This window comes from Gobio gobio (genome assembly GCF_949357685.1).
Source record: "Gobio gobio genome assembly, chromosome: 5".
NCBI classification, from domain to species: domain Eukaryota; kingdom Metazoa; phylum Chordata; class Actinopteri; order Cypriniformes; family Gobionidae; genus Gobio; species Gobio gobio.
The window spans coordinates 10,005,058-10,293,415 of record NC_137101.1 but is presented as its reverse complement, the minus strand read 5'-3'; the positions used below and the strand labels follow the sequence as shown (position 1 = coordinate 10,293,415).

Sequence of the window (288,358 nt, the reverse complement as noted above, 5' to 3'; positions counted from 1 at the left end):
TATGGGATAGTAAATTGTCCATCGTTTGCGCTGTCCAGAATCTCGGCGGATGTAGTAGATCATGTGGGTACTTTTCACCTACTGTGTTATGAATACTGTGTTCCACATATAACTCTGTTGTACAGTAGGAAAGTAATTTCTGACGCAACAATGTTGTTTGAATGAATCATTTAAAAGAGTCACAAACTCAGGATTGGCTCTCCACCTGTCACTCAAAGTGGCCACGCCCTTAATTATGCAGAACTTTAAGGCTTTATATAATGTAAACGAATGAGTTATAAAAAAATGCACCCCCCTCACAGTCGTCATGAAGGTCAAAATTAGCCGTGTAGACCAAAACCACAATTTGTACCAGCCTGTAAACATTATTTTCTGCTGTAAAGTTGGCCATTTTAACATGGAGCTCAATGAGATTCTGTTCCTTTCTGGAGCCTGTCTCTATAGCGGCCAGTCGATGAAGTGCAGTTTAATTCACTTCCGTATTGGCTTCAAGAGAAACTGGGGGAGGTTGCCGCTTGGATTATACACAAGAAAGATGATTTAAAACTTAAGCTTTAGGTTTTTGATGATATTTATATTTTAAAATGAATAGCAACTGCTTAGTTTGGGTCCTATTTTTGATACTTCATTAATCAGAAAATAATCAAAATGTATGGGGAAATGTGTATCAACACCTTGCCATATAATCTCATCGCAGTTACAGTAGTAAGTAGTGATTCTGCGAGGTGAATAGAGGCCAGCGGGGGAGGAGGGTGGAGTTGAACTTGGGTTTGGGTTATAGCAATTGAATCAAGTGTGACACAGCTGAAAAAACAGCTATTAAGGCATTTCACTCATATTCAAATGTCATTTTGCTCTCACTGCAAAGAGCAGTCAGGATCTCTTCTATGCGATGAAGTACTTTATCTGTTAACAGCAGCAAATAAACCATCACGTCGTGGGATGGAAAGCATGAAAGTGTTCATTATTCCTCCAATAAATGAAGAGAGGGCTTCACGGCGCTATGACATATCTGGCAGTGTTACAACGCTGTTGATTAGAGTGAAAAGCCTTGGATGTGGAATTCGTGCGAGTGTTTAATTTATCACGACAGAGCAACTATAAATTTTGCGCTTTTAACGGGGAGAAATGCACCAATGCAGTCTATTCAGAGAACCGTCCATCATGCTGTCGTGAACCTCTATTAGGGGGAGTGCAACGTTTCTGAACATATAAATCAATTCTGTAATATCACCCCAGCATGCTGGTCGACCACGGCTTCGGGCCTTTTCTCAGCCCTGTGTACACGTGCGGGATCCCGGCCGGATGGCTCATTTTCGAGTCCCACCAAAGGAGAGATGAAAAGCAATTTCAACTAGGGCATAAATATCATTACCAGGTCAGACAGAAAGTAACTATGTGGGATTGCCTTGGACCATAAACGTAACTTACACAATATAACGTTTTGTACACTGGCGAGCCGTGCTGAAATTGGTGCGATACTCGGCTTGCAGGTCTAGGTGACTGTGTCTTCCTAAATCTTTTGAGGGCAAAGACGGGAACTTACAGTGGTAAGTGTTCCTACTGTACACTGCTTTTATTAATTCGACGAGATATTAGTACCATTTCAAAACTGAGCTGCCTTGCTGTCTCCTGAGACAACTTCAAAACTAAAAAAGGATTGTTATTTAATAATTCTAATAATTTAAATATTGGAATCTGCGTCAGAACGTGTCGCATCAAATAGGATGCTTAATAAGCATAAACAATACAAAGCATATGCAAATATTGTGTGAAATAATACATGGTTACTCAATGGATCTTTTTTCAGTATTAAATGAATTCTCACTGGGTTTTGGAACATGGCTTTGGAAGTCACTGGGAAATATTATCGTATTAGATAACATAATTTGAAGACAATCAAAAATCAAAATTAGGGGGTTTGGTTTCAGTTCGTTCAGTTTTGGGGTCAGTTTGTTTTTTATACTTTTGTATAGAAAGTGACAGTAAAGACATTATTTCATTGTTTACCAAAGCATGCTGAAAAAATGTATCACAGTAAAATATTACGATTTTTCAACACTGTTAATAAGAATTTTTTTCTTGAACAGCAAATCAGGATATTAGAATGATTTCTGAAAGATCTGACACTGACAACTGGAGTAATGATGTTGGAAATGCAGCCTTGCATTACAGAAATGTGAAATGTTTAAAACATTTTAAAATATTTCACAATATTAGCCATTTTTACTGTATTTTTAATCAAATTAATACTGCCTTGTTGAGCATAAGAGACCTTAAGGTCCCATGGCATGGCATTTTTCTATTATTTTATAGTGTTTCCTGAGGTGTATTTATATTGTTAGTATGATTTTTACATCATAAAATGTCATAATTTAGAAATAAAAGGCATTTTGTCTATACTGCTGTTTGCCCTGTGGCTGACTGCCCTGTTTCAAGAGGCGTGTCTGCTGTGAGACTTCAGTAAAAACGCCCACTGTTGTGATTGGCTGACATCTTTGCATTTGAAATGAGCGGAGGGGGCGTGGTTTAACGAGGTCTACGACGCACGAGCTGCTGCCAGAGAGACAGATGGACCTGAGTTCACTTCTCATCAGTTCTCTCAGCATGTCTCAGTTCAGGGTGAACTGTTGTAGTTACTAGAATATACTTCAGGTTATTAGTTTATTTCTAGTCGGAGGGGCTGTCACTCATGTCAGAAAGTTAGTAACTTTAGTAAATTATGGATCAGCGCTGACTCGAGACGCGAACCGTTTAGAACGATTCAGTCCGATTTGGTGAACTGGTTCGGTTCACTAAAAAGAACCGATTCAAAAGAATGATTCGTTCGCGAACCGGACATCACGGAGACGGAGCGATTGCTAACAAAGTTATTTATAGTAAATACTGAGTTGTGAGAGTGCTGTCTGTCAGCGCGAGTTTATTGTGTTTGTATCTGAGAGTTCTGAATAAACACGAGTCCCAGTCACGCCGAGTCCGTCTTCATCATTATTCTACCAACTTTGTAACACATGCAATGTACCATTACAGCGAGATGAACGAGTTAGTAAGTTTGATTAAATAATTATTTCTAGATATGTTCCAATCATATGAAAAGCGTCAGTGAGTAATTGAGCATTGAGTAACTTACACAGCGCAAACAAAGACACAACAGCAGTAATCGAATGTAATCCAGTTTATTGTGGGGAAAACTGGCTAGCCTAGCCGGATACCCTCACGCTTACCCCCCTTCTGCTTAATCTCACGCCGCGTTTGGTTCCTCCGCTGTGGGCCAGATGCAGTACTGGGGGTCGGGGATGTTGAAGGCCGAGCTTCGCCGTGCGTGAGGTTTATCTCTAAAGATGTTACTCTGCTGATGTTAAGCAGAAACTCCCGACTGTATGCACATTTAAGAACCGATAGACGCGACGAGGACGTACAAAAACACTGACTCACAAGATAGAAAACACGAAAACACCGTTCTGTCGGGAGAGAGAGAAGCCGCAGTGTGTGCACGAATAATAAATAATTAGCTACACATAAGAAATCACTGATCACAGATCAGAAGGAACTGAAAAAAGACTTCTGTTTTCATTTGTACATCCAAACACTGAGAAACTGCCAGCATTCACTCGTTCACAACCCATGATCTCTCAAGCGTTTGCATGGGCGTGCCAGATTCTCTGGGCGGAGGAAAGGGAGGTAACCGTTCCTGCTTGGACGTCAAACCAGGAGACTTCAGGATTGGCTAGTCTGGCCTGTCATTTTCTCAAAGGCAGAGAAAGACAGCCAGAACTCGGTTTTACACCGATCAACATTTCTATCCACTTGGGGACAATATTCAGGCTAGGGGAACTCATATTAATGTTGAAATACCTCATAAAATGAAAATTTCATGCCATGGGACCTTTAAGGACCCCAAACTAAAGAAATGTAGCACAACCACAGTTTTCAAGCAAAATACATACATAATACATAAATACATAAAAGGAAGAAGAATAAAATAACATATTGTTTAAAATGAAAAGAGATTTATGGTCGCCAAATGGGTGATTAAAAGTAGCCTACTAAAAATTAAACGAAAAATTCTAGTAGGTGTGTCCAAATACTCTTTAGGTCAAGTAGACACATTGTTTCCTGCGAGTCTGATGCCTCACGTTCATAATGAACCACGTGTTCTTGTGTAGCTTATCTCAGTTTTTCTTTTTAAAGCTAATGACAAAACAAATCTGTTTTAAGCACCCTCAACACTGAGGGCTCACCGTTATTGATTAGATGGAATTAAATGGGATAATGCTAGATTTCATTAAATTAATAACTAAACACCAACATCCATAAGGGTAATGTTAATTTTAGTAAAACGCGAATTGAAATGAAAGGATTGTTTATCTAAAGGCTTCTGGGAAATGCTAATGCAGAGAACTGAGTGTCCAGAAAGCAGCGAACAGTCACTCTAAATGTAATTACAGCATTTACTGCTTTCTCATCCATCTGAGGAGAGGTCTTATTAAAGCACTGGGCTTAAGTTACTGAGCCATCGAGAAAGCTTTTGAAACAAGTGACAAATATTAAACTTTTTGGGATTGATACGTACACCTTTATTAACAGTGTTAGGGTAATGCATTAACTTATGTAATCAGATTACTTTTTAAGTAACTAGTAAAGTAACACATTCATTTCATATTGTTTCTTTTTCAAATAAGTAACGCAAGTTTTTCCCATTTATTGACTGACCCCTCTCCTTTCCTCATGTTGAAAGAAACCGTGAGCAAGTGCATGAACATGACGGTTATTGAAGTTCTAGGCCAAATATGAGCAGGCATTCACTCATCTCACTTGCACAAAAACACATTCGGTATCCAACAAAATCAATTAAAACAGTGAAACGCAAACTTGACGCAAACCTTGCAATAATTAAATGTTAAACTACACTAATATACTGTATGCATTTAATCTCACTTTATTAACCAATGTCTTTGCTGCTGACCTTCGATGATCCAGTTAAACCGTGCTTTAATAAGCAAAAATGCTTATTACAGAGCCTCCGTTTTTAAAACAACAACAAAAAAGTTTTATTCTAGCTTAATGCATTCTTTTTTTTCACATTTGAATGTGGGTATTTAAGCTGAGAAAATCAAGTTTTTGTCAAAGACTACATCCGATCGGATTCAGAACGATGATCATACACTCAGTACAAAATTGTACCTTTTAAAATTGGCCTTCCAGCATGCACTATCAAACCCTTGCAACTGATCCAGAATGCAGCGGTGAGGGTGGTCTTCAATGAGCCGAAGAGAGCGCACGTCACACCTCTCTTCATCAGTTTGCACTGGCTGCCTATAGCTGCTCGCATCAAATTCAAGGCACTGGTGCTCGCCTACAAAACAACCACCGGCTCTGCACCAATATACCTAAACTCGCTTGATCACACTTACGCACCCTCCAGAAGCTTGCGTTTTGCAAGTGAACGACGCCTCGTGGTGCCATCCCAAAGAGGCATGAAATCACTCTCACGGACCTTTTCCTGGACCGTTCCCACATGGTGGAACGACCTGCCTATCTCGATTCGAGCAGCCGAGTCTGTAGCCATTTTCAAAAAACATCTTAAGACATCTTTTCCAGCAGCACCTGACCAATTGAAGCTGCACTATGTAACTTTTCCGTCCGCTAGAGGTCGCCTATTCAATACAAAGGCGTAGTTTGATGACGCCACATTTGAGCGCAGAATCTTGGGACATGTGGTCTTCACCTCACAGCCGGTGGAAAAGAATCGGGATAGGACTCGGGCAGAAATCATGTTCATGGATGTGATTATAACGTTACTATAGTATGAAACAGAGCAGGACCGAGTGTTGTGGGAGCCGAGCAAGGCGCTAGAGCGATTGTTAATAAGAAGAGCGGAACATACGCCTCGCGAACAGCGGGACTTTTATTATGGCATAGTTGCCGGCGCCACTTCCGCTTTTCCGGTCATGAGTATGAGGTAATGCAGCTCTGTTTATCATATTAGATACATCTGAGTGTGTTGAAAATTATGTTATGACGTTACTCTGTGCGTTCTCTCAGCGGCTGCTATGCCACTTGTTGCACACTGCAGTGAGAGTAAAGCATTTCTGCAAAATAAAACCGGAAACCGAGGGCAACGCAGATATGACGCAATTGACAGGCGACTCCCTCACGCGTCCCGGTTCCTTGGTTAAAAGAGCAATTTTCTCACGATTTACAAATAGTTGGAAACATTTGGGATATTGTAAGTACTCAACTGAACAAAGTATATAACACCATGGCCTAGTGGTTTTTGGATATTTTACTGAAAAAATGTTACATAGTGCAGCTTTAAGACTAGCACTTAACTATTCTATACATTTTTCTGTTTTTTTGTTTATTTTATAAAAAAAGTGTACTGTACTATGTGTACTCCGCTAGATTAACTGAAACTTGTTACAGCACTTGCATGCTGTTGCCCCTTGTTTGTTTAGTTGCTTCTATTGCTCTCCTCATTTGTAAGTCGCTTTGGATAAAAGCGTCTGCTTAATGATTAAATGTAAATGTAAATAAATGTAAGACCCAGTTTATTAAATGTGAAAGGAAAATAGATTACAACAGATCTTATTCTGTTTTTGATTTGTTAAAGTATTAAACGTTAGCATGAAAACGCATCTCGCATGGTTTGAATAACTCAAATTGTGAAGTGGAACAGTATGTGCATTAGCACTTTTTCAGCAGTGCTGGTTCTGGAAGTATTTTTTCCCCCATTCATTTTACCGATATGGATTTGAAAAAAGTCTTTGTTAAACAGTGAGCCATGAAACAAGCCAATCAGCTACGAAATGAATCACAACATTACACATCTTTATTTGAGGCCAAAAAGTTTTTTGAAAAAATATTTTAATGGCAAAATATACACACACACACACACACACACACACACACACACACACACACACACACACACACACACACACACACACACACACACACACACACACACACACACACACACACACACACACACACACACACACACACACACACACACACACACACACACACACACACACACACACACACACACACACACACGTGTCATGGGTAATGTAGTTTTCCACAGACAACATCGCTTACATTTCTTCCTACTTCATTCTTCTATTCAATCTGTAATTATCTGTGAAAAAGGGAGAAGAAAATGTTGACAGATTTTAAAGTGCGGTATCCAATACTCAATTTAACTGAATGAATAGGCATGCTGAAATGCTGCAAAACAATTTCAATGAAATTATTGATTTGTGACTGCTCTGAGCAGGCTACTCACCTACCCAATTTCCAAGGCCACAAAAACCACTTGAGGAAATTGTATTTCACTTCTTTTCAGATATGTAACTGATCTTCTAGTCTCGCAACCACGAAAAGGATGTTATTTTCACCTGAATCTTGAGCTGAGCTTCATTCTTCATTTCAAAAGAATTTACAAATGTTATGATATAAAATGAGATTTATCTTAAATTCATAGCTGCTTAATCTAAATGGAGTTTCTAAGATGGGCTATTTAACTAAAGCTCATCAAAGACTAGATTTGAACACTATCAAAGAGATAGAGTTTTTTTTTTTTTAAAGAACCAAGCCTTTTATGTTCTCTCTTACGACCACACGAGACTCAGTGCACGTGAAATTCATCTCAATCGATTCACCGTTATAGAGCTGAGACAGGGGTGCGAACTCACCATCTGTCTTGTGTGGACAATTTAGATACCAAGAGACCTGAAGTTCATATGTTTAAAAATGTACGTGTTTGCAATAATGCAATACGTGTATGGATTTGTTATGAATCGAGCAAAGGTTTACACAAATTTCTGGGTAAATAATTTATACAACCTTGCTGAAATTCGTTCTGCTTTTGTTTCATGCATGAATCCCAATATGAGATTTGAGTGTTTCAAGGTTAAAATATGTGCTAAGTATCTAAGCAGATGCTACAGATAAACCTTTGCTTTTAAATGCACTGTGTGCCTGTAATTAATTGTTTGTGTGTGTGTCCTAAAGAGCAGTTATATCACAGGACTACAATATTAAAATAGCCATTTGGTACACTTTTTTATTCTAAAGCAACAGTGCATTCAAAGTGTACATGCTAGGATGAAACATTTTAGATATATATTATTTCTCTAAAGAAAATATGCTTGTATAACAAGCAAAAAAAAAATATTTTTAAAGAAACATGTTAGCTAGTCTTACTTACAGTAGCCTATATATATATATAAATATATTATAGAACAGTATAGTAACTTATTATAGTCTATGTTGTAATTGAATCTTTTTCTTAGCTTTAAGCTAATCTATTAGTAATTCATTCAAACCCTAAAATCATAATTTACTAGCAGTATAATAACTGGAAAAATGTTGACCGGTTCATTTTTTGCTAAATAAACCTTTCTAGCATGAAACAAAATGTATGTTGTATTTGAATATAGTACTGGGTTGCCTTCAGAACTGCCTTAATTCTTTGTGGCATAGATTCAACAAGATGCTGGAAACATTCCGCAGAGATTTTGGTTCATATTGACATGAAAGCTTCACACAGTTGCTGCAGATTTGTCGGCTGATGCGAAACTCCTGTTCCGCCACATCCCAAAGCTGCTCTATTGGATTGAGATCTGGAGACTGTGGAGGCCATTTGAGTTTAGTTAAGTCATTTTTAATGTTCAAGAAACCAGTTTGAGATGATTCGAGCTAGGGATGCACCGAATCCAGATTTTTGGGGTTCAGCCGAAAACCCAATCCACTGGTTAAGGTTCTGCCAAATCCAAAACCGAAACCTACTCCCATCTTCAGTCCATTATCACAGTAAACACATGAATGAAGTAAACAACGTCCACAGCAGTGTATTTTTAATTTAATTTTAATTTAGAATAGGCAACATTATGCCAGGAGAACTTCATACCTGAAGTTGCTGCATTTTGGCTGCTGTCTGTAGATTCCTTCATGCACAACTCGTATTCTTTCAGATGTAGGGACATCGTTAGGCCTATTTTAGGGGGGCTGAAGCTACCCCAAAATGTTCCTAAGTCCCCCTAAATGATAATAAGAACAACAATAACAATTTGATTTATCAATAACCGTATCCTCATTAATATTTAGACGCAACAAATTATATATATCCAGCTACAAAAAATAGCCAAAAAGTCGGAAGATGGACAGAAGTAGCCTACAAAGAGTCGTTGTACTATCAAGATGATGCACCACGTCTCGTTGCATTGGAGTGAACTGTGGCAGCTTTCAGAGCGTTGCAGACCGGAGCGCTACTGCCTGGAGGATTCATCTCGTCTCGTCGTTACCAAGGTTATAATCGTTAACGAAAATGAACGAAAAAGCGAAAACTAGGTGGGTTGTCGTTAACTGAAATAAAAATAAAAACGAGGCATTACAAAAAAATGATAACCAAATCTGTAATGTGTGTTTGGCAAAACTAACTAAAATAAAATTATAGATTAAATGTCCTTAGTTTTAGTCTTTATCAATGTCTTTCATAGAGCAAATAACGTTCGGCTGCATTTCCTTTCCCTCACTCACGCTTTCTCTCACATAGGCTACACGTGCACCTTAAGTAATGACCTAAGTAAATTCCCCCATGCAGCTTTGATGTGTCTAAAAGCTAACATTACAGTAACTTTTCTTTAACAGAGTAGAAATGGAAGAAGAGGATATGTCTGTCATGTTTTACTTGTTTACTTGTGAGCCCCTCACGGTCGACTGCAGCAACACATAACAAAACATAAATAAAATACAACATAAAATCCAGGCCTGGTCCTCTCTCTTCCCTCACTGTCGTCGTTCCTCCTTTATAGTCCCTCACTCCTCCGCGAGGGCCGAGATCGCTGCGGCGCGCAGCTGGCGCTCATCCTCCCTGATGAGCGCCGCCTCGTCCCGCCCTCACGGTCCCTCGGCCTCGCTGTTCGCCACATACCCCCAACGCCCTTCGCAGGCCGGGGGGTACTCCCGAGCCTGCGCTCTACCCCCCCCCCCTCCCCTCCCCGGGGGGGCCGATCACGGCGGCCGCGGGACCTGGGGGTAAGAACAGCGAGGTGAGAGAACGGAGCGAGGAACATGAGGAGCGATAGAGACGAGAGAGTGGAGAGAGGAGAAAAAAAAAAAAATTCTGGTCCGGTTCCCGGACACACTACCGCTCGGTCCTCAGCCAGCCGAGAGGCTCTTCCTCGCGGTGCCATGCGGTGGTACTGGACGGCCGGTGGACGGCTCGACACTCCTCCGCCCCCTGGCGGCCGGCGGTGGCTCCTCCTTCTGAGGGCGGCCGGAAGCGAGTCCCCGTCCCGCGCTCCCTGCTCCTCCCCAACCTGGCGGACGGCAGCGCTCCGGCTCCTCCCCAATATGGCGGACGGCAGCAGGCTTCGGCTCCGGGCAAGCGCTGGGGACTCCTTCGCCCCCTCGCGGACGGCAGCCACCCCACCTCGACCCAGGGGCACGGCAGCGAGCTCTCCGTCCCACCGACCTTCATCCGCTCCAGCACCACCGCTTCGGGCAGCCGCTCGCGGACTTCTCTCCTCCGCGCTGCCCGAACTCCGCGGCACCGCGATCCCCCTCAGCTGCGAGGGCTCTTCGACAGCGTGTCCCTCCTTCCTCCCGGGCTTCGGCACCACTGTAGTAAAGCTTGTTCGTGTAGATGCGGGAAGGAAGAAGGCGGGAACCGGCGGACATTCAAAATAACTTTTAATTAAACAAACACAAACTAAAATGGCGGCGACAGCCCCTCGCGGACGACTGTCGCCTACATACAAATAAACACAAAATGAAAATAATAAGCTGCAGCCCCTCACGGTCGACTGCAGCAACACATAACAAAACATAAATAAAATACAACATAAAATCCAGGCCTGGTCCTCTCTCCTCCCTCACTGTCGTCGTTCCTCCTTTATAGTCCCTCACTCCTCCGCGAGGGCTGAGATCGCTGCGGCGCGCAGCTGGCGCTCATCCTCCCTGATGAGCGCCGCCTCGTCCTGCCCTCACGGTCCCTCGGCCTCGCTGTTCGCCACAGGGTCCTTGTCACCACGAGACAAATCGGCATTGCAAATTGAACATTCTGCTCACGAGTTCCATTTTCACATTCTCACAGCCAACTACATTCGAATGGTCGACCTAGTAAACACCTTTCCGTAATCAACGGCGGCATCATTACGTTCGACCAGCGCGCGTAGGGTTCGGTTCAGTGGAGAAAAATTCTAAGGTTCGGCAGAAACCAAACCCCGTCAAAAAGCCCAATATTCGGCCGAATCTGAATCGATCCAATTCGGTGCATCCCTAATTTGAGCTTTGTGACATGACGCGTTATCCTGCTGGAAGTAACAATCAGAAGATGGGCAAACTGTGATCTTTGATGGATCCATGCTTTAATGTTGTTTACTCCAAATTCTGACCCTACCATCTGAGTCACAGTCACAGCAGAAATCAAGACTCACCAGACTAGGCAATGTTTTTCCAATTTTCTAAGTTTTCGCACTTACAAATAGAGTAACAGTTTGCATATTTGGCATGCGGTCCGGGGGAGGACTTCGAGCTCAGAATGTTGCCTGAACCCAGAGTACTCCCCCTGGGATAAGAACTAGCTGAGAATGAGGAGTGGGAGTGATGCAGAAAAGACTGTAGAGGAACGGAGGTGAGTCGGCCCTATATATATATATATATATATATATATATATATATATATATATATATGCCTGCTATCATACTGATTGGGTAAATTATTTGAAAGTGCTCCTCACGAACATTGTTAATATAACATCAATTAGTGAGCCCATGCAAATTGTAGCCTCAGTTACCTGGTTGTAGCTGACCGGACTGGCACCTGGTCTTGACCATGGCTGTATCTGAAATCGCATACTTCGCCACTACATAGTAGGTGAAAAACAGTATGTGACAACAACAAAAAAAGAATGTCCGAATTCACAGAACTCATAAAAGAGTAGGCAAAATGTACCCAGATGACCTACTACTTCTGGAGAGATTCTGAAGTGTGCATACGATGGACACTTTCACCATGAGGCCATAGCCGAGGATTTATGAATGGCAGTGAAGCAACACCACTGATGCTAGTAGGTCACATTCTAACGACAACATGGCAAATGTAGTACATCCAGATTAAATTCACACTATATAGAACATACTTTTTAGCCCATGGCCGAAACTTGGAAAATGCTGCCTTCGGAGGACACATTTCAAGGCAGGAAGGCACCATGGCACGTCCGAATCTAATGTTAGCTTCACTTCCCTGTCTCCTGATCGATTTTTGAAGGCAGCATATTTGTATCCTTCGCTGCCTTTGATATCCCACAATCATGTGCTTTCTATTCTGTGACAGTTGAGCTGAAAAAAAAAATGGCGTCCGAAAGTTGCGTTTGCTGGTCAGTTTGTGTGTAAATGTACGTTTTAAACCAACATTTTCTACCTCTGATGTAATTTCCAGCGAGAAATGACTAATGTAGTAATTAAATATTTGTTTAGTTCTCACCAAAGCTCTCTCTATTTAGCTGTAGATCATTAAACTGTTACACTACCTAAGAAGTCTGTCCGAAATTAGTTTCGCTAGGTGTCTTCATGCACAAACAGCTCATGTCTTCATACCTAAATTCATTGAGTCGCTGCCAGGTGATTGGTTGATTATGTTTGCGTTAACGAGCAGTTACACAAGTGTACCTAATGGCCAGTGAATGTATGTATTATTTTTAAATGTTAACCATTATTTTAAACCACTAGGTTTTTCTTAATATGCTGCCACTTTTCTCTCTAAATGGGAACAAAATGGCCGCCATTATGTTACATTATAACATCAACTGAATAATTGCCAGTGCTTTATAGTAGTTATTAACCCTTCCTCAATAGGGGGAGAACTTTTTCTTTACTGTGATTGTATAGCCTGCTAATAAAGTCATTTTGTGTGGGAGAGCTTACACTTCCAGTGTCCAGGTCAGTCATCATTAAGCTCACTATAGCAGTAGATTCAGGACTGGCACCTTCCTGCATCTCAGAAAGGATGAACTATTCTGAAGGGAACAGTGTGTATCAGTGTGCATGTATATGCAGTTTCAAAACCACACACTAACACACACACACACACACACACACACTAAATTCAGGCACAGTCACTGTCAGCTGCCTCTAAATTAGGCTATTCCGTTCCACTGCCCAATTGCCCAACAGCTAAGAAAAACAGAGAAAGAGAAAGAGAAAGAGGAGTTTCTTGGTAAAAAGGGACACATGCATTAAAATGAAACAGTCCTGGTATAAAAGGCATACAAATCTTTCTTAGCAAGGTTAGTTTATACTATTTGAATTATGTCTGGTCCACTTTACGATTTACTTTGACCAAGAATTGTCAGCTTAGATTGAGGAAAAAAAAAAAAAAACATTTGGTCATCTGTACAGCATCCAAACATTTTCTTTCTTCAGTACAGTTCAGTACGTACTGAAGGAATTGAAAATAATCAAAGATATTTGATATTTGAAATCCAACAAAGAAATTTGCTTTACTGTTGTCAACACATTTGCTTATCAGAAGAGCCATCTGGAAGGCAAAAGACAGGCCTGTAGGCCACATGGGGTGCCACACCTTTACAGTGGGGGAAGTTTGGTCTGATTGGTCAGTTTGAGGGCCCGTCCACACGGAGACGCGTATCACTGTATACGTATACATTTTTTATCGTATTGCCGTTTCGTCCACATGGATCCAGCGTTTTGGGAGACTGAAACCGCAATTTTCTTGAAACCGGGTCCTAAAGTGGATAAATCTGAAAACGACACACTTGCGGTTTCGTGTATACAGCCAATCCGTATATTTTGTGAAACGGTGATGTCATCACACCACGTCCTGCGCGGGGAAGACTTGAAGTAGAGGGCTGCATTGGGATTGAGTCCCGCGGGACCCAACGCAAATCTCGCGGGAGCGGGCGGTTTGAATTTTGCTGCGGGCGGGAATGGGCGGCTAAAAAAAACACAGCGGGAATCGGCGGGATAGGGAGGTTGCCTAACGACATGATGGAGAAGATGTCAATAGATGATGTAGAAAAGAACCTCAAACGAGGTATTTACAGCACAAAAGCTAAGCAAGGAAAGTCTGACATTTGGAGAAGTTTCTCAATTGTTTTGGTAGGCAAAATCATGCGGTATAACGTTATATGTATCCACATATTGCGCAGCTGGCAAATACATAGATACTTGATCATACCTCACCAAAAACGCTCAGCACTCCCTGCAGGTCAAGTTGACTGTTTGGTGTTTTTGACAAACAATACATAGAAGTTTAGTGAGTGGAAATGGATTGTTTCTAAATGTCCGTTTGCTATTTTGTGTTCACATTACGTTCTGTTGAAGCATGTTTTCTCAGGTTTCCTTTCAGTCGGTCACGTTCGACGGAATTGGGATCTATTTTTTGTTTCTCAATCTGTTTTTCTGTTTTCTGTTTTGCAAAGCAGTCTATTTTTATGTGCAAAGTTTTTGATAAAAACAAAATTAAATTTGAATGTATTTGTCTTTTTCTTTTTTTTTTACATGCAGGCCAGGGAAACGAAACAAACAACCCCATGAATCTCTTTAATAATATCAATACAAATGCGTGTTTTTTTCCCCCTGCGGGACGGGAGAAGACACAAAATCAATGCATCTCTATTATTGTGCGGGAATAAATTCTCGGAGTTTTGCGGGTGCGGGCGGGAGTGGACATGCATATTGCGGGAGCGGGCGGGAGTGTAACACATACGTTGCGGGAGCGGGCGGTAATGGTCAGAAATGGTCAGAAACTCCATACGAAATTCGTTGCGGGTGCGGGCGGGAGCGGGATGAAGAAAACAGTCCCGCGCAGGGCTCTAACTTGAAGGGATACAACTGGGCATGCGCACATCAATACTGCGTTGTTTAATTACTGTATTTGCATTATTGTAAGGGTATGTTTAGGGTTGGGGTAGGTGTATGCGTTAATAAAACACATCTGGTAAGTAGCAAATTTATTTATTGTTATTTTATTGTGAGATTTTACCTCACCTCCGACTGTTGCCGAACCCCTTCTAGCCACAACTCTTCTTCTCCGTTTTTAGTGTATTTCTGTGGCAGAATTACAGTGCCACATACTGGCCTGGCATGTATACGACATCGTTTTGAGCCGTTTTCATGCTCTCGTGTGTACGCAGATATTTCTTGAAACGAGGAAAAAAAAAAAGATTGGATAGGGAAAGTTCTGGCTTCGTGTGGGCGAGGCCTGAGTGTCATGTTCGAGTTTGGTCTGATTGGTCATTTTGAAAGAATACATTTGGTTTCAGTCACATGGTCAAGGAATAGATAAAAGAGGATTGGAACTGTGGCTTTTTCTCTGGCTCTCTTACTCTCTGGCTCTTGAGGTCATTGGGGGCTTCTCTTCTCTCTCTCCCCCACTCTCTCTCCCTCTCTCTCTATCCCTCAGGTAACATTTTATTCATGCTGTGTACGATTAATGGTATAAGTTTATCATCTCATACAACCATTTTGAAACTATCTTAAGTGTAACCATAATCAGATTTTGCCATTAAATCCTTTCTATTACGAATATTGTGCTAACTAGTTTTGATTTAGTATTGACTTTGAAGTGCTCCCTATTGCAATACAATATAGTCACCTGATAGCAACGCTCTCCCACATATTTTGCTATTGGAACTGCACTTATCTCTGTCGTTGGTATGAGTTGCAGTGGGTGGAAATAGACGAGAAATGTACAATGTTTTCTTCCATCTTTCTGATAACGTTTCTTTAGTCTTCTGGCAACCCTGCAGATTGAACCATCTGCAGGAGTCCACTCTTACATACAAAAAGTCTTGTTGGCTACAAAGAAAACAATTAATATAACAATATATTTTGAATGACAAACCTTGCATACTTGTGCTCAAATCAAGCGACTAATTCTTCCTCGACTAAGTGTTCATTGCTGCAGTCTGGTATCTTGCAAACACACATTTTATCAGGTCTAAAGTCCACAGAAGATATAAGATTGTATTATTGCCTTTTAACTTCAATGAAAACATGTCATCAGGTGATTCAATAAAGAGTGATGTCTCTCATTTGATGCCTCAAACTCCTGTTGGCATTTAATTAAACGACTATATTCAATCCAAAGCATCTGTGAGGAGAGTCTATTTTAGACACAGTCCACTGGGTGAGTTTCTGTCTCTCTGCCTGGCTTCACTCATGACAGGTGAGCTAATTACCCTTCCAAGGTTATTTGGCTAAATCAACGTTTTTAATTCAAGCTATTCAGCTGCAGCTGTTCAGATAAATAATTTGAAATCACATTGAAATCAGTTCATATCAATGAGATTTGAGACCATATGTGCAAGAGGGAAATTTAAATTGAGGGATTGCAAACGCCACTCTATTCTGCTGCCAAAAAAAGCATCTTTCTCCATTGACATTTACTTAAAGGGGTGATGAACTGAGAAATCAATTTCCCTTGAGCTTTTGATATATAAAAGTTAATCGTGATATAAGAATATCCTGTAAGTTTCAGAGCTGAAAACGTCCTTGTTAGTCAAAGAAAAGCTTTTATTGACACCAGGCCCAGAAAACGAGAGATCTCAGAATATGTCGACCACTGACGTAATAGGATGCAGAAGTGCCGCCTCAAGCCCGCCTACCGACTCGTGGAGCTAAACGGATCGCGCTACCGAGCAGCTCACATGCGTAAGACATTCCGCGTTCGTTCGCGTCATTTCACTGCAGAATCGATTGTAAACAAGATACATGTCAAGACTGGATTTGCAGACATATTGAGATTAAAAAACAATGCTGTGCCTTCTATATTGGATCCGACAGGAATGGTGCAACACACACTTTTTTTTTTAAATGTGTTAGTATTGCATTATTACAGATCGTTTGATATCTATCGATTACATACCTTAGCACGCTCTCACAGGCTGGAAAAGGTGTTATTGGTTCATTCGTGATGACTAGGACTTGTAAAGCCAGTGCTCGCAAAGGCCAAAGCCCCGGGGCTATGTACTTTTCAGACGGGCTACCAAAACGTATCACCGGCCTGCCGACGCGCTATCTTAAATATTGAAATAACATTCCTTTCTTGCGCGTGTGTGTGTGGGAGTACGGGTCAGGTTATTCACCGATCGGGCGGGCCAAAATACAAAAATAACATTCCAATCAATCGTGGGTGGATGAGAGATGTATCACTGTGTTTGTTTGATAAAGGCATTTCGCGAGTCCTGTGAGCGTTTCCCCAGACGCTTTCAAAACAATCCCCACATGTACTGAGGGGAGCTGAAGCTCATTAAATATGCAAATCTTATCCAATCCTAGCCGTGGGCGTTTACTTCCAAGTCTTCTGTGCGGCACGCCCATCAAAACCGAGCGTTTTTCAGAGAGCCTCAAACCCATGGCAGAAAATAGCCTATTATTTATTCATTATGATGTTTTTGAATGTTAAAACCACGCAAACGTCATAAGTTGACCCCAGACAACAGTATAAAAAATAAAATAAAAAGCCAGTTCATGACCCCTTTAAAAATTAGCCAAAAGTTGTATTCTGACAATGCTTTCACAAGCAACATATACATTTTTTTGTATTACCAATGACTTGTCTCTGGTAAGGTCCTGAGGCGGTGCATGTTCTCAGTTTTCTCCAGGTATTATAGACGTGCTTGGCTAAAGGAAGAATCAAAACTACACCCCAAACCATTTATAGTCTTAAAAATGGCATTGAATCTTCACAAATTGATTGTTTGTTGTATGCAAACCTGTGCATGTCCGTGTTATGATTTTGACCCAATTGTGCAGTTCCATTATATCACTCTGACATCTGCTTACTCACTTGTGTTTGCTTCTGACTCAGCAACCCTCAATAGGTGAAGCAGAGCACAGCTAATTCAGTTTAGAGGATGAAGCTAGCCTTAATCTAATCATTGCATAAAACATTTCTGCCGTATGTACATGAATCACTGACCTTAGCAAAGATGCTACACTTTGCCTCTGCTAACAGCACTGTCTTCATGTCAACAAGTAGCAGGAACTGGATTCTAGAGGGTATGTAATACAAATTACATGAAAGTTCTCCATACCTTTAAGAGACAAGCAGGAAAGGTTTTTTCCCCTCACTTTGAAAGAACAGACTCAAGGTAGCCGTAGTTCACCCGCCCGCTGTGCTGAACTAATAAAATGCATGAAAGTGACTCTAAAATGTTACCTGGGAGATGTGTTCAGCTGCAGTGAAACGCAGGTTATGCTCTCTAAAGGACAAGAATGAACAAACTGACAGAATGACTGTTTCCATGACATCACATGCCCTGTTTTCACATAACTGACATACTATAATAAACTAGCTATATATAAAACACAGTCATATGCTGCACGTCCATTACTCTCCCTTGTTCCCCATGAATCAGGATAGTGCATTGGAAAGTGGCAAGGTCCAGAATACATCAACTGGTATTTCATCAACTGTAACGCTTCAGAATGAATATTGTTCTAGGTTTCCTTTACTGTCAAAAAGTGCAGTCCTATATGCCGCCAACCTCCATTTCTTTTGGCTTGAGAGATGAAGAAAACATCACGCATGCTAGAACACCTACTTACCAAGCTGCTTATTTTAAACAGTCTTTATTAAAGGATGCTGGTCTGTTGATAAAAAATAAGTAAAGGTCAACTCGTGAAAACAAAACCCCCACTGAAAATACAAAACAAAATATGGCATGATATGGTTTAAACATTGGCTGTTGAAGAGGTCTTGGGGAAATAACTAAACCAGACCTGCTTTACTTCTTGGCAAAAAAACTAAACCTTGTAAAGGAACAATTCGATGTCTTGTTTAACTTTGCCTGAGAATACATCACAATACACAGATTTCACCCACATCCAGAGAAAATCCATTTAAAACCTAATAAATTAACACAAGGCACTTGGAACTTACTTGATACTGTGGAAAAGCACAGATTTATATGATATAAGACAGTGGCTATATTGTGTATATAGGGCACAGATAAAAAGAAGAAGTCGTCATATGACAATGATGCTTCCCATCTGTATCTGGCTATCAAAGTAAAAGGTAACTGAGCACTCAATAAAGGATATTCAAAAAATTGCATAGAAAATATATGTAGTGATGTATATACATCATGTAGAACTAAAGCAATTGGTCACTTATGATCGGACTAGTTTGATCCCCTGCCCCGTGTCCAGGATGCTGGGAGGGAACCAAGAGAGTTTCAGTCTCCTGACGCAGCGCAAACACACACTACACAGCCACAGGAGGTTAAGTCCGCAGCACCAGTTGGCTACAGCTACCAGTGGGTACGTGAACTTGGGGAAGTGTGTTTTCCAGTGCTTGGCCACATCGCTCCCGGTGGGCAGGTGGAGGGCGTAGTCACTCCAGGGTTTGGACACGCCATATATTGCGGAGATGACCCGACCCCTCTCTGACCACTGCACGCCGCTGTCAGGATCGCAGTTATATTTCACCCACTCGGAGGTGAAGTCTCCCAGACGGGGGGCTCCTTGGGCTTCGGCATCCTGGACAGGGCTCATCTTGGCTCCCTGCACCGCAATATACATCCCTTCCACCTTCCGCACCGCCTTCACCCACGGTGCGGAATTCTCAGTGTCCAGAACCAGGATGAGGCGGGAGGAGAAGCCACTGTTCCGTTCTTTCCACATCTCAAGGATCTGCTGCAGACGCAAGCAATCGCCACCTGAAGGCAAGAAAGGTTGTCAATAAATCGAAAGAAGTCTTAGGTGCATCTTTTCCTGTGCAGAATAAGCTGGACCAGACCCGTGGTTACTTAAAGGTCTGCCAACTCAAGACAAGTTCATACAACACAACTATCCAATCAAGTAAAATTGCACCAGTTGGCACTGAGTAAATAAATTCCCATTCACAAAAAGTGCCAACATATACGTGACGGGCTGTTGCTGCAGGGGAAACGGAGAGAGATGGTGCAAGCAACGCGGTAAAGGTGTAAAAAGTCTGACAGTTTGCAATGCTGAGGAAAAGACTGTGAATAACACTCTGAAAGTACCTCATTCAAAAACCGAACGAGGATTCCTGGCTGTCTGATCAAACATTATGACAGAGGCTGTGACATCCCATATCCCTCATGAGGATTAATACCTCACCGAGTTACAGGACGCACACACAGGCAGGAAGATAAAGCATGGTGGAGCGATGGAGCCAAGATATATCTTTACAGTTCAGAGAGCTTTCAGAGCGATAAACTACTAAAGCCCAGTCAAAATAAAAGCACTCGTTCCTTGATCTCTTTTACAAAGACCTGGAAAAGCAATATTGATTTTAGCATTCGAGAGAACCTACGATATAAATAACTCCCGATTAGTGCATGACATACAGAAATGAATTTAGTTTGGGTCCACCTAGAAACCACCTAGACAAGCTAACCTCAACTCTCAGTTAATTTAGATCAATTCTACCCTACCAATTGAGACTTCTATCCAGCTCTTACCTGCCAAAGTCCAGTCTCCGCTGGGAAGCGTGTGGCCACTGTAGTATAGGATGTAGGTGTCGTGCCGCGGGCCTTCTGCGGTGCAGAGCTCCAAAAAGGAGCGCAGTTTGGCCTGCAGGGTGTCCAGGCTTAGACTGGTGGAGTAATCACATCCGAAGGTCTGGATGAGGTGGTGGGTGAAGAGTCCCTGCACGGCATTCAAAGTATTTGTGGAGTGCAATCCCTGAACTTGCCCCGGAGGCAACAGCAATGGCTGGCCATCCGCACTGCACCCCGTCAAGAAAAAGAAAAGAGGATAAATTGATGGGTGAAATGTGGAAGAGAGGCTGATGCTTCTGAATTGCTAACTGGGTCAACTTGACCTTCTGAGTGTACACTAACCCAGCTACAAAAAATACAAAAAAACATAAGATGGATAAGCACAATGGAGAGAGAATTCAAAAAGGTCTTGAAAATGAGCAGAGCAAAATGTAAGATGGAGAAAAACATACAAAGAAAAGATGCAAGGCCATAGCTGACATTCTGTTCGAAAATGCGAGCAAGTAATTCAGCAGCTCCTCGCAGGGTCAACCTAACCCCTTCTGCCTTTCTAAAAGAGCACAACAAGACGTCCTGCTGCAAATATCACCCAGAACAGGACTGGCTAATAACAAGGCGAACATTAACAATCAAAACCATTATAACCCCCTGTAGCCTTGCTTCCCAAAGATTGTGATTATAAAACCAAGACCAAGCATTTGTGGTGGCAGCGTTGAAAGAGTATTTCCCATAGGAAGACATGCTTGCTGAAGACTCAAATGGCAAGTCGAAGGCACAGTGACCCATGAAAACTACCTAGGCAGGTGCTGAGCTATTCAAGCGGAAATGACTGCTTCTCTGAGCTTGTTTGTCAGGACTCTATCCTTCTCTCTCTCTCTCAATCGCTGTTTTGCGTTTCCTTCTCGATTCGTTTCTTTACTGCCTTAGATCTTGTTTTTCTCCCTGCTCAACCCATCCCTGGTTCATTTCCCCTCATGTCTAAACAGAACAACATTTTAAGCACCAAAAATAATATCATGGCTTAAGGCAGATTTTTGGCGGAAATATCTTTCCACTTGAATTCCACAAGATGTTTATTAGCTACAAGGCATTTATCATTAAAAAGGACTATTGAATTGTTCACGGTTTTAATAAACTATTAAAATGCTTTCTGGGTGAACCAGCTGAATATTTGGATGATGGCCAGAGCTCATTCCCTTTAAGAGGAAACAGTACCATGGCATCTGCAAAGAATGAAAACAAGCCCGTCGACCTGAGAATTTCTCTCTCTCAACCCTCCCTCCGCTCTCATCTTCCCAAGAGGCCCTCGTCATGGTAAAAACATGATCTGTACCCATCAGATGGAAGATTACACCTTGCTACATTCCCCTCATGCGCCTGCTCCACGCAGAGCCTTTTCACAAAGAGTGCTGGAATACTGAGTGTGAAGAGGCTGTGGAGCGGCATCCTAATCGACATCATAATCAGCGACCTAACTGACGGCCTGCCCTGGACCCCACCCTCACTCTCTCTCAGTATGCATGGCACATGCTTCTCCCAATGGAACCAGCAACAAACCAAGTTTATTAAAAGCTACAACTTTATTTAACGCTAACCTGTGTTTATAGAGATCCAATTCAGGGTGGTTTCTACACCCCTCTATTTTTTCTGAACACTTAGCAAAAGACTGATCAAGAGGCACATTCAAGATGAGGGCAGCAGACTATGATTGATCCCTTGATGTTGTAATTATGAATATTAATCATCTTTCTGATTTAGCTACACTTCCAAAACAAGCTGTTTATGGAATGACTTGATCATCATCGTTGTGACATTATGACTCAGTAGTGACTCGGCCTGATTTGAATATCAAAGACTACTCAGTATTCAGCAATAGGGGTGTAACGGTACAAGTATTCGTATCGAACCGTTTCAGTAAAGGGCTTTCGGTTCGGTGCACGTGTGTACCAATGCAATCTTTCCGAATGCAATCTTTAACAGTTAACAGTCTGCTTGTTTTGAGTGCGGAACACACTTCAATCCGAGTTCCCACACAAACATATTAAGCATTCTGTCCATTTTATCACGAAATTCAAACGATAAATGCCGTTTCGACGCTCTTTAAAGGATTAGTTCACCCCAAAATTTAAATTTCCTGATAGTTTACTCACCCCCATCTCATCCAAGATGTTCACGTGTTTCTTTCTTCAGTCGAAAAGAAATTACGTTTTTTAAAGAAAACATTCCAGGATTTTTCATCATATGGTTTTCAATTGCAACCAAAATGCTGAAGGTCCAAATCCAGGCCCGTCACAAGGGGGGTGCGAGGCCCTGTGCGAACGTGATGTGCGAGGCCCGGGGGTATAGCCTATTAACTGGGGTCTACTCTGTTGCTATAGTGACGAACAATTTGTTGGTTATGTGGATATTTAAGAAAAAAAATCGTATTCAGTTTAACAGCAGGTTCAAGAAGTTAAACCGTGTAACTGAACTGGGCAGTGCGCACATTTTTACGCTAAAAATATGTTCTAAATTATGAATGGGTCAAATGCGTTTGCAAAACGCCCTGAATGCACTTGAATTAGTTTGGACTGCTCTCTCACTGAATCATCAGAAGCCATTTCTCAGTCGGTAAAATTATAAACAGACAGTATTGAGAGGACCAGCGCTGTTTTTTAGTATTTCCTCTGTGAAAATGAACAAAATGGATGTCTGACAATTTCGTTGCTTTTTGCAGTTTTCAGATTTAAAAAACGTTTAAAACGTCTCGAGATAGAGGCTTTACTCATTCTGCGGTGCCATTGCTCTCACTGATGCTCCGACAGGCTAGTAATAGTTAGGTTATGCTTATTTAACTTTAATAGTGTTAAATAAAAAACCTTTTGTGCATACCGTCAGATGAAATGCAAGCGTCCGCGCTTTCTCCGTCCATGCAATAAATGCACATGCTTGAATGAGTGCACATTTCTAGCGTATTTACTTGAACTTCGTAGGTAATATCTATGGTTTGACCCATGTCAGAGACGGCCAAAAATCTGAAATTTGAATGTACTGGGAATAAAGCTCTATGAACTTGACGTGCGATGCCCGCTGACTGACATGTTTGCGCATGAATCACCGTCACACGCACAGAGAAATTGGCTATTGCAAGTTACTGCATAATACATTTTTAACAAGCAGAATAATAAACATCACCATACACACTTTTAGCTATGTTTTTTTTAAACTATTATAGTATTTTGAAGGACAAAAACATGAACTTTAACTATTGGCTTTACGTCATCAAGTCAGCTGTCGTCTTTACTTTTGCGCGAGGCCCTGTGCGGTCGCACGCTTGGCACAGCCCTTGCGACGGTACTGTCCAAATCAATGCAGTTTCAAAACGCTTTGATGGGCTTCAGAGGCTCTGCATGATCCCAGATGAGGAATAGGGTCTTATCTAGCGAAACGATCGGTCATTTTCAAAAAAATAATAAAAATGAATATAAATTGCTCATCTTGCGCAGCTCTGCCAGGTGCTAAGGATGACGTAATCACGTCGGAACGGTCACGCTAGACGTAGGCAGAAGTACCGCCCCCGTGTTTACAAAGCGCTCGTGTGAAGACTAATACAAACGCCCTTTACCAAAAACACTCAATTTTCAACTTCAAAATCGCCCGGTATCGCTGTTTTACCTTTTTTTTTTGCTAAAGGGCGTTTGTATTAGTCTTCACACGAGCGCTTGTAAACAAGTAATCGCTGTGTAATCGTTCAATCAGTGTTTCAACCGCGGAAAGACAATAAAACAGCTTGTTATGATGTCACTAGCATTACATGTACCTCAGAAGTCATTGAGTGTCCACAGCTGTTAGTTCACTAGAGAAATCAACTCTTTCACTAAATGTATGCTCTATATTAGCCTATATATTCATTATATTCTACTTAACCTGTTAGTGCTGTCTTGTTTATTTAATGTATGTTTAAATAAATTTGTCATGAAAATGACAGCCACTGTGTATAAATGATATTTCAACAACAAATTGGAGAAGAAAAAAAAAGTATAATTAGATTTAGAAGTTAATGCAAAAACTGCCTTATTTGAAGCTTATGAGTGTTGATTATTATATCTCAAAATAAATAGCAACTTAGGCAAATAGTTTGGGCTCTGTTGTTAACCTTTAATATTATAGTAATGTGCAAGCAAGGGCTCCCTATATAGTTTACAGCATTATCTTTAAGATACTTTTAGTTATAATTGAATTCATTTAAGGACAGACAAAAAAAAATTTCTGTAAACCACTGTTGAATAAAAATAAATAAAAAGCAATTTTGTAAAACTGCTGTACTGAACCCGTACCGAACCGTGACTTCAAAACCGAGGTACGTACTGAAACGTCAGTTTTGTGTACCATTACACCCCTAATCAGCAACTTTACCAAACCTAAAGAACAACGATGTGAACTATGCTGGTAAACAAAGGCTAGCCAGTCATAATAGAGGTCATTTACATATACTATAAAAGTCATAGGGATGCACCGATACGAAAATTTTGGCTGATACGATAACAGATAATTCTTTATATTTGAAAGCCAATAACCAATATATTGGCCGACCCGACAATTCTAAATCCAAATTTGTATGTAATTTTAGAAAGCCTGATTACAATAACAAAAGTCTCACCATTAAAAGCCATACCCCAAGCACACAATAACAATAGAAATGTACATATATTGGCCGATACCAATATGGTGGCCTATATATCATGTATCCCTAGTAAAGTAGCAAAAACTATAATTTTAAGCCGGGTCAGAGAAAGGATGAAAATAGTTAATGTGTTTTAGTGCAAGAAATTTGGACAATATTATAAGTGGGGGGGGGGTTATATGGATTGAAACAAACAGAACAAACAATACACAATGAATGAATGTATGTCATTAAAATCCACAAGCATAAATAATAGCACTTCTCTGAATTGCTGCCAATATTGTTCCAGTATGATAAATTGCAAATGTTTCTCCCTTGTATGTCACTTTGCATAAAATATTCAGGTAAATGCAAATGCTTGTGAATTGATTCTAAGAAATATGATTCCTCAGAAAACCAGTTTCTCAGGTATTAATGTCTGTTATAGCAGTTTTCTGCAAGGTTATGGATCTCTGCCAATGCACATGTGACCATCTGAACATGCAAGTCAGAACAAGCCTTTGTGTGGCATATTGAATGAGTATTGAGTATACGTGTGTATGAGCATTTACCTGGTGTAGTAAGTGGGAATTACCACCGCATACCCAACGCAGGTGCCTCCCAAGCAGCTGCCCAGTTCATGGAAGAGTCCATGAGCCAGAGACTCCAGTGGCAGTATCACTAAAAACACACTCATGAAGAGTCCAGAAGTGACCTGCGGAGAGGAACCCTCAGTGATCAACAATTCTGAAGTGAACTCAAAGAGAAGGACAGTTGTACATCCAAACAAACAGTATAATTTCAGTCACTGTATGAACAGTTAGTTGTATGCTAGTATGTAATTCCGGACAGAGCCATTGTTCTCAGACCGGTTTATTTTAATTGAGTGTACAACAGCCTGAATATGCAACCTGACTCAACAGGTTGTTGCTTTTGTTGGTAAAAAAAAATCTTCACATGCTGGATAATATTAGCAAAGTTGCAAGTGCTTCTAGTGACTCTTGCAGAATTCATATCTTAACATTAAACCTGTGGATAACTATAAAGTGTAGATTAGGCACTTGTGCCCAAGGACTGATAGTTGGTTTATTGAGTTGTACCCATTTAACATTACAAATGATACATTTTTCTAAATATCTTCTTTTGTGCTCCACAGGTTTGGAACAACATGAGGGCGAGTAAATGATGCCATCATTTTCATTTTGGGGTCAGGGCTCCAGACTAACATTTGAGAGCAGTGGCACTGGAGGAAAATGTATCATAAAGTTAATTTAATAATAAAATTACTATTGTTTTGCATTGTTTTTTTAAAAAGTGCAGTTGCTAATAATATTACGTTTATGTATTGGAAATTTAACAGTGAAGCTCTGAGCTTGTATTGATATGCAGATAAAATTAACTTTTATTAACAACAGTCAAAAACGTAATTTTTATCCATGATTGACTTCCTACTTGGGAGTGGAAATGCCGCCAACTACTGGTTATAGTGGTCATTTCATGTATTACATTTTTTTTTTAAAGTGCTTGTTTGCCACAATATGTAAGTTTTCCTACATCTTTAAACTTTTAGTTTTACAAATCATCACATTAAAAATAAATAACATAAAAATTTGATAATATTTAGAGCTTTGAGGTACTGGATAAAGTGTGAAACACTTGAACGCCCTTCACTCTCAAAAGGTTGTACGAACCCTGAGATGAATAATGTAAAAAAAAAAACACACAAAAAATGTGACTATTTCTGCCACAATACCATGTGGTGTTACTACATTAAATCCGTGGTGAATGTTGGTGATTTGTGGACTGAAACCCCTGAAGTTCATACATGGCACACGTCAACGCTGTTTGATTGTCAGAGATTTCTGCGGCAAACGCTTATCACTAGATCTCGCAGTAGCGATGTTATTAATTCTGTGGCGAATTCAAATGCTTTCTCACTGGATCTCCCAGCGCTGTGTAGTAATGGTGTTGCTTAATCGAGATCGGCCCGTTTATGAGCTTGCGCTGTGTATTATTGCTCCAAGCTGATCAATGGTCCGCACAGCGCAGCTCAAACGAGTAGCGTGGTTTGCTTTCTTTTAATTTGCCGTTTGATGTTTCTCATATGTAACAGAAATGTCAGCTCTTATCAGTTGGGCACTGTGGTGGTCGCACCGGTGTGACCTCTAATGCTGCGTTCACACCAAACGCGAATGGAGCGTCAAAATCGTGTCTAGTTGGAGGCTTTTTGAATTAATTTGCGTGTCCACAGCGAATTGGACGCACGTATCAATCGAGCGCTTGAAGCGAAGTTCAAGGCGCTCCAGGAGAAATGTCATAAAACACCACTCTGCCTCTTTTAATTTTCATCAAAAATATATATTAAAGGGGCTATATGCAACTTTTTCCCATAAAATAAACGTAACAATAGCCTTTTTATTTTACCATTTATGACTCAAACATCTCCTGATGAGCATACTGACACCTTGTCCGCTCACAGTGGGTGCACCTATAAGCCTGTATCCTATTTTTCCTATTTTCTGGCGGGTCGTCTTTTAACGCGCAGTCTGCGGATGTGACGTCACCACCGCTGCGAGAGCGAGCAGAAAATGAGAGCAGTTCTGTTTTTTGGCCACAGGTGTCAGTCGCGAGTTTAAATTTCAGAAAAACGCATATAGCCCCTTTAAACATTAATAGCCACACAAATGTGGTCCAGGCAACGCACTACCTACATTATCTTCACTGCATGTACGTTTAAATATCCTAAAAAAAATTAAGTTATGAAACTTCTCTTTGCCCTCAGTCAAAACGATTTGACAGACAACAAATTATAGATTCATGACACCAAAGACGGCCCGTTAGATCCACACAAGACGAACCACTACAGGACATCAGAGCCAGCGGAAAAACGTCAGAAGGACTGGCTGAGGAAAGGCAGCTCTCGCCGGGGTTAATGAGCGCTGAGCGCCCGGTGATCGCCTGGATCTCACAACTCCAAAAACGCAAGATCATTTTTTTAAATAGGCGCTCTCTTTATAAATAAACCACAGATTTGAGCTTTAAACAACTACATTCTCACTTGAAAAAGTCTTAAAACTACATTTTGTGACACAATAGTACTATTTTTAAATTAAGCGGGTTTCTCATCACGTCACTTTACCACGTGGCAGCAGCAAGCAGGCTCCTGATTGGTTAACGCGGCGCGAATTGACGCCAAAGTTCAAATTTTTCAACTCGGGCATCAGACGTGAATTTGCTTCAAACGCGTGAATGCACAAAAAGCACCACTCGCGCGTATTGCGCAATACGCTCAATTCGCACAAATGAGGCGGAATCGCGTAACCACGCAAAATGCGTCTATCACGCCACAGGACCGCCAACGCACCTTTCCATTGACTTAACATTGAAATCACTCGCTCCTGCCGCTCTATTCGCGTTTGGTGTGAACGCAGCATAACAAAATGTAGTCGCACCAGCAGGAAAAAAGGTTGCAAAATGCGACCAATTGGTCGCAGTCTGGAGCCCTGGGGGTGAAAGAGTGTTTTAGTAAAAGTATCACAATGTAGCATGATTCCTCAGAGTTGGATGTTAAATGTCAAGTATAAACAGATTGCTTGATATCTAGATAGATGAGACTGATTCTAAAAATCATTAAATCAACAACATGCTTTACCTGCCATGAAACGGACCCCAGTATGACAGTGGACATCAGGGAGAAGAGCACCAGTCGTTCAGAGATGAGGCAGAAATGACGCATGCCCCTGGAGGCCATGATCCTCTCCAAATTGAGCGTTTGTGAGCGCTGGGCCGCCCATGTCTTCTGACACTCGCTTAGCTTGGTGTGGAAGCACCATAGTGTGACAAGGAACACCACGTGGCACAGGATCCACAAGAGGCCAAAGACGCAGAAGCCAGGGATGACCAGGTACCAGGCTTTCATGTTACCCAGCTTCAGGGCACAGAGCACAAAGAACGCCAGCTCAACGGATGCCAGCGGAAACAGAGAAAATATCCTCCCCAGGCGGCCAGCTGAGAGAAACTGCTTCCAGCGTTCTGTCGCCGACAAGCCGTTGAAGTAGACGTCCAGAAGGGGCTCGCATATAAGCCGTCCCAGGTAGCAGATGAGCACGAAGGGGTTTGTTTGGATCTCCAAGGACTGGAAGAAGGTAACGGCAGTGATCACAGCAAAGCAGGCAAGATTAGGGAGAGCCAACGGTGACTTCATGCGAAGGTCCACAATGAGCGCCATTAACGCAAATGTCAGAGCAATCATGGCCAGTGACTTGTGGAAAACCAAGCTGATGCTTGCAACACCAAATCCCAGGAGCTCCAGGAGCTCAGATGAGGTCAGAACGACTGCTTTATACTTAGCACTACCGCACAGACGTTCTGTTATGGCCCAGAGCGTCCGAACAGCTACGCTAGAGAGCAACAGGTAGTTTGTGACCTGTTCCTTTATGTCTTTCTCCAGAGATGGGAAGTTCAGGAAGCACAGGAGACCCTGCAGGAAGCCAAACCACAGGTGGAAGAGACTTAAACTGGCCGACTCCATTGAAAAGTAGTAGTAGAGGATACAAGCTATGGCTGAAACGAACAAACCCAAGATGAAGATGACCAGAATCACGGCCTCTGAGGTCTGCTCCCATCGTACGTACATTCCCAAGCACACAGCAACCAGCAGGTTGAAGCTGGAGAGATACCCCAGACAGCGGAGAGAGGACCACATGTCCACGCTCTTGTCCGATTCCTCTTGGCCTGACATTTCGGAGTATGATCGCAGAGGATTAGGCCTCACTCCTTCAACACTAAGAAAGATAATGTTGAGGCATTCCACTAAAATCAATAATGGGGGAAAAAAAAGATTTGTTATTATTGAAGACGGTAATGCAATTCTAAAAACATCAAAAACACATGCATATAATCGACATGCACCGATCATGCATGTCAGCTCAAAATTAAATTATCATCTTAAAAAGGCATCCAGACAAATGGGGGGGGGGGGGGTCATTCTCATTTTGAATCTGTAATCAAATCAAACAATGTTTATATATCTTCCGAAAAAGGATAAATACTGTATATTTACACACACACACACACACACACACACACACACACACATACATATATAGGGGAGACTGGGTCTTGTTGTCAGTCAGGTATGTCACAAGGTTATGAGTCAAAAGTCCAATATTACATATATAAAGAATATACAGTTATACTGTATAAACTGCACACAGAGAATACAGTTTCTATACATCCCAACCCTGAGAAATATTCGCTGTGAATGGAGTAAAAAAGGTGTGACAACTAGCACCGTTTCATCTTAATACTAATAACACAACGATTAGATATTTGGTGCACATGATGGTCATGCGATTTCCTGACAACTAAGTACGTATACATAACAGACATAAGATGACAGCTCATGTTTATTGCATTACGAGTGCGGGTAAGGTTCAAGATTAATATGTGTGCAGATGTGAAACTGCCACATAATCAGCCTAGACCAGACACTCTCAACTTTAACATTGTATACTTTGAAAGCATTCAAATACAGCGATAACATTTTTTTAAAACATGATTATTAACGACCGACTTTTGTAATTCAGATAACCGTTATTCGAGAGTAAAACATATAAGCAGAATTATTCTTACATGTGTTTATAGCAAAGAGTTTTTAGTTTCCCGATGGTCATGATGCTTCCGGACTCCAAACTACGGCGGCACAGAAGGCTCAAAGGCAAAGTGTAAAATCTGACTAGAAATATTTTCACCACATTTTATTAATTTAGTCGGTTTGTTTATTGGAGATAGACATGTCAAAACATTTTGTTCTTTTTATAATAAAGAAAAGGCGCTTGATTTAAATATCCTGCTACTTTTTCCATGTGCCAAAAATAAAGCTATACACATATCCTGTAGCCTACTAAAAATATAATATAATTCTGTACACAGTGTGTGATCTGTACTGAGTCTGACCCAAGTATGAGAGTGTGTTGTGAATATTATGGATTCAATGTTTGCATCTGTGGTGTAAGTGTTCCTGTGAAGAAAAACAAAGTAGCCTATGCTATTTTTTTTTTTTCCTTCCTTCCTTCTTTTTTTTTTTTTTTTGCAGTTGGCATTAGAAAACATACCGGTAATTCTAGATTTTCATGAGGGGCAAGCTATACGCTGTTGTACTGCAGTGGATAATATGCTTCAGCTATTCATTTCTGAATCGTATGAAAATAACATACTTAAAATCAAACAGATAGCATAATAGAAAGCATAAATCTCTTAGTAGGCTATGCTTAAAAGACATGCCGGTGAACAGTAATGAAGTCAAGTAGGCGAAGAAGCGTGCACCCTCTCCCTTTACGATCAGCTCTGAAAATGGATCCTTAGTGAAGTGTGGCATTTTCTCCTATGGTTCCTGGTTGGAGCTCTCCGACTGGGTAAATAATACAAGGCAGGCTGCCTCATACACAAATTTCTGCAAGCATGAAAAGAAGAGAGAGAGAGAGAAAGAGAAGTTATGAGCTTCCTTAACTGTGTACTACCTACATCAGGAGGTCTAGTACCTGGAGAAAGTTATTCCCCTTCATCTCAGTGGGCTGGTGCATGGCCCCACTGAAAATAGCTGAAATCTGCATTTTTGGTAATGGTTCTAGATAATGGCTCATTATTTAATATTCTTTATGTGTGGTGGCAACCTCAAAAGAAAGAAAAAAATAAACCTAAAGTCATTTTTTATTAGGCCTACTACCTTCCTCCTACATATTATTGTGAGTAGGCCTATACCTTTAAATATTTATTTAACTAACTAAACTGGTAAAAAAAAATTCACTTTACGAAGCAGATTCCCATGTAATACTGGCAATATTTTAAGAAGTTCTGTTACCAATATTTTCTGTTTATTTGCTGTTTAATCAGCATTAACGATGCCTGATTCGCGAATGAATGAACTCTTTTGAGTCGGTTCTCATTTGAAACGTCAAATGGATTTGCAATGATTCAGCTAACTCAAAGTCCGAATCATTTAACGTTAGAGCGGTTTACTGCGTGAAAAAAGTACATTTTAATATCGTAAAGAATATTGAATGTACAGAATGCGTTACACAAACAGTGGTGGATGAAACTGATAGACAAACTGTCCATTGAAACCCAGCCTGTAATACACGTTTATTGCACCGACGAGGAAAGACTGTATGAAGACAAACAAGTGCAGCTTTTGTGAGTGAACGACTCTACTTCAGGTAAATACATTTTCTTAGCAAGAACGCGAAATCACTAAAAGTACCATACCGCAAATACCATGGTACAGTTGCTTTGTTTGTCGTTTGCGTTCCCTGCTGCACTGACAGAGACACGGCAAACGAGTCAAATTTGACCCAGACAATTTTGTTTTTGTTTTTATCTAAAAATGAATGTGATGAGATAAACACAAGAACCGCAGAAACAGGGACTAAGTTACATGAAATAAACAAACAACAAACGTTCTGCGATTCACGAGTAAATGACTCTATGAACCGATTCTTGTATTCATTCGAAGCTCTCACGAAACACGAATTCACAAGTTACCTGTTTAAAGGGATAGTTTACCCAAAAAAATTTAAATTGTCCCAGGACATTTTTAATATAACTCCGAATGTATTCGTCTGAAAGAAGAATGTCATATACAGCTAGGGTGAGTAGATCGTTTGAATCAGTCACTGCAATCAGTCATGGCGCTTACTGAATCAACACGAATTACTCGCTCACTGAAATGTGAATTACTGTTACTTTGACCATGTAGGCTCCTTAAAGTTCTTTAAACTTAAATCCCTGCAATTATTGTTAAAGATACTCATTTGCAACAGTTATTTCCGTTTGATTGTATAATAATGTTTAAGAAAAAAATATATATATTAGGCTAGACAGCTTGTAAACGTAGGCTATAGACAATATCACATTTGCAACTGTTTTTGTAATTTTGTAATTATTTTGAATGTTTTTATTACTATTTCCTATTATTCTAACCCTGTGTAGTTAAACAATATAGGCCTATTTTGGTGCATGTGTGTGAACCTGCATCTGACTGTGTATGTTGGACACACAGCTGCATCTGTTGCTCATCTAAACTGTTTGCAGTGATAGAGTGGAGATTAACTGGTTTGCATGATTGTCTGCACATGTGGGATTGCCGTTTGAGCCGTGTTTTGAATGTGTGTGACATGATAATAAATGTATGAAGAAAGGAGGAAATAGAGAAAGAAACCCGTGCATGGTCTCAGAGTGCATTAAGGGGTCATACCCTTTTATAAATACATCCAATTAGTCCACATTCACCTTTTTTGAATGAAATATTGAGGTCATTCTCCACAAAATAGGCCATGCAATTCTGAAGGAACAAGATAAGTGCGACAAAGGGAATGTGGGCTTTTTTTAATTAGCACTGACAGTTGAATGTATAATTGAGAGATCTGAACCGTCCAATGTGTTCGAATGCTTCAGTCACTGAAACCCACAAATAAGCGTGCACTTATTAATCTTTGTAGCTAATTGCCTCTTAAAGACGTTGAACTAATGCAGGAGTGCATGAATGTGCTGCTTTCTGGACTTTCTGTGGGCTGCAAGACTCCATCCACCTATTCCTCCTCCGCAGAGAAAAATAAGAGAGAGAAAGGGGAAAAAAAACCCTATGAATTATGCACACCTGTACACCTCCACACCACCTGGCAACCTGCATGTAGCATCACATTAAAAAGGGGCATATCAAATATAAATACCGCTCTTCCGTGCAACACCATGACATGAAATAAGAGCAGCATTTTCAGTCAGGCTCGGACTTGATATGAACGTTGACTAAATATATTCCAGAGAGGACAATTGCACTAATTAATTTTGTGTCCTGCTCGGCCATGCAGACAACATGTAAGCCAAATACTGCAAAGTGAAAGTGTTTATTATTTGCTCAGGCATGTGGTGTAGCGCTTAAACATCTGGGCTGGCCTGCTTTTGGATACTGGTGTCCGAAAGAGGTTTGTTTTGGTTTTACATGCTGTTTAAGGACCAGTTTATCTGGAAACATTAAACATTGCACTCAATTGATCAAAAGTATAGGTCAATCTGTCTATAGATTTTGTAATGAGAAAAATGTCTATTGAAAATTCATAAATTATTTCGCAGACAACTATAAAATATAACATTTCCTCATAAATCTACTTAGTAATAAGTTCCCTATACATAACATATTTTTTAGAAATTGATGCAGATTTTTTGTACTTTCTATTATTTATAAACAAAACACATAAAAATGGGTTTTACCAACCTTTATTAATACACTTTTTATATGAGCATTCTTTTAATTACAGATTTTTTTTGTTTATGGCATGCAGTGCATTGCCCAAAAAACTATTTATATATGTAACTTAATATATTTTATATTTAAACGTTTACATTAAATAAATATAAATACTTTTATATTTATATACACCGATCAGGCATAACATTATGACTCGTTATTGTGCTCCTCAAATCATTCCTGAAGCATTTTTGCTTTGTGGCGGCGCATTATCTGCTGAAAGAGACCACAGCCACCAGGGAATACCGTTTCCATGAAAGGCTGTACATGGTCTGCAACAATGCTTAGGTAGGTGGTACGTGTCAAAGTAACATCCACATGGATGGCAGGACCCAAGGTTTCCCAGCAGAACATTGCCCGAAGCATCACACTGCCTCCGCCAGCTTGCCTTCTTCCCATAATGCATTCTGGTGCCATGTGTTCCCCAGGTAAGCGACGCACACACACCCGGCCATCCACGTGATGTAAAAGAAAACGTGATTCATCAGACCAGGCCACCTTCTTCCATTGCTCCGTGGTCCAGTTCTGATGCTCACGTGCCCACTGTTGGCAGTCTCGGCGATGGACAGGGGTCAGCATGGGCACCCTGACTGGTCTGCAGCTATGCAACCCTGTACGCAACAAACTGCGATGCACTGTGTATTCTGACACCTTTCTATCACCTTTCTAACTTCTTGAGCAATTTGAGCTACAGTAGCTCATCCGTTTGATCGGACCACACAGCCCAGCCTTCACTTCCCACATGCATCAATGAGGCTTGGCCGCCCATGACCCTGTCGCCGGTTCACCACTGTTCCTTCCTTGGACCACTTTTGATAGATACTGACCACTGCAGACCGGGAACACCCCACAAGAGCTGCCGTTTTGGAGATGCTCTGACCCAGTCGTCTAGCCATCACAATTTGGCCCTTGTCAAACTTGCTCAAATCCTTACGCTTGCCCATTTTTCCTGCTTCTAACAGATTAACTTTGAGGACAAAATGTTCACTTGCTGCCTAATATATCCCACCCACTAACAGGTGCATTGATTAAGAGATAATCAGTGTTACTCACCTGGTCATAATGTTATACCTGGTCGGTGTATAAATGTATGTGTTATAAATTTTAATATATATATATATATGTGTGTGTATTTTTTTTAATAATGATGAAGCTGTGTACAGTCATCACATTGTACAGTATTCAAGTTGTATGGAAAATATTTTATTATACAGTATATATATATATATATATATATATATATATATATATATATATATATATATATATATATATATATATATATATATATATATATATATATATATATATATATATATATATATATATATATATATATATATATATATATATATATTTTTTTTTTTTTTTTTTTTTTTGAATGCATTTCTAAGGCATATGTGTTAAAATTATATTATTTTAAAAGATTTCCCAATTTTTATATGCATTATATTTATTATGGACATTCTTACATCATTGACCCAAATATGACTTTGTTTCCTGATGTACTGTTGCACTCCGACTCCTGGAAGTTGCATAAAGAGACAATTGAATTGGGAGCAGTTATTTCGGTCAGCGCTTGCCATTTTGTGTGCAAAATGCTTTAGACAGTTAGTAAATGGACTGTGTGGATGTTTTGTGAGTTTATCATCTGAAACTAGCATTAGACTATAGCCGACATACAACGATACAGTATGTAGGCTAGTCTCGAGTAGAAGGTTTGGACTGCATCGCAGCTTTCATTGGCCAAGGACCGCCCAAGAGGACATTTGACTGACATGTAAAGCAACAAATCACAGTACGTTTTATTCCTCGTCATGTTTAGGGGCGTGCAAATGTAAAGTCGATGTCCCCACAATAGCTCAATTATCCATTAAAGAACAGTAAATTCAAGTTTACTGCAACAGTGGCGCAGCAAACTTCACAGCTTGCTTTTTCCATAAGGGGGTTTGGCGTCACGATGGCTTTGTTTCCAGGTGGACGTTAAAGAACGCGACACACACGTCTCCCGGAAATCCTGTAGAATTCAACCAATCAGAAGACGACTTTGAAACTCCTTAAGTGTTTCCCATTTTGTGTGCCATATGCATCAGATGTTCAGTCAACGGTCTGTGGGCGTGACGTCTGAGGCTGAGATTATATGTGGCCCAACTTAATTTACGTGGTATTGGGGTCAGATTGACCAAACTCCATCCTTCCATTCCCCTTCCTTCTCTTGTGCACGACCAACTTCTTCTGACAAGCACAGCATCAGCAGCACGAGCGATCTGTTCACTACAAATCTCATTCCCACAGAAATCAATATGATGTACTGAGTCTCATAAAGAGGCTGTTTGGAAAGGCAGCCACATCACAGCCTAAATCAAAAAGCATGTCAGGCTTCAAATGAAATTGGGGAAAGAGACGGATGGGGATGAAGGCAGGGATGGGGAATAAAGAGTCAAATATTAGTGATGTATTTAAATGTATCATACGGCATTCTGTGGCATATTGTACCGAGGCAAAGGATGCTGATTAATGCCTGTTGAAAGCCAAAGATACATCTCACAATGCTCCAAAACTCATCCATCTCAATAGAACAAAGAGAGTCTTTCATCTCAACAATGTCTCGGCAGTCTCTGAGGATAAACGTTGCAGGTGAAAGGCTTTGTCAGGAATTGTTGGTTCATGGCATGCCGTTTTTGCCAATGCATAAAACCGCCATATGTCTTTCGATAAATGATTCAAGTGCTTCAGTTAGCATGTTACGGTGTGTCATTTGAGACAGTGTGTGCCTCATTCTGGTGTATTACATTTGAGCATTTCATTTAGCATGAATTAATCATGTCACCCGGCAAATTTTCCCTGACAGAACCAAAAAGGAAACTCGACTTAAATGCAATTTCTGGTTCAGCCTACATGAGCTAAATATACACTTGGTTCCTGTACATTTTGCACCCCGTGTTCTCTCAATAAAAGAGAGAAAGTCGATTTTATCACGGTTGATCTTAAACATTAAGACATTTCCTTTCATGACGGTGACCTCATATATCACCTTCATGTATAGCCAAAATGGCTTTTTAATAATCTGACCTGTTCAGTGCTGCTGAGCTGCAGAAATAACTCCGGGATCCATTAATCGAGGTGACTGCGAGGAAATTGCAATTCAACATTAATCTGTTTGTTGAAGCTAAAGCTACACGACGGGACTGTGGGCTGTTGTACGACCATAATACGGCCATCACGGCCAATAGAGAAAATTATTAACGCACTAACATAAAGAGGCATTAGTCACCATATCCATGATCAAATAAATGAAATATTGATGAGATCTTCTGGTGAGAATGTATTACAGTCATGCAATAAATCCATCTCTCAGGATGGGATGAGATGTCCCATACGGTGATGTTTATTCGAACTGACTGGTGATCTTCCGCTTGATTAAGATTCAGAGGTTACATGCATGCATCTCTCTGTCTGAGCCATTACGTTCACCAATCAAAGATGGGAAGTAAATGAAATCGATCCCTTAGGATGAATCCTGGGCAAAGAGACAGTTGTTCTTCTTGGCTTTAAACAGGAATCGTCAGATCAGTTAAGCTGAGTGAGCAGTTTGGCGTGTGATATTCCAGCCCGGGTGCTCGAATGTGCATTGGACAGATGGAGTGTAAGAGGGTGGCCGGGTCAAAGATGCCCCTCGATGCCCTGTCAATGACAGTGACAAAGTTTCCAGGGTCAATCAGTCTTCTGTTGCTCTATAGACTAGAGATACAGTAAAGATAACATCTGTTAGTTGTAAGCATAATAAATTACTTCTGCAATAGGTTTACATGCATCCAGTGTCAAAAAACAATCATTTTCTCATATAATATAAATTGCAGCATCACCTCTTTTCTCACAGTGTCAGAACTAGTTTGATTCGGTCTCTAAACCCCAACTTTCCTAGAGCCTACTCTGCTCTGATTGGTCAGATGGCCCAGTCTATTATATATTCAATGGCACGTCACATTAACGGAGCTTAGCGCTCAAACGCAACCCCGCAATGTCATCGTCCGTCGCGGTGTTTCACTGTAGACATCGTCTGATGCCAATTTGGTAGACATCGCCCCACCCTACTTGGGATACAATTTCTTGTGTGTAAGAAAAATATCCATACAGGGCTCCAGACTGCGACTAAATGGTCGACCATTTGTGCGACTGAATTTGGTTGGAGGCCGCACTGGTGCAACCACCGCGGTGCCCAACTGATAAGAGCTGCCATTTCTGTTACAAATGAGAAACAGCGGACGGCAAGCAAAACGGAACGGAACCATGCTACTCGTTTGAGCTGTGCTGCGCAGACAGTAGGGCTGTGCAATTAATCGAATTTCGATTTCGATTTCGATTTTGCCTCCCAACGATCACCAAAATAGTACAATCGAGAAAAAACGATTATTTTGCCTTGCGTTCTGAATGAAACGCGCATGCGCTCATCCGCCCCTCCCGAAGCCACAATCTCTCTCAGATCGGGAGTCTCGTGTGCATATCATCCGCTGGAATTTAAAAACTCTGCGCGAGTAAAGATGGCAGAAGGAGGGCAGTTACAGCAGCGTTTGGTGAGCAAAAAAGGCAAAACCAACTCCGTTGTCTGGGAACAGTTTGGCTTCGAGGAATCAGACGACGAGCAAAAACATGTTACGTGCAAGATTTGCTACAAGTAGTGTCTGCAACGCAAGAGAACACCACGAATTTGTTTAACCACTTGAAAATTAAACAGAGTGACCTATGACAATCTAATAAAGAAACAAAAACTGACGAGAGCAGGGGTGCCGTGTAAACGTCCTTTTTCCCCCTCATATTTTTCAAATAATTCTCTCTTTGTAAACTTTGTGCAATGCATGCGAGTGCTGCCATATGTTAGAATATGACCAGTCGTTTTCACCGTCGTCACCCGGGTTTAGTGCCAGAAGACGCGAATGAGAAGCCGCGCGCTGTGAGAAAATGTATCTATCTGATAATGTATCATCCGAGAGCGCGCACACGTCTCTCAGCGCGCAAATATTGAGTTCTCTTTCAAGTCTTGCTCTTGAACGGACAAACTCACACAAAACGTATGTCAACATGTCCATCTTGATGAGTATCCTAGCAGACATAGTCTGTATATGCCTTAAGTGAACTTTATACAGTCGAGAAAGACGACGCATATCCGATCCGGATTGAATAGCTTTTGTAAGTTTAATAGGATTAATCTTTAATTTATGCACTCAAATATGCAATGTTATTTTACATTTGAGACATTTCTGTACCTGAAAACTAATGTTAGACGTACCTGAAAAGCATATCTAGCCGAACCATATTGTTTATCTTATTTATTTGTGATTATCATTTTTACGTGAATACTTTTATACTTTGATTTGAATATATGTTATATTATTTATTTTAATAGTTCAAAAAGTACAACAAATGTTACAATTTCAATTGAATTGTTGAAAGGTGTATTTTTAATAAATACAACACATTCCCAAAGTCATGTGAAATAATCGTGTTACATAATCGTGATTTCAATATTGACCAAAATAATCGTGATTATGATTTTTTCCATAATCGAGCAGCCCTAGCAGACAGTTTATCAGCTCGGAGCAATAATAGACAAAACAGCGCGAGCTCATACATGGGCCGATCTCCGGGCGACACCGTTACTAAACAGCGCTGGGAGATCTAGTGCGAAAGCATTTGAATTCACCACAGTAGGCCTATTAATAACATCGCTACTGCGAGACCTAGCGGGAAGCGCTTGGTGCAGAATTATCTGTTATAAACCACAGATATCAGAGCAAACAGAGCTGACGCGGAGACCAGGAGAAACATTTTGAAACATTCAGGGGTTTCAGTCCACAAATCATAAACAATCACCATAAATTTAATGTAGTGACACCCCATGGTATTGTGGAAGAAATGGTCAAATGTTTTTTTTTTACATTATTCATCTCAGGGTTCGTACAACCTTTTGAAAGTGAAATTCAAGCACTTTTTTCAAGTGTTTCACACTTTTTCCAGCACTTCAAAGCTCTAAATATTATCCAGTTTTAATATTATTTTTAGTGTGATGATTTTTAAAATGAAAAGTGTAAAGGTGCTGGCCATTCATGGCAAAAAAAAAAAAAACCCCACTATAACCAGTAGGTGGTGGCATAGGAGCACTTATTTGACTTATTAGACATTTCCACTCCTTAATATATGGAAAAAAGTAGGAAGTCACAAAGTCTCATGAAAAACTAAAACTTTTCTTCAAATTGTGACTGGATTACACAGAAAACAAGTAAAGAGTGTTCCTTTTAGTTTAGTATGATACTATAGAAGAACAATAGTACATTGAATAAGAGTGGATTATTAAAAGGTTTTTGCACATTACTGTTGTTAATAAAAGTTCATTTTATTCTGCATAACAATTCAAGCTCAGCGCTTCACTGTTAAATTTCCAATAAACAAACATGTACTATTATTAGTAACTGCACTTATTAACAAAATGCAAAAACAATAGTAATTTTATGATTAAATTAACCTAATGAAAAATGTTCCTCCGCTGGTGCCACTGCTATCAAATGTTAGTCTGGAGCCCTGTATTATCAAAGTATTTATTTGTAATACAGTGGAAATTAGTAGATTTGGTTAGCATGTTGATTTACGGTGTACGGCCCTAAATGAAAAAAGTTAGTCTGGAGCCCGGCCATATTTAAAACTTTATGAAGTAATATATCTAGCTTCCGGCAGACCGCCTTCCATATTCAACTTATGAAGAAAGTGTAGCGCCTCTCGCAGTTAAAAACGATTACGCTACGTCCGACGTCATACATTGCGTCAGTTATTCTTGTGTCGTAGGTTGAATATGGAAGGTGGTCTGCCGGAAGCTAGATATTTTACTTTACAAAGTTTTAAATATGGGTATTTTTCTTACACAAGAAATTGTATCTCAAGTAGGGTTGGGCCATGTCTACCAAATTGGCATCAGATGTCTGATGTCTGATTTTACTTTATAACATGTTAAATATGGATGATTTTCTTACAAAAACCCATCGATTCGCTTCAGAAGGCTTTTGTTAACCACCCGGAGCCGTGTGGATTACTTTTATAATGGATGTGTACACTTTTTTGGGCTTAATTTTGGGCTGCCATTAGAAAGCTTGGAAGAACCTGGACATTTTTTAAATAACTCTGATTGTATTCGTCTGAAAGAAGAATGTCATATTCACCTAGGATGGCTTGAGGGTGAGTAAATCATGTTTGAGTGAACTATCCCTTTAATCACGACATCAGTGACTAGTCAACGTTGACTTGACTCCGAAATCTGAAGACGTTCAACACCTAGGATGCAATAACTGCATTTATCATGCACCTTGATCTTTGAAACCTTGCAGACCTTTTACATTCACAAACTGCTATATTACACACTACATTAAAAGGTCATATCTGAAAAAGCATAATAGGGGCACTTTAAACTTTGCCTATTTTCAACTAACTTTGTTTTGTTACAATGTCAGAAGATAGTGTACTCTTTCTCTGTTGCAAGATGTACCCATTTATTTGTAAGCAAAAGTTATCCAGCCTTGAAATTTAAAATTGGTCTTTGGTCTTGCTGTAGAAACAATGTCTGTTTCGTTTTCATTATCTCTAATCAACTAAAGCAAAAAACACTAACGTAGCCAGGCTGAGACACCTGCAAACTAGCTTAGATTGCAGGACTGAAAACTTTTTTCGTCAGAAGAGCTGCAAAAACAGGTTGTCGGTAGCTGTTGTTTCGAGTTGGCTAGTGGGACGTAGCTTTAAGCTGAGTAAGCAGTTTGCCGCTTGAGGGCGCATTGGACAGATGGAGCATAAGAAGGTGTCCCTTATGCCTCTCAACGCCATAAATGATAGTGACAATAAAGTATTCAGGGTCAAACAACTGTTTCTTTCAATCAGCAGGTAAATGTAACGTTGGGTGACAAGTTGTTGACACTCTGATTCAGCCCATTGTGAAGTCTGATTGAGCATGTCGCATATCTATACACAATTCAAAGCGTGATGGTATCTTAGAAACAATTTAAACTTAGCTTTAGAATACATTATAAAGTCAATGTTGATTCTACATTGAAGATATATTAAGCACATGATTAATCTGTGTAGGTGGATTTGCCTTTTACTGAATTATTGAAAATATGTTCAAGAGAGTATTTTGATCCCATACACAAATCGAGGATGCTAGACCCTCAGTGGCATAAACTTTTAGCATTGAACATTTAATTATGTATAATTTAATAAATACTAGCAGTGCGGGTTAAAAGAGAAAAATACAACATATTGCTCATTTTGTTATTTTTATTGCATTTAGCATGGAATGAATTGCTTACGTGATTTCACAAATGCAGGGCATAGACCTAGAAAAACACTCCATCTATCCATAAGGCTTTTTTCTTATCAACCTGCCATTTCTGTTTGGAAATGGTTTGGGTTTTGTTTTACAGGAATGCTGTAAGGAAGGCTTTCAATTTATTGAAATTGTACTCAATATTGTGTTCAAACTGTGCCCTATTATTTGCAGAGTTAAACTTTTACTTTGCATTGAGTAGACATGCAAAGGCCCTTGGGAGGAGAAACGTATCTTAACTGGTGAGACCTGTTTTTTGTCACACTCTATTATCCATTGTGTTGAGCAGTCCAAAAAAACAGGCTGAAAATCACTGGCCAGCAGCACCTGGGATTATGCTTTTCTGGCCGGTCAGCCGTGAGTGATGGCACATCTTGCTGAAAGATTCCGGGAGGGAGCGCCGCTCCTCCCAAAACACGAACCGTTACATTCATCACCCTTCACATCTCCCAGGGCTCTACGGCCCCGGCCAGAGGGAGTCAGGGAGCACACGAGAAAAAAAAAAATCAAAGCAGCACCACGAGCCAAGTGCCACTTACCCTGCGCCATACCCTGCCTAGTCAGAGAGTTTCCTCACCCCTAAGCCAGACAACGCTGAGCCCCCTGGGATCGCTCTTTCAGCAGAGCAAGAGAGCAGGCGTTTAGATAGATAGAGACAGTGGGTGGGGAGGGCTTGATTCACAGCCAAAACTCTTGGAGAGAGAGAACGTCCATGTGATTATTCCTCACTGTCCTTATTTTTCTCTAAGATATGCACAGTGCTACATTACCAATTACCAAATTATGCAGGTGTTTTTACCTGACATAGGGTCAACTATATATATATATATATATATATATATATATATATATATATATATATATATATATATATATATATATATATATATATATATATATATATATATATATATATATATATATATATATATATATATATATATATATATATATATATATATATATATATATATATATATATATATATATATAATATACTTTTGATAGATACTGACCACTGCAGAGCAGGAACACCCCACAAGGGCTGCAGTTTTATCTATCTGGGGAATTTAGAGGCCAAGTCAACACCTCAAACTTGCTGTTGTGCTCCTCAAACCCTTCCTGAACCATTTTTGCTTTGTGGCGGTGCATTATCCTGCTGAAAGAGACCACAGCCACCAGGGAATACCGTTTCCATGAAAGGCTGTACATGGTCTGCAACAATGCTAAGGTAGGTGGTATGTGTCAAAGTAACATACACATGGATGGCAGGACCCAAGGTTTCCCAGCAGAACATTGCCCAAAGCATCACACTGCCTCCACCGGATTGCCTTCTTCCCATAATGTATCCTGGTGCCAGGTGTTCCCCAGGTAAGCGACGCACACGCACCCAGCCATCCACGTGATGTAAAAGAAAACGGGATTCATCAGACCAGGCCACCTTCTTCCATCGCTCCGTGGTCCAGTTCTGATGCTCACGTACCCACTGTTGGTGCTTTCGGACAGGGGTCAGCATGGGCACCCTGACTGGTCTGCAAAGCACTGTGTATTCTCACACCTTTCTATCAGAACCAGCATTAACTTCTTGAGCAATTTGAGCTACAGTAGCTCGTCTGTTTGATCGGACCACACGGGCCAGCCTTCGCTCCCCACGTGCATCAATGAGCCTTGGCCGCCCATGACCCTGTCGCCGGTTCACCACTGTTCCTTCCTTGGACCACTTTTGATAGATACTGACCACTGCAGACCGGGAACACCCCACAAGAGCTGCAGTTGTGGAGATGCTCTGACCCAGTCGTCTAGCCATCACAATTTGGCCCTAGTCAAACTCGCTCAAATCCTTACGCTTGCCCATTTTTCCTGCTTCTAACACATCAGCTTTGAGGACAAAATGTTCACTTGCTGCCTAATATATCCCACCCACTAACAGGTGCCCTGATGAAGAGATGATCAGTGTTATTCACTTCACTTGTCATGTTATGCTTAATCGGTGAATGATCGTTTAATTAAATTAAATTTAAATACTCTTTAAAACATGTCCTATTTATTCTTGTCACATTGCACAGCTACCATAGCCACTTTATATTTCCTGTCCTTTTGAAATAAAATTAATATATAAACATAAAAAATAAGCATCTTTCCACTTCAGAGTAAAAAAATCAAAGGCAGAATATAAAAAAATAAATAACTTCAAGCTTTCAAATGCAAGCTTGTGATGCTGTAGAGATGCTGAATTAAATTACTTTGGATGCTAAAATGTTCTTAAAATGAGAAGTAAGATTTTAGGTTTTACAAAAACCATGATGCACCATGTTTGTTGTAACGTGTCAGTTACATGCAGGTCAGTGGAAAAGAGTGATTTTTGTGAAATATCTTGCTGTCTAAATTTAAATGTCACTTGTTTTTCTAACGCAATGACGTTCATCCATTTTTAGGAGTGGCTTATGTGTCTGAACACTTTATGAGGCCATGGCATAAGGACCCATTGAGTTTCACACACACACATGCACAGAGAGAAAGAGAAGATGTGACTGCATGAGGAGCTCTGATAGTCCGCCTACTGCTACACCAATGAACTAAACCACCTCCTCTCTTGATTGGTGAGTCAGTTTGACACACAGCAAAGGACATTTGACACACTCTTCACCCCTCCCATACACACACACACACCCACACACACACACTCAAGGTGAGCAAGCAAGCCACTTTCACGCTTCATTAAAGCAGTAATGACAGAATAGACACAGCGGTTGAGATGCTTGATTGCTCCGAGAATGAATCGTAAAAAAGACACCCATGGTCTCACACACATGCACGGTCATACGCTCGCCCGTAGATCACGACTGTCATGGCAAAAACGGATAGGAGTTTTTATGCAGCGCTCATTCAGGGTCACCACACACTCAGAATATTAACCAGAGATGGTTAATGTATCCAAGCTGTTTTTGAAGTGCGTTAATGCTAGAAAGTGGGCGTCCGTTCCTCTTCTGCATCTAAGACTGCATGCTCTGCTCTCCAGAGAGACTATTCTTCGGCTCTTAAAACTGGAACACGGCACAGCTGGTAGTCCTGGAACCAGCACGACAAAATAAAACATCACAAACACACGTCATCCATGCTGTTCTTGTGTTACGGTGCTGTCATGTTTCTGTCAATCCATCCATTGGCTCTGCCTCATCTTGTTTGTCAACTGCAAATATTCATTCCCACTACGGGTTGATTTTATTTCTCCAAAGCTACGTGTTTTTGTTGCTCCAGAGACTTGGAGGTCTCATTTATGTTTCATTCAAATATTAACTGTTATTCTTTTCACAGTCCTTTGAAATAAAAATGGGCACAAATGAGATAATTCCCGGGCATGCAATAAAAGTATAGAGCTACAGCATTAAAGTGAATAGTATAACTCAGATATTTTCATAAATGTTTGCGTTCGTATTGAGGTCTCAAATGTTTGATAGCAGACTTTATATCATGGTAGATCAGAGCACAGTTTGAGATCTTTTCTGAAAGAAAATTATTTGGGGCTTTTTCTTAGTAGAAATGTCTGAGATGGTGGATACATATGATAAAGTCTCCATTAATCTCATTGCTGTCTAGCGGCATTAAAGAGGTTTTATTTCTACAACTAAGAAATAATATACACAGCCGTTTAAAAGTTTGGAGTCTGTCATTTAAAAAGTAGTTTTTGAAAGAAGTCTTAACTTGCGCTGCATTTATTTGATCAAAACTACTGTAACACACTAGCCTGACGTCGTCATACTCAATTCTAGTCAGAATATGAGTCTGGTACTGCTCCATTGGGCTGTGATTATGGGGCGTTCCAACCGAACCCAGAAAGAAAATGCCTCTGCACTCAATTGGATAGACCTACAACCAATCAGAGCAACGGAGTAAGTGACGTATGTTGAGCGACGCATAGTTGTCAACTGAACTGGAAGAAGTAGAATAAGAAGATGAGTGTAAACGATCTTTGCCGGTGTTGTAAAAAGAATTTAAGGAGTACTTACCAACACAATAATCATTTTTGAGAGAAATAGTAAAGGTGAATGCATATCCAAACAAGTTCTCCGTTTAGTAAACAAATTGAACCCAAGCGCTCTTTGGTGACGTGGATGATTACGTTACTGTTGATCATCTGTCCATCATCGTATAAAGCCCGCCCAGACAATTTGATTGGTCCGAGCAGCTCTGGTTCGAGGATAGTTGCTCCACAACGGATCAAGTCCAGACCCAACTTCCCAACCTCAAATATTGTGGGCGGGGCTAAGTTCAGCTGGCATCCAGGCTAGTAAAACACTTGTATTGTGAAATATTATTACAATTTAAAGAACTGTTTTCTACTTGAATATATTTTAAAATGTAATTTATGGCAAAGCTGGATTTTCAGCATCATTACTCCAAGTCTTCAATGTCACATGATCCTTCAGAAATCATTTTAACATGCTGATTTGCTGCTTAAGAAACATTTCTTCTTATTATTATCACAGTTAAAACTGGTTGTGCTGCTTGTTTAAACAGCATCCTTGCTGAATAAAAGTATTAATTTCTTTTAATAACAATAAAAAAAATCTTACTGACCCCAAACTTTTGGAATTACATCAGGGGTGTTTACGCGACAACGTTTTCAACTAAAATCGGAAAACGTGCGTTTTGGCCATACATTTACATGACAATAGCTTTTTAAGCGTGTAGTGTTTTTATATCTACAATTACTGGGCTGGCAGCATAATACATATAATGTATACAATTTTGTTGTCTTTGTAGCTTCGTGTGAACGGGAATTGTTTTGACAACGTTGTCGTCTGCACACAAAAAACGCAAAGGAAAAACCTTTTCTGTTTTTAGTACAATGTTGTTGTGTAAACACGCTCTGAAATTCATCCTCAGTCCGCTGAAAATAGAAACCTAGACCATTTTCTCCAAAGAAAAAGGCTCTCATATTCATCTCCTCTAGACAAGAATGGATCTTCTTTCAGAGACAATTTTAACCACACATTGTACTGCCCTCAGATTTGCCAAGATACAAGTCTCCAATCCAAAGTCAGAAATCTCATTATAAGTCAAAGATTTCTTATCAAATTCATCCAACAGAAACTGAGCTATGTTCTCCATATTAATGTACCTACATATAAACAGCCAATGTCTTTAGTGGTTAAGTCCCTCAATATAAGCTACATTTTGGGCATGTAAATACAGGTGTCATCATGGCTACACTGTCTGAAACCAGCTTTTCTAAAATCAAAATTTAAACTGGTCCAAGCTGTTTTAAAGTAAATGTCAGATATAACCACAGGCCCTTTAGGTAAAGATGCGGAGAGGAGTTGATTGGCTGTGTGGGGAGGGGAATCTTGGTCCCTTGTTGCCATCCCCTGGCCCGTGCATTGCTGACGGCACGTGACCGCACTAATGGAGAGCCAGGAGCATTTTTTTGCAGACGGTGGGATGAGGGAGAGTTAAAAATAAATCGGTTGCCGGAGGGGCTGGTTTCAGCGTTCCCTCTCTGAGATGCTGTCAGAGAGTGTCGGCCACCTCAGAACTACTTTGCCTCAGAGAAGGCTGTATTTTGTTTATGGATCTCCTGCTCTTGTGTTTCCAATGATAAATGAAACACAAAGCGTCAAGTAGCATGATGTATGTATGACATTTCAGGGCGGGTTAATGTGATAATCTTTATGGCAGGTGTAAACATGTACTTTTATAATGGGTAGGTTTATGTTATCCCGGGTTCAGACTACACAATATTTTTTGTATGTTACAATAACAGACATCCCACCCCTCCCGGAAGGTCTGAGAGCCTCCCACATATATAGCGTCTCCTGAAGCCCGCAAATTATATACAATATCCCGTCAAAAAATCTCTCGTTGATAAATCGAGTAAGCATGAGAGAAAGCTTGTTATTAATATGTGTTTTTGGTGAACTAGGTGGTCAGCCAAGACGCATTACCGTTACACCTGGTATTATCACGCATTTCAAATATGTCTTCTGTGACCACTTGTGTTCGGATTTTGTGGAGACCCTAGATCGCCTCTCCTTTTTCGTCACCCTCAACTACATCACTTTGACTTTCAGTGCTCGAATACTATTGAATGCACAAACCCGTGTCAGGGGGCTTACGCAAATTAATTTTATAGTAGGCCTAAAATAAAAATAAAAATTGTATTATGAGGGTCAGGGAGTTTGACTCCTACATTTTTGTCATGTAGTGGACAAGAAAAATGTCAGGCTACACTTCCTGACCAATCATCACTTGCCATCTTTAACGATGTGCGTGATGTGATAGAGAAGGCGGAACTAGCAAATGATTTCCGGAAACAACAGCGTAAACAAACTACTGAAGTGGTGTGTTAGCCTAGCACTAATTCCAGTAGACACCATTCATTCAAAGTTAAACATGCTAGTCCTTCTGTCTTGACATTGGAATGCGTTGCAGACACTGCGTCGGTTGTTGTCCACGACACGCTAAACGAGATGAAGCGATAAATTATTGAGTCCTGACGCCCTTTGTCATTTACGAATCACCACAACACCCTATGTCCAACAGATCGTGCCAAAATTAGGCTGATACCGTGTATCATCTAAACCTGGCATTTATGCCCAGTACACATACAATTTTAGGCTGTCCCAGACGAAAGATGACCACTTGTGATGATTTCTGTGGGGGTGGCTCCTAAACGGGGGTCCTGCGTCCATTGCATAATTCCACCTAGCATCACCAATACCATCGTCTCTCGTTTCGCCATGTTTGAACGCTGTGTACGAAAGCGCTTTGTACACTTCACTGATGTGCAGTGTTGGGCAGTAACTAGTTACTAGTAACGCGTTACAGGAATAACATTACTTTCCCTGGTAACGTGCCACATGCGTAAACACGAAAACGATTATGAAAATTGATAGGGATTATTGGATTTTTGAATTAGCGATAGTGACAAAAAAAAAGTAACTAGCCATTTTTTGGGAGGGTAACTGTAATATATTACTTAAATTGGATTAGTAATTAGTTACACTACTATTTAAGGATACACGGAGTACTTAACAACACGATCATCATTTTTGAGAGAAATAGTAAAGGGGAATGCATAAACAAACAAGTTCTCCGTTTAGGATTAGAACGAATTCAACCCAAGCTGTCCATCATCGTATAAAGCCCGCCCTGACAATTTGATTGGTCCGAACAGCTCTGGTTCGAGCATAGTTGCTCCACAACGGATCAAGTCCAGACCGAACTTCCCAACCTCAAATGTTGTGGGCGGGGCTATGCTCTGATTCTGTTGCCCCGCCCACCGACTCGTGCCACTAACATGACAGCTAAGAGCAACATAGAGCTAAACAGCATTGAATTTCTAAGCAGTAAACATACCACATAAGCTTTTCTGATTTTTAAGCATTCGGATTCCAATATTATGAATGCATGGATGAACTTTATTTTTAATGAATATCCAGCTCACGTGGGGAAGACATTGGACGTATGTTCTTTTAACCACGGAGTCGTTTGTAAACAAGAGACTGGATTTGCAGACAGGATGAGATTACATGACTGAATGAAGCAATACACTAATGTGAGTAAAAATTTTTTTTTATTTGTGATAGTATTGCATTGTTACAGATCGTTTGATATCTATGGATTATGTGTACATGTCTAACAGAACATACCTTAGCACACTGTCACAGGCTGGAGAATAATTTTTTTGTGGTGTTCTTGGTTCATTACTGTCTTGATGTGCGTTGTTCAATCTCTTGACTCGATATTTGAAGCGTGTGTGTGTACGGTTTGCAGTTATATTCATCGATCGGGCGGGCCAAGTAACGTTAATAAAAAAAATATAATTCCAATCAATTGCAGGTGGATGAGAGATAAATCATTGTGTTTTAATAAAGACATTTTGGGAGCCCTGGCTGTGGGCTGGGCGATTCATTCCGGTTGCCGTTTGCCACTCGCTGTCACTGACAGGGGGAGCAGAAGCTCATTTAATATGCAAATCTTATCCAATCCTAGCCGTGGGCGTTTACTTCCAAGTCTTCAGTGCGGAACGCCCATCAAAACTGAGCGTTTCTTGAGAGAGCCTCAAAACCAGGGAAGAAAATAGCCTATTACTTATTCAGTATGATGTTTTTGAATGTAAAAACCACGCAAATGCAATAAGTTGACCTCAGACAACAGTATAAAAAAATAAAAAAGCCAGTTCATGAACCCTTTAAAATATTAGCCATTTAGCGGTTATTATCAGTCATGACTAATTTAAAATATTAATATTGGTGCATTCCTATCTTTATTGATTATTTTTAAGCTTTGATATTGTGGATGTTGTGTATTGTTAAATGTATCAGGTCGATGTTTTTGTGATTGTATGGCGAGACCAAAGACCAATTTTCAGCTAAGGCTGAACAATAAAGTACTACTACTACATACTTGTTCCTGTTCTCTGATAAAGTGTATCTGATTGTAAAATGAACCTGTTGACATGCACATGCTACTTTACTTATGTACACTATATCAGAGTCAAAGACATTGTCCTCAGGTTTTCATAGTGCAAACATTACCTTCACAGTTTCTCTTTTAGTGGACCGCGCTGTCAAAAGCATTTGCACGGCACACGAAACGTCCTGAGTCATTTCAAACCACGGAGCGTAATTAGAGGGGACTGTGAAAACATCAAGGCCAACATGGCCGACTGTCACCATAGCAACACCTCAAGTACAGAATATTCAACAGCTGTAGAGATACGCTGTGATTAAGCATGTGTTTTGGTCATGTTCTTTCTCTCTCTTAGAGAGCAGGTCATCGGCGAGATGTGTGGGGGGCGATTGTTGTAATGTAAAGGGAGGATGTAATCCCTACATGTGAGCTGGAAGGGAGCTTGGATTAGCCGGTCGCACTGCGCAAGCAGGACAACTCCTCCTCCCTTCCTCCCTCCAGCCGTCGAGAGTGACCTTACACTGTCGAGCAAAGTGAACGGGGGTTGATTCAGGGCACATGCACTCCCGGGCACATACGGATATTTTTTCGGCACAATCACAGCCTCTTCATCTCCACTAGAGCAAAAGGGAACTGAAAATGGACAGGCCTCATCAAGCCAAGTACCTGTACCACTGAGGCCTGGTAGCAAAAAAATAAAAGAAAATCACTTTTATCACTCTAGGCACAAAGCCATCAACATGCCTCATTTAATTCAGCTGCAAAGTCATAAAAGTGCTGCTTCCTTTGCATGCATTTTGCAACTGTTTCTATGCAACAAATTTGACGGAAAGTACATTTTAGGCACAGTGCAAACTTTTCTGATTTATGAGGATGTTCGATGAGGTCATGCAGGCTGCCCTCGTACTCAGCTCCGAGCAAGCAGGGCCAAAATTTGGTAAGACTGCATCAATCTGTGGAGCTCTCACTTATGAGTCAGCGCCGCACAAGGGCCAACAGATTTCGCCCTCCTTTTGTCCTCATTACCATGGGTCCAACTGGCAAAGCAGGCCAACGTTTCCTAAGATGTGACCCACTTTACGGTACGCTTTTGAGACAGAGCAAATATAGATGCGGGCAGCTTGCTTGTGGGCTGAGTCATGATATGGATTTGGAACTGATGCAAAAAAGGGGAACAAATAAGACAAGAGGCAAATCAAAGTCAACAGATCCGAGAGCACAAAACACATCCAGTACAGCATTCCTAATCAAGGTGATGGGTGCATAATGTAAAACAGAAGCAGACAAGCTAGTTTATTTCAAGTTTTTATTGGCAGATTAAAAACCACAGTGGTTCTTGCTGAAGCTCAAACATGCTGCGTAACACGAGAACGAACCTCATTGGTTCTTGCAGAAGCTCAAACGTGCTGCGTAACACGAGAATGAACCTCATTAGTTCTTGCAGAAGCTCAAACGTGTTGTAACACGAGAATGAACCTCATTGGTTCTTGCTGAAGCTCAAACGTGCTGCATAACACGAGAATTAACCTCATTTGTTCTTGCAGAAGCTCCAACGTGATGCGTAACACGAGAATGAACCTCATTAGTTCTTGCAGAAGCTCAAACGTGCTGCATAACACGAGAATTAACCTCATTGGTTCTTGCTGAAGCTCAAACGTGCTGCGTAACACGAGAATGAACCTCATTGGTTCTTGCAGAAGCTCAAACATGCTGCGTAACACGAGAATGAACCTCATTGGTTCTTGCGAAGCTCAAACGTGCTGCGTAACACGAGAATGAACCTCATTGGTTCTTGCTGAAGCTCAAACGTGATGCGTAACACAAGAATTAACCTCATTGGTTCTTGCTGAAGCTCAAACATGCTGCGTAACACGAGAATGAACCTCATTGGTTCACGCAGAAGCTCAATATGCTGCGTAACACGAGAATGAACCTCATTGGTTCTTGCAGAAGCTCAAACGTGATGCGTAACACGAGAATTAACCTCATTGGTTCTTGCTGAAGCTCAAACATGCTGCGTAACACGAGAATTAACCTCATTGGTTCTTGCTGAAGCTCAAACATGCTGCGTAACACGAGAATGAACCTCAATGGTTCTTGCGAAGCTCAAACATGCTGCTTAACACGAGAATGAACCTCATTGGCTCTTGCTGAAGCTCAAACATGCTGCGTAACACGAGAATGAACCTCATTGGTTCTTGCGAAGCTCAAACATGCTGCTTAACACGAGAATGAACCTCATTGGTTCTTGCAGAAGCTCAAACATGCTGCGTAACACGAGAATTAACCTCATTGGTTCTTGCGAAGCTCAAACGTGCTGCGTAACACGAGAATTAACCTCATTGGTTCTTGCTGAATCTCAAACATGCTGCGTAACACGAGAATGAACCTCATTGGTTCTTGCTGAAGCTCAAACATGCTGCGTAACACGAGAATGAACCTCATTGGTTCTTGCGAAGCTCAAACATGCTGCTTAACACGAGAATGAACCTCATTGGTTCTTGCTGAAGCTCAAACGTGCTGCGTAACACAATAATTAACCTCATTGGTTCTTGCTGAAGCTCAAACGTGCTGCGTAACACGAGAATGAACCTCATTGGTTCTTGCGAAGCTCAAACGTGCTGCGTAACACGAGAATGAACCTCATTGGTTCTTGCTGAAGCTCAAACGTGATGCGTAACACGAGAATTAACCTCATTGGTTCTTGCTGAAGCTCAAACATGCTGCGTAACACGAGAATGAACCTCATTGGTTCACGCAGAAGCTCAATATGCTGCGTAACACGAGAATGAACCTCATTGGTTCTTGCAGAAGCTCAAACGTGATGCGTAACACGAGAATTAACCTCATTGGTTCTTGCTGAAGCTCAAACATGCTGCGTAACACGAGAATTAACCTCATTGGTTCTTGCTGAAGCTCAAACATGCTGCGTAACACGAGAATGAACCTCAATGGTTCTTGCGAAGCTCAAACATGCTGCTTAACACGAGAATGAACCTCATTGGCTCTTGCTGAAGCTCAAACATGCTGCGTAACACGAGAATGAACCTCAATGGTTCTTGCGAAGCTCAAACATGCTGCGTAACACGAGAATGAACCTCATTGGCTCTTGCTGAAGCTCAAACATGCTGCGTAACACGAGAATGAACCTCATTGGTTCTTGCGAAGCTCAAACATGCTGCTTAACACGAGAATGAACCTCATTGGTTCTTGCAGAAGCTCAAACATGCTGCGTAACACGAGAATTAACCTCATTGGTTCTTGCGAAGCTCAAACGTGCTGCGTAACACGAGAATTAACCTCATTGGTTCTTGCTGAATCTCAAACATGCTGCGTAACACGAGAATGAACCTCATTGGTTCTTGCTGAAGCTCAAACATGCTGCGTAACACGAGAATGAACCTCATTGGTTCTTGCGAAGCTCAAACATGCTGCTTAACACGAGAATGAACCTCATTGGTTCTTGCTGAAGCTCAAACGTGCTGCGTAACACAATAATTAACCTCATTGGTTCTTGCTGAAGCTCAAACGTGCTGCGTAACACGAGAATGAACCTCATTGGTTCTTGCTGAAGCTCAAACGTGCTGCGTAACATGAGAATGAACCTCATTGGTTCTTGCAGAAGCTCAAACGTGATGCGTAACACGAGAATTAACCTCATTGGTTCTTGCTGAAGCTCAAACATGCTGCGTAACACGAGAATTGACCTCATTGGTTCTTGCTGAAGCTCAAACATGCTGCGTAACACGAGAATGAACCTCAATGGTTCTTGCGAAGCTCAAACATGCTGCGTAACACGAGAATGAACCTCATTGGTTCTTGCGAAGCTCAAACATGCTGCGTAACACGAGAATGAACCTCATTGGTTCTTGCTGAAGCTCAAACATGCTGCGTAACACGAGAATTAACCTCATTGGTTCTTGCGAAGCTCAAACGTGCTGCGTAACACGAGAATTAACCTCATTGGTTCTTGCTGAATCTCAAACATGCTGCTTAACACGAGAATGAACCTCATTGGTTCTTGCTGAAGCTCAAACATGCTGCGTAACACGAGAATGAACCTCATTGGTTCTTGCTGAAGCTCAAACATGCTGCTTAACACGAGAATGAACCTCATTGGTTCTTGCTGAAGCTCAAACGTGCTGCGTAACACAAGAATTAACCTCATTGGTTCTTGCTGAAGCTCAAACATGCTGCGTAACACGAGAATGAACCTCATTGGTTCTTGCTGAAGCTCAAACGTGCTGCGTAACACGAGAATGAACCTCATTGGTTCTTGCTGAAGCTCAAACGTGCTGCGTAACATGAGAATGAACCTCATTGGTTCTTGCTGAAGCTCAAACGTGCTGCGTAACACAAGAATTAACCTCATTGGTTCTTGCAGAAGCTCAAACGTGATGCGTAACACGAGAATGAACCTCATTGGTTCTCGCAGAAGCTCAAACATGCTGCGTAACACGAGAATGAACCTCATTGGTTCTTGCAGAAGCTCAAACATGCTGCGTAACACGAGAATGAACCTCATTGGTTCTTGCTGAAGCTCAAACATGCTGCGTAACACGAGAATGAACCTCATTGGTTCTTGCTGAAGCTCAAACATGCTGCGTAACACGAGAATGAACCTCATTGGTTCTTGCTGAAGCTCAAACGTGTTGCGTAACACGAGAATGAACCTCATTGGTTCTTGCAGAAGCTCAAACGTGCTGCGTAACACGAGAATGAACCTCATTGGTTCTTGCTGAAGCTCAAACGTGCTGCGTAACACGAGAATGAACCTCATTGGTTCTTGCTGAAGCTCAAACGTGTTGCGTAACACGAGAATGAACCTCATTGGTTCTTGCTGAAGCTCAAACGTGCTGCGTAACACGAGAATGAACCTCATTGGTTCTTGCTGAAGCTCAAACGTGCTGCGTAACACGAGAAAGAACCTCATTGGTTCTTACAGAAGCTCAAACGTGCTGCGTAACACGAGAATGAACCTCATTGGTTCTTGCAGAAGCTCAAACATGCTGCGTAACACGAGAATGAACCTCATTGGTTCTTGCTGAAGCTCAAACGTGCTGTGTAACACGAGAATGAACCTCATTGGTTATGACACAGTTTTCCGCCCCCTTTTAAATTGATTGGATATAATTGGCCCTGATCACCGGCTGTTTTTAAACAATAGTCTGATAGTGAAAATAATTGCTTTATCATCCGATATCGATTATTGTCTGATATATCTGTGAATCTCTACTTTTAACCAACTACCGATTTGGTACTGATATATCATGCATTTCTAAGAAGAACCAATGAAATGTGAACAAAAATTTGTGAGTGCACCTTTAATGAACTAGATTAGAATAAAACATAAATCTAGATGGGACGTGCACAGCAAATTTATTATCTGAGTGATGTTCCCTCACAGGCTGTTGATAACCTGGGGCTGTCCATAGAGGAGACTTTCAACCAAGAGCCGAGCATTCTGGGATGGCAGAAACAGTGGGAATGACTGATAACAGATGAAGTGATTACAGGCCCTATCTGACAGACTGAGATAAAGAAAATAGAGAGGGAGGGAGAGAGAATGAGAGAGACAAGGAAAGAGTGTAAGAAATGGTCCTCTCCAGGTGAGCTCCTATTCTAGGGCATCTTCCCAATTAAAGCTGCTCGCTTGCTCCACAACCTGAGGGAATCGATGTACAAATTTGTTTTGAAAAATCATTTGCGACGCTTCCTTGGCTCGCCCATTTGTCTCTCCACGGTTACATCCTACTTTCCATCTTGGTAAACAGCGCAGAATATATAATAGAAAGAGTTAACAAGCTAGGTCAAAAATATTCTTTGTCACTCGCCTGCCAAAAGGAGGTGAATTGAGAAAATTTACAGGCCATAAATATGTCTTACTGGCCATGAAAATATATTTTGCAGGATCTCAGTATGAAACAGACATGTCCCTGTGACTAAGAAATATTTCCCTTGTATATTTGCGGCAAACAGAGACAGTTATTGTGTCAAACATTATATATTAACCAATCTCTCTGTATCCTCACCTGTGTGATATTGTTGTTCAATAAACAAGAAGCTAATATTGAGTAACTGACATTTTAGACAAAATATTGCCAGTTACTTTACTGTTTTTGTTCCACTTATACAAAAATATTTCCAAAAGCATATTTAACCATTGCTCAGCTCAGCTCAGCACTAAGTAGTATCGTTACTAACTGAATGAATCAATATTTTGATTGACTCAGTTGAGTGAATGAATCAATGACTCATGTGTTCTTCCTAAATGAATCAGTGGCTGTGTCCGAAAACCTAGGCAGCTGACTCGTTGCTTCGCTGCCTTATCAGACATGACTTGTAAGGCAGCATTTGTGCATGAAGGCACCTCACAAAACTGATTTCGAATTTCTAAGGCTTAATGTAACAGCTTAATGATCTACAGCCAAATAGAGATAGCTTTGGTGAGAACTAAACAAATATTTAATAACTACATTAACAATTTCAGTCTAGAAATGACATCAGAAGTAAAAAACGTACATTTACACACAAACTGACCAGCAAACGCAACTTTCGGACGCCATGTTTTTTTTTCAGCTCAACTGTCACAGAATGGAATGCACAGGATTGTGGGATATCAAAGGCAGTGAAGGATACATAAATGCTGCCTTCAAAACTCAGATGAAGGTATCGCGGGAGACAGGAAGTGAAGCTAACATTAGATTCGCAAGTGCCTTGATGCCTTCCAACCTTGACATTTTTTTCAGGTTCCGGACGCAGCCAGTGATTTTTGAACAATGTGCTTTTGTGAATGATTCAGTGAATCACTCATAATGAATCAGTGTTTCTGAACAAACCGTGAATGATTCTTCTGCAGAAATACACTAATCAATCCACTTCAATTACCTCATCTTACTATTGGATTTACCATCTTTATATCTCTTTAGCCCTATTCGCATGGGATTATTACCTGGTGACCTCTAGTAATTTGTAATAATTGCGGAGGTTGTTTGGGATCTTAATCCCTTGCGATTCAGCCATGTCTGTCATTTGTAAAGTAAAAATTCCCCTGCAAATGACCTACCATATTTCGCCGAACACAGAGGTCCTGTGATAATATTAAACCCGTGCGAATCGGCATGGTTCTCTGTGATTTGGCCAGGTTTTCGTCGTATATAATTTTTGCAAGGTTTTTGTTCCCTGTGCGCATTTTTATCCACGTTTCGCGAAGAATGAAGGCTGCATTCATAACGCGCACCATTAATAAATGCCTGTGCGGCAGTGCACGTTATACTTTCACTTTATAATTAGAGCCAATTTGGGAGTGAATTGCTTGAAAAAGGTGTGTTCAATATTATTCTTAATGAAAAACACAAAAACAAGCTCGATGACAAGCTTGCTTAAATGGGTGCTTTTACATTTAGCTTTATAGGCTACCAAATCTTCTGCCTTTATATTGTCAGCTCCTCTTGTGATAAATTAAATCTTATTCCTGCTGCTGGTCTGTGCTCAGTTCAGTTTTTAATTGTAACGTCTGTTCTCTAACTGAACAATTTTTATTACTATAAAAAAATTAAACAACGGTGGGAAAGGGATGTAACCGCTGTAACACAGACTATCGCAACAAGCCTAGATAATATAGCAGCACACGGCAAGGAACTGTTGTATATGATACACACCACTAAAGTATTATTAGGAACACCTGTTCAATTTCTCATTAATGCAATTATCTAATCAACCAATCACATGGCAGTTGCTTCAATGCATTTAGGGGTGTGGTCCTGGTCAAGACAATCTCCTGAACTCCAAACTGAATGTCAGAACGGGAAAGAAAGGTGATTTAAGCAATTTTGAGCGTGGCATGGTTGTTGGTGCCAGACGGGCCGGTCTGAGTATTTCACAATCTGCCCAGCTACTGGGATTTTCACGCAAAACCATTTCTAGGGTTTACAAAGAATGGTGTGAAAAAGGAAAAACATCCAGTATGCGGCAGTCCTGTGGGCGAAAATGCCTTGTTGATGCTAGAGGTCAGAGGAGAATGGGCCGACTGATTCAAGCTTATAGAAGAGCACTGAAATAAAAAAAAACTTTGACTGAAATAACCACTCGTTACAACCGAGGTTTGCAGCAAAGCATTTGTGAAGCCACAACACGCAAAACCTTGAGGCGGATGGGCTACAACAGCAGAAGACCACACCAGGTACCACTCATCTACACTACAAATAAGAAAAAGAGGCTACAATTTGCACAAGCTCACCAAATTGGACAGTTGAAGACTGGAAAAATGTTGCCTGGTCTGATGGGTCTCGATTTCTGTTGAGACATTCAGATGGTAGAGTCAGAATTTGGCGTAAACAGAATGAGAACATGGATCCATCATGCCTTGTTACCACTGTGCAGGCTGGTGGTGGTGGTGTAATGGTGTGGGGGATGTTTTCTAGGCACACTTTAGGCCCCTTAGTGCCAATTGGGCATCGTTTAAATGCCACGGCCTACCTGAGCATTGTTTCTGACCATGTCCCTCCCTTTATGACCACCATGTACCCATCCTCTGATGGCTACTTCCAGCAGGATAATGCACCATGTCACAAAGCTTGAATCATTTCAAATTGGTTTCTTGAACATGACAATGAGTTCACTGTACTAAAATGGCCCCCACAGTCACCAGATCTCAACCCAATAGAGCATCTTTGGGATGTGGTGGAACGGGAGCTTCGTGCCCTGGATGTGCATCTCACAAATCTCCATCAACTGCAAGATGCTTTCCTATCAATATGGGCCAACATTTCTAAAGAATGCTTTCAGCACCTTGTTGAATCAATGCCATGTAGAATTAAGGCAGTTCTGAAGGCGAAAGGGGGTCAAACACAGTTTTAGTATGGTGTTCCTAATAATCCTTTAGGTGAGTGTATATCATACAGCTATATCTATAACGAATGCATCTCGTGCATAATTTCTAAATCGCACAAGGTCCCCAGATAATACCAATCCCGTGCGAATAGCGCTTTTGATTTGATTTTATCACATTGCTTATGACAGAGACAAAACAAACAGTGGTAATTCTTGTAATGTTTTGATTCATTTAATTTGGTTCACATCAACTATAACGATAATGATCAAATAGTTCACATCCCCACCAAAAATAACGATAACAGCACAGAGAAACAATATGTGAGCCTGGACCACAAAACCAGTCATAACTCGCACGGGTATATTTGTGGCGATAGCCAACAATACATCGTATGGGTCAAAATTATACATTTTTCTTTTATGCCAAAAATAATTAAGATATTAAGTAAAGATCATGTTCCATGAAGATATTTAGTACATTTTCTACTGTAAATATATTTAAAAAAATGTATTATTAGTAAATAATATACATTGCTAAGGACTTCATTTGGACAACTTTAAAGGCGATTTTCTCAATTTTTTTTGCCCTCAGATTCCAGATTGTCAAATAGTTGTATCTCTGCCAAATATTGTCCTATCCCAAAAAAACATACATCAATGGAAAGCTTATTTATTCAGCTTTCATGTGATGTATAAATCCCTCAAATGACCCGTATGACTGGTTTTGTGATCCAGGGTCACATATTGTTGGAATCACTTTCAGAATGTTTTTTTTTTTTTTCCAGCTGATGAACAATAAAAATATTGACAGCCATTTAAAGAGCTTGGGCATTTAAAATGACAAAACTGCAGTGGACGTTTATAATAAGCAAAAACTATATAAATACCACCGATGTAGAAGCTATTATATTTATCGTTATAGTTATCATTCTTGGTGTGAATGCCTTTAAACCATGTATCTTGTTTAAACTCTTAAAATGTTTTACTTGCATTTGGTGATTGTCAGTTTTGGATTCTGCTATCAAATCTAAAATAAGTCTAATCTTGCCTGGTATATCCAAGGAACTGTAACAGTCGGGATCTAGTGATGCAAAATCCATCTTATACGTAGCTAATGCTGAGACAGCTTATGCAAATAACACTCTTTCTCTCCTCATTCGTCCTCCAATGACACGTCCTTCACCCTTTGCCGATGTTTTTCTGTTTTTGATAAACTGAATACAGAATGAAGCTGGGGAGGGGAAAAAAAACACTTCCCAGAGAGTCCACAATGCTACTTGAACTGGGAGAAATGTAGAGTCATACATCTTCATTTGCAGGTGGCAGAAACCCTTTGGCCGTATATTAGGTGACATTTCCAATCCCTGCTAATTATAACAACACCAGCAATGAACAATACATTAAGCATGCTATGGAAATGTCCGTCGCTAATTTTGTTAATCGCAGTCGCCAACTTTAATTTTAGTCCCATATCCACCAAATCAGCAACAACTATATTAAGCCTATTAGAGTAAATGAACAAATTGTGCTGAGCAAAGCACTTGAACACTTAATGATTTTGCCCTGAGGGCTCCAATTCACAGATTACCATTCAGAAATGATCTATATAAGGTAGTCTCTGCATTGCATTGAGAGTCGATGTTGGTGTTGGCATGCTAAGACATCCAGACAAAGTCTCCAGACAAACACACGGATATCACCACAGCTAGAACACTTGTACTGACAAAGCTCAACTCCCAGGCGCATGGATTACGGAGGCAGAGTAGCCAAGTGTCGTTCTCTCACAGACTGACAGCCTGTTGTTTTGATTGGGATTTTAACATGCTAATTGGCCTCTCAAAGTTAGCGTGTGGGGGATGAACAGGCTAAGGGGTGCTACGGTTTGGACAGCTGTTGAAGAAGAAGAGGAGGGTGGAGGGAAGAACGAAGGAGATAAGGGAGTGCACGTGGGCCGAGACAAAAGCATGTGTCAGACTCTCCGCAGCCTGTTGACTGAGATAAGCGTAGCTGCAACTCGAGGAGGCGTCGATTCTCCGCCTACGGAACCTCAACGGCGACGCCATTTGCCACGGCTTCACTGCAACAGATGTATAATGCACATAAATGTGTGTTTTGACAGTTTTTAAAGTTCTAGATGTTGATTTTTATCAAAACCAACAGATTTGGTTATATGAAGGTCACGTTAAAACTTCCTGAAAACTGAAGTTAATTTATTTTTTGTTATTATATTATTTTTCCCTTGTCCCAGACCTAGAACGTCAATCTTAAAATAGAAAAATCTATGATAAAAATACTAATTATTACATTTTTTAAAACTATATAAACAGACTAAAATAACCCACTTAGATTTTATAGTATGGAAGCAATTTTCAAACAATTTTACAATTGATATTCAGTTGTGGCATCATTTCAACAACAACCTATAATTTAAAGGGTTAGTTCACCCAAAAATTAAAATTCTGTCATTAATTACTTACCCTCATGTCGTTCGACACCCATAAGACCTCCTTTCATCTTCGGAACAGAAATGAAGATATTTTAGTTGAAATCTGATGGCTCTGAAAGTCCTCCATTGGAACAATGGCACGGTACACTCTCAAGACCCTTAAAAGGTACTAAAGACGTCGTTACAAAGTCCATCTCACTACAGTGGTTCTAAAATAACTTTATGAATCGGCGATAATAGTTTTTGTGCGCAAAAAAACCCTAAATAACGACTTACATAGTGATGACGATTTCAAAACAAGGCATCATGAAGCTTTGAAACGCTGGTCCCTCGATCATACTATTCGCTCTGTGCTATCGTATCTCTTGACCGGAGCTGTTGCGGTTCGCATGACACTAACGTGAAACCAGACTTAATTCGCCTTGATGAAAAGCATACTGAATCGTTCCCCTATCCCCTATATAGTGCACTATTTGCCATTCGCCATGTAGAAAATAGTAAACGTGTGAATAAGTGACCGATTTCAGACGCAGCTTCAGCGTCTATTTATAATGTAGGGGGCGGGACGCTTCAGATTCTAGAGAGCATTTGATTGGACAGAAAATCTGATGTCATCAAAATCATTGATCCATATTGGCGGAAGTGAGACTGTAAGTTATGAACGCTTAAACTTCTAAATGCGATTTGTGTCATTGTTTTGGAGTAGGCTAACATATTCATTCTATAAGCCAAACAAACTTCCATTTAGATTTCATGGGGACTTTAACACAACTTTAACTCAAACACAGAATTCTCCCATGATACATGTATATCCACTGTAGGACATTGCCAGCTGACCAATTTAAACTTATAAAAGAGTTTTTTTTTTAAAGACGAGGTGGAAGAAGCTCTGTTGCCAGTTAATCGTTTAAATTGGCATTGTGACAGCAGCAAAGCAGGAAGGTTGGCAGAGGAAGGCAAAAATAAAAATCTGATTACAGTGTAGTGCAGGAAGCTTCACTGTAAGCCCCATTATGCTAACAGCAGGTACTGGTGCTTTTAGGGTCACTTTAGTCCTTCTTTTTTTTTTTGACACAAATTAAAACTTTTGTATAGAAATGCTGTTGCTTTTCTGTGTCCATCTGGGGCTTTCACACTAGCTCTCAAAGTACGATAACATTTATAGCAGAGGTTGAATAATTCTCTATGAATACGTAAATGAATTTACAGCTCCTCCTCATTGCACTTTCCATTTGTTGATGTACGATAAGACTCATTGCACTCGGAAAATGGCAAAGCTCAATTCCCACTGTTTGTTTAGGAAATGTGAGCTGCCTTCCATACATCCAATTAAAATGAGCAAATTCAATCTGAGTGCTTCCACAGAAATCATCTTCATAATGATTAACAGTCAAATGTTTGTGTTTGAGGCTTGCCGCCGGTGTGGTTTCATATTCGACTTGGGTGAGGCCGAGGTGGTGGCGACGTTCGATTTGTGGGTGTCGCCGTTAAGGTGCGGACCACAAACCGATGAACCTCGGTTGGTTGAGGGCAGCTTGTCCGCCAGTGGTGGACAGGTGCTTTCTCATCACAAGGGACACTGGAGCAGATTGTGCTGATAAAAGCCAACGCTGTCTAGCAACCAGACGAGGCCAGAGCAGAGGTGGCCACCCCGTTGCCATGCGGCGCAGCCTTTGAAAATGTGATTCAGCTGTTCCCTCCTGTCCGCTCGTATTAATCTCTCGCATGGAGAGTAGGGATTCTGCGAAAAGACACGTGAGTACATGGAAAACAAATGTGGAGTGCACAAAAGCTTTCTGAGAAGCGTGAGCTCATTCGCAGAGAATTTGTGTCAGAAACCACCAGGGCGGCCAGTTTGCTGCACTTTTCACTATAATCAAGAAAGCAATCAGAGATGGATTGACTTGTTTCTTCTTGAGTGTGTCCACATTTAGAAATAGGTCAGGGTCCTTTGAAGCCTAAATGACTGCTTGGGATATTTGTTTTCCAAAACAAATGGCGTTTAAGACCCTTAAAGCGTATTTACATGCCGAAACCTTCCAGGATCACGGCACCCACGCACGCACAAGCTTTGCCAAGGTAATGTATCGGATTAAGCCCATATCTGATGTGAGCTGAGCTCATTACGATCTAAATATGTATCGGATAAAACAACATGACAAATATCGATTTCATAAATTCTAATTTTGATATAATCCTCGAGTCACATACAGGTAAACGTATGTGGGTTGCTGTGGTGGTGGTGGAACGGATTTATTATGATGAATCGTCACAGAAGTGAGGTCAGTACCAATACCATTTAACTCTTTCCCTGCCATTGACAGAAATTTCTGTCGTTTGTGAGATGACCCTTCCCCGCCATTGACAGAAATTTCCGGCTTTCAATATTTTCACTTGTATACGGTAGGGGGTGCTATTACACATCTTCTGAAAGAGTACAGAATCTCCTGATCAAAACACAGGCGAAGAAGAAGCAGAAACAATCAATTTCATATGTAAGCAGATGCATATGTAAAATAATGTTTTGCTGTATGGCAAAACATTATTTTTGCCATCCCCCAGAGGGCGATGTGCGGGAGTCAGAATAGTGAGATAAAAATATTTTGATATGCTGTGTTTAATGTATAAAGTCAGTATAAAGTCATAATTGCAAGGTATAAAGTCATAATTGCGAGGTATAATGTCAGAATGGCGAGGTATAAAGTCATATTTGTAAGGTACAAAGTCAGAATTTCGTAATATAAAGTCAGAATGGCGAGGTATAAAGTCAGCATTGCGAGGTATAGAGTCAGAATTGCAAAGTATAAAGTCAGAATTGTGAGGTATAAAGTCAGAATTTCGAGGTATAAAGTCAGAATTGCGAGGTATAAAGTCATAATTGTGTGATATAAAGTCATAATTGTGTGATATAAAGTCATAATTGCGAGGTATAAAGTCAGAACTGCGAGGTATAAAGTCAGAATTCTGAGGTATAAAGTCATAATAGCGAGGTATAAAGTCATAATTGTGTGATATAAAGTCATAATTATGTGATATAAAGTCATAATTGTGAGGTATAAAGTCAGAACCGTGAGGTATAAAGTCAGAATTGTGAGGTATAAAGTCAGAATTGTGAGGTATAAAGTCAGAATTGCGAGGTATAAAGTCATAATTGCGAGGTATAAAGTCATAATTGTGTGATATAAAGTCATAATTGCGAGGTATAAAGTCGGAGTCGCAAGGTATAAAGTCAGAATTGTGAGGTATAAAGTCAGAATTGTGAGGTATAAAGTCAGAATCGCGAGGTATAAAGTCAGAATTGTGAGGTATAAAGTCAGAATTGCGAGGTATAAAGTCAGATTTGTGAGGTATAAAGTCAGAATTGTGAGGTATAAAGTCAGAATCGCGAGGTATGAAGTCAGAATCGCGAGATATGAAGTCAGAATCGCGAGGTATAAAGTCAGAATCGCAAGGTTTAAAGTCAGAATTGTGAGGTAAAAAGTCAGAATTGTGTGATATAAAGTCAGAATCACAAGGTATAAAGTCAGAATTGTGTGATATAAAGTCAGAATTGTGAGGTATAAAGTCAGAATTGTGTGATATAAAGTCAGAATTGTGAGGTATAAAGTCAGAATTGTGAGGTATAAAGTCAGAATTGTGAGGTATAAAGTCAGAATTGTGAGGTATAAAGTCAGAATTGCAAGGTATAAAGTCAAAATTGTGAGGTATAAAGTCAGAATTGTGAGGTATAAAGTATTCTGATTTTCTAACACGTAATTGCGTCTTTATATCACGCAATTCTGAAGAAAAAATGTCAGCATTGCGCGATGTAAACTCGCAATTGTGGGATAAAAAGTCACAATTAGCTTTTAAAATGTTTTATTCTGTGGCAGAAACAAGCTTCCATAGAACGGAGACCACAGTGCACACGTTGTATTGGCCACTTTCATGATGGTTTTATTGTGCTTTTTTTTTTTTGTCCATTTAAGCCAGCTTAATAGTTTTTGGTTCCTATCCACTTTTATAGTTTGGAAAAATAGCAGCACGATCATTCTTCAAAACTTCTCCTTTTGAAATTGCATTGGTGAACTATTCTGATAGCACTTTATTTTACAGTCCTGTTCCCCATGTACATAATATGTACTACTTATTATAGCAATTGCAATAACTGGGTAATAATGGGTACTAACCTTGAACCTACACCTAACCCTAACCTTAACCAATGTAGTTGCCTTATATTACCCAGTACTTTTTTTTTTAGCTAAGTACACTGTAAGTAAACATGCAGCAAAATAAAGTGCAACTGCTATTCTTTTAACAGTGGTACTGGTATTGAACGTGGTAAAACAGCCAAGGAGTTATGTGATTGACAGGATTAGATGAGTGTGCACTTTTCTTTTATAACTCTTGATGCTTATTTAAGATTATTTGCAATTGGGAATGCAATCAAGTCAACTTCTTGGTACTTTTGGGAATGGCATATGTGCCCTGCAATGTCACAATAAATCAGCTGTCTTACTCTGACACATTCAAGGTAGTCAAACCAATATTACGTTCATAAATTTATATATATGAGAGTGAAAAGAGAAAGAGAAAGGGCGAGAGAGAGAGAGAGAGAGAGAGAGAGAGAGAGAGAGAGAGAGATTGGGCTCTGCAGCAATCTGGCAGTCTTCCAAGGGCACCGTTACATGCAGTGAACAAACAAAATACTGGTCAGCTAAATATAACATTTCCCTTCATGAGCCGGCCTCAGGAAAGAGAGAGAGAGAGAGGGAGACAGATGCGGTACTGCGGTAGCAACATGCCAACGCGAGACTCATGCTGCAGAAACTCACCTGAGGTGAAGCTCAGCCGTGCTAGCAGAGGTCAGGCTTGTCCTTTTCTCTCCTCTCAAACTGGCATGTTTGCCTCTGAAGACTTTGCGCACCCTTCCAAGTGCCTCTCTGGCTCTTCTTTCTTAGTGTTTGATTAAATTTTCCCTCTCTCTCTCTGGAAATACAAAGCTTTGAAACAAGACTTCGAAAGCTGTGAAAGATTAATAATTCACGTTGTCGCCAAAGCTACAGGGACTTGTAAAATTAAGCATTGTTTTTCAAGCCTGAGTTGGGCAGTCGTGCATGGAGGGAGAATTTGTTGTAAAAATATTAACTTGGAAGGAAAGGCGGAAAAGGAGCTGCTGCATTGTTCAAATCTGAGGGAGAGAAAAAAGCATGTTTATCGTCATTATTCAGGAAGAACCCTTAACTCGCCTGCCGAGGATTTGAAGCAACTTTACTTAATCCGTCTTTTGTCTCGGTGGGAAATTTTAAACATGCGCCAAAGCACAGAGAGACTTTGGAGAGAGGCTGCGTCTCGCTAAGGGCTGTGTTCTCGCTCTGTGAAGAATATGGCTGCGGAGAAGGTCATAAGGGAACACTGCCTGACTGGAGTGAGTGTTAGGGGGTGTCTAGGAATAAAAAAATAACTCGCACCTAAATCATCAACATGAAATTCAAATTCATTGTGACTGGGTTGGAGGATCTCTAGGGCTTTGGATCCCAAGCCAATGACAGTTCTCTGGGTTTCAAAAGTCCCATGGAGTCATCCAAGGCTACCGATGCAGAGGCTGTCATCTTTGGTCTGTTTTATCAATTTGATGTGAATTTTGTTGAATGGCTTTACCCACTGAAAATATCTTGCAGAGATACCATTCTTGAAGACCTCTAATGGCCCCAAAAGTAAACGGACGGTTAAGGCGCACCTGAAGTGTATGAATGCCGTTGCATTTTTAAGTGTAGCTTAAGTGTCCAAATACTTTCTTGAGGAATATTTATTTTATATACACTACCATTCAAAAGTTTGGAAACTGTACTATTTGATTGTTTTTGAAAGAAGTCTCTTCTGCTCACCAAGGCTGTTTTTTTGTGTTATAAAAAAAAAAAAAAAAAAAAGCTTTAATATTACGAAATATTATTAAAATATAAAATAACTGTTTTCTATTTGAATATATTTTGAAATGTCATTTATTTCTGTGATGAATTTTGAGCATCACTACTCCAGTCTTCAGTGTGTCACATGATCCTTCAGAAATCATTCTAATATGATGATTTGCTGCTCAAGAAACATTTATGATTATTATCAATGTTGAAAACAGTTGTGTAAAACATTTTTTTTTAGGATTCTTTGATGAATAGATAGTTCAAAAGAACAGTATTTATCTGAAATAGAAAGCCTTTGTAACATTTTACTACCGTTCCATTGTATGTAATACCATTGTACTAAAGGTTTGGGTCAGTAAGAATAATTTTTTTTAATTTTTTTTGGGAAAGAACTCAAAGAAATGAATACATTTACTCTGCAAGTCTTTCAGCAAGTGACAGTATAGACATTTATAATTTTGCAAAAGCTTTATATTTCAGATAAATGCTGTTCTTTTGAACTTTCTATTCATTAAACAATACTGAATTTTTTGTTTTACACAACTGTTTTCAACATTGATAATAATAATAAATGTTTCTTGAGCAGCAAATCGGCATATAATGATTACTGAAGGATCATGTGACTCTAAATACTGAAGGATCATGTGACTAAAGACTGGAGTAACGATGCTGAAAATTTAGCTTTGAATCACAGAAATAATTTGTATTTTTAAATATATTCAAATAGAAAAAAGTTTAAATATATTCAAATAGAAAAAAGTTATTTTAAATTGTAAAAATATTTCACAATAATACTGTTTTTGCTGTATTTTGGATCAAATAAATGCAGCCTTGGTGAGCAGAAGAGACTTCTTTCAAAAACAATCAAAATAGTACAGTTTCCAAACTTTTGACTGGTAGTGTATATAAAATAAAAATGCATAAAACCATATATAAAATAAAAACATTTATACATGTTTTATATATATATATATATATATATATATATATATATATATATATATATATATATATATATATATATATATATATATATATATATATATATATATATATATATATATAATGCTAATGACTCTTTTGAGCCAGTTTCTTTAGTAAATCAAAAACTTACTACGCAATCAGTATATTCTGATTCCCAAACATGAATCATTTTTGTTATTGAATCAATCAGTTTACAACTCAATGGTACTTTAATCAGTGTAGTTTTTGACTGATGTGACAACATGTAGTTAAAGATTATGATGTTGTCAGTAGTACATTTTATAAAAGAGGATGAAAAATGTTACCATATACTGTATACGGCTTCATGGTAACACACTGTATATATATATGCTCCTGGGAGTTGTTATATGAAAATGATATGAAACGTCAGCAATATATGTTGTGGCAGACATTAAGAAACATGGTGAGATGGAAGTGACCTCAGAGTGAACAATGTTCATTCTGGGCATGGCCACCCACTCCTTCCATAATAACCCAATGTCACATTACCCTTTGACCCTTTGGTGTTAGCACTCTATCCATGCAGGCAGAAAACTGAAATGCCTCATGCATTGCACTGATGCAGAAAGAGAAAGACCTAGCAAGCACAGATACTGAGCTTGAGGTAGCAAGTGACATAACCATGTGATCAGGGTCTGTGCACCCCTTTGGCTGCTACCTGGCTCACGGCGGGGAATGCTAGCGGGGGCAAATGCAGACGCTCCAGGGGAAGCAGCTGTCATTTGGCAGGGGGCGGCTTTCCAACAGCTTTTGTAGTTAAAATGAGAGTGTGTGCTGACAAGCACTACTGTGATTGTAGAGCAACAAATAGACACATGAGCTCCTGTAGAGACACGGCGAGTGTGTGTCAGTAAGATGTGTGTGTGCATGTATGACATAGTCAGGATCACAGTTATGGCTGGATATGGGAGACAATGGCATAACATATCAGGATGTGATTTTTTTTTTCTTTAATCTTCTGTCCTAGTTTATGTTGAGTCAGCCATCCCTTCATTAAAATCCATCTTATGCTGATTGTTGGTTTCTAGCTGGTCTAATGTTGCTCGAGGATAGTCCTAACAGCTAGTCAGCCAACTTTTAGCAGGTTTTTGGAACATGATGGCTAGTCAACCAGCGGATGGATGGATTGGATGGATGGATGGATGGATGGATGGATGGACGGACGGACGGACGGACGGACGGACGATAGATAGATAGATAGATAGATAGATAGATAGATAGATAGATAGATAGATAGATAGATAGATAGATGATAGATAGATAGATAGATAGATAGATAGATAGATAGATAGATAGATAGATAGATAGATAGATAGATAGATAGATAGATAGATAGATAGATAGATAGATAGATAGATAGATAGATAGATAGATAGATAGATAGATAGATAGATAGATAGATAGATAGATAGATAGATAGCAGCTGTAATTCCTGCAGCAAAATACATTTCAAAGAATGTGCATAATAAGGATTCCCTTTAATCAGATTGCATTACAAATCGCATTTTAGCAGTGCAATCCTTTGAAAGACCCAGGGCAACAGAAGCTGCTTTAGAATATAAAGTATAATTACGAGGTGCGCAGAACCTCATTAGTTTGAAATATTAGTACCTCGGTAGAGCTGGCCTCCAGTCTTCCCGTCATGGGGGAATAGCGCTCTTTGGCAGCCAGTCATTTGTTGATTTTGAAGCAGATCAGTGAAACAGGTGTGCCATGCTGTGTCGACCTCACTCGCCGGTGTCGCTGCCTGCAGGGTGGATCAGCAGCGCTCTTGAACTCCGCTCTGAACGATGGATCTTAGGATGCGCCATGGCTGGCTGGCAAACCGTCCGCTCCAGCTGATAAACACCTTTAATCACACCACCTCCCGTGGTGGAGCGGCCAGGGGTTGGCACACGTATCAACAAGAAAATGGATAAAACATTACAAATATGCTTTTGCAATATCTGTACGTCGGAGATACAGCTCAACAAATCCTCTTATATTAAACTGCTGTGAATGTTTAGGAATGGCAGTTTTAATATGCCAGAGTGAGCCCAGTGTGATGCCTGCAGAGACTGAAGAAATATTGCAAATGTTGCTTGCTTGTTTCCTAAGTTGAGCCTCTAAAGAAGCTTGTTTTATTTCAGATTAAGCACTCAAACTATCCTTTGTGTAAACTTTTCTTTTTATTTATTTTTTTACTTTGGATGAAATATTATTACAAATGCGAGCCTCACATGTATCATCATTGTAGTTCTTTTTAAAAGACAGCATGAATATAAAATTGACCCAATTTTCTTGCTTTATTCTCTCTCTCGCTGGTCTTATGAACTATTCATCATCGTGAATGAGGTTCGGTCTCATTACCTTGTTTGCCTTCATCCGCAGATGTGAACAGAATACCACACTAAAATACTCTTGAGTTTCTCTAAACAGAATCCCAAACAGATCGAAACCGATTCCTGAACATGAATCATTCTTGTTAGTGAATCAATCAGCTTAACTTTAAAATTGCATAATAGGGGGCACTTTAAAATGTCTTTACTTCCAACTAGTTATTCCATAATAAAAGTACTAAAAGAACCATTAATGGAACTGTTAATAAAAATCAGAATTAACATTTTCTAATTCTTTATAATCCCTTCCCTCTTGGCTGTTACCATGGTCCAGTTAGCTGCCCTTTTCATGGGGCGGCAGTGGCTCAGTGGTTCATGTAGGTTGTCTACAAACTGGAAGGTTGGTGGTTCAATCCCCGGTTCCACCTGAGCAAGTGCCGAGGTGTCCATGAGCAAGACACCTAACCCGAGCTGGATGGCGCCTTGCATGGCTCACACCGCCGTCGGTGTGTGAATGAGTGTATGAATGGGTGAATGTGACGCAAATGTAAAGCGCTATATAAATACAGTCCATTTACAATTTTATTTCATTTATCATGTTTCACTTTGAAATATACACTGCCTGGCCAAAAAAAAACTGCTGTTTGGAATCCAGAATCCAGCCATACACCCAATGTATTTAATAGTATCAACTTTATGCAAAGGATTACCGTCTTTACATGATACAAGAACAAATTTTAGATTTAAGTTTCTGCCTAGAACCAAAAAACGTAATATAACCGATCAGGCAGGTGATGTGAATAACACTGATTATCTCATCATCACGGCACCTGTTAGTGGGTGGGATATATTAGGCAGCAAGCCAACATTTTGTCCTCAAAGTTGATGTGATAGAAGCAGGAAAAATGGGCAAGCGTAAGGATTTGAGGGAGTTTGACAAGGCCAAATTGTAATGGCTAGACGACTGGGTCAGAGCGTCTGCAACACGGCAGCTCTTGTGGGGTGTTCCCGGTCTGCAGTGGTCAGTATCTATCAGAAGTGGTCCAAGGAAGGAACAGTGGTGAACCGGCGACAGGGTCATGGGCGGCCAAGGCTCATGGATGCACGTGGGGTGTGAAGGCTGGCCCGTGTGATCCGATCAAACAGACGAGTTACTGTAGCTCAAATTGCTCAAGAAGTTGATGCTGGTTCTGATAGAAAGGTGTCAGGATACACAGTGCATTGGAGTTTGTTGCGTATGGGGCGGCATAGCCGCTGACCAGTCAGGGTGCCCATGCTGAGCCCTGTCCACTGCCGAAAGTGCCAACAGTGGGCACGTGAACATCAGAACTGGACCATGGAGCAATGGAAGAAGGTGGCCTGGTCTGATGAATCCCGTTTTATTTTACATCACGTGGATGGCCGGGTGTGTGTGTGTGTGTGTGTGTGTGTCGCTTACATGGGGAACAAATTCTCCAGGATGCACTACAGTGTGATGCTTTGGGCATGTCCTGCTGGGAAACCTTAAGTACTGCCATCCATGTGGATGTTACTTTGACACGTCCCACCTACATAAGCATTGTTGCAGACCATGTACACCCTTTCATGGGAACGGTATTCCCTGGTGACTGTGGCCTCTTTCAGCAGGATAATGGGTCCTGCCACAATGCAAAAATGGTTCAGGAATGGTTTGAGGAGCACGAGTTTGAGGTGCTGACTTGGCCTCCAAATTCCCCAGATCTCAATCCAATCGAGCATCTTTGGGATGTGCTGAACAAACAAGTGCGATCCATGGAGGCCCCACCTCGCAACTTACAGGACTTAAAGGATCTGCTGCCAGATACCACAGCACGCCTTCAGGTGTCTAGTGGAGTCCATGTCTCGTCGGGTCAGTGCTGTTTTGGCAGCAAAAGGGACACCAACACAATATTAGGTCATATTGTTATGCCTGATCAGTGTATGACGGTGTCATCAGCATAGAGTTGAACATTACTGTTTTTGAAATGTAATGGTTGGTTATTGAAATAAATGGAAAAAAGAAGTGGTCCCAATATTGAGCCTTGGGGGAAAACACCCCTTGAACCAAAAAAAAATCTGATTTATTTCCATTTAATGTAACACATTGCTTTCTATTATGCAGGTATGAATTAAACCACACAACTGAATTTTCAGAAATTCAGATATTGAAAACCAATAGTATGGCGTTTGTCGAAGTAAATATCAATCAACTAAATCAAAATCTTTAGATAAATCAAGAAAATTTCCACCTGTGAGTTTACCATCATCAGCAGCTGAGAACACATCAGTAGTAATGCTGTTGAATGACTGGACCTAAAGCCAGATTGAAATGGAGATAAAATATTATTAATGCATACATAATTTTTTCAAAAATTTTAGAAATAGAACATATAATAGATATAGGTCTGTAATTATGAAGATCAAGTACATCACCTCCCTTGTGGAGCAATGCGTGCACATTTCCAGATAAGTGGCAACTCGCATGTATACAAAGACAAGTTAAATAAATCAGCGAGTGCATACATAAGAATATGAGAAGATCATTTAAGAGTTTATGATTGCGTGTGTAGCTTTTCATTTCTTAAACAACCATGTAGGAAGAAACATCATGGCCATATTCCAGGATGACAATGCCAAGATCCATTAGGCTCAAACTGTGAAAGAACGGTTGGGAGGGAGCATGAAGAATCATTTTCACACATAAATTGGCCAGACCTTAAATTCCTTGAAAGTCTTTGGGATGTGCTGGAGGAGACTTTACAGAGTGCTGGACTCTTGCATTGTCAATACAAGATCTGGACCAAAAATTGTTGCATGGATGTTATTCCAATCCAGAGGTGCATACATTTTTGGACAAGACCTTGTTTATAATGATCCAATCGTAGACTCTTAAGCATTTGCCTATTTAAATCCAAACAGCGACTTTTTTGTGTGTCACATTACAGGTTGTGAACGCTGATTCATGTTGAATTGAACAAGTTGCACACCATATGGAGGATGCACTAATTATTGAGATGAATATGACCTTAGAGGGTATTTGAGGATACGGTGATGGTGTTATATCAGCCGCCCCTCCGTGTTGCATCTGCACACCCACTCCACCCTGCCTCTCATTTATACACAATCAGCTCTCGTTCCATTACCTGCTTTCCACGATGAATGGATGTGGATCCATATAAAACGTCTCTAGTTGCCCGGGCAGTCACCTATTCAAACCGTCTTCCTTTTACTCGGACATCACATCTTTTCAATTCAAACAGACTGACACTACAAGACATTCACATGCTCAGATATGAAAAATGTGATGAATTATGCATGACAGTTTTGACTGGTATGCTGTCTTGCAAAATGTGCATATCTTTTTTTAATAGGAGATGATGCCTGATGAACACATTTGAGATGCAAGATGGACATTTGCATGTGATTTTTGACATATACAACAGCGAAAATCAATCATTTAATGACATTTTGATTTGTTCAAAGACCTTTATTGCCAGTTAGCTTCCACACAAGGAAGGAAAAAAATATCAATGTTATTGTTGAACAGAATGAATCAGCTATTATATTATATTCATTTTATTATATTATTTTTCACAAATCATATGGGTATATTTTATTATAATTTTAATTATTATTATTATTATTATTATATAAAGAAGAAAAAAAAATTATATATTAGGCTTACACCATAAAAGATGAGTAAACCTAATTTATTAATTTATTTCTATTTATACAAAGATAAAATTGTTTATTCTAATTGATTTTTTTTTTAATGTATAAATTTAATATTGTCCAGTGATTGGAACATGGACTGTGGTGTTATCTAAATGGGATTATTATTATTTTTATATTTTTAATTATATTATATTTTAAAAATCATATGGGTATATATTATTATTATTATTATTATATAAAGTAGAACAGTTTGGTATTAAGCTTACATCATAAGTGACATGAAAAAACAGAATTAATTTGTTAATTTATTTCTATACAAACATAAAATTGTTTATTCAAATATATTTTTTAATGTAAAAAGTTGACATTGTCCTGTGATTTGATTGGATCAATTCATTTTATGTTTTGCTGTTGTTCAAGTGAACAGCAGTGGGAGGCATAAAGAAAACTTTATGTTTTTAAAAATGGCTAAATTCTCTGTTTAGCAGAGAGACTTTTTGAAGGCCTTTTGATGCTTTGAAATATATGAAGAGCTTTTGTCTCATTCCTCAAATCACCATAAAACGAATAACTTGGAAAACATTTCAAAGAAAGTTTTTTTTTTTCTTTAAATGCTAGTTGACTTTGTTTCTCAGCTATATGTAATTCTCTCAAAGGGTGATTTGAAATACACACTCATCATGTTTTCTTTTGCACCCACCAGTTAATGGAACTCAGTGTGTTGTTGTGTGTGTTGGTGTTGGAAATTGTTCTATTCAAATGTGATACAAGCTTGATGCGTTCCCGTTTTAAAACACTGCTGTCTGAGTAAACCATAATATCAAGCCAAAAAAATGAGGTTTGTCAGGAAGTAAAAAGCATGTAACGCCTCCAACTTTTCTTGTTTTAGCATGTGCATCAATCGCAAACAGTGACTATAATTATACTCTTATGTAAGAAGCTGCAATGTTGTTTTCCGTTGCGTGCTAAACAAATAGGTCAGAGGCAGAGATGATGCTTTCGGCTTGTAAATGTATGATGGTCTTTGGATATGTTGTGTTTTTATTCCTTCAGACGACTCTTAAGGTTGGGTCTAAAGTGTGTTGAAGGTGCCCCTAGTGCGTACCCCCCCCCCCCCCTTTTAAAAAACAGTGGTGTGTTCATAAAGATTCATGTCATGTTTGGTTATAAATCGCCAAAGACTTGTCAACAAAGCTCCCTCTGATCAGCGCTGAGAGACTCTCTTTATCAAAACCCTGGCAAAACAAAGCGCCTGGCTTACACCGCACAAGCTCCCGGTGCTATTTACAGTTGTGTGCGCTGTGCCAAAAACAGAACATCGTTCAGAATGTACAATTACATGAAACAGAATGCAGTGAGGCTTTAAACTGTGCATGCAGACTTAAAACCACCCTAAATGACACAATGGGCCCTATTTTATCGATCTGAGCGCATGGTCTGAAGCGCATGGTGCAGGTGCACTTAGGGTGTGTCCGAATCCACTTTTGCTAGTTTAACGACAAAAAAACGACGTCGGTGCGCCAGGCGCATGGTCCAAAAGGGTTGTACCTAGTCTCTTAATTTACACTCTCAAGATCCATTAAGGACTAAAAACATGAATCAGTCCATGTGAGTACAGCGGTATAATATTAACAAAGCGACGAGAATATTTTTGTGCGGCAAAAAAGCGAAATAACGACTTGTATAGTGATTACCGATTTCAAAACACTGCTTCATGAAGCTTCGGAGCGGAAACGAATCAGCGAGTCGAATCCTGATTTGGATCGCGTGTCAAACCGTCAAACTGCTGAAATCACTTGACTTTGGCGCTCCGAACCACTGAATCGACTCACTGATTAGTTTCCGCTCCGAAGCTTCATGAAGCAGTGTTTTGAAATCGGTTATATTATAATATTAATATTATACCACTGTTATCACATGGACTGATTTAAATATGTTTTTAGTACATTAATGGATCTTGAGAGTGTAAATTACATTGACGCCTATGCAGGCCTCGCTGAGCCTTCGGATTTCAACAAAAATATCTTCATTTGTGTTCCGAACGGAGGTCTTACGGGTGTGGAACGGCATGAGGGTGAGTAATACATGACATTATTTTCATTTTTGGGTGAACTAACCCTTTAATGAGTAATGGGTGTGTTTTGGGGTCTCATCTCCCTTTCCCTTTAAAAGCCAGTTGCGTTTGCACCATGGCGGATTCACTATTTACATGGCAGAATTTGTTTAATTTTTAGAACTTTTATTTGTAATATTTAAAAATGTTTGTGTGCTGCTGTGTGTGTAATAAGCTGAGTGTATGTGAGTTGTACACCCGCCTATATGCGCGTATTACTAACGCGTCCTTTAAATAACACAAAAAAAAAACAGCGTTATTGACTTTAGACCAGGTTTTGGTTGATCAATGGCGCAGTCATTTTCAGTTCCTCAAAATAGTAACACGCCAACAATTTGCCGAGTGCATTTGCTATTTAAACAGCGTGGCTGGACGTGAAAATGATAATTGCGTCGGGCTGAAACTAGCAAAAAACACTTGTGTCGTGACTGCTGTCACATTGTGCCGGGTGTATGATAGGGCCCATTGCCCTTTACTTTATGGCCCTGTCCCAAATGGCACCCTAAACCCTCACGGTTTTCCTCTGAGTCCGCGCTTTCACGACGTAATGCCGCTTTGACTGTTGGGAAGAAGTCCGCTGCGTGACCCGCACCAGTGCAGGCTCGGCAGAAGTGTGCATCGAGGGCGCATATCGACCTCCAAAGGGGGCGCTCGTGAGCACCCTTCTGAGACCTAAAATGACAAATGGGACACCCTGCGGTCTCGTGGACTTAACGGACACTCGCACGCTGCGGCCATTGTAAGTCCACAAGACCGAAAGTGTGCATGAAGCGTGCCATTTGGGATAGGGCCTAAGTTGCAAAATTCCTTGTGGGTTAATTGTGCTTGTTTTACACCAGAGTAAATTATTTTGATGACTGTTGTTATTACATCAAAGATTTGAATACAAAATGGAATAAGCAGATTATTATTTTCATGCAAGACCAATTACTGATAAATGGCCAGTATTATAATTCTATACTATTTTGTCTAAATAAATTGAAATAAATAACTAAAAACTAAATTTAATGCACCATGAGTTTAGGCATCACAACATTATAATGTACAGTGTGGTTATTCATTTTGAGACTTGCAAAAGATTATATTTAAAGTGCCCCTATTATGCTTTTTGGAATATTACCATTCAAGCAGTGTAATATAGCAGTTTGTGAATGTAAAAGGGCTGCAAAGTTTTAAAGATCAAAGTGCACTACAAATAGATATTGTCTCCTAAAAGAAAGAATTGATTCTGAACTGCTGAAACGATCACCAGCAATTCCGGTCTCATTTCCTGTTAAATACCTACGTAACAATCTAACAAATTTGCATAATGCCAGCCTTAAACACTGTAGTTGTAGCTGAAGCCTGGAAGAGTTTGGTTCGTGTTGTCAACATTTCAATAAGACGCTGTTTTCAGTGTTGCGAAAGCAAATCCACTTTGCATGCACTTCCAAAGGATGAGGACATATACTGGAATTGATGCGGAAAAACTGACGCTCGAAATCGCTCCCTATACCCTCATTCACTATTCCCTACATCACTCCACTAATATAGTCCACTTGAAGGAGTGAATGAAAACAAGTAAGTGAATTCGGACACTGAGTGCACAGGAAGGGCTGCCGCTTTGCATAGTTTGTGCTTGCTGTTAAATAATTATTTGAAATGTAGATTTGTGATTTATCTAGAACTCTGCGATGGAAACTAGCATGTACAAACCTTAAAGGGTTAGTTCACCCAAAAATGAAAATGCTGTCATTAATTACTTACCCTCATGTCGTTCAACACCCGTCAGACCTCCGTTCATCTTCGGAACAGAAATTAAGATATTTTAGTTGAAATCTGATGGCTCTGAAAGGCCTCCATTGGCTCAATGGCACGGTTCACTCTCAAGACCCTTAAAAGGTACTAAAGACGTCGTTACAAAGTCCATCTCACTACAGTGGTTCTAAAATAACTTTGTGAATCGGCGACAATAGTTTTTGTGTGCAAAAAAACCCTAAATAACGACTTATATAGTGATGACGATTTCAAAACAAAGCATCATGAAGCTTCGAAGCGTTATGAATCACTGAGCCGAATGATGATTCGGATCACGTGTCAAACCGCCAAACTGCTGAAATTTGGCGATTCAAACTGCTGAATCGACTCACTGATTCATAACGCTTCGAAGCTTCATGATGCTTTGTTTTGAAATCGTCATCACTATGTAAGTCGTTATTTAGGGTTTTTTTGCGCACAAAAACTATTGTCGCCGATTCACAAAGTTATTTTAGAACCACTGTAGTGAGATGGACTTTGTAACGACGTCTTTAGTACCTTTTAAGGGTCTTGAGAGTGAACGGTGCCATTGAGCCAATGGAGGACTTTCAGAGCCATCAGATTTCAACTAAAATATCTTCATTTCTGTTCCGAAGATGAACGGAGGTCTGACGGGTGTCGAACGACATGAGGGTAAGTAATTAATGACAGAATTTTCATTTTTGGGTGAACTAACCCTTTAATTAAACTATTTAATAATCAATTAAAAAGGAATGTATACCTGTATGATATTACGCTGGACTAGCGTGGTTTGGAAAATTAATGGATGATTGATTCAGCTGCGGGCACCAACTCCTGGCGAGATGCAGGAATTCATTCAGAGCGTGACTCTCACAGTGCATTATGGGTATTCTCTAGCCGTTGAGGATACATCAGTTGTACACTCGTTGTTGCGGTGCATTGTGGGATTGAATGAGTGCTTTCGACAACATCCACTACGGTTTCGGACACCACTACACTCTAAAAAAAAACGTTCTATATGGCACCAAAAATGGTTCTTCGTCGTTATCATAGAGGAACCACTTTTGGTGCTATATAGCACCATATCTTAACATGTTCTGTATATGGTAGCAGTGCTATAGCACCATAGTTAGCGGTGCTATATAGCACCTTAGTCAAATAACCGGTGAAGAACCTCCCCTGAAGAACAACTGAAGCACCAAAATTGGTGCTATATAGCACTTAAAAAGGTTCCCCTATGATTACGAGCCAAGAACTATTTTTGGTGCCATATAGAACCTTTTTTGTGTACAAATGGCTGTCCTCTCAAATAGTGCCCTATTTAAGGATATAGGGGGTGATTTCGGACAACGCCTGTGTATCAAGCACTCAGCAAGATGACTTATAACAAAAAACAGAACAATGTCTAAAAGCTGATGTGACAAAGTGTACAGCAAACAAGCTAAACAAAACCCAGAATCAAAAACCCAGAAGTTTTTATAAGCTGTTGACCCAAAAAACAAACGTTTAAGGACACAAAAGTGGATACAGGCAACTGAGACATGTTATATTACACTGAGAACTACACCCACTAAAGGGAACGTAATCAGCGACAGGTAGTATAATATATAAAACTGGCATTTGGATATTTGACTTTTACTGATGTTTACTGCACACATAAGCGTATATTGAGTGTCAGGATCCCAAAATGTACCCATTCTTCCTGCTGATGCTTCGCGTCTTATTGCCTATATCCACTTTTGTCTCCTTAAATGCTCGTTTTTTTGGGGTCAACAGCTTATAAAAACGTATTTCTGTGTTTTTTTTAGCTTGTTTGCTGTACACCCTGTCACATAGCAGCTTTTAGACATTGTTCTGTTTTTTGTTATAAGTCTGAAATGACAAGGATGACAAGGAACAAGTCAATGAAGATGGTTGAATTGCCCCCCCCCCCACCCCTGGTGTGGGCGTGGCCTAGATGCGCTCTGTCTCTATGCTGTAAGTGATAGACCAATCACAACAGACTCAACCATCGGACCAATCAGAGCAGAGTAAGCTCTCTGAAAGGAGGAATTAGAGCGACTGAATCTTCGAAAGAAGCGTTGTCAGACCGAAATGAGGTGATGTGCATATGTGTATATTATGAAAAAAATATTTTTGACCTTGGACACATGTAAACCTTTTGAAGAAGACCTCCAAAACAAAATTAGGAGCTCTTACAACACACTTTAAGAGTGTTGTTGAATTATCAGTGTAAAAAATGATAAAATGATGCACAATTAAATATCCAAAATGTCAAAAATGGCCGATAACCAATATACTGTATTGTGCTCCCTTGTCAAAGAACATACGGGTCAAAGGACAATGCCAAGATGGCATTTTCTTGGAAGGAATTTTTTAACACTTACCTCCGGTTTCTCAGACTAGGCTTATGTCTATCCCAGAAAAAAATGCATGTTTGGGCTGTTTTAACTGAAAGCAACTTGCACTGAGAGATGTTTAAAATCTGTCTCTGCCATTGTTTTTTTCTCAAGATACACACCAGTAATGCTTTTTTTCTAAGGCACATTTATAAAACGCTACTGAATATAAAAGCTATTGAACTAAAGCCTGGCTTAATTTAAGCCTTGCATGTGAAACCGGGCCTAAATCCCACAACTTTTTTGTTTTGTTGATGTAATGGGTCTGAAATGAGCATTTTAGTTTCTCACAGCACATCTTGCACATTTAAATTCTAAACCGTAATTAGTTTTTTGCAATCATTTCTCTATGTTGAGCAAGGTTTAAACATATGTGCTTAACAGAAGGACACTCCATCTTAACTAGAAAGCCACAAAGTGTTAGTTAACACTCATGGAAAAAAAAAACAATATTCAAAATTTGCATGTTTCCGTAGTCCAACCTGGATTTCAGCGTAGATGATTAATGCATGTTTTTCTTCTTTCTTAGGTTTCTTTCTCTTTTTTCGCCTCCAGCTCTTGCTGCACAAGTGATAATGTAATAAGAGAGAAAAGGAAGGGCGGGTGCTAATGGAGCTCTAATTAGTTCATACAGCGAATGCTTAATATCAGTGTGCAGTGATTTGGGTCGGACGGCCCAGAATCCTTCATCAGCGGAGTCATCTTGTAAAAACAACTGTGTGTGCATTTTTAAGCAGAGGGGATTGCGGCTCCTCGCACACTGTCAGTTTTAGTCAGCGCACGGCAGAAACCATCGGCTGGCAGCGAGTCAAGAGCCGCTCCTCCTGAACATTGATTGGTGTTCTGTACTTAATTGAATTGGATCCTATAATTTCCACCTCGGTTTATGTGGTCAAAGTAAACCGAGATAAACATTAAATGAGGCACCATGTTGTTACAAATGCTTGCATGTACCAAATGTGTTGCTGTTCCAAATTAAGACCTTCAAAATTATTGCTCGATGAATTTTAATTTACAGAGTTTATTCAGTAAGAGTTGGTCAGCTCTATACTTGTAACACATTATGTATCTGGTAGGGATGCAACGAAATTAAAATTTGTGGCTGAAGCCAAAGCCGAATAGTAATAAAACACTTGGCCGAAGGCCGAAGCCGAATACCAAACGCGGTTTTCCTATTTTTGCACTTATTGAGTACATACATGTTTTTACATTGTACCTACATTTTTAAAAATACCTCCATGTAATTACATCTGTAATTAATTTCTGTAGTTACATTTGTAATTACACTGCTGACCCTTCCCTTACACCTAACCCTACCCTTAAACTTACCCTTACCAACAACACACCTGTCCCTAACCCTACCCGTATCCCACCTCAATATCAGCAAAGGTGTTTTGCAATACAATATGAACACAGTAAGTACATTGCACTTATTTTTTGATGTAACTACATAGTAGTTAAGGCCACCTAACATAAAGTGGGGCCAAATATTTTTATTTGGCCATCTTATCTTATCTTTGGCCTATTATGCCAACAGGTATCATAATCAAATCTTTAAACACATTGGCTATTGCGTACAAGAGATCAACAACTGTCACCGCTGCTGAAACACGTTGTAAATGGATACATTTGACTTTCTACAGACACAAATATGCACTGGGGCATTTGCCAATATATTATTACAGGATCAATTGAGGGTGCTCTTGCTTGTATTTGAGGGTGCTTAGACAATTCAGCAGAACAGTGTCTGCAAACGGCCGTTTCTGCATCTTTCTCAGACACTTTAAAGCTTTCTTTAAGCCTTGTTTATACTGGACACGTCCGCACGAGCGCGAGGGTGCGCGCTGCAAAAATTACGTCATCGCAGAGTGCCAAGCAGACAGTTTTCGACATTTGCTGCATTTAGAAGCGCCTCCCTCCCGCTCTGGTTGCTATATTTGATCATCAAAATATAGCAACTAATTAATCAAAAACCTCGTTGTTCGGTAAAATTTATTCGGTCTTTTCACTTATTCTATTTCACGAACGCAGAAAGTGCAATTTTTGCTATTTTCGGCCGAATAATTTCCGTTGCCGGACATTCGGTGCATCCCTAGTATCTGGTCCTCGCATCGCTCCGAGCGGGACTCGAACCAGCATCACCGGCATGGGAGGTGGGCAGGCTAACAAGAACGCTAAAGATCACAGCACAGCCTCTAGCGTCAGTCGCTAGTGCACCTTATGAGATCAGAGGAGCGAGGTTTACCTGCATAGCTCTTCACTAGCTTACACACCTCATTCCTAAACCTCATTCTCATCCGGGTCACGGCACCAATGTAACCCCTCTCGCACCTCTCCAAGCGGGATTTAAAGCATTTCCCGCATGGGAGGAAGGCGCGCTAAAAAGGACGCTAAAGATCACAGCCTCTAACGGCAGTCACTAGTGAGGAACATTGGGCCCTATCATACACCCGGCGCAATGCGACGCCAGGCGTGATGTAAGTGTATTTTGCTAGTTACAGCCCGACGCAGTTATCATTTTCAGATCCAGCGCCACATTATTTCAATAGCAAATGCACTTGCGCCCATCTGTTCACCCATGAGCGTGCTTGTCTGAAAACGAGGTGTGTTCAGGTGCATTGTTGGCGCGGTGCTATTTTGAGGCAAACGACTGCACCACTGACCAACAAAACCGGGTCTAAAGTCAATAGCGCAGTATTTTTTGTGTTATTTATAATAGCGTTAGTAATATGCGCCTATAGGCGGGTGCACAGCGTGTGTAAACTCTGCTTATTACACACACAGGAGCAGCACACAAACATTTTTAAGTATCACAAATAAAAGGATTCCTCTCTGGAGAAGTGTTCAGTCTTTCTGCTTGCAAATTCTGCCATGTAAATAGCGAATTCGCCATGGTGCAAGAGCAACTGGCTTTTAAAGGGAATGAGAGATGAGACTCTGATAGGTTTATTGCACGTTACGCCTAAAATATACCCATGGCTCATTAAGAGACTAGGTACAACCTTTTTAGACCATGTGCCTGGCACGCCAACTGTTTTTTCCATCGTTAAGTTAGCAAAAGTGGACCCGGACACACCCTAAGTGCACCTGCGACATGCGCTTCAGACCATGCATTCAGATTGTTAAAATAGGGCCCATTGTGTTTAAAAACAAGAAGAAATCAAATTAACTCCCTATACACTTACGTTCAAAAGTTTAGGGCCGGTAAGATTCTTTCATGTTTTTGAAAGAAGGGTCAATAAGATTTTTAAATGTTTTTGATTTATTTGATATTTAAAAAAATACAGTAAAAACAGTGATATTGTAAAATGTTATTACAATTTAAAATGTTTTATATTTGAATGTATTTTAAAATGTCATTATTCCTCTAGTCTTCAGTGTCACATTATCCTTCAGAAATGCTGATTTGCTGCTCAAAAAAAAAAAAATCATATTATTATCAATGTTAAAAACATGTTTATTTTTTCAGGATTCTTTGAAAAATAGAAACAATAAATACAGTATTTACTTGAAATGGAATCATTTGTAACAAGGTAAATCTTTCATCAAATTATGATTTTCAGTAATGCTCAGATAAAACTCAGAAATCCACCTTGGGAAATAATGCAACTGAATGACACTTGAAGACTGCACAAACATGGCAGCACCCGGAGAGATGATGAATTGATTACAAATATTGACTTTCAAGCTAATAAAATGCATCACTGAGTCGAATTCCCAACATGAGTTGGTAATGAAACCAGGTGGGTAAAAAATGGTCCATTTCATGTTTCCTTCCGCAGCTCATGTCTCTTTGCTCATAATCAAACCTGCAAAGCTAATGTCTGCAAATCCTTTTTGATTCTTTCCAAAAAGTGGGTGATGGAGTAACTTTATGGTCGGAATATGTTGGAATATTTTACATCCAGTGTAAATAATGTGTCCTTTAAAGGAACACTCCACTTTTTTTGAAAATAGGCTCATTTTACAAGTCCCCTAGAGTTAAATAGTTGAGTTTTACCGTTTTTGAATCCATTCAGCCGATCTTTGTATCTGGCGGTAGCACTTTTAGCATAGCTTAGCATACATCATTGATTCTAAACAGTCCATTAGCATCTCATTCAAAAAATGACCAAAGACACTTTCAATACTTTTCCTATTTAAAACTTGACTCTTCTACAGTTACATTGTGTGCTAAGACAAACTGAAAATGAAAAGTTGCGATTTTCTACACCTATATGGCTAGGAACTACGTTCTCATTCTTGCGTAATAGTCGCGGATCTTCGCGGCCGTACCATGGCTGCAGCGGCGCAATGATTCGTTGGTATTCTGTGAAACATGGTGGTAGTTTACACCTTCGACTTACTATCACATCCCTTTACAACACACAGAACCAGGGCTAATCACACAGGTAAATCCACAACACAATTTGTCGGCTGCAAGCCTGAAACTTTCTCTGCAACTACACGAACTTAGTGCCGGTCACATTGAAAGTTACCTAGCTGGGGACTACTTTCAGGCGCTGTAATATCATTGTGCTGCTGCAGCCATGGTACTGCCGCAAAGATCCGCGACTATTACGCAGGAATGAGAAAGTAGTTCCTAGCCATATAGGTGTAGAAAATCGCAACTTTTAATTTTCAGTTGCTCTTAGCACACGATGTAACTGTAGAAGAGTCAAGTTTTAAATAGGAAAAATATTGAAAGTGTCTTTGGTCATTTTTTGAATGAGATGCTAATGGACTTATTAGAATCAATGATGTATGCTAAGCTATGCTAAAAGTGCTACCGCCAGATACAAAGATCGGCTGAATGGATTCAAAAACGGTCAACTATTTAACTCTAGGGGAAAAAAGTGGAGTGTTCTTTTAAGGGATTCTGACTGGAAAATGTAGAAAAAAGGGTCATGCACTCACACCACCAAAACGACACACACCCACATGAGTAATAGTGTGTTCATCTGTTGTGATATAATAGCATGTTGTACAGCACTGAGTCAATGTTAGGGATGGACCTGAAGAGGATTAGTTTGGCTCAGCCTGCGAACTGTACATTAACAGATAGACCAGAGATCCCTGAGGCTCCCGAAAGCCACTGTGCTGATGGCTCGGCCCTGTCTACATGGCCTAATTCACTAAGATGTGTATTGATTAAGTGTGCCGTGGAAATGTTCCTCTGAAGCATTCACTTTCAGTTTGTTATCCTCAGCTTATATTTTTGTTTTGAAATAAGAAAAAGTTCTCTTGAGAATTTGAAGAAGAAAGCAGTGACCTATCTGTTTAAGTATCCATTCATCAGTTGGAGGTTTTGGGGTTAGTAGATGGCAAAAAAGAAAAAAAGATGGCTATGGTGTAACCACTTTGTCTCCATTAATTCTCGTTACTCTTCTTTCCACCAAACACCCCGCAGGACCCGCGGACTCGGGATGCTTATCTGAGACCTAGAGGTTGCCTGGCTGCAGGATTTTACTTTCAACTTTATCTTGAGTTGAGGTCCTGGCACAAACATGCTGCGGGCGCATTGGTCCCCAAAGATAAGAGAGACAGAGATGCATGTAGGGACAGAGAGCGGCACGACACCTGCTTTGACCAAACACAGCTTTCTGACTTGAGAGCTGCACCTTGAGCTATATAAAATAGCTCATACCCAGGCCAGCTAATAAAAATCAAGCTCAAATTGAGATACGAGGTAATTGACCAGCGAATTTTGGACATATATGTGTGTAACCCCTCATGTTCGAACCGTCTGCTCCAAGCGGGACTCGAACCCGGGTCTAAAGGCTGCAACTTCTAGCATCAGTCCCTAGAGCATCTCTTGAGATCAGAGGAGTGAGGTTTACTCGCACAGCAACCTGGCCTCCATGACACCCTCCTAAACATCACTCCCATCCGGGTCACGGCACCAATGTAACCCCTCCTGTTCGAACCGCCTGCTCCAAGCGGGACTCGAACCCTGGTCCGCCGGCATTAAAGTTGGATGCTCTAACAAGGAGGCTAAAGGAGTGAGGTTTACTCACAGAGCAACTACTAGCTGGCCTCCATTACATGTGTTTTGTCCGTCATAAGAACGAAGCAGTAATCAGGTTTTCATCAACTTAAAGGTGTAGTGGGTGAATGTTAGCGGGATCTAGCGGTGAGGTTGAATCACCCAACGCTACGGGGGCTGACACAGGACAAAAATGTAATTGTCAGAGAGAGCAGAGAGTGACCAGTGCTCTGTAGAGAAGTTTGTCCGTTTAGGGCTACTGTAGAAACATGAAGACGCAAAATGGCGACTTCACTGTAAGAAGACAGGTGGTGTATGTAGATAGAAATGGCTCATTATTTCCAAGGTAATAAAAACATAACGGTTCATTATGTAAGGTCTTTATACTCCACTGAAAACATAGTTATGTATATTATATTGTATTTCTGTCAATAGATCATCATAAATAGTACACACTGAACCTTTAAAGTTTGTAAAGTTTACTGTCTGTAGCTATGTGGGCACTTTTTTTGTCATCTGGTCAAAATCTCATGTTATTAAAGACAAAGTACTACACACAGGCTATTTAAGACTGTATTGGCTATGACTCGATGACAACTCCTACAGTGAGACACTCTTCCAAAGTCCCTTTCAAGCTAAAATCTGTTCTCTCGGTTGGCCATATTTGCAGCTATTTTCAGGCATTCAAGACAAAGTCCTATCTACTTGAATGGGGGGAATATTGAAATCTCAAAAACTAGCCAAACTCATAATTAAATAACATTTTAAATCAGCAATAAAATTGGACACAAACTCTCCCATAAGTGTTGTTTCTTATCTTCAAATAGCATTTAAAAAGCTTATTTTGTGGCTAGACCAGCCAGCCAGTCCTAAGTGCGTTTCTTAGAACAATGACTGTTTCTATTGCAACTGGAGCTTTGGTAACACTTTAGTACGGGGAACACATTTTCACTATTAACTACGATTTTGCCTTAATAAACTCCTAATTTACTGCTTATTAATAGTTAGTAAGGTAGTTTTTGTAGTGTTTAAGTTTAGGTATTTGGTAGGATTAAAGGATGTAGATTAAGGTCATGCAGAATAAGGCATTAATATGTGCTTTATAAGTACTAATAAACAGCCAATATCCTAGTAATATGCATGCTAATAAGCAACTAGTTAATAGCGAGAATTGAACTAAAATAAAGTGTTACCGGAAGCTTTATCAATCAGTGATTGGTTCTTTCATTTAGAACCTGGGACTATTCCGCCATATTGAGCATTGTACTTTAGTAATATTAGTGAAGAGTCTTTGTATATCTGAAGCCTTTGGGCCAGATTTACTAACAGCTTGCGCCAGCGCAAACCCTCTTTTCGAGTTAAAAAAACTACTGTCAGACACGCAGTAAAAAAGTTTGTGCTGAAAAGCCGTGGTCACAGATATTTTTGCGGCTGACCTTATAGCATATGCATTTGTAGGAGTTTCCCTTTCAGATGCAAAATTGAGTATTTAAATGAATCATGCAAGGTGATTTACCATTATTTACTGCACCAAAAAAAGTAGGTCTTAAACCAGACGCTAACTGGTAGATTGCGTTGGTCATTGTGGAAATGACTTTATATAGTGCTTCTAGAAAAAACCCCAATGTATTTTCAAAGAACCAGTTTCTTTACTTTAGCTTTGTAAACAAGCAGACGGTCATAAAGAGTATAGTAATGATGTATGGAAAAAATGAAAATGACGAAATATGGAGATTTCCAGGTTTTCTGGTGTCCGTCCGACAACAATGTTATGCTCTAAATGTTTTGCTAACGTTCCCATTAAGTTATGAAAATGTTATTTCTGAATATTCTCGGAACATTTTAAACATCATTTTTTTATTTAAAAAAGTATTTCCATTTGATCATTCTTCAGACATTGTGGGAATGTTACTTTTGAATGTTCGTTGAACATTCTGAAACAAGTAGGCCTAGTAACATTGAAAAATGTACGATGAAAATCCAACAAAAAATGCTCCATGAAATATGTATAAATAATGTTTAAAAAAAAAACAGAACTTGAGCCAAAGATAGATAGACAGACATATATGCATCCTAGCTCATTGCATCTGTTTTTACAGCTTTTAAACTCCCTTGAGAACTATGGATGTTAAAAGCAGATAAGCACTGACATCTGTTATCAGTGCGGTTTACATCAGTAAACACAGTTTCACCTGACGTGACCCTGCATGGTCACAAACACTCATTTTATTTTTTTATGTGTTGTTTCTTTTGAAATATGTGAGTGATTATCTACGCCGTAAGACGAACACTCGCAAATCAACTCACTGGCTATGGAAAAAAAACAATGTTTGGTCATTTCAATGATCGGCAAATAAATTCAAATTGCAGAAGTGTTTTCTCTGCTGGGAAAAGAGGTGCAGTGGAGAAAAATAAAAATGCCAACAAACAAAAGCACAAATCCTTTCTTTCAAGAGAAAGCATATTTCCACGTCATTTCTTTCTCCTGCTCCCATTTTGCCAATAGCTTTGAAATAAGTTGCTTCTTTTTATCCTTTGAGTCTGTTTTCTCGCTCTTCTTAGCTTTCACATTCTCTCTCTGACAGCTGAATATGATGTAGCGGAGGCATAACCTAACCTGACATTTCTCTCTACCTATCCCATAAATACACAAGTCCAAGCTAATGATCAGGAAGCTCTTTCAGCAGACGTTTCCCTTGCCGAGAATCATCATCTGCCTCTTTAGAAATGTCAGAGAGGCTTTCGATCGCTGGAGAAATACCAAGAGTAGGTGACTAGATAGAGTAATTAGATATTTTAACTACTCTTTCATTGCACCAGTGTTGGGGATGCAATGTTCAAACTAATAGTTGTACTTAAAATGTCCTTTTCATTTCCTTTTCTTGTGTTGTTTTCTTGCATTTTAAGATGCACGAATGAGATGCGATAACCAAAACAAGACATATTTGTAAAATCGAAAATCCTGCTCACTCAAGTGTCTCTTCAAAGCAATGTTTCCGAACCTCGCTGTTCTTATGGGATCTGCCGTTATGGTGTTGGAGCTTGATTAATCTAGACATCCTTAATAAATCTTATTAAATCAAGAAGCTCTGTTGAATTATGTGAAACGTATGTTATTCTTTAAATAACAAAGCTAAAACGTGACTTAAAACTGCTGTGACAGAAGGTGGAGGAGAATTTATGCATGATGACTTTTGTTTTTTCCCTTTCTGGAAGCTTCCTCTTTCCTCAATCTCAAAAGATTCCCAGAATCTCACCACGTCAAAGTGCATTTAAAGTGGTCATGAAATCAAAATTGACTGTATTTATTTTGTTAGCGCATATTACTAGTCTTGTGGTGAACAATTCATCCGTGCAAGTTAATATACGGAAGAAGAAAAAAATGTTTGTCATGTAATCTTTAATCAAAATCTGAAAAGTTACTTCCGATCTGGAATGGCGTTCCTTCTCAGATGGCGTCTTGGGTTTGAATATCCTTAACCACTCCCCTCCAACCGTTAGTCTGCTACGAGCGAGAGATGGAGAGGAGGAGCGCTGAAGTAAACCCTGCCCTCTATTCAATATTCCGTTTCACTTGAAAATACTGTACGTCACAACACTGGAGAGTCTCTTGCTACTTCTGGTTCACCCGGCAGGTACTTTAAAGAACTTGCTTGTCCTTCATGACTTCGACCAATTTCCGGGTCACTGGGGGGATATATATTGATATATATCAATATATCAATATATATATTGATATATATCAATATATATCAATATATATATTGATATATATCAATATATATCAATATATATATTGATACCAATCAATATATATATATATATCGATTTGATCGCTTTTGCTAGTTTAATGATGGAAAAAACGGTATATGCATGGTCCAAAAGGATTGTCTCTAGTCTCTTAATGAGCCATGTGTGTGTTTTGGTGTAACGGGCAATAAACCAATCAGAATCTCATCTCCCTTTCCCTTTAAAAGCCAGTTGCGCTTGCACCATGGCGGATTCGCTATTTACATGGCGGAATATAGACACCCTCAACCTGACGAATTTAAATACATGTGTGTATTGCCTCGATTGGTCAAATAATTAGCCAATTTCATTTGTCATTACTGCGAATAGGTCTGATGCATGCAATGACTATCCATTATGACATGTAGGCATTGTTATCTTTATGTACACAATAATAATCTTTTGCATTTTTAATATTTGGCATGTTTGTGTGCTGCTGCGAGTCACTGTGTGTGTAATAAGCAGAGTGTACGAATGTTGTGCATATTACTAAAGCGCCCTTTAAATAACACACAAAATACTGCGCCATTGACTTTGGACCAGGTTTTTGTTGGTCAATGGCGCAGTCATTTTCAGCAGAGGCGGACAGTACTTAAGTATTTTTATTTTCTACTCCAGTTTATTTTTCAAGTATATATTTTATCAGTGTTTTTCTTTGGAAAACTTTTATTTCATCACATTCCAAAGCATAATTTTACTGCACTACATTTAATAAATAAAAGTTGTTGTTTTTTACCTTGAATACTTAATTACATAAAAAATATAGTACTTTCTTACTTGTACTCAAGTAAAATTTTAATTACTTTTACTTGAGTAAAAGTATACAATACTACATTTTTTATGTAATTAAGTATTAAATGATATTCAATATGAAACATAGTGCAGTAAAAAGTACAATATTATGTTTTGGAAGGTTGTGAAGTAAAAGTTTTCCAAAGAAGAACACTGATAAAGTACATATATTTGAAAAATAAAATTACTTGGAAAGTAAAAATACTTAAGTATTGTCTGCCTCTGATTTTCAGTTCCTCAAAATAGCAACACGCCAACAATGCGCCTGAACACACCTCATTTTCAGACCAGCACGCCCATGATGGATTTGCTATTTAAACAATAGCTGGATGTGAAAATGATAACTACGTTGGACTGAAACTAGCAAAAAATGCTTGCGGAGCGTGGCTCCACAGTGAGCCGGGTGTATGATAGGGCCCAACGTGAGAATGGGTGTTAAGCCCTCATGATCTTCCTCCGAGTCCAGACTTTCGTGACATAATGGCACTAATTTTTGGGTAGAAGTCTGCTGTGGAGCTCGCGAGCTTGGCAAAAGTGCGCATCGAGAGTGCATATCGGCTGCAAGGGGGCGCTCATGAACACCCTTCTGACAAATGGGACACCCAATGGTCTTTTGGACTCAATGGACATGCCATTACTGTATGTCCACAAGTGCTCATGAAGTGTGCCATTTGGGACAGGGCCTCACGCTTCCTTTTTGAATGAATCAGCGTTTCTGAACAAATCTTTTCAGTTAATGATTCAAATAATTCTCTGATTAAGACTTATCAGGCATCACCTACTAGTTTGACAATTTAACTGCAGAAAGTCTTTCCTAAATGCACAAACATTAGCAGAACGAAAGAGTGAAATAATATTTAAATATAAGGACCCTAATAAAAAAATGATAAACAACCGTATTTAACATCAAAATCAGTGAATGAATCAGTCTGAATGAACCGAATCCCCAAAATCGATGAAACTTCTGTTCAGGAGATATGGGAAGTATGTTTAGTTATTGCATCAGCTCGCTCAGATGTAAGACCGCAAGGCAAATACGTTACAAGGACAGTGATACCGTGTAATGTGTTGGCAAAAATAGCTTGATAGCTTGCTAAGCTATTAAAAACAGTTGAGTTATTGTTGTCCAACTGTAGTTAAGTTAGCAGCATTGCTACTTTCACTCACCATCAATGCATTTTATGTTACGTCACAAGAAACACTGGTAAACTAGTAAGCTTATCAATCAATATCTGGCTTGTGAAAGCAGAAGAATGTCTCCACTAGCATTGATTTCCCAGTGTCAACACAATATAGCAGACAGTCATTTCAGGTGACAGGAAACGTACGTCCACATCTGTCAACAAACAGATCACACCTGATTCTTCTTCAAACGCCATTGCAGTGTTCATTTCACACATATGTAACCGCAATCATCTGAATCATAGGCGTAATTTTCGTGCGGGTGGGACATGTCCCAACCACTTTTTGCCAGAGTCGATATTGTCCCCGCCACTTTTACAATACAAATAAAACATCTCCAGTTGACTAGCAGAATATTCATTTTGTTCGTTGATCTGGTGCTGGAATGTGTTGTTTTTAAATCATGCTAAGTGCTTGTTGCCGCTGTTATCGTCTTCACACAGACGAGCGCTTCAATTTATCGCTTAACGCTGTTACAGAGACTCTCTGTTCGTCCCGGTGAAATCACAAAACAAAATGCAAGCAAACGTGCTTGCACAATATACAATCACTGATTAACATTTTTTTTTAATTATACAAAGGTGGATTAGAACCAACGCTATCTCTCGACCAATTCGTACATATTTTACGAGGTGGCTAATCCGTACGAATTTGTACGACCTCACTCGTACGAATTTGTACGTTTGGTCTAAACCCCAGTGACGGGTAGGTTTAGGGGCGGGGTTTGAGGTAGGTCATTCGTATGAATTCATACGAATTTGTCAACTCTTGGCAACTCGTCAAATACGTACAAATTAGCAAAAATCGTACACATTCGTACGAGTGAGGTCGTACAAATTCGTACGAATTAGCCACCTCGTAAAATATGTACGAATTGCTGTGAGATCGGGTTGATTAGAACCTCCTAACTGGTGACACACTTAAAGGGATAGTTCACCCAAAAATGAAAATTAGCCCATAATTTACTCACCCCCAAGTCATCCGAGGTGTATATGACATTCTTCTTTCAGACATATAAAATCGGATTTATATTACAAAAGCATTAGAATTGGATTCATAGTTGCAGCTCTGGGGTGTTAATAAAGGCCTTCTGAAGCAATTTGATGCATTTGTGTAAGAAAAATATCCATATTTAAAACTTTATCAAGTAAACTTTCGGCCGACCGCCTTCCCTGTTCAATATATGGCAAAATTGTTGAAAGTTCCCCTGCCGATCGAAAGACTAACGCGACCAGGTAGGCTTGTCATGACGTCACATACGCATATTGAGTTTCACTTTCAACATTCAACACTTTTCCACAGAAGATGGTCGGCCGAAAGTTTACTTGATAAAGTTTTAAATATGGATATTTTTCTTACACAAACATGTTGATTCGCTTCGGAAGGCCTTTATTAACACTCCGGAGCCGCGTGGAGCATGTTATTTGACGGACAGATGCACTTTTTATGGACTTCTAAAACAGAGCAACTATAAATCCAATTCTAATGCTTGGATTTGCCTGGACTTTTGTAATATAACTCCGATTTTATTTTTCTGAAAGAAGAATGTCATATACATCTTGGATGACTTGAGGGTGAGTAAATTATGGGCTAATTTTCATTTTTGGGTGAACTATCCCTTTAACAGAAGTTCTACCCCCAGACCAAAGGCACACGAACAGTTAAAACGGATGTATTTACTGGCATGAAGAATCGTGGGACTAACAATATATTGTAGACTGGGTAAACCCAACCTGATCTGCCGGCGATTTGATTTCGCCCTGCAACTCAGTCTGGAAACCTGTACATTCATTTCTACTGCTTCTTTTACACTTTTGCGGGAACCAATCACAGACTGGCTTATCTACCTGGCGCTATTGGCGGGTTTAACATGTTGATCACGCCTCTTATGGTCTGATTGGTTGAAGGACTATCCAATTGCGTACAGTCATTTAATTTATGCTCGTTTATCACGCCTCTTGTGGTCTGATTGGTTGAAGGACTATCCAATTGCGTACAGTCATTTCATTTATGCTCGTTTATCACGCCACTTGTGCAGTAGAAAATACAGAGCCAAACCCCCAGACCAATGTTCAATCTTAAATTGAGCTTGGTCTGGTGATAGCCAGACAAAATATATTGTACTAGCAGATTTTAAGGATGAAACTATCATGTTAAACATGATTTCTATGTCAAACTCAATGTGCTATTGAAATTGACTGAATTATTATACATATCTGATATAGCATTAGCAACCCTGACTTAACCCCAAACACACACACACACACTCCTGTCCCACCCACTTTTTTCAAACAAAGTCACGCCACTGATCTGAATAGATGAATAGCGCAGTCCTTGCTACCGATGCTTCATGGCCGTAATTGTACAAAGTCCCATTTGTGATCTAATTGGAGCACAAAGAGCACTTGACCTCTGTGATCTGACGGGGCTCGTTTGGTTTAAGTGATAGCTCTGTTAAAGCGAGGTGGAATCAGCGGCCAAGTCTCACAGCGGTATCTCACGGTGCTGTAATTTCCTGGCCCCTCGGCCCAACAGGCCTCTCTGGCCATGTTAAGGTATGGCGGCATGACACCGCTGAAGGCCATGTGCGTGTGCACAGTGCAGTATACCTACTTGCTTGCTTTTTTTAATTGCATGCTGTGCAAGATTCGCTGCTCAAAGACGTGTTGAAGGGAGCAAGGAAGGGTTATTTTTCTCATCTAGCTCCCCTTCCCTCCCATTTTGCATTGTGTCAACACTGATTATGCAAACCGCCCCCGCTGCAAGAGACGCTGTTTATTTAAGCGCAGGACCTTTAGTGAACTATACTCACTCTGGGTAATCTTTTCAGGTTTATCTGATGCTAACGGTGTCTGCAATCAGGAAATATACAGGCAGATGGGTGCAGCGTTGCATGCGGATACAATCCCTGCGAAATGAAATCCCATCCGAGATTCCTCTTTGCGTGAACTAGTTTGTGTAAATTACACAGATGTAAATGCGTAGATGAAATGGCAGCAGCCATAACAATTCTCTGACCCTCCATAACCCTCAAGGTTTTCAAAGGCAACGCTTGTAAAACAAGTCAAAGCGTTTGACACATTAATAAATCATCATTTGTGGACCTCAAGAGGCGTAAAATCAAAGCAACAAGGACTTAAGCAGTGGATATATTTTAGAGTTTTAAAGCTGTGCATTTGCAACCCATTTTGCTTCCGTAGTGTGACAGATTTACTCTATGAGTGAAACAATGAGACGCCATTGTTACTGTTCGTATCAATGTGTATCAAGTACTGAGGAAGCTCTGGAGCTAAAATTCAGATACGGTAATGGCCGTTTTGTTTAACGAAACGGCCATTACCGTATCTGAATTTTAGCATATTTAGTATCTGAATATACTATACCAAGCCATGGCAATGTCGGGCTGTTTTTGAGCATCTGCCGACTTTTTTTCACCTAGTTTTATTTGGCCGATTCAACATGTAGAATCAGCGTCGGGCCGTCGGTGAGAGAGACAACTCTGATTGGCTGTTTAGCTTAGCGTACGAGTCGTTGCACGCTAATAAGAGCAAAAGTGATGAAAGCGAGCAAGTAAGTCAAAACTGAACAGACAGAATGCCGTTATAACTTTACGTCATCTTACCCGAGCAACACTGCGCGAATATTTTCATAACAACATGAGCTTGAGTGATCAGTGTGATTGATATTCAAAACGGTAAGCGAGCGCTTTGTATACCTGCAGTCTTAGTTTTGCTTTCCCTTTTTGAATGACGGATATATCTGCTTAAATAGACCGTTATCTCCTTTAAGCGCAGGCGCAGAACACGTGTGCTGGTTGACAATCGCCTGTAGTAATTTTGGTGTGTTCAGATCAAGCGGCAACCTCCCGCAGTTTCTTTGGAAGCCAATACGGAAGTGACTTAAACTGCAATTCATGGACTGGCCGCTAGAGACAGGCTCCAGAAGGGAACAGAATCTCATTGAGCTCCATGTTAAAATGCCCAACTTTACAGCAGAAAAAAACATGTTTACAGGCTGGTACAAATTGTGGTTTTGGTCTACACGGCTAATTTTGCCCTTCATGACAACTGTGAGGGGGGTGAATTTTTTTATAACTCATTCGTTTACATTATATAAAGCCTTAAAGTTCTGCATAATTAGGGCGTGGCCACTTTGAGTGACAGGTGGATAGCCATTTATCTGCTGTCTGTTTCGCCATTTATCTGCTGTCATCGCGCCACCTCAGCTCCACCCACGGCCCGCCACTTTGCCCATTTTCTATTACCCTAGAGTGACGGCCAGCTCGTCCCTACTTTACGCTTCAAACCGGCTCTTCAGAATCCAATGGGTGACGTCACGGACACTACGTCCATATTTTTTTACAGTCTATGGTTCAGATGCTGTTTTTTTCCCTGACGCAGGCGACGCGAGACAACAACACAGTCGGCTTTCATCAGCGCTAGTTCTTTGCCGTCGGTTTGGTTTGTCCCTACCTTAAGCGGTCGACCAATCACAGCAGACTGGTGTGTCTGACCAATCACAGCAGACTGGTGTGTCTGACCAATCAGAGCAGAGTTGGCTCTTGGAAAGGAGGGGGTTACGTTTCTCATAACACGCGTGTGAAGCTCCGAGTGTAGCTTCGTCCTCTGTCACTGGCCTGCTGCTGGATTTGTAAATCGCGTTGGTCCGGTCCGGATCCTTTTTTTTTCTTCCAACGAACGCCTTGTGAAAGAATTTGGTTTAACTGCTGCCATCTCTACGAAAGTGATCATCCTAACAAGGTTTTGGCAGAGTCGGAGTGACGGTGTCGCCCGTGCATCATAGCCGCGCACTTTCGCTTTAGTGGCCAAGAGCTTAAAGTTGAACCAATCAGATTGGAGACACTGAACCATTGCCCTTGATCAGTGCACCAGAGAGACTGTCCTTAACATATCAGGGACAGTAGATGTTTTCCTCGTTTAAACAAGAATGATATGTTTATTTTGTCCCTGATGCTGTCAGCTTACAGTAACATGAGCTTGTATACAACTATATAGTGCTGCATTATTCACACAGCTGAGTTAGTTGCCTTAGAAACCATCAACACACACACACAAGCACACACACATACACAGTATGGCTTCAAAAACCACAAGCTCTCCGCATTATCATCATGGCTGACAAACACAATCAGACAAACACAAGCTCCAAAACACAATCATTTGGGATGACAAAAGGGTAATGCTCTAATTATGGTGAGGTTTATAAGGCGACGCAGTGATAATTGGTTAATCTGTGTCAGCCGAGGAATGCCATCATCACTGATATAGTTTCTCAGGCAGCGAGAGCGACTCTTCTTGAGATGATGAGGAATAAATGAGTCTTTATAAATAAAGGGCTAGGCATATAATCATAAAGAATATGTTGGATGAGAAAATAATGAAGTGCCCAGTGAAGTGCCTTGAAACGTGCAAGTTATTATGTGTTGACGTAATTTCCACTGAAACAGGAAGACAGGGCGGGACATATCGAACAGCCCCTCCCCTTTTTTAAATGAGCCAATAGCGTTTAGTTTATATCACATCTCGGCCAGAGCTGTTGAGCTTGGTAAAGCCGCAGTTTCCTCCCAATGTTTTCTGGTCAGCGGTGACTTCTGCATATGATCCGCTCTGTGCTATCGTGTCTCTGGACCGGAGCAGACTGTATACGCACTGCGGCAGTTCACATGACACTAATGTGAAACCAGACTTAATTTGCCCCAATGGGAAGCATATTTACACTGTCTGAAACGTTCCCTATTCCCTATATAGTGCACTTTGTGCCATTCACCATGTAGAAAATAGTTAATTTATAAAATAGTAAAGCATTTATTCGACTAATCGCATGTGTACATTTAAAGGGTTACTTCAGCGATTAGCATTAAGCTCTGCATCAGTAGAAAAATTGTAGTATATTCAAAGGATCGTGCTCCAAATGGCGTACACATTTTTGTAAAACTAGTGCCACCAAATGGATTTTCAGCTGCCCCTTATACTCCACCCCCCTCTCCCATTGGCCAGTCAAACGAGTAGCCCACCCCAGACTCACGCCATTGGTTGAACCATAAGTTAACATGCTGGACAACGCAGAGGTTATGTTTACAATGGAATAACAGTGTACTTTTATAAGCATATAGCATTAGATAGAACATAACAAACACTATAAAATCTTGCACTACATTAAAAAACACTAAAATATTCATAATGAAATTAGAACACAAAAAAATAAATAAACTCTATTCTGTGGAAAATACAAGTACTGTATAGAGTAGGATGGTACATTAAACTTGTATTGGAAGCATTGATGACATTACACTTTAAATATTTAATCAGATTCATTATTAAGATACCTCAGACATGATTTGATGTAGGGCAGTAAACATGGCAAATACACACCAGGAAATGTGGTCAAATCTTGTCAAGTGTGTTAAGGAAGAGAAATAAAAAGGTACACAAATGTATATAAACTCGTATTATTTGCTATTCATACACCGATGCTGTATAGAGAGCTTGATAAATGTGCAGTTTTTTAAAGCTAGATTTTATTCCTGTAAAAAAGCATCTGAATTCATCCTCCTCTAAGTGGCTTTTAAATATTTCATAAAACAAAGGGGAAATGTTTGTGGTGGCCTGTTTTATCCTGCTGGCGTTTTAACACATTGCCGGCGAAACCAACCAAGGCCAGCATGTGGTAGTTAGAGAAGAGCTGCTGGTTTGCCCACAATCAAAGCTCCCCATTCGGTTTTCTCATGACCTTAATATTCCTCTTCAATTCTGCTTTCCGCTTCGCTCCCATCTGCCAGGCACGGGTCCATGTGTTTCACAGCTCAGATTATAATCTCCTCGGTCAGAATCACCCTGCAAACCACTTGATTCCCAGTTGGGTCCAAAGATACCGGGATATCCTCTCTTTCTATGGTGATTATGGTGTGTGTGCTGATGGAGATTGAGTCCTGCTTCAGGATTAGTGTGATGTAGTAAGAACCACAGAGCTCTTTCATTGAGAATGAGAGATGGTAATTAATCCATACTTTGGTTTACATCATCCCAGTGTCCCATTACAGCCACTCAACACATGTTCCCTCAATCCATCATGCTCAAAATAGCCTTCACATCCTGGTGTCTTGCCACAAACTAATCTGACTATGCATTTAGAGGGTTCTTTGAGGCCAAGCACACGCTAAAAGTCAAAGTCTTATGCGTTTTATTTCACTAAACAGTCACTTTAGCCATGGTGTTTCAGTGCTAAATGCAAAAAAAAAATGGTCACAATTAATTAAAGACCCCCTGTGGTGAAATCAGGTTTTTAACACTTTCCCCACCTGTGTTTTTAGTTGCCAGCCAGTGCCAGCATTTTTCATAATTTTCACAAAGCTTTCAGGCCCCCAGAATATTTTATTGTATGAATAACTGAACATAAAATATATCAAAAGAAGTACAGAACACATTTTATTTTAGCTTCATGTATTCTTTTTTTATCGACACTTGAATGTGGCTACATTTCATAAAAAAGCTAAATTTTGAACAAAAAGCTGAGAAAATCATATTTTTGTCAGAACTACATCCAGATCAGATTCAGAACGATGATCAAACACAGATGGATTAGATCGAGTCCGTCAACACCCCCAAATCTTCACAGTCCTATATCTCATCCTGGGTCGACATTTCATTCAGTAACATTAGGCATCAGTTTTGATTTATATGCTGTTTAATGTTGATGATCATGTTATTTTACATATGCATAAGCTTCTATCACTTGTTTCTGTATCTTCTTCGCTTGTGTTTGGGTCTGGATATTCGGTACTATTTCAGAAGATGCGTAACAGCGTCGTCATATAACAGTAAAAATGCGGATTACCGGAAAATTCTGTCAATGACGGGGAAAGAATTAATGTTGTTTATATGTCTGTGATGTTTTTGACATGCTTTTAAGACAAACCATCAGTCTGCTGAGTATTTTGTCCTCAACCCTTTCACACAGAAGTTAAAAAAGTTCTTGAAAATGTTAGAACATATCACCGTATTTTTTTCCCATGGTGATGCATCATGCTTGTCACATGACACACCGCAGCCACAATAGTATGACAGATGTATTGCTTTTATTTAGTTTTTTCTTTTTTATTCAAAATATTCACTTGTTAACTATATGATCAGCTATCTGATATTCCAATTTTAAATACATGTAAAAGAATGTGTTTTGTCTTTTAAACCTTTATTTTGATCCTGTTAGCTGATCCATAAAGCGCGATGGGCGGCGCCATGTTAGTTTGCGCCACAATTCCAACCCATTCTCACTTCTAATGCATCAAAATCTGAAGCATGGTCAAGTGCCTTCCGCGTCACAATGAAGACGCTAAAGGCACCCCTAGGCGTCACTTTATCGACGTGCAGGGTACTCCATTGATTTTAGTTGTTTGCCCAATGTGTCAGATCAAGCATTTAATTCTTTGCATTTGTAAAAGCAGACATGATTTTATTCATATTTATAGGTTACTTTTATATTTTGGAGCAACTAACCCTACTTCTACCCTAAACCTACCCACTTCTAAACAATATATAACACGTAACAGGCAAATACAAGTACAGTCACAGGTATTTATTGCAAAAACTGACCAAAAACAGTATAAAAGTATTAACTCATGTTGCATTCCATGTCTTCTGAAGTCATATGATATCTTCATGTAAAGAACAAGAGTTAATCTTAATGTTTTTATCGCTGAAATGATGATCCCGCCGCTCAGTCAGTCATATCTCATTCAAATGATACAACCGACTCTTTAGCATGACGCAATCGGTCACAAGACACACGAGAGCCAATGACATTTTACAATCAAAGCTGACGCAATTGGTCACGAGACATACGACAGCCAATGCAATTTCACTATGAAATCTGATGTAACGTTTCTTCGGGCGGCAATTTTTGAAATTTGAACGTGTGCATGATCTTCAGCGGACGGAAATCAATCGTTTGGCTTTTGGGGAAATCAATCGTTTGGTCTCGGAACACTTGGAGTATTTGTACTTTTTGAATAAATTGTGCCTGCAGTCGTATCTGCCTGTTATATCCTGTGTTTTATATCATATAATACATAAATGGGTAGGTTTAGGGATGGGGTGGGGTTCAAACGTGTCTAAATAGAGTAAATCAAATAAATGTAAATAAAATTATGCTGGCTGATTATTATTTGAGAATCACAATCCAACATGTCATAATGGCAAAATCATATTCCAATATAATTTCATCATGGCGATAACGTTCTCATGCCCAACACGTCTGTGTATGACGGCAAAGGTTTCACATTGAAATCAATAGAGCACCCTGTGTGTCAAAAAATGACGTACCTTCATTGTGACGCGGAAGGCACTTGACCATGCTTCAGATTTTGACGCCTTGGGAGTGAGAACGGGTTGACAATTCAGAGAATCGAATCTGATTTTAAAACACGTTAATTCATCCACTTCTCCCGAAATACATAAAAGTAAGGGTCCGGTGAACTGGGAGATGAATGGAGTACATTTTATAGTTAGACAATGTGTATCTGATATGAATAAAATACGTTGTCAAATTATAACTGAAAGGATTGTTATTGTCACTTCCATAGACATCAGTGCGTATTATTTTACGAACTCTAAATGCATGGTCTTGCTGGTACTTATGCATATTTAAATGTATGAAACCTAAAATAAACATTATGTGGTTGAAAACATTGAACAGTTGTGATATATGACAGACGCTCAGCGCCAACCAAAGCTTGAAAAAAGCATATTTGAATCTGGCAGTATGTGACGTCACTGTACATTCAAAAATCCCATATGTGGGACCATATCGCTCAAAATGGTTAAAACTGCAGTGTACCAAAGAGAGCCACAAAAATGTGGTCTGAAACCGGCCTTGTTTCCTACCATCACACTCATGTAACCAATCCCATCAAGGTGAGGGGCGGGACTTTTCTCCACTGACTTTCTATGATGTTCAAAGCATTTCTAATGATGTTGAATTTTAGAAGGCAGCTGTCTGACTCTGAGATGGCAAACGGGAACATGGTTTGTGTAACATTAGCAACTCATTATTAGCTGTTTAATAACGTAGTCAAGCCAAAGGCTAATCACATCAGTTACGGTTATGTGTCCGACGTTGTAGAGAGCGATACATAAAACGCATTACTATTCTGATACATCGACTTGTAGAAAAGCCTGTATAATTCACTCGTCCTCTTCTTCTTCTGAATCAGTTTCTGGTTCAAACATATATGGCTGAATTAAACCAATATTTCCACTTGCAATTGTGTAGCGTTTACTACAGTTGAGCGAGCGCATCAGGTAGTCCGAGCCGATGTGATTGAGTGGATATTTGCATATTCATGGGTCTACTAAATGAAGCAAGGGTGTGGCATTATATAAAGTTCTATTTTATTTGATTTCAGAAATGTTTTTAATAATTTAATGATAAAATAAGAAGTATTTTTCTTGTGGTCTGTACTGGATGTCCCATTTACACTGACGCTTTCTGTCACTGGAACTGAAAGAGATGATATCACACAAATGACATCCGGTCCTCGCATTTCAAACACATCAGCTTGTTGTACCACTACATGAGGCTGGGAATGAGATGACAAAGATAAACATTTAACACATTCGCCGTAGGAATCCTCATTCATGCTCTAAAGCATTGGTGGTCGACTGGGCAGCAACACAAAAATCTATTCTGGTTGTGGGAAAACAGGACAATAAGTGATACATGCACATATTTAAGATAGATAATAAAAAGAGGGACTTTTCTCACATCCAATCAAATTTCTGTGTGACATATCTTTATCCTCAAAAACCCTGAATAAAACCTCATAAGGTAAAAGAAAATGCAACCCAAGCTATAGGGTTCGCTTATAACAAAGATAAATATGGTTTGTGTCCACCACAATGTGAGATGAAATATTGGCTGCCAAGAGCATGAAAACATCGAAATTCAATTTTGATGTACAATGTGAAATCTGGGCCTTTTGAAGCAAACCCATTGATCTTATGTTGGTAAACTGCTGTATTGCACATTTAATATATAACGGTCCACTTTAGACATTCTACTAACTTTAAGTAATTACATGTCAACTAACTCTCATTAGAACTCATATCTGACAACTCTTTATTTTGATGGTCCGACAATATATGCATTCTATAAGTAACTTTGCAACTACATGCCAACTTGTTCTACTAACCCGAACCCAAACACTTAACAGACTACTAATACTCTAATGAGAGTGAGTTGACATGTAGTAGAATGTCTAAAGTGGACCATTGATGAAATAAAGTCTAACTGAATAATTTGCATATTGAAGAACATTCAATCATAACGATTTGTCTTACAGTATATAAAATGACAATTTTTTTATTTAATAACACGTAGTGAAATCTCCGAGAGAGGCATTTCGTGCCGTGTGTTCATTCAGTAACTAGTCACCCTAAAGGGGTTTTTAGGGGACGTGTCAGTAGTTGAGTACAAAAGCTATTTGATTTTAATCAAGGTTTCCATGCAGCTATTGGAAAGATCTTTGATCTCCAGCAGATAATCGCTGTTTATGCTGCACCGACATGAAGGAAATGATAGAGAATGAATGAATAATGTCCTCTGTCAACTTGACGTGAGGAAAATAAGCAGCCGCCGTCACGTCATCCATTGCTGAGTGTGGCACTGGTGATCTGACAATGTCTGAATTCCTCTGGGATGGTGTAATGAAACCGCATTTCAATCCTTCATTCAGAGGAGAAGAGACTAAGTAATGTATTTAAAGAGCTACAAGTAAACGTTCTGTCATTATTTATTCTCATGTCCTTTCAAATTTGTATGCAGTTATGTTTTGTGTAACCACACATATGCAGACAAAATATTTTTGATACGTTTTTTTAATATGTACGCATATATGTATATGAGTGTATCTATATATAATATAATAAAGTGTTTAATAGTTAAACAAACTATTATAAATCATTTTCGTTAATTTAAATAAAGTTAATGAAATATACATATAAAATGAAAAACTTAAAAAAGTCAACTAAATTTGAAATGTTGCACTACAACAAAAAATGAAATAAATATAAATTAAAGCTAATTAGAATATATATATATATATATATATATATATATATATATATATATATATATATATATATATATATATATATATATATATATATATATATATATATATATATATATATATATATATATATATAAATATAAATTTGACCTGTATATATATATAATATATTTACGGGTAAATTTTTTTAAAATTGAGGTTTATACATCATCTGAAAGCAATAGAATAAATAAGCTTTCAACTGATGTATAGTTTGTTACGATTGGACAATATTTGGCCGAGATACAACAATTTGAAAATTTGGAATCTGAGGGTGCAAAAATGATTTGTTACATTTATATATATAATATAATATTTGCATATAGAAGGAGGGAATCTCCTCAACCACCAAAAATGAAGTAACCTTATGATTTTTGGCATAAAAGAAAAATCTATAATTTTGAACCATACAATGTATTGTTGGCTATTGCCACAAATATACCCATGCGACTGGTTTTGTGGTCCAGGGTCACATTTGTATAAACAAAAATCTATGTGACAAAAGCACAACAAAATTACTAAAACTAAAATGAAATACTGAAAATTGAAAATATAAAAAAAACTTTTTTTAAATATTGATAAATACTATAGTATATAAATAATACTAAAAGAACACTTCTAGATGTGAATAATTTATTGTTGTGAAAATGCTACTAAGAATACTAATAAGATTATGAGTCATGATGGACATTATTATATATTATTGCAAGTGTGATATTATTTCTACAATGATTTAATAAACAAGATCAAATTGGATGACTTCCGTTTTAGATGTAATGTTTGTTTTGCTTTTTCGTTTGGATCCAAACTTAATGACAATTCAAATGGACAATGCGCATCTCTGAGCAACACACAATCGAATTTTGTTCCTTAGTGAATCATTGTTTTTAAACGAATCGGTTAGATAACTGACTCTATTAATGACTCTTATGTCACTTGTTTCGTTCATGAATGAATCAGTGTTTTTGAGTGAATGATTCAGTAAGTCACTGAATATGACAGTCAGAAGTTTCGTTCGTGAATGAATCCGTGATTTGAACGAATCGGTTCATTAAATGAATCAGTGACTCACTCATAACGACAGATGATGCGTCCAAAATAGAAAACGTATTTACTATATAGTATGCGGAAAAAGGGTACAGCAAAAGAGTAGTATATCCGAGTATATAGTATTCAAAAATACGAAAGTAGACGGAAAATACCCGGATGAACTACTACTTCCGCGGAGATTCGGGAGAGCGCATTCGATGGAGACTTTATTATCCCATGAGGCCTGAGGAAATTCAGATGTAGCACCTACTCAGATAGTATACAATTTCGGACACAGTTAGTAACTTGTCACCACCTATTAGTAATAGACGCATTACCATTTTTGATACTTTTGTTCCGCATAAAATATTCCAACATGAGAGTTATAAGAGAGACAGATTTTCATTAGCTCTATAAACTATCCCTTTAAATAAGCTGCAGGCACCCTTTGAAGCTTCTTCTATTCATATCCTGCTATTTAATCAGTTATTATTTAAAGCAGGGATATTTTTACAAAGCCAGCAGCACGTCAGGCAGATAAAACTAAGTATGCAGACTTCTTTCGAGACGAGGATCTAGTTTTACACACATACTTCTGGTCCGGTCTACCAGATCATTTGTATTCAAAGGCCCCAATGGGCTGTTACAGGAATGAGAATGATGATAAATACAGCAACGTAGCTGGTCCCAAGGGAACGGCCATCATCATCTTGATTTTTATTGGCCTTTCATTCAAGCACCTCCATCTTGCACTCCGCCATGCATTTTTTTTTCTTCTTCCAGATAAAGGGCATTCAACCCATCCATACATCTTCAGACTAAAGCAGACAGGGTTTTTTTTTTTTCCCCAGACAGCTTGTAAACAAACGGATTTGTCTGGGATGCAGCTGTTTTTGTGTAGCATGTTCTGATTTCTGATAAAGGTGAAGTGTGTCATGCAAACAGAATAGCAAAAGATCATTCAAAAAAACAGCTTTAACTCTGCGCTGGCAATTATGAATGGTGATTTTTGAGTTTTAACACCGCAGAATGTGACAATGCCGAACCCCTCTGCTGTAGTTAGCATCGAGTCAATTTTTTTGTAGGCCAGAAATACAACAACGAACACAATGACTTATCCATTATTGTTCACTTTAGGTATCGATCCGCAAGTGTTACATTAGAGGAGTTCCGTGCCCTATTGAAAGCTAGAATAAACCCCCTCTGTTCCAGCTCTGCCTCGACAGCACCAGGCGTCTCCTGAAACATTGATAACTGTTAGCCTTCTCTGTGATATTTCACCAGGGATGCTGAGAGAAGCAGGGACCTAGTGGCCCCAATCGTGCTTTACAGCTCAAGCTAACAGTGCGGTAATGAACTTCCCCCATCGCCCCTTCCCCATCCACTCCGCTCCACCTGCCTCACACACGTCAAGTAATGAACTGACTGAACATACGTGCATAAAGCCATCACAGTGCCTCTGCCCTCTGCACGCATTAAAGCGGCCCGGCTGGTCAACCATGTTATGGACTGCTTTGACTCTCACAAGTCTATTTGAGGTTTATTGCACGCTAAAGGCAGCGACAGAACAAAGCCTAGAAGCCTTTGTCAAAGACGGTAATTCGCATTTATGCAGCTGCGGTTATATTGGAGGCTGCAAAGAATGACATGCACTTTAACCATATAGGTCTACGAAGAATACATCATGTCCTTGGCAGAGAACAAATTGTGAAATTGTCTATCAGGATTCTCATCTTGCAATGCATTATTGCATTCCTCCCAATGAAGATAAAAGTCGACGACAATAGTGTGCGCAACCCATTTTACTTTTGTAACGTTATGTATTTCTGAGAGAAACTGGATATTCAGTGAGAAAAAATGGATTGAATTGTGAAAAATAGGGGTATAATACTATAATATAATATAATATCAATCATATCATATATCATATCAATCACATCACATCATATTAATCATATCATATCAGTGCTGTCAAATCGATTAATCGCATCCAAAATAAAAGTTACAGTTTACATGTGTGTACTGTGTACAATTATTATGTATATATAAATACACACACATGCATGTATATATTTAAGAAATATTTGTTATAAATATTGATAAAATATTTAGATTTGTATATAATATAAATTATATAAATATATACATAGTACACATGTAAACACAAACTTTTATTTTGGATGCGATTAATTGCGATTAATCGCTTTGACAGCACTAAATATACAATAGAATATTATAAAATAATAAATATAATAGTAGGTTGAAAAAGTAAGAGTGTTACTATAATAGACTCTTTGCACGATCACTTCCGCGTTTTGTCTCAACGAAACGAAAATGGCAAAGTCGTTTTCGCCATTGTTTAACTATGGAGACAGCACGGAAGATATTTTTACACTTGCGGTTTAAAAAAAGTTTCCCCGGATTACTGTGAACGATGTTAATCACACTGTGAGGCAGTCAGCCGTCACTCCTAACAGCAAGAAGACGTTTCGAATTACCTTCGACACTTTGAGGGCTAAATCCCAGTTTCTGAGCATTCATACCGGTCTATTTGTCATTTGTTTTCATCTATCTAGTTAACGTGTTTGTTTATATTGTATTTCTTTTGACTGATTGTCAATACCTACGTGAGGAAAGCTCTGCCCACTAGTACACTCAGCGCTATACAGAAGTGGAGTCGCTGTCTGAGATTCTACCAGAAATGCGTAAGCAGCGTTCGTGCATAGAGTCTATTTGATTAAAGGTTATGAAGAAATCTTGCATTTTTATGTACACCTATAAATTTTACACAATAAGACCAGAAACCTGTATTAAGAAAGTAAATCTGATTGAAATAAAATAATAAATCATATGGATGACTAGTAAATTGCAATATAAAGGCAAACTCAGTATCGCTAGACAAAAATTACAGTGAGAAAAAATGATTGTGATTTTAACAGTAAAACACTGTAAAAATGCTACGGTGAAAACATAGACTGTGACGTCACCCGTAGGTTTTTAGAAGAGCATTTTTGAAGCCCAAAGTGGGCGGAGCCGACTTTCGCTATCTTGGCAGCGTGTCACTCCCGAATAACCGAAAATGGGCAAAGAGGCGGGACGTGGGTGGACTAACAGACAGCAGACAAACGGCTAGTGTTTTGACAGCAGAGGCAATCCACCTGTCACTCAAGTGGCCACGCCCTTAATTATGCAGAACTTTAAGGCTTAAAGGGATAGTTCACCCAAAAATGAAAATTAGCCCATAATTTACTCACCCTCAAGTCAACCTAGGTGTATATCTGAGTTATATTACAAAAGTCCTGGCTAATCCAAGCATTAGAATTGGATTCATAGTTGCTCTGTTTTTGAAGTCCATAAAAAGTGCATCTGCCCATCAAATAACATGCTCCACACGGCTCTGGGGTGTTAATAAAGGCCTTCTGAAGTGAATCGATGCATTTGTGTAAGAAAAATATCCATATTTAAAACTTTATCAAGTAAACTTTTGGCCGACCGCCTTCCCTGTTCAATTAATGGAAAAATTGTTGAAAGTTCCCCTGCCGATCGAAAGACTAACGCGACCAGGTTCGCTCGTCATGACGTCACATACACATCTTGAGTTTCACTTTCAACATTTAACACTTTTCCACGGAATGCGGTATACATATACACCTAGGATGACTTGGGGGTGAGTAGATTATGGGCTAATTTTCATTTTTGGGTGAACTATCCCTTTAATATAATGTAAATGGATGACAGCCCCCTCACAGTTGTCATGAAGGGGAAAATTAGCGAAATAGACCAAAACCACTTTTTGTACCACCAGGCTGTAAACATACATTTTTCTGCTGTAAAGATGGGCATTTTAACACGGGTGGTCTATGGGATTGACTCCCTTTTGGAGCCTGTCTCTAGCAGCCAGTCGATGAATTGCCGTTTTAAGTCACTTTCGTGTTGGATTGAAGAGAGAGAACAGAAAGGTGACACTTGGGTGAAAAACAGTTAATTGGTTAACAGAAAGTTTCCGTACTATATACGGTGATTCATGTAATTTTACAGTAAAATTATTACATTTTATTTTTGGAAGTGACAAAGAACAAGTATAATTTACAGAGAAAAATTCCCTGCGTGACTTCACATTTGATGTATTTTCGTTGAAATAACTGTTTCTTCTTAGTTTTCTAATCAGTTATGTGCATTATGTTAATATAATGTTAAATGAATGTTTATTGCATTTTGAATGTCATGTGTGTTGATGGTGTTTAGTGTTTGTGTGAATGACACCGTGCACCTTATATATTAGTATTAACCTTCTCAGCTTGTGGAAAAGCTTTGTGTTTGGTGGTTGTCAGCGTATTACAAAGGTACAAAACAGATACTTCAATAGGTTTGTAAATGAACATTATATCAGTTAATGAAATACGTTTTTACTATACATGAAAACGGTAAAAACCTAAAATGTTGCTACCGTATTATTTACGGTTGACGTTTTTTTACCGTGAATTTAACTGAATTTTTTTTACAGTGTAATGTTCAAATTTGGACTCAGTAGTTTTTCGTTCTTTTTTAGGTTAGGCATTTAACAAATATGTATAGTGAATGAACATGTTTAAAATGATTAGAAAAAGTAGTTTTATTCTACATAAGGGTTGCCATGTTGATATCACATGACCTGCTGAATATTTCTACATCTTTCTACAATGGACCAATTGCATAGGTCAACAAAACAAAAGTACTAAATCATCAATGATTAGCCTACAAATGATGATGACTCTCCCAAAAGTCAGTTTTAAAGTAATTTTTTTTTAGTGAGCGAGGGGCTTGCTATGCCCAAATGCATCAAAATGTGAACCGGGGAAAAAAAAAAACACATGTTGAACATTAATGTCAAACCCATAGTAAATCGTGTAATTTAGTTGGCATAATCAAAATACATTAAGTAAAGGCATGACTTTAATCTCAAAGACATGAATCATAGAGACAGGAAAAGCCCCAAATGTGTCCCAATTCTTTGATCTTACTTGACACTTTTGATTATATAATTCCGACATAAGGTCATAAGACAGTGTTGACCTTTACCGAGGAAACTACTGCTAAAATCACTATTAAATGCACCAGGCCTTGCTCCATTACTAATTTAGATATGCAACGTCCCACATATGTCAACATTTCCATGGGTGTTTACATAAAATCCAAGGCTTTAAATTGAGGCTGTTGAAATATTTGGCAGGATTTATTCTAACCGGCGTCCTATTACTTAAGTGCTAATGGACTCAAATGAAAGCAACCCTGTTCGCCTACAAAACCTAAATGGATTTTGACGAAGGCTGCAGTTAAATGAATAACTTCTCTGCGATATTAATGACACTCCTCGCATCAAAACAGTGGCCGCTTCTGCTGCAAATGCATGCCTACTCGAAGCGTTTTTCAGGTCAGGTTAGAAATACGCATTAGAAATGTAACATTTAACCGGGGAAAAACTCTGTTGTTGTATTGTTTTGCAGAATGCAGAGATAATTCATCACTTTCAACAGCGCTCACGAGGGAAAAGCGACATCCAAACAAACTCCACACAGTCTGAAATTAGCCAGAAATGAAACGGAGAGGACGAAGGGATAAAGTGATGAGGCAAAAAGCACGTAATGGCTAAAGCGAGCCTAGTAAAATCCAAGAGGAGACAAGAGGACGTTTTTACAGTAATTAAGCAGGAACACAAACAGGCCACAGAAACATATTAGCGAGAGACTAATCATGACAGTTCAATGTGAAGCGATCATCAATAGCAAAGATAAGCTTGTTAGCCTGTCTCGGTCAATATTTATACATGTTTCCCCCGCTAATTGAGCTGCCAAACCAAGCGTGCTTTTCTGGAGTAAATAGCAAGAACAGGTTTTGCAAAATGTAAAATTTTATTTTCAAAAATGTAAGCAACAGATTACACAGTTTAACTTTCAGCAATTGCAGTCCTAACTTAAACAGTACTCACATTCGGGACTTCAAAATGAAAGACTCACAAACTTACACACTATCTACCTATAATATACAAAAAGAATACAGAATAAATATTAAAATGGCCACAAGAGAAAAAAGTAAGTTAATCAAAACAATTAGTAGAGAGCAAATGTTGGGAAAGTAGAAACAAGACTCTGTGCCTTAAATACAATGTTTTTTGTTTTTCCTATTACATTTTTTACAAATTGTGCAAGATTTCAGACTAAGGCTCTGGTCTTGACATGACAGCTGTTCGCCTAGCACGCGCACACACACACACACACACGCACGCACGCACACACTCACGCACACATGCTCCCTGTGCTCTGCGCACTCGGTGGGGTGTAGCAAACGTTACAGGGTAAGAAATGGGCTGTCGGTGCACGGTCTGTGCCTGTGATGATGATGATGATGATGCGGCGGTGGTGGAGGATACTGTTTTTCGAATGAAAATGCACTTCACCCTGATGTGAAAAGCCTCCCAATATGCCTCGAGGAGACATTTCAGAGGAGCGGATTTAGAAAACAACCCTCACCTTGCAAATGAAAGCATGAACAAAACACCAGAACCATTAAGGCAAGAACAGCTGGAGTGGTATCTGTAACAAAATTTGCGTGTTCGGGTACATGGATATGCCGTACTGAACTTAGCTTAACTGGTTCTCCACTGTCAGTTTAAGTACAAGGTTCTCAAGAGCAACGTTTTAAAATTCAAACATTTGTTTTTAGACTTAGAAAAATGAGATAAGAAAATAACATTGCCAGACAACAGAGACATACCATATGGATCATAAAACTACAGGAAATAATTGAAGTTGCAATTTCGAAAACCACACGACAGGACCCGCCCCCTTAAGACCCGCCCACCAGCCCGCCCCGCCCCAACCCAACCCTAAAAGGAAAAAAGATATCACTTACATTTAAACCAATTTATCCTCTCGTGAAGGTGTATTCCAACAGTTAGTCACCCCACATGTTTTGTTTACTTACAGTGAAAGAGAAGTCTGTTGCAGATTAAAGCATTCGTATTTCAGTTTGGGAAAAACAAGACATCCTTGCAATGCAACTGAGCGAAAAAAAGCATCTTCGGGTCTTCTCGTTAGTGCAACTTTTTAGACACAAATTCCAGTGATTCCTTAAGGTAACAGTTTGATTTCTTGTACGCCCTTTCCAGAGTCTTCCAGATATCCAAAGCAAAGGTCAGTCCCTTCTTGATGTATCCGTTTTTTTTTTCTTTTTTTCCCAAAATTTTTTTTTTCTTTTTTTTTCACGTTTTCAGGTTTTTTTTTGCGTATTGGGTTTCAAATGGCCTTTCGCATTGGTTGTTTACTAGAACATAAACGTGAGACGTGTCCTCTGTCCGTTCATCGTCTTATTCCATTCGGATACGGTTCAACTACAGGCCTCGGAAAGGGAGCGAGAGGAAGAGGAGAAGGAGGGAGCTGTACAATTGAACACATCCCTGATCAACCAGGGCATCCAAACAAAAACCACATCGGAGAAACAAAACAAAGAAAACGCCACTGAACCTTCATATAACACAGTAGGGTTCCCTCGGTAACCTGGATTTTCTGCAGTAGAGGAGCGTGGTGCTGAAGCAGCGCCGGAGCTCCCGGTTGGAGAAGATGCAGATGAAGGGGTTGACTCCCGCTTGGGCGAAGCTCATCCACACGGCCGCCGTCAGGTAGCCTCCCGGGATCACTGGGCCTCGGGCGAACACCCTCCAGTAGCAGGCCACCAGGTAGGGTCCCCACAGGCTCAGGAAGAAGAAGGTAATGATGTAGAACATCCTGCTTATCCGCTTTTCAGTCTTAAACTCGTCCAGCACCAGCAGACGCCTGCGGCCCGCCGCATTGCTGTTCTGCCGGATGCCCAGCAGGGTCGGAGGCGTGGGGCCCCGTCCGAAGCCGGCCAGCCAGTTGGCCGCGGCCTGGCCGCTCGCCCCCGGGCCGTGGAAGGTCCAGTTCTGGCTGACGGCGGGCACGAACTGGACCGGCTTCATCTTTCGGCGGTCATGGACGAAAAAGATGAGCTTGAGGTAGACAAGCTGGGTGGCCAGGAGGATGAGTGCAAGGAGCAGCATGAAGCCCAACGAGTCATTGGCACGGAAGGAGCGGTGCTGGAAGGTGCACTGGTCCTCCTCGCGGATGAAGGAGTACGTGCCCACGTCCAGCACCGGAGGGAACGCCATGGCTACCGACAGGGTCCACACCATGCATATCACGGCCAGGCATGTCCAGAAGGTCAGCCGCTTAGTGTAAAAACGGTGGTGGGCAATGGCTAGGTAGCGCGTCACGCTAACGCAAAACAGCATGAAGGCAGTGTGGAAACAGGATAGCACGCCCAAGAAGGCGATCACTTTGCAAGTCAGTGTGCCGTACGTCCAGGCCGAGCCATTCTTGACCGAGGTGAACACGAAGGGGAAGCAGATGGCCGAGCGGAGGATGTCCGAAGCGCAGAGGTCCAGCAGGAAATAGTAGGGCGCTCGATGAAGGCTCTTGTCTTTGACCAGCAGGATGGAGATCAGGAGGTTTCCGACCACGCCGACGCCGATGATGAAACCCAGGGAGGTCAGTTTAAGGAAAGTGGCGAGCGGAGAGACATTCTGCAAGATGTTGTGGTCCCCTGCATGGCTGTAGTTCGCCATAGATGGAGAAGGGATCATAGAGAACGCTTAAAGCTTTAGCCAAGTATCATGATCTAGATGGAGAGTGGAGCGATAGATCCATCTGGTGTGCTTTGAAGCAGGTTCCAGCCTTGTTCTTCACTGCCTCTCTTCTAAGGCATCCTTTGTTCCTTTGTCTCATCACACCTAAAAGGATCCCTGAAAAACACGATCCACCCATTAGGATTCGCTCACACAAAACAAATTGGGGGGCTTTGCATTGCATCGCTCATTTCATTTCTTTTGTCACTGAGATTCTTTTTCCTAATTGCATACGAAATTGCGGCTGCAACGGCATGCCTATGCCTAAGCCGAGCTCATACAGTTGCTTAATTCAGCACGAGGATTCGCCGTGGACACCCGACATAAATCTGGTTAAAATAACAGACCCCCACCCCCAACATCTCCCCTTTTCCAAGGCAAATTAAATAAATAAAGGCAAAGAAAGAGAGTGTAGTCGACGAGATGCTCATTCACCACGGCCAGACATCCGTCTAGAGGCATATTCATCCGTGGTATCATGGAAAAAGACGTGGAATCTAATGAGTGTTATCAGCTGCACCCAAAAGGAACATTTGTCGAAATGCAGCAAGAAAAGCTGTTGATCACACCCAAAGATCCTGCAGAACCTAACCGTGTTCATTCTCTCTGTTTATCATGACACTGTGGAAAATCAATCATGAAGCCTTATGTGACTGACTGTGTAAAGGAATATGAAGAAATGCATCATGTTATATTTTATATATATATATATAGAGAGAGAGAGAGAGATTATTTGCGGCTTCCATACAGACGTTAAGTGCAACAACATAATTTAATGCAAGTCATTTGGGGAAAAGCACATGCTTTAGAATTACATTTCTATTTTTTTTCTCTCTCTAACCTAGAATGATCTGTCTATTAGTATTGGTATGATGACGAATTCGAGTAAACAAACAGACAAACAATGGATCGCATCTATAAACCGACTAGCCGTCGTTTATTTCACAGCTAGGTATAAATGCACTGAGAGCCTTTCCCTATATAATAAAATAATAAACCTTTGTGTCTCCAGTTGCGTTTTCACAAAACATCCACCGTTGAACACGTTTCAGTGCGTTGTATCAAAATAAGCAACAGATACAGGATCATTTGGGCGATTGCGTGTGAATCCAATACACAAACGGTCTAATTTTCCCTTTGCTTTTTAAAACGGAATGATTTCTGGATGGCTGAGCGTCCATTATAGGCACAGCAATTCCTTCAAATACATGCATGCAAATAACGAGTGCAACAGAGACAACGCTATAAAATATCAATTACAAACATACCTGTTGATATTCCCCCTTTGTTTCCCTGGCGGTTATTTACATGGCAGCAGTCACTTTGCCGTAAAAAAGGTTTAGTTTTGTTGCCTGCTCTTTTTCCCCCACTGTGATTATACAGTAAACGGTGCGGACGGCGCATGCGCACTGGCGCTATTTGTGATCCCAGCAGCAGCAGCAGCATCATCTGCACTGATGGGTGCAGCAGCATCACGGATCCCTTTTGCCCTTTATCAGTGTGTTCTATATGCATCGTTGCATTTGTTATGATAAATGTATACTGTATCTGTCAACCGCCTGTATGTCACTATCACAAGAAAATAATGGTGGGCTTTATAGATTTACAATAAAGCCACCTTATATTTAGCTTACAAAACTTGTGTATACTGTATATTGTGTCATACACATTTCACTGCGTTTGCATAACGGTGTAACATTCTGTATTTGTCAAATAAAACCTTGGACATAAACTTATTTAAACAGGGGTATTATTACTTTCATTGTGTACGGGTAGCCTATGGTTCAGCACAGGATACACTTACTCAGCATCAATAATTGACACAACCTATTGTGTGTGATGCACCTCCTCATTGCCCTGAATAAGAACCAACACGGTGTCTTGTTCTATTGCATACTTGGCACTGGACATACAGTGACCCCAAAGGTTGAACACTTAATAATAACTTGATAATGTAGATGGTTGCAACAACCTTTTACAACTTAAGCTGGACCGGCATCTAGTGGATAAAGTTCCTTTAGCTCAAACAGTAAAGTAAGGTGCTATGTTCAAATCCTAGAGATCGCATGAACTGATAAAATGGTCGCCTTGTGTGCAACGCGTTAATAAATCAAGAAAGTGTCCAGATCCTTTTTGTCTTCTTTTTTTAACAATGCTGTTTTATTAAAAACCTAAATGTTTTGCTAGGAAAAGTATGACTGTCATAATGCAGTGACTTTGAAGGAATGACTTGCACGTCCAAATAATGTACATTTTGTAACCACTGTATATGCAGTTTGTGTTTTTGCAAAGAAAAACACTTAAGTAAAATTAAAAAGAGCTATTCAGTTGTATTATTTATGTCAGTATAGTGAATGCATCCGAATTCAAGCATGGTCTATAAATCCGCAACACATGTAAAGTCTCATACTTGGGACAATTGGCAAATATAGTTAATAACGTTTATTAGCTTTAAACAGACAAAGCAAGCAGCATCACCCTCCCTCTCTAAAGCACATTGGCAATATGGCATTAAATGCTTTAATGCTTTATGCAGACAGAGAAAGCATTCAACAATTTTAGGAATGAAATTGATTGTCTTGCAGTTGCAGTGATTGTAACATGGCAGAAGACCAACACAAGCCCACCAGAATGTCCAAGTCCAAGAGAATTACTGCATGATCTTGTGGCTGGTAATAATCTAATGGACTGATCATGTTGTAGAAGTTCGTGGTGCACAGGGGCAGGAATGAATGTCCTGTCATTGATAGGGATAATACGTCAAGAATAAAACCAACAAGCTTATATTATCCATAGGTCCTTCCTCTGGGTCCACTTTAAATTCTCTTCAGTATAAATGCATGACAGTCCTTCTGCACTCAAGTCGTATTTCCGGATGAGGCCTTTATCATCAGGTTGGTCATCAAAACTGGTCGTTTCGCGTGCGCGCGTACCAGCCCAAGCACGCGCAGATTCCCACGAGCGTCACGGTCGCGCCCAACAGTAAAGCCACCGCATCTCCTCCGTCAAACGCCTCGGTTGTCTGGACAAGCGCCAGGAGGAAAAGGCAGAGCATCATGAGCGCATTTTGGGTTTTGGGAGCCATGTTGTTGTTGGCCGGCTGCGAGGAGAGAGGGAAGCGCAACAGCAATGACGACGCGTCAGGTGATTTCGCTGCATTTCCTGGTTTTACGAACCCTACTATGGGACAGGTTTGGTTATTAATATTTATAAGCTACGACGAGCTGTTGGAAAGTAACGACGCAACGTCAGCGTCACTTAAACAATGCATTTTTACAATTGGATGGCAACGGCTGCATGGCGTAATTCATATTCATGAGCTAATGCATGTTGCCATAGTAGCAATCGTAATTTCGCCAATTATTATGCACATGAAATTGTGGACTGTGGGGATTTAATAGTCAAAGTATGACTTATACTTCTGCACTTTATTTTACAGTATGTGTAATTACGGTGTACTTACTGGACAATATAAGGCAACTAATGTTACATGGGATAAGGTTAGGTTTGGGGGTAGGTCATGGGCGATTCTAGGATTTTCATTTTAGGGGGGCTCAGCCCCCAGTGAGGGTATGAAAAAAAGGGTATCACTTATAGTTTAGGGTCCATTTCTCACTATTAATTAATAGCTTATTAGTAGGCATATTAGGATATTGGCTGTTTAGTGTTATTTATACTTATAAAGCAAATATTAATGCCTTATTCTGAGGGTTTATTATCACTGAGATCCCAAATGTGAGGTTAGGGGGGTTTGATTTCCATGATCTACATATGTGCATTTTAAGATGTTCTGAACGCCAAAAAATAAGATAACAATAGCTTGAAAACCATGTCAGTGGGCAGATATGACTGATAAAGTTTGTCAGTGAAGAAAGTAAACATATGTTTAACTGATATTTATGTTTTATTAATCATTTTTGTATACATGTTAATTTACTGAAGGCTAACAGGAAAGCTAGGTAACTAAATGTATTAAATTTATTCACAATATGCACACATTCATTACTAATCTTATGCCCAATACAGGCTGAAAAAAGCTGAGCTTTTTTATTTACTGAGAGCTAAAAATGGAATTATATTCATTTACAATATGCCCACATTTATTACTAATATTACTTTGTTAATATTTCTTGTTTGTTGATTATATTATAAATTACATTACATAAGCCTATTTCAAATAAAAATGGCGAAATTAGACAAAAGTTTATTAATTTGGCTGAATATTTTTATCATTTGTTTAACATTTCTGACTTAAAGAAGCAGCTGTGAAATATGAAACGTTTAGTTTAGTTAATTAGCTCACAAAAAAAAGCTCACACAGAATTTGATTTGATTGGTTTTCTCAAATATTTTGACATTGACGAACCTTTGCACACACCTTTGCTTCTGATGTGCGCTCTGTTCGATGCCGCTGCGGATTGAAAAACACGCTGATTAACGCAGATTAAAAGACAGGACGAAGCCGAAGCCTCCCACCAGTTTCATATGTTTGAAAGGTTAATCACACATTTTTCTAGGGGGGCTGGACAGAAGTTTAGGAAGTTCAGCTTTCGTTGGCCAAGGACCTCCCAGAGACGAGAGACCGCCCAAGATGACGTTTGACTGACACAACAGATCAGTTTATTTTGTTTTTGGATTTGTAAAGTCGATGTCCCTGCAATAACAGACTGTCGTGCAACTATAAATGACTCATTCTTGAACGTTGTGTAAGTTTTCTGCAACAATAGCGCCTCAAACTTCACATGAAAATCAAGCGTTTAGTCGATCCTGGTAAGCTCTCATTGTCACAGTTGAAAACACTACAGCGTTCTCTTTTTCCATGAGAGGGTTTGGCGTCACGGCATTTTCGAGGTTTCAAGGCGGACCGCTAAAGAACGCAACACACGCCCCTGGTGGACATCCTGTAGAATTCAACAAATCAGATGACGACTTCGAAACTACTGAAGTGTTTCCAGAAAAGTGTGCCACATGCATCAGATGTTCAACCAACGGTCTGTGGGCGTGACGTCTGAGGCTGAGACTACCAACTAACTAGCTAGCACTGAATTGAGTTTGTTTGTGGTTAAAAAAACCTAGAAGAGAATTTGCATTTTGAGCAGGGAGATGTTAGCCTGGATGCCAGCTGAACTTAGCCCCGCCCACAACATTTGAGGTCGGGAAGTTCGGTCTGGACTTGATTCGTTGTGGAGCAACTATCCTTGAACCAGAGCTGTTTGGACCAATCAAATTGTCAGGGCGGGCTTTATACGATGATGGACAGATGATCAACAGTAACGTAATCAGTGTTGGGGGTAACGCATTACAAGTAACTTGAGTTACGTAATAATATTACTTTTTCCAAGTAACTAGTAAAGTAACGATTACTTTTCAAATTTACAACAAAATATCTGAGTTACTTTTTCACATTCATTTGACTGACAGCTCTCCTGCCCCCATGTTGAGAAAAATAAGTGCAGAGGCATTGTGTGTAAACATGATGGTTATTGTAGTTCTAGACTAAATGTGAGCATTTATTTATCTCACTTGCACAATAAAGATTCTGTACTCCTCAAAATGAATAAAATCAGTCAAATGCAAAATCAGAGTACTATGCAAACCTCCAATAATTAAATGTTAAATAAAACAACTATTTTTATGCATTTAATCTACCTTTATATTTAATTTGCCAATGTCTTGCTGCTGACCTTTGATGATGAAAATTACTAGATTTTTTGTTTTTATTGGTAAAACTTTTTTTTCTATTCTATCCTATTCTATCCTAAGAGGTCTTTACCGTTGCACAAAAATATAACTTTTTTGTTATAAACAAAAACAAGCCCAGCCCAGGTGAGAAAAAGTAGCGCAAAAGTAACGTAACGCATTACTTTTCTTAAAAAGTAACTAAGTAACTCAATTAGTTACTTTTTAAGGGAGTAACGCAATATTGTAATGCATTACTTTTCAAAGTAACTTTCCCCAACACTGAACATAATCATTCACGTCAGCGTTTGGGTTAAATTTGTTTGCTAAACAGAGAACTTGTTCACCTTTACTATTTCTCTAAAAAATGATAATCGTGTTGGTAAGTACTCCTTAAATTCTTTTACAACACCGGCAAAGATTGTTTACACTTATCTTCTTCTTCTACTTCTTCCAGTGTGCGTGCAGTTGAGTTCTGTTGACAACTATGCGTCGCTCAACATACGTCACTTACTCCATTGCTCTGATTGGTTGTAGGTCTATCCAATTGAGTGCAGAGGCATTTTTGCCCCATAATCACAGCCCAATGGAGCAATACCAGACTCACATTCTGACTAGAGTCTTGAGTATGATGACGTCAGGCTATGGGGAAAAAAACATCTTCTTTTGTGTTCATTTTGAGGGTGAGTAAATGATGACAGAAGTTTCATTTTTGGGTGAAACTATAACATGAACTTGTCTTTTATTAAGCATTTCAGAATGTCTCCATCAGCGGAAACAGCCGGTTAGCCACGTGGGCTTAATATTCGCTCCACATAACCTTAACTATAACCCTTTAACCATGGACCTTATTTTGCTCATAAACAGAAAAATGCCATTCAAAAAATCTATAAGAAAATCTCAAGGGAATCAATAGCGAGTTATACCTCTGAGTTTGCCTACAGATTGATTTAATGATTTAACTTCTCTATAGGTTTAACCAAAAGAAAAGACATAAGTCTATTTTGTATAACTTAATCAACTAACACGGGCCAAGAAAACTATTGTGCAGTCTTGGTTGTGTAATAAGGTAATTATAGCTTTTGACTGGATTTTGAATTGAATACTGAGCTTCTTTGGAAATGGACATTGGATCTAAAGAGGCCTTGAAAATAATAATTGGCATTTGAAATTCAGATAAAGGTATCACAAATTATAGATAAATGCTTAATGTGATACCATTAATGCAGACACAGAACCAAAGATAAATTGCCCATGGGTGAATTTTAAGCTGGTTAGATTGAGAACTGTTAACCTCATGGCAGTTAACAAAAGACAAATGCGATGCAACCCAATTAAACCAGAACAACTGGCCTATATTCACATTAGTTTATAAAACCAAATCATATTTTAATTGGAAGACTAAGGGGCCTGAGGATAACTTTTCAAGCAAGAAAATCTTGCACACAACGGTGGCTTAACAAAAGTGATTAAAGCATAAATTAAGAAGTCACATTTCTGAACTTTGTTAAACTAACCAAAAGAAATCAGATCTAAATAACACCAGACATCGTTTCATAACAGCGGAGCTAGAATTTATTAAAGTTTCCTGCTAGAGCATGAAAACATTTCCATCAAAGATTTCACACTGTGCTGATTAAAATGAAATGAAACTGATTTTTTTTTTGTTTGTTTGCTCAGAGACGGGTTTAGGTTCTATGAATTCTGAAAAGGTTTCAGCTTGGAGACGCCTCTTAGTTTGATGGTTTCGCATGACAAGTGCTAGTTTTCGGTTGATTTTAAGACCCCTGCTATTAAGTAGTTAAAACCAGAACAATAATATCTCATTACAGGAAGTTAGTTTTCATATTAAGTTAATTTGGTGATTTTGATTTCTGACAGCCCTTGTTGTAGGTGTATGTGTGTGTGCTTGTGGTTTTTAGAAACCTCTTGAGAACATTAGTCTTTATCACACTGACAGCAGGTGAGAGACTGAAGAGTAACTAAAATAAAAATTAAGATAAATTATCAAGCCATCAATTGGTCCTCAGTAATAATTCATTTTGATTGGTAGGTCTCCCTTGACAATTTATAGTCATGTATAAGAAGAGTGTCACTCCATGTCAAATTACCGTCTACCTTTGTGTACTTAATGCCATGAATGATAGCTTATGTTTTTCATTCCAAATATGTCTGAAAACGACGTCTCTCAGGGATCTTGCCAGCTCTGATTGAAGCTCTGTCCAGTTGGATGAAAAAAAAACAAAATCTGCTTCTGTGTTTCCACTACTGATGTTTCTTTTTACCCCATGCCACAGATTAATTGGCATATGTCATGGTGGGGTCTTAGCACTTTTGCATCTCGCTATCTGCGTGCCACGCAGATCAATGTCATTTAATTAGAGCACACCTGCCAAAGTAAAAAGCACTGACCTTGTAAGCCTGCCATGGTGCTTGTACGACCTTGTCTTCCTCCCGCCGACCCGTTTCCCTTCCCTCCCACATGCTGGCTCAGAGATTATTACCTGGTTTGAAATGCAAGCTCTCTGCTAAAGCGTTCATTTGGATGCAGGACACATACGGCAGGAGATGAATGGCACTGTCCTGACCTGCCAGAAAAAACATTTTTTCTTGTTTTTTCAATATTTGCCGGTTCGATCGCTGATCGATGACCTGGGCCCCTACATGCTGCTCAAAGCCGGGTGGGATGGTAGGGTTATGGAGAACTCGATGATAAAGACACGTGGGTGGTATATAAGAAGCTGGAGAACAGCATCCAAAAAACAACTTGTATATACAGGCGACTAGCTGGTCTTTTTTTAGCTGACTTAGTAGGAGTTGACAGTATGACCAATGGCAGTATGATCTTATATCACTGTACAAGATCATTTTGTTTTCCATTATAGATCGCAATATATTTATATTTAAAAAAAAAAACATTTGTTATAAGAATCTATATAAAAAAAAACTCATACCGTGATATAAGGTCATATATATATAATTTATTGATGTTTATAGTAGTGGCCAAATTTGATGTCCGGAGGGGATATTTGTTTTTAATGGCCCTACAAAAAATATAAGGAAAATATTTTAAATATGAGGGAAGAACAGAACACTTAACTTGGTATATATTTGACTAAATTATTTGGCAAAAAAGTAACTACAGATACAATTGCATTTATTTTATGCAAAAAGTTAAAAAAAATTTATATAAAAAAGCTCACAGCAAAAAGCCCATACATAATCAGTGTTAATATTTTGTTGTTTCTCTCTTTTTCTTCTTGTTCATAATTCATACGGTCTGACCAAAAAATTTGTCTTCACAAAAATCACTGTTTCATTGCGTTATTATCAAAAATGAAGCAATTGACTCCAAATAGAACTATGCAATATGCCTACAAAATCTTTAAATATTATTTACATATTTATTATATGCATGTTAATGCCTGTTTTGAATAATCCAGTATTCTTTCTTTTGATTATTTTCTTTATTTATATTTTTTCTTTGATGAATGCAAACCAAAATATAAAATTATTTATAATATACAAAGTTTCATATTATAGGCCCTATAATACACCCTGCGCAATGTGACGGCAAACGCAACGCAAGTGATTTTTGCTAGTTTCAGCCCGACGCAGTTATCATTTTCACATCCAGCGTTACATTGTTTAAATAGCAAATGCACTCGCACCCATCTGTTCGCCCATGGGCATGCTGGTCTGAAAACGAGGTGTGTTCAGGCAAATTGTTAGCCTGGTCTTACCAGACTCTCGTACATTTCATTTGTACAGAGAGTCTGGTCACTCTCCATTAACAAGCGTTAAAGGGTTAGTTCACCCAAAAATGAAAATTCTGTCATTAATTACTCACCCTCATGTTGTTCGACACCCGTAAGACCTCCGTTCATCTTCGGAACACAAATAAAGATATTTTTGTTGAAAGCTGATGGCTGAGAAAGGCTTCAGATAGGCCTCCATTGGCATTCAGTACATTTACACTCCCAAGACCCATAAAAGGCACTTAAAACGTCGTTACAAAGTCCATCTCACCACAGTGGCTCTACAATAATTTTACGATGCAACGACAAAAGTTTTTGTGCGCAAAAAAAAATCAAAATAACACCTTTATCCAACTTGTTCTTGTCTTCCGTGTGTGCCTCCATGACGCATGCGCGAGAATATGACGCAGATCCGGCGTTCGGACACATGACCCAGAAGCGATTTGTTTACAAGCAGATGAAGACACGAGTATCTAAGCTGTTGAATTCTACATTGATCGTGCTTTAGGTCTCAGCGTAGTACTCAAAATGGGGTTAAAGTGTGCATTTCATGGATTCCCGAACCCGGCGCTACGTCATATTCTCGCGCATGCGTCGTGGAGGCACACACGGAAGACAAGAAGAGGTTGAATAAAGTCGTTATTTTTATTTATTTTTGCGCACAAAAACTATTGTCGTCGCTTCGTAAAATTATTGTAGAGCCACTGTGGTGAGATGGACTTTGTAACGATGTTTTTAGTGCCTTTTATGGGTCTTGAGAGTGTAAATGTACTGAATGCCAATCGAGGCCTATCTGAAGCCTTTCTCAGCCATCAGCTTTCAACAAAAATATCTTCATTTGTGTTCCGAAGATGAACGGAGGTCTTACGGGTGTCGAACGACATGAGGGTGAGTAATTAATGACAGAATTTTTATTTTTGGGTGAACTAACCCTTTAACTTCCTTGAAGGCGGGTACTCTGTTGAAGTTTAAAACTATTGAATCTGGTCAGAGTCACTCTGATCTGCCATAACCAATCGCTAACGTTTGGTCGTGACGCGCCGTTCACCTTTGATTCTCACATGGAAGTCTGCAAATATGTGCACACCACCTCAGTGATAAAACCTAAAACTCGTGCATTCGGATTGTGATTTATTCCTGGTGGAGGGGAGAGTTTTGTGATCGGGAACGCGCTGCTCTTGTGGTCCGTAACATGATTGTATATGCTGTAAATATGCTGTCATATGCTTGGTATAATAAGAATAAATGCTGCCGTAAATAACGGCCCAATTCAAATGTTTACGTGCTTTTCTTCTTTTTATTTTTTTAACGGTGATGAAATATATTGCTCTTGTAAACACTTGCCAGCATTTAAAGAAATACAAGTCTAGAAATGCATCCAAATTACAGCGCACACATCCGCACGGTGCTCTGCTGTGGTCAAAAAGGTTATATTCTGGTCAAAGATATAGATAAGATTTAATATATATTCTTGAAAACTCAGAGATGTGGATTCGGAGAGCAATTAAATTACCACACGACCTTGGTGTTTGTCTAAAACAGTAGGTAATTCGGCCGGGGATTTTAACGTGGGTAGTGGGAGACGGATGGCTTCAGCCAGCTCCTTCACCACTAACGGAGCGAGCTGGAAAATCAAACTTTTCCCTGGCCACAACATCATGGCCACCAATAAAACTCAGCAAAGATTGTTCTTGCTCTGGCTTTAACTTCTAGATATTCGGCAGCGGTGCCAGGAATGAATGGCTTCACTCGCATCTTTCTCCGCCGCCATTACTGAACTACAACTCAAACTAGCGCATCAACATCAACGTCATCGTTCTCAGCCACTCCCTCTGTTCGCTGATTGGACCGATAAAAAATTGTTCTGAGAAAACCTAAGCATATACAGCAGTCCCAGACTGAGTACTGAAGGAAAATGAAAATTGAGCGGAAGTAGGTAGGAGGGCGGAGCCAGGCTAGCGAATTGTTGGCGCGTTGCTATTTTAAGGCAACCATTGTATTACGTTGTATTGCGCTATTGTATTACGATTTTTGTATTACGTGTTAGTAATATACGCCTATAGGCTTATTTACTTATCTGCTTATTGCACACACTCGCAGCAGCACACAAACATTTTTAAATATTAAAAATAAAAGGATTCCTCTCTGGAAAAGTGTTCAGTCTTTCCGCTCGCTAATTCCGCCATGTAAATAGCGAATCCACCATGGTGTAAGAGCAACTGGCTTTTGGGAAAGGGTTGGGTTTATTGATTGCCAAATTGGTTCTGATTGGTTTATTGCACGTTAAGCCCAAAACACACCCATGGCTCATTAAGAGACTAGGTCCAACCCTTTTGGATCATGCGTCGGGCGCGGCAACGTTTTTTTCCGTCTTTAACCCTGTGGGGCTTTTCTGTCATTTCTGACCCGAATTTTTTTAAATTAAAAATTTAAAAAATCGTAGCTTCATCGGAATGGTCCGAAACTTGGTGACTTTATTGGTACTTGGTATATGAACACCCCAAAAAATTGGGGACAGGATTTGGAAAGTATAAGTGGTCGTAAAAAAAATAGTCACAATAAGGACCTTCGGGTCAAAAATGACCCCCATAGGAAATGAATGGGAGATTGGCAAAAATATGAAAATACAGAGTTTTTTTTGTGCATACAATCTACAAATCTGCCAGGATGCAGAAAAAAAGGACTCAACAGGGAAGGGGTGAATCTCTAAAACATCAAGGGCCCTATTCTAACGATCTGAAACGCAAGTGTCAAAGCGCGAAGCGCAAGTAACTTTGTGGGCGGGTCTCGGCGCTGTTGCTATTTTCCCGGCGGGTTAAATGGCTCTTGCGCCCGGCGCAAATCTAAAATGGGTTGGTCTGAAGTAGCTTCATTATTCATAGGTGTGGTTTGGGCGTAACGTGAATAAACCAATCAGAGCGTCATCCAACATTCCCTTTAAAAGCAGGTGCGCAAGTTCCATTATGGATTGCTATTATTATGGCGTATTTACCAGGCGCACGCCAGGAGCGGTTCACAGCCGAGGAGACTGATGTTCTTGTAGAGCAGTGAAAGACAGAGAAGTGAAGTTGTAATGTTGTACATTATGGTAAAGGTGATTTCACAGTCTTTTTTTTTCAGTCTTTCAGTTTTTTTCAGTTTTTCAGTCGATTTTTTTTCCTGGTTCTTGACGGACAAACCAATTTGTCAGATGTCCTTATATACATATATGTCTTGCCACTATTGGGCAAACAGGTCTTATCCTTAATTATTACAATTAGCCTGAATAATTTGTAAGCTAGATTTATGCCTATTTTTTCACATCTTCGTGGCACACCACAATGATTTCCGTCATCTCATGTGTTATTTTTTTAGTGTAACAATTTATGATTAGCAAAAATAACTGTTGCATCTGTGTAGATTACATGAGCAAAGTGTATGCGCGTTGTGCACGCTATACATTATGGTCAAGCTTGCGCCCTTAAAATAGCATAATGAACAACGCGCAACGCGCCACTGACTTTAGACTAGGTTTTTTCTGGTCAGTGGCGCAATTGTTTAATGGAACAGCAAAATAGCACCAGGGATTGTTTGCGCCGAAACACGATTCCTTTTTTGCGCTGAACCGCCCAGGGAGCGCAAGTTCATTCACTAGTTTAGCGACGTGCTTCTGTGGAGGGAAAAGCGCGCTTTGCGCGGGTGCAAAATAGGAATGACACATGCGTCGGTGTACAAAGTCAATTGCGCTGGGTGCAAGATAGGGCCCCTAGAGTGCAAAACAGACAAAAAAACTCTCTCACACACACACACACACAAAAACACAATTAGCTTTTGGAATGTCAGATGCTAATTTGTGTGTGCATGTGTTTTTGTGTGTATAATTGTGTGTGTGTGTGAGTTTTTTTGTCTGTTTTGCACTCTTGATGTTTTAGAGATTCACCCCATTGTTCATATACCAAGTACCAATAAAGTCACCAAGTTTCGGACCATTCCGATGAAGCTACGATTTTTATTTTATTTTTATAAAACGCAAGATCCACTATAGTGGTAAAAATTTGCTATTGCGTGATAAAAATGCTCAATGTGTCCACCGGATGGCACTGATCTCAATTAAAAAATTGCTTTCATGAGGCCTAGGCTTGACTCTAAAATGAAATACAGCTTTAATAAACAATTTTTTTTAATTATATATAGATGTACATTTTTTTATTATATTCAAAGGGAAAAATGGGTCATAATTATTGCATAAATATTAATTATAAATCATAAAATTATCTCAAAACACCAAAAAAGAAAAGAAAAAATATTATTGAACAAAAATATATGTCATTGATTTTACTCAAATCTTTTTTATCTTAATCCGGCCCTCCGGGTCATTTTTGACCTGGAGGTCCTGAGTGTGACCCATAAATGAAGAACCCCAGAGGGTTAAACTAGTAAAAGTGGATTCGGACACACCCTAAGAGCACCTGCGCCATGCGCTTCAGACCATGCATTCAGATCGTGAAAATAGGGCCCTAAGTAACATTTGAGAAAACAAATATTATAAGATAGATGTTCATTTGCGCCCTAAATTCTGATGAGCCACATCCAGTAGCCATATTATGTATGTCAGTCATTAATTGAATCCTAAATTAAATTGGGATGTTGCTTGGCAATCATAAACTGCTTAAAGCACTGTGATATGAACTGTATACTGTATTATAATTAGTTTCATATTTTAGTTTAGTTGTATTTCAGTCGTTTTCGGGTTTTAGATGACTTTTACACAACAATGTACTAAAATGGAAAGGTTTACCTTTGCGTTTTTCGCGTACAGACAACAATGTTGTCAAATTTTGTTTTGTAATTTACACGGAGACGATAACAGTATCGCTTTCAAAAACTTAAACTTTAAAACCCGTTTTCAAAAGTTTGCATCTTCAGGCCCCCAAGCCGCTGTTGTTGTGTAAATGAATGGCAAAAATGCACAAAAAAAAAAGTTTTCCCCTGTGTAAATGGCCCCTTAGTAAACTTACGGTCATCCACTGACACAACAGACCAAAGCACCTGTACTGGAATAGAACAAAACACTCTCTCTCTTGATTAATTGTGCACTGAAATAGGTTTCTTGGTAGAGATAAGGAAAAGACAGACTTGGAAACGACGGGAGTCTTTGTACAGAGTCTTTGGTACATCCATAATGAATTCCTTTGAGGAGACATGACAAATGGATTGTCCTGTGGCTTTTGTGCTAATGTTCTGGATGTTAAATACTTAACAGAGCTCAGATGCTGGCAGAGAAGAAGGGCGACTGGTCTCATGACTCATGGCCGGACAACTGAAAGAGGGACACTGTGAAATGACATCAAGGTAAGTTTCTCCCACAAAGCATCTGGGTGTGTTCTCCATAACTATCCCCTCCGTTTTAGGGTGAATATTCTTTGCACTCAAAATCTGAGATTTGTGGGCCAATAATCAAGAAATCAATTAATCTTAGAGTCGTTTGATTGCCTTTTAATCCAATTATACCTCTGGGTTTCATTTCTTTTTTCCATATTGCTCCATCTCAAAGTGAAGGAAGCTCACTGCCCTAGTTCCAATCTGGTGCGCTGTCAAATCTTAATGGATTTTATGATCAATGGTTTTGAGACCAAACCGCTTTATTTTCTTGTTTTGTTTGTGTTCTGTCTGGTGTTTTTTCTTTCTTTCTTTCTTTTACAAAGATAAATTACACTGAAGCGATTGTGCGCCTTCTCTTCCACCGCTTCTGAATTCACCCCTCGAGTGCAGGCCTCCATCTGAGAAGCCAAAATCCAAAAACCATTTCATGGGCCAGTGCCTGGGTGGTTACAGCGGGACCTTTTTGCCTCTCGAAGGCTAACCTGTGTGCCCGCTCAAGCAAAACATCTTACATCTTTATTTTATAAATATACATATGCATTATATTGTACTGTACAGTATATCCATGCACGTTTAATATTGTGTCATTTCTAAGTATCCTAAGAACATTATATTGCCAAAAGCTTTGGGACGCCTGCCTTTACGTGCACATGAATTTAAAATTACATCCCATTCTTAATTCGTAGGGTTTAATATGGAGTTGGCCCACCCTTTGCAGCTATAACAGCTTCAACTCTTCTGGGAAGGCTTTCCACAAGGTTTAGGAGTGTGTTTATGGGAATTTTTGACCGTTCTTCTTGAAGCGCATTTGTGAGGTCAGGCACTGATGTTGGACGAGAAGGCCTTTCTCGCAGTCTCCGCTCTAATTCATCCCAAAGTTGTTTTCTATCGGGTTGAGGTCAGGACTCAGGCCAGTCGAGTTCCTCCACACCAAACCAGTGCACAAAGCAAGGGCCATAAAGACATTGATGACCGCATCCATGTCTTTATGGCCCTTGCTTTGTGCACTGGTGCGCAGTCATGTTGGAACAGGAAGGGGCCATCTCCAAACTGTTCCCACAAAGTTGGGAGCATAAAATTGTCCAAAATGTCTTGGTATGCTGAAGCATTAAGAGTTCCTTTCACTGGAACTAAGGGGCCAAACCCAACCCCTGAAAAACAACCCCCACACCATAATCCCCCTCCACCAAACTTTACACTGGGCATAATGCAGTCAGGCAAGTACCGTTCTCCTGGCAACCGCCAAACCCAGACTCGTCCATTGGATTGCCAGACAGAGAAGCGTGATTCGTCACTCCAGAGAACATGTCTCCACTTCTCTAGAGTCCAGTGGCAGTGTGCTTTACCCCCCTGTATCTGACTCTTTGCATTGCACTTGGTGATGTAAGGCTTGGATGAGCTGCTCGGCATTAAAAAAACTAATCAATGAAGCTCTCTACGCACTGTTCTTGAGTTAATCTAAAGGCCACATGAAGTTTTGAGGTCTGTAGCTATTGACTCTGCAGAAAGTTTGCGACTTCTACGCGTACTTTGTGCCTCAGCAATGGTTGAACCCTCTCTGTGGTTTTACGTGGCTGAGTTGCTGTTGTTCCCAACTGCTTCCACTTTGTTATAATACCACTAACAGTTGACCGTGGAATATTTAGTAGTGAGGAAATTTTACGAATGCCCTTATTGCACAGGTGACAACCTATCACGGTACCACGCTTGAATTCACTGAGCTCCTGAGAGCGACCCATTCTTTATTACAGATGTTTGTAGAAGCGTCTGCATGCCTAGATGCTTGATTTTATACACCTGTGGCCATGGAAGTGATTGGAACACCTGGATTCAATGATTTGGAGGAGTGTCCCAATACTTTTGGCAATATAGTGTATTATTAAAAGTAATCATCAGTGGTTCCATGAAGAATCTGTAACATCCATAAAACATTTCCATTGCACAGAATGTTCTTAAAATGCTCTTCACACTAACTGAAAAAATATATATTTTAAGAACTGTTCACTGAAAGGCTCTTTGGCGAACCAAAAATGGTTCTTCTATGGCATTCACCCTTTTGGAGCCTTTATTTTGTACCCAAAATGAAATGTCAACACCGCTTTTTTGCAGAAGCCATGGCTTTCTCCTTATTTGGAAACTTAATCTATGTGTCAGAATGGCTTTACAAGCAGATTATCCAGATTATGTCTGAAAACCATATTTCTAGCAGTGCTAGAAAATGGTTTGCTTTCTTCTTGGAGTGTTTTTTCGTTGGTTGGCAAGTTGGATGAAACAAAATGCTTCATCCTACTCGTTTCTTCGCAGACATATGGATAGCATAGCGAACGATTAGGGCAGGGGTTTTCAGATATGTATTTTATTAGTTATAAAGACCCCTTTATACTGTGGGAAAGTATTAAAAATGTGTAATATATACACTAAGTAATTTTTTTAACACCATTTTTAAATTAACTTTTCCCCAAAAATCCTAGTACCCCCTGCAAGAAGTACAGAGTGCGGCATGGGACAAGTTTTGAATTGCTGAGAGCGAATGCGGGAGGGAAGATACTGATATGTGCGCGGGAAGCGGGAGAAAGAAATGACTCGTAAAATATAATTATCTAAAAATAACAGCACACAGAAGTCTGTAACTGGAGATCTGAAGCGTTGTGTGTGTGTGTGTAAATGTGAAAAAATAGCCTATAGACACCAGAACGAGACTGGACTGGGGATGAAAAATCCACGTAAACCTCTTCCTACGGGCTTTTGCAGGCGGGAACGGCAAAGAAAGTTTCAGGCGGGAGTGGGATAAAATGTAACACATTTTTGGCGGGAGAGGTACAGAATCTTGTGGAAGTGTGCGGGAGAGGGATTGAAAAACCACAGTTTTTCCTCAGTACAAAGTTAAATAAACATTAATTTCAGAATGTATCAGTAAGCGATTGTCACTCTTTAGCTTTAATAACACTCAAGCTGCACAGTGTCACAAACATTTTTCAAAATTCTGAACCTTTCAATTTATTTCCAGGGTTAAATGCCAAAAATTGCACCCCAATGTAAATACTTCAGAACTGCGTTTTGGCTCTCTAATGCCCACAAGCAAAATATAGTGCTATACACAAATTGCTTGATAAAATGAGGAAGTAAAAACAGTCATCAAATTGTTTGCATAAACGCTTTCCTCATGGAGTGATTGCATGGAGTGTATTTCTGCTAAGAGGACTTTTTTCAGGGTAGAGAGACGGCAACATTTCAATGGTTTCACTGTTTCCATGGTGATGCAGACTTCAGCCTCGCTTTCGCTGTTGTCATGAAGCTCTCTGCCCTCGCTCGGAGTTCACAGTCCACATGAAAGCATCAGGAGAGGATTCTTGGCTGTTTCGAAGAGGGATGTCAACAGACTAATAATTGGGCCATCACGCCCTCAGTGAACGCGTGCTGACTGTTTCCTCAAAGCAGATTTCATCAACAATTCTCTTTGTCAGAGGTTTTTGCCACAGTGAACATTGAAATGAATTTAGTCTATCTTTCAGATTTCCGGCATGTAGAAGGTATAAGCACTGAGCTACGGCAGCTCTGTCATGCCAACCAGCATGCTTGCTCTCTGTCCGCTGTGCATGTGAATAAACGTTCGATGTGAGATGCCATTTTCCATGATTTCCTGTTTGTTTATGCTACCTCTGCGTGTCATAAATGGCCATATGCATTGATCAGGTTATGACAGGTGAAGTGAATAACACTGATTATCTCTTCATCACCTGTTAGTGGGTGGGATATATTAGGCAGCAAGTGAACATTTTGTCCTCAAAGTTGATGTGTTAGAAGCAGGACAAAGGGCAAGCGTGAGGATTTGAGCGAGTTTGACAAGGGCCAAATTGTGATGGCTAGACGACTGGGTCAGATCATCTCCAAAACTGCCGCTCTTGTGGGGTGTTCCCGGTCTGCAGTGGTCAGTATCTATCAGAAGTGGTCCAAGGAAGGAACAGTGGTGAACCGGCGACAGGGTCATGGGCGGCCAAGGCTCATTGATGCACGTGTGGTCCGATCAAACAGACGAGCTACTGTAGCTCAAATTGCTCAAGAAGTTAATACTGATCCTGAAAAGTGTCAGAATACACAGTGCATCACAGTTTGTTGTGTATGGGGCGGCATAGCCGCAGACCAGACAGGGTGCCCATGCTGACCCCTGAACATCGTCGAAAGCGCCAACAGTGGGCACGTGAGCATCAGAACTGGACCACGGAGCAATGGAAGAAGGTGGCCTGGTCTGATGAATCACATTTTCTTTTACATCATGTGGATTGCCGGCTGAGTGTGCGTCGCTTACATGGGGAACACATGGCACCAGGATGGACTATGGGAAGAAGGCAAGCAGATGGAGGCAGTGTGATGCTTTGGGCAATGTTCTGCTGGGAAACCTACCATCCATGTGGCTGTTACTTTGACATGTACCACCTACATAAGCATTGTTGCAGACCATGTACACCCTTTCATGGAAACTGGTGGCTGTGTCCTCTTTCAGCAGGATAATGCGCCCTGCCTCAAAGCAAAAATGGTTCAGGAATGGTTTGAGGAGCACAACGAGTTTGAGGTGTTGACTTGGCCTCCAAATTCCCCAGATCTCAATCCAATGGAGCATCTGTGGGATGTGCTGAACAAACAAGTCCAATCCATTGAAGCCCCACCTCTCAACTTACAGGACTTATAGGATCTGCTGCTAACATCTTGGTGCTAGATACCACAGCACACCTTCAGGAGTATTGTGGAGTCCATGCCTCGACAGGTCAGGGCTGTTTTGGCAGCAAAAGGGGGACCAACACAATATTAAAACAGTGGGTCTTCTCACGAAAAATCTACGCCTGATTCATATAACGTTCGTACACACATGAATTTGTTCTTAACCTCGTTCTGATGTTAGTGAATTTGGAGTATTCTAAATGAGCGGCCGCGTGCACAAGGTTAGTCAATTGCATAAAACACACCCAAACCATCTTCATATAAGGGCTTTCCGCACATGCTTTCCTTACAGCCTTTCGTCACTCTTGTCAAACTTGCCACTGTTCACAGACGCGCTCTCCTCCGGATCCTCGAGCAATGACAAGTGTGCCATTCTCACCAGTTCTCACAATAAACACCTTTTATAAAGACCCAGATTACAGACCTTGCATTAACAGCTGTACATACCTACGCGTATATCTGCATTGTTCAGAGAAAACTTGCAGCTATAAAAAGCTATAACGCAGCTTTTCTTGCTATATTTAACATGAAATTAAATTGCATTATTTAATAATTGGATTATATAATACAATTAATGCAATATACTTCAATGTAATTATAGTCATGTTAGGATGAAATATAACTTCTTAACACGATTACAAAGCCATACAGAGTAAGTTCTTTTTGTGTACGTGTGGTTTCCGATGTTCCTATATTTTTGTCGGAAATGTAGAAAAAAAATATAACAAATCTTTGGTGAATTGTGATTTGTTCGTTCATATGCACATTTCACGCACACATTTGTGCGTACGCATGCTTAGTGAATGAGACCAATTTTGTTGTTGGTCATATATTGTGGTCATAATGTTATGCCTGATCGGTGTACATGTTGCTTAGATGTGTTCCTGTAGCTTAAATAGTAGAGAATAGTACTAGCAACATCAGGTTGTGAGACCAATGTGACAGATTTTTGGCATTTTGTTGCTCTGAAAACAGCTAAAACTGCCGAAAATCACCTTGACCAGTGTAGGAGACCATCTTAAACCAGCTAAAACTAGCAAATTGCTATTTTAAACCAGTCTAAGCTAATTTTCTGGTCTTCCAGGCTGGTCTGTTGATTGGTTTTAGAGACATTTTGGCACTTTGTAGCTCTATCCCTGCTATCTTAAACCAGTCTAAGCTGTTTTGCTCTGTTGACTGGTCTTACACAGATTTTTTGCCATTTTGTTGCTCGGAAAACAGATAAAACTGCCAAAAATCACCTTGACCAGAGAAGGAGACCATCTTAAACCATCTAGGACTAGCAAATTGCTATTTTAAACCAGTCTAAGCTGGTTTGCTGGTCTTCCAGGCTGGTCTGTTGACTCGTTTAAGAGACATTGTGGCACTTTGTAGCTCTATCCCTGCAATCTAAAACCAGTCTAAGCTGTTTTGCTGGTCTGTTGACTGGTTTTTGACAGATCTTTGGCATTTTGTTGCTCGGAAAACAGCTAAAACTGCCGAAAATCACCTTGACCAGGGTAGGAGACCATCTTAAACCAGCTAAAACTAGCAAATTGCTATTTTAAACAAGTCCAAGCTAATTTTCTGGTCTTCCAGACTGGTCTGTTGACTGGTTTAAGAGACATTTTGGCACTTTGTAGCTCTATCCCTGCAATCTAAGACCAGTCTAAGCTGTTTTGCTGGTCTGTTGACTGGTTTTTGACAGATCTTTGGCATTTTGTTGCTCGGAAAACAGCTAAAACTGCCGAACATCATCTTGACCAGGGAAGGAGACCATCTTAAACCATCTAAAACTAGCAAATTGCTATCTGAAACCAGTCTAAGCTGGTTTGCTGGTCTTACAGGCTGACTGGTTTTAGAGAACTTTTGGCACTTTGTAGCTCAGAAACCAACTAAAACAGATGGAAGCCAGCTTGACCAGGCCTTAACACTTTATTTTACAGTGTCCTTGTTACACGTTACATGTACCTACCATCGTAATAATAGTAAATTATGCATAATTACATGCAACTAACCCTCAACCAAACCCTAACCCTAAGTACATGTTGTTAATTAATATTACTCCGTATTTAAATATATAATTACACTGTAACCTTAAAATAAAATAAAAATAAAGTGCTATATATTGACAGGTATGTACTGTTGTACCAATCTAGATATACATATTTAACCATAATTGCCTGCTACATGCCCATCACGGTGCTTAAACAAGAATGCATATTCATGCTGGTTTAGGCTAGTAATGTCAGTTAGACCAGCCTTCGCCAGGAGATGAAATTAGACCATTGCTGTTCTGGTTTGAACAAGATATTCTGTTGGTTAAGCAGGCCGGCAGGGAGCAATGCGTGCTGTGGATGCAACATATGCTGGTGATTTTTCACTGGTCTTTTCTGTAGGGGTTGTGTTGGCTCTGTCAAAAGTGGCAGCATGCCCACAGTTACAAATGCGTTGTCCATCATAATCGCAGCGCCATCCCAGAATTCCCTCCGCGGCCCGGTCCACAGGACCTCTGCTGCTTTCCTTCCATGAATCATGTCCAAGTGCGTGGTAAACAACCTATTAAGTGACCTATTTGTCCGTGGCCAGTTCTGCTAGCTCACTCACGGCAATTACTTTGGCTGAACGTCTGCGGCGGAGCACTTCAGAATGCTTCGCTTTCAAATCGATGACCGCCATCCCCTCCCTTTTCCAGAACAGCACAGGCACTCTACTGTAATATTAAGATTATGTGAAGTGGTCCAAGACTGTACTGTGAATGTATAGCAGATTCGTTGGCTTTGGTTCAAATAGCAAAATCCATTTAACTTGGCTACATGCAGTTTGGATCGGCAAAGACCGTCAGGGTTTGACGCCTACATTCTTGCTTCGAGATATGGCGTGGAGTCCATAGCGGGCATTATTTTAGATGAAGTTTGATGGATACTGATGCTTAGTGGTCAGGTGTCACACGGTGGAAGCATCGCACGGATGTGCCGAAAGCTGCGCAGCCGCACGAATCTCAGTTCCATTTAGTTATGAAGTTCGTAGTTGTACACATCCTACAATTGAGCCGTCAGCGCCTGCCAATCAGGGGAAATGAACGACACTGCTGATTGCACTGCTGGTAATTACAGAGTGCAGTGAAAGCTCTGCTGTGTCAGAGAGGTGGGTTATTTTTAAGCATGCTTTTCTCCTGTATTCCAGGAAGGACTTACAGGTAAAGATGTCTCAGAGTACTGAGGCAATTATCATCCTTTGCAAAAGCAAAAACCTTCCCTTTTTAAAAATGAGATGATATAAACATGGTCAAAAGGACACTGTTTGTTTTTGTCGACTGGGATAGTTTCAAAAATAGCGAATTATTCCATTCCGGCTTCTGTGTGTGAAACTGAGGCTCATTGTGTCCATCTCTATCAGTTTGCAATTCTTTTAGAGACCTTGTGAAAGCAAGGTTATTGAGTTTATTGGGTTTTAGTCAGTTTCTGTTAGTTTTAAAGCCCCGTTGTAAGAAAAAGTTAACATTTTTAAGTACAATCTTAGGTACTTAAACTTAAGTTTAAGTGTTAAACATGTTTAAAAGTTGAACATTGCTTAAATTAACCGGATTGAGGGCGCATTCGTCCTTCAGCTTTATTTGTTTAAATTAGCTCAAATAACTGTCAGATGTAAGTAATTACCTTGACAAACTATACATCATTTAAAAGATCTAAGACTCAAGCTTCCATTTTTTTGTCTCAAAGTCTTATAGTGACAGTCATTTGTTAATATGTGTCAGGAGTTATGAATATGAAAACCGCGTCGGTACCGTTTGATTTTAATATGAGCCTCAGCTGCTCTCATTCATAAAAAAAACTCCTCTATGTGCGTCACGAAGACTCGCGACAAATCAACATCCCTCCGGGCTTTTAGTTCAAAAGTGTGCATATGAGGAGAAATATTGATAGATTCTCATATGTCTGTGTCAAATTTCTTTGACTTTATTCAATACTTCCTCAAAATGCGCAGATGTAGCCTAATCATGAGCGATGGAGACTCTTATGTGTTGTTTTCAATTCATACTGGCAGCCGGAGGGCGCTCTGTGCACATGTAGTCCATATATGGCACGGACAGACGAAGAAGATACCATGTGCCATAATAGAAGTCCATAATAAAAGCTTCCTGAAATCGCTAAATATGCAAATAGAGACATTTGAAGACAATAAACACACAATCGCGATGATGTATGGTTTGTCTGTGTTCTTTATACCATGTTGGGTGTATTCATAATAGATTATATTTATAATGCAATGCTATTCGACATAGCTTTTATCAATATGCAGAATATTGTAAAATTATATATTTTCTGTCGAATTTTTTGATCCGAGGCCAAATGAGACCAAAGAAGGTTATTTAAAACATCCCACTTTTGATATAAAGTAATTTTGGAGAAAAAACATGATTTTAATCTTTATTGTATTTTGATTGTGTGTTAAAGGGTAACTTCAGTGATTTAGCATTAAGCTTTATATTAGTAGAAACCAGGTAGTATATTTGAATTATGTCCCATATCCCCCTCATATCCCCCTGAGACGAGAGAATTATGCATTTTATTTCTGGAAAAAATCCTCAGATGACGCAAATATCGTCATTTTGCGTCATCGGAGGATTTTTGGCCAGAGGCTAGAGACTACAGGAGCTAGTTCCGCATGTTTTCAACCCGCCCACAGGGGTGGGATCTCACTCACAGAATGTAAATGCACATTCCCGCTGCTGCTCGGCTTTCATAACGAAGCGGTACGGAGCAAAGTGAGTGTTTCAACTTTTCAATGAATTCCTATGAACGTTTAGCTTCCATATGCGATCTGATAACGCGTCAGACTGGACACGCGCCGTGAATGACTTCCGCACTTACCTCAGCTCTGCTCAGCTCTTCGCTCTCGTGATGAATGAAATTTGACTCCTGCTGCGTTTGTTCCTTGAATTTTGTTCGGCTCACTCACACGTTATTGAAAAGACACATTAAGTTTTTAATTGCAGTGTGTATTCTCTAACTGAACGAAATTATTGTATTACTATGAAAATCAAAACGACGGTGGGGCGGTGCTGCGGTGGGCAAGTGAAAACCAGTAGCTGTGGCTTTGGGAATGGACTCGTAGGGCAGCGAAGCAAGTGCATTCTGGGAGTTGTCTTTCATCCACATGAGACAAAAATACATTTTCTGTCTTTTCTCAGTCTAGAAGGCACCAAATTCAAAAATAATTTCACATTTCTACTACAAAAAATGACCCAGTTTAAATACACATTCATCTTCCCAGCGCTGAAGTACCCCTTTAACTTATTTTGATGAGTTCACACCAAACGCGAATAGAGCGTCAAAATCGTGTCTACCGTGACTAGTTGGACACATGAACATTTTGAATCCATTCGCGCGTCCACAGTGAATTGGACGCGCGTATAAATTGAGCGTTTGAAGCGAAATAGACGCGCGTTCAAGGCGCTCCAGGAGAAATATGTCATAAAACACCACTCTGAATTCTTTTCATTTTCATTAAAAATATATATTAAACATTAATAGTCACAATAGTATTATGACACAATAGTAGTATTTTTAAATCATGCAGGGTTTCTCATCACGTCACTTTAACATGTGACAGCAGCAAGCAGGCTCCTGATTGGTTAACGCGGAGCGAAATGACGCCAAAGTTCAGATTTTTCAACTCGGGCGTCAGACGCGAATTCGCTTCAAACGCATGAATGCACAAAAAGCACCACTCGCGCAAGACGCTCAATTCGCGTCATTCACACGAACTCGACGTGCGAATGAGGCGGAATCGCGTCCATCGCGCCGCGCAAAATGCGTCAATGTAAAAACATATGTTGTCATAAATGATTTATCATATATTTTTATTGTGCATTAATATGCTAGTATACTGCTAAAGTATAAAGTAAAAAAAAATGTACTGATTGACAAAAAGAAAAAAAGGAGATGAGGGGGTGAAGAAAATTACACATCAGAGAGAGACTCATTTTGAAATACCAGGTGAATGTCTTTGGATGGTCATTTGTATTCTGTTAGTGAGTCGTCTACTTTAATAACCACATTCAGCTTGTGTGAAGTTAAGAGGTAAAAAAGAAACCCAAAAATCTATTTGATAAAAACAAGATTTGGTGATTTGTAAGAGCAGAGAATACTACATTTGAAAGAAGAGACTTTCCTGTGCCTCTGATGGTTGGGGTTGTGCCGAAACTGTCTGTGGGGGTGTAGGGCAGGGTTAAAGGTTAGTATTTGATAGCATTGTCCATATCTCCAACCTGCAGCTATCCCTGTCTTGTTTTTGAGTGTTGAACTGTTCAAACATGTTTACCACTAGACCACTGTTGATTTTCTCTGTAAATGTGTAATTTTTGCAGTCTTTTTGGCAGATAGGTATGAAGTGGTGAGTCAGTTATAGCAACACATGGGCCTCTGATTAATTGATGACTCAGGCCAATTTTTAGGGCTCTCGGTCCAAGGAAATATGATCCATTGTGGGCAACAAAGATTCATTCTCATCAGTTAGTCACTTGAACTACATTTCTCCTTGTATTCATCCGAACATGTGAATTCACTAACGTTTGAGTCAATGGTTAAACAACCACAGTAACTAGACAGTCAACATGAAATAAAAAAAATTGTGCATGATTCGTATGGAATACCCACTTTTCAAGATCCAATACATTTCCAATGGATTTTTGCATTTTTTGTTTCACTCATAAGTGGAATTGCATTGTAAATGTAATTTCATGTTGACTTTAATAAAGGTAAAAGACGCCACCCACATGCACACACTATCAGAGATGCTGCAAGCCTTTGTTTTCCCTCCTGAGAGACGTTCGGTTTTATTGGAGTGTACATTTTAGACGATAATTAATCTCTTTGCTTTTCATACCATAACACCTTTCAGCCTGTTGTAACTCTTGGTGTCATCCGCACAGCAAGAAATTGTGGCTACAAGTCACCCTAATGCAATTAGCACATCTTTTTTTAGCCGTAATTTGATGTTTGGGTGCCCTATAAATGCAAAATTCCCTGACTCGGCTTCCTGTACTTAAGTGAATGTAGAAAAGGAGGCTGTTTCCATTGGCTTTCTTCCCAAGGTTTTCTCTTTTTTTTTGTGTCTCTGCTTGCCCTTTGCACAACACATTACTGAATAGTAATCGCAATTAAAACATATATCTCTCAGAGTGTGCATATCACATGCACATGTCTAACGAAGACCGCTGTCGAGAACCATTTCGTTTGGGATCTTGAGTGAAATTCCTCTTAGAATCCTTCTCCAGTCATGCACTATAAGTGAGGTACTTCTTAAATGCATAAAACATCCCTGCCCATTAAAACCATGATTCTTCCACTAGCAATTTTGTCTAAGAGGTCTAAATACAATTTGAATGAAATGATGGTACCATCTAGAGCTCATTTACATGCTAAAGGCGCTTTATAGAAACTTCAGTGGAGATTTTTCATGGTAATCTCAAAGTTTAACATCTGCCCCTAAAAATAACTTTTCCTTTGTGAATTATGGTGGTTTAATGGTTCTGCTATAACTCTTTTTTTCAAATCCCGTTTTGAAAAATAACAAAAGCTCCAGGAAGAAATGCTTTCAAATGAGACTAATCATTTTTAAAGGGGTCATGAACTGGCTTTTTCTTTTTTAAATGTTTACTGTTATCCGAGGTCAACTTATGATGTTTGCATGGTTTTTACATTCAGAAACATCATAATGTATAAGTAATAGGCTATTTTCTACCCTTGTTTTGAGGCTCTCTCCTGGAACGCTGGGTTCTTATGAGCGTGCTGAAGACTTGGAAGTAAACGCCCACAGCTATGATTGGATAAGATTTGCATATTTAATGAGCTTTTCTCCCCTGTCAGTGCATTGCAGGGCTCCGAACCGGTTCAGGGAACGAAAACGAAAACCGGAAACGAACGAAATTTTAAGAGGAACAAAAACAAAATCAAAATCAATTTGAATCGTTCTGAACAGAAACGTTAATTTAAAATGACCATTAAAGGGTTAGTTCACCCAAAAATGAAAATTCTGTCATTAATTACTCACCCTCATGTCGTTGGACACCCGTAAGACCTCCGTTCATATTCGGAACACAAATGAAGATATTTTAGTTGAAAGCTGATGGCTGAGAAAGGCTTCAGATAGGCCTCCATTGGCATTCAGTACATTGACACTTCCAAGATCCATGAAAGGCACTTAAAACGTCGTTACAAAGTCTATCTCACCACAGTGGCTCTACAATAATCATACAATGCGACGACAATAGTTTTTGTGCGCAAAAAAAAATCAAAATAACACCTTTATCCAACTTGTTCTCGACTTCCGTGTCTGCCTCCACGACGCATGCGCAAGAATATGACGTAGCGCCGGTGTTCGGGAATCGATGAAATACACACTTTAACCCCATTTTGAGCACTACGCCGAGACCTAAAGCACGATCAATGTAGAATCCAACAGCTTAGACACGCGCGTCTTCCTCTGCTCGTAAACAAATCGCTTCTGGGTCATATGTCCGAACGCCGGATCTGCGTCATATTCTCGCGCATGCGTCGTGGAGTATTTGAGTTCATATTGAGATCTAGAGACTTTCGAATGTATCATCAAAGAGATATTAAAGAGATGTTCTTTGTGATTTGTCTCCCCTAAAAGTTCAAACAAGCTGTTTTCCATTCAGTTTAAAAACCAACATTGGTTAGAAATCAGCTGACTGAACCATAATTCCATGGGGTCGATATCTAATGCTGTTTATTCTTTCTGCTGGTTTGAAGATGCAGATCGTTTGCATGCATTATCACTGCTCCATAACTGCTCCTGCATCCATACATAGTGTTGACTCGGTAAGAATGATTTTGTCTGTTTGCGTGATGCTCTTATTCAAATAATTTTCCTGCGCAAAATCCACCGCCATAATGCCCTATTTTTGTTAAAGGGGTTCTGAGTGGTTGCTAGGTGGTCGCTTACTAGCCCAAGTCTCTAAATATGGCTTAGGTCCCCCGTTCATTGTATGAAAATTGCAAGTTGAATTGTTTAGAAAAGTAATGGGCCACCTCAGTAAGCCTCACAATTTGAGGCGTCATGCTCGTGAAGGAAACTGTGTGCTCCCTAGGTTTTACAAAGAGCTATTCATGTATTTTCAATGAAGACAATGTACCGTGGTAATTTATAGGCACTTATTTTATTACTGTTTCTATTTCTATATTTTAAATTTGGCTCTTGGAACCCATCTTCACCAAGACAAAAAAAATGTACCTCTCATTTTGACAAGCTAGAGGCACATGGCTGAGATCTTCCGTACGCATGGATTATCTCCACATTTCCAAAGGGAACAGAGATTATCCCTCTCAAGAACTATAAGGTGCCCTTTTGGGTATTTGTAGCTGAGGAATCTTGTGGTGCTTGCTAAGGCAAACATCACAATTGCTATTGCTCATATAGGGTTCGAGATCTAAACAAACCTGTAAGCCCAACTCTGCAATATGTTGACTACTAAATAGAGGGTGAAAAAGAAATGTATGTCTGAATTCACAGTATAACAGGAACAAAGTACCCAGATGACGGCCGTTCGAGATTCTAAAGTGTGCATCCAATGGACACTTTAGTGTCTCATAAGGCCATGTGAAAATATTTGTGAATGGCAGTTTAGCGACGAAACTGACGAATTACGCAACATAGCGAATGTAGTAAATCCGGATGACGGGCAAAAAAATTGTCCAAGCCAAAAATGGCAAAATATTTAGTTGTCTTTTAACGGTCTTCACCATTTAATCACAAATTACAGGTCAGAAAATTAGCAAGAAATGCACAAATACCACACATAATTAGTAACTTAGCACGGAATAGCTTTTCCCAACTCGCAGATAGCTTTTTTTTTTTTTTTTGAAGAATCAGTGTTGTTCCACTCAATGATAATGGCTTCAAACAGTTCATGAGTAGTTGAAAAATATCTCCCAGTTCTTTTGAGTTTAATGTGAGAACAAATATTAGCTATGTCACACCACATGGACTTTGTTTGTGTTTCCCGCCCCTTGTCAGTTGTCATGTTTATTCATTTGATTTCATCATTATGTTCAGGTGTGTGTATGTCTCATCATCTATTTAAGTTCTGTTCAGTTTGTGAGTGTTTGTCGGGTCTCGTCTCTGTGTAGTTGTGTTTTGGATGTACCTTGCTATTTGTGTGTTTAGTCTCTCCCACACAACCCTTGACAGAATACCCGACCCAAAGTGAAAGTAAGCGGATTATCGCAAGTGTTTATTGATCGTCTTCAGTCCATGTTTTGTGTCGGATAGTTTATTACATTTTCCTTATGGAATTCCCTGCCTTCAAGCTACTCTGCCTTGAGGAGGGAAATCGCTCCCTTGAGGAACATCTGAAAGAGTTTCTGGATCTTATGCCTCAGATCACCTTCCCGGACAACTGGCTCTGTACGCTTCTACATGTGGGACTCAACAAAGCCACTCAAGCTCAGTTATCTGGGGTATTTCCTGGGGTAGATCATGTGGGGCTAGTTTCCGGTGTTCACCATTGAGGATGTCTCCAGCCCCAGTGCCCACCACTGCCCTCGGTCATCCCAGCTCATTCTCTGCCCTCTGGGCCCACACCGTCATCGAGGGAAGTTGTTGCTGCTGCTCAGTCATGGTCGCCAGGGCCGTCGCGTCACTCTTACTCCGTCGTGGTCGCCTCCGGTCATTGTGGCGTCAGGACTGTTACCACTATGGCTCCTGTTTCCGTCAATGCCACCATGGAGCAGTTCTGGCTGTAGCCTGGGCACCTGCCATTATGCCCCTGCTCAAGGCTCCTCCCTGGCTCTCACCACCTTCTGCATTGCCCTGGACCTTTCGGTTCTGTCTCCTCCCAATCAGCCGTCCTCGGCTGGCGTGCCTACCCTATGCCATCCCTTCGCCATCTCTTTGTTCCTTGACTGCGGCATCGCCTCAACCACCTCCAAAGCGGGAGGGGGCGGTTTGTCACACCGCATGGACTTGTTTTGCTGTGTTTTGCGGTGTTTCCCGCTCCTTGTCAGTTGTCATAGATATTCCTTTGATTTCATCATTATGTTCAGGTGTGTGTATGTCTCGTCATCTATTTAAGTTCAGTTCAGTTTGTGAGTGTTTGTCGGGTCTCGTCTCTGTGTAGTTTTGTTTTGGATGTACCTTGTTGGATTTACCTCATTGAAATGCCTGTCTACCTTCATCATCTTCGTGTTATTCGTGTTTAGTCTCTCCCACACAACCCGTGACACTAGGGTTCAAATCTGGACTCTGACCAGCCAAAACATGAGCCTGATGGACCTGTTCTCAAGTCACTTCTTGGTTGTTTTTGCTTTTTGGGAAGGAACATTGTCTTGTTGAAAAATAACATCTGATCATTCATCTTTAGATAACACCTTTTAGTTGGTGGGAAGCAAGCCATTCTGCAATATTTTCATGTATTCCAAAGCATTAAATGACTTTTCACAGTGAAGTAGCTCACCTATACCAGCAGCTAAAAAGGCTCCCCATACACGAGCTGATGGAGCTGTTCCAGTCACGTTTATTAGCTGTTTGACATTCAGGCAGAGGCGACGGTGACAAGGGAGAAGGGGTAGCCTTGGAAACCCTTCATATCGCCACACGTGTGAGCTTCCTGATGTGTTCGGGTGTCTCTGAGCACCTGATGAATATTCCTTGTGTCTGTGCATGAAGAAGGACATCCCTCTTCTCTCTCTGTCTCTGTCTCTCTCTTTTTCTCTTTCTCCTGCTCCCAGAAGACACTTTGTGCCTGTTTAAGCAGGAATCCTTTCCCTTCGTGTTGAAACGAGGCCAGGTTCATTTCTGACATCTCAAATGAATGTGGAGCGAATTCAATTTCACACACATTAAATACAAACCAATCCACCTTTCTGGCGAATCGGGTCATGTGTTTATTTTGGTAATGACTGAAAGCCTGTGTTTCCCCTGATCAACTTGGTTGGTAACATCGATGGCTTATTTTGCAGAGTTAGATGCGTTCCTGGGTCAATATATTTTGTTGATCCTGGAACAAAATTCATGTCCGAAAATATATTCCGAACCATATCCCTACCCCTAAACCTAACCCCACCCATAATTTATCCCTAAAGTCAGAGGGAAATGATGAGTAGTAACACTGATGTAGAAGCACCCAACCCTGATTTTAAGCCTAAACTGGACATAAACTGTAAACTTGTCCCTGATTGGTTGATTAGAATATAGTTCCGGGATCAACAAAGGTGTTGATCCAGAAACATGCTGTGAAATCAGGTTCACGTGTACATGTAGAACACACATTTTCTGTGTGCCAATGTAAAATACCATAATGCTCTATAGCGTTTCAGAGAGCTAAAGACTTAATTCATTTTGTTGTTTGGCAGGACTCGGCCAACCCCAACAAGGCGGCACAGAGCCAAAAAAGCCTGTTTTGTCCTCCCAAACACAAGCAGACCAAACCAAATGGGAATTATTCAAATAAAAACAGTATCCATATTTGCAAATCAAGCTGAATTTGTCTTGGGCAGGCTGGCATGTTTCATCTTTTTTTTTCTTTCTTCTGGGCTACAGCTGAATTGCCTGGCTTTTTTTTAGATGGCTATATCGATTCAATGCAAAGACAGTCGCTATGGCAACCTATCAGGTCTGGAAGGGAGCTTTTCCGCCCCCTCATACTTTTATGCCAGGCATAGGCCACGGAGTCGTGATGTGTGATGGCTCCTATAGCTCTCTGACAGCTGTGAAAACCATCTGATTGGACGGCTTCCATCTCTGCCATCATTACCTGACCCATATGGAGTCTAGCGGCCGATTTCACTTAAGAAAAGCACAAATGGCCTGGGGTGCACTTGTGTTGGCGTGTGTGACTGAGTGTAAGTAAGTGTTTCTATGCAGAAAGAGAACAGTCCAAGCACACCAGTCCAAAGCTTGCGGCACATCTAGGAATCACAGGTGCGCACCTGATAGAAATACGTTTCAAAATAGTAGGTAGCAAAGTTGCTTTTGTATGAAGGGATGTATGAAACAGAGCTCACTTTCAAAGTTGGTCAACGTGGGGAATTTGCACGACCAACCTGAACCCAAATCTCAGTGAGGAAATCTTTCACTCTATAGCGAAATTCTTTATTGTGTGGATTCCTATTGAAATTACTTGATTTATCCCAAGAAAATTTGCTGAACAATGGTGAATTGATGGCACTTTATTGCTGTAATACTAGATTTTGATTGGTCAGTGTTTCAGTTTGCGGTTAAATATATTTGCATGTTTATTTGTATCGAAAGCTGTATAATTTACTATAGTTTCAAACATCAAAAACGTACATTTTTTAAATTTATTTGATAAATAAATGGTCCTGATCACCCAGTAATTTTTGGGGGGATAAAATAATGGTGGTATTTCATATGTCCTTTCCAGATATTCCCAGAATGCATTGCGATGAACAGAAGTGAATGGAGTTGAGGTAAAGGTTCACTATAAGCATTACGATGTGTACTTACTATTGTAATAGCAGTAAATTATGCATAATTACAAGTAACTAATACTAAAACCAAACCCTAACCATAACAATATTAGTGCAAACCAGAAAATGATTGAATATTTCACCAAATGTGTCATACACTCACCTAAAGGATTATTAGGAACACCATACTAATACTGTGTTTGACCCCCTTTTGCCTTCAGAACTGCCTTAATTCTACGTGGCATTGATTCAACAAGGTGCTGAAAGCATTCTTTAGAAATGTTGGCCCATATTGATAGGATAGCATCTTGCAGTTGATGGAGATTTGTGGGATGCACATCCAGGGCACGAAGCTCCCGTTCCACCACATCCCAAAGATGCTCTATTGGGTTGAGATCTGGTGACTGTAGGGGCCATTTTAGTAAATTGAACTCATTGTCATGTTCAAGAAACCAATTTGAAATGAATTGAGCTTTGTGACATGGTGCATTATCCTGCTGGAAGTAGCCATCAGAGGATGGGTACATGGTGGTCATAAAGGGATGGACATGGTCAGAAACAATGCTCAGGTAGGCCGTGGCATTTAAACGATGCCCAATTGGCACTAAGGTTCCTAAAGTGTGCCAAGAAAACATCCCCCACACCATTACACCACCACCACCAGCCTGCACAGTGGTAACAAGGCATGATGGATCCATGTTCTCATTCTGTTTACGCCAAATTCTGACTCTACCATCTGAATGTCTCAACAGAATTCAAGACTCATCAGACCAGGCAACATTTTTCCAGTCTTCAACTGTCCAATTTGGTGAGTTTGTGCAAATTGTAGCCTCTTTTTCCTATTTGTAGTGTAGATGAGTGGTACCCGGTGGGGTCTTCTGCTGTTGTAGCCCATCCGCCTCAAGGTTGTGCGTGTTGTGGCTTCACAAATGCTTTGCTGCATACCTCGGTTGTAACGAGTGGTTATTTCAGTCAAAGTTGCTCTTCTATCAGCTTGAATCAGTCGGCCCATTCTCCTCTGACCTCTAGCATCAACAAGGCATTTTCGCCCACAGGACTGCCGCATACTGGATGTTTTTCCTTTTTCACACCATTCTTTGTAAACCCTAGAAATGGTTGTGCGTGAAAATCCCAGTAACTGAGCAGATTGTGAAATACTCAGACCGGCCCGTCTGGCACCAACAACCATGTCACGTTCAAAATTGCTTAAATCATCTTTCTTTCCCATTCTGACATTCAGTTTGGAGTTCAGGAGATTGTCTTGACCAGGACCACACCCCTAAATGCATTGAAGCAACTGCCATGTGATTGGTTGATTAGATAATTGCATTAATGAGAAATTGAACAGGTGTTCCTAATAATCCTTTAGTGGAGTGTATATTGGAATATCAGGTTGTTAGCTTAGCAACATCCTAACGTCACATTCTGTTGGAATCAATTATAAGATCTTGTGCACTTCATGTATTACCAAAAACAGAGTTGCAGCCCATGAAGAACATCTTAAACCAGTCATTTATGAGATTACGTTTTGATTAGCATGCTACGTTACATGTGTAGTTGTCTATGTAGGTCGGAGACAGTTAGACATCTTATTAAGGATTGGAATAAAGATCCTCTCTAACTTATCCTGCTAAAAACAATAGTTTAAAGCAGCCTAATGTGGGTTTATAGCTTCCAAACCTGACCAGGCTGATATGTTGGCTGGTTTTAAGCAGCTGTAGCCAACCAGCTAAATACTAGCTTAGACCAGCAAACCACCTTAGCCTGGTATCATAATTTTTTTTAAGCAGGCATACACACATACATAAGCCGGTACATCACGTCCACATGAGCTGTAGGCAGTAATTCTCATGAGCTGAAGGCAGTAATTCTCATGAGCTGACAGCTGCAGGCCGAGGTGCTGTTTGTCTAGCATGCCACTCAAGGTAAAATCAATCTCTGTGAAAAGCCGTGCAAGGAAATGTACGTTTTCCTCCTCAAGCATAGCAAGCATAAAACCTCCACCGGAGCAATAAAAACAAGCCCACTGGTTTTAGTAATCAAGGCCAGGCTTTTTTTTTTTTTTTTTGGTGCAAGTCAGGTGTAATTTGTGACTACTGTGGAAGCCGCTTTGCAGCGTGTGTGAGCACCTCAGAGGAAGAGGAGTGTTAGCTGCCAGCGTTTGCAGAGGTGAAAGTCAGGCCTGTCGACTTTGTTTCACATCCTCTGGAGGCTGCGTGCCTTGTTTCCTCACCTCCCCGCTACCATTAAATGACTTGCTGAGGTGAAAATAATGGGTTTTTTTTCCTTTTCTTTTTTTGTTAAACATGAGATCACTCATTCACACAATTTTATTTGTGCTTCTGCTCTGTGAGGTTTGAAATGTGCCATCACCCTCACAAAAAAAGTACTCAAGTGTTATTTATTAGGTTTTTTTTTTCATTTCTCCATATACACACTGCAAAAAAATATTTTCTTACTTAGTATTTTTGTCTTGTTTTCAGTCCAAATATCTAAAAAATCTTACATTAAGAAGCTTGGGACAAAATAACTCAAAATAAAGGGAATTTTTGCTTAAAATAAGCAAAATAATCTGCCAATGGGATAAAATAAATAATCTTAATTCAAACAGAAAACAAGATTATTTTGCTTACCCCATTGGCAGATTATTTTGCTTATTTTAAGTAAAAACTCCCTTAATTTTCAGTTATTTCCTCCCAAAACAAGACAAAAACTTTAGCTTGTCTAGTAAATGCTTCTTAATATAAGATTTTTTTAGATATTTGGACTGAAAACAAGACAAAAATGCTAAGTAAGAAAAGCATTTTTTGCAGTGCAGGCATAACATTATGACTAAAATTGTGTTGGTCCCCCTTTTGCTGCCAAAACAGCCATGAACCGTCGAGGCATGGACTCCACTAGACCTCTGAAGGTGTGCTTTGGTATCTGGCTCCAAGATGTTAGCAGCAGATCCTTTAAGTCCTGTAAGTTGCGAGGTCTTGTGTGTTCAGCACATCCCAGAGATGCTCGATTAGATTGAAATCTGGGGAATTTGGAGGCCAAGTCAACACCTCAAACTCGCTGTTGTGCTCCTCAAACATTCCTGAACCATTTTTGCTTTGTTGCAGGGCACATTATCCTGCTGAAAGAGGACACAGCCACCAGGGAATACCGTTTCGGTGTATGGTCTGCAACAATGCAGGCAGGTGGTACGTTAAAAGTAACATCCACATGGATGGCAGGACCCAAGGTTTCCCAGCAGAACATTGCCCAAAGCATCACACTGCCTCCACCGGCTTGCCTTCTTCCCATAGTGCATCCTGGTGCCATGTGTTCCCCAGGTAAGCGACACAAACACACTCGGCCATCCACGTGATGTAAAAGAAAACGTGATTCATCAGACCAGGCCACCTTCTTCCATTGCCCCGTGATCCAGTTCTGATGCTAACATGCCCCCTGTTGCTACACACATACATTATGTAAACACAAACCTTTATTTTGGATTAATCGCGAGTAATCGTTTGACAGCCCTAATTATATTAAATTTGAAGTATCTTCAAAACAAATGTGTTGGTACAGTACCATGGTGCAGTGCTAGTATCCAATTGCTATAGCCTACTCTGAAACATACCATGGGTACTACAATTCATGTACCATGGTATTTATATATTTCTAATGTGTACTATTCAAAGATTCGCCGGTACTTAGCACTTTTTTGTTGAAATCATTTTCAGTACCATATACATCAAAGTAACATTTCCCCAGGAACTAGGAACTTTGGGGTGGTACTCTGTGTGTTTCGCGAGGTCTTTTGCGAGGTTCGTTCTGCGTTCAGTAAATATCAGTCTTGCTCTTTCTGTCCAATGGCGCACGTTCATCTCAGCCATCTCAAGGTCAATGTCCGTAATAACTGATAAAAACATACGTTGTCTTATATTTAAATCTAGCTTTACGAGCTTTCAGAATACGCTTTAGTATCAGTGCTCGGCTCTTTTCCGCCGTTTTGTTAATTACATATTTAGTAAACCGATACATAACTAGCAAAAGCAGCGCTGCTTGCATCTCCTCCACTTGTTATTATTGCAGACAGTATCGCGCAAAAATTATTATTATCCGTCGCTGACTGGGAGGAGCAGCCGCGCACAGTCCCACGTCTCTGGACTAATTTGCCTAATCTTCACGGTACTTTAGACCGCAGTGGAAACGCAGACAGTAGTAGGTCTGGGGGGAAAAAAGTGCCTGGTACAAATTGTGTATCTATAGTATCTATAGTGATACTATCACTGTACCACGGTACTTTTTTGTAAGGTTATTCTGGTGTAAATTCACTATCAAACAAGCTACTGTATAGTGGCGGAGCAAACCCCTGTAGAGACGGTACACCTGCAACAGTTATTGGTTGGAGGACTTAAACTTTATTTAAACCGACATGTTTTGGCAGCACAGTCAGGAAGGAGGAAGCGTATAAATGTTGTCATATACATTAATTACCATTGCTGATGTAATCGTCAGCAATATCAGCTTGTTTACAAGACAGCACAGAGCAGGAAAAACCTCAGTGTTACACACCGGCCATCAGTGGAACATGCACAGAGATGTTGTCCGGAAGTCTTTTGTATTCCACCGTTAGATGTTGAACTGAAATACCCTCACGGTCTGATCCCTCTATTGCGTGTGGCGGTAACATATGCAGCCGCAGATCCCTGTGATGTGACCCCATGTGAATCACCGGCGACGTATGGGACGGATGATGTTAGCGAATGTGTGTGAGTGTGCATCAAAAGAGGAAGCCAGACATTTTGAGATCGCCCGAAGCCTTATTTTCTTCTTTTGTGCGAACAGACAGACAAAAAAGCCACGCACACGGTAATGATGAAGCGCAGAGATGCTATGTCCGAGATATTATTCTTGTGCATTTTGTGGCTTTTTTGTCTGTCTGTTCGCACAAAAGAAGAAAATAAGGCTTCGGGCGATCTCAAAATGTCTGGCTTCCTCTTTTGATGCACAAAACGGCTGCGGAGACAAAATGCACAAGAATAATATCTCGGACATAGCATCTCTGCGCTTCATCATTACCGTGTGTGTGGCTTTTTTAGCCTGAATAAACATGGTGAATTTCTGCAGTCAACTCCCCTCCCATGCTGCATTCTTTATCCCTGTATAGGTATTAGAATAAAGCCAATTTGAATAGAATCTCTCCAGACGTCTCTTCAAAATATGCCTCGGTTTATTTGCACACCAGGTTCTGTGTTTCCACCTACACTCCACACCAAATATACCCATCACGAACTAGCCATCATTATCCAACACACCTCCTCTTCATCTCCACACACAAGCATCTCGCTGGCCCCTTCGTTTCAGGCTGGACTCGGTGCCATCGTTTTTTGCCTTCAGCAATGGAAATGATGTCAGAGCTTGTGTTTACGCCTAGTCTGAGCACTTGTCAGGCAGTGAACACTGCAGTGGAGGAGATGGATGTCATGTTGAGGCCCATGTGTTGGACAGGGAGCGATAATAAAGCGTAATTCGATGGCTGTGGAGCCGAGCTTTGAGTTGGGCCAGGAGCTGGTGATTGAAAGCTCTGAGGCTCGTGCACACATTCCAGTGGACGGAGGAGACACTTCCTCAATCCATTTGCCACCGCCTTTAGTTTTTTTGCTGTTTGGATGTGTGTCAGTGTGTGTGTAGAGAGATGTGACCCTAACAAAGCCGTATATCACTGCAGAACACTTCTACTTTCACTAACAATAAAAAAAAAACAAAAGGTACTGTGGTATTACCATGATATTTTATAATTGTTGCTTTGATAATACCATGTTTTTTATATACTGTAGTACCATGGTAATATTCTTGGAAGTACCATGTAAACAATCAATGCACCATGTTATCAGTGTTTTTGTAAGGGCACCAATAACTTTTGGTCCTATCCATAATAATAATGATAATGTATTATTATTATTGGAGTATACTGTAAACAATGTACCATGCTACCACCATAGTACTTTTTTGTAAGGGTACCAGTAACCACCAATAACTTGTTGTCCTATTATAATAAGTTGTTGTTGTTCTGGTGTTATTACAAAAAAAAAAATATATATATATATATATATATATATATATATATATATATATATATATATATATATGAGTTATAAAGTCAGAATTGTGAGTTATAAAGTCAGAATTGTGAGGTATAAAGTCAGAATTGTGAGGTATAAAGTCAGAATTGTGAGGTATAAAGTCAGAATTGTGAGGTATAAAGTCAGAATTGTGAGGTATAAAGTCAGAATTGTGAGTTATAAAGTCAGAATTGTGAGTTATAAAGTCAGAATTGTGAGGTATAAAGTCAGATTTGTGAGGTATAAAGTCAGATTTGCGAGGTATAAAGTCAGAATTGTGAGGTATAAAGTCAGATTTGTGAGGTATAAAGTCAGATTTGCGAGGTATAAAGTCAGAATTGCGAGGTATAAAGTCAGAATTGTGAGATACAACTCACAATTGCATCTTTATATCACTCAATAAGTGAATAAATAAAAAAGGTCAGAATTGTGAGAATAAATATATTAAGATAATATATTCATAAATAGGCATTATGCTTATTGTTCAACAGAATTTTACAAAGAATGTTTAGTTTAAGTTATGCGAGAATAAATGTTTAAAAAATTTTGGCTAAAATGTTGTAACACGCATTGCCAAACCAGCATTCTTTTTTAGATGAATTTATACCCCCAAAGGGGCGACGTATCCTGGGGGATACAAACATTAAAATAAAAGTCATGTTTTTTTTTTTTTTTTTTTTAAATCATGAAATTGTATTATTTGTGTCCTAAGAAGATGGAAAATAGCGATGCATTAATTTTTTCTGATTTCTCTTTATGGTCTTGCCATTTTAAGGGATAAAATACATTTATTTCATACTAAGTGTACTACAAAACTATTAACATATTTACTGACATATCGCTTGAGATATATTATCATTTTATTTGGAGTACTTCTTTAATGCACATTTCTTAATATTAAGCCTAAAATATATTATAGCATCACTATTAGTAAGGATATGATCACTGTATAATATCCTAAAGTATACTTGCAATACTTCCATTTTAGCACAATCAAATATATTTAAGTATATTTTTAGTTGGACTTCAGCACTATTTCCGGATAACTAAAGTGCATTAAGTACAAAATTAGATGTTCCAATTTAGCAGGCTTGAAGTCAGTATACCAAAGGACAATCGCAGGGTATTTATATTAAGTACATGTGTATATAAATGTATTTGTAGTATACTTAGCATAAAATAAATGTATTTCAAATTTTACCTTGGTATTTGAATAATTATTACTAGGTACTATATGTAACAAAGTACCATACCATCACTGTACAATGGTAACATTACAGTTCTCTTTGTAAGGTTTTTTCGTTGATTATGCTTTCCAATTATGTGTAATGTGGCATATTGAGTCTGAGTGTACTGTATATAGAATAAAACATCGTTATTGAGGTACAGGAAGAAAGTGAGAGAGTGAGTGTGTAACAGAAAGAGCTCGAGAATAAAAGAGCATGACATGCTGAGACATACTCATCTGACATTCACAATCTCACAGTGTACGTGTGTGTGAAAGAGAGAAAGAGAATGAGACAGAACATTCAGAGTAGCGGGGGAGTGAAACTCTCTTTCAGAACAGTTGGGATGAATCATCCAGTTTTCACCTCTCTCTGAGTCTTGCAGTAAACCGTTCTTATGCTAAAAAAAAATAACAGTACATGGTAATGTTCACACATGTTCTAACCAGGTTGTGAGCGACTAGTAATTTGCCTGTTTGTACTAAGAACATATCTGGTCTGATGTTAAATAAACTAGTGCTGTCAAATCGATTAATCGCGATTAAAGGTGCAGTGTGTAGTATTTATATTTCAGTGGTGTATAAAGACCTTACATAATGAAGCGTTATGTTTTTATTACTTTAGAATGAGCCATTTCTATCTACATACACCGCGGTGTACAGTGAAGTCGCCATTTTGCGCCGCCATGTTTCTACAGTAGCCCTAAACGGTCAAACTTCTCTACAGAGCGCTGGTCACTCTTTGCTGTCTCAGACGACATCTTTGTCCTGTGTCGGCCACTGTAGCTTCTCTATGTGCTTCGAAAGGGAGGAGTGAGCGTTGGGGGATTGCAATTCACAACCTCACTACCACTAGATGCCGCAAAAAAATGTACACACTGAACCTTATATCACATCTAACATAAAAGTTTTTGTTTACATAATATATGTGTGTGTGTATGTGTGTGTGTGTCCTTATATATACATACACACACATATAATGTATATACATTACATCAAAAATGCAATATATATATATATATGTGTGTGTATAAATGTGTTTACAGTATACACACAGACAGTACACACACAGAGAGACATATATATATATATATATACGTAAATGTATATATACACACACACACACACACACACACACACACATATTACGTAAACAAAAATGTTTATGTTTATGCGATTAATTTGATAAAAGTTTTATCATTTTTGTTTCTTGGAAAAAAGTCTTATTTATAAGTAATACCCTATAACTATAGGGTCAACAAGTTATTCAATTTCTAATAATAATAAACATTATTATTAGTAACATGTTGTTATTATTATTAACAACAAAAACAATAATTGTTTATTATTGTCATTAATATTATTATAAATCACAAATAACTTTGTCCTACCATACCTAATAATAATAATAATATTATAATAATAATGGACATTATGGGTAGGAAATTTTATGAAATGATGGGGAATGGGATTGTGGAAATGTCGGATTCGAAGTAACATTGCCCGTATGAGCACCACAGCGCAATATTTTTCTTTATAAAAAGTACTTTTTCGAATACTTTGGTAAATGTCCAAAAGAAAATCGTATTAAAGCAAAATTATATTTAGCTTCTCATTCATTGACAATCATTTAAACATTTACTGCGCTATCTAGAAATTTCGGCCAAATACATGCTATTTTCGCTGTGTATAAAACAACCAATACGCGTCAAATGGTTATTCATTTATGTAAATATGCAACGACAAAGCAAGCCGATATGGCTGTTGTGGAAAAAATGAATAAAGACTACCAGTCACAGCAGCAATCGTTTTTTCCCTCCACCATGTTTAAAGTTTATGGCTCGCACAGCTCAGAAACTTGGCTGTCAAAATGATCCCAGAGCTTCCCAGTGGTAAATATGACTTGAGAGGCCATTCATGTCCATTTTTAACTAGGAAACTCGTATTTATGATAATTCTGATAGCATTATTACTAGAGTCTCATGTCCAAAAGAATCTTAGGCATGCAATGCATCAACCGCTATTCCACAGCTCCAACGCTATATGCTAACATTTCATTTGTCCTGGCACTTCACTAGTCTGAGTGACTAATTACCGAAAAAAAACAACTGAAGTGATTGGCTCGGGCTGAGTGGCTGTCCGAACAGGCCCTGTGACAAACTGCGGAAGGAAAAAGCGTGAGTGTGTGTTTGTGTGAGAAAGAGAGAGAGCAACCCAGGTCAACCCCTATTTCCCGCGGGAAGTTGTCTCAAGAGCAACCTGTCTTCTTGCATTGAGGGCCTGAGCTGTAGCACAAGCCGACACCTCATTGTGATTCATCCAGTGGAGACATCGCCACCAGGGGCCCCTAGGGGTCCACGGGCACACTTCCAAACACCTACAACACTTCTCCTCTTTCACAATCTCTTTTTTTCCATCCTCTATTCATTCCCAGCTCTGACCTTGAAGACATGGCTTTGGCTCCACATGAGGTGATAGACAACCTTCAGTTGACTGACTGATTGAAACTTCATGGGCTAGAAATGTGTGTATATATATATATGTACACTCACCTAAAGGATTATTAGGAACACCTGTTCAATTTCTCATTAATGCAATTATCTAATCAACCAATCACATGGCAGTTGCTTCAATGCATTTAGGGGTGTGGTCCTGGTCAAGACAATCTCCTGAACTCCAAACTGAATGTCAGAATGGGAAAGAAAGTTGATATAAGCAATTTTGAGTGTGGCATGGTTGTTGCTGCCAGACGGGCCGGTCTGAATATTTCACAATCTGCTCAGTTACTGGGATTTTCACGCACAACCATTTCTAGGGTTGACAAAGAAAAGGGAAAAACATCCAGTATGCGGCAGTCCTGTGGGCGAAAATGCCTTGTTGATGCTAGAGGTCAGAGGAGAATGGGCCGACTGATTCAAGCTGATAGAAGAGCAACTTTGACTGAAATAACCACTCGTTACAACCGAGGTATGCAGCAAAGCATTTGTGAAGCCACAACACGCACAACCTTGAGGCGGATGGGCAACAACAGCAGAAGACCCCACCGGGTACCACTCATCTCCACTACAAATAGGAAAAAGAGGCTACAATTTGCACGAGCTCACCAAATTGGACAGTTGAAGACTGGAAAAATGTTGCCTGGTCTGATGAGTCTCGATTTCTGTTGAGACATTCAGATGGTAGAGTCAGAATTTGGCGTAAACAGAATGAGAACATGGATCCATCATGCCTTGTTACCACTGTGCAGGCTGGTGGTGGTGGTGTAATGGTGTGGGGGATGTTTTCTTGGCACACTTTAGGCCCCTTAGTGCCAATTGGGCATCGTTTAAATGCCACGGCCTACCTGAGCATTGTTTCTGACCATGTCCATCCCTTTATGACCACCATGTACCCATCCTCTGATGGCTACTTCCAGCAGGATAATGCACCATGTCACAAAGCTCGAATCATTTCAAATTGGTTTCTTGAACATGACAATGAGTTCACTTTACTAAAATGGCCCCCACAGTCACCAGATCTCAACCCAATAGAGCATCTTTGGGATGTGGTGGAACGGGAGCTTCGTTCCCTGGATGTGCATCCCACAAATCTCCATCAACTGCAAGATGCTATCCTATCAATATGGGCCAACATTTCTAAAGAATGCTTTCAGCACCTTGTTGAATCAATGCCACGTAGAATTAAGGCAGTTCTGAAGGCGAAAGGGGGTCAAACACAGTATTAGTATGGTGTTCCTAATAATCCTTTAGGTGAGTGTATATATTAACAGTCCAAATTCAATTAAGTCTAATTGCAGATTCCGAATCTTTTATTGTATAACTTTATATTATAATGAAAATGTTTTGATTTAGGTCATGTATTCTGAACAAAATGTATGCGCATGCAAAAAGTGAGATTTAGGGTCGAGATTACGGTAGCAGTGCTACCATAGATTTTAAGGTTTACCTGGCTGAAAATGCCATGTTAAACCAGCCTAAAACCAGTCTTTGCTGTTTTATGATGGTCTTAACTGGTCGTCAATCTGGTTTCCCACTCTGACCAGCTGAAAAGTGCTCCAAACCTCTCTAAAAACCTGCCTACAGATGACCAGGCTAGGAGAACAGCCAAGACTAGCAATAACTTTAGGCTGGTTTAAGATTCCCCAGGCTATTAAGATCTACAATTTCTGTCAATTTAATCCAGCTGCAATTCATAATCTATAGATGTTAAGATATATTTTAATATCTACCAGGTCCTGCTGAAGTAATCTTCAACCAGGCTAAGATGGCCAGCTGGTCTTGTCTGGTTTATAATGGACTTTAGGGGGTCATTCATCTGATCTCCCAGTCTGATTTGCTGAAAAGTGATGTTCTTCCCCTCTCTATAAAATGCTGTACTTTGCATTTGTGTAGTGTCATTCTTGTATTATTCCTTGCACAATATACAAGTGTTACACAGGGATCATTTCTGGTTCAGTTATGGTTGTTTTCTGGAGCTTCTGGATAAGTTGTGGCTGAGTTCTGGGGTAAAGGTGGTGGCAGTTTTGGTTTACGATGTTGTTGTGTGGCAGTTCTGGATCATTTCTGGGTACATTGTAAAGCTCTGGGCGAGTTTTGGTCTGCTTTCCGCATTGCTCTGATTGACTTTCGGCAAACAGCACTTGGGCCAACCTTGGACCGTTTTTCCATGTGGTACGTCTCAGCCGAAATTTAGCCAGATCTCAATTTGCTATCTGGGAAGGGACCAGCTGAGACTTGCAAAGCAATTTAGTCTGGTTTAAGGGCTTTTTTCAGCTCTTTTTTCAGAGTTTTTCAGGTTGTGTTAAAATCTGCAACACTTTATATTTCAGTCCGATTTAGCTCAATAAAAGCTAAATCAATTTAGTTGCATCCCTTTCTTAAACTAGCCTAGGATGATTTGCTGATCTTAGCTGGACTTTAGACCACATCTCAAACCACAAGAAGGCTTTTCAGTCTGATTGCACTATTTGTCAAATTATTAATGGATTATTAGGCTGCATGTAAACTAAGCCACTGTGGTTATTTATCAAAACGTGTTATTGTGAATTGCATGAAAGGACAACAGCCATTTAACTTGATTGCTTCTGCAGTTTATGCAATTTCTGCAGAGTTTGCAGAACAGCGCTCTACATTCTGTTGGTAACATACACAACACTACATAAATGTGTACAGGGAGGGATGAGGTAACTTGGCAAGCCCACACGAAACCCAGAGGGGGAGAGAGAAAGATTAGAGAGCGTTGGAGGTATGTGTGATCCGTCCTCGTGAGCTTGGATGTTTCAATAATGATGTATGAGCGCTTGGCCTCCTGGGATACCCAGGATGTAACCCAGATTCTGTGCTCGGACGTGCGAGAAGACGGATGACTGTTGTGTGTTTTATGTGTTTTATATATGTGGGTGTATGAGGAAGCAAGGCAGATCTCAATGGTACATGCTGCCATCGTGTGTCTGGTAGCCTGTTGTTTTAGCATTGAGCTAATGCTAGCCCTTCAGTCCCCAAAACAAACATATTCAATCAATATTTGTGTATATTACCATTTTCTACATGGCAGCTACACATTTCATTGGCTTCCATTGCTGTCTGAGTGTTTGACCTAGCACAATCTGTCACAGTACGTTTCCTTCAGACTGCTTTATTCCAGTTTGAGCTGTCACGAGTAAAATTGCTGTTGTGGCTCCATCTAGTGGCTCTATCATAAAAAATATATATATTTAAAAAATATAAAATAAAAATGTAATTATAATTAAAAATGAAGTATTAATAAAAACACATTTTTACAAATAATTTACCATTTTACTAAATAAAATACTAAAATATAAATGAATGAATGAAAATATAAATAAAAATGAAGTATTAATAAAAATATTTTTTTACAATTTATGATATTTCAAAATAAAATAAAATACTAAAACAGAAATATAAATGAATAAAATTGTAAATATAAATTTAAATTAAATAAAAATAGAAAAAATAAATAAAACAGAAATATAAATGAATACAAATTTTAATATAAATAAAATATAAATATAAATACAATTTTAAATATAAATAAAGCTATTAATAAAAATATATTTTCACAACTCATTTACAATTTTACCAAATAAAATAGTAAAACTGAAATATAAATGTTTGCTGTTGTGGCTACATCTAGTGGCTCTATTAAAATATAAAATAAAAATTTAAATATAAATAAAAATGAAGTATTAATAAAAACACGTTTTTACAAATAATTTACCATTTTACTAAATAAAATACTAAAATATAAATATAAATGAATGAATGGAAATATAAATAAAAATGAAGTATTAATAAAAAATATTTTTTTACAATTTATGATATTTCAAAATAAAATAAAATACTAAAACAGAAATATAAATGAATAAAATTGTAAATATAAATTTAAATTAAAAAGACATTGAAAAAATAAATAAAACAGAAATATAAATGAATACAAATTTTAACATAAATAAAATTTTAATATAAATACAATTTTAAATATAAATAAAGCTATTAATAAAAATACATTTTTACAACTCATTTACAATTTTACAAAATAAAATAGTAAAACTGAAATATAAATGAATAATTGATTAATTGAATAAAAATGTAATTATAAATAAAATTAAAATATAAATACAATTTATTTAAAATATAAATAAAATAAAAACCAAAACTACATATATATATATATATATATATATATATATATATATATATATATATATATATATATATATATATATATATAAATGAATACAAATAAAAATAAATAAATATATTAAAATGTTACAATTAAAATAAACTCTAATTGTGATATGGACATATACAAAATTCCGCAGTATATGTGGATTTTTTTGAAACTCAGAAATGTTTAGACTGATCAGCTTTAAGATGCCTCTACTTTCAGAAAAAAGAGAAGAAGAAAAAAAGGAAAGGGTGCCAACATGCAACACACAATTAAAAGCAAAGCAAGCATGCATGAAACATCTGAAGTATTCACGCCTCCTAAAAAATCCCCCATGTGATCGTAGTGACATTTTAGCTCATGTGTCTTTGTGAGCAGGTTTGGGAATATCATGTTCCTCCTGAGTCACTTCTATAACAAACTGTTCTGAGCGCAATGGAAATGCACAGGGAAGACGTGCAGTAATATATTCAATGAACCTGTTTGTCATGAAGTTGGCCAGCACATACTCCAGTAAAACCACAAATGCCAGATGGTGCAAATTGGTACCTGGTTTTGTTATGAGTAACTGTAAGTGCCCTGTCACATTTGCTTTCGGTGACTATTATTTATTCATTAAGTTGTTTTTATGCTAGTGTTTTTATTTGAATTTGACCTATTTTTCATTTGCTTTCATTTTAATTAAAGCGTTTCTCCTGCAGAGCAACACAAAATACCATGTGTGAATGCCTGGATCATCTGCAAACACTATAAAAAACACTGTATGCAATTCAAATTGCATAGAAGAACAGAATGTAAAAGTGCCTTTTATGACATAGACAAGGTTAAAGACACACCTGGGAGACATTTAAACTTCGTTGGATGTAATACAATATAATTTTTCTGGTATTCCAGTCACAAGACCAGCTCTAACCACCATAAACCAGCTTGGTCCAATGTGGACATTTATGCTGATATGTTCAGCAGTGTAAACTTTCGTACAATGAATATTACAGTGTAATATTTTCAGCCTTATTCACTTTATGTTTGAATAAATAAACAGATCATTCTTAGCTTCCTACTTTTGGGGATTTTAATGCTTCTTGGTTACATAGAGTAAATATTGTTGTGAATACAGGTATCAAGAACAGTCAAACTATGAATGTGTGCTCTTTCCAGAGAATGTGAGGTGAGGAGCCAGACACTGAAAGGTCAGAGTCATAGTGACTGGATCATATGACTGCAGTCACACACACACACACACACACATAAAACATCTCTATTACGACACACATATATAAACAGTGAAAAAGCACTTACAAAGACCAAACACACTGGGAAATTCAATAAACACCGTTTTGTGTGTCGCTTTTCAGCTCACAATCATGCGTCTTACTCCCTAAACACCCATAATGCAGTTCAACGAGGCGTAAAAATCATATTCTTTTGAGCCCAAACACACCATGCTTGTATGTAAACTAGTCTCATTATGGATTGTGCCTTTTTCACATATGGACTACTTTTATGATACTGTTATGCTGTTCATCCAAAAATGAAAATTCTGTCATCATTTACTAACCCTCAAGTTGTTCCAAACTTGTATGAATTTCTTTCTTCTGCTGAACACAGAAGAAGATATTTCGAAGACTATGGGGAACTAAACAGTTGATGGACCCCACTGACTTCCATAGGGGGAAAAAAATACGGTCACACTTTATTTTAAGGTGTCTTTGTCAGTGTTGGGGAAAGTTACTTTGAAAAGTAATGCATTACAATATTGCGTTACTCTTTTAAAAAGTAACTAAGAAAAGTAATGCGTTACGTTACTTTTGCGTTACTTTTTCTCACCTGGGCTGGGCTTGTTTTTGTTTTTGTTTATAACAAAAAAGTTATATTTTTGTGCAACGGTGAAGACCTCTTCATACCAAAATTGAAATAATAAGCCCCTGGCTGAGGTAAAAATGCTAATTCACACAGGAGGAGAGAAAAAAGGAGAAAAAAAGTTTTACCAATAAAAACAAAAAATTTAGTAATTTTCAAAGGTCAGCAGCAAGACATTGGTAAATTAAATATAAAGGTAGATTATGCATACCAATAGTTGCTTTATTTAACATTTAATTATTGGAGGTTTGCATAGTACTCTGATTTTGCATTTGACTGATTTTACTAATTTTGAGGAGTACAGAATCTTTGGTGAGATAAATAAATGCTCACATTTAGTGTAGAACTACAATAACCATCATGTTTACACACAACGCCTCTGCACTTATTTTTTTCTCAACATGGGGGCAGGAGAGCTGTCAGTCAAATTAATGTGAAAAAGTAATTTTGCGTTACTTTTTTGAAGAAGTAACTCAGATATTTTGTTGTAAATATGAAAAGTAATGCGTTACTTTACTAGTTACTTGGAAAAAGTAATATTATTACGTAACTCAAGTTACTTGTAATGCGTTACCCCCAACACTGGTCTTTGTTACAGTGTAATCATATATTTAAGTACTGAGTATAATAATTAACTACATGTACTTACTATACATAGAGAAAAAAGGGTGTCAAACTTTCGGCGTATCTGATCGGCAAAACTCCAAACACATCTTCCTTTCTTAAGAATGACTTCAGTGCCGTTTTTTGTTCTTTTCTCAAAGAAAAGCTTAACTCAAAGTCTTTCAGTTGTTACGAATAGCACGCGGAACCGCCGCAACTCTGCCGTGACATGCCATCATTATGTTATGCCCGCCCACTGACTCTATACACGATGTGATTGGCCTGACCAGAGTTTGGTTTTTCCAGCTCGCAGGTTTACCGAGAGTTGCTAGACTACACTCGCGGGAAATTAGATTTGCTGCCGCTAGTGTGCGTCTAGATGTCGTTGGGGCAGTACCCTTAAAAGGACATATTTGTACTTGTTTACTCCTAAAAGGTGCGTATTAGTACCATAAAGTACAAATACGTAACTTAAAGGGTTAGTTCACCCAAAAATAAAAATTCTGTCATTAATTACTCACCCTCATGTCGTTGGACACCCGTAAGACCTCCGTTCATATTCGGAACACAAATGAAGATATTTTAGTTGAAAGCTGATGCTGAGAAAGGCTTCAGATAGGCCTCCATTGGCATTCAGTACATTGACACTTCCAAGATCCATGAAAGGCACTTAAAACGTCGTTACAAAGTCTATCTCACCACAGTGGCTCTACAATAATCATACAATGCGACGACAATAGTTTTTGTGCGCAAAAAAAAATCAAAATAACACCTTTATCCAACTTGTTCTCGACTTCCGTGTGTGCCTCCACGACGCATGCGCGAGAATATGACGCAGATCCGGCGTTCGGACATATGACCCAGAAGCGATTTGTTTACGAGCAGAGGAAGACGCGCGTGTCTAAGCTGTTGGATTCTACATTGATCGTGCTTTAGGTCTCGGCGTAGTGCTCAAAATGGAGCTTAAGTGTGTATTTCATCGATTCCCGAACACCGGCGCTACGTCATATTCTCGCGCATGCGTCGTGGAGGCACACACGGAAGACAAGAACAAGTTGGATAAAGGTGTTATTTTGATTTTTTTTTGCGCACAAAAACTATTGTCGTCGCATTGTATGATTATTGTAGAGCCACTGTGGTGAGATAGACTTTGTAACGACGTTTTAAGTGCCTTTCATGGATCTTGGAAGTGTCAATGTACTGAATGCCAATGGAGGCCTGTGTGAAGCTTTCAGAGCCATCAGCTTTCAACTAAAATATCTTCATTTGTGTTCCGAATATGAACGGAGGTCTTACGGGTGTCCAACGACATGAGGGTGAGTAATTAATGACAGAATTTTCATTTTTGGGTGAACTAACCCTTTAAGGTACTACTATGAACCTTTTTGTGATTAAAAAAAAAGGTATAAATATGTAGCGACAAGCTGTTGTACCTCTAAAGATACAATTTTGACACCCTTTTAGGCTAGGATTATGGTTTGGTTGAGGGTTAGTTGCATGTAATTATGCATAATTTACTGTTATTACTATGGTAAGTATGTAACATATGTAACAAGGACACTGTTAAAAGTGTATAAAGTGTTACCAAAAATACTATGGAAGTCAGTGGGGTCCTTCAACTGTTTGGTTACCGACATTCTTTAAAATATCTTCTTCTGTGTCCAGCAGAACAAAGAAACTCATGCAGGTTTGGAACAACTAGAAGGTGAGTAAATGATGACAGAATTTCCTTTTTTTGGGGGGTGAACTATCCCTTTAATGGTGTTTTAAAGCTTGAGTCTCCCTTTACTGTAATTGCATGGAGAAGAGAATGGAAAACTCATTTTGTGTTCTCTAGGGTGTGTAAATGAGGGGAATTTTCACTTGTCTTTAAGGCTATCAGGTATGTATGAATTTCATAAAGCTATGTTCACAGATCAGAGGGTCTAGACACCCTGTCCTTTTTCCAGCCTCTATCTCATTCTCTCTCCTCTCTTATGGGAACAGAGACATAGTGGGATTTGTAGGAAATGTCACGTCTGTCACACACATCCCGAAAGAGACATGAAATGCCCGCTGTGTCCTCGCGGGCTTTATAGTGCATTTGTTACGACTTTGTACAACCCCAGTGAAACATTTCATAAAGTTACAGTACCAGACACACCAGACTAAATATATGTTCCTCATATCAAGACGCTTGAAATTGTTGACTTTTTGTATACTCTGCTTAGATATGATTTTCTTTACAGAAATAGTGTAATTTTAAAATATCTTAAAATCCTTGAAACAAGATCAATTTGAGTAGCAACAATGCATGAGGCATTGAGGCATGAGACATTATCTTTAATACGAGTTACACTTCATACAATATATGAAAATCAAAAAGTCTTCGTTTCTTGATAAATAGCTATCTTCTTTCAAGGACTTTTAGATATTTTTAATGGAAAACAAAGCTGGGCCCGTGGAATCACTTCATGTCACAAAGAAACACACATCGTTTTACAAGAACTTCCGGTCTGGTCTCAGTCCACATCAACAGCCCCATCCAGATGCTGTTTCATGGCCTGGCTGCGCCACTAGTACAGAGAAAACCGATAGTCCGAGCCAGGTCGGCAGGTCGTACAGATACGCCGTTATGAAGATCACAAACAGAATAGCATACACAAGAGCCTTGGCCACGTGACCCATCGAGCAAAACTCCCTCCACCACGACAAATGCCTGCTGCTGCCGCCCACCCAGGACAGGTGAATTCTGGGTAATGACGTGGAGGGTTCGTCCTCTCCGTTCAGTCGCTGGGGTTCTTGAAAGTTTCTGAGAGTCTTCCCAAGCTCAAAGTCCTCTTCTGGAGAACTGACCTCACTTGTCTTTGCAGATGTTGTCTGAAGGAGGTGCTTGGGTGGGTCAGTGCTAACTCTTGGATAGGTAGCCCGAGTTTGGTGACTTGCCTTGAGTGACTCGAACTCTTCTCCATCTGTGCAATTGTCACCCACCGCTCGGGAGTCGAGCTCTCGTTTGGTTTCTGAACGCATTTCTTCCTCTTCAGCGCTAGCACCTTCTATAGTCATCTCATTCAGTTGCTCATTCATTTTAAGTCCTTCGTTTGCCTCAAAGCACCTCTCCTCGTCTTCTGAGTTGTCTTTGTTAAGATTCTTGTTCGACGTGCATAATTCGCTCTCATTAAATGCCTCGCTCGCACGCAATGAAACGCTCTGTATTTCTGCGCTGTGATCCATGGTTGTTTCATCCTGTCCTTTTCGGCTGCTTTCCGTGTCCTTTTCATGTACTTCTCTATAAAACTCCCTCATTTCCACCTGCTCCCCGCTATCATCTTTATTTATATCTTTCCTTTCTGAAGAAGATCCCTCGGCTTGTCTATTTGTGAGCGACACATCTCTGATACCCGTAAATGTCAGGGTGTCTTTGACCGCTCTGTGTGTGTTTTCTTTAACCTTTGAGGTGTTGAAGCTGCCTGTGCATTCTTCAGGTGAGATTCCATCTCCGGCTTCTGAATTCAGAGTCTCAGTGTCATGTGCGGTTCGTGTTTCGTCCCCCGGGCTTGCCTTGGTCGTGTCTTGACTCAAAGATCCGCTTGTGTGCTCATGATGTGGGGCTTGGCGGTCACGAGATGCCTCTCTTCCCACCCTCTCTGGCTCCGATCCCAGAGCAGAACATGGTACGGTAGTGACCCTTGGCTCTTTTACTAGCTGGTAATCCACAACCTGATCACTAGAAGGACTCTTTGAATGCTCTGTGGGATCACATTTAACAATTTCCATTACTGTCCTGTCACCTGACCCATGCTTGTTGTCTTTCTCAGCTCCCTTGTCCTCCAATGGAATTGCAACTTTGTCCCTTGAAGCTAAAACTTCTGATTGGCCAAGTGACTCTGGAGGAGCACACATTTGTTGAGTGTTTGTTGTGTCAGTGCCATTAAGAAAAGCATGCCAGATGTCAGAAGTCGATTTGGCTAGGTGATCTTCAACTTGCCACGCATTAGGAGGGTTTGCATGGGGAGGGGTTGTTGTTGTACTGCCCCAATCCAGAGAAAGTAAAGGGATCTGGTGGTACATTAGTATAGGTGGTGTGTCCATACCGTATCCTTCTCGACTGTGGACAACCGGCAAGTCAGTTCTACTTGGGATGGACGTGGTGCTTTCACTTGTTTTGGAATTGCATCTAATCTGGGTTTCTATTGCTTTTTGAGCGAAGTAGTCTTGCACACGTGCCAAACGAGCAGCTTGACGTTTCCTACGACGATCCATCTGTCAAAAAAGAGACAATATGGAGAAAAAGTTTGGTCCCACTTCATGTTAAATGTCCTTAACTACTATGCACTTACATTAAAAAAATAACTGCAATGTACTTATTGTATTCATATTGTATTGCAAAAGACTTGCTATTGAGGTTGGATACGGGTAAGATTAGGGACAGGTATGGTGGTATGGGTAGGTTTAAGGCTGGGTTGAGCTGTAAGGGAAAGGTCAGTAGTGTAAATATGGATGTAATTACAGCTGTAATTACGGTTACATTTTATTTTAAGATATCATTGGTACAGTGTAATGATATATTTAGGTATTGAGTAATATTGATTAAACTACATGTACTTACTATAGGGTTAGGGTAGGATTAGGGTTTGCTTGAGGGTTAGTTGCATGTAATTATGCATAATGTACTGTTATTACTATAGTAAGTACATGTAATATATGTAACTAGGACACTGTCAAATAAAGTGTTACCCAAATTATTAATTTCAATATTAGTTCTTAGTAGTTAAGGACACTTAATATAAAGCGGGCCAGTTTTTAGCTGTCTTGTTTGTAATGAGAGGTATATAATCTTTGCAAAATTGCATACATTTATTTAAATTGATCCTGACTAATAACTTGTAGTTTACATGAAATTATACTGATTTTAAAAGGATAGTTCACCCAAAAACATTGTTTCAAACCTTTATATCTTTCCAAAAAATATATTTTTAGCAGAACAAAAGCAAACCTAAACCTCTTTTTCATACAATGAAAGTAATGAGTTCTACGAGGGGAAAAAACATACTGGTAAAACAACAAAGTTGAGTTGAACTGCCCCTTTTGGGATCTAATGGTTAGAGAGTTGAAAGTCACGGGTTCGATTCTCAATACCGGCAGGAAAATGTTGGGGGGGGGGGAGTGAATGAACAGCACTCTCTTCCACCGTGAATGCCTACGACTGGGGTGCCCCTGAGCAAGGCACCTAGCCCTCAATCGCAGCGCCACAATGGCTTAATGGTTAGAGAGTCAGACTGGTAACCCGAAGGTTGTAGGTTCGATTCTCAATACTGCCAGGAAATGACTGCAGTGCCCTTGAGCAAGGCACCTAGCCCCCAATCGCTCCCTGGGCGCCACAATGGCCTAATGGTTAGAGCGGTAACCCGAAGGTTGTAGGTTCAATTCTCAATACCGGCAGGAAATCACTGAGGTGACCTTGAGCAAAGCACCTAACCCTCAATCGCTCCCTGGGTGCCACAGCAAAATGGCTGCCCACTGCACTGTGTGTGTGTGTGTGTGTGTGTGTGTGTGTGTGTGTGTGTGTGTGTGTGTGTGTGTGTGTGTGTGTGTGTGTGTGTGTGTGTGTGTGTGTGTGTGTGTGTGTGTGTGTGTGTGTGTGTGTGTGTGTGTGTGTGTGTGTGTGTGTGTGTGTGTGTGTGTGTGTGTGTGTGTGTGTGTGTGTGTGCGTGTTCGCTACTCACTACTCCTAATGTGTGTGCACTAACTTGGATGGGTTAAATGCAGAGGACATATTCTAACTTGTCTATTCTAGTACTTGTCCTACTAGACCATACCAGAGTTTTGCAGCAGTCCTTAAGGCATTTGCAGGAAGTGGTCCTTGCTTCTTCCTCTGTTTTGGGTGTGACTTGCTCTGTAAACGAAAACAAACTCAGTCTCTCACATGCAGAATCAAAGCACCCTATTTCCAGATTTCCACATAAGAAACCCACCTGAGATCTCCGCGCTCGCCTCTGCGGGTGTCGCCTCCGGATTGATCTTTTTACTGTAAATATACGGCAGGTTTTCAATCATACACACCTCAAAACAGTCAAAACAAAGTACGCTTGATTGAACAACAAGGGAAAGAACGTTTAATCATCTACATAACTAAAATGGTCTCTTCAACTCTTCAGTAAACTGCATGATTTTAGGTATCATTCATGTCTGGGGTGAGTCACACACCAAAGTTTAATACTTCCAATAAGCGCTGTGTTCAAATCCCTAACTGTAAGTACGGGTAAAAGTGATGATTCTAGTGACACTTTGCAGTGTTCCCTACCTGATTGTTTTAAGGCAGCTCCTGATGCTTTTGTAGTAACTCTCCTCTACTAACTTCTCCCTTTCACTCTCTTTCTCTTTTTCTTTTTCTTTCTGATCACTCCTTCGTCTTTGGTGGCAGAAGACAATGTAGTTTGTCCCTCCATTGTTGGCCCAGAAGGTTCCAGCAGCGCTCTCGTACCGCAGACAGAACTCCATCCGCACACCTTCGACCTGGAATGGAGGCGTTAACACGAGATGGAAAGAGAAGCAGTCCGTCTCGCCATCACTAGACCCAGGCACGTACTCCGCCAGCAGGTCGAAGTGGCTCTGCCAGCCATCCAGCGAGACTCGGATGTAGACGGCCTTGTGGAAGCCGAGGTTAAGCACACGGACGATGCCCCGGATCGTGGTGGATCCAGGGAGCAGCTCGATTCGCTCCAGCTCCAGCTTCTGCTGCTGAAGTCTCACCTCCATGTCCTGGTTTAAGGCTGGGATGTTGAAGAGGCACGAGATGTAGTATTCCTCGCCCACTTTGCCATCCGCCTCCGGACTTGGTGTATTCCGGCTGTCGTACTCCTTCACGGAAACCAGGTCTAGACCAAAAGCATCCGCAAACGACACCTTTCTTCGTACGGCTACCGGTGGGGGCTCAGGTTCCATCTCTTCTGATTCATCTGCAGAGCTTCCCTCTGATGTCTGGTCTAACATTTTCTCTAATTTTATGATTTCCTCTTTGTCTTTCAGTATCCAGTCCCTGCAGATGTCAGGCTCCATGTTGCAGGAGACCATGGAGGGTACTAGCTCTTCCGCAGACATGCCTGGGTAATGCTGAATGGGTGAAGTCAGGCAGATCAGCACTAACCGCCTGTAACTCTCACTCGCAACGTGACTTGGCACAGAGCATCAGGTTGCAGCTGAACATTGTGTGGTTGCCAGGCTTAAAATAGCTGCGAACTATGCTTGTCTTACTGGTCACTAGAATCTGGTAGACGTGGGACACATTGATGTGTCCATGTCGTCTGTTGAACTCTCCTGAACCTGGAGATAGCTTCGATAAATGCTCATGAATTATATTTGGGAATCTTTACTGAAACAACACGAGGCCTCCGTTCGGAAATGTAGAAGAGATCGGTGCTAGTTGTCACATGGGGAGTTGTCTCAACGTTATTACAGTAACTATGAGTTTGAAATGCTTGTGTGTTTTTATATGGGTTTCAAACACCTAGATAAAACTCTTACATTATTGAGACATTTCTTGTGAATTCTGTCACTGAAACAATATTGTACAATGGTGATATTTTGTTATATCTGTGGGATAAATAGGTGAAAATAAAACCACACTGTCATTACATTCAGATATTATAATGATAATATTTCAGGTTGGGAAATTCAGATATTAGGATGATAATGTATCAGGTTGGGACAAGTTGTCATGGTGCAATTCATGAATATATATACAGACATACATATATACATACACCAATCAGGCATAACATTATGATATTCCACCTTCCTAATATTGTGTTGGTCCCCCTTTTGCTGCCAAAACAACCCTGACCCGTCGAGGCATGGACTCCATGAAGGTGTGCTGTGGTATCTGGCACCAAGATGTTAGCAGCCGATCCTTTAAGTCCTGTAAGTTGCGAGGTGGGGCCTCCATGGATCGGACTTGTTTGTTCGGCACATCCCACAGATGCTCGATTGGATTGAGATCTGCGGAATTTGGAGGCCAAGTCAACACTTCATACTCGTTGTTGTGCTCCTCAAACCATTCCTGAATCTTTTCTTTGTTGCAGGGCGCATTATCCTGCTGAAAGAGGACACAGGCACCAGGGAATACCGTTTCCATGAAAGGATGTATGGTCTGCAACAATGCTTAGGTAGGTGGTACTTGTCAAAGTAACATCCACATGGATGGCAGGATCATAAGGTTTCCCAGCAGAACATTGGCCAAAGCATCACAATGTCTCCTCTTTCCCATAGTGCATCCTGGTGCCATGTGTTCCCCAGGTAAGCGACACACACACACCTGGTCGTAAAAGAAAACGTGATGCGTGAGACCAGACCACCTTCTTCCATTTCTCCGTGGTCCAGTTCTGATGCTCACGTGCAGCACTTGTTGGTAGTTGGCACTTTCAGCAGTGGACAGGAGTCAGCACGGGCACCCTGACTGGTCTGCTACAGTAGCTCGTCTGTTTGATTGGACCACACGGGCCAGCCTTCGCTCCCCACGTGCATCAATGAGGCTTGGCCGCCCATGACCCTGTCGCCGGTTCACCACTGTTCCTTCCTTGGACCACTTTTGATAGATACTGACCACTGCAGACCGGGAACACCCCACAAGAGCTGCAGTTTTGGAGATGCTCTGACCCAGTCGTCTAGCCATCACAATTTGGCCCTTGTCAAACTCGCTCAAATCCTCACGCTTGCCCATTTTTCCTGCTTCTAACACATGAACTTTGAGGACAAAACATTCACTTGCTGCCTAATATATCCCACCCACTAACAGGTGCCGTGATGAAGAGATAATCAGTGTTATTCACTTCACCTGTCAGTGTATATATATATTTATACACATACATATGACAACTTACCCTAGATTGTGACAGTATGCTTTGCCATCTGGCATGTTGTCACAATTAATCAGTATGTGATTCTTTTTATGGAGCCACGAATTCAAGAACCAAAATTGACTTCATAATTATTGGATTTTTCCTTTTTATTGTATAATTATTTAATCAATGGTAGACCCTTGTGTGTTGGGAATTCCTGATAACATTGCTACGTTTGTATTCAAATGTGTGTTTTAGTGCATGGTCTTCATTGACCACTAGGTGGCAGTGTTTAATCAAAGTTATGTGCACGCTCACCGTTTCATTGACAATCAAATGTGGATTCCAAAACATTCCAGTAGGTGGCAGCAAATTATTGTGTTTTGTGCTAGGAACCTAGTTTTCTCAAAATGATTTCCCCCCTCTACATTTGATTTGGAAAATACATGTGTATTTTTTATTTCTTTGTGATAAAAGCCATGAAATGGTGCATTTTCTTGATTAAACGTAAATGGAATGCGTGTGGTGAAAAGAAGGCTTCAAAAATAATTTCTTATCAATGAACAAAAAGATAAGCCTTAACACCTCTGCATACATCTGTTATCAGATTTTGGAGTGTTAAAATGTTCTCATAAATCCAGGTCAAAATCTGCTCTATCGTCTCCTTATTTAAATATGCACTTGATTAAAAATGATTTTGATGTTATACAAATATCACCAGGCATCTAATATATACTAATAGCCCCTTTAAGTGTTTGCAACCAAAATATATAGAATGAAGATGTTCAATTCAGGCAGAGACAGAGATCATTAATTCACAAAGAGAGATTTCTGATATTATCAATCTTTGATCTGAAAATCTTTTTTTTTTAAATCTTGTTTTATTCAAACGAACATTTCTAGACAGTGCCACACAGTTACAGTACACATATGATGCAGAACTCACTATTACAGTATGTGTATCATTCTCAGAGTCTTAAATAATATGAGCACATAAATGGTCAAAAGCAAAATATTATTTGACAACAAATGTTCATCACTCATATAACCAATATCTCATCAAAATGAAAAGATTGCTGATGATCTACAGTTGATAATCTCAAGGTTCATTTAAATGAATCAGTGGTGTGTGAAATGTTTAGCAAGTGTTGATTCATGTGCGAAATAAAATAAAATGCAAGCAAACAAAACACACACACTCTCTGTTGTTCTTTTGTTTTGAACACTTTTATAGACTATACTTAACCTCCATAAATGACTCTTTTGAAGACTTTATTTATTTGTTTGTTTGTTTGTTTGTTTGTTTTTATTCATTCGTAATAAATGATAATGTAATAAATGTGTATTAACTTTATTTAATCACAAACATAAATGAATAGGGATTACAATTCTATAATAATACTATTATAAACAAAGAATAGCAATAATACAATTTGTAAATAAAATAAATGGCAGCACTTCACATGCCTACTCCTCAGGCCATATTAATCTCTCTAGCAAAAGAAACAATTGATGTTGGTTTGTTCTTATTAGTGTATTAAAGAGACTCGATAAACAAAACAAACTTCTAATGACTGTATTGTTTACTCGGCAGGTGGACATGATGTCACGTGGGGTCGCAGTACGCCAAAAAATAACAACATGCAAGTCCGCATAAGTGCCTCCCCGCATTCTAATAAGCTAGTCCCCCCCCTCAAACTCGACCGAAACATTGCGATGTATTGAATCGAGATACAAAAAAACAAGCTGCCGCTTCGCGTTGCGCGTCATGCGAGCGCATTCAAACAGGAGTCGGTGTTACTCGGGCGTTTTTTATACTGTTGCGTCGGTAATAACAGCAGCACACTGACTGAAGACAGCAGCGTCTCGCGACTCCGAGCGGAGGAATATCAACAGCGCGTGTTGTGCGTTTGTTTTTAGCGCTTTTTCAAAACCACCGACTCGTAAACACGCGAAACTTTGCATCCGCGAAGGAGATACATTCACTTCTTTTGGTGAGTTTTCACGTTTATGCCTTTCACACACTTGAGTTCTGAGTTCGACTTCACTTGGAAGTTACAGATGGGTTGTTTAGGTGGTCTGTAAAGTGTTTGTGTTGTTAGAGAGTTTGTGAGAAGTCAGTGCTGTGATTCCATCCTCATAATCAATAAACACCCAGTGACAGTTCTGTGGCTTATTCGATTATTGCACGTGTTTTAACGCTCGTCAACTTTCCTTGTGTTTGTTGCTGTTTGTTTTAGTTTTAAAACAGCACGAGTGAAATGTAAACACGTTCGTTTGTTTATGAAAATAACGATGACAGCATCATTTCTGTCCGTTTAAAAATAAGGGATTTTTAGTTGATGGATTAATGCATAAAATTGAAATAGCCTATGCATAAATGTACATGAATACGTCGTATTAGATACGTTCACCGTTTTTACAATTACTTTCAAATGATTAAGAGTGTTTAATAGGTTTTTAAAATTGAAATCAAGTCATTTATTTAGTTTAATACACTGATTATTTAGATTTGTTGTGATTTTGTACGAGATTGAATATTTTCAGATTGTCATAAAGTGTAAAAAAGTAACTTATATGTGTATATATATATATATATATATATATATATATATATATATATATATATATATATATATATATATATATATATATATATACACACACACATTATGTATTGAAGATTATTTCTATAATTATTATTATTGTTATTATTATCATCAAGGTTAACATTAATCTTACCGTGGTTGCTTGCTCCATTTCCATAATCCGGAGTGAATTCTTCATGGCTTTGGAGCTGCTCACAGGAGCAGTGTGTGTCAGGACAGTAAGGCGGATGTATTGGAGTGTTAATGGACAGCACTCGTCTTAAGACACAGCCACATCTACTGCCAGTGCAGTTTCAGTGGGTTCAAGGGATCTGGGACCGTTTTTTTTTTCTTTCTTCTTTCTTTTCTTTTTTTTTGAGCAAGGTGTATAGTATAGTATTACATCTCCTATCGTGGCTGTGATTAACTGTGTGAGTTTTCACCCTGGTGTTGGTTGCAGAAGCACCTCTGTTTGGCTCCGGCAGATGTGCAGGTGAAGTGCAGGTGTGCATCGTGGCGCTCCGTCACTCAACGCTGTGTCGCTTCAAAGAGGCCGTAATAGCAGTAGTAAAATTTCGAGCAAACACACTACACACACACACACTTGGCTCCTGACGAGCTCTGTAACGTGAAGCCCGGCCCTTTGTTAGCCCCACGCAGTTCTTCCCAGGTGATTTTAATTAGCACTGTTTCAACGAGTGTGTTTGGAGCGTGATGTTTCACGTACGACATGTGGAGGGAGGGAGGGGGGGGGGGCTGACCTGCGACAGGAAAAAGGGGCCTATATTGGAATTATCCTGATGTTTTTGTAGGCGCAGCCTGATTGCGGCTGAGTGTGTGTGTGTGTGTGTGCACTGCTTTGCATCAAAATGAAAGACATCCTTTTAAAATGAATGGTAACACTTTAGTATGGGGGACACATATTCACTATTAACTACGACCTAATTACTGCTTATTAATAGTTAGTAAGGTAGCTGTTAAGTTTAGGCATTTGGTATGCAGTATAAAGCATTAATAAATAGTCAATATTCTAGTAATATGCATATAGTTAATGAAACCCTACAATAAAGTGTTACCAAATGAATTGATGTGCATTGAGTAAAATACAATTTTTTATTTTTAGAGAGTGTATAGAGAGAGATAATGTGGGTGGAACCATTTGAAATTTCGGTAACACTTTATTTTGGGGTCCTTGTTATGTTACATGTACTTATCATAGTAATAACAGTTAATTATGCATAATTGCATGCAACTAACCCTCAACCAAACCTTAATCGTACCTTAACCCTATAGTAAGTACAGGTAGTTACTAAATAATACTCAGCATTTAAATATATAATTACACTGTAACAATGACACCTTAAAATAAAGTATATGCATCCTGCAGTCATCCAGTTTTTTATAGTGGGTTTTAAGGAAAACAACCGTAGAAAGCCAAAGGTTAGTTTTTCGTTCGCGTTTCCGCGATAAGCGGCATATTACCTTGTGTGTGTTTTAATATACATCCCTAAACAGGGTCATAAAACTCTAATGGCAATTAAGCCGGAAAGCCTTCTGTTTGTATCCATGTTAACTTCACAGAAATGTTTCCATGACAACCTCCATGCATGTTAAGGCAACCAGAGGTGATCAAGTCTTTTTTCACCCACCCACCCGCCCCACACCCCCCCTCCCCTTCCTCTCCTCTCGCAAGAGTGGAATTTGTGTTGACAGTTCTGGCCTTTAATGGCACTTTGGTGCCGCGTGAAAGTATTTGTTTACCGGGATCATATGCTTCTAGCTGTCAGCCTCGCCGAGATTGACTTCTCCAGATAAAAGACTGCATTACATGCTTAAGAGGTCTTATGCGCCATAATTATCCACATCATCCTAATGACGTTTGCTGTGCTTCAGTAACTAAGACGCCGAGTGCACTGGCTTCCTCTGAGGTCACCTCTTAGAACTGAGAAATGCTTTTTTTTGTTGTTGTATCACAGCGGATGCTTATTTTATGGATTAAAATGTGTTGACTAAAGGGAACAGTTTCATCTGTATCTGACGCTCTAGACCTTCCCACAGTCCGTTTGATAGCTGAGAACTGCATTTTTTTTCCTTCCCTTAAACGTGGCGTATAATCCCCAACTCTAGTCTTTTGACTGTGACGGGGCTCTTTCACACGAACAATATCATATGACCTTTATGGAGAGGTATTAAAAATCACCCATAAGCATCTTATCTTAGAGTACAAATGCCCTTGAAATTATTAATTGTACGCATAGCTGATAATATCAGTGCTGATATGTTTTGTCATCTTTTTTTTTGTGCAATCTGAAGGCGTGACAGGGTCTCGTTGGCTGAAGGGAATGATTTACAGAGCGTTTTAGTCTGTGGTTGACTTAAAACCCCAGTTGTTGAAGATGCAGGGGGGGGCGGCATTTGTGGTAAACGGCAAGGTCAGTCCCGCTCGGACCAAACTTGCCTGTGGCCTGTGACGAGAGGAAGTGTGATAGTAGACTTGATGCTAGTCTATGTGATACTATTTATGCCAGGCTTAGTTTCAGCATCATGTTGAAATGCAGCCTGGCATAAATGACATGGATAAATTAAATAAGTGCCACAAAAAAAGTAAAGTGTGTGTGTTTGTGATTTATGAGGACACAAATTTGTATAATGACATGGGTATTACACTGGTATTACGACGTAAACATGAAATATGAGGACATTTGATATGTCCTCATTTTTAAAATAGCTTTATAAACATACCAAACAATGTTTCGTTAATAAATGTAAAAATGCTGAATGTTTCCTGTGATGGGTAGTGTATGGGGATAGAATGTACAGTTACAGTATAAAAACATGGTATGTCCTCACTTAGATAGCAAAACAAACCTGTGTGTGTTATTTTTAGCCATTTAATAATGATCATGCTTGTAGAAAAAAAAAAAAAAATCTAAATATTCTCTAAAAAATACTGGGTTGTCTGGGATAAATATGGACCAACCCAACTGTTGGATTTAAAATTTGAATAGAAAAAATGTAAACTAACAGTTTGGTTGGTCCATATCTGACCCATACAACGGTTGGAACGACCCAGCATTTACTCGGTGTAGATGCTGTCATTACAGTAGAATCAAACACTGACCTTCTAACTGGGATCTCTGAGGACAAATCTGTTAGTAAGAGGAGAAAAAAAAAAATCTGTTTATTTGAAACACGTTATGGAAAAACAGAGGATTTGTGACAGTAACGTCTCCTGACAGGCGTATTAGGCTGCAGAAAGAGCATCGGGCCCGAGGCTGCGGGCATATGGTGCTGCCTTCTGCTGGCATCGCTCTAGAACAAGTTGCAACACTGTGGCAGGGTCACGACGGGCTCAGGTTTGTTCCTCCTGCCCTCTCTAAATAATAACAGGGCAAATTAATGCTCCCTTTGTCTTTGACAAGGGCAGAGTGAATATTTTTAGATGGACTCTTTGGCCCGAATTGTTGTTTTCTAGGTTTTTCTTCATGTTGTTGTTGAGTTACTGAGCTGCCGTGCCTGAGTTAATGTGTTTGACCTTCATGGTTCCCTATTGTTTGAAAGGAATGCCTGATTGCTGTGTTTCAACTTTTAATTTGTACAGCTATCTTTTATGCTTACAAAAGTATGCTTTTTTTGGACCTGTGATATTGTTTTGTGGACATATACCATGGTATTCTTCAAAGTACCTTTGAGTTGCATGTAAAACCATGGTTAGTGCAGAACATTAACATTGTATTTATATTGATGATTATGGGAATCATTCAGCTCCATGGTATAGCCTATATCAAAAATACCATGGTATCACCTTCTTACTCCATCACTTTACCATGTTACCGCCTTTAAGGGTAAGGGTTGCTGCAGAATATTCCTATTTTATTATTATTATTATTCACGGGTCGACATTAACGCTTGTCTGCTTGTCCGGGACAAGTGGATTTTTTGAAGGGGCAAGTGAAAAATAATTTTACTTGCCCGACGGACAATAAAACGTATTAAAACGTCAAAACAAAAACTAACTAGGGAATCACCAAAGTGCAATAATGATTCTGCATTCAGTTAGCGTAAGTGGAGATCGATAGTGGATAATAATATAAAACAAACTGACATGGTTGTGCTGTTGAGGCTCGCGCAGCCTCTCGAGGAGAAAACAAATGATTCTCTGCTAATACAAAGAAACTCAGTTAATAAACATGGTTAAAAATTGTGTAGTTTTTATATTTATAACATATGATACAGTTAAGCAACATCACACAAACAAGAGTGTTGTTTTCCTGAATACCATCACGACTGATAATGACGCTGATTTCATACGCCAGTTCCATAAACAATTAATTAACATTAAGTCACTTACATTTTAGATGCAATATGGACTGTTTTTGTTCTATTTCAGCAGCGAAAATAGTTCCAAACAAAGATCACAACAGAAACGTAACGCATCTCACAGCAACAGCATGTTACTGAATGATTCAGCGTTTTGAATGAATCGGTTGAATCAAAGATTCAATGACCTATTCGTAAACGACCGCCTAATTCTTGAATGAATCAGCCATTTGAACGAATCGACTCAATGACTCACTCATTAAGACAGTCATCTGCTGCCACCTACTGGTGGTTTAGTTTCATCTTTCCAACATTTCTTATTTGTATATTAAAAAATATTTATAATAATCTCATAACATTATTTAATGCAGTTAATTTTTCAGTGTAAATAATTTTATTTGATTGGTAACAGCCTATAGTGTCTTATTCTAATTTAATTTATAGATCAAATTTAAAAATATAAAATGAAAGCTGAAGCATAGCCTATATTTAATAAGATTATGGAAAAATGCCCTTTATAAAAAGGTAAAAATATCACAAATATGCAGATTTAAATATGTCAAAGCTGATTGAACACTGGTAAGAATATTGCTTCAGAACAGATTATATTTAAATCCGGACAAGCTAATTTTTTACTCGGACAAGTGAATGACTGATTTACTTGTCCGAAGGACAAGCATGTGAACAGGCTTAATGTCGAGCCCTTATTATTGATGTTTTTTTATTTTTTGTCATAATTTTTTTGCCTATGTGCATCATAAACCTGGTAATCATTCAGTACAATACTTTTTTACTGCAGATGGAATAGATTTGATCATTAATATTGATATTATTTTCTCATTTATGTTTGTGAATCATTCATATATTAAATCGTTCAGTACCATGGTATTGTGAGGTTTGTGAATAATCAGATTGTATGTATTTTAGCACAATTTAATATAATTCACCAATAGTAATCAACAGCACAGTTGTATCTTGAATATTGAAACGCAAGCATCCTCTCCGAAGTGTAAATGTGACTCTTAGTATGTGTTCAGGGGCCTGTAGGAATGTGTGTGTGTTTGTGGATGTCAAGCAAGCCATTGTTGTGTTCGGTGCTCAGGAATGTCTTTTAGAATGCGGAGGGTTAATTATACTCCCTATGATTCCCTTTTTGTCTTTGATAGGGCCACTTACAGCATATGGCCACCACAGCAATACAATAGTTTATTTTTATGATTTTTGATGAGTGGTTTTTAATTTAGATTGTCACTTCTGGCAACCAGCAGGGCAGATGGTGTAGATTTGAATGCCCATCAGAGCCTAAACACCCTCCAGGCAGCTGTTGCTAATAAACTTAACCCCCCCCAGTTTTCCCCCACGCAACACGTTTTAGGTCAAGAGGAGTCAAACCTGTTACAACACCTGTTTCTGCATATGTAAATCTGTTGTTTTGTCATTTCATTAAACAAGAAAAAAAAAGGCAACGGTCCCTCGTGGTTGCAAATGCGACTGGCATCGCGCCCACTTGGCACGGTGAAGACAGCGAGGGGAGGAGGGAAAGATGCGCAAAAGACAACTGCGGTTTGTGTCACACGACCGCAGGGCCGTTGGATGCCGCTTTCGTGTGAGGATGTTTTCCGAAAGGGCCTCTGTGGAGAATGCAGTCCTAACACCCCCCCTCCTGCTCTATCTCCTCAGTGTAGAGCGGAAGTTGAAACCTGGCACACGCGTGTCTGGCACACGCTCTCGCGTTCAACCCCCCACCACCGTATTCCCATTGCCCTCTCATCATGCCGTGATGTCAGAGCTCTACTCGGAGCCACATGTGCCGGTCTCGTGTGTGCACTGCCTCTGGGGCTAATTGCTCCAGCCCCCCTCCATAAACCACTGGTGCATGACGATTTTAACCCAAAATGCATCTTTGCACCCTTATATATGTTCCCTCTTTCTCGCCCTCCGTGCCTTGTGTGAGTAAGTTGTGGGATTTGAGTTGTAATCCCATCTGTGTACGCAGGATGCAACAAATATGGCGTGAAATTAGAGGTTATTCCTCGGCTTTTGAAGATTACTGTCAGCCTTGTGTGCTCGGATGCAAACGTCCATTTTACTGTACCTTGAGGTACACACTGTCATTCCCCTACCTGGGTGTTTTAATTTGACCGTTAATCTGCCGCTGAACCGCAAGCTACCCTGGGTTTGGCTCGGACGGCCTCCTGTTTGAGGGTCCCCGTCGTGTGTTAATCTCCACGGGCCGCTGAGGTATCCTTCCTGTGATTTAGCGCCTCTCTGCGAGCCTCTCCGGAGCGCCGCGCCATCCCTCTGTGATAGGGAAGTTCATTAGGGATGTGCCTTTGATGGGGCAGCTTTTCATGTGACGGCGCTCTCAAATACCTTGATGTAGAAGCTTAAGAAGCCATTGTGCCGCGAGCGCGTCTTATTTAGATCTGCATAGTAAATCGACCCGAGTAAATACGGGAAGAAGCAGATGGAAGCAAGGAGATAAGGCCCAGACGAACAATCGCATTTGTATTTTGTTATGATGTTGACAGCAGCTAAAATTCACTAATCTAGCGCCACTGATCTGCATTTCAAAGAAATCTCATTTAGCAGCAGGGAGGATAAAGTTCTTTTCATTGTGGCCGCGCTTCTTTTTTTTTTTACTTGCATTCTTCGCTAATTTATCTGCTGCAGATTTAACGTTGGGCCGGGTGCAAGCATGCTGCATGTTGCAAAGGGGATCTTAAATACCCTGAAAGCGGTAACGTCTAGACTGTGAACCGGGGGTAATTACACGTCCACTGATGAATGGAGGGAGTTTGAAGACTCATCTTTGTTCGGGGGGCCTGAATTGCTTGACTAGAGCTGATAAGGGCCGTTCGGCCCTCAGTCAAAATATATTGCGGTGGCTTCCACCTCCTAACACGGGAATGGTATTTACTTGAAAAGGTAAAAAATTATTGTGTACTGTAATCTGACTTGTTCGCATAATGTCTTCTTTCATCCGCACACCCAGCAGAGGGGCCGGAGAGGTATTCTTGGCCTTGATTTGAAATAGTTTATCTCGACTTGAACACCGGGCTTCATGTAAATATCAGACAGTGACATTAGGACGACCTGCGCTAATGCAGTGTGTGTGTATATAAAGTATTTAGAGATCTCGCATTGAAACGGGCCCGGTATTGTGTAAACTTGTCACAATGAGGTCATGCAAACTAATAACATCGGTAAGTCGATTTAAAAGGGCGAGTTTTCTCTATCCAAAGTAGGGCTGCACAATATTGGAGAAAAAAAACCCGACATTGCGATATTTTGTTTTTCCACAACATATATTGCAATACGCAAACTATTTCACCAGATGATTTGAATAGCTCTATCTGGAAAGAAATAATCACTCTAGAATGATTGTAGGGGAAATAATCTGCATAGAAAGTAATAAACAAATTACAAGCACAAATATACAAATGAAAAGTCTAGCATTTAGCTATAGAAATTAAATAATCAAATTTAAAATAACACTGCATAGTCTTCCCTGTATATAATGAATTATTGTTAAAGCTACAAAAGGGTACTTTGTACTTTGTTGTTTGATTAACATTAATGACACAGCAGGAATATTAGGCTGCTGTCACTTTAAGGCCAAATGCAAGGATCCAATATAATGATACGCATCCGTTTTCTTTCTCAATTGTTTAATTAGGAGTGTATTCACATAATTTACTGTGGCAAAGTAGAAAATGGTGTAGGACAGATACATTTTACCTCAAATTCTATTTAACACAGTTTGTGCTTGTTATTAGACTTAAGGTACGTAAAGTTTATGTGTATAGCGCATTTAACACGCGCCAGAGATTTTTAATTTCGCTTTCTCTCGCAGCGCATAATCAAACAAAGCCTTAAGTTCTTGACCCTGCAGAAGATTAATTTCCTCTTCACACCTTTTACTACAAGTGTCAGTTTTGGAACATCAGGGGAAAACACACAAAGATATTAGAAAAGCGATGCTCTCTTTCCTTTTCATTAATTGAAGTATATATATATTAGGGATGCCACAATTCTCAATATAATATTGAACCGTGGACGTCATTCACGGTTCAATACACGCTTGTGAATTGAGTTTTGCGGTTTTGCATTTAATTAATTATTTTTCTACAAATTCTGTCATTTGCCTCCATCCCAATATACTAAACAACGTGACATACATTCACATCACACGTTAGTGGTAGAGTTATACTCACGGAACACTAGTTATTCACAATCACGAAAGTTCAGTGCATGCGTTTTAAAGCCTTGCCGGTTAAACATTTCATTTGCGTGCTTATGCACGGTTTTAACATGCACTTTTCCGAGCGTGCGCACTAAATGTCTGTCAAACACGTGATTACTGGACTAAGTAGTCGTCTTACTGCGCTAATACTGTCAAATACACACAAGGTAAAAATCGGTGTGTGTCTGTATATTAGATGCGGGCAGGTCTTAAATTGACAGCAGCGCAGCCTAGTGAACACGCTGTCCTTAAAGGGACAGTTCACCTCTAAAATTATGTCATTATTTACTCACTCTATTATTGCTCCAAACCTGTATTCATTTCTCGATGACAGAATTTTCATTTTTGAGTGAACTATCCCTTTAATGTTAATACAACAAAAAAAGACAAAGAGAAAATCACTCACTGCTCTTGAATAAAGTGATTTCTTCAGAAGAAATTTTTAGATTGCCTAGACTTTCAATAGACGGACAAAAAAAGAAACTATATTAAAAATATCTATTTGACAGTATATGAAGCGTTTTTCCCCCTGTGGTATCGAAAATGGTATCGAATATCGATACTTTTTTAGGTATCCTATCGAAGTTAGAAATTCCAGTATCGGGACAACACTAATATATATATATATATATATGTGTGTGTGTGTGTGTCTTTCAAGCTCAAATAGATGTGGAAGAGAACATAATTCGGTGTTCGCGTGCTGTCTGCACAGAAATCGCAAGCTCCGAATTGAGTTCTCTTTTTTTGTGTCCTCTTTGGTATAAAATCACTTGAATGTTTGGACTGACAGGACCTAAACAAGCGCAAACTGTAAACTTTCGCTCTATGATGACTAAACTTTGTAATTAATCTGAGAATCACGTGCATTTCGAACAGTAGTGCCTGGTCCGTACGGATCAACTACAATCCGCAGATGTGCATATCGTGATATCGATGCTAAAACGATAGATCGTGCAGCCCTAGTCCAAAGACATTGCGGTGTTAACAAATGTATGTTTTTTTTTCCAGAATGATTATTCTGAGCTTGTTATATCGCTTTTCATTTCCAGAGTTTGTGTACACTTGCACGTGCAAAAAGCACAGACAGAACAGTCTTAAATCTAATTTTGATAATACTGTAAATCTCTCATTCAAATGTTGACTGAGCTAGTTGAGCTTAAATATACACTATTCGTGCTCGTAAACCGAGCGTACTTCCAGAATTACGAAAACCATATACGTGCACATGTAATTGAGTGCGGAAGATGTGTATCTTAATACTCGGGCTAATAGACAGTTTGCGCTATTTCCTCCAAGTACACCTCCTCAAACACAAGCGGTTAAAGCAGTGGCGGGTTTGTGTTTGCAGAAATGCTCTCCTAAGCAAACCCCCTCCTCTTTTCATATAGTTCAGGGAGCACATTCCACGGGATCCTGAAGTTGTTAGTTGCCTACAGGGGTCTTTGGAATTCTGGGACAGAGAGAATCTGAAGCCATTCGGCTGATTTGTGTGTGTGTGTGTGTGTGTGTATGTGTGTGTACCATACTGTAGCTTCACAATTTAACTGTACTCTTCAAAAAAAAAGAAGAAATATGTTATAACTTGCAGTTTTTTCCCCAAAAATGATGTGAACTGAGCTGCACGCTCATTTAGTCAAACATATCTGTGAGTGTCAGCAAAAAAACCCGGCAGAAGCCTCGATGGAAAGTTTGATTTATGCTCGGTTAGTTTTAACCTGCCAGGCATGGCAAGCTGTTTCGAGGGCAAAACATTTCCCCTCATTTCAGACGCATATTATTATTCTGAGTGTGATATGTGTCAGTCTGAAACGCATATGAAGGTATCGAAGTGCTCTGAAAAATTAACAATTGACTTTTTTTTGTTTTTTGACAGATTCTCTCATACTTGGTCTCTCCTCTTCCAAACAAACACGGACATCAACTGAAAGTTTCCCCTCAGGGTAAGATCGAAAAACACAGCTTCTCATGTACTTCTGTCAACACTTTCATCTTTTTGGCAGATGCACACTTTGAAAACGAGATAAAAAAAACTAGTGCGTGATTGTACGCAACTGCGGCATGTTGACGTGAAGCGAGCCCACATCCAGTTATTTGATTGACCTGTCGTATTGATGGAGTGTGACAGACTTTGTTGTAATTATTTTGCTGTGGAGATGAAAAACTCTCGCATGACACAAACAGTAAACCTTGTCCGTCATTGCTATCTCCCTAAATATCACTGACAACATGCTTACACTGTCATTTTTTTGTGGTTTTGCCACCTTTTATAGCATTCAAATGGGTAATTTTTTTTTAATGCATACCTTGAGGAAAAATATATGTATGTTTACATGTTTCCCATTCTGTGTCGGTCAGGATGAGACCTGGAATGGCCGTTACTCATAACGCAGCAGGAGTACTCTGAAACCAAGGCGAAAGTGGTGAGTAAAAGCAATCTTTAAAGTGCTAATTTGCATGTTCGGTCTGTCTGTCTCAGCCATAATTGATATGTCCTCTCAAAAATCACTTCCATTATATATTCCATCAACCACATCCTGAGAGGAGCGTTAATAATGAGGAGTCCGGGGACCTCTTAAAGATTCTTGATGCATCATGATAGTCGAGAGAGTCCACTTAGTTTTTCTGACGGTCTCGACGGTAGTGGGGTTTCATGTTAAAGGCAGTCGAAGTCAAGATGAATCTATTGTGGTGTATAAACAGCAGGTAAAGGTTTGAAGCGTGTTGTCCGGCACCCTCTCCGTTGAAGCCCTGATGATGGTTTTGTCACCAAGTAAGTGAAAAATACACATAAAGAATCTCAGCATCTGTGAGAATGTGACCGCTGATTATGTGACGGAGGTTGTGGTCGTCGTCATTAGCGATGCAGACATTGCCAGACGAGCGGCTACAGTTGCGAAGGGTAAACCTATTCAAGCCAGTTAATGCAGAGTTTAGGTCATGTTTGATGACTTGATGGGGCTGATATTAGCAGTTGTTCTTATAACTTTGTTCTGAAGGGAGAGTTCACAAAAAATATCATTCTTTTCATTCATTTTAATAAATCATTTACTCACCCTCATGTCGTTCCAAAACTGCTTGACTTTCTTTCTTCTACATAACACAAACAGATTGCACTTGCCACATTTTGTTTTATTTTTTTATATATAATCAAAGGGAATGTTTGGGATGTTGAGGTCCAAAAAAGCAGTATAAACATAGTGCCATGACTCATGCGCCATATTCCATGCAGATTGAAAACTATATGATTGTTTTTTGCAACAAACAGATCAACATTTAAGTCATAATCTGTTCAAATGCGGTGCCTTTAGATCAGGGGTTTTCAAACATTATGATGCCAAGGACCCCCAAATATGATGAATCTTTATGGGGGACCCCCTACCTAAAATCCATCTATATGTTTTTATGTATGAAAAAAAAAACATTATAAAGTGTTAGATAAATAGTAAGTATGACATTATAAATACACATTGTTTCCATACTTAATGTTGGATGTATAAACCTGAAGAAGAACATTTTCAATAAAAAAAAATTGCATAAACAACTTTCACAATAAATGTATGTAAGCAGTTTACCTACTGCGTTAAGAATACTGCCTTAGAACCCCAGTGAGCATGATAAAGGGGACTATAGTGAGAAAAACTCATTCGAAAGATATAAAGCGAACAAATACAATTCTGGAAAGTATACGGCAAGAAAGGAGAAGAACAGTTAGAATGTTCGGTAGGCTTTATCCATTTTTGTTTTGTCTTTTTATTCTCTGAAATTTTCTGCGGACCCCTTAGAACCTCCTGGAGGACCCCTGGGGGTCCCCGGACCCCAGTTTGAAAACCCCTGCTTTAAATGCAACATGTAAGGTTTAATCACAAAAGAACTTTGTTTAAATATGTACAAAGTGCAAATGAGAGCTAAAGCAATATGAGATGAAGCAAATAACAATTACATTTTTTTGACTGCTCCCATGAAACTTTAATGACCTGTATCCCCGTTCACTTTCATTATATGGAAAAGAGTACATTTTGGAACATTCCTCCACTTGAATTCCACGGAAGAAAGTCATACAGGTTTGCAACAACTTGAGGGTGAGTAAATGATGACAATTTACATTTTTTGGGGTGAAATGTCCCTTTATTAATAAAAAAATGATGTTAGTATGCTTTAAAATGAAGAAAAAAAACTTGGGTAAGCACCTCATGTACGGTGGATATGGGATGATCCTGCCCATACTCTTGCATTAATATATCAATTTTATATCGGAGTTAAGAAAGTTTCACATTGAGCTAGCAATAACAGCCCACACTTTGCTGCCGAATTGCTAAACTCAGCGGAGTCCAGCGTTCAACTGGGCTCTGTAGAGAAGCATCCATCAGTGAGGCTATTCCAAGCCATTACTCTGCCTTTGAGGTGCGGGACTGATTAAAGTTTGCATTTGCTAAAGAGGTTGGGAGGCTTGGCTGAAATCCCCAGAAGTCACTGCCTCACAAGGCTGAGCAAAACCCAGCTCCTCGCTCCCCACCTTAAAGAGATTTGAATGTTAGTTTTTAATTTGACGAGTATCCACTTAAATCTTCAAAGATGAACTCTTAAAGCATATCTGTTCTGGAACAGAAGTCCTCTGATCAGTGCGTAAAAGAAAGTATAATTGCCGCCCAACTTCACACCGCCAATGCACACATTATAAAATCTACAGCAATTAAGCATATCTCACCCGAGTTTAAAGACGAGGAATGGCATTGCTCGCTCTTCGGATGGACGGCCTAGTGCGTTCTTCGCTTTGAAAATTGATTTCTTGTTCTAGTAGAGTGCCTGTCATTTCCATCTAAAATGGCTCAGAGAGAGCTCTTCCACTCCCCGGAGTCGAGAGTAGCCTCCATGGAGCTTTGCACTGGACACTCAGAGCCGAAAGCTCGGAAGGATATCAAAGGAAACTGAGCTCTGTCTCCATTGGCAGATCTCATTGTGTGGCTGATTTGGGATTGGAAAGGGAAGGTGGTTGGGGACGGAGATGAAGCGAAGCCCGGTTCCTCCTAATCTTTATCCCCCATTAACCCCCAGAACCCGAACAGCTCCTGGGATCAGGTCACTGGTCAATCCCCCCATTTTGAACGAATATTTTAACTTAAGACTTTTTATGATGGATGTGGGAAAAAAAGTTCAGGCCATCAGTGGTTCACTTCATAGTTCTGGTCTTTCTCTTCTTAAACTCTCTCCGCTTCATTGTTTTGTCTTCAAATTAGAAAGAACGATTTTTTTTTGGGGGGGGGGGGGGGGGGGGGGGCTGCTTCAACTTTCCATATTCCTGCTAAGCTAGGTTTGGGAAATTCTGTGAGAAAATTTGAGCTTGAGTGCCTCCTTGTCTTGGACACATTTTTCTTAAACGTGATAAGAGGTTTGCGAAGTAAACTCTGGCAATGATGGTGGCACCTTTGTTCTCTCTCTTCCAGGCATTCAGAACCAGATAAAGCGAAAAGCTACATGCTAATCTTTCTCAGTGGCATCTAGACAGCTTTATTTACTCACATTCTCAAAGACAGCGAGACAGAAGGAAACAAATCGAGGCCTGTTTGAAAAATAGAGCAAGAGTTCATGGAGAATGGACAGTTGCCCCGAGAATAGAGCTACAAAAGAGAGTCTACCATCATTCCTGATAGAGGAGACAGACGGAGTCAATGAGGTTATTGATCCGGCAGGAGTGCTATGCTAATCAGCCGTCTGAATGGACCGAGAGTCAGTGTCCTTCACTGCGACTTCTACTTGCTTTGCTAGTCTTTTTTGTCTCTCAATACTGCATGGTTTATTTTGGAGAAGTCACAGGTGCTAGAATGTTTCCAAGTGGCGGGACAATTAAAACGAGACCCTCTTTTTAATATCAGAGAGGTCTGGCCCCACTGGTCCAGGTGGCGGGAATTAGGCAGACACTTTGCTTGCTGGTGATCATGTCCAATGCATTGCTCTGATGCTGTCTTGTCCCCCTGCGTGTAGCCTGGAGTATATTTTGAACCCCCCGTGCAGTCATGAATTGAATCGCGGTGTAGAATAGACATGGGTGGATTAGGAATGAATGGGCACAGATTGAATATATGAGAATGTGAGTCCAATGACCAATTTCTGCCAATTTCGTCGTTAAGAATATGTATTAAACATCTCCGAGTTAGATTAGAAACATATGTTGGGACAATTGTCACATCAACTCCAATTGAGTTGACTGAACTAGGATTACAACACGAAACATGCGATGGAAGCTGCCATTGGTTTTTTGTTGCCAATTTATTTAGAGGCTTTGAACCAACTGTGTATGAAGGATTTCGGCCTCCTGTGGAGTTGTAAGACTCCTAGATTATGTGAATAATTGGCCACAAAAAGGATTCATTTAAATGTAAATTAGATTAAATTAGCTTAGTCTTATTTTTGTGTGTTAGTGTGTTTTATAAAATGTGATCCTTCTCGCAAGAATTTCAGGATTTCAATGAGTTTCTCGCATTTGATATTTTATATAAACAGCTAATATTGCTTTCTTTGGTAGAAAGAAATCTTATACGTTACCCGAGTTCTCCCCCGCAATGCTTTGATAGTGCTGTTTTGAAATGCTTTCTCCATTTGAACGCTTTGTCTGGCCTCATTCACAAGAAAAGCTTTACTACAAAAGATACAAGCCCACTGCTTTGTTCTACACGATAATTTGATCATGGCTTGAAAAGTGATCTTGCGGAAGGAGAGGTACTAGAGCCTGGAATTTGGCTTCCCCAGCCACAAACCGCAAGTCCGTACAATCAAACTGTGTCACGGTTACCTGCCTTGATAGATGGCGAAACTGTTTGTTGTTGGGACGAGAGCAACCCGATTCGGGTCACATGTCCGTCTCAGACTGGAATGTGTTTTTCGGAGCGACCATGCTGCCAAATCCAAGAGTCTCTGATTTCTCTCCATGGCATGCGCTTCACTTTTGTAACCCTCTCTCATGAAAGCAGTGCCTCTGGGCCAATTCTGTGGTCACACTACCTGATTCTGAGGCTCGTGGAGTGATGTTGAGTGCTGAAGCCAGAGGGAGTCATGTGAGAGAGATTCCGTCTGCATAAACATGCCCTTCTTCTTCTACGAGAGACCAAACAGACAGTGTGTCCCTCAGCCCACCTCACCTGTGAAGCCTTTTCAAATCTCTTTTGCTCTCTTTTCCTGTCTGTCTCTGTCTTTTCTCTTGTTCTTCTCCAGCTGTTTCCTTCAAGTCCTGTTAAATGAAACTCCCGGAGAGCAGATATACTCTTTGCATCATTCTAAAAAGAATCCTCCTTTTTTAATGCAATAAACATTACAATTATTTTTGAATTTGTTGCAGTACATTTTATTTGAGGTAGTAAACAAGATCCAGAATTGAATTAAACTGAAAAACTAGACATTTTTAACTAGAAAAGCCAAGACAAAACTTGGAATATTGGTTTGACAGCCTTGGCTTGTTTGAAAGTTTTGTGTAAAAAGCCTTTAAGTTTGAAGGTTTATTGGATGGATGGATAGTGCATTACTGTAATTGTGTAATTTTGTTTTTATGAACCGGGGACAATTTGAGTTGAGTTTCTATGTGTAATTGACATTTGTACCACAGACATTAGCCCCTTTCACACAGAAATTCTGGTAAATTACCATACTTTTCCGGTAAACAGGGCCTAAAATTAACACTCGCCAAGCTCCAAATGCGAGTAAAAATCAACGTTGGCGAGTATATGAAACTGTGTCAGTCGCCAGTTGGCCGGCAGGGCTCCAGACTAACTTTTTTCACTAGGAGCACAGTGGCCCCCAACTGAAAATTTTAGGGGCACAACCAGAAATTTTAGGGGCGCACACCGTAAATCAACATGCTAACCAAATCTACTAATTTCCACTGTATTACTAATAGGGATCGGTATCGTTAAGGTTTTAATGGTATTACTACTCTTACCAATACTGCTTATCGATATGGTACTTTAACAGTATTCTTACCGGTTCTTTTTATTATACTTTATTTTTTTTTTTTATTAAAAACATAATTAAGAACATAATTAACATGGCTTTATAATCTAAAAAGTAAAACATCTATAGCAAAAGAAACCGCAAAGTTTTAACAAAAATATAAAACATTCGTCTGCTAACATTAATATTACAGTAAAGAACAAAAATACAAAGAAATATAATAAAGTAATGAAATGTAAAATAACACTGCATAGTTTTCACTGTATAAATTGATAGATTAATGCTTATAAAAGCTAAAGTTATTAATTCAAGAGATGTGAATATTTTCTATTTGCCTTTTGTTCGATTCGAATGAATGGCTCAATCGTCAGCAGGTTTATTAGACGCTGCCCCTTTAAGACCGATCGAATGTAGAACTAATAATATCATATTCTACTATTTCTCCAAACTATTTACGCCCATTTAAGATATAAACTGTTAAAATAACTACTCTCCAATCCGGTCATTTTGACACCGGCTATTTGTTGTTTATTTGATGGTTTAGAAGCGCACACGAAGCCTAAAATATTAAGTGCAAGTCGGTCCATTTCGCAGCACACACGCCGCCTTGAAGTTGGAAACAGCGTCTCTTGCGCGGATTATTGTGCATTTAATAGCTCTTTAATATCAAACACATCCCGCAGTTTAGCAACAGTAGAGACTGCAGTTTACAACAATCACTAAATCTGACGTTTAGTTTAGGTTTAAGGAGAAATGACAGCGCAAGGCTGTGAAGGGATGTCGCGCTCGACGGAACACGGCTATAGGAATAGTTTTACCTCATATCATCTTTTTATAATTCTTGGAAGCCAAAATCGGAAAAAAAATTAGATTAATATCACAGCACATCCCTAAAGTTTAAGCAGACTAAACTTTTGTTTAGTTCTTGGCCATCGTCACTCATTAAAGCTGACGGTGGTGTTGTGTTCGCTGCAGCTCCACGTGAGAGCTCGCTTTCTCTCTCTTCTGGATTGCGAATGGCAAAAATGCATCACGGACAAATGGTTTAAGATTATCTCATATAGAAACGGCTGGCAAAGATATAATTTGCCAGACATAACGTCTATACAATTAGTAAGTGTATTTTCTTAATTTCTCCAGTACCGACAGTAGGCAAATTTACTGGTCGCACATGTGCGACTTGATGTAAAATTCAGTCGCACACTCTCAAATTTTAGTCGCAAAATGCGACCATTTAGTCGCACTCTGGAGCCCTGGCCGATAACAATTTTTTTTAACATGAATGTGAACAAACGTGAAGGGCACTCTGTACAGTTTACGGGTCAGTGCTGCATCACGAAAGTTTCAGCCTTTCAAATGTAAATAATCAAGCGCTGGGTGGAAAGTTTAAACATCTGAAGCACGAAGATGAGCTCTCTTTCATGCCTTCCTGCACTTGAATGGACAAATTCACACAAAATGAAAAATGCGAATCTCAACGAATATTCTAGTAAACATGGCGGTTATGTCTTAAGTGAACGCAAACACATAACACATGATCTGTGCGTGCATTCGGTCTTAAAGTGACAGCGTCCTAATAATCTGCTACTGTCTGTGTTTTTAATCAAACCACAAAGGACAAAGATAAAAAACACACTTGCTGTGTTTAACTTCATTACATTTCAGTACCTGAAAACCTGAAAATCTGCCTGAAGAGCACTGTTTATTTCAGTTGTATTGTATTTATTGGTGCGATTGCTTGTAATTTAATTGTTTGTCTGACTGTTTACTTATCTTTAAAAATGTAGGCTATTAAATGTATATAAGCTAGTAGTTTTAGCTGTGGTATCGAAATTGGAATAGAGGATTGTGAATTTTCACTAGTATCTAAACTTTTGGTGTCATAACTGCCTGTTTTTTGTGTCATGGCTGGTAAAAAATATTTTTGGCCGGGAAATTTTCTTAAGTCACCAGCCATTGGCAGGTGTGGCAAAAAGTTAGTTTTAGGCCCTGCCGGTAAATACACAAATGTGCTGTTCACACAAGAAATGGCATTCCATCTTTTTACCGCTAAGATACCATTCACACATCAGTACCAAAATACCGGTAAACTCAGTGATGTCACTCATCAGAACTTTAAATCTTGAGCCTCTTTTAGCTTAAATTTAAAAAAAAAATTTTTATTATATAAATTTTTTTTACTTCTGAGTGACTGACGTAAGGGGATAATCACACAGAACGTGTTTTTTCTCTTAGAATCATAAGACACATATAGTACTAGAGTTACAATACTAATTGCAGAGGCGTAGCACTGACAAAGGCAAAAGAACGCCGGGTCTTGAGCGCAAAACGCATCGATCAGATGTTAGTCTAGCGCATTTTTACTACAGTTAAAAGCCGTGGAACTTACTGTAAACAGCTCCGACAGAGCTTTATGATTGTCCCAAAGTAAACTTTTACGTCAACGCATTCTGAACTTGTATGTGCTCATACAGGTAATTTCTTTGTGCATCCTACTTGCTGTTAATTTTACAACTTCTCTTACCGGGAAATTGACAGAACTGATTTACAAGTATTTTTGAAAAGGCCCTGTTCACACATGATCTCATAACCGTAATTTAGCAGTATGTGTGAAAGGGGCTATTGTTGATCAAGCTTTTAAGTTTAATATAAGTGAAATTAGTTTTGTTTAGACTATATCTTCACTTCTTTCTCGCCTCGTTCTGCTGCTTTTCCATTTGTTTTATCCGAAATATTTCTCTCTCCTGCTTTCTCCAGACCTGTTTTCATCACTTAATTCTCTCATTCTTTCATTCATAGCTTCGCTCTCTCTGTTATTAGACTACTTTCTCCCTCTGTCTCGCCTGTCTGCGGCATGTTGCACCACACACACACATACACACACAGATCTGGATGCAGACTGACAGTGCTGGCACAGGACTGATTGAAACTCGTGTCTCAAAGTTGCTAATGCTCACTGAACCATTTTATTGAAGATAAAGTAAATAAAATAGGTTGCCTTATGAGAATTCACTGAAATAGACCAGAATGATCTAGAAAACACACTTGCACACACGGTGAGCAGACGCTTCTCTGATTGGTTCATAGATTCCAGGCGAATGGCTAGGATGAGCTGTTTTCTAGAGGTATGGGAGAGCTAGGAATTTCACAAGTTCAATGTTTTTTGAGAGGCCCAAAGCAAACGGCTCAATTTAAATCCGTTTTTAGGGAATGGCTTTTATAAGTTCTTGAGGTATATACCACAGAGCTCAGTCATTGATATCAGGTGATGTAATGCAGTTTTTCTGTTTACTTAGCTTTTAAGTTGTTTTAGTACTACACAAGTCATTTCATGACTTTCAAGATATTTTTGATATTTTCTGTCCACAGAAGGATCCTCACCATATAAGTGCTGTTTTATACTGTACACAATTTGTCAATCATGTTATTCTAAAGAGAGAAAAAAGAAGCCTTTTGGGGCTAAAATCTAAGCCTTCATTTACGGTCCAATCAAATCCTGATGAATATTAAAAAAAAGTCCTGTCCTATATTGTTACTGGACCATACGTCACAACGTGAGAGATACGTCTGTTGCAAATGCGTTTCGATTGTCTTTTAAATCTAACTGTACCACAGTTTAATTCTGAATTGGAAAAGAAAACGAGAAGGCGTCCTAACAGCGGTTTATATTTAACAGAAACCACAAGTTTTGTCTTGGACCCAATCCGAAGAGGTTTGTCAGTCTATTGGCTGCATCTTGATCTGAATGAACAGCAGTTTTAAACACAGAAGATGAACAAAACGGGTCACATTCAATAAGATCCTTGTTCCCATTGAACCTAGTGAAGAATCATCCACGTTCTCTATACATTTACATTTGTCCAAATTTCTATAAAACCCCCTCCCGGCACAGCATTCTTTCTCCGAAGATAAAGCCAGCGTCAGAATGTGATTCCCTTTGGCTTAGAGGAGGTATAGGTGTCACCCTAATACATTAGCATTGTCCTCCGTTATAAATATTCTGCCAGCCCTTCCTCAGTCGGCTGCCTCTGAATGCTGCCACTCGCCGCATGCATTGTGGAGAGCGCCGGGCCGTTCTGAATCCACTCTGTCTGTCTTTTATCAAACATCCCGACGCTTTGATAGTTTCCTCATTTATTTAGTGAATAGTTGGAGAGGAAGAAAGAACGAGAGAATGAAAGAAAAGAGTTTTTACATTATGTAAATGGTGGAGGGGGGAGTTCGTCTCTAATCTCTCGCGCGCTCATCACGGCAGACGTTTGCATTCCGTGATACTGCCCTCCTGGAGACCATTGTTGGGATTTCTAGCCCCTTTCCTACCCGGCTCAATGCCTTTTAGAGGATTTTAATACACACGCATTTCCTCGCAACGACGTTTACAAGCCACCGTTCAATAAAATCTCAAGTACCTCAATGTTTCCTTTGACTGGTCGCAGGAAAAAGCACAAAGTATTATGAATGATACAAGAACATGAGAGCGGTTATGAGTGTGTCTGTGTGTGCTGGTGTATAATGCACTAATGCACTCACACGCGGTCCAAAATTCACTTTTTACTGGGTAGTGGGTGAATTCAGAAAGTTTACCACCCATTTTCCAGCGGCTGTGAAACTGAATTTTGCATAATTTTTTATATAAAAATAAGAAAAATGGCATTTCTTTTTCTTGCACATGATCATATGCTGCCTGTAAAAAGTGATCAGTTGACTTGACTTAATAATTTTAAGGCAACGGGTTTCCTCACTATTTTTAAGTGATAAACCTCAGAAATTGAATGGGCATCTGTACTGTATCCAGTGTAGACAGCGTCAGTGATAATAATGGGCTCTATTTGCATTGTAGGCAAGTGTCAGCCGTTAAGCGACTGAATGCAAGTAGGCGGGGCCTGTGCTATGATGATGTGTAACTATTCATCTGTGTTTTGCTCTGGAGGCAGTCATATGCAAATGTATTTGCCCAGGTGATATCACAAATCCCACAATATCCAAGCGAGTTATTTTTGGAGCTTGATTTAAAGGTGCAGTGTGTAGATTTTAGCGCCATCTAGTGGTGAGGTTGTGAATTGCAATCACGCACCGCTCACCCCTCCCTCTCGAAGCATGTGGAGAAGCTACGGTGGCTGACACAGGAAAAAAAAATGTAGTCGGAGAGAGCAGAGAGTGATTAGCGCTCTGTAGAGAAGTTTGTCCGTTTAGGGCTACTGTAGAAACATGGCGGCGCAAAATGGCGATTTTTGCATTTCTGTCCTCTGATCCTCAGAAATATTACACACTGCACCTTTAAATAATGGTACAACGACCTCTTATATGTCAAAAGCTCAAGGCAAATTTGATTTCTCACGCCATGACCCCTTTAAGTATAATCAAATTGGCTGTACAAGTCATTTCAAGTAGTAGAATAACTTTAAATTTAATGGAAAAACATATGTTGCCGTTAGTTATCATAAAAAAATGTCACAGTGTACTGTTCTTACAGTTTGATTAAAACCATATAATGTTGCTTTTTTTTTTGAAGTTGTCGGCCAGCTGGCACGCAAATCCAACTTTAGTTGTGTTTGGCACTTGGGAAGTGTTAATTTTGGACCCTGCATGTACAAACACACTGTATGTTCACAGGACCGCCCTTCAGGCTCGACAACAAACTGACAGCGCTAATGCAGGGTAATTATTACCTTTAAGTAGGGATAAGAATGGATTTGTTGACAGCAAATTGGCTTTTAGCATGCATCTTGTGCACCTGCGTGTTGATCAGAGACCGTGATACACTGAGGTCTTTGTGCCAAGAACACTCTCTCACAACATATACACACACTTACGAGTTGTGCATATATTTGCTGTTTCTCTCTCTTTATGAAACCACGCATATGTCGACTAATGAGCTTTCTAAATATATAATTTACCCACTTCACCATGAGAACGAGGTGTTTGTGTGGCTTTTTTCCCTCCTCAAATTGTTTCCTTTCATTGCCTTGACAGCATTGAGGATTAGCAGCATAACTGCTAACAACCATCAACGTGTTTTCACCGTTGTGTCACATAGCATGTTTTTTTTTTTTTGTACTCCCCCTCTCTTTCACTCCCTTGATTCACACTGCAACTAAAAATGAAAAAAAAAAAAACAATCGCTTCAACCTCCGGTGGCCCTTTCCACCGTACAGTGAGTTAAATGGTTTGTAAGACGTTTAATTACCAAATGGTATAATCATTATTCATCTCATGATTAGTTGTATAATATTAAGTGAATCTCTTCCCTTGAGTCCTGTGTTTCATAGATCAATAGATTTAGAGCTGGAATAAGGGGGTGGATTGGACAAAATATCCCTCTGATGTTTCTTTAGCAGACCAATCTCTCATTTATTTATATAATTAGCTTTCATATATGCTTAATTAAATGCCCATTTAATCGTACAGCATACTGGCGACTATCCTATCCACTATATAGCATGCAATATTTAATATAGTGTTTAAGTACAAAGTATGTAATGAATAAATATTTAAAACAGCATTTCAAAGCAGATTTTACATTTTAAATCTTCAAATCACCATTAAAAGTGTTCAAAGCTTATTTTACTTCGGTGATATGGTGTATTTCTGAATTGAATGGAATACATTTTTTTTTTTAAATGGGATTATGAATTGTTTTTATGTAGTTTAGTTGGAGGGAAGGAACTGAAAAATAAAAGAGCTTCATGTCATCCACAAAGAAAAGTTGGAGCAGGTAGATTTTTAACATATGTTTTCTTTATAAATAATAATGTATTACAATATGTGCACAATAAGACCATAATGACTATTAAGAAAGTAAAAAGGGTAATTTTTATTGCATACTAACCCTATATTTGATGGTTTCATGCTAGTTCACACACAGAAAGCAACTATGTAGTGTTTGATGATCACATGACGTGAGGAGTTACGAGGTTTGAATGATGGAGAATCCCTGTTTTCTGCATTGGAAACCTTTCATTTTCATACAATAAATGAAACCCACATGATTTTCATCAAAGATTAATCAGATGATCAGTAATACATTTTACCTGCAGATGCTTGTCAAAAGTGTTCAAGACTGAAACGATCTGCTTATATTCCTCCACAGAGCCACAGATTAGATTACGACAGGTGAGTTTTGTTCAGGTTTTTCTGATGTAACTCTTCACACACTTGCTGAACCGCTGCTTAAAAATCAGCACACACACATGCAGGGTCTTACCGTTATTCACTCTGATGTGTTTTGCCCACTGCTCCACCGAGACATTTCTCTGTCTTTAGTCACCACAAAGAAGAAATGACAGATTACAGGCTTTTGCCAGAGTACATATCAGTCTGTGGGCTTCCTTGGGTCAGGGTAGTGCAGTCCCAGCACTTGAGGAATGCCCAGACACATCACTGGATGGCACTGTTTCCATTTTTTGCTCTCCTGAACCCCCTCGGCTGGATCAACAGGGTTTGTTTTATGCAGGCTGAGAGCACTTGAAAAAGCAGGAGTTTTAGGAGAACCGAGGGCTTCTCAAAACTCTGTCCCAGTGCGGCAAGCAGTGGATACTGGGGAAGAAGATCACACACACCAGACTCCTTTGCCTGGAGTGGGTGGTAAAACCTGAGGCCCGAAGTGAGCTATAAAAAAACGATAGTGGTGTTTCCCCTTAAAGAATCCAGAGCAAGCTGCATTTTGTTAATTGCTTATGTGGTCTAGTTTGATTATTTTATTTATATGTACATATTTAAGAGAATATCAATATTTGAGTAGGATCTAGTTTAGCATGTTGCTTTGACAAGTAGTTTGAGAAGAGTCCTGCGGTGTGACGTGCACCATCTAAACTATTTTAAACCGCATTCACTAATTATTTTTTAGCATTATGCATGCAGCTTTTATGAGCTCATATTAATTAAGAGACTACTTTAAATATTTGTGCATTTAAAAACCATATATCAGTGGTACACTCGCCCATATATATTCAAATGACTTTAAAATCTTAGGGGGGAAAATACATCTATTTCCATAAAAGTGGTGATTTGTGTTTTTATTTCAAAGCAAGATATGACTTATTTTTGTATTTCCAGCATTCATCCCATCGCACATTTTTACAACAGGAATTTCGTGGTTATTCATCCGTTTAAATTAATTAAATTAGATTCCTCTGATGCTGCCAGGCGTTCAGATGATAATTGCATCAACACGCCGAAACATAATAGCACTCTGAGTGTTTCCAGCGCAGTTCATTTCAATCTAAATCCAGAGCTCCTCTGGCAAGACCGTCAGAAGACCCCCTCATCTTCATCTGGAACATCTCCTCCGACTTAACAATTTATCAGGGGCCAACTTGTAAAACTGCGGTCGGAGACGTTTTGTTAATGAACCGTTTACAGAATCGTCGTAGCCAAATGGAAGGGCTGATATTTGACATGCTCCAGCTGTGAATTCCCTCCGAGGAGAGGGCCGCTGCAGATTTTTTTTAGACAAAAGACCGCTTGGTGGAATGGACGCTTCGAGTCTGCCATACAGTCGCGCCTTCGTAAATAAAGGTGGGAGTGTAATTGAGTGATGTGCGCCGGGGGAACGGCGAGAGATTGAAGGCTGTGTACTGGTAAATAGATAATCACACAAAAGTAAATGGGGTTTTCAAACCTCAATCTACTCCGCCAGCGTGAGCTCGTTTGCATGTTAATCACCGCAGCGATTTCCCTCATCACGAGGAAGTCCGCGCTCTTTCATAACCAGCTTTTAATTGCATTTAAAATGTCACAGAGGTGAAACACATGTAATTTAGCCATAACTGTGTCCAAATTAATGGCCTCTACTCAGGCGTTCCATTCAATGGACTCAAATGAGTCTGTCACTTTTGTGTTTTGATCCCTTTTTTTTTCCACCCACTTAGATTTTTATTTATTTGAAATGCATTAGACAGCTTCTGAATATATCTGGCGACGCGGCACGTGTCTGTTCGGAGTGTGCGTTAATTTACCATCATTTCCAGGTTTTTCCTCCTGAATGCATTTGCGAGCATTGGCTGGACGTTAACGAGGGAAGACGGATACGATTAGACGAGGGTGAAAAAGTCAACGGACTGGATTTTAAAGAAGCCCCAAAAAGTTTATTTTCCTTCATCACCAGGTGTTCTAGCACATATGAATTAGTGAGATGATGTTTCCATAACAGAGCGGAGGGCACTCCAGAGAGCCAAACCTGCAAAACAGACCCATTTAATTTTTCATTGAGGAGGACCATCAGGAGCAATAAGCCAATATTCTCCTTCCCTTTTTCCAGATGCTTTCTCTAGCCTTGCATCTTTCCAAACCCTAGCCTTTACATTTTTCCAGAAAAAAGGCGGTTCTGCCGAGACCTACATGAAAGAAGAGAACTGTTGAAATGTTAATTTTACCATCTGCTGTCGAGGCCTGCTACCTTTGTGCGAGTGAGTGTGTGTGTGTGTGTGTGTGTGTGCGTGCGTGTGCGTGTGCGCACTCTCCCTCCGTCTTATATTCCCAGTGGTTCTGTTCTGTTTTATGAATGTGCTGGTATTTTGGTTGTTTGAAGTTTTTCGGATCTGGGAGTTTGAAAGTCAGACTTAGAAAAACAGAATGCCACAAGACGCACTGTGTGACAAACCGATTCTCCTGCCCTCGTGGTCCTGATAGCGCTCGTCCCCTCTGCGTGTTTAAACGGTTAGTGGCTCGCCCGCCCCGGTTTGTGCTAACCTCAGTATTCCAGGCACTTCATGTGCCACTAGTATTTTGGTACCAAAAGCATTTTTTTGCTGATTGAGGTGGGGTGTTTTTTTTAAAGTCCCCTATGAAATGATCATATATTTTTTATTTATTCATATTTGCAGTCTCTTCCGGGGAAATGGAGCAAAAATATGGATGACTCATGCAGCACCACAGTTTTTTTGGCCAATCGAAAGCTCTCTAGAATGTACATAAAACTAAATATTTTTTCATTTTATTTATCTTAACTTATTGTTTTAGTGTAGATTGAGTACAGCTGTTTGTTGTTAGGATGACAAAAAGTTTTTAAAAAGTTAAATGTTTAGGTTGCTCTGCCTCAGTGGTCTAACAGCGCTCGTCAATGTCAAAATGATCGAGATGGCCAATCAAATCAAAGGCAGCGGCCTTCAGCAACCGACATCTAGTGATGCAAACTACTCAACTTTTTATAACATTTTGCAGTTTTGAATTCAAAATATGCTATCATGATTCATGTAATTCATAAAGGAATGTGACGAGGCAAGAACCGTTTGCATTGTGAATGTGTGCACATTTTAAAATAAAATATGATTTATTTTCAATAGTTTAAATTGATTACTTCATAATTGCAATTCCACCTAGAACTTCTTTTACCATTCTTATTTATTTATTCCCTCAAATTGCTTTTAATCATTTAATTCCATTATTATTATTATTATTATTTATTAAATAAGACCCACCCCCTAAGACCCAGGACACAAGTGAAACTCTGCCTATGCGTTAAAAAAAAAAAAAACATTTATTAGTATGCTTTATAAGCTGTTTTCCAAGAGAGAGAGAGAGAGAGAGAGAGAGAGAGAGAGAGAGAGAGAGAGAGAGAGAGAGAGAGAGAGAGAGAGAGAGATAGTATTGTTTTCATGGTGTCTTTAACTCGCTCACTGCATTATGATTTTGCAAATGTAACTATGCAGAGTTGGTCCACCCCTCTTTGACAAAAAAACAAACAAGAAAGAGCCAACCGAAACTCGAATCCCCTCAAAATGATTTTCCTTCTCATCACGGGACGAAGCTGACACTTTTTAAACAACGTTTTATCAGGTTCGCCGCTGGGGTCCCTGCCAAGTGGACAGATTCCATTGTGAGATTTGATAGTTAGCAATTAAGCTGAGACATCCTGAAATGCGACTGTGTGCAGAGTTGCAGAGCGTTTGCCTTGGCCGGGATCAGATTGTTTAGTCTACTTTCATTGTGAAGCAGCGCTGTTTCTGAGCAGCAGTTGACGGTTGTTTGCAAAGCGCAGGGGGAAAATGTGAGAGGCCACCGTTCCCTGCCATTTATTTATTTTTCCCTGTCCTTGGGACTGGAATCGGATTGTTTTTTTTTCTGTTGCTCTATTCTTTGGGAATTATTCTTTCTTTTTTTTTTCTTTTTTTCTGTATATGTGGCTGCTGAAATGTAGACTTTTCATGACCTCACTGTGCAGGCTGTGTTTCATTAATGACCAGCTCTGTGGTTTGGGTAGAGGAATAGTTTTCATATGACACCGTCTTGCATTAGTGCAGAGCAGCAGCTGCAGAGAGGCTGAACGCAGCCAATTCTGTGGCTTTGAAAGGTGTGAAAAGTTCAAGTCCCCATTGCAAGAGCCTTGCATTTATAATTTGCATTTGTAAATGTATCTTTGTGTGTGTGTGTGTGTGCGTGCATTAAATCGGAACTGCCGGAAAAAAAAAGTTACCTGCTAATGAAACATTTGTCTTTGATTTCCTAGTCAGCGCCTTCTGGATTGCAAGCATAATGCATCGACGCTGCATTAAGTAATTCAAATACATTTGAGAAGTTCTGGTTCTCTCTGGCGCATACATCAGTGGCAACCGTCCACCCTGATGCATTTATTTGTCAGGAGGAAATCGCTCAAATCCGTCTTTAATTGACTGTGCGGCGTTCAGTAAAACCTCTTCTCATATGTCTGCACATTGGACTACTGTAGCCACCGGTTCGCTACTTCTGCACAGTACTTGTCCTCTGGGGAACATTGGCATCATGCATGTTTTTGTGGACATTTATTACTGTTGTAGTTTGCTCGCATGGAGGGATGGGTTGTTAGTCTAGGGAGTGTAGTCCGAGCAGTAGGGGTCGAAACTTGTGAGCCTGAACAATGGTAGGATTAGCTAACAGTCCAGCTATGCATAGTATTTGAAGTCGTGTCTGAGTTTGTTTGGGGAGGTGGGTGTGCGTTTGGATGACCCGACGGCAGCTGTTGGGCACTTTAAAACTGTCAGAAAGTCCTTCCTTTTATTTACTCCCTTCTTTCCATCCAGTAAAAGGTAGAGAGTCTTGTATGTGTCAAAATCCTAATGAGGGAAACAATTCGGAAGTATGCTGTAGGCTTTGGTTCGATGTGTGAATTCAAATAGGTCATGGTTGTAAGGTTCACAGTTTCCTCTAAGGCTGTTTTAAGTTCGATTATTCAGTTACAGTATGTTGTCAGAATATGTCTGCAATGTGTGGATGAAAACACTCATTAGGAGTAGCACGGCAATTAATCAATTAATTCATAAATTAATGCTCACTATCTCCAGAGAAATGAATTAAAGCACAGCAGAATGGCATCAACATGTGTAAACATTGTAATTGCGTGTGAAGATGCAATTTGATTTAAATTTGATTCAGGTTATGACCTTTATCAAAACTTCTACAATTATATTCTTCAATGAAAAGGAGAAGAGGCAAAAATAAATAATTTAGTCAAAAACTGCTAAGGGGTACAAAATGGAATAGTTTTGAAAAGTGATGGTCCATTATTATTTACATCAGGATCTGCATTTGCATGGGTTTAGATAAAAGATTTTTGAGACAATAAAAACAACTTTGTGCATCAAAACCACACCCTCCCTGGTAAAAAAAAAAAAAAAAAAAATTGTAACTTGATTTGTGACACATCATGGCCATATTGCAGGATGCCAAGATTCATCAGCTCAAACTGTGAAAGAATGGTTGGGAGGGAGCAGGAAGAATCATTTTCACACATGAATTGGCACCTCTGAGTCCAGACCTTAAATTCATTGAAAGTCTTTGGAATGTGCTGGAGGAGACTTTACAGAGTGCTGGACTCTTGCATTGTCAATACATTCTTTCACAGTTTGAGCTGATGAATCTTGACATTGTCATCCTGGAATACGGCCATGATGTGTCTTCCTACATGGTTGTTTAAGAAATGAAAAGCTACACACTCCATCAATTAGGGTTAAAAGAACTGTTGCCAAGCATATAACAAGCTAGAAACATAATAATCACTGCAATAATGATCCAATCACAGACTCTTAAGCCTTTGCCTTTTTTTGGCCGGGCAGTGTGTGTATCATATACACTGATCAGGTATAACATTATGACCACTGACAGGTGAAGTGAATAACACTGATCATCTCTTCATCACGGCACCTGTTGGTGGGTGGGATATAATAGGCAGCAAGTGAACATTTTGTCCTCAAAATGTATGTGTTAGAAGCAGGAAAAATAGGCAAGTGTAAGGATTTGAGCGAGTTTGACAAGGGCCAAATTGTGATGGCTTGACGACTGGGTCAGAGCAACTCCAAAACTGCCGCTATTGTGGGGTGTTCCCAGTCTGCAGTGGTCAGTATCTATCAAAAGTGGTCCAAGGAAGGAACAGTGGTGAACCGGCGACAGGGTCATGGGCGGCCAAGCCTCATTGATGCACGCGGGGAGCGAAGGCTGGGCCGTGTGGTCCGATCAAACGGACGAGCTACTGTAGCACAAATTGCTCAAGAAGTTAATGCTGGTTCTGATAGAAAGGTGTGAGAATACACAGTGCATCACAGTTTGTTGCATAAGGGACCGCATAGCCGCAGACCAGTCAGGGTGCCCATGCTGACCCCTGTCCACCGAAAAGCGGCAACAGTGGGTTCGTAAGCATCAGAACTGGATCACGGAGCAATGGAAGAAGGTGGCCTGGTCTGATGAATCACGTTTTCTTTTACATCACGTGGATGGCCGGATGCGTGTGCATCACTTACCTGGGGAACACATGGCACCAGGATCACACCTGCAAGCTTGTCGCTTTTCTGCGTCAATCGCTGTTTTCTTGGTCAATTGGGTCATTTACGTGGTTTCCGGGTGCAATCTTTAACAGTTCGCAGTCGGCTTGTTATAAGCGCGGAACACACTTCAATCCGAGTTCCCACACGAACATATTAAGTATTCAGTCCATTTTATCACGAAATTCAAACGATAAATGCCGTTTTGACGCTCTATGTGGCGTGACTGGTCACTGATCACAGTTCAAGCGGCCGCGCGATGTGAGCGCAATCATCTGTGAAGGCGATCGATCATCTCTTACTAAAGAATAAACATGAATGACCATCGGAAGGTATGCTGAGGTATGCATTACAACTTACTGTCATGTATATATGTGGTGTAATCGCTAAATCAGTGTTTCAAAGGCGCGGCGGAAAGACGTCAATATAACTGCTTGTAAACTAAACAATGACATGTAATGTTAGCATCACATTTACCAGTCATTCAGTGTCCACAGAATTTTATTCACTAGAGAAATCAACTCTTTCACTAAATATATGCTCTATATTAGATGTTATATTCATTATATTCTACTAACCTGTTAATGATATTTTGATTATTTCATGCATGTTAAATAAACCTGTCATGAAAATGACAGACACTGTGTATAAATTATTATATTTCAACAACGAATTGTAGAAAAAAAACTATTTTATAATTAGATTTAGAAGTTAATGCAAAAACTGCCTTATGTGAAGCTTACATGTTTGCATACAATGTGTTATTTGAGTGTTGATTATTATACCTAAAAATAAATAGCAACTGAATTTAGGCTAATAGTTTGGGCTCTGTTGTTAACCTTTAATATTAATGTGCAAGTAAGGGCTCCCTAGATACAGTAATTTACAGAAATATCTTCAATAAACTTTTAGTTATAATTGAATTAATTCAAGGACAGACACTTTTCTTCTTCTTCTTCAGTAAACCACTGTTAAATATAAAAAATAAACAAAAAGCAATTTTGTAAAACTGCTGTACCGAACTCGTATCGAACTGTGATTTCCAAACCGAGGTACGTACCGAACCGTCAGTTTTGTGTACCGTCACACCCCTACTGTCAGTCTTTTATTTTTTGTGTCATGCGTCACAACACTTCCTTGAGTTCCAGGCGTTTCCGTGTTGTAAATAAAATCATTTTTAAAATATTAAATGTGTCGTTCTCTTTAAGTCACGCTCAGAAATGTGTCAAATGTGCCCCCGCGACACTGTCACCTTTTTTACTCTGAGGAGTTTTCAGGTCTGCAGGATGCACTATGGGAAGAAGGCAAGCCGGTGGAGGCAGTGTGATGCTTTGGGCAATGTTTGGTAGGAAACCTTGGGTCCTGCCATCCATGTGGATGTAACTTTGACACGTACCACCTACCTAAGCATTGTTGCAGACCATGTATAGCCTTTCATGGTCATAATGTTATGCCTGATGGGTGTATATGTCTGTATACCTGTGAGTTCCGTGACTCATTCTCCGGGAACATTTTATTTGGTTTATTTGAAAACACTTATTGTGGCTTGAAAAGCCCCTTTTCCTGAGCTTTGGTACAAATTGTCTGCTTTTTACAGTACAGAGCAATTTGTACTTTGAATAGAAGTTGCCGTTTAATAAGTTTGTTGCGCTTTTTTTGATTGGCCTATTTTTCGAAATCAAATGGAGACTGGTGCGCGTTTCATAGCAAATGCATCCATTTTGAACTCTTATTATGTTTCATTTATTTTTCTCCTTCCTTTTGCATAAACAATTATAATTTTTGTTCCATTCCAGGAATTAATGGGAAGCATTTGCATCGCGGGGAAATTTGTACATGCAGTGCTGTTTTCAATGTCATCACAGGCTACTTTTTGTGGCTAAAATGACAGAAGAGGGCTGCTTTTAAGTACCGCACAAGCAAACTGATAAGTGAATCATTCCACTCTCTAAACCCTTTTTATTGGGACTTTAATAACCACTGTATTATAAATTATAATGTATTCCTCCGTTTGCTAATGCCCTTCAATATAGCCGCCTAAAGCGTGGTCTGAAGTTACTGTGGCTACCTTTTCAAAGGCAAATCAATTACATGTTTTTGGTAATGCACCGTAATTCCGCCGTCAATGGACTGGCGGATGAATTGAAGCGATTCAGGGAGAAGTGGTTGTTCCTGTGATGTTTTTTTGTTTGCGCTCTGCACTATTGACTGCGTCCAATCAAGAGCAAGCATTCATCCTCCATTCCCGCCATAATGGAAACAGGTCGTCGGAGGCACCTGATTACGACCTGCAGTTATGTGCGGCTAATGGAATATGGAGTTCTCGCTCACCGTATGTTTTTAAAGCAATTCTGGCCAAAAGTTTTCCTCAAACTTGACGTTAAAAGAGTTTGCCATTTCTACCAAATTGCAGAGCGCAAGATTTAAGAAGGATATCGGTAGGGAGATCTTCAGGAAGTAAAAATTGCCACTTGCATACTGTCTTTGACCGACCGCGCCAAAGCTTAACCACTCCACAGGAACATGTGCCGTTTAGGAAGATATAAAGGAGTGATTTTATTACCCGGTACATCTCTCCTCAGAAGCGATTTCATTTCTCTTTTCAGCCGCCACAGGAGTCTTTATTTGATCTCATATTCCTGAATTTAACTGCCTCAAACTGGCCGGCCTCAGTTTATTTTCATTTGGAAAACACATTTTCTGTTCAAGAGGACACGGGGGTAGTTGAGATTGAGGTGGGGGTCTGTGTCGAATGTAAATGTCTTCTTTTAGTCACTTTTCACTATAGATTATTGGAGTCCAAACTTTTCATTTTCTCCCACCTGGAGCGGATCCGACGTGTATCTGCCGTGCCTACAAACGAGACCATTGAGTCTTAGTCTTTCACTTTGAGTCTTTGTAGGATTTTTGAACTATTCAAGGAGCCTGTCTGCTTGTTCACAGGTTGGTAATGTTCAATATTTGGGTATTTCTTCAACTTTGCACGCTCTCAACATAGGTATTCTTTTTATTCTGAAGCAACAAATGTCATTTCCACCTTTACTTGGATTTTTGTGGTGTTAATGGCTTTTTTTTATTTATTTTTTTAAAATTTAAAATCTGTCTTGCTAAGGTTAATTTAATTCATCCAACATTTTATGTTTCCTAAATGGACACAATTACACTGTAAACCCTAGTAAGTTGGAAGAACTCAAATAAATCAGTTGCCTCAAATTTAAGTTAGCAAACTCCATTATTAAGTTACTAGAACTTAACATTTTGATTTTGTACTGCATAAACATGTTATTTGCAACATAAAATATTGACTAAGCCAACTTATACGATTCGATTGCATACACATCAAAATGAGTCAAATCTTTTACATTTAGCTGCTAGCTAGCAATATCATACTTGCATGTCTTAAAGGATTAGTTCACTTTTAAATAAACTTTTGCTGATATTTTACTCACCCCCATGTCATCCAAGATGTCCATGTCTTTTTTCTGCAGTCAAAAATAAATTAAGGTTTTAGATGAAAACATTCCAGGATTTTTCTCCATATAATGGACTTTAATGGGCTCCAAACGGTTCAAGGTCCAAATGACTTCAAAGGGCTTTAAATGATACCAGACGATGAATAAGGGTCTTATCTAGCGAAACGATCAGTTTCTGTGCGAAACCGAGCAGTATTTATGCTATTATTTTACCTCTTATCAGATGAGCGTGATCATCTCTGAGCTCCGCCATAACTTCCGCTAAGTGAGGTCAAAATACGAGCATGGTCATAGATGTATACGTAGATTCCTCATTAGCGCCTGCACGGATCAGTAGAATGAGACATCTACGATCGATATATCTATGACCACGCTCGTATTTTGACCTCACTTAGCGGAAGTTATGGCGGAGCTCAGAGATTATCACGTTCGTCTGATAAGAGGTAAAATAATAGCATAAATACTGCTCGGTTTCTCGCAGAAACTGATCGTTTTGCTAGATGAGACCCTTATTTGTTGTCTGGTATCGTTTAAAGCCCTTTGAAGCTGCACTGAAACTGTAATTTGGACCTTGAACCGTTTGGAGCCCATTGAAGTCCATTATATGGAGAAAAATCCTGGAATGTTTTCATTAAAAACCTTAATTTATTTTCGACTGCAGAAAGAAAGACATGGACATCTTGGATGACATGGGGGTGAGTAAATTATCAGCAAAAGTTTATTTAAAAGTGAACTAATCCGTTAATATTGCAAATAAACTATCACTATACATTTGTATGTACACATCATGCCATAAACATATGCTAAATTCAGAACCCCACACTACATTCACTATATCTTTCTATGGCAGGAATTGTAAGAGAAGTATGCGAATTCAGCAATAATCTTACGTTTTTGCAATCAATCAATCCATCCTAACCAATTAATCATTATTCAGATTAACCTATTATTCTTGTGTAAAAACACAAAATAACACTTCATTTTAACATGTTTTCTCGTTATGAAGTCTGATGCAAAGCATGCTGGGAACTAGAAATCTGCTGCACTCATTCAGTTTAAGTTCACTAAAATCAGTTATTGAGTTAATTTAACTTTATTCTATTAATAACAATTACTTTCAGTAATATTTGCGTAAAATAAACTCTTTTCATTTGGTTAATTTTAACTGGTTTAGTACATTTTTTAACAAAATGACATTTTGAAAATGACACTAAGTACACTTTTAACTATTAAAGGAGAAAGTATTATTTGTGATGGAAATTATTCTACAGTGACAGTAGTAACATGACTGAAAAATAATATAAATACTTTTCACACAATTAATTGAATTTAATAGTTGGATTGAATGGTGTATTTTACTTTTTATATTAAAATTTAATGGGGGTTTTTTCCTTTGTTTTTTTTATAATTTAAGATTTAAAGTTTGGGTCTAGGACATGAATAAAACAATAAAATCTGGCCTGTGGATTTGACAGATTTAATGTGAAATTCATAAAACAAAAAGAAATCTGTTTTGATAAAGATCAAACTTTCGGCCATAAAACTGCTTCTAGTTGGAGGAACACCCATTTGTCAGAATTGTGGTTGGGAGTTGCTGTTGTACTTGCGTTCTCAGGCTGTCTGATGCACCCAAACAACTTTTCCCCGCTTCAGATTTTGTCATGTGTTGACACAGATGTTCAGGCGTGTGATCCAGCATGAGATGTTTTAAATATCGGTGGTGGGCTGAGACCGTCTAGTCCAAACAGGGCTGCCACCTCTCTAGAGTCTGATCATCTGGGGCCGGTTGCCTTTATCAGGACTTCAGTGTCTCTCTCTCCGATTCTCCCAAAGGTAACACCTCTCTGATGACAGCACTATGAAAACATTCAGCAGTTTTCAGAGACCAGACCCCCCCCCCCCCCCCCCCCTTCAGCCAAACCTGCCCCTCTTTCGCTCATTTTTTTTTTTATTTGGCTAGCCTCCATGCAGCGAATTACCTCCAGATGTAATTCCTATCCCCGCCCCCCTACTGAATTAGTGGCTAGTAAAAATTAGGTTTAAATTAGCTGCGGCATGGAGAACGGTTAAGTTAGAAATTTCCTTATAATGAGTTTATTATTCTTTGGTGGGATTCCATTTTCCTGAATTAATTCTCTCTCTCTTTTTTTTTTTGTTGAGTAATTTGCTGTCTGATTGAATAGTCAAACCACTGGATTGGATGTAGCTCATGCTACTTTTTGGGTTCTGGTGTAATGTGAGAATAGCTAAGATATGTCCAACTTCCAATGTTTTCTCCATTTATTTTGTTTTCTCCCATCTTTGTGATTTCATGAAAGAAATGTTAAAGAAAACATTTAAATGTTTGGAGTGTTTGTGATCGGATCGTTTACATGTTTACATTTTAAAGGGATAGTTCGCCAAACAATGAAAATTCTGTTATCATTTACTCACCCTCAAGTTGTCCCAAACCTGTATGAATGTCTGCTGAACACAAAAGAAGATATTGGAATATGAGTAATCGAACAGTTTCTGTTCTGTATGGAAAAAAGACTATGGAAGTCAATGGGAACTCTCTGGATACTGACATTCAGCAGAGGAAAAAGCAGAGGAAAGAAATTCAAACAGGCTTGGAACAACTTGAGGGTGAGTAAATGATGACTGAATTTTCATTTTTGGGTGAACTATCCCTTTAAGTAGCAAATTTAACAGACTATGACCACTTATGTGCTCAAGCATCTCTATTAATATTGCTCCTACTTGGTTTTAGTGATTTGAGCAAACCCTTAACCCTAAGTTTTAAACTTCAGTCTTATTGAGCAGAAGTACACAAAGGGTTTCGTTTCTAAGTAAATGCACTTGGGATTGTTTTTTTTGCGCTTTTGATTTATGCTGGTAAGCAACACCTTAGCAACCACATAGCAACACCCTGGCAACAATAGAAATGGAAAATAAAGAAGGCTAGGCATGATGCTTGACTTAGTGTTTTGGTAGTACATTTTTAACTAACTTGATTTATTTTAATTTGAAGAATAAAGAATTACGCAGACAGAGAAACGTTCTTTAGTGTTGTTATAAAAATAGACGGGGCATTTATTTATGTTTTTTTGTTTTTACCTTTCCGTTTTTGGCAAGCGCGTTGTGTGAGTTGTTTAAGAGCCTAAAAAAAACAAAGATAAAACAGTTTTTTTTTTTGAGGAATTGTTTGTTTGTTTTTGTTACATTTATTACAAAATGATTTATTTTTTGTTACAATAATCAATGTTTTTAACCCTCTGTATTTTATCTTTTGAGTTGTTTAAGAGTCTAAAATTCCAAAATATAACCGTTTTAGATGTTTTTTTGTCATGGTGATAAACGTGAAATGCATTGCCAACAAAAGACCCAGTTTTCTTCAGTTTTTTTTTTCCCTCCCCGTCTTTGATCTTTTGAGATGTTCAAGAGTCTAAAAAAGCGAAAATGTATTATTGTTTTTAGAATTTTTTTTTTTTTTTGTCATGTTGACAAACGTGTGCCGAGTGGTCATCGTTGAGGACTTGTCATGTTGCCTTTCATCTTATTACAAGTTTGGCAGCTCCGAGCGCATCAAATACCCATTACCTGCGTATTTCCAACAATGCCACGCTAATACAAATTACAGCCTTTACAGTATGATAATATCTCTTGAGCGAGAGAGGAAGTCGGCTGCCATTCAGTTTGCTTTCATCTGCCGCCAATCTGCCGCATAACAGGTAAACTGCTGTGAGCTGCACTTGCTTGTATGAATTTACCCACACAGTCAAGTCTTTGATTTCATCAACTCATCTAATTCAAATGCGCTTTTGAAGGAGCCCGCATTTTAAGGGTAGACACAGAAGAGCCAATTTAACCTGGAGTGTCTGTCTCGTTCTGCGGGGCTTTCTGTTTGAAGTGGCCGGTCAGCTTGAACTGTCTGACTTCTGTCATTTCGATCTCTTTTATTTCTCCACTGAAATGTATACTTCAATCCTCCCTACAGATGCTAGAGTGGAGCAGGTATCATTAAAGGAAGAAAACGAGAAAGAGAGAGCGCGAGAACATCGCCGAGTGTTGGTGCTGAGCGTTGATGAGTGCGCACTGGTTTGTTTTCAACAGGAACTGAAGGCAAGGCCCTTTTCCTGGGGCCACTCGCTGCGCCTGTTGATATTGAGTCGAGCAAACACTCTCTCTGGGATGTCCTGTCGGGCGTCCGGCCAGGGTCGCAAATGAAAGTCACATGTGAGGGATCCCGCACAGGGATCCTCTTGAGCTGAAGCCGGCCCCCGTCTCGCTCCTGGCCCCTGAGCTTAATTAGCTTTTTAATGGAGGTGCCACCAAACGTAGCTTATTTACCGGCGCAGATAGCGGCTTATTTTGATGTGCGTTGCGTCTCTGAGCTCTTTGAGGCTCGGGGTTGTTATTTTCAGAGTAATGCTGTGGATTAAACGCACATCTTATCTTGCGCTCTTGTGATTGTTGAGCTTTGCTGCGTCCCCCTCCCTTGCCTACTGAAGTATATATGCAAATACATTTGGACACTATCATTATAGGCTACTTAATAGGACTTCATTAAGGTTCCGCCATGCAAGGCAAAAGGAGGTTGCCATGGATACCGCGGCACTTAAGTACAGTATATTATAATGTTTAGCTGCCTGTTATATAATCATTATGCTCTAATGGTCCATTTCAGGTCATATCGATCGGCGATGAAGAGCATCATTAAGATGAAGAGAGGCTGGTCTTATGAGATTGCCATTAATCTGTTTTTTTTTTTTTACGTTTTTTAACTCAAACTGGAGAATGGATAGATCAAGTCATGGTAATCGGACTGTGATCACCTGATCACCAAACATGCAACAACTAAAAGAAGCTTTTTCTAATCATACATTTGAAGAACAAATAATAATGGATGATCAATTCCCGTTTTTAGATGCCAGGATGGTCAGTGGGCAATATAATACTGATATAGGTGTTTATAACATGCTCAAAATAATATGTCATAGTTTAATGATAATTTATTCATTTATATTTATGAAATGAATGCACATATATATATATATATATATATATATATATATATATATATATATATATATATATATATATATATATATATATATATATATATATATATATATATATATATATATATATATATATATATATAATGATTAAATTGGTCATGCTGTTTGTAGATTTTGACACAAGGGGGAACTAAAACTTCTGTTAGTTGACCAAGCCGGCGGTTATTGACTATCTTAAATTGGGTAAATAGCTGCCGATCAGTCGGGGATTCGTAACTCCTAATGAAGGCTGAAGGTGTTTGATTTACATTGACTGTCATTAGGGGCTGAGATGCTTTTGAATTTGCAGTGTTCTTATTGTTTAAATCCCATGTATGTATATGTTCAGGACACATGCAGACCCACAGCTGAGAGTTTATTAGGGCTGTTTACAAGTGTCGAGTGCGTTCCACAGGCTCAGTCATCAGCCGAATGGATCGGAGGCGGAGATGAGCTCAAGTGGATAACTCTCCAGCCAGAGAACAGCTTTAATGCTGCCGGCGTTTCTGTGAGGCCTGAAACACACATCAGACTCTCAGTGAGTGCACACTAGCTCAGCTTAATCTGCTGTTAGCTCGGTCTTTAGTGGTGGTCAACCGGTAGGAGTCTTTCATGGGCTGATGCTGATATCTAGAGAGCAGGGTGGCTGATATAATACCCATATACTGTGGGGTGTAAAAGTCTAAGTTCACATTGAAAATGCATGGGATTAAGAATCGAATCGAATCTAACAGTTTGCATTTTGAAAAAAAATAAAAAATAAATAAATAAATAAATAAAATATATATACACACACATACATATATATATATATATATATGGAAAAAATTAAGAGAAATCAATGTTGAGTGGTCTCTTAATTTTTTCCATATAATATTTAAGATTCTGCACTATTTCTAGGTCACTAATTAAATATGCAAATTTGTCACAGTGATCATTTGATTTTCAGGATTAGTTTGGATCATCTCGAAACATGCGGACAAACATGATCAAGTATTATAGTGGAGTTCATGCTTGTCAACTCAATTTATAAGATATAAATAAATCTTATGTCTTGTGATCTCAGACTTTTTTACCCTACATTATGTATAGTACAATTGAATGGCAGCAAATTAGGTATGTGTACCTTATTCTACACAATATGTACTAAAGAAATTCTCCAAAAATTGTAAACTTAACAATTTATTGCAATTGACAATCCTGTCAGATTTTAAAACTGACACAAGGGGGAGGCAACGCCTCTGTTAAACAACCAAGGGACATAATAGAGATGATAATGCCAAAAAGTTATTCAGTCTTATCAATTGCTAATATTTAGCATGCATGAATCTCAGTTGTGCTTTTGGTGTCGTAACTGGTGTGATTTGTGAAATAAAAAGCAGTTTTTAGATGCTCAGTTGTGTGATTTTTGTCACTATGAGCGAGCCCAGTAGCGTCATGGCTCCAAAAAGGCCTGGTTTCCCCCAGTGTGCTCTTGACACCTTCCGCAGTCCCAGGGCAAGGCATTTTGTGTCTGCTTTAATTGAAAATTAATAGTTAGAGGGGTTGCCATGGAAATTATGCCAGCGCTCGGAGACACCAGCTCTGCCACTGCTGCCGCCAAACACGAGTCCATCCCCCCCTCAACCAACACTTTCTTCTGCATGCGCTCGAGAGCCGCTGCTGGAATTGTTTGTCCTCATTGACCTTGCAGTCCAAAGCCCTGTGAAATGAGAAGGGAAAAAAAGAGAGTTAAGTGAGAGACAGACAGAATACAACCCGATAGGAACGAGTACTGAGAACGGCTGTCAAGCGCTAAAAGCTAAATCGGCCTGTTTGTTTCATGAAGTGAAGGTTAGGGCGCGATGTAGCCCTTAGCGTTTGGGAAGAAATGTAAATATGATGCATTAGACGCAATTCCTGTGGTGACGCCAAGACCTGGAGGCCTTCCATGCCTGCCAGAGCAACCTTTTACACTTCCTCATTGAGCGTTTGCCCTAGTCTGGAGTGGCGGAGGCCTAGAAACGGTTTTGGCTTGAGCTCAGCGGTTTCTAATGATGTCATACAGTTAAAATATGTTCCAGTAGAGCTGGTAGATAATGTGCTACATGGAGCTTGTTATATCATGCTCAGAGTGGGGATTTCAAATGTGTTAGAGGCTATTTTTAAAAAAAAAAACTAAATAAATTTGTCATTCTTGGCTTGGGTGGATCATGCACAACATAAAAATGTCTCGCCCATCGTGATGTGTGCATTTTTTTTAGACCTTCTAGACTTGTATATGAGGTAATTGATTTTACTAGCAGCTTGAATATGGAATCGTTTAGTCGTCCATTCTCATATATAAACCACGTGCAAAGAGCATCAACGTCAGTCTTTTGTATTTAAAATCTGCTCGTTCACATCTCCCCCGTTTACCAACAGCTGGTTCCTTGTTCGCGTTCCAGCGACGTCTACGCGAACGCTTCCCAACGACCCTCACTTTTCAATCTCCATGTGGCGACGGGAAGCCTGCAGCAGATGGACTCGGTTTTGCATCTGCCGCGTGCAGACTGGCCTTTGTACTCCTCTCCTGGGGGAGAGCGTGGCTCTCGTCTCCGTGAGCGGATTCCTGTCTGCGGGAACTGCTAGGAGAAACATCTGTGGCATGCGGGGCGAGAGAGCGAGAGAAGGGGTTGACAAACACCAGTGGTTCAGTCGTTTACAATACGAAAGCGAAATATTTCATTACAGTCAGTAAATAGTGCAAATGTGCACCATTAACTTCTGTAAAGGCAAATTTGCAAAGCATCTGAAGTGGTTTCCACTCAAATATTTCCCTCGTAAGGACTTTTTTGGGGGTTAGTTTGGCCTAATAAGGAAAGCAGCAGGCGTGTTTATTTATTTTTTCCACCACGCTATCACTCAACTTGCTAAAGTAGCCTTCCATCCATCTCGAAAGGGAAAGAAAAGGAAATGCAGGAAAAAGAAGTGCCACCCACCCCCCCAACACACACACACACACACCTCCCCACCCTGACAATCAAGCCGCTGATTTTTGTGTACGATTAGTCCTCGGGTGCCAAAACAATCAGAGGTCTGCTTGATTTGTTTTAATTACAGGCGTAAAAATGCCATGGGTTTCTCGGACGTGATCGGGCAAGAGGCGCTCCTCAATGCTCGTGTAAATACCGCTGTAAATAGTTCTCTAATGATGGCTTTGACAGTGAACGTCAGCTAGTTTTTTCTTTCTTTCGTTCTTCGAACCCCCCACCTCTCTCTCTCCCCCCCCTCCTGTTTTTTTTTTCTTGCTCTGATGCTGTTGCCTACCAGTGGCATCCTATTCCTCATATTTGATGCAAGTTAATGCTTCAAGGCTTCTAAGAATATCTTCAAATGCCTCTACCTTCGGGGAGTGGGATAGTGTGTCGTTTCTCAAAAGGTAGGTTCATTTTTTTTATTTTTTTCCCTGGCTGAGTGTGTTGTGGTTTTTATTTAAGAACAGCTAAGCTTACTAGTTTGTTTGAAGACTTGAGAAGGTCACATGCCGGCTAATCTCATTCGAGCTAGAATGAATTTAAAAAAAAAAGGCAGGCACACATACCTCGCGTTTTTAGGGGCTCGGGACGTCCTCCACAGCTGGCCGCGTGTGTTAAATCCCCTCTCGGTTGGAGTCCGAATGCAGGAGAGAAAGAGGAGAAGGAGAGAAAGCAAGCGTGTGTGCGTGTATCGTGAGCAGAGCGCTCAAATGAGAGCTGCGAGAGGCGGCTGGCGGAGAGCGATCCGAGTCCCCGGCTCCACGCGCAGGCTGTGAGGGAGCGCTCAGACGCTGGTGCGCATGGTCACACACACACACACACACACACTCACTCTCTCTCACACACTCGCTTGTTTCACTCAGCAACTCAGTCAGCAAGACGAAAGACTTCCTTTCTTTTTGAAAAAGAGAGAAAAAGAGGGAGAGGAACACATTTTTGAAGAGCATTTCTAGAGGAGGCACAGGAGCAGGAACATTTGTAATGATTAGTTGCAGTTTTGGATAATTTTCAGAGATGTAATTCTAATGATGCCAGTATTTCCAGTGCGTCACAAAAGGCAGAAAAGCTTCGGGTCAGGTCGACACATTTCCATTTTAGGCACTTTTTTCATCACCTCCCTTCGTTCCCGGCCGGTCGCTCGGCTTCCCAAAGCCCCGCGTCTCCTATTGGGCCCTGTCTGCACGCTGTCGTAATTGCTCGGTGACAAGTGGAGATGAAGGAATAATTGTCAGGAGATAGGGGTCGTTTTTTTTAATGGGTGCACTGCCGATTTAAGTATGCATGAGCGACGCGTGAGGGACGGGGCCAAAGAGACGCTTGTTTATGATGCGAGTCTGTATAAACACAGTTGGAGTGATGACACTGATAATCGCACGCTCTTCCCCGTGACGCCCGACTCTCCGCGAAACACCCTCTCCTGCCTGCCGTCCCACACCGCTCACCTACAGGTAATAAAGCCACCTTTTCCTCCATCCATCCATCCTTCCATCCGTACATGCTTTCCTACTTTCATCCATCCACCGGGGTCTTTTCAGTCTCGCTGTCATTCCTCAAGGCTTATGGCATTCTCCGGCTTGGTTTGTGGGCTGCTTTCATCTGTGGGTTAATTGCTGGTGATAATGGCAATGACGATAATGAATGTGGTTTTGTGCGGGTGTGTGCGCGCGTGCCGTTAAGTGTGTGTGAGTGAGTGAGTGTGTGTGTGTGTGTGTGTGTGTTTCTCATGCCGAAGAACAGTGTGCTTTGACTTTGCCTAGTAGGTGATTTTATTTGAACTGAAGTGTTTGCGGAGTTTATAGTGTGCTGATGGCAAATTAAATCATTTGATTGCTTTTTATTGTTTTATTTTCTGTATATTGGCAATTAAATAAATTGTATTGTAATTTTTAGCAGGGTAGTAATTGTAAAATAGTCATTAGTTGTACATGTGCATTTTATTTCCTTTTTCCTTTTTTAATTTGAAAGAGTTAAGATTTCATAGTCTCCTAAAACTTCAACGAGCCTGTCCCATTTTGGAGGTGGGGTCAGTAAAATGATTAGCCCTCGAGTACTAATTATCCCTAGCAAAGGCGGGCAGACAATTTGTTTACTTAAATATTCATAAGGGTGAGCGGCGCTCACCATTGGGCTATTGTGAGCATATTATTAAGTTTTTATATGGCTTTGTGCTGGAATGTGGACGTTGTCTTCTTTATAATTTAATACCCTGATGCATAATAAGCTGCGTGATTAGCACACATGGAGAATCAGACGAATAATTTACATTGTTCTCCTGAGTCTCCGAGTGCTTGTTTAGTGTGATAAAATTAAATGCTGCATATTTGGTGCTCCCCTCGCTGAACTTTTTTTCCTGCCTCCTTTTTACACCCTCTCAAAAAAGAAATAAAAAGAAAGCAATGAACCAAAAAAAGAAAATTATGATTTTCAAAAAACGATTTAACCAAAACACATGTTTACCCAGTTCGTTTGTTTTTTTTCCGAAAGAGCCCGTGCCAATTAACACCGCTCATTAGCCGAGGCAGTTATTTGTTTTGAAAGTTTAACCAATCACTTTGTTATGCTAATTGTGATGTAATTTAATTTGAGTCCCGTAATGATGATGCCGCTATTATCCCCATAAATGATGCAGTTAAGCATCACAGCCTTATTTGCATGTGCTTGAAGGGGGAAGCTGGATGAGACGACGCCAGCATCACTCTCGTTTTCCTCCCTCTGTTCTCCCACGTCCCTCCGGGTCCTCCTCGGCCTGTCTGCGCTCATTGATGATCAGCCTTTTTTATCTGATATTTTAATGTGAAATGAGTCGACTGGTTACTCACACCGCACAGATGTAAATTAAATAATTGAAACAGCAGACTATTAAAAAATGCAAATGGATTTCTTCAGTCGAGGCATCATCACACAGTGAAGTCATGGAGAAATGATTGATTTGTATTTTTTTTTATGTGTGTGTGTGTATATTATACTAGTTTGCAATCTACCTTCTTGAGTTCACATTTGCACATCAAAGTGCTTCTTTGTTGGTGAGAGGTTAATTTTTAATCCATTGATTTCATGGCCTCTGGTTTGGACATGCAGATGGTGGCTGATTAGTGTGTGTGTGAGGATAGTGTGCGTGTGCTCGTGTTCCTGCAGTCGTGTGTTTGAATTTTTAAGAAAAAAAAAAAAAAAAATCAATTTGAAAGTCCTACAAGAGCCGCTTCCCTCTTTAAATGCACTTCTGAGAACCCTTCAGCCCAGACTCTCGCTCTGTGACTAAGTCTCCCTTAAAGACTGCCCATTATCTATTTTGTCGAGGTTTTAGACTCGGGGTAATTTTCCTCGGGAAAGATTATTTTTCTCTCGACCAATCTCGCCTGTTACCGCCCTAATTGGTTACATAAATCTTGTCGGGTATGAATGAGAAATGTTGCGGTGTTGTCAAGTGTAATCTTCACCCTTATTTACCAATTCATTAAGATCTATCGATGCAGGACCGGGCCGAAAGAATGACAACATAAATCAGAGCAGGGGGACATAATGACCCTAATCAGCCTCAAATAAGTGGAAACGTCACCATGAGCTATGTCTCTCCGCAGCTTCGTGTCTGTGTGGCGGCACCAGGGCCGTCCCGGTCGTTAACGCGGCCGCGTGTCCCAGGCAGGGGCGAGCGCGCTTGCCCCCTCCACCCCAAGGCTTTTAATCTCGCCCCACACGCAGCCGGTGTCACAAAGGATAATTGCGGCACGAAATGAAATGAAATATGCGTTTTGAAGCAGGTAAATAGTGTAAGAAGATGGATAAATAGTGAGAAAGAGAGCGAGGGAGAGACTGTCTCCTCCTGCCAAAGATGATTGGAGCAGACAATGGGGCCTCCTCCTTTTATAGGTCAATTACTGGTGATTAGGTGGGTTGAGTTAATTAAAGAAATTACCCAAAATGCAAGCACAGGGACTGCTTGATGAGATACCAGCGTCACTGTCTAGTCACCCACTTCTGGAGCTGCTTTCGTCCGAGAGGGAGGTGCTTGCTGGGTAAAATTTGAATCAAATGGAAAGACTTGAAACACTCACTCACTCCGGAAGTGCTGGAAAATCTGAAGCAAAACTCTTTGTAGGTCACAACGTGTTTAGCATTTATGTTTTTTTTTATTTCTCAAGGATTTGGTTTTGTTTCAGAGCTTCTCCGGGATTTATTGCAGTGTTCTTTTGTCCCCCTCAGATTCTCTGTGCTTTTTTTTCTCTCTCTCTTTCTTTTATCGTCCTCCCCTTTTCTCCTTCTTTTAATGTAAATAGCCCAGAATTAAGTTCTGAGCATTCAGCGCTGAATGAATCGAATCACAGATGGTCTATTTATCGTGAGCGAAACGATGAATTGAAATTCTTTTCTTGAATGCGTTCTCATTTTACCAGCGATAACAACACTTGATTCAGTTGCTTTGCATACCATTAATCCTGAAAAGCGATGTATTCATCCTCCCTTTTCATTTTTGAACTCGTGGTATAAATATGATTTCCCTCGTGCTCTTTTTACTGTGTAATCTCGTCCATTGTGAATCACTTTGAAATCCCTCTATCTGTAATATTACATTCAGGTTTAGAGGAGAGTCATTAACGGTGTACGGTGACCCCTAAGAGCCAAAAAGGACTGCTAGCATGACTGCATTTTTTAGGTGTTCAGTGGCATTTTTAATGATCATACTCTCCATTCGGGATGAAAATCCAACTTTGCATCATCGTTTTCGAAATCTGGCATTTTGATTTATTAAGCATTCCCGACTGTTAAATATTGGAGAAGAGTGGAGCGCTGTGCTGCTTTATTTTGTATGCATTGTAACTTATGGCAATGATGAATTAATTTCAGTGGAGCACAGAATTTGTGATTATTTTAAATGGTATCCATATCTTAACCGAATCAGAGCGGGTGAAGCTAGCAGACTGTGAAATGTAATTTTTAGTATTTTTTTCTTTTCCCGTGTTTTTTCACCCTTCCTTGCAATGTTAGGATTCCGGGCACCTGAGCAATGCGCTGATAATGACTAGTCTTCTTGGATCACAGAGTCTGCCTTTCCGATGCCTCCCTGAAATAATCATCAAGCTCTTTTTCAGGTCTGTTCTGCGCGTCCTATCAGGGGAGAGGGCCGCCGGTTTCCACGGGAGGGGAAAAATGAAGTGCGTCTCGGCGAAAGTGGATGATTTCTGTGAGTGTGTGTGTGTGAGAGAGAGAATGTGTTAATGTCACAGTTGCAGCCTCCAGTGCCCCTTTTCAGCGACTTGTATAAAACATCCCGCGGTTTCCGAGCGCCTTTAGACGATGGAGAACTCAGAATTGTGATATCCGAGCTCTGATAAGAAGGCATACATTTGTGGTTGTAAAATCAGATCAGCTCAAACGAGCATGAGTAACTTTACTCCTTCATGATGAGGAGTGCGTGTGTGTGTGTGTGTATATGAGAAACATCTGGGCTATATTTGTGGCTTTACCCTCCCCACACCTTTCTTTGCTAACCCACCCACCCGAAATCACAGGCGTAGCCCTTGAATGTGTTGTCAGGATCCTGTCTGGGATTTTTCACCTGATGGAAAGGACAGATTTGCACAGCCCACGATTCAAGAGCAAACATTTGCACAGCCAGAAAGGAATCGCACGCCTGGTACTGTTACAGCGTTTAAAGCACAAAAAAAAAAAAAAAAAAACACACACCGCGAGAAAAGAAACAGATCCAAATAACACCTTTTATTCCAGAAACAGAGCAGATTGGTTTTTATCAACCCTCCTGAATACACACCGCCACAGATTTTCCTTTAGATTATGACTGTTATCAAGATGATACGGGTAATAACGGCCCACAAGCCCACTTGTCACAGCGACTCACTGAAATGTGTTTTAGGACTCGTCCAATTTTTCCGGTGTCAAATGGACCGGAGCTTTTCCACACTAGCGAGGGCCGTAAACATTGTTCCAATAGCACGAACCCTCGACCCCGGTGGGTTTTTAGGAAAAAACAGAGTGTTGTAGTGACAGGCGCTCGGCCTCAAGGGTCAGAGACGGAGAAACGTGGGTCACACAATAGACTCGAACAAAGACAGACTTTTGGTGCTGGCTTTCTTCTCTCTCTCTCTTTCACTCTCGCTCCGTCCATCTCTCTCAGGCAGTACAGTACCGTACTAGACTCTCTCCTTCACTCAGTGTCATTCAAACACGAAACCCCCTCCCCAAACCCTCCTCGTGTCCGCTCCATCGCGTGGAAACGATCGCGAGCTAGGATGTGTTTCTAATTGACATTGTAATTGGCAGATTTGGATGCTGCCTTCAGATGGCTAATTAATTTATCTCACCGCTGTCATTAAGGTTAAAGCAGCACCTGATCTCTCTGAATACACTTTGCATACATCTGCATGAGCATTACGTTCAGTTAGACACCTACACGCCAGTTGTGGATCATGTGGATTTAGGGGATACAGTGTTAATAATGTGTGTTTCTATAATGATCAGTATTCCGCATCATTAACCCCAAACCAAATTTGAAGTGAAAAATCTTCTTTCTTTTTTTCCAATATTACATCAAAATGTCATCTGTTCTTTAGTTATTTAAAAACACGTGTGTTTAATTCTGGGAATGATCAGTTTGTCTTTTTCCTAAAATCATGTTTGAATTTCCAGAGTGCAAACTGGGATTACAGTGATCCGAAATGTAATTTTAATTAGCTTTTTTTTTTTTTTTTAACCCAGGTTGGGGTAGGAACAAACTCGTCCCTCACTTTTTCGTCTCCTTCATTGTAGCATTAAAAAGCACTCCATTACGTTGTTCATAAAATTCGCGTAAAGGCAATCAAGAGGCCCTTCTCTGAATATTTTAAACATGGGGCATGTAAAATTTATGCCTAATTTGAATACTTATTAGTCGCCTAATCTCTACGGCAGCTTTGTGTTTCTTCAGGAGAGATTCGTCAGCTCTCACACTGTGCGAGTCTCTCTCTCTCTCTCTCTCTCTTTCTCTCTGCACTTTTGTTTGTCCCCAAGTTGTTGTTGTTTTTTGACCAGTGCAGTACTTTTTTAAAATAAATGCACAAAAAGCTTCTCGCGTGTCTCATAAAACACAAGCCGAGCCTTTAAAATGTCATTTGCTGATCTGAAAAGCAGCCGTGGATTAGAAGACTGTGTCTTTGTTGTGTCGTGCGTTTGATTAGCGCCGTTCTTCTTCTTCTTCTTCTTTTTTTTTTGTTCCGTGGCTCGGCTGTCGAGTTACTGTACGCTCTCGTTCAAAGATCGCTGCTAATTGTCCGTACGTAGCAGGTGACAAAATTGATGCGTTTAATCTGTGGAAAGAAGGATGGCGGAGCTGTCAGGGAAATAAATGAAAGTGTTACAGGAAAAACGAATCCCCTCTAAACATTACACGAGATTAGGGATATTTTATTGTGCACGCTCGCCATTAGCGTAATTAATATTGTTTATGTTTGAATGCGCTGAAATATGAGACGGCCCAGCGTCATTTTCTGAGAGAAAGTAAATGTGTAAGGGGAAGAGAGGAGAGGAGAGGGGGGGGTTAGATGAATATGTGAATGACGGAGGAGATTGTGTGTCTGTGTGTGTATTAACGCTCTTGTGGGTGTATTAGCTATGCAGAACACACCTTGAATTGCGTTTGTTGGGTCGGACGATTCTTTTATTTATTGCAGAAATCTCCACAGATCTTGGCAGGGTTCCTGTGAACGTACACAACATTTATGCAGGGAAAATGATAAAACATTTATTACCAGAGAAGAGGTAATATGCATAATTTATGCTGTTTTTAGCACAATCATTAGTGATATTCGTGATTTTTTTTTTTTTGTGCATCCACCACTCTCCCCTGTTTTGATTTCTAATAGAAGCCAGTGAAAATTTATTTAATATCTTTTCATTTATTTGCCAGGGTAGAAATTGACGTGTGCGATTTTTGTTCTGTTTGAATTTGGTGTTTGAATTTTAATTGTGCTCGGCGGACGCTGCTAAATATACGGAAATAATGAATATTTGAGTATGTGATTAAAATAAAAGGGAGGGAAAGAACTACCCTATAAGTGACATAGGCTTTTTTTCCCCCCTCTCCTCGTTTGACTAGCAGGCAAATTTTATTTTGCTTCAGCTAAAAGAAAAGACCATTATATCGTTCATCACAGTACAGAAGCATGTGATTTGTAATTCCCCCTCTTCTCCCCTCACCTCCTGTACCAAATTTTAATTTTGCATGATTAGCTGTGCGTCATTAAGCAACTCCGTTCAGTCGAGGCGCAACGGGGATATTTTAAGACATTTGAACAAGGGGGGGGAAAGGCTGTTTCTTACATGTTATATTTTCCTTTTGAAATTATTCACACAGCATTGAAGTCCCTTGAATTTATTTTTTCAAACACGGCGGGATGTTTGTCTGTGTGCGATGGTCGATATGCAACAAAATACAATTAAAAAAGAAGCACACATTAAGTGAAATATAAAAAGAATATATGTATATAAGGCAGGAAGAAACGTGCATCTCTTTGTATTGCTTCATTTACACAGTGAATGCATAATTCCACCCCTCCCCCCGTTAAATGCTTTAATTTGCAAAGGGAGCAGGGGTTGATAATGGAAAGCTTTTTTTTTTTTTTTTCGCCCCCCATTTTTCCTTTTTCTTTTTTAACCCCCCCCTTTTTTTAGGAGGCAACTAAAGGGGATTGTAACAAGAGCCTTAACCGGTGCCTCTTAATCACTTCTAGGTATTAAGTCATGATGCAGGAGTCGGCCAATGAGACAATAAGCAACAGTTCAATGAGTCAAAATGGAATGAGCAGCCTAAGCAGCCAATTAGATGCTGGCAGTAGAGATGGAAGATCAAGTGGGGAGACGAGCAGTGAAGTAAGCGCAGTCGAGCTGCTGCATCTGCAACAACAGCAGGTAAGTTGCGTCTCTCTCCCCCCCGTCCGTTGTCATCCGCCGCGCTCTCTCTCTCTCTCCTCCCTCTCTCTCTCTCTCTCTCTCGCTCTCTCTCTCGCTGGCTTCACACAAGACTCAGCAGGCAGCTATTTGACTGACACCCTTCAGTTGTGTGCGTTTAGACAGGAACTGGACTTTTCTTTTATTTATGTCTTTTTGTGCTTATTTATTGTGGTGTTTATTTTGTGTTGCGGGTGTAATTTCTTGACTTTGTGCCGAAATCTGGCTGTATTTGAGCAGTTTTTGATGTGTTTTGGAGGTGTGCTGTTGGTTGATTCTGTGGGAGAAGTGTGCCGGTGAGGCCGTGCATGTATGTTAGCATGTGTGTACGGAGCTTTGCTTGTGTGTCTTTGTTTGTGGCCACTAGAGGGCCTCCTCCTTTGACTTCTGCGCACTTTATGGGCTGCCAGGCAACCTCGTTCACTCAAGAAACCTCAACTGACCAATGCATGTTGTGTTGATGTCAGTGTATATATGCATAGGGACTGCGTGCTTGATTATTTGGACTTTTGAAAGCAGAAGTGTCGTGTGTTGATGTGTGTGTCGGTGCAGCGAGTGATGGGTTTGACAGCTCACCAAAAGAGCAGCATGAGGTCAGGCAGAGCTCAAGGATAGTCTGCGGGCGGTGTGGAGTGTGTGTTGGCTTATTCACTCACAAGTGTGTCACTGGATGCGAGTATGTGTCTGAGAACCGAATTTGGGATTCCTCAGTCATTCTTTTGCATCGTTTTCAAGGATGTAAACACTTTGGCTGTCATGGGAATGTTTAGTACTCCAATAAAAGTTTGTGATATTTATATATTTCTTGTTTGTATTTCGAATCTTGCAGTTTATAGCTATTAAATGACAGCTCGTATTATTATTATGTGTGTTTGTGTGTGTGTGTGTGGCTCAGTCCTGGTGACAGCAGCTGAAAGCAGTCCATGAGCCTGTGGGTAAGACAGGATCAGTGTAGCAGAGTGAAGTGTGTCCTGCGGCTCTTTGTGGGCCTCTCCGAACACCCACCCCCCCTTCCTGGCCACCCTCTCCAGCTGGTGATTACAACAGCACCCCCATCTCACGGCCTCTCCTCCCATTCATCATCACACTGGCCGTCTCTCTCACTCTCTCTGTGTCTCACACACGTGTCTGATTGGGGTCACCCCCCCGCTTTCTCATTACTGACTCCTGTTTTAACCTGCACACCTTCACCGTGTGTGAGATAGAGATCAGTGTTTTGTGGTTAATGGTGTGCTGTTCAAAAGTGTTTTTGTAAACTTGTATCAAAGCCATTATTGATTATAGTTTGTTCATACTTGTGAATTGTTAGTAGTTGATGATGATGATTATAATTGTTATAATTGCTATTTAAATATTATAAATAGTGTCGAAATGAACATCTCAATTTTAGTTTTATAATCGTTTTATAGGGATTTAATGTATATAGTAAAAATAAATACATATTCATGTATGTGTTATTATGATAAATATATTATAAACATATTGGAAAATAAAGTAGTGCATATTATAAAATATTAATTACATATTTAAATATAAAATGCATGTAAAAATAGGTGTTTTATGTAAAATATTTCTGTTTGTTACAGTAAACAAACACAAAAATAGTATAATTGTTATTTTAAATATAAAACTTAAATATACAGTTAAAAATTCAACAAATAATGTATACTTATTATATTACTTATTATAAAATAAATTGTAAAATTGTAAATAAATATAAGTGATCAAATTTGTCTTGTGCTAACAACAGTACAAAGCCAATGATTTAACCATAATTTAATCATTGTTATTATTATTACTATTAATACTGTCAAGTTTTATTTTTATTATTATATAAACGTAAACAGAATTTGAAATTGTAAACAATAAAGTATTATTATTATAAATATAAATGTGTTTATAATATAAATATTTATAACTACAATTTTTTGTTGTGTTTTTAAGTGTTATCACATTATTAGATTAGATTCAGCATTACAATACAAAAGCATCTAAACATAAGTATTATGGTTGTTTATTATTATTATTATTATTATACATATAAATCTAAATATGTATTACTTAAATTTTTGTCGTATTTTTAAATAGCTTTTATATCACAAAATTAGATTAGATTCAGCATTACAATACAAAGCATCTAAACATAAGTATTAAGGTTGTTTATTATTATTATTATAAATGTATATAATATAAATCTAAATATGTATTACATACATTTTTGCAGATTTTTAAATAACTTTTATATCATAATATTAGATTAGATTCAGCATTACAATACAAAAGCATCTAAACATAAGTATTAAGGTTGTTTATTATTATTATTATTATTATTATTATACATATAAATCTAAATATGTATTATTAAAATGTTTGTCATATTTTTAAATAGCTTTTATATCACAATATTAGATTAGATTCAGCATTACAATACAAAGCATCTAAACATAAGTATTAAGGTTGTTTATTATTATACATATAAATCTAAATATGTATTAATATAATTTTTGTTATATTTTTAAATAGCTTTTATAATATAAAATTAGATTAGATGCAGCATTACAATACAAAAATATCTAACCATAAATATTACAGATGTTTATTATTGTTGTTACATATTGTTAGTTTAACGATAGCTAATAGTCATAAATAGTATAACAATAACAAATAACATTATTAATGAATTATTGAATTGTAAAATGTCATTTGTACAAAGGTTATTGGTAATAATTGATAATAATTGTTAGTAGTATTATTCCTATAGCTGAATATTACTTGAATATATTTTGTGTTATCTGTCTGTAGATAATCCACACTAAGAGTGGAAGAAAAGGGCAGTGTAAGCAGAAAGAGTGAAGAGAGGAGAGATAAGTGCCATAGAGACAGTGGAGAGAGTGACAATGTTTCACTTACAGAGAGGGAGCGAGAGAGCGCAGACAGACACATTGAAATGAGTGGGCCAGCTAACAGGCCTCGGGAGGCTTTTTAAAGGGAGGCCAGGTGCTGTTAACTTCACACACTTCCTGCACAGTTCCCTCTCACACACGCCACAGTCAGAAAATTCCTACACATCTGCCTAATAACCACATATATATATGTGTGTGTGTTAGATAGAGAAAAATGAAAGAGTCCAATTCAAAATAATTATTAATTATTGTTAGTAGACTAATATTTTTGTGCACTGCCAAACTTTCTTACTGAGGAAAAAACACCTAATTTTTTATTTAATTTTTATAAGATTATTATTTATTTTCTTCATTGATTTAAGGCACTAAATCCAGCCCTTGCGCATTTGACCATGAACTTTTATGGCTAATTTTAATTTTGCCAGATTTTCAATAAGAACCTTTTTTATGGAAGAAGTATTGCAGTGTGTCTGTGAAAAGAATGGTTGCCAAGGACATGGACTTCATTGATTGTAGGCTGTTGTTAAATGAGCTTTTAATGTTGTTAAATTAATAGTAGATCAAGTATACAAGAAGGTTTGCATTGATCTGTAGATAATGTGATGTGATATAAGGGAGCCTCTATGATTGTTCTTGTTTAATAATCTGTGGTTGTATGGATTTATAGAGTAGTTAGCCATACTCTGCAAATGAACTTCCTGTCTGGAGAGGAAGACCTCTGGGGAGCATCAGTAAAAAAAAACAGCGTTTTAAAATCCACCCACCATCCATTTCACCTTCATCCATAAGATTTCAATTATAATTCCTGCAGTAGTTTATAAAACGTCATATTTCCATCGGCTCGTGCTATATTTCGGTTGTTTAACGCTCAATATTGTTTTTAGATCAGTTCTGCGCTTTTTATTAGCCACACTTCCAGATGCATTTATGAATGTCGTGTCCATATGCACAGGACACTGTTCATTTTATATTTTTTTCCCTCTGCTAACAGCAATTGTTACAGGAAGCGGTGTGTAAGTCGCTGGCCCGGTGTAAAAATGACAGCAATTAACCCGACATTTTAGCTTGAGGAGAATTTAAGATGAGACGCCTGACAGCCAGTGTCAGCCATATTTTCCCCGTCTTCTTCAGGTGTAAGAGCAAATGAAATTGGAGGTAGTATCGCAGTTGAGGGAGCCACTCGGGGAGGAGGGAGGGGGTTGTCCACAGAAAACGAATTATCTAAATAGGCCTTATTTACTTCATTTTGACAAAGATTTTGCGCAAATGCAAGAAAACACCTGGAAAATATCCCACAATAGACCATAAGCGGAAACATAACAGAGGAAAAACCAGTGTGCTAATTGATATTCAATGAGTCTGACTCCATCATCACCCCACAAACACATTAACACACATGCACGCGTTCAGAAGAGGTGGGAGGAGGCGTCTCTAGGGGTCCATTGACTGTCATTCAGGAGGGGAAAGTAACAAAGTAACGCAGAGACGCCACACAAACAGCCAGTCTCGCTTCTGTCTCCCCCGCCGTCCACCGGGAGCTGCGAGTGCAACATCTTCAGGCAGGGTGATGACGGCTTTCGCCGCTCATCAGCCAAATAAAAGCCCCTCTGATGCAAATAGAGCTTTGCCCTTGAGCATAATTTAAAGCAGTAATCACCCCTGGAGTCTCTACCGTGCAGATAGCGAAAGCGAGGTGACTGTCTCATTTACACTCCAGCACAAAGAAGCTCATTAGCTTTATCACACCGGCCCGAGACTCCTCCACTTCAGTGTGTAAATAACACACACACACATACATACTGTTTCACCAGAGCCACCTTTCACAAAGCACTCATAAAGATCAGCGCTAGTAACAAAATAAAACGCGTTTTATGCACTCTCGATGGCTTGCTGTTGTATTTTACCGCTACCGTTTCACTATCAGCAGACATTGTAGATGTCGAGCTTTGACATATAGAGGCGTGCTGCCTCTCGCGATGACACTGCAAGATATAAGCCTCGCCGTGACTGATGTGCGTGCTCTGTTCCTCCCCAGACAACAGCAGGCATTATTCTATTATCACCACAGAGCTCAGATCCTGGAGTGGTCACTTGTGTTTAGGCCACATAACATGTGGCTGTATGGAATTTACAGTGCGCCTGCAGTAGTAACTCCATTTCCCATCGGCCTCTCCAGAGACCGGGCGAAATGTCAATCCGTGGCTTTGAAAGAGAGATCGAGCGAGGGACAGGATGAGGAGGAGGGATTGAGAGAGAAAGGAACGGAGGGAAATCTGCTGGAAACAAACACTCTTGAACATTGCTCATGCTTGGGCGGCCCTAGTAGCGTCATGGGGGCGAAACACAGGTCAAAGACGTGCGCAGGTGAAACACACCACGTCTGCACATTTAGGCAACAAGGGAGAATTTTTTATTATGTAACAAATGTTTATCTACTGTATTGCAAAGGTGCCCCTCTACATTACAGGTGCTTATGCAGTGCAGCCGTTTTTTATTTTATTATTATATATATATATATATACAGTCAGTCAACCCAAAATGTATTCAGACACCTTCAAAATGTTCACACATTATCACAGTTTATTCGCGATAGTTCCGAAAATGGTAATACAATATGACAAGAACTCTGAGTTTCAGAACAAATTCATCTTGATAATGTCAGGAAACTTTGATAGAAAGGTACGTAATGGATTACAATCAACCAATCAGCTGTCAGCTGCTAAATTTAAGTACACCATTAGATAATACCAATTTAGGTCAACCAATGACCAAGCAATGCTTAATTTTGTTCAGTCTTTGGTGTAAAAGGTCGCATTAGCAAATAAAGAAAAAACACTCAGGTCAGGTCAAAGTGTCTGGATAATTTTGGTCCCAAATTTTACTGGTAGTCCACTGTATGAAGAATTTTTGGGTATAATATGTCACAGTTTACTTTATTTTGCTATCCTCACTTACATAAATGAACTATAGTGTCCTGCACCCACTAGTAGAAAATAATATCTGGTGTCTGAATAGTTTTTGGTTTGACGTTATTGTTTATTTTATTAACCTTGTATACATTTGTGTATTTATACTTTTTTTTTTGCTATTCATATTTTCTTTATTCATTTGATACCACTTTATTGATTCAATAGAGGAGAAGTGTGGGGGCGAGTGGGTTATTAAGAAATGACATTTCCCGGATTCAAACTCTCCGTGACCTCAACCGGGCACTACGGCTCAATGTGTTAGCACAGGGGCTAACCATTAGGCCACAACTCTGACCAGCCGCTTGTGTTTTAGCAATTACGTTTAACCTCTGTGTGTAAATAAAACTCCAGCAGTCGGTCGGTCAAGATCAATGACCGCTTCACATCTCATTTCCTGCTGTTTTGATGTTTCCTAACAGCCCTGCATGCGGAAATTACGGCACTGAAATCTATAACGGCCCTCAGGGCAGAAGCCTCCGCCAGAGACTGAAGTGACGTACTTTCACTGTGGATTACGCCATCAATAAACTGTTGAGAACTGTGAAGAATGTGGAGCAGGTGCTTCTGGGAAGTGTTGTTCATTGCCCAAACCTAGTGTGGCGAACAGAGCAATGAACCGAACATTATATTTCTTGAGGCAGGTGATTCAGAGAAAGGCCCCCAGAGCGAGTCGCCTTGAACTCAAAACGCAATAAAAACATGGTGAGGAAACTGGAGCATCCTGAACCTCATCCTCCCAGTATCTCTGACAGCCTATGACACCACAAACCATTTAACAGAGCTTAAAAAGCTCACATATGCAGATGCCCGGCATCTTAAGCTGACAACCAAGAGGCAGGATTTTCTAGAAGGCAGCTTTGGAGCCTTGTGAATTTAACAAGCATGTCTAGTATTACAGTTTCTCTCCGGTTTATCCATGAATAGTAACAAATCAGCCTGTGAAACGCCTGCCTGGGGATGTTTGTATGTGAAGGTTTTCCGGAACAAATATTAAAATGATGTAAATCTGGTTAAGGAGTCGAGGGCTACGATTGCCAGAGCTGTTCTCTCTCCCCGCTCCTTCCTCTCTCCCTCTTTCTATTTACTATGCACAAGGTAGTCAGATGTTGCCACTCTTCCACTTGAAATATTTGAATTCTATAATGCTGAGAGAGCGAGAGGGAGATCATATGAGTGGTGTCTGGCCTGGCTCATAGCTCACTGCCCCCAGTCTGAATACATATGTAAGAGACCCTCTCAGCTTGCGGCTCTTCAGGGCTTTTCAACAAATGCTGTAAATAAGCCCGGCCTCAGCTCGCAAATACACAAGAGGCTTTTCAAATGCACGCATGTGTCACTTAGCCTGGGCTTGCAGGCTTTCTCAGTGGATGTTATTTCCGGGGGCTCGTCCGGGTACATTTTTTATCTTTAAAGTGTAGGATAGATGCTACATCCCCTCTCCGTCGCTGTCATTTCGGCCTCAACATCTCCATCACGAGCCAGAGAACAGCCGAGAACGTTAGCACGTGCAAAGAGCGAGAACTAGCGGTGTGCGCCGCATTGTGCGCGAGAGGGATTGAGTGAACGCGGCGATAAGGAAATGCTGTTGTCGTATGCAAAACATGAATTAAGGTTGTGTGTGAGGCTTCATGCTTGATTTGGCGCTAAGCTGATATTGCTTTCACGCTCAAATCTTCCAGTGCTACTTCATTTCAATTGAAATGTGATTGTTATTGCTAGAGGTATTTACCAGAAGTTATTTGATGCATGAATTTGCCCGCTAGGTATTTCCTCAGTTGTGTGGCGACATCGGGCGCTTGCCTCAGTTTGACTGTTGTTGTCTGAGTAAAAAAAAGGTTGAAAAGTAAAGCAATTAGCTATTTTTACCACAATTAAGAAGTGTTAGAGAGCTTTTATAAAACATCAACAACAGGGATATGATTAGATCATAAGGTCAAGTATCATAGTTCATTAGCATGGTTTTGGTTTTGATACCAGTTCATTCATTCATATTTTATAGCCAGAACACTTCTATATAATTATGTGTCATACACTGTAAATCATTTTTACAAAGATTTTACACGAAAATACTATCCCAGTCTTTCTGTTTTATTCAATGTATTACTTGTCATTTTCTTATGAACTTATTAGCAATTTCAGTGAAAATAGTTTCAACGTAAATCCTACACCAAACCTTTTCAGTTTATACTTCATGTTATATATTATTGTGGTTTACATTGCTAGGCATCTTTTTAGATGTAGATCACAGTCTATTGTTTCTTTTTAACAGCTGACTTAATTGTCTAGTTATGGTCAGAAGTGTTATGGAGGAAGTGGTGATGTTTTAGGGATGTTCATCAAAGCGTAGAATAAGGGGGAAAAGAGCTAAAGAAGGAGGGGGATTTCTCTCATGGTCGAACTAAGTGAACGACATTGTGATGAATTTTCTTGTTAGGAGAAATTACATCCACTAAGTTGAGCTACCTCAGCATGAAATTGAAAAAGAAGCATTTCTTGGCCATTTCCATTCTTGATTCAATGAAAGATGTAGATTAGCTGTTGGGAGGGCGAGGGAACTACAAAAGTATGACTTTGTTCACGCTAGGTTTGTGAAATAAACCTCGTAAAAAGGCATATTGGCCCGTCACAGGGTTTGTTTACGGGAGCGAGTGTAGTCAGGCAGTTAGCCAGCTGATTATAGCAGATACATGGCATGTGGATACACCGAGCGGACGTGTTTGAGTGAACACGTATGTTTATCTGCGCATTGAATGCATCTTAATCGCTGCACATCTAGGGCTATGTGTAACAATCTAAAGCTCTTTGTAATCAGCCTGAAACCCTTAGATCTGTCTCTCTCTTTCTCTCTCTCTCTCTCGCTGAAACGTTGACTGATAGGCGCTGTGTGTCAGGAGAGAAGATAACTCTACACCAGCTCAGCTCACTCAAAAGGTCAGGCACGCACTGTAATTGGAATATTCACAAGACAAACGCTGCAGATCGCTGGCACACATAGCCAGGAGGGCCCGGGGCCCCAGTGCTCCATCAGCGGGGAGGATTGACGGAGATGCATTGGCCCACCACCGGCTAGATGTAACGCTATTAACTCCACTGATCTGCGGCACAGCCCGACGCTCATTGAGATGGGCCGGGAAGATCCATCACCCAGGCTGAATGGACTACCGGCCCACCGCAAACTAATGACAGTTGAGCACTCAGGTAAATGGACTGAAAACAATAGTTTGTCTTCACCTGGAGTGGCTCGTGCTCTTGTAACCCGATTCCATTTTGCGGTGATCATTTTTCCTGCACTATTGAAAAGCGATAAAGTCGTATTTTTTTCAGATGGAGTAGAAACCACATATTCTACAACATTTCGTCTGTGGTTACTGGTTGTTTGTACGGTAATCAAAGGTTTGTGCTTTGCGTTGAAGGTCACAAAGGGGCCACTTAACCTTCTGGGTAACAGTGTGTAAGAGCTCACCATGGACCACACACACATGCTCAGACATATTGGCTTTCAGAGTGCTGCCAGGATCAGGCGATATGTACACGCACACAATTACCGACCTCTCTTGTTTTTATGTGAAGCCAGTTGTGATTATTACAGACTACCCCTAAAGCCTAAACATACACCTAAAAGAAAATGTTTTGCATTTTAAGAAATAAAAGAGACACCATTATTTACTTAATTTATCCTCAAAAATTAGGTTTTTCCAGGTTTAGTTCACTGTAATGCTGCTCATGTGGGTCTTTTTAAATAGATACCATAAGCACACCATCATCTCATTCACTCGCAATGTTAAAGTTTACTACCTGCTCAGTCGACTGCAATGATGTCCTACCTAGGGAACATATGTGCCTGCATGAGAACCGTGGTTTGTTTTTCATTGCAACTGTGTATTGCTATTGACACCCTGCACAAACACTTCTTTTGTCAATGGGACTGAGAGATTGGTCTCTCTCCCCTTCTGCGGAGAGTCTACAGTTCGCCTCTAGCTGTGTACTCTGCTGTCTGAGCCTCTTAATAAGTTCTTGTCAACAAACGCTATGCTCAAGTCCATTCGCCCGCTCTGACAAAAGCGCTGTGCTACTCTTTTCCTTATTTTTTCCTGCGGCCTCACTCTAAATAAAGTGTGGAGTGTGCTCTCTCTCACCCCTGAATGCAACATTTATAAAGAGGTATTCCTCCGACCGTGTGACGCTCAGCGGCGTGGAACTGCGAAAAAGAGATGGATCATAATCACTTGAAAAAGAAGCCAAGTGCATCGAGCGCACGCTAGGAAGTGGGGACTCGTTCGCCGCCTCCCTCTTCCTTTATTTCATTCGCTGACCTGCACTAGTTTGCACGTGTTGCTGGTATAAGTGAAAAGCAGTCGTCTTTCTTGGTCGAGGCTTTGTAAGGAAGGCAGATAAAAGGCCCAGTAGAGTCACCTTATCTAAACCCAGATGATATACAGCAGTTGAAAGCAAGGGCTCTACCAAAGCCAGCCGTTGAGAAGCAGGGAGGGATCGAATTTCATAAGCAAAGAAACCAGACAGAGATGTGCAGAAACAATGTCTTAGCTCCCAGAGAGATATAGAAGAGGAGAGGCACTTTGTTTCCAATCTGTGATACCTTTTTATGGCGTTTTAAGCATCTTTAAGCATGAGATTAGATGATACCAAATTGAACTCAAATCATACTGCCATGATACTAGTGTGTTTTAGGGGGTTGATAGATGGTTTCTTTGTGGCTCAGGTTGAAAGATAATGTATGAGGATATTCTCATCCTTAGATTTGACTTGTTTTCCACAACATTTGTTGACCAGTAAAACAAATTTATCCAAAGTACAAGAAATAGCATGGTTCAATAATAAGGGTGTCTCCTTGGCCAATGTACATATCATATTTTTTGATTATGTATATATGCATTTGCAAACTTTTCTGTTTTCTGTGATATTTGGATATGAATTCTGCTTGCCAGCTTCAACTTATCAGCTTGTTTATCATTTTTATTTTATAATATTAGAACATTTGTTGAGGCAACTGAAATGTTGGGAGCGCAAGTAGAGATCTCAACTGACCTCTCTCTTCAACAAGCTTCATTCTTTTAAATATCAATAACAAATGTTTAACTTGGGTTAAGGATGTTCAAATCACTCCAAATATGATCGATAGTAATAGTGATTTTCGTCTTAATTGCAAAAGCATCTATTTGAGTGGAAATTCTCTCACTCTTCTCAGTACGTGTTGCTGGATTTCTATGGGATACAGATGTTGTTTTCAGTACGGGGCCCCTGCCGTCTAATTCCCTCCACAGGTTGCTGGCGATACTGTAAACTATTATACGTGGTCCAGTGCAAAAGTGCGGCGCGGATTTGCGAGAACCATCCATAACGATGTCTGCAGGAGGCGGGAAGCGTATGAATGTTTGTGGTTGCAGCGAACGGTGGAAGCCGACTCTGTTTGGCCTGTTATTGCTGGCACCGTTTCCCCAACAAGGGCTGTGCATTCACACACACACACAACGCGGGCAAACACACACATCGCTGTTGTCTGCGCATACACACTAACCCTGATGGGCCGGACAGACTCGTGTTTTGTCTCCTCGCACTTGAAAAAATAAGTGTGAGGTTACACAATGAAGCAGATCTCTGTTTTCTCTCTCTCCCTCCCATAAATGCCCGGCTTTCTGGGGTAGAAATGAGCGAATTCATCTCAAATTCACTAGGGAGGGCTGGGCTATGCCTCTGTGTTTACAGTGGCAGAAAGTTAATATAAATTTTCATCAGACGGGGAAGTTTACACATATGATTCTATTTGTCCTTCATTATTAGCACCTGAGACTGGGCTGGGGAAGCATAATTGTCTACAGACACAGGCCAAATAGATGCAAGGGGAAGGCAAATAAGCACACCCCAAAATAATTTTATGGTTGTGTGTTACAATCCCTCTCCATGGGATCCTTAATCTAGAAAATCAATAAACAAGAAGCGAGCGAGTGAGCGAGGGAGACGGGGATGTGAGGCGCGGAGCAAGGAAAGATGGGAACCGCGTACGAGAGATTGAGAGGAAAAAGCTGGAGAAGGAATGAAAGGAGAAAAAGAGAGAGCGCAGCTCACAGAAGCCCATTGTTCTGCCGGTTAGCTCGCGCTTGGCCCTGCAGCTGAGGAGCGTCTCCACGGACCGGCCCGCGAGCTGCACACACCGCTGATTTATTGAGTCATACATAAAAACACTCATTATTCCCACATCCTTTTCTCTTGTCTGAGAAGTATGGCGTTTGGCTGAGGAAAAACACTCTGTGTCTGTATCCACAATAACTGAGATCTCTCCCTCTTTTTCTCACTCGCTCTCCTCTCTTCATTTTTTATTTGTGTCTGCTGCTGGAATGGATGCTGTGCGTACACGGCTCATCCTTACTGGACATGTTGTGTCTTGGGGTGTTTTCCCACTCGAGTCCTTTTTAAATAACTAAACTCAGACCTCGCAAGTCAAAGTCATTTATTTGTTACATACACACATGTTGGATAGGCAGACTTTTCCTTTAGTTAAAACCAGAAATGGAAGAAGAAAGTTAAAGAATAAAACAAGCAACAGAACAAAGGAAGATGCATGTTATTTATAATTCAATTATAAGTCCAAATGAAAGTGAGTAGTTCTACTAATTAGTGGGCTTGAAGCAAGTGGAAAAATAACTAAATTCTCTTTGCATTCACAGTTTCTAGTGTTAAAAGTGGATTTAGATCATATTTTGGTCCATTAAAGGGATAGTTCGCCCAAAAGTGAAAATTACCCCATGATTTACTCACCCTCAAGCCATCCTAGGTGTATATGACACTCTTCTTTCAGACGAATACAATCGGAGTTATATTAAAAAATGTCCTGGCTCTTCCAAGCATTATAATGGCAGTGAATGGAAGGCCAAAATTTGAAGCCCAAAAAAGTGCGTCCATCCATTATAAAAGTAATCCATACGGCTCCGGGGGGTTCATAAAGTTCTTCTGAAGCGAATCGATGGGTTTTTGTAAGAAAAATATCCATATTTAACACGTTATACAGTAAAATATCTAGCTTCCGGCTGACCGCCTTCCTTATTCAACTTACGAAAAAAGCGTAACTGGCGTGACGGAGGTAGTGTAAGCATTTTTAACTGCGAGAGGCACTACACTTTCTTCGTAAGTGTATATATATACAGGGTTTTTCCTGCATTGAACATTTTTTGGCGGCTGCCAAAACGTTTTTTTTGTCCCGCCAAAGCCTAATTTGATGAGTTATTGTGATTTATGAGTGATGTAGAATAGATGCTGCGCTTGTGACTGAGTGACAGAGAGAATGATCAGAGCACTCTCTGGGTCTTCAAAATAATCAGTGTTAGCTCTTTCTCATATTTCACATATTAATCCAAATCAAAAGGTCGGAAGACCGAAACCATGCTGCACGTGGGACATTCGGACAATTTTTTCCTAGAATTACCGCTGGGTGTGAATTGCGCTCAAAAAATGTTGACTCTTCTCTGACCAGCGGACATAAAGCATACTTTCAATAAACGGGAAACAAATTATATTCAGTTATGAAGTGTTTTCTGTGCGTTGACATCTTTCACGATGTTCTAACAGACAGGATTCACACACAGCGCGTCTGCTAATGTCCGATTCACGACCTAATGACTCCTTTGAACCAAATCATTTTAACGACTGGTTAGAACAACTGATCTGTCCAACACTGAACTCACGAATCAGTTTATTAATTTACTCAGAACGCATCTGAAATGAGAACACAAGTGTGCTTACACAATTTAGCAAGAGTGGGTGTAAGAGTTAGTTTTAATTATCAACAGTATGTGTAGTAAAATAAATAGCTTACAATCATTTAGTTTAGACTGGAGTGAGGTGAAACCAGAACAAAGTTGTTATTAGCTAGCTGATAATTTTTATTAAATTGCATATGGCAGAAAGTTAGGCTATTTGTTAATTTTTAATGCTACTTTTTAATAATGATATGATTATATACCAAAACAATTATCTTTAAATAGTGTAAAAAATGAGTAACAAAAGAAACAAACGTCGATGTAAGAGATCATACATAATACGAGATATCAAAATAACATGATCAAAATTACTAGCATTTTTTAAATGTATTGTCAGTATTGCGCTCGCAGATCACGTGGGTAGGGTGTGTGTGTGTGTGTCAACCACCACCGAAGCCCATTTTTGGCCCAGGAAAATCCCTGATATATATATATATATATATATATATATATTAGTGGTGGGCCGTTATCGGCGTTAACATGCTGCGTTAACGTGAGACTCTTTTCGGGCGATTAAAAAAAATATCGCCGTTAATCTATTCTCAAAGTTGGTTTGGGAGCCTGGTCTATACTACGCAAGCTATGATAATTTTCACCTTGATATTTTAGCACGGATGTATACCTAGCCAAATTGCACTGTAGGGGCAAGAGAACGAGTCTTCGAACCTGTGTGTATGCCTACTAGTGTTGTCAAAAATATCCATATTTCGATATGTATCAATACTGAAATATCTGAAACAATGCAATACTAATTTTCTACAGTATCGATATCAGCTGCGCTCGCCTCTCCTCTCTGACCGACAGCGAGTTGACAAGCACCCGCCTCCTCTCATTCAGTCCGGTTAACCCTCTGAACATGGCGAACGGGTGTTCTGCTGGATTTTTCCTCATTACAGCGTGTTAGTGTTGGTGTGACCGGTCTGAATTTCGTGCGGGGTTGCACATAACGTTAATTCTACTAATTCCCGCAGATTTCGCGCTTGCATCTGAAGCGCACACACACATACCGTAATAAAGCCGCCTCTGACATACAAGTGCAAAAATTAGCTCCTTTTCCTAGCTTATTAATGGTCAAATACACTCAAAAATGTCTCAATGCCCATCTTGGTGTGTTTTAACGTAAACACAGTCGTAACCAACTCACAGGAACAGTGTTTGGGATCCATGCGTGCGTCAGGTCTTAAAGGGACAGAAGTTATTTATTATTCAAACTACAAAAAGACAAACGATCACTTACGAGCACACATATTCTGAATGACTTCGGCAGAAGATTAGATTAATTCCAAGATTACAGTGAGATTAATATAGATTAAAAAAATTAATCTATGCCCACCATTAATATATATATATATTATTTTTTATTCATGACTAATTATCACTAATACGTGGCATCTGATATATTCTGAGTTTGGTTCGCTTTAAAGGGGTTGCTCGGAGTGTTCACATCAAAACAAAAATCAGTGCATATGTAACATTTCTTGGCTACTAATTTGAACTCAGTTTGTCTCCATAGAGCCAAAGGCAACCTCAGTATTTGGATCTCAACAAGGCCGCCCAGCCACCTCGATAAGCCTTGGTTCACTGGTGTGCTAACACAGATCACAGCTATGGATGACCTTTGATAAAAGGCGGTCTGTTCCACCCTTGTGTCAGTCAACCTCCTCACAACAGTGGTTGGTACACTGTCCACAGACTGACCTACTGCCGTTGTGTGTCCAAATGGACCTTTAACGTGTTCAGCTGTCATTCATTCTGACGTGCGCGTGCCGTCCAACGCAGGGCCGCTGCGGGGCTGTTATGTCCTCAGCGCACGTCTTGTTTATGAAATCTGTGCCTGGAGCGACGCTTTCTATTCATGAGTGGCCTGGCCCCTCATCAGACCTCTATGTCCTAAACACACTTACATAACAGATATGGTGTCAATATTTTGCTGTCGAGAGTGGGGCCCTATCTTTGCACAGGCTGCGCAGACCACCGGCCAATCAGCTCTGTTTGTTTGTTCAGCTTAAACTGTTTGTCCTTTGTTTTTCGTGGCAGCCGACTCCTGTCGGCTTGATAAGGGTTGTGCTCTCGCTCTCTCGCTCTATCTCTGTCTTGTTGTGCGTGTTTTCCATAAGCCAAGGGTTGACGTGCCCTCTGCGACTGCAAGCCCGGAGATCTTCTGGTGCACAAAACTTCCCTCAGAGCGCGTGTGGCATTCTAATCTAGAGTTGGTCGGAAAATGTTTTCATGTCTCACGTCTCCAAAAAAAACAACATCTCAAGTGCACAAAAACACCCCACCCTTGTTTATCCCTAAGCATTGTGTACCTAGCATTCTCGAAAATCCAGATTAATCCACCGTGTTTCCGTTCTCAAACAAATCCACTTCCTTTAGCTAGTTTTTCTCAATGTAACACTGTTGTGTCGTCTTGTAATACGTTTGGTCACAGTTGCAGAAGCCAAATCGACTCTAAAAGCTTGGTTTAAATGCTGATCCTGGGGAACGAGGATGCGTTTGTAATGATGTGCCAAGCTGCGACTGGCTGCTAATGCTTTTCATGCTTGTTTTAGCGCTGGGAACGTTGCAATGTATTCCTCATTACCCCTGTGTTAAGTCTAAACACAGACTGCCTGGTGAAAGGGGTGAGAGAGCTGACATATGTTTCTTTCGCCTGTCTCTTTTTCTCTTCGGTGATCTCTACTTGGCTATTAACGAAGCTGAGGAACGCCTGTGTAAACATTCGTGTTTCTCCCCTCCGCTTGGTATAACAGTTACCGGTATCGCCTTTCCCCCTCGACCTCGCTATCTGAAACCAATTACGGCTGATCCAATTGGGCCGAATCGTATTTTCATAAGAATTGCGAAGCCCTCGCAATCATGTGCGCGTCTTCCGTGTGCGCTTCATTGTACTGAATGTGCAAGTTTGTTTCTTTCTGTTCCCCCCTAGTCCTTAGAGATAGATATCAACATCAAATATGTTCCTGAGTGCCTTGTTATTTACGCTCCAGCCCAGGTTCTCCTTGAGCTCCTAGCTCTGAGGAATGTGATGCATTGTGCTGTTTATACAATGTGTGCATTAATGGATGACAGCCTGCATTTCTTCTGCACAGCAACAAAACTTATAGGACCAAGAAAAGCAAAGCAAGCTGCTTCTAGACGTCCAGCAAAACTTCAGTGGCTGCTTGGCTTTTGTTGAATCTGGAAAGCACCTAATATGCCTTTTTGTTGCATTGTTGCTTATATAGTAATATAGTCCGGTGTTGTCACTAATAAGGAATGTTTATGCAGTATTGCAGGACAGAAAAATTCAGCTGGAAATATTCAGGCAAAAAGTGAAAGTTCTGTCATCATTTACTCACCCTCACCCATTATTTCAAACCTTTATTACTTTCTTTCATTCGTAAAACACAAAAGGAGAATTTTTCCTGGTCTGTCTTCCATGTAATGAATGAGAATGAGGACAGAGGCTCCAGAATGAAAGAAAAAGTACCATTACAGAAGTCATATGTCCATATAATTTTGAGTGAGCTATCCCTTTAACTGTCGAAACAAGTGTCTCTCTAATATAAAAAGTGGCCTAGATTACATTCCCCCACCTTCCCAGCGTTCATGTTCGTATTGGAAAAGCCATTAAACGTCTCCTTCCGTGTGCTGTAGGAAGCGCCACTCTCCTGACCTCTAACATGTATTGAATGACTTCTTTGACTTTGTCCTTTTATTCATCAGAGGACAGTGTATCGATCGGAGCGCGGATAAACATTTCCTCCTGTTAATTGTTGTGCTAAAGCCATTAGCCGACCACTAAAGCCACACAATCACAATCACCGCTTGGATGGGCGTGAAATCTCCCGCAATTTACAATCTCATCCACGCGGCCCAACTGATAATGACTTGGCGAGGGTACTTATAACCCACTCATGCATCCGAAAGTACCATAACTAATCGATAAATGCATCGTTTAGAATGGAAAAATAAGGCACAATGAAGTGCAGAAACTCGCTTGTTGCAAACTTCCCAACTTCGGATGTGACTTGATTAGTTCAACCTTGAGTTTTTCCCAAAACGCATCCAGTTAAACAAGTATGCCACATTCAAAGCTTAAGACTCTGGCTGTCCTCGTTGCATTTGTTGTTGTCTGTTTGCTTCATTCAAAGACAGGACAGGACAGGGCAGGGAACTGATCTGAAGTAGTCCAGCTCTTCTCCACATCCTGGTGTCCCCTGAAGTATCAGACAACGACTGTGTGTGTGTGTGTGTGTGTGTGTGTGTGTGTGTGCATCAGAGGAGACAGATCGATGCTGTTAGGACCCAGCGCCACTGTGTTGTGTTTGTTTACCAGGAGCTCGGAGAGCCTGGCTCCTCACCGCACAGCCAGACAGACAGTTGCAGCTCCTCGCCCTGTCTCTTCATAATTGATCAGGGGGATGGCTGTCTTCCCAGCGGGTTAAGACGTGGCAACTTTTCCCCCATCTCTCTCTCTCCCTCTCTTCCTTTCTCCCTTACCTCTCTCTCTCCCCTTCTCTCCCCCTGTTTGCTCAGCATCTCAATGTACTAGTTCAAACATTGTTCTCACCAGCTGGCAGAGAAGTGCCATATGCACATCCTGTCAAGGCAGCTGTTGTCATGGATACTGGCAAGCACCAGGAAATAAAGCAAGCCCTTGATTCTGCTGGAAGAAGTGTCACTCTTTATCTGAAGGGGTTTTTTTTTCCTTCATCGCACCCCTCGACCTTCGCTCTCCTCTTCCCCGACAGATGAAACACCTGTGAAGTTATTGTGTTGTTTGTATTGCTTTATTTATTTTGTTGCTTTCTCCGTGTGTCGGGGCACTGAGGCCGTCTGCAACTGTGTTCACAGAGGTGTTGTTCACTTCTGTCTCCGGTTCGACATGCAGCTCCAGGAAGTCTGGAAAGAGTCGCTTGCCTTTGAACGTGTGTATCGGTATTCCTGTAGATACATGAGGAACATTGTAAGGTACATCATTTCAACATACCTGGAATCAGTGTGACACACATACCTGTATACTGTAACATGTAAAAAAAAAAAAAAAAAGTTTTTACATTTTCTCAAGAAAAAAAAAAATGGTTGCCTATGCAAAAGTTGAAGGTGATTGCTGGGGTATTTATAGGGGATTTGGAGATGTGGTGGTTATGCCCTAAGTGATGGTTCATTGCTAAGGTGAGATATGGTGAGGTGGGTGGCTAGAACATTTCTAAGGAGTTTAGAGTTGGGACTTGAGTCACTCATACAATGTAAATCTGTACAATTTTTTTTCATCTATATGGCATATAGCGCAATTTGACCTATCATTCATGTCTGTAGCACAAACTAGTTACGTCCCAAGGTTGAATACTTAGGGTTAAAAGATTTGAACAAACCCCTAACGCTAAGTATGAACAATAGGGACGCTTGCCTTAGCAACCCAGTATTCTTGTATTGTTATATGACATTGGAGAAGTAGATATTTGGAGTGATTTGGAAGAGAAGGGCCGGCGTCACCCCTGTGCTCAGGGGCCCGGCTAATGCTCAGCTCCTTGTTAATTCACTCCTGAGGTAATCTGATGTTGATTTTGTCAACTTTAATTACAGCTTCTAGGAACACTTCACATCGCCTGCCTCTACTTCAAATTGATATTATGAATATGCAAATGAGCCGGTAATTTGCAGAGAAGTGGGTATTTCAGCTGAGCACACACTAGACAGGTCAATACCACTGACACTCTCTGTGTGTGTGTGTGTGTGTGTGTGTGTGTGTGTGTGTGTGTGTGTGTGTGTGTGTGTGTGTGTGTGTGTGTGTGTGTGTGTGTGTGTGTGTGTGTGTGTGTGTGTGTGTGTGTGTGTGTGTGTGTGTGTGTGTGTGTGTGTGTGTGTGTGTGTGTGTGTGTGTGTGTGTGTGTGTGTGTGTGTGTTTTTTTCCCCTCGTGCTCTTCAGAGGTGCTAGACAAACTGTATTTATCTTTCATCACGGCTTTGTGGATTATCATGAAAAATGTATATCTGAGAGACGCTTCATGGCTCATCAACAACAATGAATAGTGTAGTGGATGGAATGCGCCGGGTTGATGTCACCTTTCATAGTGTTTGATATTTGAGTGTGCCGAAGGGGAGGGAAAAGGTTGCGGGGAAAAAAACTAATTTTTTGTCTCTCTTTTTCTTTTCTTTTCTTTTCAGGCCCTACAAGCAGCAAGGCAATTACTCCTACAGCAACCAGGCAGTGGCCTGAAATCTCCAAAGAACAACGACAAACAGCGTCCGTTGCAGGTGAGCAGTTCCTCGCTAATCTCTTAAGTCCATCCATAATACATGGCGCTCTGGAAAAGATTTCCTCTGTTCCAGCTACTCTGTTTGATTTGGCAAAGCAATTCTGGAGCTGTCAGTAAAATTTCAACCTGTCAGGCCTTCTCCAAAAGAAACCAAACAAAATACCTCACACCTGAAACCTTTCTGTTGTCTACAGCTACATTACCTCACCACCTCTGTTGAGCAAACCTTGAAATCTCTGCTGTGACAAAAGACGTTGACATATTAAAAGAATATTCAGGTTCAATACCTGACAGCAGCACATTTGACAGCATTTGTGGCATAATGTTGATTACCACAAAAAAAAAGACTTGTGCCATCAATTGCGGTGAGGTATTTACTATAGAAAGGAATTACGCCAATTTTTTTAAAGGAATTAAAAGCAGAAAATCCAAGCTGTTTAAATTATTTTAGACAAGTGAAATTTGATATAACTTTACACAGAAATGTGTATGTTTAAATCATGTTCACCTCTTGTGGCGATACTATTGAACCAGTGAGTATTGTTTCGTTTATGGATTGACCCCATTCACTTCCACTGTAACCCAGAGTTGTACATGGTGAAAGTCAAGTTCATTTTTGTGTTTATCAGCGTAATGAATTTCATGGTTGACGAAGAATAAAAGGCTTTTGGAAACCTTCTATTGGATAATTTACAATGCAATGGCAACTAGCAAGTCTTCCTGGCTTCCTGTAGCATTGCATATCCTAACTAGCTGTCATTTGTACCCCTCCAAGATAATTTGCCATTATTGATTCCAGCTGTGCCGCATCGCTATTGTCAGTGATTTGGTAAAGGTCACAGCGGCATCGCGCACGTCGCATCCCCTATTACCAGACCTGTTTACTTACCCGCTGACTGTCGATGTGTTATTTCTCTCACATCCCCACAATACAAATGCGCCGCCTCGAATTATGTAAGCGCTTGACATCTGCCAGGCTCCATATTTTTAGGTTTAAATGAAGTGCGAGAGAGAGCTTGCCCTCCTCCCTGCTAATAAGCGCTATCAGCTAGTGGTGGTTTACCTCATTAGTACCCCGTGCATTTAATTAAAGGAAGGGAAAATTGGCGCTAACCCTCATCGTTAATATTTTCACAGAGTATAACAATGACGACACCTTCTCCAAGAGTCACACCCTTGTGTGTCTAATTATGCGTAAGTTGAAGATTTGGCGCTTTTCGCTTTTAATATATTCAGGCCGGTCCGTGCAAATATGACTTTTGTATTTGGGAAATCAAAGTTTTTCCTTGTGTTTTATTATTTTTCCCCTTCTGTGCAAAGATATTAGTTGTAAAACAAAGCCTAGGTGGATGCGCTTTCGTGTATCTGTTGTAGTTTCGCAGCCGTCTGTATACTCAGAGAATGGATTCCCGGCACACAGCGTGACTGCAAATTGCCGTGCGATACTTCCAGAGCAAGCCGAGTGATATTGGATGAGGAAGGTCTGTGATAACTGGTGGCCCATGACCGAGCCCCTGACTCTAATAACACCAGAGGATGGTAAATATTGAATATTTACATTTGCTTATGCCATCCTTGCCTCATGTTAGCCATATGAATCAATATGAATCAGGGCTTGTTGAGTGCTGTCTTCCGGCTGTAGTTAATCAATGCTGTCGATCCTTTACTTTATTAACTTGTTTGGTGCTGTTTTAATCGCTCTAGTAATTCTTTGCTTCCCAAAAACAATATTTAAAGGAATATTTTGTGTTCGATACAAATTAAGCTTAATCAACAGCATGCTCATTACAACAACAAATTATTTTTACTCGTCCTTACTTTTCTATGAAAAAAAAACAGAGATATGTACAATTGAAGTCCATGGGGCCAATTTTTGAAGCAGACTTGCATTAATTCTCCTGTTAAACTTTTTTAAAGTTTTTTAAATCATCATTTTTACAGTCATTTTAGGGTGCAGATACGCAGTTATCGCAATGCAGTTGTAAAATTGAACAACTTTACACAGGTTAGAAAGATATTTTTCACATTAAAATCATGTTAACATGTTTCTTGAACGGTACTATTTACATGATTACAGATTGGCCACATTCATTTCCTCACTGTAAATGTCTCACTGTAATCCAGAGTCTAGCTTTTTTTCTCAAAAAGAATGATGAGTCTTAATTATGTTTTATATTAATCTACATACATCAATACATTATGCCACAAATCTTGATCTTACTAAACATGGACTATACCTTCAAATATCTGTTCTTTTTGACCTCTATATGCTTGCGGTAACTTGATTCAGATTGTGTTGCGTGTACTTAGACATGCCAAGTTACAAGCATTTTGAAAAATGACTTATTTACATGAAAAAGTAAACGTCTGCTCGTTCCCTGACACTGATGAATCCGCCCCTTTCCTTGTCCAGGAAAGGCAGGGAAAGTGATCCATAGATCATGGCGTATAAATTATTTACCGCACGAGCATCTAAGTGCTGGAGCTCACGGTTTTAATTACTTGTATTAGTGTCTAAAGCCTGTCGGCTGACTAATTCTATCCAGCGTCTCATCTCACGCTTTTGACGCGCTCAGAAGCCGCTTTTCCACATTTGCGTAATGTGACAGGTCTATTATTACCCCGTAAGCCCAGAGGAGAAGTCAATAAACACCTATTTCTTCCCCGTAAATCCTTGTGCCTTCTCCATGCTGCTTACAAGGATTTCCCAAGGCACACAACAGTCCTCTCGCGTCGTAGCGTCTCTCCCTCCGAGTGGCAATATCTCCTGTGCGTTTTATACACTGACATTTAAAACACAAATAAAAAGCGAGAGGACGAAAGGGAAGGGGGATTACAGAAAGCTTACGCGACTGGCAATTGTGTCTCCTGCCATACCAATCAGCCCAGCTGCCATTCTTCAACTATAAGCTACATGCCGGTTTGTTTGTTTGGCTCCATGTGCCGCCCAGGCGTCTCGTCCTGATGGCAGGATGGGCATTTAACAGTGTGAAAACACATGTTAGCGATACTGAATACTGACGAAACAGTGGTTTGAAGCTAACAGGAGGATGCTGAACAAACAGAGGCATGTGGGCGTGTGACATCGGGCTGTTGTGATGATATAATACAGCCATCTAGGTGTCAGAAAGGTGTTTGAAGAGGTAGAGTTGACCTCTGACCTGTTGGCGGTGTGGGCTCAGAGAGTGATATCCCAGCATTAACAAGGTGAAACAACCAAACAAAGCAATTTCAGCTGACTAGCATGGGACTATGGCACAAACACTCTAAGTTTCTGTCACGTTTGCCCATGACAGGAACAGGCGGCCAATATGCTGACCTTTTTTGTTCGTTTTAAACCAGCACGCTCTGCTAATGTAACTTTTTCACAACCATGCATCCTTCCGGAGGCTTCCTCAATCCTGCGTTTGGGAAGGAAGGCTGATCGGCTCGTTGCCCGCGCGCATTCCAACACTAGAGAGAAGCACGAGATAGCTCAACCCAATCACATCCTGAGCAGTGAGCCATCCTCTGAGTGTCGCCGATTTAAAGGTCAGCGACGCACAGCTCATCTGAGCGTCAGACTCCTGCGCCATGTTCCTTAAAATTCATCTACTCAGACCGCCAACTGGAACCGTGCACAAAGCCAGCGGAATTTACAAAAGGGGGACTCATATTAACATTGATTATTAACAGCGTTCGCCCAACAGTACAGAGAATTTGGAATGCCTTTTCAATTCCAGTTCAGTTGCTGAATTTTAATTGAATTGGAATTGAAGTTGCAGTTTGAATTGTGAATGTGAGAAAGTAGAATTCAAATACAGAACTTTTGCTGACTTAGCAAAGTTTGGCAAGAAAAACTTTGAAATTTGAAGGTTTATAGACCTCATAGTTGGAAATGTGAACTTTCTGTGCATTGAGGTGTGTGGCCAATTCAGTTCAACTTCCAATTCATAAACTGAAAGGGGAGCCAATTCCTCAATTCTGAGTTTTGCACAACCCTTGTCAACAAAAACAAAAAACTTTGGCCGCTCCAAAACAAAGGAGGCAGGGGGAAAACATTCACAGTTTTCTGATAACCAGGAAAACCCACAGTACTTTACTAGTGGGCAGCATGTGCAAATTGCAAGGGATTTGGTTTGCAGGGACTCACATTGCGATGCAAAGGAAGTCGAAGCATAACCCTTAGGCAAGAACCGGTGGAACGGTGGGAGAGGGGGAAAAAAAATAGTGGCATGGCACAGCTTTGATGTAGAAGCAACAACTGTACCTTCTGACAGAAGATGCATGAGAGTAATAAACCAGTTCCAGCAGCCCTTACACATGCAGTCTGATTACTCTGGCCAGGGTGTTAATTGGATCCTAACTGGCAGATCTGATACGTGTAGCCCTGTGCTGGGAAGTCTTTCCAAGTGATGAACTATAATTCAGCGAGCTGCTTGAAGCTTGTGTAATTTACTGCGTGTCACTTGACGAGGAGAGCGATCCAACAGACTCCCTATTACCTGCGACATCACAAAGCTTTCAAGAGAGAGAAGAGGAGGGGGGCCGATACAGAGTGAGCGAGAGAGACAGATTTCCCTGTAAATGCCACGCGATGCTCCGCTTTAGATACGGCGAGAAACAAATTTGAGGAAAACAAAGAAAGACAACTTCCAGACTCATGTAGACTTCAGTCTTATCTTACAAACTCCTGAAGATCGCATTTGGTTGGTTGAGGCAGGATGGTCTGCAAAAAATGGTATACAATTATTATTATTATTTTTTTATATTATAATAATTACATTACATATGTTATAAAAGAAAAATTGAGAAGTAAAACAAGAAACATCAGTTCTGTTGCATGATTTCAGCTCTTCCTCTCGTAATTCCCTTTGGGAAGCATTTGATCTCTCCAGCATTGACAGAAATGAAAGTGTGGTTATCTACATGGTGATAAATCTGTGCGGATTGTTCACTGTATCCCCTCGAACAGAGGCCACATCCACTCTATCATCATTTGAAGCGCATTACACTTTCCATACTGTTTTGCTGAACTGTAAAATAAATTGATTTTGGGAAAACGTTCCTATAATCTACTTAACTCCGATCTCAAGGAGCGTCCGCATTGATCTTCTAATCCAAACGATCACTGCGTAAGTGTGTATGCATGTTAGCGTGTTTCAGGTTTAGATTAGTGTAAACTACAGTATGTGTTTGTTTATGTTGTCAATGGCTCTTGAAACCATGAGTGTGCGTATTTGGTCCCCTAGTAAAACAGCTCCATCAAAAAAAGCCCTTGACTGCGGAGCCATTAATTATTGACTGAATTAGCAATGCTGTCTTTACCTAAGTGGAAAGGTCAGGATCCTTTACGAAGTTCAGGAAAAGCCCTGTTCCATGAGATTAATTGGTGGGACCGTGACTTTTTCCAACTTAAACAGGTTTTACCGCCTAATTAACATGTTGTCGCTTTCTGCTAAAGTAATTGCCATCGCACTCCCCCATTTCTCGTTTTGTTTATCTGAACAGTACCTCTGACTGCCCCATGATTCAGCCCATTCTTATGTGTCTAGAAACAAAAAATAGTGCATATATAGAGAATTCAATAACTTTATGGCTATTTAACACCGTTCTCTCATATGTTGTTTTTGGAGTGCACCAATGGGACATTTGATGTTTTTTTTTAGGTGATGCAGGTAGGCGCATGTCTCTTCGTTCTTATGATGTGAAGTTGACCTTTCTCTTGTCGAGACCTGTTTCAGCATAGCGAGAGCCCTGTAATGATCTGCTCGTTCTTCAGGAGGGCCACTGATGTTTTCTCATCACTGACCAATTTAAAGCTATTTGTTCTACTCTCTCTTAGGCGCTCCGCCTCGTGGATCTAAAGAGCAGGTCAATGGAGATCAGCTTTTATTTGTAGTTTTCCAATAGAAATCAAAGCTTCACGGATTGTCATTTTTAGACGTGCTTGTTGTTAAAACGAGAATGAGAAAAAGAGATGTCAGCTGTTGGTCTCTAAGTAAATTATCTCACGGCAAGTTGCAGATGATTGAAGTTGATGCTTTGATTTGTGAAGAATGCCATTATCAGTGAAGTTTCCTTGCACTCGTTGCGTTGCATCGTTGCCTCTAGCAGTCATATTCTTCATCTGGCATCCTGCAAGGGAAAGACCCATTGTCTGCGACTGTTTACGGCTCGACCCTTTGGCAAACGCTCATTAATTATGCCCCGTCTTGGTGGAATCATTTCGGGGAGAAGCAATTCAGCCTCTGTTCCTTTCAATTCACCCGGCTTGTCAATCATCGCCCCCCGCAGAATCCCACGGAATGGAGGTGTTATATTCCGCCAATTATCATGTCATATACTCGAAAATGTAAATGAACGTGTGTGTAAAATTAAATTTATGGGTTGTCAGTGAAGAATAAGAACCAGGAGAGCAATTACTTATCTGCTTTCATCTTTCAAGCTCTGATATATCATGCAGAAAACGCCGGCGTTAAATGCTGGAATTAGCATTGTGTGCGATTCGGAAGTGAGTGGGCCAAAACTTCAACTTTGTCTCGTTTTTTTTTGTTTGGAAAAGCAATGAAATGAAGATGCGTATCATCTGTTGATCTGCTAAAAAGCTAATGAGAGGCTGAGGGCCATATCCTGATTTCATTTTATTTCTGAAAATGCTACTTCGGGATTGCACACAGTTAGCTGTGGTCGATAAATAAACTTTCGTGAATTGTTCTGAAATTGACATGTTTATTGTATGAATTCGCTGCCCGCGGTGCAGATGAGGTGATCGTTCGTTATTCGGTCCATAGCTCATTTAAATATACAAATAATGGGTGTAATGAGAACATCTCTTCTTGTATTTTCATGCTTTGGTCTTTATATTGTCATTTAGGCCGGCGCAGAACCCTGGCTGAACCTGGGGGTAATTACACATCACAAATGTGTCTTAAGGTTTAATAACATTGAAGGTGTAAGCATACATTTGCATAATTACATGCAGCTGTTTAATTTGTGACTTTGTTGCTCTGTTCCTTTGGTTTTTTTTCTTCTTCTGCCACCTCCTTCCTCGTCACACCTTTTCTCCCCAAAGAGAGACAGACAGACAGAAAGAAAGAAAGTGTATTTGTGTGTGCGCTTCCCTCCGTGGTGGTGCTCGTTGAGTTTTGGGGCCAGTCTAATGAAGAACGGTGCTTGGATTTGTTTGAATATGAATATGAGTGGGGATGGAGTGTGACCTTCAGCTCCGCTACTCAGTTCATCAGGATTAGTCAAGCTCGGCGCTCAGGAGCGCTAATGCATAATGACTTCTAAAATGAAAAATGTGTAGTGACCATGCAAATGTCTCTGCTAATCAAAGAGGGGAACCTGAGCTGGGCCGAGCCAGGAGACTAAAACAAGGACGTGTCAAGGCCCTGAGAGCTCAGACGTACGGAAAGCAATCAAGCGGTCTTGATTAGCCGGCGCGAGGAGCGGCTCGGACTCCTCACTACGTCTAATGGAGCCTCACGTCTTTTTCTCAAGCTCAAAAACCACAACAATAGAGATGTTTGCCTGTCATGACGCCGAAGGCCCGGCTGTCTTGATGATAGACAGCATCTGTCGAAGCTGCTCTGTTGGACGATGCAACGTGCTGCATGCTTCATAAAGTACAAAGAGTGCCCTGTAGAGTCAGTTGTAGACAGGTGCAGCGTCCAGGAAAAGAAGAAGGGGAAAATTGTTCTTAAAAAAGCAATTATTTTTATTCTGTTCATTGTTCAGGTTTAGGCACAAGCGAAGAATTGAGTCACATTAATGTAAATGTTACGTGTATCCAGAAAACCTGCTCGCTTTCTATATTGCCGGGCTGCGAAAATATTTTCTTTGTTTTGTTTTTTTAGCCCCAAAAGTTCTCTCACACAGTTTGACAGCTGGCATTTTAATGATTCTTATCATTTAAAAAATGACATGAATTTTTAAAAATGACATCTCGTGGAAGACTTGTGCCTCTGGCTGCTTTCTTCCAAGCGTGCAACTTGGAAACTTCAATGCGCAGCGAGAGGCAACTGGTAATTCCTCTCACCTCTGTAAAACAGAATACTTCACAGCGGCTCAGCTTCAATCAGGAGTTTCTTGCAGACTTTTCAAAGCTTCAAACCCACGGCAGCCTGAATTCATGCTACTTAGCTCAGTTACTCCTCAACAGGCCATGTGTCCGCTTACGGCCCACAGTCGGCTCTGGATGTGCGTCTTTCTGCTTGCCTTGTGTGTTGTAGCACTAGAAATCGCCTGAGGGAGTTGAAGGGTTCAGCTAATTAAGGTCCTCCTCTATTTAAAGCGCAGTGCTTTTCCCATTGGGAGTAGCTGACAGAGTAAGAAAGTACACATGCACTGCCAAATGATTACATATACTGCACTCGCACCATTTCCAGAGAGTTCGAGTAGAAGCTCCTGACTTTACAGTTGAAGAGTTTTTATGTGACATGGTTAATGTGACATTCTCTACGTCTCTTTCTCTCTCTCTCTCAGGTGCCAGTATCTGTGGCAATGATGAGTCCACAGGTGATCACACCCCAACAGATGCAGCAGATCCTTCAACAGCAGGTCCTGTCCCCCCAGCAGCTCCAAGCCCTCCTACAACAACAACAGGCAGTCATGCTTCAGCAGGTGAACACGCATAAACACCCTCTCACTCACTGTCCCGTACACACTCGTGTTTTGAAATGGTAGCATACAGATCCTTCCTTGCTCTCGTCTGTCCTTGACATAGTTAGATCAGAGAAACAAATACGGACAGGCGTGTAATTAGTTGTTTTCAGTGGGGACGTCTTTAGGGGACAAATGGAGCACAGAAACAAGCTAGTCAGAGTTAGCTGTACGTGGACTTGAATGCTTTGAACAACACAAGCGTGATTTCAGATGTTGTTTGGTTTCTTAATGTGTGAGAGCATAATGCGTTGCACTTTTAGTGTTGCAGCAATGGCTGATATAATGAGCATTAGAGTAAACTAGCGTCTTCTTCTACAGTGAATACAGTCTGAGCAAGTTTGTCAAAGTTAGTTTAACTGTCAACATGTTAGCTAACGTAGTTACAGTAGACATTTGAACTCTGTCTCTGCCTTGTATGTCTCTCTAAGTATGTACCAAGGGTCTTATTGTGACTTTTATCAACAACGACTTTGCTAGCTAGCTGGTTCCCCTGCCTTACCAGACTGGTTATAAACACTAGCTCAGCTAACCTAGCTAAAAACCAGCTTGGCCAGGCTGGGAGACTATCTTTAACCAGCTAAGACCAGGAAACCAATATTAAACAGGGGAAATACAGTGAAGACATGAAATAATGAGAAAAAAGGGGAGTTTAGAACAAAAACCAACTCAAAATTGCATTGTCTGCATGAGCGCCATGTGGTGTCGTAGCATGCAGGCTAACAACTGTCAAGAGTAGATTATATCTTCAGAAGTGATTTTAAAATCTCTCAGAGTGAGCTCTTCATTAAAAACATCTCCATTAACTCAGTTAGCCTTGATTATAATTAGGTCTGTATAAACGGTGACAAGTGTACTGTAGACGTCTCCCGCTGAACGAGTTGGGAGAGCTCGGCTCCTGTGTTCTGGCGATGAGGACAGCTCTCTGAGAAGAAGAGTAGAAGTGTGCTAAATGCATTAATTCACAATGATGAATCCTCTCCTTTGAGTGCTTCACATTCATTTAGAATTTCACTGCCTGTCAAGGCATCAGAGAGGGAAAAAATATATAGGCAATAAGATTAATTGTTCCTCCAGCGGTAATGTGCAGCCGCATAAAAGTCCGTATGGAGATGCATGATGAGGGGAAGTGCTGGTCTCTTTGTCCCGACCAGAGAGAGACGTTATTTATGATGTGACATGCAGAAGCACATCCAGGCAAGTTTGCAGCCTCAGGAGCCTGGAGTTGGCTACGAATCTGTTTGTTCTGTTGTAGCTCTGCTTTGAGGTATGGCCACGCTTGTGTGGGAAAAGGGAAATAAGTAATAGATACATTTTCAAGCCATATACAACAGCTGCTTTGTTTTGTCACAGATGTAGCCTTGCGGTTAATGCATGTTCTCTTTGTGTATATCAGTTAGTGCGAGCAGTCCTAATGGAAAAAAGGAAATAAATTAATAAATAGATATATTTTCAAGCCATATACAACAACTTTAGCCTAGGGATTGGCGCGTTGTCTATATAAGCATTTACACTAACCGCACTCGTTAGCGCAAGCATTCTTATGACAACCTTCTTGAGGAAAAGGAAATAAGCAGAAGAGCAGTATATACTGCAACTGTTTTTTGTCGTAAATATAGCCTAGCGGTTAGCACATTTGCTCTAAGCATATGTACCGGTTTGTTTCTTCCCACACATTGTAATGGTCTATGTCTTTCCACAGCAACATCTGCAGGAGTTTTATAAGAAACAACAGGAACAACTCCATCTACAGCTTTTACAGCAACAGCACCCAGGCAAACAAGTGAAAGAGGTACAAATCACACACCAACACACACATGCATGACGCAAAGTAAAGGTTTCCTCCACGTTCGCCAACCACGAGTGACTTGTAAATCAGTCTGTGCTGTCATTACAAGAGAGAAAAAAAAATTACCACAGAGGAAACTTCTGAATGCTACCGAATGAAGTGGTAAAATTAGGCAGACAACGTTGTCAGGTGTCTCAACTCTGTCCTTGACGGCAATTCGGAGTTACGCTGACGCTAAAGTGCCCGTTTTAGTGTACCGCACGGGGTCTGTTCGTTAATGAACCACCGCAGCGGGTTTGGGCCGACGAGCAGAAAAGTTCGACCGCAGCGAGCTCATAAATCAAACTGACAGTCAGACTGCGGATCCGTCTGACAGACAGACAGAAGGAGACTGAGAGAGAAGGTTGCTGACACGCAGGCATCAAAAAGCGAGGCGCGTCTGAGAGGGGGGCGGCAATCCAAACAAAACGTGTGGAAGCAGTTAAATTGATCAGCTAGGTATCGTGGACGGGAAACGTCCCCCGCCCCCAGCAGTCTCTTCAACGAGCACCTTCTACCATTGTCTCTCTTCAAGCAAGCCATTATGCAGGGCCTACAGAAAGCAGGACTGACCTCCCGGAGGCTTTGTTTCTGTTTGGATTTGCGAATAGATTTTTTTCAGGCCCCAGCCATCAAATATGGAATAGAAATTGCTCCCTTATTTCTCACGAGACGGCGGGGCCAATCCGCAAGGCTCACTCCATTATGCAGTCTGTTTTCCAGTGAGCGCATCACAAGTTTTGCCTCTCTTTCTCTCGCTCTCTCATCCCTAAACTAAGAGAGTGAGGTCTTCCTCACCGTTCTTGACTGAAGGTCTTCCTCTGGAGTCTGCTCAGTCCTACCGCTAGTGTAATTCCTAGCAAAAATTGGAAGTTTAACTTTCCTCCTGTAATGGGGGTCTTTGCTTTCTTGTCACTGAGTAGGTCGTAATGTATTCTGACAGGAGAAGAGGAAAGGGAAAGGGGATGGGAGAGAGAGAGAGAGCTCAAGCTAACAGGGTCTCAGCAGAAACTAGCTCTCAGTTTGCTAATGGACCTCTGGAGACTTTGTCCACAGAAGCAAACTTCAGTCATTTTTAAGCCAGACCTCCTTAAAAACAGCTAATAAATTGAGTCTGTACAACATGGAAATGCAACAACTACACTACTTTACATTTCCGAACAGCAAAGACTAAAGAACGGCGCCTTGTCGTTCCATCACATGCAAAATTATACAAACGTTGGGCCTCATTCATGAATCACTAACAGAATGAATTTGCATATAGGCCTATGACAATTTACGTAAAAATGGTATTGCGAACCAGCACAACAAAATTTAATGTTGGGCCTGTTTCATGAAATGTCCTCCGTCGATTTTACGAACAATTTAACACACACATTCGTTCTGCTATTGTATATAATGAATGAGGCCAACAATAATATGTAACATGTATTATAAATTATATCAATGTTTATTTCTGTCCATATTATGTGAAAGTTTACATGAAAATAGTTTTACAAACCATTTACGCAGAAATTTGTATGGTTGGTGTTTCATGGATGAGATCCAATATACGAAAATGTAGCTTGCTGTCTGTTTAATTTTGTAATGTGATTATCGAGTTGGGACAATTTATGTCTTCAAGAACATTTTATAGTGTTGAGGAATTTTATACATAGATGTTTTTTTCGCCGTGAAGGATGTGATTTTAGTTTTGCTAATCCTTTTTGTTCGTAATTTATTTCGTAACATCAACGTTTAAGTGATTTTTCAGGTTTATTTTTGTCGGTGGAAAGATTTCAAGCATAGTTGCTGTGCTTTGATCAGTGAAGCGCTGCATTGTTTTTCTGTGGCTCGCCTCCACCGCGGCTGCTGCTGTTGTTGTTGTTTTGTTGTTGTCCTCGCCAGCTTATGCAAGAGGCTCGACTGGCTGTAAACAGGGCTTGGAGGGAATGGGGGGGGTGCTGTAAATCTCTCTCAGCCTCTCTCCGTCACCCCCTCCCTGTGGCCCCATAAGCTGTAATGGACATTAGAAATGCAAGACAATTAACTATCAATGGCGGAAGGAGGGGGCTCCATCCCCCCACCCACAGTTCTTAGTACATGCAAGCAGGCGAGGCGAAGACCACGAGACGTCAAGGTTTCACTTGGGCCACATGCATAACCGAATGCACTTTCTCATCCATGTGTGTGATAAGTGCTTTGCATGTATATGTTCAGTCGAGCTCTCTCTCTCTCTTTCACTATAGCAACAGCAACAGCAGCAGCAGCAGCAGTTGGCGGCACAACAGCTGGTCTTTCAGCAGCAGCTCTTGCAAATGCAGCAACTGCAGCAGCAGCAGCACCTGCTCAACATGCAGAGGCAGGGCCTCCTCTCTCTGCCCCCTGGCCCAGGACAGCCCACCCTCCCCGGACAGACTCTGCCGCCAGGTAATGTCCTCACGTGATCATCTGAGAGTTTGCATGTGGCTGCGTCCTCTTTTAAACTACTCTTTTTTTCTGCTGCATTTGCCTTGCCATTTCAGTTTTTTTCTAGTTCTCTTTCTCTCTTGCCTGTGTCTGTGTTCTTGTTGTTTTCCTCTCTCCCCCCCTTCTCTCTCTCTCTCTCTCTCTCTCTCACTCTCACCCTCCCCTCCTTGCCTGTTGTTGTTGTTTACGGACTCGCAGTGCGAGCTCAGAGCTGTGAGGAAGACGAGCTGTTGCCATTTGCTTTTTTCCTGGAACAAACACCTGGTGCTATACTGTGTTTATCGAAATGGCGCTGGATGACAATAGTTTGAAAATGGCTCTTAATTGGAGTATAGTCGGGGCGACACAGAGCGGAATAGTCATTTTATCATCCGAGGGATTATATGATGATTTGATTCTGCACACAGAGGTTCATTTATGAATGCATAATCATGTGCAGATGAGTTCCTGGTTGCTTTGTACTTTCGGATACCACGGAAACGAAGCAAGGGATGAGCGTCCAGGTCGATCTTGCGCCGGTTTACCTCCAGATGCTTAAGTGTGATGCTCAGGTTTCGCAGCAGAGCAGAACAGGTTTACCTACCTTTTTTGAAAACGGAAGACAGGAGCTCATAATGAGAGTTTGGTGAATCATTGTCTCTCTAAAGCCGTTTGTGATTCTCTTCCAGCTGGTCTGAGCCCCGCCGAACTCCAGCAACTTTGGAAAGACGTCACCAGTAGCCACGCCATGGAGGACAATGGGCTAAAACACAGTGGCTTGGACCTGAGCACCACCAACAACTCATCCACTACCTCCACCAGCAACCCCAAAGCATCTCCGCCCCTCACCCATCACGGCATCTCCAACGGCCAGTCCCCAGCCCTCAACAACAGGAGAGAGAGGTACCCTAACACGCACACATGCATGCTAAAGCGAATTAGAAAGGCGCTGGTTTATTCTTCCACTTACCCGATCACCATTGGGCCCTTGAGATCCAGCTGGATTGGCCATGTAAAGACGCTTTGGATAAAAGTCTCTTCTCCGTTTCACACAAATGCTAAATCCCTTTTCAGACATATGTGATCACAAACCCCCCTGATAAAGGGTCTCGTGTACACATGAACACAAAGGCGCATTAACAAACACAAACCAAACAGCCATTTAATCTACTTTTCATGTGCGACACAAAAAACGAAAGAACAGTTGATTTGTTTGTTACCATTTGCAAAATGAAAATGCTCATTCCTGTAGGGAGAGGGCTGTGTGTTTTTTTGTTTGTTTGCTCATCAATAGTTTATTAATGTCTGGATAACAGTTGAAATGAGACGAAACCTCCCTTGAGACAGCGCGCTATTGAACGCAGTGCCTTCCGGTATATCAAACGCATGGAGGTGCAACTTTCAGTGGCAGGAACACACAGCTCACCTCACTGTACATTAAGTATTTAATACCTCGCTTTTCTTTTGAAATTGCTTTGCCGGCACAGCTTGTCATGTAAATAGAATACACTATGCCTGTGTGGCATTTCCTAAGCGTTTATACGCACGACGACCCTTTTATATGCTCCGTGTCGGCTGTAGAACATAGATTCACATATTTCTCTATGTATTATTCAGTCTGTAGCGCCCATATGTTTGTACATAGCAACAGCTGATGACTTCACTGGGGGTGTATGTGTTGTGTAATTGGTTTCAAGTATGGAACGTCTTCACAGAAAGCCCTTGCTTGAGAGAGATATCTTTAGAGGCTGAGAAGAACAAGAAAAAAACAGAGCAAGAGCGAGATAATAATTTAAGAAATAGGTTACACTCTTTTCTCGTGTGTTGGCGGAGTCTCTCGGGTCCACGGTCGTTCGTAATCATAGAGAGTGTTTTTTTGTCAGAGCCAGCTGCTTTCTAAGATGTGCTGGATCGATAACGGCAAGGTAAAACAGCCGGTGAGGTTTGTGTGTGTGAGTGTGTGCCGCAAATAAACACACGGCGTACTGCTCTGCTTAGCCTCACTTTCGCACATTAGCCCCTCAGCACCGTTACAACTGGCGGTCGTAACTTACCGCAATGTCTTTTCACAACGGGTTGTGTCCTTAAAAACGGCAGTTCCACTGCGAATTAATCTCCTGGTGAAAATTTAAGCACAGGGGCCGGTTTTTTGCTATTTTCACAAGTTGTCCGTAATGGCTTTACAAGGTGAAAGTCTGTGGAAAAAATGTTGATGGGCAATTTTACTTGGCTGGGCCATGTTTTTTTTAACACACCCGTGTCTCCTCAGTAATACTCTGGATCAATAATCAAAAGGTAGCCTGGTGTCAAGGGAGAGCATGTGTTTTTCCAGCTTTTCTGAGCATCAAGTCCACATTCACCTTCACAAGCTTTCATAGAAGTACACTAAATTGAGCTGTTCTAACCTCACTTTAGGTCATACTGTCCTAACAGGTGGCAAGTGGCATTGTTCATCTTCATTTTTAATGCTCATTATTTCTCTTTCAGTTCAATGCATGAAGAGACTGGAGCGTCGCACTCCCTCTATGGTCATGGAGTGTGCAAGTGGCCAGGATGTGAAAGCATATGTGACGACTTTGGACAGTTTTTGAAGTAAGTGGCCATCAAGAGAGAAAAGTTTCATTTGTCTGTTTGCTTTGAATGTCTCTATAGAGAAACATTTGAATGCTTATGTGATCTTAGTTGTTTCTTTTCCGTCCATCGACAAAATCAACAAATTATTCAATCGCAAAAGTTTCAGCTCTTAGCTGTAAATCCACAAAACGAATGGCGAATCTCCCAACAGATTTCTTCAATACACCTGTCAGCCTCTCAGAGGTGGTGCTCAGAATGACCGTGCGTCTCCAAGGCTTTGTGAGTGGATTATGGGTTGGATGCGAGTGGTAGAAGCTAATGGCAACCCACGTAGCCGTGCAGTGTTGTCATGGTGTGGCTAACGGAGTGAAATGAACTCTTCATGCTCCATCAACAATTTAGTTAATTAGCTCATTTGTAATTGGTCGGCTTTGTTGCCGGGACGTGAGCGGGGGGGGACATCAAAGAAAAAGGTGTTTGCGGTGCTGGAGATTGCAGGTTATCACGTTGCCACTCCGAGGAAAGAGCCTCGCCATCAAAGAATGGAGAAAAAGGTTCATTTGAATATTCTAATTAGAGCCGTAATTAACTGTGAAATAATAATCTGGTGCGTTTGGTGGGTGTAAATGTCCACGTCAATTCATGTAAACGGCTTTTGAGAGTGGCGACGTCGTTCTCTTTTTTATACAAACGCTCCAGAGTCCACTTCAAACAAGTCAAGAATTTAACACCTTTGGGTGCAATTTTTGAATTAACCATTTAACTAAGCTGGTTATGACTGTCAACCAAAAGACCATATTTACCTCAAGGTACTGGGTTAACTCTCCCCGTGTACCCCATTGACACTCGTTCATTACGTTCATTGCAGCATAGCATACATCCGAGATCACGTGATCATTTCCCGCCAAATTCAGCTCACCACTGTGTGCAAATCAATGGTTGAAGAGAACTAGATAAAACTGCTCTGTGTCTGACAGTCTGTGCGGTAGGACGCCGTTACAGCTATCAGCCTCCTAATCTTTGTCGAAATGGGGGCGAGACACCCTCGTTTGCTCCCGGAGCCGGAGACGTCCGTACTGTAACTCGTACATGAAAACAGTCCCACAAAAGACAGTGTGATCTGAGCCGGCGAGATGCCGGGTGGCGCCGTGCCTTGGAGGAGCGATTGTCGGTGTCAAAAGGAAGCTTTTAATGTTGTTCGGAGATGCCAGTCACTGCTGCGTATCATCCAGGTACACACGCTTAAAATGGTTTACATAAAATAGGTGTCAGATTCAAATGGCACCTTTGATGGGGAAGCAGGGGGCGGAGGGATTCACCCAGCCTTCGCGGGCTTGTAGCTCGCGGAGAAGAAACCAGCAACGGTTTTGTAATCTTTGTTGTGTTGCTGAGAAAGTTGTCAAGATCAGCATTTAAGCGCAGCTCTGCACTCTTTCATGCGCCGCGCACCTGGAGAGGGGTAGCCAAGAGGTGCTTGGCACGTTACATTAGCTCTGAAGTTCAAATAGACGCATGCGTGCAAGCGGGGTACACCTTGAGACGTGTGTAGTAATGCAACACAGCACGCATCTTGCAGGTCTGATTCAGGGCAACTTATTTGGAGCTAAGAGAGGGGGCTAATGAATTCATAGCGTTCTAATGTTGTTCTGCCACGCAGGCGATTTTGTTATTGTTTAAGCTTCAGATTGCTGCCCTAGTTCTCTTATTGATTTCCTCTCACATGTTTGAGAAGAGTCAGGATGAGCGTGGAGAGAAAAATACAGACATATCTGCTGGCCTGTAATAAAGATTGACATGCTGTCATCACATGCTTGCATTTGCAGAAGCGTCTTTCCACTGTGGACACACTACGAGCTTTTATATCTCGGTAAACAAATCCTTGACCGTCTTTTTCCGAGGAAGGAATGTTCCTAACATTTAACACTGGTGAAGCAACCTGTCGAGCTTCCACCACTTAAACGGCAGCATCTTAAACTGGGCGCTCATGAAAGCCAACAGGAAGTCCCTAGTTAGATTAATGAAGTCCATATCTGGTTGAGTCCTTTGAAATGGGCAAAATTATCTGAGTTGACTGGAAAGGGCGAACGTGAGATTTGAAGCATATCTTTTGCAGCTAGCTTTAACTCCACTGATTTCATTCTGTGGTTTTTCGAATGCACTTCTCAGTCCGTTGCGTACCTGTCCATCTGTTTCTTAGACATCAGAGCCCTCATTCCCCATCTCAAAACAAAAATCAATATGCCTATAAAGTGACCCATAAATTACAGGCGGCTCCAGAGATGTTTGCTCAGAGCGAGCAGGCGGCCCCGTCTCATTCTCCTCTCACCTCTCTGTTTGAACTAAACCCAGCGCCACAGGCTCATTAAGAGATATTGGTGACTGCATCTAACCCCCCTCCAGCCCCCTGCTTTTATCAATGCATAGTCAAACACCTACAGCCTGAATATTTCATAGCCATGCAGTAATCTGGATGTAATCGCAACGTTAACTGGCTCTCACTAACGTTAGCACTCGCAAAAGACCGTATCTTATTCTGCTGGCTACTAAAAACAGTCATTGCGACTTACAATTGCAACTTAGTATCTCACAACTACAACTTTATAGCTCACATTTGTGACCTATATATTGTAATTTTTAGTACATGTTTGTAACCTTATTTTCTCGCAATTGGTAATTTATGTCACAATTGTGGCTTTATATATCACATTTTATTTCTTCTATTAATTGTGACTATCTTACAACTGTGACTATATTTCCCCAATTTATTTGTTTCACATAATTGCAACGTAATTTCTCACAATTGTGTCTATAGCTCATAGACGCATCACCTTTTTTTGCGCAATTGTTACTTTTTTTTCCAATGAATTCTTACAATTGTCACTCCCTCTTAAATGTGACTTTATGTCTAACAGTTGTAACTATTTTCGTGTTTTTTTCATATAATTGTGACATATCGTACATTTGAAACCTTATATTGCACAGTTGTGACTTCATATCTCACACTAATGACTTTGTCATAACTGTGCTTTTATTTCTCACAATTGTGACTTTCTATCTCCAAAACATGCATAAAGAACCTAATATTTTAAACTTTCCAACAATCATATTTGATTTTTTTTTATTTTGTTTTACTCTTGGAGGTGTAAACGGACTTCCATTTGAAAAGAAAACCTTGCGTTCCTCAAAGAAGCAAGGAAACAAGATTAAGATCTAGATGATCGCTAATGAGAAACGGGGCGTGCAAGATAAGATGTGTTATTTAGCAAGCTACCTGTCGGGACGGCGGAACTAGCCAGTCGTGGCTTTTGAAGCAGCTGTAATTTATGACATCCACCATACATCAAGTGCGTAAGATAGCATTATGAGCATTGAAATGAAAAGGGTATTTGCAGCATTAGTTCCCTGCGAGGGACCTGATTACATGATTAATGAAATGCCCCTTTGCATGCGCATTCTGAAACAGCAATTAGGCACGGGCCGGAGAAAGGCACCAGCTCTCCAGTCATCCTCACCATTTTTTTTTTCAATGCTATCTCACTCTTGATTTATAATGGAGAATATCTGAGCATTAGACCTGAAACGGTTACAATAGCAAAAGCGGGCGTGATGGAATGAAATAATTTTAGATGGGCACAGGCGTAATTGAAAGGTAGCGACGGCCATTGTGTTCTCAAATGTCCTCTGCTTTGATTGGCGTGTTTGAGGAGGATTATGAATACGTTGTTATTTTGCGTTTTGCACATAAACAATAGCTCGCGCTATGAATAGAGAATGAATAGAGAAAATGCTTAGTAGTGTTAAAACTAGCTTGGTGTGGGTGGGTGGGTGTGTGTTTGCGTGCTCGTGTGTGTGTGTGTGTGCGCAATTTAAGCTCACACTAATGCACTGGAGGTTGTACTGTAAATGATCATTGAAGGGTCTGCAAGCTAACCTATAATTACAGGAAAGAGAGTGGCAGCATTGGCATTTCACAAGCATGTCTTCTAAAAGAGCGCTTTGTGGGTTTGTCACCAATGATAATTTAGATAGAGGCTCATTACCGAACATCACAACACTTTTAAAAACCTTTTCGCCTCCGTGCGTTTGCCGGGAATAAAGGTCTATTTTAATGGTGGGCTTCTTTTGTGTCCTGCAGACAAAATCCAATCAAGGGAAACCGCCATTGACTGCTCCTGCAGTCTGAAGTGTTTTTTTTTTTTTTTCCTGTGTAATATTCTAATGAAAGGATGAGTAGATACATTTAATATGTCGACGGAATAATGCACTCTTCGTAGGAGGCGCTTTTTAAACGTTACTCGAGTTAAATTGCATTTATTATATTTATTTCTTGATAAACGTTGAAGACAAAACCTCTGCACGGGGCCTTTTGTACGCCAACATCTCTCATAAGCCGTTGTGTTCTGAGCGCTGCCTCTCATTCTCATGACAGTCGCTCTATTGTGCTGTTAAACACCGGCTTTCAGCAAGCGCGGGACACACTTGTTAGACAGCGGCGGTTTGTTAAAAGCTAATGGGATGGACGTCCTGTAATCCAGAAATCATATTCATCAACAACGGTGGTAGTTGATCAACAGCAACCGCTTATTATTAGTTCAGCCCGTGTGTGTATGCGAGGTCGGTTTTTCATCAGGTTCTCCTGTTTGCCTACAGGCACCTTAACAGTGAGCACGCTCTGGACGACAGGAGTACCGCCCAGTGCCGGGTACAGATGCAGGTGGTACAACAGCTAGAAATTCAGGTACAGTAGACTCATAAATATATACACATGCACACCCAAATCTTTACTCACCCTTATGTCATTCAAACCTCTATGACTTACTTTCTTCTGTGGAACACAAAAGAAAATGTTTGTGTATCCATACGAGAAAAGTCCATTTGGTTCAGCGTTGGTTTTGGATTTTCATTGTTTCTCAGCAGAAGAAAGTAAGCCATACAGGTTTGGAACGACACAAAGGTGAGTAAATGACAGAATTGTCATTTTTGGGTTAATGATCACTGTAAAGACAACATGGAATGACATGGAATTCACAATTCATGTGTGATTTGCAGGCTAATTTCTTCACAAATTGAAAATATTGACTTTTGAGCTTATACTTGAAACTTTGCATTGCGTACTGCAAATACCATTAGCTCTTGTAACAATATTATAAATTGCCTGTGGTGTTTGTCATCTCAATAACAATGTCTGTAAACATTGGCATAACCATCTGGAATACCTGTTTATCCGACCAATGACAGATAGTGGGAGTGTTCGGGAAGCCCGTTTTTGCATTTGCTATGTATTAAACGCAGGGAATATTTTAAGTGACTTCATTTTGTCATCAGGACTTGAACGGATTGTGGAAAGTGGGTGCTCAGTACCATCATGTTGGGCTTAATAAAAGTAAATTTCATGTTGTCTTTAACACACACTTGTTCAACTTGAACTGCTTTTTTTGCAGCATAACACCACTCATTTCCAGCGCAATTAGCTTGTTGCCATAAAAAACTCACAGCGCATAAACTGTAAAAATGCACAAGGGACACCTTCAGCAAATCCATCCCAACAAAGGTGAAAACCATCACAGGCCTTTATAATTGAATCATGGCTTGTGCTTATTTTCTATCCCGTCCAATTAATATGCGCGCATCTGGGCTGGACTGTGTTAATTAAATACACTTTGCACCTGAAGGAACCTCTAAAGAGAGCCACTATTTTCAGTAGCTGGAGCGTGACCTTATTAAGGTGTCACGCTGGCGAGATAATGAGAGCAGTGATTGAGGGATGCTATTACTCAGAGCTGCGGCCATCTCTCCCGCCAGTTAACGCTCTGTCCTTTGCCTCACACCTTCCGGTGCATCATGGGATACGCCGCATGGGTTGCGCCAGGGTTAAAACCCATCTTTCTTCTGTTAATTTCAAATAAATAACAGGTTTGCAGTGTATTTGCGGCCTGTGCTTTTATGTAGATCTCACCGGTCCCTGAAGTTTACTCGCCGCCTTGCCTTTGTAGTGTGGATTGCTTTCTGATCGTGGCCCCTCTAAGCCTCCGTGATGCCCATCTGAATGCAAGCCAAGCGTTCCCCTCAACCTTTAAAGGTTTTTACGCTCGGCGAAACTCTCCCTATTTATTTGTTGGGCTCTTGAAACAGAACGATGAATAATTCTTGTTTATATGTAAAATAACAGACGGACATCACGATTTCTCCCTTGACTTGTTCTCGTTCGCTGATACCACAAAGCTGGCGTGCTTACACTGTGACCAATTACAGCAGGGCTGCTGTTTTCTGTCCTTCTGGGCTTTTTTTCCTTTTTTGTGGGGCTTTTTTTTGTCCTCCCATCAGTGGTAATGAGGCCCGGTTCAGAGCTCGGATGCCGGCTCGCTGGTGGAGTTCAAGGCGGTGCGCCGTGCGGGCCAGTCCCTGTCACTCTCCGTGAGTTAGATGGATGATAACAGATCGCCGGGGCACTAACTGGACCTCAGAGGACCCGGGAGGAAGCAGGGAGGCGGGACCGACTGGCACTCTGTTTGCGGGACCCCTTCACCTCTCGGCAGCTGCTAGATCCAGTCCAGCCCTAACAGTGTCCACAGGACTTTGAGTCGACGACCAGGACCCTCTAATTTATGGCCTGAGTAGCTTGTTACTGTCAGAGCTTTGCTGACCTAAATTCTGCTATTGACAAAAAGATGAAGTGCTATTTGTTTTCTGTGACCTCCGAGCACCACCTTCAGCTCTCCATCACCGCACCACCATGAGGAATGGTTCTCTTATCTTTGCTTTAATCTGCCTCTCTCTCGCTCTCAGTGGTTCTCAACTGGTTTGGCTTCAGGACATCAAGCGTCCAACACTGCTTTTATCATCTTAAAGTAACAAAACTGTCCTTTGCAACAAAGTTGTATACATACATGAATGAATACATGGGTATTTCTGCACATACTGATACATTTTAAACATCAACAGTCAACTACATTAATAAATGCTCTAAAGTAATATAGTCGGTCTAAATACATAAAATAGACGGGTATTACTGAGTGAATTTGTGATTCTTTTGACAAGATATGTGATGTGTTGTGAACCTTACTCAAGTGTATGGTTAATTGCAGTTTTATTTGCATTTAACATTGTTGTTTTGCAGCTGTCCATGACCCCATCAGAACAGACTTTTTTGGGTCATGACCCACCGGTCGAGAACCACTGCTTTATGTCTGTTTCTTTGAGGCAAGCTTAAGAAAGACCGTTCGGCCGTATGCAGGATTTATTACAAGCAGACAAGCTTGATAACAAGATGTATTACTGTGGTAGTCTGGGGAAAATCACTCATTTCTAAAACCGGTCTGTTTTCCTTTTTTTTCTCTTTCTCTCCCCTCCTTCCTCCCTCTTTCCGCTAACAGCTTTCTAAAGAACGTGAGCGTCTTCAGGCGATGATGGCACACTTGCACATGAGGCCTTCAGAGCCCAAACCATCACCAAAACCGGTGAGTGCATATTGGTACGCGTACAGTAAACAGGACTCGGATGGTAAATGAGCTCTCTAAACACGGCTGGAGGATGAGGGGAGAATGGGATTTGTAATGCCTGCTTTCTTGGGACCCTATCAGGAAGGAGAGAGCATTAAATCATAGACCCGATCTCAACCAAAAACGCAGAGCTATTACACTCTGATGGCTTTAGCACGGCAAACAACCTATTGGCCGGTAAAAGCTATTTAGCGCCGCGACCGCAGGCCCACTCAAAGTAGGGGGAAGACGTTTTGTTTCAGAAAACAAACAGTTTGAAATGATAGATAGAAACTGCGATAAGATGATCTGTAAAGAAATAACCCGTAATCTGTAAACATTCAGAGATATTGCGGCGTATTTGTAGAAAAAAATGGAGCGATGTTTGAAAACGGCCCATCTGTCTGGATCACGGTAGAAAATAACCATCAGATTTTCACCCAGAGATGTTGTTAACCATTAATCAAAAGACACAGAGTGTTGTGCTGGAAATGAAAGTGTTTACAAAAGAGAGTAGGCTGTGATAAATATTATTTATCAGAATTGTTTATTAGAGATTGAATATTTTGCGGGGGGAAACATTGTTAGCGTGTTTCCGCCGCTTAGCAAGTAGCTAATTTCACCGGCATAATCACCTCCCACCGTATAAAGCAGATAATCACAAGACAGAATAATTATCCTGTAAATCCATCAGGAATCGACTGCTCACCTCTGTCGATTTATTATTCAGGTTTTTTTTTTTTCCATTCTCAGAACTCCAGCAGCACGGTGAAATCGACTCTAATAAAAACGTTCAGCCTATAATCCACGACCGCATACGAATGAATAATATTAATGAAGTATTACATTACATAAACCGCACATGAAAGGACTGCTAATTGCATTTGATGATGAGCAATTAATGGCGAGTTCTTAAATAATCAGCGAGGGTCTGCGATTTTTTTTTTTCTTCTTCTTCTTCTTCTTCCAGCACATTCCTTTTTGTCTTTTCGTGCAAGTGTTGTGCTCACGCGAGCGCTTCGGCGTTATCGCTTTCGCAGGTACAAAAGAGAACACGTGTATCCTCCCCACAAAAAAGGGATGTTAGAGATAATATGGCGGTACTTTCACGCCCTCGTACGCACAGGGGCTTCAGAGAACCATCCCACACATTTGATAAATATTAATAGTGCGAATTTATTAGCACGACAAAATGAGCACAGACAAACCCTCAACAGCTATCAGTAGCCCAACACAAGCTGCGGGTACACTGTTATACGACCCCATTTAAACTCTGAATGGCACTTCATTAAATGTTACCTTTTGGCCATGCCATGGATGGCTGAAAATCAAAGTTACCAAGGCTGCTAGTCCTGAATAATGAGGGGCTTTTTTTTCCCCAACCCCTTCCCTTCCTCTCAGCCAACCTTGAATATATATTCAGATGAGCAGCAGTAGTAAAGGGCTGATCCCTGTGTCTCATTCACTCCTGCTCAGTTAAGCTTTAATAAATTCCATTTTGCAAACACCGGATTGTATGCCTGCAAACATGTTACGCTTGTTGCCGTAACCAGGTGAGGAGAGGGAAGGAAAATCTTGTCTTAACATTTTAAATATACATGCAGCACACTCTATCTGTTTCCCCGCTCGCTCACTCCCTCACTACTGATAGGATTTATTATGAAGTGCTTTTTAGCAGTGTTTGACAGTGTATCAAAACCTTTTTAGATGAGTACTGTGTAATTACAGGCTGATGTGGCGCTTTGGCTGCAATGAGAAAGATATTCAGAAGGACAATACATAAATCTGGTGCCGTGACCCGGTCCCTGACGAATTATACTATGTGTTTTTGCAAGCGGGGACAGAGATGGAAGTACAAATGGCTTTGTGTCTCATATTAGAAAGCTACATTTATTAGTAAAGCGCACACAATTATTACTAACTGTATAAAGAAATACATTTTCAACATCTGTGGTGTATTTTAAAATTAAACCATATATTTATTGTGGAAAAATGACAGTATTTATTTATTCACTCATAATTTTTTTTTAATAATGTGCACAATATTAACAGAAGCGCGTTTTAGAAGTAAATGGAGTCCATTTTAATTTCATATTGACTTTAAAACACAAGTATTTACTCGGCATGTGATGTTGCGATGTCAAAAATATAAGCGTTTACCCTTTTGCTAGGACATCCCTCTGGTAGACAACACGTCTCTGTCATTAATTTCCTTTCAAGGTCTTAGTTCCAGTCGTTAGCCAGAATACAACATTCCCCTAGAGTAGTCATTGATTTTCTCACAAAGTGGTATAGCGCGTGCCACTCTCTGTGTTGGCATTATCTCATTATCATTAAGTGGAGCTGTAATTGTCTATAGAGCAGCCACGCGGTCGCCTGAGAATAGCCAGCTTGACATTTCATTGTATTTATCAACACGTGCCACAAGCGATTGTTGATGTCCAACCGGCGGTCGTTTTCAATTCCGACAGCACCGGAATTCCGCCTGCCAATTCGCAATTAAGGCAATTTGGTTTGAATATGTAATGATGTCATTACCATTCGAAGGAATTAACAGTCAGACTAAAGGTCAGGGTGGAATTTTCCACTCGGGTGAAGTGGGGACACAAAAAAGCGGAGGAGGAAAATCCGGATAAGCGCGTATCGATAAAAACCTGACACTGTGTTTGGGTGGTACGACAGGAAGACAGCGAGACGGATCACTAGCGAGGTACCGGGTTATGGCAGAAAGCCAGGTGATCTCCTCACTGTGTGTGTGCTTTGCATCCAGGGAGCTCTTATGGGATAGAGATGGGCTGGGATAACTCACAGCCTGATCATTAGATAATCTTTAACAGCGTGCTCTAATTAGAATTCTTATGATACAATTTCATCCTGTAATTAGTGCAGATTGGCTGCTTCCTCCTATGCTTATTAGGGGAAACACAGCTGTAGGAATGAGCCAGCACTCTTTTAAAACGTGCTCTCTCTCTCTCTCTCGCTCTCTCTTCTACAGCTGAATCTCGTTTCCAGCGTCACCATGTCAAAGAACCTCCCGTCCGTCTCGCCCCCCAACTTACCTCAGACGCCCACCACGCCCACCGCTCCAGTCACGCCCCTTTCCCAGATGCCCCAGGTGCCCAACGTTCTCAGTCCAGCCAACGTGCCCAGCATGGGCGCCATGCGCAGACGCCACACCGACAAATACTCCATGACCTTGTCCTCAGGTTTGTAGACGCTTTTTTGGGGGGGGTGCTTATTTGAGCTTTTTACGCAGATTAGGCTCAAATCAAATCATCAATATTGAATGAATTTTAATTACAGGCAAATATAAAATAATGCAATATTCAAGAAGGCGATGCATGTGAAAACATCTTTTTTGATGTTTATATTTACTGGTCTTGTGCAAGTGTTCGGAGCAGCAGCGGGAAGGCATGAATTATTCAGACACATACAAAATATCGACGTGGGCTCTAATTTCATGAGCGTGTTAATGTTTAAGATTTCTCCAGAGAGAGATTAATTAAAAATGTATTTAGTTGGACATGTAAAAGGCTGATTTGAGGTGTCCCAACCCCCCACCCCCCAACTCGCCTCCCGTTTTAATTTGATAAAATCCTGAATGAATTCCTGGCGGAGGCGCGTTTAGCAATTATCCCAGGTGGCGACACCGGGGTTTATTTTTTTATTTATCTGCTGCTTACTATTTCTTATTTATTTTTCTCCGCAGAGATCGCCCCAAACTACGAGTTTTACAAGAACGCTGACGTCAGGCCACCGTTTACTTATGCAACCCTCATCAGGCAGGTGAGTGGGAAATAAATTAGCTTTAGCCTGATTAGATTGTAATTAATTGCTGCTTGAATTAAGTCTGGGTGAGAGCGACTTGACGCACACTCCAGTCTCTAACGCACCGCTTAATGGCATCTCATCGCAGGCTATCTTGGAGTCAGGTGACATGCAGCTAACGCTCAACGAAATCTACAGCTGGTTCACACGCACCTTCGCCTACTTCAGACGCAACGCCGCCACCTGGAAGGTAACGTGAGGGACGCGCCTCTTTTTAACCTGCCTCCTGAAAAGGGCCAATTCTCTCTTTATCTCGCTCTCGCCCGCTCTCTCCGTGACAAGTGAAAGAATAATTCAGCCTCTGATATCATTTTCTAATTTGGTGCAATTAATAGCCGAGTCTTGACGGGGAGGTGTGCGCTCTGACGCGCTAATTACTAACCAGCCACTCAATCATCAGCACCTTTTGTTAGACGTGGCGTATTACTGCTTTCTCAGTGTCTCCTTTTTGTTTTTTCTCCTTCCCCACCCTGCATATTATTGGTTAATTACGTTGAAAGATGGCTGTTTGCCTTGTAGAGGCGCGCCGCTACATCCCTTTTCCTGTTGTTGTTGATGTCGGCCGAGGCTTGGTACACACTATAACTCACGCGGCCAGACAAAAAGCCAAGGAGAACAAGACAAATGGAGAGAGAGGTTAAGACCTGCCTGGCTCTAAAGCGCTAATGCTGCTGTCATCCAGGAAACGCACTTTATTTCCCAGGACAAAAGGCCTCGTTTGTATCTCTGTCCCAACAAATACATCGTCAGACGGGGATACAAAGAAAAGGAGGATACAATAAAAACCATCCTCTATTTTTAGACAGGGTAGCGGTGCGTGTCGATAAGAGACGCGTCCGTTTTTTTTTTTCTTTCTATTTGAACTTAGACGCAGGTCCTCTCAAAGGTTTCTCCGGCTCTCATCAGCATGCAAAGCATTTCCCAGCACTAGATTTAGCAAAGTGAATTAATTTGGATTTGGCTTGCTAATGATGCTGGTGTATGATTACAGCTCCACAAGGGTGTGCAATAGCTCCCCGTACAGATGCATGCTGGGCCACGACTCATTTACTGCCGGAGCGGCTGCTCGGAGACGCTCGAATGAGTGTTTTTAGGCATTTTATGGCCTTGTAGACACACATGCATCCCTGTTTCCAGCTCTCTTCGCCTCTGTCCTTATCAAGGAAATATTTTAATCTGGTCCCGACTGGAACAAAGAGGCAAAGCAGGGGCTTTCAGCATATTCGGGTCCCTCTTTCTACAATAGCGGAGCAGGAATTTCCATTTGGATCCTCCCTGCTCTTTTGTGAGGGCCCGGGCAGGGCCGGCTGGTGACGGGCTTGTCATTTGATTAACAGAGAGAATTTTTAAAAAGGAATGAAAGGTGATTTAATATCTGTGCTTGGTCTCATCAGCTCAGCTTGGGGATCGAGCTCTCAGCCCCGCCAGCTTATTAGTTATAACTATATAGCATGCATAATAAAACTGCTCATTTGCTCATTAATATTAAAATTATCATATTCAGAGCCATGGGCATTAAGATCAATCAAATCCTGGGATTTTCAGGTCAGATGCGAGATCTGCTTATGAGGGTTTTTTTTTTTTTTTTCTCCCTTTTCTTAGAGCAAAAAACACCCGCCCCTCAAATAAAACATGAAAAAAATGTAATATGAGCAAAGGTTATTATTTGGCTTCTTTGCTACATGTTTTAATTAGATTCTTTTATGGCGACATGCACGACTTGCTGTATTTCTTTATTTTTTTTAATTATTTCTTTTTTACAATGCTTCATGATTTTGAAAGAGTGTTTATGGCTCATTTTGAAAAACCGAACAAATGTATTTGTGTGCTCTTAATTATTGTAGGATGATTTACTTACTAAAAATAAAATGCCCATGATTTAGTTCTAATCTGCTCTGCGGTAGATGATATTGGGTCATAACATGATTTTATTGTAGGATAGTGAAAGGGTGGCCGTGATATTATTGGTTAATATTTTCCCCACCTATGTGGCCTTGGTTATGACCGCAGAACGCTTTAAAAATATATATATAAAAAAAGTTATTCTTTAGAATAATATTCACTAATAAATCATGCACACAAAGATTTTTAATTTCATACATGTTTGTTTAACAGAACGCAGTGCGACACAACCTCAGCCTGCACAAGTGTTTTGTCCGAGTGGAGAACGTGAAGGGTGCCGTGTGGACCGTGGACGAAATGGAATATCAAAAACGCAGATCTCAGAAGATTACAGGGTACACACACACACACACACACAAATACAGTATACATGTCTTTCAGATGCTGTTACAGTCAGATTAATAGTAATTGTTCAACATTTGTGTTCAGGAGCCCGACGCTGGTCAAGAACCTGCCATCCAGTTTGGGTTATGGGGCGGCTCTCAACGCCAGCTTACAGGTAACGTGTGTGTGTATGTGTATGTGAGTGTGTGTGAGGTTGGCACAGGCAGTGAGAGTCTAGAAGGACACCATGTGGTAGAGGCAGGTACCTTCTTCCCCAGCCCGGCCTCAGATTGATTGCAGCCTGTGCAAATGCGAGGGCATAATCATTAATATTTATCCAAACTGTCATAAATGATTTGGCTTCGCAGTGTCGGCCAGCGAGGTGCTCGTGGCAAAAACTTTAAAATTTAATTACTGTATATAACTTTAATGTGCAGGAGGCAAAAATGTCAGGAGTTTTTTTTTTTTTTTCTTTGACTGTTTTGAGGTAAAGTTTTGGATGGTTTCATTATCATGTGGATGCTTGGGCTTTCTTTATTCACTGTTCATTTCAGGCCTGTCTTGTAAAGGTGAAGAGATTGTTTTTGCAACTTCGAAACTTTCCCCGTTGTTTTTCTTCCTGCCACATTTTATCATACGGAGAGACTGATTCTTCAGCAATAATTCGGAAGCAACTCGATAAAAAAGAGGAGATCATCTTGAACGAGCTGGAAGCTGTGCACCATGACATGCCGCCTGCTGAAAATGCTTGAGTGTAACTATTCCCTCTCTCTCTTTCTCTCACAGGCTGCGTTGGCGGAGACCTCTTTGCCGTTGCTGGGTAATCCAGGCTTGATGAATAGCGCGTCAGGTATGATGGGGGCGAGTCCTCCAGGAATGATGACTGGCAGTCCGACCGGCCTATTACAGGGCACCACGCACGAAGATCTCAACGGCACACTAGATCACCTGGACACTAACGGACACAGCAGTCCCGGATACTCCCCACACACCCAACTGTGAGTTCACACCTGCATTTAGACATAAAAAACACATCTGGAGTGATTTCCGAAATATTCAGTTGGATGAGATTTGCTTGGATCATGAAAAGTAGTGATTGTTTATTTAAATCAGCAATTACATCAGCTGAATAGAAAATGAATTGTGAAAAAAGTATATGGGGTCAATTATGCGTTGTATTTATTTATTAAAAGACATTTATTTAATTTGCTTCTTCAAATCAGGATTTTTAGCACTGATCTTGCAGTGGTATCAATATTTGCAAGGTTCCTAAATTACATTTAAATTTCTTATGCTCAAAAAAATCATCTAGACCTGAGGTTAAGTGTACATTTGGTACTTGGATTACAGCTCTTACCTATAAATAGGTAAGAAGTGAAAGGCTGCCATAATTATAGATTCCCTTGTAATTACCCCACTGTCCACATCGCAGAGGTTTAGATGTTATATTTTATGCAAGACCGTTCCTATTAATATTTAGAAGCTAACTATATCATTAATTACTTTAAAATCTTTCCCTTTCCATCTTTTTTAATGGCTCACAGAGAGAGAGAGGGAGAGAGAGCACAGGCTGATGAAAGATTAATGCGGTGCCGGTCGGAGGAATGGTGATATAGAACATGTGCTCGCCCTAATCAGTGATGTCACTCATGCTGGATGGCTGTGTTTACCGAGCCAAAGATAGTAGCACAAGGGCAGCGGGAAGTGTGTCGCACGCCGTCAGACTCACGCACACACACACATTTGAGTTTCATGCGTTTTTTCAGTTGCTAACGCTAACCCAAAGACCCCATTAGCTAAAAAACACACCGCACGCTCCAGAAATGTGTGTTAATAGGAGTGCGTTGGATTCAGAAGTGGGACAGTAGCGTGAAGTGGGCCAAATCTGAGACCCAGACAGAATCCCTGCGTATTCACTCCCTCAGGTTATTTAACTTTTAATAATGGACAGTTAAGTCTGGTGTTTTTAGACCCCTCTCTCTCTCTCTTTCGCTCCGTCTGCCTAGCCGTCCTTCATATTTGCTCTCTCTTTTTCTGGCTGAAGCGTTAAGACGTAAATGCTCAATAAAGGTGAAATCTCTCTAACATGACCTGTACATGCCCAAAATGGAAGAAGTGTGTTTTGCGAGCGGCTTTTCCAGAGCTGCATTTAATAATGAAGAAGCTAAAGAGGACAACACATTCGCATTTCGTCTCCTGAGAAACGGAACAATTAGACAAACCTTTCTCTGAACATGTTGCATTAATGGCATCAGACCAGATAACGTGTATGTACACATATATTTTTTGCCGTATCTCGTTTAGAGGAGAACAATTTAAGCTTGCTTTTATATAAGCAAAATGCAATATGATCATTTATTTGATATAAAATAAAAGTTGATTTATTGCGCATTTAATGCACTTTTTAATGCATTTTAATTCAGCCCAGGGCATTTTTTTCTCATTGTTTATCCAGTTTCACTCACTTCATGGAAGTATAATAGGGAGCAAACTGTTCATTTAGCCTAATTTTAAAGGGATGATGTGCAGTAATTTCAAAAAAGCAGGTTTTGCGCCACAATAAATTCCGAATATACAGTTTTCATCACTGTTTGCTGTGACTGACCAATCAGAATCAAGCATTCCAAAGAACCATTTAATAAAACTTGGTTAAACCGAGTTTGTTCGCACAAACACACTTGAAAATAGTGGTGTTTGCCGTAATAGTCATCTCTGATCATTTTGGTTGAGGAAAGTGTCTTACTTAAACACTGTGCCATTGTCTACACACACACACAGAGACTGGCACAGACTCCGGCTCCAGTTTTTCTCATGCCAGCCTCTCATTAAACACTAAATGTCTCACCCTGACATCTTAATACAGTGGAGAAGGGACGGCGAAGACTAATCATTTCTCTCTTCCTCTCTCCTTCCTCCTCCGACCTCACAAGCATGCCGCTGATTTATAATTAATGCAAATGAAAGCTGTAAGCCATGCTTCTTCACATTAGGAGTAAAGGCCTGTGTCGAGCTTAATGGCCAGTGGAACGTCGGCCCGACCGGGATCATTTGTCTCGCCGTAATATCTTTAAGTATATCTGTTTGTTATTGTACGATAAATGTGGCCAGCGGAACATTAGGTGAGCGCTGACGGTCAATGGTGTCTTTTGTAGCCCCATCAAACATTATGACAAAGTTGATGTTTACTAATGTTATAGCTTCATTAATATGGCTGTGAGAGCAGTAATTGAATTTTTTTATTGTTTTATTGCAAATTGCAACATTTAAAAAAATATAAATGCAGGTGAAAATGGGAGGATGGGATATTATCGGCTAAAATTAATACGTTTTGAAGAGCAAAGCTTAATCATTTGTGTATGTATTATAAGCGGCGGACAAACATTTCACCATTTGTGACATCGTAGCATCATTATTATGACTATGATGGCAGAGAAATGACGGAAATAAACAATTTACATAAATGAAAAAGTTACACACAAAGACATTTGCATACAATTCTGGCAAAGAAGTAATACTGTGAGAAAGCACTGTATTAATGAGCAGTCCCTGTTGACAACCACATTTTTTTGGTATGATGAAAAATAGATGTGAACATTATAGATTCATTGGTATGCCTGTTAAATGATAAAAATAACAAAATCACAGATGAATATACCAATGAGAGCAAGGCATGATGGGATATTCCCACGCAAAATGCCATTGTTTGAAGACCAAAGTATATCAGTTTGTTATTGTACTTGCAAAATAGATGTTTATGAACATTACATCAATATTATGGGTGAGATTACAGACAATTGCTTGTACAATTACGGGAAAGAACTTCTGTAATAAATATAAAAGGCATTGTTGACTATGACAAAATAGATGTTTACAAATGTTTTGTATGGCTAATTTGGCAGTAGAATGAATGGGAATTACGATAGCAAATTCCATACAATTATGAAAATGGTATAAAACTGTCAAATTAGTCTAACGAAAAGAGCTATAGTAATGGCCGATGGTGCTGGCAGAACAGATCTACCCAAGATACCACTGTGTGACAACCAGACGCTATTGTGCTTGAATGAATTGCTTTAATAAAGGAGGGAGAAGTTTTTAATTCGCATTCGCAGGTATTTCTTGAGGGTGTGAAATAGATCACTGTGGTGGTCCGGCAGAGTCGCCCCATTTCTCTCCAGCGCACGTAGCCGAGTACAGGAGACAGAAACATCCTGGCGCTTCCACATCTGAATATTAATCTATTTTGCTATAAATATTAAAGTAATCTGTACCTTTTAAAATTCTTTTCATATTCAAAGTTCCCCGTGCCATTGATGAGCGCGACCCAGGAGAGAGCAGCCAGACACGGCCTAATACAGAGACTAGTTGATAAGGATTCCTCTTTCTCTGTCTCTCTCTCTCTCTCTCTCTCTCTCTCTCCAGTCCAGCGGGATTTCCTGATGCATCCGACGTGTCAGAAATAATTAGGTTTTGTCAGATTTATCATGGTAGCACAAACCTCTCTCCCTGCCAAGGGCCCGAGATCATGTTAAGCCTTGTTTGTGTATGACAGAGTTATTATTCTTGTTAGTAACCTCACTTCCGCCCTCTCTTCGGCATCTCGCCGAACCGCTTCGTGTGTTTTTTTTTTCCTCCTCCCTACATTTATTGACAGTCGGTAAAGATATTCATCCATTTGGAGTTAAAAACATGGATCATGGTGTCCGAGGCAACTGGCAGTCTGAAGTTGATTAATGGTAGAGTCTAGCTGCAGGTTGTCTCCTCACTTGAGAAGTGCCACCACGGCCCCTGCATATTAACGAAGGCCTGCACTTTCTATTAACAAGATAAAAAAAAAAAAAAGCTCCACTCTATCCCACCCACCCACCCAACAACCGCCCCCCACCCCCCTTTGCTCCAGGGGCGAGAGGATGAGAAATTCTCCATTATTTATAATGGGGCTGCAGCTACTTCTTTTTTCCCTTTTAAATAGCAGGTGCCATCAGTAAACTTCTCAGCGGCGAGCATATTTTACTGTCAACGGTTTCGCGTTTCCACACACGCTTCATTAATCGGGGTTTAATTGCTGTTAACGCTTTTTTTGCAACTTTGAAAACACGAACATCTTGAGTTAAGGGTGTCTCCAGTGCCATGTTGTTGAATGCGTGCCAGCGACGTGTATCTTTTTTGCGTGGGTGTCGAGTTATGGGTTTTACATTTCATTACAGTTTTGTAATTAGATCTTAGAGTTGCGTTTCTATTGACGACGCTTGCAGGTACTTATTTAGGTACTTCCTGGAATACTTGATTGTGATTGGTCAGTCACTGCATTTCGAAGAACCAATTGTCTCTTCTCATATAACAAAATCATTTGAACTCTAATCATATGTGCATTTGTTCATAGGGATGCACCGAATATTCGGCCACCGAAAATTTTCGGCCGAAAATGGCCCAAAAGTGCATTTTCGGTTTTCGGCCGAAATACTTTTATCACCGAAACAACATGGCCGAAATGTTGTGATGACGCAAACAGAAACCGCGACCTGCACGTGCTTGTCTGAAGCAACATGTCTGCGGTGTGGACGTATTTCAGTATATCTGAGAAACACCCACATCTGCTCCATGCACAAGCACTGACAGCGAGAGCTCATGTTCTCGATGAGAAGAGGAACAGACTTCACTGTGAAACCGAACGGTTTCCGAACGCAATCTTTAACAGTGGGCATGTTTTAAGCGCGGAACACACTTCAATCCGAGTTCCCACACCAACATCGATCAACATGTATCACAAAATTCAAACAATAAATGGCGTTTTGACGCTCTTTAATGTGGCATCACTGATCACGTCACAGTTCAAGCGGCGGCGCGTGGGCACATGATCGCGATCGATCATCTCTTCCTTAAGAATAAACATAAATGAACATCTAAGGTGTGTTGAGGATACATTACAACTTACTGTCACGTATCATATGTGGTGTAATCGCTCAATCAGTGTTTCAACGGCGAAAAGACCTCAATATAACTGCTTGTAAATTAAACAATGTCATGTAGCATCACATTTACCTCAGGCAGTCATTCAGTGTCCACAGAATTTTAATCACTAGAGAAATCAACTCTTTCACTAAATATATGCTCTATATTAGCCGTTATATTCATTATATTCTACTAACCTGTTAATGATATCTTGATTATTTCATGTATGTTTAAATAAACCTGTCATGAAAATGACAGACACTGTGTATAAATGATTATATTTCAACAACGAATTGGATAAAAAACTATTTTATAATTAGATTTAGAAGTTATTGCAAAAACTGCCTTATGTGAAGCTTACATGTTTGCATACTATGTTATTTGAGTGTTGATTATTAGACCTAAAAATAAATAGCAACTGAATTTAGGCTCATAGTTTGGGCTCTGTTGTTAACCTGTAATATTAATGTGCAAATAAGGGCTCCTTAAATAGTTTACAGCAATATCTTCAATAAACTTTTAGTTATAATTTAATTCATTTAAGGACAGATACTTTTTTTTTTCTTCAGTAAACCAATAAAAATAAATGAAAAGCCATTTTGTAAAACTGCTGTACCGAACCCGTACCGAACCGTCAGTTTTGTGTACCGCTACAGCCCTATTCTACAGTTAACATATGGGCTATGGCAGTCTTTGTTTTGATACATTATTATGTTGAAGGCCTACAGAGAAAATAGTTGTATCTATAAGCAGTTGCACTTGTTCTGAATGCACTTTCTTGTAGTAGTCCTACAGAGAAAAATGTATGAGTTGTTTTGTTTTTATGAGAGAACATTTAATTTTAAAACCTTTCTGTGGGTCTGTACATTATTATTTAATGTACAAATGAGTGGGGTCAAGTTACACATTTTAGTTTGAATTTTATTTTATACTGTGCATTGTTGCAATGTGCTAAATAAATATTGGCATAATTTGTAATTGATTTATTCTTTGAAACTTTAATATTAATGTATGCAATTGCAATGCCTTGATTTTAGTAAAGTAAGTACACAGTCATAGCCATAAATGCAATGGTACTTATAATTGGCATAATTTCTTTCAGTGTTTCGGTTTTCGGCCTTGGTTTCCTCTTTTTCGGTTTCGGCCAAGAATTTTCATTTCGGTGCATCCCTATTTATTTATATAGTAAGCAAAAAATGGAATTATGTGCAGTTCATTAACGCAAAATAAATCTCTTTAATAAGATTATGATTACCATTATTATATGCGCTACTGTTCAAGAGTTTGGTATTCAGGAAAACATTCAATTGATCAAAAGTGACTCTAAAGACTTTCATAATGTTACAAAAAATCAACTAAATGCTTTTTTGCTGATCATCTATGCATCAAAAATACTTTAAAAATGTTTCCACTAAAAAATATTAAACATCTGTTTTCAGCACCGAAGCAACAAAAAATGATTTCTGAATGATCATGTAAATTATTATGAATTTAGCTTTGGCATCACAGGAATAAATGACTTTAAAATATTTTAAATTGTAATTTACTACTGTTTTTACTGTAGTTTTGTTCAAATAACTGCACTTAAAATACAGTGTTAAATATATGAATATATGACCGGACCTTCCTCTAAATTTTGATCATCTGTCGTTTGCGCAGGCCTCCAATTCACGTCAAGGAGGAGCCACTAAACATGGATGACGAGGACTGTCCGATGTCATTGGTGACCACAGCCAATCACAGTCCTGAGCTGGACGACGACCGGGAGCTCGAGGAGGGCAACCTATCGGAGGATCTGGAATGACTATTTTGCCCCACCCCTCCGCTGTGGCTCTGCCCCTTTCAGGCCCCGCACTTCCACTAATCCACAACCACCGCAAAAGCAAAAAGACTGGACGCAGCAGGCGGGAGTATTTATTTAGCATGCATCTGGAGACTGGCCCGAAGAAAATCTATAGCGCAGATCTTTAGGGACCACAGATGGACAGACATGAGACGTCTGCTTTTTAAAAACAAACATGAAAGGATGAACAAAAGGACAAGACTTCATTGGAAATCAGCTTGGCCACCTCACACAACGAACACGAGGCTCATGGACCGAAAAAGACAGAGGTGAAACGGGAGCGAGTCCGTTCTGTAGAAAGCCAACGGCCACATATACTGCCAAAAAAAGAAGTTTTAAGTTTGTGAATATCCAAGCCACAGTAGTCGTCGGTGTTAGATGCAATTGCTGGTTCAATTCAAGTTGTTGCTCTGTTATTTTTTGCACATGAGTAGTATCAAAAATTAGTGTCACTGCCTGTATGTCGACAAAATGTAAAAAAAAAAAAAAAAAAAAGGAAAAAAAAAAGGAAAAAGCAGTTTTTTTGTTGTTGTTATTTTTTTCTTTTTTTTCATCCTTGTCATTTTGTTCCTCCTGCTCATTTCAAGTCACGTTTGCGGCACCACCAACTGTAAATGGCATTTCTTAAAGTCACAACCGTGGTACCAAGACTGTTGCAGCCGTCCAAAAACAAGTACACTAATAAGTAGGTCTCTGTTTCTGCTGAAAAACGTGAAATGTGAGAGGAAAAACACGAAAGAAAAAGATGCGTTCCCGCATATTCTTCTAGTCTCTTTACCTCCTTGTTCGAAAGCTTTGTCTACCTGCAAAGAGTCACAGGCAACAGCTAGAAACCAAAGCCAACACTATCAACGGCCAATAGCTTAGACAGAAGCCGCCAGACTCTTTGGTCAGTCTTCTGTGACTTTAACTAGTACAAAGAAGCTTTTTTTTTTTTTTTTCTCCACTGACTACCTTCGAATAACCTCTGGGATTGTCTCCTTTAGCCCTGTACAAAGATAAAGATGTAATTTGATCGACAGACGGAGCTCTCGCTCTGGCCTCGTGATGTCGAAGACCTCGATTCGACTACCGCCACGAGGTCCGGCTAGAGCAAGAGAGCAGCTATAAATGGATCATGACCAAAAGAACCATTTGTGGGAGTGCAGAATTATTATTTTTTTTTTACTTTTGTATTCCTTTTTTATCATTATGATTTGCGTAAGCCATCTTGTCATCGTTTTTTACTAGTGAAATGTACTGTTCATTGTGACTGTCCAGCGTGTCATGTCTTATATCCGTCAATTTCTTCAGAGCCGAAACCGAAAAATATAATAACCAAACTTTAAGATATCTAGTGAAGCCAAAAAAGTCATGATTTCAAGTCGATATGAAATGATGTGGCTTGGTTATATTGTCAAAGCAAATAACAGAGCCATGACCGGAAGAGGACGTTTGCTTTGCTCCATTGATTCAGACTCATTGTATAATTCATGGCTATATAGACTCACGGGAAGGTTTGTGGTTAGACCATGTGTGGTGTATAAGTAGCAACCAGTTATTTGAGGCGCTCGCTCGCCCGCTTTTATTGCAACGTTGCTGATGTCATCGAGGAAAAGCGGTTGTTGCTTTAAACTTTGTTTCTTTTTCAGTCAAACCAAAGTTATACAGATTTCTGCCTCAGCAGATGGAGATGAAAATAACGCAAAGCCTGTTTCCTTTTCTTCTTTCACTTTCTTTGATCGTCCTCTAATGCAGAAAGCCCATTCGAAACGGATAACTGCTTTGTGTTGTAACCGATAATGTCAAAGTTTGTATCTGTCTGTGTGAAACATACTGTGCAGTTGTTCCCGTTTCGTGCCAAACCGAGGGGTTGGCTGCTAGTTTAGCACACACACACACTCACACACACACACACACACTCTAATAAGACAGCAGAGCTGGATCCAGGAACAAAGCGTATCCCTTATCCTTTGCTGGAGTCAGCAAATTGACTTGAAGATGACATTCATAATAATTTTATGGCACCAAATATAAGGACACAGCGTCTTTGAATAAGAAGAGATACAAAAAGGGTTCTCCCACTTATCCAAAAAAGGCTTCTACCTCTTCACAACGCGAAAAAATGGCAGATTGCACGAGTCGTTAGAACGCCACCGACACATTTTTCAGTCGCCAAAAGCGCCAGTTTACATTCCCAAAGGCAGATGTGGAAGGTTTGCATCGAACTAGTTTGTCCTCAGACATTTGTAGAATGACTATGTAAAAATACCTGTAAGGGGATATTGTGTTATTAAAAAAATGCATGTCTAAATTCATTTGGTGGACTGGAAGTAAGAATTAATTAACACATATAATAAAACGTCAGAATGATGTTGATGGACTAAAGTGTGCATACCTCAGCTATACTGTTTCCGGAGGAAGATGATGATGATGGACAAAAGAAACTCTCAGCCACAGAATGCATATTACCTGTAGAGTTTGCATGGGTTTTGTAAAAACATTTTAAAAAAATGTCTAAAATAGTTGCTTGCACATAATACCAGAAGAACCTCCAGATCGGCAATCTCCTCCAATAGATTTTAGGATTGTCTGGGTTTTTTTCTGGGATGATTTTGTCTGTATTTTGATAATTGTGCATATTATGTAAAAAGATACGGAAAAAAAAAAATGTTGGTGGACCCATGAATTTACCAGACATTTTTTTTCTAAGCTAAAAAGATCAGTGTTTTTTCTTTGTTTTTCTTTTTTTTTCTGAATTTCATGAATTTTTACTGTTCTCTCATTGCTTGCTAAGAATAGCAAACCTGCTTTTCCTGCATCTGCGTTGCGTAGCTGTAAGGCTTTTCCTAATGTGTGTATTTATTGCTTGTACCTCTGTGCATACGTTCTGAAGCATTACGTCTGGCAGTTGAGTCATGTATCCTTTCTAATAACTATCATTCTCTGGGAATATGATCCCCTATGTATACAGTAAATTGGGACTGTAGCGAAAAAAAACACAAAAAAAAAAACATGTTTATGTAATTGGTGAATACCTTTTGGTTGTTTTTGCCTTTTGGTTTGGTTTCGTTTCCTTCGAATCGAGACTCCTTTTTGATACTTTTCATTACCGTGTACTGTGTCCATATGTTACGGATTTCTGCGAGAGTAGAGGTCACGATTGAGAACTGTAACGGCCGTTATTATTTTCTGTATTCATGGCTTTTCACTGCTGAATAAAATAAAGGACCAAAACTAGGATTTGAAAAGCAACTGTCTACCTCCAACATCAGGGAGTTCTTACTTTTTTTTTTCCTACACATATATCTTTTATCCTACAAAGACGCAGCCTGTGGAAACGGGGCTGCATTATGCTTTTATGCAACGTGGAGGAATTTGTCGCAGGAACTCAAAAACAGCTCTGAATAGAGAGGCGGGGAAAAACAATAAAACTTTAATAGCAGACTTACACAGCTTTGTTCCGGGCTCCCGGCACCTCGAGTGTTGTTTGGATGAGGCGAGAGGCGCCGCCCGTGCAGCCAGAGGTGCGCGTAATGGACTCGGCCCGTGTTCTCCGTCCTCGGCTTTGATCTGAGGAGAGCGTGGCCCGGCACAGCTTACTTGAAAAGGCTATTTGGGATGCAGTCGGGCCTCTGTGGGGGAAACGGCACATCTTCTGTGCATTTTTTGCTGTTTTTTTTTTTTTTCGATCTGAGACCCCCAGTTGAGTTGCCGCATGTGTTTACGTGACGCTTCGGTTTATTTGCAAGAAATAATGCATAGCGCTGGGACTTTTCTGCACTTTATAACCAAACAAAAGCTAAAATAGTATTGTTTTTGAAACATAGCCACGCCCAAAACTCGCGCTATTGGTTGAGCTAATCTTGCCGTTTCAGGACATTAATACATACAGATCGATGTTTAATCCTACAGATGTCAAACTTTCAATGGTCCCTGCATTTTAATTTCGCTCGGGATTAAAAAAAAAATTGCACACTGTACCTTTAAGAAAAGTATGCATGTGGGTTCTAAATGATCTTATTTCTTATCCTGGTTTTACTTTTATCAAACAAATGAACCCTTTTCCCAAGGAAACGGCGCGTTTTGTTCGAGGTCAGCGCAGACAGATGCGATTTAACCCCATTTCTGCCTTTGAAATTGAAATGCGTTGACCACAAATTTGCACGAAAATCATAAAATACTAAAAGCAAACTTGTCAAAGTCACGGGCAGGTGCTCAGGCGGGCCGTGATTGAACCCAAGTCCCCGGTGTGACCCCGGCGCTCATTTTCATTCATAACAGTTTTATCTTGACTGATGGGCCGCTCCCGTTAGAGGCTTTTTTTACTCTGAAGGGATTCGACTTTACCACAAAGACCGAGCTAACAGGCCCCTGAGAATTCGTCTTTTAGCAGTGGTTCTCCACTGGTCACTGAGAAGAATTTGGATTTTTTTGTTTTGTTTCACCCAATCAAAACGCCCAGTTTGCTGCAGCTACCCCGGCCTGTCTCCGCGTCGCACTACCTCTCAGGACGCTATTCTTCCATGCTTTTCATGCACTTGGAAGTGTTTGTGAATTCAAGTGAGGGATGGCGCACGACGTGCAACAAGGGCCGCTGTGTACCACACAACATCAGAGCGAGCGCAGACATTAAAGTGTGAGCCACATTACAGACCCCTCTTTCAAAGGCCATGAAATAATAATGGCTTGTGGTTAGAGGTATCCGTGAGTCACATTCGCTGCTTTTCATAAAGTGGAGTTATTTACAGAGCAATGAATAAAAGAATGGGATAGTGGTGCAAGCCTTTTCCACATGAACGGAAAGAGCTGAAATAGGTCAGCAGACATTTTGTTCTTTAGGTAGAGGACTTGTCATAAACATCCACTGGAGCCATAGTCAAATGACAATTGCGTGTTCTCTTTAAAGGGGCTATATAAAAGAATTTCCATGTATGAATCGCTTTTTTTATTGCCA

At 40.1% G+C, this 288,358-nt stretch overlaps 4 protein-coding genes and 2 long non-coding RNA genes across 10 annotated transcripts; 2 read left to right on the top strand and 4 right to left on the bottom strand.

The window, feature by feature from the left end:
* Nucleotides 1–17,517: 17,517 nt before the first annotated feature.
* On the bottom strand, nucleotides 17,518–30,852 carry tmem168a (transmembrane protein 168a). The gene is made up of 5 exons (XM_079816889.1): nucleotides 30,781–30,852; nucleotides 28,799–29,958; nucleotides 25,719–25,861; nucleotides 20,466–20,731; nucleotides 17,518–19,697 (listed from the first exon to the last, which is right to left on the bottom strand). The coding sequence occupies exons 2-5, from the start codon at nucleotides 29,885–29,887 to the stop codon at nucleotides 19,150–19,152; spliced, it is 2,046 nt and encodes a 681-aa protein (XP_079673015.1). The 5' UTR covers nucleotides 29,888–29,958; nucleotides 30,781–30,852; the 3' UTR covers nucleotides 17,518–19,149.
* Nucleotides 30,853–113,792: 82,940 nt separating this feature from the next.
* gpr85 (G protein-coupled receptor 85) lies at nucleotides 113,793–116,622 on the bottom strand. Its single transcript, XM_079816610.1, has 2 exons — nucleotides 116,494–116,622; nucleotides 113,793–115,342 (listed from the first exon to the last, which is right to left on the bottom strand). Exon 2 carries the CDS (start codon nucleotides 115,181–115,183, stop codon nucleotides 114,050–114,052), a length of 1,134 nt encoding a protein of 377 aa, XP_079672736.1. The 5' UTR covers nucleotides 115,184–115,342; nucleotides 116,494–116,622; the 3' UTR covers nucleotides 113,793–114,049.
* Nucleotides 116,623–162,975: 46,353 nt separating this feature from the next.
* On the bottom strand, nucleotides 162,976–171,750 carry ppp1r3aa (protein phosphatase 1, regulatory subunit 3Aa). 2 transcript variants are annotated; one of them, XM_079818189.1, is made up of 5 exons: nucleotides 170,932–171,750; nucleotides 170,603–170,655; nucleotides 170,447–170,523; nucleotides 166,269–168,890; nucleotides 162,976–163,842 (listed from the first exon to the last, which is right to left on the bottom strand). In XM_079818189.1, exons 1-4 carry the CDS (start codon nucleotides 171,726–171,728, stop codon nucleotides 167,160–167,162), a joined length of 2,658 nt encoding a protein of 885 aa, XP_079674315.1. In that variant the 5' UTR covers nucleotides 171,729–171,750; the 3' UTR covers nucleotides 162,976–163,842; nucleotides 166,269–167,159. The 2 variants fall into 2 exon arrangements, with proteins under 2 accessions (XP_079674315.1, XP_079674316.1); XM_079818190.1 differs by having other exon boundaries at nucleotides 166,280–168,890.
* Nucleotides 171,751–171,870: 120 nt separating this feature from the next.
* LOC307127141 lies at nucleotides 171,871–174,646 on the top strand. Its single transcript, XR_013816602.1, has 4 exons — nucleotides 171,871–172,084; nucleotides 172,709–172,792; nucleotides 172,896–172,922; nucleotides 173,039–174,646. It is a non-coding gene; the product is annotated as an uncharacterized lncRNA (long non-coding RNA).
* A 519-nt stretch (nucleotides 174,647–175,165) lies between these two features.
* foxp2 (forkhead box P2) lies at nucleotides 175,166–283,898 on the top strand. 4 transcript variants are annotated; one of them, XM_079818186.1, is made up of 19 exons: nucleotides 175,166–175,458; nucleotides 186,492–186,558; nucleotides 186,974–187,038; nucleotides 226,515–226,692; nucleotides 246,529–246,618; nucleotides 255,090–255,227; nucleotides 256,969–257,058; nucleotides 259,323–259,503; nucleotides 260,211–260,424; nucleotides 262,009–262,113; nucleotides 266,746–266,833; nucleotides 269,469–269,552; nucleotides 272,569–272,779; nucleotides 273,283–273,359; nucleotides 273,490–273,591; nucleotides 275,517–275,638; nucleotides 275,733–275,802; nucleotides 276,414–276,625; nucleotides 283,239–283,897. In XM_079818186.1, the coding sequence occupies exons 4-19, from the start codon at nucleotides 226,525–226,527 to the stop codon at nucleotides 283,381–283,383; spliced, it is 2,097 nt and encodes a 698-aa protein (XP_079674312.1). In that variant the 5' UTR covers nucleotides 175,166–175,458; nucleotides 186,492–186,558; nucleotides 186,974–187,038; nucleotides 226,515–226,524; the 3' UTR covers nucleotides 283,384–283,897. The 4 variants fall into 4 exon arrangements, with proteins under 4 accessions (XP_079674312.1, XP_079674314.1, XP_079674311.1 ...); XM_079818188.1 differs by lacking the exon at nucleotides 226,515–226,692 and having other exon boundaries at nucleotides 283,239–283,898; XM_079818187.1 differs by lacking the exons at nucleotides 175,166–175,458; nucleotides 186,492–186,558; nucleotides 186,974–187,038 and adding an exon at nucleotides 219,109–219,242.
* On the bottom strand, nucleotides 215,963–218,704 carry LOC307127139. Its single transcript, XR_013816601.1, has 3 exons — nucleotides 218,361–218,704; nucleotides 217,196–217,417; nucleotides 215,963–216,500 (listed from the first exon to the last, which is right to left on the bottom strand). It is a non-coding gene; the product is annotated as an uncharacterized lncRNA (long non-coding RNA).
* Nucleotides 283,899–288,358: the final 4,460 nt, after the last annotated feature.

Bases quoted from the DNA above. Each gene is read 5' to 3' on its own strand.
- foxp2 (XM_079818185.1), top strand. From the start codon at position 219,072: ATGCATGAGCGACGCGTGAGGGACGGGGCCAAAGAGACGCTTGTTTAT. The intron at 246,619-255,089 runs GTGAGCAGTTCC...TCTCTCTCTCAG, and splicing joins ACAAACAGCGTCCGTTGCAG to GTGCCAGTATCTGTGGCAAT. The intron at 255,228-256,968 runs GTGAACACGCAT...GTCTTTCCACAG, and splicing joins AGGCAGTCATGCTTCAGCAG to CAACATCTGCAGGAGTTTTA.
- tmem168a (XM_079816889.1), bottom strand. From the start codon at position 29,887: ATGTCAGGCCAAGAGGAATCGGACAAGAGCGTGGACATGTGGTCCTCT. The intron at 25,862-28,798 runs GTAAAGCATGTT...TCCTCTCCGCAG, and splicing joins TGGGGTCCGTTTCATGGCAG to GTCACTTCTGGACTCTTCAT. The intron at 20,732-25,718 runs GTAAATGCTCAT...GACGGGGTGCAG, and splicing joins ATTCCCACTTACTACACCAG to TGCGGATGGCCAGCCATTGC.
- ppp1r3aa (XM_079818189.1), bottom strand. From the start codon at position 171,728: ATGTCTGCGGAAGAGCTAGTACCCTCCATGGTCTCCTGCAACATGGAG. The intron at 170,524-170,602 runs GTGGGTTTCTTA...TTTCGTTTACAG, and splicing joins GGCGAGCGCGGAGATCTCAG to AGCAAGTCACACCCAAAACA. The intron at 168,891-170,446 runs GTATGGTCTAGT...CTTTTTTGACAG, and splicing joins AGGACTGCTGCAAAACTCTG to ATGGATCGTCGTAGGAAACG.
- gpr85 (XM_079816610.1), bottom strand. From the start codon at position 115,183: ATGATCCCTTCTCCATCTATGGCGAACTACAGCCATGCAGGGGACCAC.